The following is a 270,817-nucleotide window of genomic DNA, read 5'->3' on the forward strand; positions in this document are numbered from 1 at the left end:
TCCTCCTGGCGCCTAGAGCGTCACCGGAAGTGCCGCGCCACCGCGCCGGGGACGGCGGCGGTTCCGGGGAGCGGAGGGGCTGCAGGTGAGTGGCGGTGTCCGGCTGCGGGCCCCCCCCCCGGAGCGGGGACCTGGGGCTTAGGCGCGGACGCGTGTGCTTATGCGGGGCGCTCGCTTCGGAAGAGCTGCACGTGCGCCGTGGGGAGTGACAGCCGGAGGGGAGTCGCGCCCTGAGCAGCGAGACGGCGTGGGGACGGCTCCCTACTACCGTGTGACAGCCGGGACCGGCCCCCGACCGGTGCGGCGGCCCCGGACAGCCCCGCCCCCACCCAAGCCAGTGGGACGGCCTCAGGGTACCCCGACCAGTGGGACGGCGGCGGGGACGGCGCCCCTGGTCCCTGGTGGTCGCCGGGGGCCGCTGCGTCCCCCGCGGCTCCGGCCCTTTCCGGCCCAGATTTTCGTTGAAACGAGGCCCTCGGCTTGCTCGGCGGCACGTTGGAGGCGCAGCGTCCGTGCGGGTCGCGCTCCCGGCGCCGCGGTGTGTGGGGTCGCTCCCCGCAGGTGTTACCGTCCCGAAGAGTAGGAACGTGGTGTTTCCTTGAAGATTTTACTGATTTGCCAGAGGAAGAGAAACGGGGCAGCGGCGGGCAGAGGGGAAGCAGGCTCCTCGCCGAGCAGGGAGCCGGTCGGGCCGGACCACAGGACCCGCGATCGTGCCTGACCACAGCCGGAGGCAGGCCGGTACCTGACCGAAGCGCCCGGGCGCCCTGCGTCACCGTCCTCCGCTGCGAATCGGGGGTCGGACGAGGAACTTCCGTCCAACACGGCACTGGCCACCTGCCAGCTCTTCCGAGGGTCACGTGGTGACTTCACCCGCTCGCCCTGGTTTCCCACCAGTGTGTCGTGCTCCTCACGGAGCAAGGCCGCGAACCTGTGTTAGGAACAGGCCACCGACCCCTGCCCCCGCCCCAGGTTCTTTCTTTCCTTCTCTCGTGTCCGCACTGGACTTCCTCGTGAGCTCGCATCTGCCAGGCGGTGCCTCGGATGTTGAGCGCGGGGGTCATCCTCAGGCCAGACCTGCACCGGTCATTTCCTGTTTCCCTGGTTTCGTAATTTTATGATCAGATCTTTATAATTACCCAAAAAGCCGTCCACCCCTAGATGTGTCTCCAGACACCTGAGGACTGACCAGCGGGCGCTGGGCTTGTTCGAGGCGGAGCAGGAGCAGGACCAGGCCGGCAGCTAGCCCGGGGCTGCCGCCTCCAGCTGTGCTCCCAGCCCGCCGGGGCAGGGCTCAGGGACGCCAGCGTGGTCCAGACGGCGCTCCCAGACTGCACCCTGTGGAGCCCTAGCTAGTGGGGTGTCCGTTTAGTCATGACCTCGAGTTCTCGTGGCAGACACAGGCCGGTGCGGTCCCCAGCAGTGGCTCTGCGCTCACCCCACCTCCCCTGTCATTTTCTCCCCTTGTCTTCTCTCTTACCCAGGCAGGGATCCCCACTCCTGGTGCTTCTGTAAGGCACGGCAAGGAGAGCCCCCAGGCCTGGGTCTCCAGAACACCACGGAGAGGGCTACCCTGATGGACACACACACAGGTGAGGGGTGGGCAGCAAGGTGGGGTTAGGGAGGAGGGAACAGCTTAGGAATCGGGGCTCCCAGAGCCCACCTGCCTGGCTGCTAGGGGATGTAGCTGGGCTCGGGCAGCACTTCCTGTCCCTTTCTTTGCCTAACACAGCTCCCACCCCTACTGCCTGCCGTCCTCGCCACTCCACGTTCCATCCCCTTGCTCTGTGGCCACACTCTGCACCCCTCTTCCTCTGCCCCTCCCCTGCCTGGAGACTTCTGAGAACGAGACTGTTAATTCTGGCCCCGTTTCTCAGGGCCCGGCTAGCCTGGGCTCAGACGAGGAGGCCCGGAAGAGTATGGAGAGAAAACCTGGCTAGCCTCCCATCCACAGCCCTCCCAGGCTCCAGGCCCCCCTCTTTCCTGAAGGTTTAAGGCCTTGATTACGGGCTGTCGAAGCTGAGGACTCCTGTCCCGCTTACCGTTGTCACTGCGGCCTGGGACAAGCAGTGCCTGGGACGATGGCCGACCCCCGCGCAGCAGGGGCGCTCGTGCTGCCTCAGGCTCTCCCACCTCCCGGCTCCGGTGCCGTGTGCTCAGCAGCGGGAGCCGGGCTGGGGTAGACCCTGGCCCCAGAACGTACTGCGGACCCCCTGCCCACACACCTGCACCCGTTCTCCCCGGAAGCCCGAGAACCCCTGTGTCAGGTGATTCAGCCGCCGTGTCCACGAACACACGCTCGTCCCTTCTTTGGGTCCTGCCATGAAGCTGCCCTTCAAGTCCCGGGCTTGCCCAGCCTACCTTATCTGACCTTCATCCTGGCCAGATCTGTCCCGACGGGGCTCTCCACGGTCCTGCGGTTTTGGACCAAGTAACGGTTTCAGCAAATGTCAACATACACAGAGTGGCGGAGAAGAAACAGGTCACAACAAAGCACACATTTATAAAGCAAATGGGACCACCGTGTCCTGGTTGCTGGTCCCAAGCACATGCCCTGTGGTCTGTGGCCTGAAAGCAGGGTGCAGGGGAGCGTGAGACCGGTGGTAGGGCTGATGGGGCTGGTGCACGTCAGTTGGGAGACCAGCAGCTTTTGCCAGGGCACTGAGTGTCTTGGTTCGAAACCAAGTTCCAACCTTTTGGGAAGACTTCCCTCCAACAGGGTTTCTCAGCCTTGGCACTGGACATCCTGGGATGGAAGACTTCTCGTGTCCTCCCAGGTGTCCTGGGCATTCTAGAATAGTCAGCATCCCTGGCCTCCACCCACAGAAGGCCAGGACCACCTCTCACAGTTGTGACAACCAGAGATGGTTCCCACGGGTACAACTGCCCCAGTCGGGAACAAGGCCTCCAAGTTTAGGGCTCCTCAGGGCACCCTGGGAGCTCATCACTGAGAGGATCCCCCCTCCACACCCACACACACACGCAGGGCTGCCTGCTGGGGGCTGGGATGGCCTCAGGAGGCAGGACCCAAGACCTGACCCACTGGAACTGGAAAGGGTGTATGTGCCCCCCCGCTTTTAATTCTGAATAATTCTTCCTTCAAAACCAGTGCCTCTGAGTTGTTTTCTTGAACTTCTAAGTCTGCCAAACCTCACGACCAGACTGGGCCTTCCTAGAGGGCCTCCTGTTTCTTGGCCCTGTGCCTGGGGTCTCTCCCCATCTCCAGGCGCTCAGGTGGACAGCCCCCTAACTAGTTAGTTAGTTAGGAAGTCGATGGAAAGCGGCTGTGGGTGCCTGCCCGCTCCACTGCCCCTGGGAATCCTGGCCTTGCCCCACCCCCGCCCCCCACACAGGAGCCTCTATCACCTGGGCGGGCTCAGTCCTTGACAGGTGCCCTGTTACAGCGGTGCAGGCACAGCCCCCTCAGTCCCTGTAGAAAGTGCCCTGGGGGCCCTCCTACTGAGCTACCTGCAAGGAACCAACCTTGTCTCACCTCCCGGGGGCCCCTGCAGGCCATGTAAATGTGGCAGGAACTGCCTGGCATTCTGTCTTGTGGCCACATCCCTAAAGCCATTTGTCTTAATGGGCGTGTGGTCTGTGCCCAGGAGCCAGCAGGGCCAGGGGCAACCAGCAGCCTCACCACCTAGCAGCCAGGCCTGGGAGGCCCCACAGTCCAGCCCGCTGGCTCCGGATGCTGTTGCTTGTTCTTGCCACGGATTGGTCTCTGAGGAAGGATTCTCTTACTTGCCTGGACCAGAGACCTTTGAGTTTGGTGGGTCATGGGGAGGTGTCAAGGACAGAGTTGTTGGGGGGTCCAGAGCTGGGGAAGTGAGCTGGGACGAGGACCCGTGCCTCCTGGTACCTCTGCCTCGGTGTTCCTCTGGCAGTGTTCTTTGCCTTCCAGGCCATACAGCAGAGCCAGCGGCACCCAAGGCCCGGGCTTCTGTCTCCTGCTCTCCTGAGCCTGAGGGGAGAGGCTCAGGCCAGCCTGGAGTCCCAGCGGAGGGACCACAGGCATGGGGGAGAGCTGGGCAGACGTGGCGCCGGTGTCTGCCCCACACCGTTACTGTCAGCTCTGTCCGTACCCCGGTGGCCGCCACCCTGTCCACGCCCACGCAGCTGAGTGCCCTCAGAGCTTCCTTAGGCCTCCAGTCACTCGCCTCTGATCCTCTTTTCCAGCTTCCCTGGCACAGGTGGCAGGTGGCAGCCAGGCTTCCTGCTGGGCTCCTTCAGTGGCCGAGCGAGGGGCTCAGAGTGCCAAGCCGACGCCAACGCAGGAGGCTTTGGAAGAAGAGCCTCGCCAGGGAGAGAGAGAGCTGGGCCCGTTTCAGGGGCCTCCCTGGGCCGTGGGGCTTCTGGATGGCTGTGGGAATGAGGAGGCTGGAGACAGGCCTAGAGATTCCCTGAGGGTACCAGTTGTTTCTGCGAAACATGGAGGGAAGAGCGGTCTGGACGGCAGAGCGTCCCCGTCAGAGGCCTCCCCAAACGCTCGCTCTGCCGCAAGCAGGAGGGGCCCCTGCAAAGGGCGGCCTTATCAGTGCGGCACCCGTGACCGGAGCTTCAGATGCTCTTCGGACATGGTGAAACACCAGAGCAGTCAGTCCGGGGAGAGGCCGTACGCGTGCAGCGAGTGCGGGGAGGCCTTCATCCACAGCTCGCACGTGGCCCGGCACCAGCGCACCCACCACGGGGAGAAGCCCTACGTCTGCCCAGAGTGTGGCCGCGCCTTCAGCCAGAGCTTCAACCTTGTCCGGCACCAGCGCACTCACACGGGAGAGAAGCCGTACGGATGTGCTGAGTGCGGCAAGTCCTTTGGTCAGCGGTCAGATGCCGCCAAGCACCAGAGGACACACACGGGTGAGAGGCCGTACGCGTGCAGCGAGTGCGGGAAGGCCTTCCTGCACAGCTCCAATGTGGCCCGGCACCAGCGCACCCACCGTGGGGAGAGCCCCTACGAATGTCAAGAGTGCGGCCAGGCCTTCAGCCAGAGCTCCAACCTCCTGCAGCACCGGCGAGTGCACACGGGCGAGAAGCCCTACGCCTGCCCGGAGTGCGGCCGCGCCTTCAGCCGGAGCTCCTTCCTCAGTGAGCACCGGCGCATCCACACCGGGGAGAAGCCGTACGCCTGCGGGGAGTGTGGCCGCGCCTTCAGAGCCCTGTCAGGCTTCTTCCGGCACCGGCGGGTCCACACGGGGGAGAAGCCTTTCCACTGCACCAAGTGCGGCCGTGCCTTCCGCCTGAGCTCACACCTGATCCAGCACCAGCACGTCCATGGCACAGACTGAGCCTGCAAACGGGCCAGGATGCGGTGGGTGCGGCACCCGTGAAACTCTGGCTGCGCCTGGAGGGCTGTGTCCCTCATCCCGCCTGCATGAGGAGGATGAGGGAACAGCCCAGCGCTTTAAGTTCTCGCCCATGGGGAAGCGCCTAGTGTGTCCGCTGCTCCCTGGCTGGCGGTCGGAGAAGGAGTCCAAGGAAGGCTGGTTTAATAGCAGGGAACGAAGGCTTCCCCGAAGGAGGGCAATCTGACGAGGACACGTGTCCCCTGAGACTGATTTCGTATCGGTAGCACTTGCTGACGTGTGATTCACGTTTGTGTACTGCATAGATCTTAAGGGCCGGGTTTATGAGACTTAACGAATACAACCAGTTTTGACCTTTAGAACCACTGTGCTCTCAAGATAATGGACTGTCTCCATTGCTCCCTTAGCCTCAGAGGCACCCAGTGACGTCATTTCTGTGGCTCTAGTTCTGCTCGTGCTAGAACCTTATGTAAATAGAATGATTTCACATATACTTTTTTTTTTTTTAGATTTTTTTTTTTTAATTTATTTGACAGAGAGAGATCACAAGTAGGCAGAGAGGCAGGCAGAGAGAGAGGAAGGGAAGCAGGCTTCCTGCTGAGCAGAGAGCCCGATGCGGGGCTCGATCCCAGTACCCTGAGATCATGACCTGAGCCGAAGGCAGCGGCTTAACCCACTGAGCCACTCAGGCGCCCCACACATATACTTTTTAATGTCTGGCTTCTTTTCCTCTGCTTAACATTTTTGAGATTTATCTATCAGTGGTTCTTTGTTTTGCTTTATTGTTTTCTTAGTTCCATGGCGGTTTTTAAAAGGCAAGAGTCCCTTTCTATTTTGTGTCAAAGCTCTGAGTTTATGTCTGTGTGTCTCCATCCGAGTAGGAGCTCCTGTAGCCAGAACAGAACATACTCCACCAAAGGGTGTCTGTGAAGTCTCTCGGGAGGGGTGTAAGAGATGCCCCGCAGAGACCACAGGCTGGGCCAGAGGAGGAGAGGACACAGATCTGCTGTGTTTTCACACCGTTTCAGAGAATGCCGCTTGCGAGCTCTGCTCAGCCTCTTAAAGGCAGTACAAGAAAAGGAAGTTTAAGATATTTGTACTTTTTTTTAAATTTAAATTTTACTAAGTTAACATACGGTGCAGTCTTGGTTTCTGGAGTAGAATTCAGTGATTCAAGATATTTGTACCTTTGGGGCACCTGGGTGGCGCAGTTGGTGGAAAGGGGAAGGAAAGGAAAAGGAAAAGAAAGATATTTGTGCTTTCTGCAGATGTTTCCGAGGCACACACTTGTCCAGGCTCTGTGCACTGTTCTGGGAGAGACAAAACCAGCCTGACACATGTACTCAGGGACTCTACAGGTTAGAGAGTGACCCAGACAAGGAAAGCCTCTGTGTAGCGCCCAGTGAAAAGCCCAGGAACAGCAGTACCTCCAGAGCACCAAGAGCACAGACGATCGGGGCAAGAGAAAGACATTGGGAAGAGTTCGCACGAGGGCTGATTCCAGAGCCCATTCTTCAAAAGATTTCATCAACAGATGGGCTCAGTGTCGTGTACAAAGCAGAGGTCAGGGTGCACTTGGGGGGTGTGAAAGGGTACGAGACATGTGCACACTCGTGGAACCTTGGAATCTGCAGTCAGAGAAGGCAGAAAGTAAAATTCAAGTGAATTCACTATTTATAACTATTTCACATCACACCACAACAGCTCCTTGGATGCACACATGTGTTATTCGCCGGGAATGGAAGGACAGAATGGCGAAGCGTCTTTGTTGCACGTCCTAGAACTCTGCCACAATGCACTGAGTGAGGTCATCTTGTTGAAAGTTTACTGTAATGACTAAGAAAAGTCAGCAGTCACCTGGCCATGAGTCCTGGGGCCCAGCTTCAGGATCCCAGTCTGTGCTGGCCAGGCTGTGGTTCAGTGCCATTTCCTGGTTATTACCTGCTCCAGCTTAACTACTGGTTGTGTTATTTTGGGTCCTATAAGCAGCTGGGACCTCTAAAATCGCTGTACAAGTCTAAAGCTCTCGGGGGTCACCTATTTCTTTTCTGACGTAAGCTTAGGCCAAGGGCTATGCAGCCTGTGAGGGCAGAGCTGCCCTCAGGTGGATTCAGTGGCACCACAGCTACTGGGCGCCTGACTCTTGGACCAATGGGGAGGTAGAAAACTGAGCCCACAATTCTGGTGCTGAGCCCAAATCCTCAGATAAGCTGAAGGGTCCCAGGTTCGTGGTGCCTCTCAGAGACCAGTAGAAGCCAAAGCATTAACACTTTGGAGGAATTAGACCTGTAGTATTTCTGTTTATAAGGTCAAGCAATGAGCTTAAAGATCACCAACCACACAGGAAGTTCTCACTGAATGAGGGCCAAGGAAAACAGCAAACAGTAGACAGAAACCTCAAAGAACTGCAGATAATGAAATCGCCAGGTGATACAAGCAAGGGAACAGTTATGTGTGAAGTGTGCACAGAAATAAAGAAGCCAGTCACAGCAATGAGAAAGCAATATCAGACTATCAAGCATGGACGGGCAGGGTTTTTAAAGAACTTTTAGAATGAAAAATGCAACTGTTGAAATAGAACTAAGTGGGTAGGTTAAATAGCAGAGGAGATGCTGCTGAAGAGAGCATTAGTGTAGTGGAAGACACATCCAAGGAAATCAGATACCACATAGACAAGTTGATGAAAAATCTAAAGGAGGGGCGCCTGGGTGGCTCAGTGGGTTAAAGCCGCTGCCTTCGGCTCAGGTCATGATCCCAGGGTTCTGGGATCGAGCCCCGCATCGGGCTCTCTGCTCAGCAGGGAGCCTGCTTCCTCCTCTCTCTCTGCCTGCCTCTCTGCCTACTTGTGATCTCTGTCTGTCAAATAAATAAATAAGATATTTTTTTAAAAAAAGCTAAAGGAAATGTGAAAAGATTTGTAAAGCAGAATAAGGAAGTCTGACGTAGACCTGATAGGAGCCCCCGGAGAAGAGAGAGTGCAGGAGAGGACACCCAGTGAGGCCCTGCGATGACACGCCCCCTGATTATGCCAAGTTCAACTTTTTTAAAGATTTTTTTTATTTATTTATCTGTCAGAGAGAGAGATAGAACGCACAAGCAGGCAGAGTGGCAGGCAGAGGCAGAGAGAGAGAGAGCAGACTCCCTGCCAAGCAAGGAGCCTGACACGGGACTCGATCCCAGAACCCTGGGATCATGTCCTGAGCTGAAGGCAGCGACTTAACTGACTGAACCACCCAGGCATCCCGCCAAGTCCAACTTTATCAGCAGCTGGCTGCCACGGCCCACCCAGTCCCTATTCTCCAGCAGGCTCAATCTCCCATCCTGTGCCGGACTGAGAATGGAGGTGAACGTGAGGTTGGGCAGGGAGACAGCATCCAACCTCAGCTGGGGAAGATGAGTGTCTGCAGCCCCCACCTGAACTGAGTCCCCCCATAATCAGGCCAACAAGACAATCAGTGAAAGGAGAGGACACTGAACTCGTTACCAATACACTGGAAGTTCCAGCCAACCTCAAGACGGAGAACCGAGACCCTCAACACGTCAGCCACAAAGGACAACGGTAATCAAGCTGCGCTGGCAGACAGCTGAGACACCTGGAAGGGCTGGCATCTGTGTGGGCTCATTCGTTCTTTGCAAGGACGAGCTTCTGCACTTTACAGGACTGGATTTCTTTGGAGCCCCCATTTATAGTGTCCCTTCAAGCTTTTCTTTATTTACTGAAAAACATAAACCTACACATCTGGGGAGCATAATGTCTTTGAAGCAGCGTAAATAAAGAGAAATCCACACCTAGACACAGCACAGTGAGAGCACAGCCCAGCAAGAGAGACATTCACATCGTCCCAGAGAAAGGCTCAATTGCTCCCAAAGGAGCCAGCGGCCCACCCTCAGCAGATTTCTCAAAGCAGCACAGAGGGGGCAGTTGGCTTCGCCTCTTTGAGGCACTGGGAGGAAACACCTGTCAACCTAGAATTGCATGCCCAGCAAAATTATTTCTCATGAAGGTGAAAATAGACATTTATAGATAAGTAAAATATAAGATCGTTTACACTAAGGGACTTCCACTGAAACAACCTCTGAAGTTTATACAGCAAAGAGGGGGAAAATGACTGCAGAATGATGGTCTTAGGACACAGAGTGGGGAGCAAGCAAAATGACCCATATGAATGAGGTCCAAACGTCTGTATAAAAGAATAATGTCCCCTGGAATACCAGACAATCGTGTGCCCATGAAGGGGGCAAACGTCCTAAGACCCTCCTATAGCTGGGAAGGGGCACAAGACTCTTTAATTTCAGACTTTAATAAATATGTGTAATATAAGTTAATGTTAATTAGTGTAAGCTGTATATATTTTCAGTCTGCAAGAAAAAATGCAGTAATTCAAAGTGAACAACTACGATCGTTAAAAGGATAAGTTGGAAAAGAGGAAGAAAAGCACTGGGCCACCAACCAGAGTGAGCTGGCAGAGCAAGTCCGTGATCACGAAGGTCTAACGGGAGGAAACTTCCAGTTAAGAAACGAAAATGGGTTAGAGTCTGTTACTCAGAACCACAGCATAGACAAAGACAGAGGTAGATGGAGGTGTCAGCCCCCCTCGGACGGGGCGAAGTCACACACGGACAGCCAGAGGGATGAGGAGCCGGTGTGCGGCGGGAAACAGGCAGCCACGGATGGGACGCTGGGAGGCTCGGGGCCCTCAGAGGAGCGTGACATCCCGGAGAAAAGAGGAGAAGTGCTGTGCGCTGCAGACCTCAAAGCCAGTGTGCTCGAGGGCTGCGGCGCCATTGAGCTTCGCCTGTGCCCACGGGGCTCCTGGCCACCTTCTTCACTCGTGCGTGGCAGGAAGCCTGTCGTCACCAGGCATCTGACGGTCGTTTCTGATGTGCAAGTGAGGAATCAGACGAAAGGGGGAGAGATGGTGCGGCCAGTGCAGAAACAGCCCGCAAAATGATGACTCGTGACCTGAGGCTGGAAAGGAACTGTGGGGGCACCTGGTGGCTCATGTGGTTGAGCGTCTGTCTTCAGCTCAGGTCATGATCCCAGGGTCCCGGGACTGAGCCCCACATGGGGCTCCCTGCTCGGCAGGGAGTCTGCTTCTCCCTCTCCCACTGCTGCTTTCCTTGCTTGTGCTCTCTTGGTCTCTGTATCTCTCTCAAATGAATAAATTTAAAAAAATAATAATAAATGAAAAGGAACTGTGTGCATTAAAAAAGAACACTTAGTATTTTAAAAGGGAAAATTCAAAACAAAACCTTTGAAGTTAAATGTAAGAGCCAAAATTCAAAACAAATTAGCATGTTGGCTGAGAGGTGAAGTGGGGAAATCTTTTCTTAAAAAGAAAAAGGCAAAGAAGCAGGTGAGGAGGTAGACAGATGAGGCCTGATGGAGTTCCAGGAAAAACCAGAACATGGTGGGAATGGGATGGCCAGAGATGGCATCAGATTCTCCCCAGGCCTGACAGTCCCACGTCCCAGCAGCAAAAGCACCTGCCAGCTCCCCCTGCCACCCAGTGACAGCACTCAGAGCATCCCTGGCCATGTGTGCAGACCCCACAGAGGGTGAGGAGGCCTGGGAAAAACCTCTTCGCATCGTGTCACAGACAGAAGACAGTGCAATGAGGCTCTAACAATCACGCAAGAAAATAATTCGCAGCCTAGAAGTTGACCCATGTTCAGATCATCAGTCAAATATTTTCAGAGATGCAAATTCACCAAAAATGCTTCATGACTTCTTGCGGAAGCGTTCTCCAGGAGACACTAAGAGGAGATCTCCGAAACAAGGGAGAGACTGAGAAAGAGGAAGGAGAAGACTCCAGCAGACTCTCAGGGGGAAGAGCAGAGGTCTGCGGCCAGCTTTAGTTCCCCCCAGCGCACCCTGCGGGCACAATGATTCACTGTCCTTGCACGTGCAGAATACACTGGCCCCCTTCACGGCCCCCACAGGTCTCCCCACCTTCCATGGCACGCACAGAGGCCGATGGGCATCTCACGATCTTCATCAGGTCTGGAACGAGAGGAGATGCGTCTCGAGCCAGAGACCTATCAACGAAAAAGAAGAAGTACCTGACCGCTGGCAAGAGAATTTAAGCCCCTTCCCACCCCATGAACCCCTCGAGCTACAGAACCTGGAGGGAGAGCCTGGCCACGGGCACTCGGCAGCCCCACCCCGGGACACAGGCTTGGGGCCGTGCCATCCTGTGTGTTCAGCGGGTCTGAGGGGTCCCTGCCCAGCGTGGGGACAGAGGGTGGGCGTGGCACACGGGTCTCGTGGGAAGATCAGACCCTTCCCTGAGTCAGGGCTTGGGATCCACCCTCTTTAGGGCCCCCTCTGCTGGTGCCAACACCCCGCACATCCTTAGACATGTTCCAGAGGGGGGACAGGCGGGAACACAGCCACCGCCCAGCTCCTGGCCAGGCAGCCAAGTGGCACCGCCTCCTGTCCTTCCTGTGAAAAAAGCCTGAGAGCTGGAGGGGACATGCCTCAAAGGACGGGCCGCGTGTGTCGGTGATCTTCTATGTAACGGCAACAGACGCTTGCACAAATAGCCCATTGTACAAAATCCCCAATACTGCTTTTATAGTGGAAAAAAAAAAAAAGAAGACACAAAGTAAGTTGCAGTGAGGCAGAGACGTGCCCTTAGAATTCAAGGTCTTGGCTTGCCGGGTCCGGAGCCCACGGAAACCTCCCCCTGCACCTCCCGTAGGTCTCCGCGGACAGCCGGGCCTCTCAAACTTGCAGAGAAAGCCAGGGTTCTCGGGAAGAGCCGGGACACAGGTCAGGACACCAGGGCCACCAGGACCTCCTGCCCCACAGCACAGCCACCCCTCCAGGGGTGCAGAGGGACCCGCTGGGGCCAGCGTCCCCGGCAGCCACCACGTGGGGCTCACGGGCGATCCAGCTTCGCTCACACGCAGTGAGCAGGCTGAGTGCCTCCTGCCCCGGGGGTGCAGGCAGCCTGATGCTCACGGTCACCCCACCTCACCCGGCTCCATGTCCCAGAGGCCTCAAGGAGGGAGGAACAAGACAGGACACTCAGCATCAGACGATCAGGGGCGCCCATTCTAGGAACGGCCTCTGCTGGCCATGGGGACTCGGGGCCGAGCTGGAGCCTATGAAGCAGGTGACACAGATCCGGGGGTCCAGGCAGCTGAGGCCGGGTGTGGCCAGGGCCCCAGACTTGCTCTCCTCCTGCCTGGAGTCTGCGCGCTCCGTCTCATGGGCTGCTCCCCAGCTTCTCCAGCACTCTGGCGAATGTAGGGAGGGTCACACTTCCTGACCTGGCCCCAGCCCGCCCACTGCCCAGACAGGATAGGGGAAGCCCCAGGAGGCAGGGACCCTGCCCGCGCCCCAAAGAGCCCTTACCAGGACGGAAGCAGAGTCATTCCGGTCCAGGCTTCACAGAGAGGGTAAGTGTGGACATCTGATGGGCAAAGGCCATAGCCAGAGAGAAGGAGCAAACAGAGGAGCCTGTCCGTGCCCGAGAAGGTGCTCAGCTCCGTTCTGCCTTTTTATTTGCTTTTTTCAGGGGTGGGCAGCAAAGCGAGGTTTCCTGAGCAATAGCGAAGGGGTTAGCACAAAGCTCCCAGAGGTGGAGGGGACCTGAGGGGGTTGCCCTCTGTTTGCCTTTTATGTATGTATGTATGTAAGTAACAGAGGGAGCGTGAGCACAAGCAGAAGGAAGCAGGCTCCCTGCCGAGCCAGCTGGGAGCCTGATGCAGGGCTCGATCCCAGGACCTGGAGATCACGACCTGCGCTGAAGGCAGACGCCCAACCACGTGGGCCACCCAGACGCCCCATCTATTCACCTTTTAAAGGAAAATCAAATGTGTTGGACAGGCCAAGCCTGTGGGATGGCATGGGGCAGACCACCGCTGCGCACGTGGGCTCCGGCCCCAGGCCTCCTCTGGGAACTCTGCTCCGGACACGCGTGCATGTGGACATGATGCCGCAGGGCCAGAGCAGCCCCCAGAGGCTGGGGAAGTGGGCGTCCTTCCCGAGACTGCCAGGAGGCTCCCCGGCCAGGGCCGCTGGAGGACTGCAGGAGGACAGGACATGCTGGGCTGCTGCTTCTGTGGAGCAGAGGGAGGGCAACGGGCGGGTGGGGCCACACACCAGAAGCTTCCCAGCAACCGCCTCTGGGGATGGGGAGGTCGGGGCGGGGTGCAGCCTTGTCCCCAACGGCACGGGGACATTCTTTGATCTGACCGCTTGCCATTCCCCACGCGCACGCCCCACTACTAAAACCTCCCTCTCTCCCTCTGGCTCCGGTCCCCCCGACCCTCACTCACTCGCGAGCACACTCTCTAAAGGATTACTAAATACATCTTTTAAAAAATGAAGTTGAGTGTCCGAAGTGTGCCGACCTCCGCTCCCCTTCGTGGCCTTGTGACCCTGAGCAAGTCAGCAACCGCCGGGAGCCCGGACCGCCCTGACAGAGGCTGACAGGGTCCCCCTCACCCAGGCCGCACCAGAAGCCGAGCAGCCACGGAGCACGCGCGTCAGCGCGCAGGGTCCGCTGCACCCACGGAACCCACATCTGGGGCGCTGCGGGGCGCGGTGGGTCGAGCGCCCGATTTTTGGCTCCTGCTCGGGCCGCGACCGCGGGGTCGGGGTCGAGCCTCTCGTGCGGCTCCGAGCTGGCTTCAGACGCTCGCTCTGCCCCTCCCCGTCAAGACAAACAATGAGGCTTAACACACACACACTGAAAAGCCGGCCCGGCGCCCGAGCCTTCAGCCCCCCTCCAGGCCTCCCCACGCGCCTCCCGCCGGCAGGTAGGGCTCCCCGCACCGAACGCACCGCCCTCCCCACGCACGCCCTGGGCCAGGCCGCCCTAGCTCCGCCGCCCCACGCCCTCCCCGCGCTCGGACCCCAGCTGTGCCTCGCCCCTCGGCCTCTCCGCCCCTCCACCGCGGGGGTAGGTGGGAGGGGTGGGGGTGGGGACCTCCGCGCCGGCCCGCCCCGCCCCTCCCGGCCGCGCCTCCCCGCGTGCGTCCGCGTTCCCAGCCTCCTGGCGCCCACGCCGCGCGGCCCCCTCGGCGTCCCCTCGGCGGCTGGGCTCCCCGGGTCCCCGCGCCCCTTCGCGCTCGCTGCGTCCGCCGTCCTTCCGTGGAAAGCGCGGGCTCGCATCCGGACACGCTACCCTGCGCCCCCCGCCCGCCCCCCGACGGCGGTGCCCGCACCTGAGCCCGTGGCTTGGCTCCGCCCGCGCCTTCCATCCGCGCGCCTCCGCCGTCCGCCCTCGGCCCTCGGCCCGAGCGTGTGGCCTCGGCCTCCTGCCCTCCGGCCGCCAGCTCTTTGCTCCCGGATGCGGACGCGCCTCCTCCACGCCGGCCGCTCGCCGGCCTTCTTTGGGGCGCGCTCCTCCTGGAGCCTCCGGCTTGTGCCTTTCCGATGATTTTTGCCGTTATTTCTCTTCTGTTTGCTTCTCGTGTTCACCCTGTCCTTTCCCTGCCTAGCGTCCGCTTGCTGCCTGCCTCCCCTCCGGCGGCCCCGTCCTCAGGGACAGCCCGCCGTCCACCAAGGGCCGGCTTCCCCTCGTCCCCAGAACGGAGCCAACGCACCGCGACCGGCTGCAGCGCTCGGGGAGGCGCTCGGGTCCCGCGCTCGGGCGCCCCCGCAGCACCGCCTCTGTGACCCCAGGCTGTTTCTGCGGCCAGAAATGGCCTGGTTTGTCCTTCTCGGGAGGGGAACCCCGGGCAGCGCTCCTGCGACCAGACCACGTCTCCAGCATCCGACTCCAGCATCCGTCCCCCGCGACGGCTCCCCCAGCCCCGCCCCGAACACCGCCCCGCCCAGGTTCCAGCCATTTCCTTCACAAACTATCCCTACCAGAAAGTTAGGCCCTGGCTTCCTGCCCTGCCTTCTGGTATTTTCAAGAATAAACATCACGGGGGCACCTGGGGAGCTCAGTGGGTTAAGCCTCTGCCTTCAGCTCGGGGCATGGTCTCAGCGGGAAGCCTGCTTCCCCCTCTCTCGCTGCCTGCCTCTCTGCCTACTCGTGATCTCTCTCTGCCAGATAAATAAATAAAATCTAAAAAAAAAAAAAAAAGTATAAACATCACAGCCCCAGGAGCACTGACAGGGCTGGTCAGGAGGCTCATGCTTTCGGATGTTTTCCGCTGTTCTCCTTGGATGGCTTTTCACGGTCATTCATCCTCACTGGCCTGGAGACCAGTGCAGATCTCAGACACTGACCGTGACCGCCCAGCTCTGCTGCTCACTTACCAAGCCGCCGCTTCAGACACAGAGGGGAAGGGTCAAAGTCTCGTAGGCGTCTCCGATCTTCTCCAGAGACTTATCTCTTGTTACACCTCTGCTTGGGAAAGAGCAGCCGCTCTGGGAGCTGGGCAGCGGAGGGGCACAACGCCAGCCCCAGCAGGGGAGCTGAGGGTGCAGGGGCACGTGGGGCGGCGGGGGGCTGTCCCCCTGCGGCAGGGCCAGCACCCTTGCCCCCCCCAGCCGTCTAGGAACACGGTCCTTCACAGCCGACTTCTAAGGAAATAACCAGCGTGAGAAAATATATAGAGAAGCAGAAGGCAGACTAAACCGAGAGGACCCAACACCACCGCCTGAGCGCTCTCTCAGCTTGCCGCACAGTTGTCACCCACAAGGACTCCACATCATCCGCACGGGGACCCATGAGGAAGACAGAAAACAGCCAGTGTCCTCAAGGACGCAGAGACATGAATCCCTGGGTCATGCCAGGGGCAATACAACTGTCCCCCTCTGGGACACGGCGGGCCGGTCCCCCACAAGGCACACAGTTACCACAGGACCCAGTGATCCCACTTGCACGTGTGCGTGTGAGCACGTGCCATGAGTGCGCACAGCGGTAGCAGGAGCGATCGCCCAAGGGCGGGAGCAATCCAGACGCTCAGCAGCACACGGACGGACCGGCGGAAGGTGCGGGCGCCCATCCGGCAGCACGTCCTCGGCCACAAACAGGAGGCAAGCTGAAACAGGCTACAGAGACACGAACGACAAATGCCGTGCGACCCCTTACCCAGAACGCCCAGGACAGGCAGGTCCGTGGACGCAGCAAGCTGCTCAGAGGCTGTCCGGAGCTGGGCGGGGGGAAGCAGGACACGGGCTTTCCTCTGGGGCGCTACAGGGTTCCGGAAGCCGGCAGGGGCGGCGGCACAAGGCTGTGAACACACTTCTCGCCACTGAACCGCAGACTCTAAAGGGGCTCAGGAGATGCCTTCTCTATCAGTTAAGTTTTGTCGCAATTAAAAGAAACACAAAATGAATGCTTCTGTAACTTTGTGACATTTTCCAGGAGAGAAAAAGGTTTGGAATGGGCCATCAGGGACAGAGAGAAACCCTGCCCCCGCCCACAGCACGGGACCAAAGGCAGTTGGCTCGCGAGCTGAATCCACGCCACACACGGTTCTGTCCCACGGGCCACGCAGCTCTGTGCAGGGTCGGCAACGTTTAACGGCGGGGACATGTCATCCTGACGGTTCCGATTTCTGTTACCCGAACAGATCAGCCACCTGGGCCATGTGGGCCTCAGTCTGCACACACCCACCTAGAGGCGGGCACACACCTCACATCAGGGACACGGAAGCCACCAGTGGCCGGCCACAGAAGGAGTGCCTGCTCCCCAGTCTCTCCCCTGAGACGACAGGAAACTGGTAAACACCCCTGGATGTTGCTCACAGAAAACAACAAACACAACAAGGCCCATGTTCCAAGGCGCTTCAGTCAAAAGTGGAAATGTATTCAGAACAGAAGTCAGCCTGACTGAAACTCACATCCCAGGCCCCGAGTCGTGTTACGCAAACCCCGCGGTTGAGGCTCGGCTGCTCACTGAGCCAGATGTCTCAAAAGCAGACGCCTGGCGACCTTTCCCATCAGGTGTCTTCTCTGCTGCCCTGGACGCAGGGAGCCATTCACGCGGTCATCTGATACAAGAACGGGGTAGAGAAGGGGAGCAGGAGAGGGAGGTTAGCATGCTCTGTATCTCGTGCCTTGTTGATCGCGTTTGCTTTTAGTCTTTGAAAGACACGTGGTTACTTTGATTGTTACCAAGCTCGCAATTATTTCTGGCAAAATCATTTATTCAAAACAAAAAGAAAGCAAAAAAAAAAAAAAAAAAAGGCCCATGGCAGCTGAGAGGCGGCGCACACAGGCCGTTAGCCTTCTGATCCAGTTCGCCGGCTTCTTACTTCTGCCTGAGCCAAGCAAAGACTGGCTAAACACAGCAGCGCAGGTCCCAGCCCCACTGCCAAGGCCAGACCGAGCGCCCCCCGCCCCGCCCACTGCACTCACCTCACTTCCCTGCCATCCCTCCCCTCCCCTCCTCGACAGAGATCAGAGATGGGGACTGAGAACAAACCCTACCTGGAAACAAGATTATCCCGGCCTGGGTTTTCTTTGGAAATGGAGAATGTACTATCTTTCAAGCACGGCCACAAGTCACAAGGTAGCCGAGCGTTCCTTCACTGAGAGCTTTCCATGTCATGATAGACGGTGCCAACTTCTGTTAAAACTCTAAAAAGACCACCACCAACGTGGCCCTTGGAAGACCAAATATGGCGCCTGGGATGTGAGACCCCTGAGAGGGGGCCCAGGTCACTGTGACACCCGCCAGCGGCTGCTGCTCCTCCGAACTCAGCAGGAGCTCTGACTAGTGGACAGCCACACGCACCCCCCAAGGACAGACTCCGGTCCCGCGCACCACACAGAAAGCAGCGCACCTTCTGAAATCTGAAATAAACGTACTTCATGTGAAGACGAAGTGCATATTTTTTAAATATTTTATTTATTTGACAGAGATCACAAGTAGAGAGGCAGGCAGAGAGAGAGGAGGAAACAGGCTCCCCGCGGAGCAGAGAGCCCGATGCGGGGCTCGATCCCAGAACCCTGAGATCATGACCTGAGCCGAAGGCAGAGGCCTTAACCCACTGTGCCCCCCAGGCACCCCTGAAGTGCATTTCTAATTAACAAGATGACATGCAAATTAAGAAAGTCTCAGGGGTTTAAAAAACGCAGAACACAACATACTGAAGACTGCGGCTTTCAAAATGAGACACTGACAGCAGCTAGAAGACCCAAACCTGGTGTCCCCGCATCTCCCCCGATTTTCTTTTGGTTTGGTTCCTTCGCTTTCTAGTTCTTGGAGTATCTAGCCTCCTCTGCTCAGCGGCGTCTTCTTCCTTTTATCAGAGAAATGTCTCCGCGGGACTCCCAGGGGGAGAAACGCAAAGCCAACCTTGAAACAATGTCTTTGATGGGAAGAAACACAAACTGCACAGAGAAGTGGTAAGATCACCCCCTCCGTCTCCTTCCCGTTTGACAGCCAAGCCCTCGCTCCCCAGCATCTGCTCGGTCGCCAGTGCACACCCCCTTCCCGTTCCCAGTGCTGCAGGCAGGGCTCAGGCAGACGAAGCGACTACAGGAGCCCCGCCAGCTGGTGAACAAAAAGTCACAGCCCACCCAGCCAAGGCCACTTCTTCCCAGAAGTATCCTGCCGTCTCAGGAGGGCAACTTTCTCCTTCACGGAGAGCGGCTTCCAGTCAGACCCCGGACCACCTCGCACAGCCCCTCCTTTATCTGTAACTGCATATTCCCAACTGTAAGAAAGCACAGGGGCCTGGGCAGCGTCTGGAAGACCCCAGGGCAGGTGACAGGTCAGCTCTGAAGGTGAGCCGTGACCCACGCAGCCAAGAGGAGAGCAAAGGCGCACTGCCCACGAGGTCTGGTGGCCGGACAGTCCGCGCGCAGTCATCCTTCCCTGTTCTCCCTGCTTGTGAGTCTCTCCAGGGAGCTTGCCAGAACTCCAACCAGGCGCTGGGAACGCGGGCTCAGACCGGCTGACAAGAGCCTGTGAGCCGACTCGAGCTTCAGAAGCATGAGATCAGAAGAAAAAGGGAAAACCCTGTAAACTCACGACGTCACAAGATTACGGGGCGTTACTAGCACGGTGCCAAGGAGGAGGAAGGCACATCAGGATCACGAATGAGGCGCCGGGAAGTCCAGCTCCCTAAGGTCAGCCAGGCGGGACTGGCAGGGTCCAGGGCAGGAGGCCCTTTACGGTGGAGGAGGACGGGGCGTGGGGTGGGCTGTCAGCGTCCCTGGGGAGGGGAAGCCCGGGGGGCGGGGCGGGACTCCCCCCCGACCCGGGCCGGCGCAGGGGCAGGGCGCGGGGGCGGTACCCGAGCACCCCCAGTCCGCCGCAGCAGGAGGGGCAGGGCGCGGGGCGGTCTCGCGGAGGAGAGGGTAAGGGCGCATGCGCAGGAGGCACCCTGAGCCACGGTACAGCCGGGGGCACCGAGGCACACCCCGGGTCAGCGGCGGGAATAAGTCACCCAAGGCACGGCCTCCTCTGGGCCCCACGATGGCCCCTGGAGCCTCAGGCCGGGTCCCATCCTCCTGCGGCTCTGCCAGGCTCCCCGGAGCCCCCACATCCACAGCACCTACGCCCCAGGCCAGGCCGCATCCTCGCGGTAGGTTCTACGCATGCGCCGTCGCCGCCGGCACGTGCAGGCCGCTGCCGCGGGAGCCTCCAGGAAGGCCGGTGGGCGCATGCGCAGCTGGCGGGTGCAGGGGCGGGCCGCGCAGCAGAGGGCGGAAGCCCGAGGCTGAGCGCGGTGCCCCGCCGCCCCCCACGACCCCCGCGCCGTGCGGACACCCGGGCGGCGGAGCGGTGCGGACACCACGCTGCCTTCGCTGTCTGGAGGCTCAGCGGGCGATGTTGGAGAGAAGCTCCCGGAGCCGCTGTCGGTGTCGGGGGTGCGCCGCGGGCCGGCCTGCGGGGCCTGGGCTGGGTGTGGGGCTGCGCGGCAGAGGAGCGCGTCCTTCCGTCGCCCCCAGAGCGCGGCGGCGTGGGCCGGGCCGGTGGAGACGGCGGACGCGCTGGGAGCACGAGACTGCCGCCCGGGCTGCGCAGGGCGGACAGCTGGGGGTCCGTGTGCCGGGGGCGGGGGGGTCCGCGCGCCCCGGGGGTCCATCCCAGGACCGCGGCATCCCGACCTGAGCTGAAAGCAGACGCTTAAGGACTGAGCCACCCACGCAACCCCCACTGGCATTTTGGAGATGACTGGCTCAGGGGGCAGACGGCTCCGGGCAGGGAGGCCTGCAGGCAGCGGAACACCGCCCCAGGGGAGACAGAGTGAGGGTGCGGGGAGGTAGAAACTAGGAACCTGTAGGGTTCTGGTCCATGGGGCTGGCTGGGCGGGCGGCCTGTCTCCTGACCCTCCTGGCTGGTCACAGGAGAACCACCTGGAATCCATACAGAGGAGGCCCGACGGGCTTCTCTGCATTACACTTTGATCGATTTATAGGTTCCGTACCTTTGTGTGAGATGATTAAAGATGCCGTTTTCCTGCCTTCTGAACAAATGGACGTTAAGCAAATAGCTGTCTTCCTGCTTCAGTGAGTAATGGCCGACGACAGCCTTCGTGGGGCGGCGGGCCTCACACCGCCAGGAGCGCGTGCCGCCCAAGCTTTGCACAAAGGTGACATGTCATCTACAATTGTGCCTGGATTTGCGCCAGCCCCACAGAGCCTGAACTCATTCTATTCCGAACGCCACGGGAACAATAACCAAAAAAGGGTACCGTGAAGGCAACATCTATCATATGCCTCTTAAAAAGCTCCTTGTCAGCATCAGTGACAATGGCATCACCGCTCAGTCACTAAGATTAAAAATTAGTCATACGTGGAAAATAGAAACAGGTTTTCAGGAAGAAGGAAGCTTTGGTTCCACTGAATAATGCCCCCTTTTTTGCTTGGTAGATGAATGATACATATTTTCTGATGATACATTTTTGCGGGTAGCTGTGTCTAGGTGGTCCCAGATTTGGGGTAAAAGGCTTGTTCTCAGGTGACGCTGGACATATGTCAAGAACACTTCCTAAATTATATCCCAAACTGTCTGCCCGTAAGGCGTCCTGTGGTGACGTCAGAATTACCTCCATCTAGAATCTGAATCTTTCTGGCTTCTGTCACAAATGAATTACAGTTTCTGGGAATTAAAGGTTTTTCTTTCCCCCCCACATATCCTGAGTTACCGGTATGGCGCAATCATTATCCAAGGCCTCATTTCGCTGTCCCCCGCCCTCTCACCCCTGCAACCCCCCCACCACAGAGCCCCACCCTCCTGCCACCTCCTCTGTCCCTCCGAAGCCCACAGTCAGCGGGGGACCTTGCTTCCTTGGTCATCAACACATAGAAACAGTCCACAGGGAGCCACAGCACCCTCCCAGCCCCACGGGCGCCATGCCCACATCCCCCTTTCCTCTGCCTTCTGTTCTGTGGTTGGACTGTTAGTGCTTTTGCCAAAGGCCTGCCGGCTCTGTGGGCACTGCGCTCCCCCACCCCACCCCGCGGCCAGGGGTCACACCAGTCCTGTGCTCCTGCCAGCGCAGAACGCCCCAGACATGTGCTCTCGTCCTGTGTCCACCTCTTTTCCAGCTCGCTTTTGATTCCAGTCAGAGCAGCCTTTTGTCCACGCCCCCCCAGGAGTCTCCTGGCAGGGTGTGCAGCACATCTGGGTCCCGTCCCTCCCGCCGTTGGCAGCATGACTCAAGGCATTGGCCACCAGCAGTCCTTGGACCTCGGCCCTCCCCAGGTCTATGGGTGCCATCGGGCTCAGTCCCCGCTGCTCTGGGCTGCCATGCTCTTCTGGACCGCTATGGTGCCCCAGCCGGGCTGCTCCCCGCCTGTCCGCTGCCCTCCAGAGCGCCCTTCCGGCCTCCAGCCCCAGGCGCTTCTTCAGCAGCAGGAGGCGTGGCAGAGGGTCCCGGGGAGGCCTCAGTGGTGGAGGACATGCAGATGTTCCCTGCGATCAGGCCAGTGCGTGCCTGAGAATAATGCTCAGGGACAACCCTGGGGCCCTGGCCTGGAGCCCTGCTAGGGATGGAGCCACTTCCCCACAGTGGCCAGAAAAAAAGTCCATGGGGCCAGACCATTGTACAGATTTGCAAGGACAGTAATTTGTCGCCTCTCCCGGTTTCCTTGGACCTCATTCCCAAAACGTACCATTTCCGCAGAGGCCCGCAGGCAGGACTCCTCCCTCCCCATGTGCACACCCGACCCCTTTACACCCAGGACAGAAAGAGCAGAAAGGTGGCCTGGGAAGTCTAGAGAGCGGAGGGCATGCCCCTGGGCCCCGTGGGCAAGGCCCCCTCTTGAAGACGGGAGCTTTAAGGAGTTCTCACTAGTCCCAAATGGCATTTTATATTGTGCCCTGCAAGCCGCCCTCCCAGTGGCAGTTCCCACTCCCGTCCAAATGACTCTCACCTTGTCTTCAAATAAGAATAAATACGTGTGTCTGTCCTCTGGGGCCTCTGACAGCACCGAGCTGGCCCCTGACTTGGGCGGGATTGATGGCCCCGTCTTGCTGGGAAGCCAGGTCTCCCGGTGATGAATGGCTCTCTCACAAACACAGAATCGGGGATAGTATTTACAAACAATTCATTCTTCACATTCTGCTGATTCTCCTCCAGCGTCCCTTGGCGACCCCCCCCCCACCGCTGATGGTCGGGGGTGATTACTGCCATTGATTGAGGCTTCCTGTGGTCCTGCGGAGCCGCGTCTCTGTTTGTCACAGACAAGCGACTTGCGCGCAGCAGTACGTCACGCTCTCTCCGTGCCTCACTGTTACTTGCTTTTCAATTTAGGTCGTTGAGCGCGGGTGCGTGCGGGAACGCCGGACTCGCAGGGGCCGCGGCGGGGGCAGGTAGACGCGTGGTCACATGGTCCGGCTTCTCCCTGATCCCTGGGCCTCCCGGCCTCCCACCGAAGAAACACACATGTAAATAAACAGGGTCAGCAGGGTCACCTGATTGAGACCTAGGACGGGAGAGAAAGTCACGGAAGTGCCCCCACGGGCTTGACATTCAAGACTAAACCAAAAAACCCAAACCTGGAATCTTCGGCACTTCTGGGTACAGTCCTGGAAGTGGCCCAGCCCCAGCGTGGGGAGGATTTTCTAGAATTGGCCGCTTTCACCCTACTTCACGTAGCCTGGTAGCTCGTGACTGCAGACCTCCGACAGCATCTCGCACGGCCAGGAGACAGGCTGCTCTGGGCAGACGGTGCTGGACCCTGCTGCGGGGCCCCGGGCTGCGGGCAGGGCTCGTCAGGCCGGCCAGGCCCTCCCGGGGGACGCGCAGAGGCTCGGGAAGGAGGGCGAGTTTCCTCCAGGCTCGGCGGCCCGCGTGTTCACGTTCACGTCGAGAGCCTGTCGGGCTTGGGTTTGCAAATACGATCTGTGCCCCCGTGCGAGGCCGACTCGCCAGCCCATGGTGTCCCTGTCGTGGAAACCCCCGTGGAGGCCTTCGTCCCCCTCCAGCCACCAACCGGCCGTCTGTCTGCCTTTTCTAACCCAAGTTCTCCACTTCCTCATTTCCCATTCTCTTGTCCTCCGCCCCCCTTTTCTAACCTCAAAAGTACGGAGCGCATTCTTGCGACAAGTGCGATAACGGAAGCGCGGGGGGGCGACCTCGGAGGGCGCTGCTGTCCGCTCTGCCAACAAAGACGTGTATTTGGAGCCTCCTTCCTCCTCCTTCTTTTTAAAAATACTGACGCGGGGATCCCCCCCACACAGATGTCCTCTGAAGTTTGCGCTCTTTGCTTAACGATATGATGCAGGCTGCCTTTGAAGTCATTACATACAGCTCTCCTTTTATTTTACTGTTTTCAAATATTTTGTGTATTTGTGACAGAACCTGAGGGGCGGACACAGCCTCCTGCGGGAGCAGCTCGCTGGCGCCGGCCAGCCGTGAGGTCCTGGACTTTGTGACCTGGCCTGGGCTCCGGGGCCCACACCTGCTGCCCTTGCTCCTCCACAGGGTCCCGCAGGCTCACACCGGTGCCGGGTTCCATCTCCTCTGTTTGCAGCACCCGGCATGGGGCTCGCTGTCCCGGCTGGGCGCGGACGGACCCCTAACCTTTCCTCGCTTCGTCCGCGGTCACGACCTTCGACTGCTCTGGAGTTAGTTTGGGGGCTCCGTGACTTGGGGTTCTCCTTTGTCCTTTACTGCACGTGTTGCAGTTTCTTCTCTCTCTTCTTTGTCTTTCGACCTCTTTGTGTTTTGCTAGAAATAAATATTAAATCTTGGGCGCCCGGGGGGCTCAGTCGGTGAAGCGTCTGCTTTCGTCCCAGGTCATGGTCCCAGAGTCCCACGATCAAGTCCCACATCGGACTCCCTGCTCGAGCAGGGAGGCTGCTTCTCCCTCTGCCTCTGCCTCTCTCTCTGTCTCTCATGAATAAATAAAATCTTTTTAAAGAACAGAAATATTAAATCTTCATATTATACAATCTTTTCCTCTACAGTGTCTGAATTTTCTACTTCAGTGTAAAACGTTCCTCCAGTCCTGAGGTCATTCAAATTATCCCCTTTTTCTTCTCACGTCGTTGGCAGTTTGCTTGTTTACGTGGAAACCTTTAAGCCCCATCTAGGGAGAGCCGACATTTTTATAGTAAGCAGGTATTTCCTCAAGGTGTGTGGTACAACCAGGGGTCAAGTGTGGTTTTAAGTTGATGAGTAAAACTGGGTACGTCTTGCAGATCACGTAATTTCTTCTGAAGCTCCCTGCTAGGCGTCAGACGGTCTTGTCGTGCTTGTGACTGAGAATGTTCCCCATTCCTATCTTTCAATCTCCAGTCGCGTGTGCGTGTTTTAAGCAGTCTTTATACGGTGTCTTAATCTGCTCCGCCCCGATAACACAGTACCACAGGCTGGGCAGCCTACAGCAACCGGAATTGATTTGCTCACAGTTCTGGAGGCTGTCCAAGGTCGAGGCACCCCTGCTTCAGTTTCCGGGGAGGGCCCTCTCCCTCTTTGTAGACGGCTGCCTTCTCCGCCTGGGCCTGCCTGCTGGGGGCCGTAGGCTCTGCTGTCCCTTCTTACAAGGACACCGATCGTGCCGTGGGGCCCAACCCCCCACCGCCTCATCTAAGCCTAACCACCCCCCACCCTCCTTCCAAACACTGTCACACTGGGACAGGGCCTCAACATATGAAGAGGGGGGCACAGTTCCATCCCTAACATAATTAGCTTGAAATGAGCTACATTACCAAGTTCTCTAATCAGCTCTGATCGTTCTTTCGGCTGATATTCCTGGGATTTCAAATCACACAATCATGTCACCTCAATATAAGGATAATTTTGTCTCCTCTCCCTAAGATTTTGTTTTCCTGCATCATTATTATTACTATTATTACCATTATAATTTTTTTAATTTTTTTAAGATTTTATTTATTTGACAGAGAGAGATCACAAGTAGGCAGAGAGGCAGGCAGAGAGAGAGGGGGAAGCAGACCCTCTGCGGAGCAGAGAGCCCGATGCGGGGCTCGATCTCAGGACCCTGAGATCATGACCCCAGCCGAAGACAGGGGCTTAACCCACTGAGCTACCCAGGCGCCCCTATTATTGTTATTATTATATTATTTCCTTAACGAGAACGACAAAGCCACACGGAAGAACAGTGGCACCCAGACCTCGTTCCTGATTTGAATGTGGATGGTTTTAAGATTTCCGTGTGTAATACACTCACTGTCTGCGTTTGATACACTGTCTTTATGAAAGTGGGCTAGCCCCTTCCATTTCCGTTGTACTTAGAATTTGTCATAGAATAGCGGCTGAATTGTCCCGACATGTCCGGGGCCCGTGGAGATGCCCGTGCGGCTTCCCCTCTGTAAGTCTGAGGTCACCTTGGCTGGCGGGTTCCTGATGTGGGGCCTGCTCGGTCAGGCCGGTCATGCATTCTCACGCCGTGGGACCTGATTTGCTGTTACTTATATTCCTGCTGTGTCATGTTGGACACTTTCGGCTGCCAGCATCCAAAGCCCGACTTTGGATGAGTGACTGGGATAGAGAGGAGCCAGAAACCAGAGGAGGTGCCGGGCCCGGGGCCTCTGCCACGCTCAGCATGTCCATGCTTTCCCCCAAGTCCCAAGGTGACCACACCGTTCTCGGCACTGTGCCTGTAGTGACAGAGTCCAGAGGCGGGGAGACACAGTCTCCTCCCATGGGGCTCTCCCACACGTACCTGGAAGACTACCCTCTTGACCCGCTGTGTCCTCAGCCTCTGCGTGCAGATCAGTGACCGGCAGGAGGCCTGCGGGGACCTCTGTGGCTCACCGTGTCCTCCTGGCGTCTGGGCAGCGAGTCTGTGTGCTGTCCCCGGCCTCTGCCAGCAGCCCCTCCCCATAGTGTCCGCTCCCTTCCGTTATACCCCAGTGGTCTACACCTTCTGGGGCTGAGCCTGGCCATCGTTCCCTGGACAGGACAAGAGCCTGGGAATGGTACCCTGCTCCCTGCTGCCCAGGCGGTCTGGGGACAAATAATAAACATGTCACTCCCTGTGGCTGAACCGCTGTGTCTGGAGCCCACGCAGTCAGAGGCCGGTCCTCGCTGACACGACCTCTGTTTGCGCTGATGGGCCCTCTTGAGGACTTGTCGACGTTGTTTTCCCGAACACTCAGCATTTTTGCTACATGACTGAAGCCAACTTTTAATCTTTATTTGTTTCCTCTTCGTACTTTGTGAATTTCTGTCCTATACGCACACACACAGGTATAGGCAGTAAAGCCACCTAAGTTCACGGAATTGCCTTCGGTTTAGTCCATTTGTTTTTTGGGGTTTCTTTTAAGATTTTTTTTTTTTTTAATTTATTTGACAGACCACAAGGAGGCAGAGAGGCAGGCAGAGAGAGAAAGAAGAGGAAGCAGGCTCCCCGCTGAGCAGAGAGCCCAATGCGGGGCTCGATCCCAGGACCCTGGGATCATGACCTGAGCCGAAGGCAGAGGCTTAACCCACTGAGCCACCCAGGCGCCCCACCATTTGTTTTATTTAATTTAATTTACTTTCCAGTTACATTTTAGGTAATGTGCAGTTTGTGTTTTAACTTTCTTTCCATTCAAACCTTGTTTTAGAATGATATCCTCACTTCCAAATGGTTATGTTTTCCTTTGAATGTTTTTTGTTGCCAATTTCTAAACATCCGCTGTCTAAAACACGGCTCTGGGATGGCTTCATTACTGACGGTGCCCGGGGTCACCAAGCACAGCCTTCTGCTAGAACTGCTTAGGGAAGAAGCAGCCACCCTCCCTTGTCCGCCAGGGGCGACCCCTGTGACCCCTGGGGCTGGTGAATCCCATGGTTCTGAACGACATGCCTCTGCTTCTGGAGGGCTGTTTCCTAATTTTGGAGTTACTGGTTGACTTAGCCTCAAGAGGATGAAGTGTAAGCATGTCTCCCTTGCACTTGGCCTGTCCCCCTCCACCTTCACCTCTCCCCTCCTCCTAACAGAATCCGGTGATAACTGCCCTGAGGTCAGGATGCCAGGAGGACGTCTGATTACATTATTAGGGCTGGAAAAGGAATGCACAGCTAAGTCAGGTGAGTCTGTGATTACTTTTTATTTTCCCTGGAGTTACCGGCTGTCTTGTTTTGCTGCTCTCCTGTGTCAGATGGCCAGGGCCGGCCAAGCGGCTTAGCTTACAGGTTTAGCTCCGCCACTGCAGGCCTCGGCTTGCGTGGGGAGGGGGAGGGCGAGAACGCAGGTAAGTACCGGGATGCGCGCGTGGGGGGCAGCGAGCCCGCGGGTCAGCACCGGGATGCGCGCGGGGGACAGCCAGCCCTCGGGCCGGCGCCGCAGGGACCCCGGCGGGCGGGGAGGCCGGGAGACCGGGTCTTCAGCGAACCCGAGGAGCACCGGCCCGCCTGCTGCTTGTGCGTGTGTCTCTGCCCCCACGAGAGGTGTGCGTGGAGGGAGGCGAGCCCCGCAGGAAATCCGCGCGTGTTCCGGAGCCCGCGGACCCGGGGAAGCTCTGGAGGGGCGCGCGTGGGGGTCCGCTGCCGGCACAGCCCCGCCGGGAGCGCGGGTTCTGGACGGTCTGACTCCGGGAGCCGGTTCTGCGGGCCAGGCTGGTCCTGGAGGCCGAGTCGGTTCTGGACGTCGATTGTGGAGGCCGGTGCTGCGAGCGGAGGCCGGAGTCGGGCTCCGGGAGCGAGCGCGCGGGCGGGGCAGCGAGCCCACGGACGGCGCGGGGGCGGCGGCAACATCCCTCGGACGCGCTCCTCGGGGGCGCGTTGCTGGGGGGCGGCACCCAGCCGCGCAGCGCAGGTCCGTGGGGTCGGGCTCAGGGAGCCCAACACGCAGGCGCCTGGAAGGTCAGGCGGGCGATGTTTACCGAGTTGCTTTTCTCCTTTTTCCCTAACTTTCCCGCACGCTGAGCGGCGCCGAGGCGCATGCGCAGTCTGAGCCCCTCCCGGCCGCGCGGCTTGGGGCCGGGCGGTTGCCAGGGGCGACCGCATTCCCCCGGGACTCCACGGCCGCGTGGGCGGGGCCTGGCCGACCCGAGCCCGCCTCCCTCGCGCTCTGGTTGGCTGCGGCTGCTGTTCGTTGGTGCCGTCGCGGCCGCCGGTTGGGCAAAGACAAGTTTCGCACGCTCGGCTCGGCACCACGCCCCCTTCAGCCGGCCCGCGCCCGCCGCTGGGGAGGAGGGGACGGCGGGGGACACCCGGCGCGGCGCCCGGGAGGGACCTTCCAGGCGGGCACGGCCCGAGCGGCGGGCGGCGAGCGGCGGGCGGCGATGATCCCCGAGGAGAGGCCGGACGGCCCGGGCGCCGGCGAGGAGAGCGCGAGGCTGCAGGAGGCCGGCGGCGGTCTCAAGGTGGGTGCGTCCGCGGGGCTGGGGTCTCCCGGAGGCGGGGTCCGGGACCCCCAGCGTCGGCTTGCGGGGTCGGCGGCGGCTCCTCGTTGCGGCAGCCGCGCTCCTCCGCTCTCCCCCGGAGGCCAGCCGGCCTACCTCTGGGGAAACTGAGGCGCGGTGCAGCGCCCGCTCCGCGATGCGCGCCTGTGCTGGCCTCCTCTCTGGCGGATGCGGGGCTCGTCCTGTGCCGCCCAGGAGTGGGTGGGAGCGCAGGTACAGCTCGGTCGTCTCCGCCGCTCCGCGGGGCTGGGGGGCGCTCCGGGCCCCGTTCTGGGGCAGGTGTTGAGCTCTGGTGTGTGACGGCCCGTGGCTTCCGTGCTAGTTCGGAACCCCCCATTTCTCCTTTCCCTTTTCCCTCCCTCTCCGCGGGGCGGTTCCCCTTTGCCCTGGGCACCTGGCTCTGTATTTGATGAAACTTTCCATGGCGGCAGGCAGGCAGCTGGAGCCTCGCAGGAGCAGGAAATGGCCGCAGGACTTCACAGCCGGCCAGTTCGTCCTTTTCTCACTCCCCACGCGCTCCTCCCCCTCTGTGGTCCCTAACCCTGGGGCCCCGACTGGGACTGTGGACCCTTTCCAGGAGTACTGGGGAAGCTCTGCAAGGTGGGTGGGAGGTGGAGACCGAGGGAGCCTGTGCTGGGAAGGAGGGCGCGGCCCCTCTCTGCAGCCTGGAGCTTAGACATTCCCTGGGGGGTCACCAAGAGGCGGTCACCATGTTCATACCAGGCCCCTGAGGGGTGCTACAGGGCTCAGAGTAGCTTCTGGCTCGGAGGCTGCAGGTCTCCCCACTTCCAGCACGTCTCTCCGGGAGCACTGGACATCAGAGACCAGACAGTGGGGATGATGACAGTCCTCCTGAGCTGATGGGCTCTGCCCCGCACATGGACCACCCCCTATCCGGGCAGACGGTCATGGCTGCTGGCCCAGAGCCTGCTGGAGCTTTGTAGTCGGACTTTCAGAAAGGGAGGGATGTAGCTTCGACAGTGGCCTGCATCTCCCTCCCCAGGTTCTCAGGCCTCCTGGAGGGGATGCTGCCCAGGGAGGTCTTCCTTGATTGATCACTCTTGAGAACGCTGGAGCGTGGGGGAGATGTTGAGTCATAATCCAAGTTGGCCATCCGCCAGGAGCCTTAAGGTGGGAGGGTAGGAGGCCTTTTCTAGGGAGCCCTCCATGAGGGCAAGATATAGCCCCTAAAGGGTGTGAAATTGCCCTATGCCTAACAGTGGGGGGCACGCCAAAGGGGGACGCATTTCCTCCAACACGTGGCAGATGGTGGATGCTGCAGGAGCCTGGTCTCAGCACTGCATGGAGACACTTCCCTTTCCCTGTGTCAGGATGGGGTCCCGGGAGCCACTGGCCTCACCCCCACTGTGCTCAGGGGCCGTGTGACCATCTTTGGGGACGTTGCCCAGAGAAGGTGCATTCTGAGAAGTTCTTCCTGGCTCCAGGGCTGGTGACTGTCCCACACAGTAGATCCTTAAATGGCCAGGAGGAGGCATGGTCGTGTAGGGCCCTGAGAGCTGCTCCAGCTCCCTGTCCTGGCTCCTGCGGGGGACCCTCACCTTCCCTGGCTGGATCCTCCAGGCACCCGTCTGCAGCATCTCTGTGCCTAGGGACCCCACATCTCTGCTTGCAGCTGCTGCATGGCTTTCCTGCCCCAGGGCCCCGAGACACCGGCAGCTGGCAAGATTGCCCCATACAATGAGGAATCATGGCCGAGGTGGGCAGTGGGCAGTCAGGAGGCCTGACCCGCTGCCTGGGAGCTGAGCGGCCCTGGGCCTGTGCTTTGAGCATTTGCCCAAAGGGACCCCACCAGTGAACAGCCCTCAGGGATGGAGCCCATCCCAGGCTCAAGGTGCGCCAAGCACCCCAGAGAACAAGTGGGCTGGAAAGCTTCCAGCGTCCTGTAGGCTGCCTCCTTGCCCTTAGCACCTTGGCAAGATCTGGGCTAGGTCGTCCCCACATGGCCACGCCTGAGCTTATGCCAGAGTTGTGCGGGAAGAGCGAATCATGGCGGTTATGGAATGAAATTCAGAAGTGCAGGAGGACGCCTGGGCGACTCAGTTAGCTAAGCGTCTGGCTCTACATTTCAGCTCAGGTCATGATCTCAGGGCTGTGAGATCGAGCCCCAGTCACACTCCACACTCAGCAGGGCGTCTGCTCAAGACTTTTCTCTGCCTCTGCCCATTCCCCACTCCGTGCATGCCTGCAAGCACTCTCCCGCACTCTCCCTCTCTCTCCCTCTCTCTCAAGTTAACACATAAACTTAAAAAGATTTTAAAAAGCAGGTGCACAATCCAGGGAGATGCAGAGGGAGAGGGAGAAGCAGGTTCTCCGTGGAGCCCAAAGCGGAGTTTGGACCCAGACCCCCCGGGATCACGACCCGAGCCGAAGGCAGATGCTTCCCTGACTGAGTCACCCAGGCGGCCCTAAGTCTTTTTTACAAGTACAGAAGGCTGTATGGTGAGCAGATGGCCACCTCCTGCCAGGGGCTTCCAGAGTCCCGTTGCACTGGTGCCGGCCCCACAGAATAGGAGCCCCAGCCCCAGCCACGGCTCCCACCTGCTGTGTTCTTCCCGGCCCGGCTGCCCTACTCCCCTCCTCCCGTGCTCCTGCCTCAGCCAGGCCTGAGCTGGCTGCTGCCATCAGTGGGGGCCGCGCCTCCCCCACCTGCCAGAGTCTTCTGGCACCGGGGAGCTGTTGGCAGACGCCTGGTCCGGCGCCTGTCACCCTCAGCCTCTCCACAGGGCTCCAACTCGCTGGCCCAGAGCCCGCGTGGGCGCCCACAGAGCCGCAGGGCCCGGGTCCGCCAGCAGATCACCAAGGAGCTGCAGATGCGGACAGGCGCTGAGAACCTGTACAGGTGAGTGCCGGCGGCCACCCCCGTGGCTCAGGAGGGGGTGCCGCCCCCGGGCCCTCAGCCAGCCGGGCCTGTGCTGGGTGATGAGTGCGAGGCAGCAACCCGACTAGGTGCCCGCCCTTGTGGTCTGGTTTGGGAGAGGGACACGGGAGCCGATGACGATGGCCGTTGCGGGCTCCCAGGAGAAGGGGCTGGGCCTCCCACCGGGCTCTGGGGCAGCCGTCAGCGGAAAGCCTCACAAGACGCCCGGGCTCCTGCCTTGCTGGCGCTCCCTGGCAGGGGTCAGCTCAGGGGCTGGCGGGGCGGGTGTGTGGGGTGAGAGCCTCTGATCTGTATGTGGTGGCCACAGGCACCGTCCAGGCTGAGATCTGACAGGTGTCCCAAGGTTGGGGACCCGGGAAAGTGTCCTGTGGGCTGAAGGGGCGCGTCCCCATGAGAATGGCGGCTGCACACCTGATCAGACCTTCACCCGTGTCTCCCCGAGCCCGCTCGGTGGCTGAGGGCCCGGGAGGGTGGTACGACCTGCCGGAGCCCCAGCCACTGTGTGCAGAGCCGGCCGACAGGTTCCGGTACCGGGTCTGCCGGGCCCCAAGGGCTCCTCCGTTTCCTTAGCTGCCCTGTGTCCCTGTCCAGCCCAACCCTGCTCTCAGCCGGGCCTTCCTGGGGACCCATCGGCCCTTCTGTCAGGTGCCCAGATGTAGGCACAGAGAGGGCCTGACCCCCCACCTTTCCAGGAAAGCTTATTTTTTGTGTTGCTGTGGAGAGCGAGCCAGAGCCTGCGTCCCGGGAGAGCGGCGGGGGGGGGCCAGAGCTGTGGCCTGGAAGGTCTGGGTCCGAGGGATGTGCCCTGGGCCGGAGGCGCCGTTTGTATGCGTGGACAGAAATCAACAGCAGCTGTAGGGGGGACTCAGAAGAGAAGAGGGAGGTCACAGGGTGGGCCCTGAACCCCAGTGCTGTCCCCCAATGGGGCTGGGCCCGCAAGCACAGCATGCTGTGGGGGCTCCGGAGGCCAGGCCGGGGCTGCGTGCCGTCCACCTGCCGAGCTGCGGCTCAGCTCACCTTGGCCTCCCCAGAGCCACCAGCAACGCCTGGGTCAGGGAGACGGTGGCCCTGGAGCTGAGCTACGTCAACTCCAGTCTGCAGCTGCTGAAAGAGGAGCTGGACGAGCTCAGCGGCGGCCGCGTGGAGGCTGACCAGCCCGAGGGGTGCGTGCGCGGGACACGGCCGGCCCCGGGGTGTGCGTGTGTGCGTGTGCGCGTGTGCGTGTGTGAGAACACGGTCAGGGCCGGGGGTGTGCGTGTGCGCGTGCGAGGACACGGCCGGCCCCGGGGCTGTGCGTGTGCGCATGTGCGTGTGTGTGCGAGGACACGGCTGGCCCCGGGGGTGTGCGTGTGTGCGTGTGCGTGTGTGCGTGTGTGAGAACACGGTCAGGGCCGGGGGTGTGCGTGTGTGCGCGTGCGAGGACACGGCTGGCCCCGGGGGTGTGCGTGTGCGTGTGTGCGTGTGTGTGCGAGGACACGGCTGGCCCCGGGGGTGTGCGTGTGTGCGTGTGCTCGTGTGCGTGTGCTCGAACACGGTCAGGGCCGGGGGTGTGCGTGTGTGTGCGAGGACACGGCCGGCCCCGGGGGTGTGTGTGTGCGTGTGCATCCGGAAGCACGGGATCCAGGTCAGAGGCTGAGTGGGAACAGGTGTGAGGGCACCAGAGCAGCGTCCGTGTGCCATAGGGTGTGTGTCGGACGTGGATCGGAGTCGGAGGGGTGGGGTTCCGTGCGGCTGGGGACGTAGGGAGTGGCCACTGGGGACAGCAGGGTCCAGCCTCAGAGACTGGGCTCCATGGCTCTGGTTCTAGCAAAGGCATCACTGTCCCTATGATCCCCTTGGGGCTGAAGGAGACCAAGGAGCTGGACTGGTCCACACCCCTGAAGGTGAGCGCTGACCTATGACCTGGGGCTCGCACCTGCCCTGGGGTGTGCAGGGATCACGGAGGCTTCCCGGTCCAGCGTGTCCTTGAACAGATGGGGAAAGAGGTGCGGAGGGAGGCGGAACCTGCCTGGGCTGGGCTTGCGGGCGGGGGGGGCGGGGGGGGCTTTGCAGAAGAGCCCCTACAGGGGGGGCGGGTTAGGCACGGCAGAGCCGGTCATCCTGCTGGAAGGCCGAGATGGCGACAGGGTTCCCTGACCCGTGCTCTGAGCACCCCACTGGCTGGGGGCCCTCCAGTCAGAGCCAGAGCCTCTGCTGCAGAACACTCATCGGGGTTCGTGAGCCAGGCCGCCTGGGGGCAGCTAGCCTGTGCCCAGCAGGCCTCTCGCCTGTCTGGTGTCGAGAGCACCTGCTGTACAGGGCCCGGCGAGGGACTCTGCATCCCCGAACCCCATGTCTGTGGGGCGGGACCCCCCCCACACCAGTCCTCAGCCCTTCTCCAGGGGCCCAGGGCTTCCCTTCCACTCCCCGTCTTCGCCTGCGTGGGGCGGGGTGACCAGAGAAGCCTGGCACCTGCTCCTCCCCAACCAGGAGCTGATCTCTGGGCACTTTGGAGAGGACAGCGCCTCCTACGAGGCCGAAATCAGGGAGCTGGAGGACCTGCGGCAGGTGGGTGGGCTCTCCCCCCCGCCCCCCTCCCCCTTCCCCATCCCATCCCACCGCCCCCCAACCTGGGAGACTAGCCACTCCCAGGTCACAAATGAGGGAAAAGGGGATTCAGTCAGGAACAGAGAAGAGGAGCATAGGCATCCGGAGGGACGGTGGAAGGCACCCAGACGGCTCGTACATGCGGGGGATGGTCTGTTCTCACCACCTTCTGCTGGGCCTTTGGGAACCGCTGCTCTGTGCCGGTCCCCTCCCAGGGACCCTGCCTGGGCCTCTCCTGGGCTTTTCACAGTCTCCCCGCCCAGAACGGAGCCCACAACAGCCCCAGAGAGGGCCTATGACCCCATCCCCCCAAGACCCTGGAGCGCTCCTGCGGGGCTGGGACGTCTGAAGGGGCTCCCGGGGCGGGGAGTCCATGCTGTGGCCTGGCCTGGGTGCCAGGGCCCAGATGGCACGTACCTGCAGGCTGCCCGGACCCCCAGCCAGAGCGAGGCGGGCCTGGGGCCACTCATGGCCTACTACAACCAGCTCTGCTTCCTGGACGCACGCTTCGTCGCCCCTCCTGGGAATCTCGGGCTGTACTTCCACTGGTAGGGCCGGGCTGGGCGGGTGTCCATGGTCCCCACCGACAGCTCCCCCAAGCCCTGGCCGCGACTCCCAGCCGCTTGCTGTGGGAATTCCACCCGGCCTCACCCCGCCACAGGTATGACTCGCTGACAGGGGTCCCGGCCCAGCAGCGGGCCCTGGCTTTCGAGAAGGCCAGTGTGCTTTTCAACATCGGGGCCCTGCACACCCAGATTGGGGCTCGCCAGGACCGTTCCTGCCCCGAGGGCACCCAGCGCGCCATCGAGGCCTTTCAGAGGGCTGCCGGTGAGGGCGGGCTGCAGTCAGGGTGCCTCTGGGGCATGTGGGGTCAGGGCCGGTGGGATGGCCCCTGCTGCACGGGGATCCCCCCCTTCCTGGGGGTGTGGCCGGCAGTCCTGCCCACCTGCTGTGAGCGCTCCTCCGCAGGGGCCTTCAGTCTCCTAAGGGAGAACTTTTCCCGAGCACCCAGCCCTGACATGAGCCCAGCCTCGCTCTCCATGCTGGAGCGACTCATGACAGCCCAGGCCCAAGAGTGCATCTTTGAAGGTCTCCTGCTCCCGTCCCCTGAAGCCCCCCAGGATTGCTTGGCTCAGCTACGCCTGGCTCAGGAGGCTGCCCAGGTGAGGACAGCGAGCCCTTGTCTCGCGGGAGGCCTGGCCAAGCCGTGGGGGCTGGATGAGCAGGAGGGCCGGGACCGGGGGTCCGTGCAGGGAAGGGTGGGGTGCTGCAGCTGTGTCTCCAGCTGGTTCCCAAAGCCAGCTGTTGTCAGGACCCTCAGGTCCTGAGTCCCTGCCCCTCGGGCAGCACCCATCAGAGCGGCAGCTGGGGCCCAGATCCCTGGGCTGGGCCCGGTTGGGATGCAGGGTGGGGCCTGGGGTCGGGGCAGGTGGAGGCCAGGCCCCAGGGTGGGGAGGGGCGGGGCGGAGGCTGCCGGGTTCATCCTGGAACCCCAGAGGAGACCCCAGCCTCCCACCACGTGTGCCCCAGGTGGCGGCCGAGTACAGGCAGGTGCACCAGACCATGGCCCAGCCACCTGTGCGGGACTATGTGCCCTTCCCCTGGACCACCCTGGCACACGTCAAGGCAGAGTACTTCCGTGCCCTGGCCCACTACCACACGGCCATGGCGCTCTGCGACAGTCCCCGTGAGTGCCCCACCCGCCCGTCTTTGCCCCTTCGAGGCCCCAGCTGGAGGGGCTCACAGCCCTCTCTCGACCCAGCAGCGGCCGAGGCGGACTTCCCCGCGCGGCAGCAGGCCTTACGTGGGCGCCCGGCCACATTGGAGCCGGAGCCGTGGGGCGCTGGGCTGCCGCGGGAGCCGGAGGAGCGCAGGAAGCTGGGTGAGGCGGCCTTGCGGGGTAGGGGGGGTGCCCGCCGAGGGGCCCGAGTGCCCCATCCTTCCTGAGTCACCTCTCCCAGGCATGCCTGGTGTCCCAGCCTGTCCCCTGCAGGCCCCCTGCTCCCCTCCTGCCTGTCCCCTGCTCAGGCCGCTCCCAGAGCAGGCCTGAGCGAGGCAGGGGGCCTGGGCGTGTGTGGGCGCTCGCGGGAGGCCGCTCCTATGTGGCCCAGCCTCCCACAAGGGGCAGCGCACCCCCAAGATGGACCCAGAAGCCCTCGCCTGTCCCCGGCTTGCTGCGGCCTGGGGGGGGGGGGCGCGGGGTTCTGTCCCCGGGGCCGGGTGGGGACCCGAGACGCGAGGTCTGCCCCGTCCCACACAGGCAAGGCCCACCTGAAGCGCAGCATCCTGGGCCAGGAGGAGGCCCTGAGGCTGCACGCGGTGGGCCGCGCCCTGCGCACAGTCGACCTGCTGCAGGCCGTGCTGGCCCAGGCGCTGAGGCGCTCCCTGGCCAAGTACTCAGAGCTCGACCTCGAGGACGACTTCCTGGAGACCACTGAGGCTCCCGACATCCAGCGTGAGCCACCCGGCCCCTCGGGACAGGGGTGTCCAGCCTGCGGGCGCCCGTGGGCTAAGGCCCGCAGTCGCGTGGCCATCCCTTGGGAGGAGCCCAGGGGGCCCGCTTCCTTGCTCTCCGGGTCTCCCTTGCTCTCCCGGGTCTCGCCATCCCCAGGGTGGGAATCAGCTATGGCCCGATGGCCGGTGTCCACAGGCGGGCCACCCAGCATCTCAGGCTTTGCAGGAGCAGGCAGGCGTGGCTGGAGTGTGGGACCCCCAGGAGCCCCCGGGGTGGGGGTGGAGGGAGCAGCCAGGCCCAGAGGGTGGCAGTATGCATGGAGCAGGCTGCTCCTCGGGCCATGTGCTCTGCTGGGGCTGACCCAGGTCGCGGCTGCGCCCAGGGCTGAGCGTCCCAGAGCTTTGGGCTTCGTCCTGTCCTTTGTCCTTTCAGCTAAAACACAGCAGAAGCCGGAGGTCAGGGCGCCCAGCTTCTCCAGGGTGAAGGTGACCGATATCTTTCAGCGCCTGGTGAGCACCCTGTGCCCAGGTCACCACCCCCCCACTGCACCCCAGCACGGGTGGGCTGAGGACCCCGGACAGGCCGTGATGGCAGCCCAGCCCTGCCCAGCCCCTTTGCCGCACCTGCTCTCGGACCCAAGACGTAGAGGTTGGGTGGGAGGTGTTGGGGCGGCCCAGCCAGGCCAGTGACACCCCCTCGCCCCACCCGCAGGGGCCCCTGTCTGTGTTCTCAGCCAGGAACTGCTGGCGGCTAGTGGGGCCTGTCCACGTGACCCGCGGGGAGGCTGGCTTTGGCCTCACGCTGCGCGGAGACGCGCCTGTCCTCATCGCGGCTGTCATCCCTGGGGGCCCAGCGGCGGTAAGGCCCCTGTCCCACCCCCGGGGCCAAGGTCCTGTGCTGAGCACAGGCTGCTGGAGTGTGGGGGCAGAAGGGACTATGGGCAGAGGGGCTGGGTGCCCACAGGGAACTCCCGGACCTCCGCCGTGCCCCGCAGGCAGCTGGACTGCGTGAGGGCGACTACATCGTGTCCCTGAACGGGCAGCCGTGCAAGTGGTGGAGGCACGCCGAGGTGGTGGCCCAGCTGAGGGGCGTGGGCGACGAGGGCGTGAGCCTGCAGGTGGTCACGCTGCTGCCCAGGGTAGAGCCCCCTGGCACGGTGAGCCCCGGCGGCCCCAGAAGCCCAGAGGGCATGGGGAAGAGGATGCTGCACGTGGGTGACTCCCGCCCCGGGGTGGCTTCTGGGCAGCAGCCCCCCGGCCCTCTGCGGGCCTCATGCCCACACTTGAGGACGCCTGGGGCTGAGGAGCTACAAGCGCTGTCCCGTGGCCTTCACCCAGCCCCGCGTGGCGCCCGGTCCTCCCCGGACCCCCGGCTCGCCCCTGATGGCCCAGCCACCCCCTCCCCGGTCACTCCCCGGCTGGCCACGGGCAGGATGGGCCAGGGGTGCTGACTGGGACTCGGTTCTGTCCCGACAGCAGGGGCACCATCGGCCGACCCTGGGGGCGCTTCTGAGGAGCCAGAAGGAGTGTGGCTGGGGGGCGCCCACTCCCGCACAGGCCGGCCCCAGGCCCTTCCTTGGCTGGAGCCGCAAGGCCAGGAGGGGCAAGGCCAGAGGGAGGCTGTCCCCACAGCCTTGAGTGGTGTGCCACGCTCCCCCTCTGGGTGCCCCGCGCCCCACACCCCCGTGTGCCTTCCTCCAGCCTGAGGGAACTTCAGTTTGCTGCGCACCCCCCAGTGCTGCCATTAAAGACCAGGTCACATGAGGCGTGTGTGAACCCGGTGCTACAGGCGGGGTGCTATACCCGCACGGGACGTGTCGCAGCTGCTCTGGGCAGGGGTCGCCTGGCATCACCTGGCAGTGTCCTTGGGGCTACCTGGTCCTCAGTGGGCCCTAAATGCCCACTGGGGGAGGGCAGTCCTCCACCCAAAGGGACAGGGGCAACTAATAGGTCGGCAGTGGGCCCCTGCAGCACGGATCCTGGCACCCCGACCCCACACTGCCCCGCCCCATCCCCCTGGCCACACCCCCCCCAGGGCTGGGTCGGCTGCACACCATGCTGGTCCTGTGACCCCCTCCATGTGCCCTTCCGCTGGCTCAGCCCACCCAGCACCCCTAACCCTGACCCTGCCGCCCCACCTGCGCTCCGGGCCCTCATCTTGCCCGACTCTCAGCCCACGGCGACTGTCCAGGCCTCCTCTGAGCCCTCCCCGGCCTGCTCACCCCGCACCACCCCCAGCCCACCCAGCTCAACCCACCCCAGTGGAGCCCTGGGGTCTGCAGAGGCCTGGGGGCACAGGCGTGGGCAAGGGAGAAGCCCCAGGGCGCGGCGGGGGGGCCCGCCTGGATGTCAAGCGGGGAGCCGGCCTGGCCGGGAGCCTGCATGGCCACCAGGGGGCGGCCGCTGCCCGCTCGAGCCGCCACTGGAGGCAGCATTTGGGGAGCGACTGCCGGCCTTGGGGGAGAGCGGGAAAGCTCCCCTGCGGGCGGGGACCCCGTCTCTTGCACACTCGTCCCCGTCCCCTCTGTGGGAGCAGCACCGTCCTTGTCCCCGCCGCCTTCCCCTCCGTCCCGCAGTGGTGGGAGGCGCCACGGGGGCGCTCTGGGGAGGGCGGCCTTCTGGAGGAGGGCAGGGCTCCCCGCCTGCCCCAGCCTGGGCCGAGCATGTCCAGGTGCGTCCCGTCCCGTCCGACCACCTGCTCCTCCCGAGAGAACAGCCCTCTCAGCAGAACCGGCCAAGGTCACCTCAGCACTTAGTAATTCAATTAATAAAACTGTGCGTCAAGGAGGCCATTACCCACTAATCAGGGATGACGGGGCTGGCAGGTCTCGTCCAGGAGGGTACTGCGGCTCCCCTCCCTCCGGCGGCCAGTCCAGACCTAAGAGGGGCACACGGGCTGGGGGACCGGCTGGTGGGGAGGGGGCCTTCGGCAGGGATGGCGCATCTCCCCACCACAGACAGACAGACAGCCCATGGTGCCGGCCTTCTGGCCTTCAGACCCGTTCCTGGGGCTCGTCACAGCCAGAGCCGCTGGGGCTGGGACTAGGCTCCCTCTCGGCAGAAGGGTCAGGAGCTTTCCAAAGTGGTGTCCTAGGCCCCGCTGCCCAGGTGCTGCCCCCCCAGGACTGGGTGCTCCTAGGGTCAAGTTCTTGGCTGAGGGAGGCAGTGCTGGGCCCACCTTCATCCCAGGCCAGGCGGGGGCGGACATCAAGGGGAGTCTCCTTTCTGCTGGCCGCGACAAAGCCCCTTCCCGGAGAGGGAAGTACAGGGTGAGCGAGGTGCGCACACCAGCTGCAGTGGCGCGGGCCGCGGAGAGCTCAGCCGGCACCTCCTGGCAGGAGCTGACCACCCTGTCCCGCCCGCCCGCCTCTCCCCAGGCCACCCGGGCCGCTGAGCTGGGAGCAGGTGGAACCCCGGGCCTGCCCTTGGGAATGAGGTCAAGGACTGGGCAGAACCCGCAGCTTTGCCCCGGTGGTCTGTCATGACCCGCAGCCCACCCCGAGTGGCCTTGGCACGGACACCGAGGCTGAGTCTCCAGAGGCCTTCCTGGCGCGAGGCCACTCAGCAGTTCACGCAGGAGGCCCTGGGCCGTCCGGTGCGCGCCAGAGGGAGTCACGTGCGAGAGAGCCCACCTTGACCGAGGCCTTTCTCGGGGAGCGGCTGCCCACGCACCCACAGGTGTGCCCGCCCGTGGTGGCCCACGCCGGCGCTCCCACCCCACGCCCTCCGCCCGTGCTGTCCGCCTTCTCCGTCCTGCTGGAGCCCTCTCCGCCGTCCGCAGATCGGGCCACACCTCGTGGTGCAGGCTCCAGCCCCGCTCTCCGGCTCAAGCGTGTCACCTATGTCTGTGTCACAGACAAGCCACGGGCAGGGACCATGCCGTCTCTTGCACACATGCCGTGAATATCTGGGAAGATTCAGGGACCTGGTAGGAGTGTCACACGTGTGCCGCTGGGGAGGGAGGGTCAGCACCCAAGAGTGGCTCTGGGAGCAGCGGCACTCCGCCTCCCTCCCTGGTACCCCGAATGGCCCCGTGGGACAGCTCATTTCCCAGAATGGTCCCCCCTGGGCAGGGAGGTCGGGGGTGAGCGCGCATGGCGATCCTTTTTGCTTTGCCATCAGAAGACTGCCGAGAGGGGGAAAGGCAAACTCTGTTTCGCTTGGGTCAGCAGTGAGCCTCGCGGAGATTAATGTGAGCAGTGGCGCGGCAGGAGGGAGCCCTGGCGGCGTGGGAGGTGCAGGATGGGATGGACGCGGAGTGGGGGCAGGGTCCGCCGTCCACACCGGAGAGTTGGGGGCCTGGGGGGGCCACGGGGTGGGGGTCCCTGGCCTACGCTCCCTTGTCCCCTCCCCACTCACCCCCCTCCAGGTCCCAGCTCACCCCACCCCTACCGGCTCAGTGTGGGCACCTCCTAGGCAGCCTCAGTCGGCCTCCCATCCCCTAAGGGGTAGAGTCAGTCCCGGAGCCTCCAAAGCTGGGCCATACCGAAGCCAGGAGGAGCCCCGACAAGAGGGCGGCCTTCCCCCTCTCGCCCCTTTAGACCCTGACCCCCAGAGTTAAGGCCATGGGAGGCAGCCCTCGGGGAGCCCAGCGTGGGTTTATAAGGTGGTAAGATGCCCTGAACGCACCCAGCTATCGGGGGCCAGCCAGGGTGGTCCCCAGGGCCCTGCGGCTCCAGAAGTGGGGTGTGTGGGAGGTGGTGAGTGCGAGAAGCAACGGGAGAGCTTGGTTCACAGGCCCGGAGGTGGTGCAGTGGGGAGGTGGGGCTCCAGAGTCAGGGTCCGGAGAGCCCGTGACCGCGGTGCTGCCCCTCACGGGACCATTGCTGGAGAAGCTGCCATCAGCCAAACTTGCTCCCTGACTGCAGCAGGCTCAAGGGTGATCCCGAGAGATGTGTCCCCCCAGAACCCGTGTACCTGTTTGGACAGTCTTTGCGGGTGTCATTGAGGAAAGGCTCTCCATATGGGGTCCTCCTGGTGACCCAGGCAGGCCTAGGCCCCGTGACATTGTCCCTGTAGGAGACAGAAAAGGGGACCCATATGGAGTGGGGGTGCTGCAGGGCCGCGGCCACCAGAAGCTGGGGGGACAGGACTGTGGGGCCCCGAGGACACTGACTTCATACTTTAGGACCCAGAACGGGAGAGAACACGTTCCCGTGCTGGTAAAGTCTCCAGGTTCATGGTCATTTATTAGAATGGCCCCAGGAAGCCAGGGCAGCAACCTCACACGTGCCCTCACAATTCTCGGCCTTGGTGTGCCCTTCTGGAGGCTAGGACATGACCTGCGCTGGGTGGCAGGCTCAACCCAGGCTTCCCAGGAGAAACACAGCCCATGCCTAGAATGCCCCCCCGACTCCGGGATCCTGAGGCAGTGGCCTGAGCTCCTGCCCGGGGGGCTGCCTGGCTGGAAACTGACCAAGCCAAGGAGGCAGCCACAGACCCCCCCCACACAGACACCTGCCTCACCGCCCTGCCGGCCTTGGCCTCAGAGCATGCGGTCCCACAGCCTTCGATGACCGGCCACCAGGAGGCCATGCGGTTTCAGGCTGGGTCCAGGCAGACCGCCATGGTCTCTGCCATGCTGTTCCGGTGGCCTCAGTGGGACGAGGGTGGGGAGAGGTCACTGATGATCGGGCCTCCTTCTGGCTGGGCCTATGGCATTGATCCAGGCCCCGCTGGAGGCTGTTGGGGCAACTCCTCCTCGTGGGGAGCGAGCCTGGCACAGAGGGGCCTGGGCTGGCAGCTGAGGGATACGGGGAATAGGCACCAGGAGCAGGGGACAAGCACGGTCTTTAAAGCCGTGACCCCCATGGCCGCTGAGGCCTCGGCCCGGACTGTGCGGTCACTTGGGGCCTGAAGCCACAAGAGCCTGCGAACAGCCCAGCCCACGCCCCAGCTGTGTGTTGGGGGGTGAGGCCTGGGGGCCACCCAGGGTTAGCGCAGCACCCCCGCCACACATGGAGCCCCGTGGCCAACCCTTCCAGCTTCACTCTCTTGCTCCGTGGCCAGGGGTCTGTGGCCTTACCTGGTATGCAAGCGAGCTGACCTCACCAAACTCCCACGTGGACAACAGAGCCATCTGGGACCATCTGAGGAAGGGCAGCGCGGGGGCTAATGGACCACGTGGCCTGAGTCGAGGTCTGAGTGCTGCGCGCGGCTCTCCGGGTCCTGGAGAAGCTGGGCTGGGGCCTGAAGGGGAAGCCGGCCACCGAGGGCAGGACTCGGCCCTAGACCCTAACTGGAAGGGGCTCAGATGGGTCCAGACCCTGAAGGGCAAGGTGGTGGCCGGTGTGGGCAGAAGAGAGTATCCTAGCCGAGGCTGCCCCCAGCCGGGAATGGGGAAGTAGTGCAGAGGGGAGATGGTACAGGCGGCGGGGAGGTGGTGCAGGGGGAGGTGGTAGTACGGGGGTGGGCGGAGGTGTTACAGGGGCTTCCGGGGGCAGAGAGGAATTTCCGCTGATCCATGTGGCCACCAGCTGAAGGATGGGGACGCCTCAGGAGGGGCTTGGGCCCCCCGCGGAGGCGCAGGCTCAGGGCTGCTGTCTTAGCAGGGGCAGGGCGGGCCGGGCCAGGGTACGTAACGCACATGGGCCAGAGAGCGTTGGGTTTTGCCCCTACTGTCCATGGGCGCCTCCATTTCCCAGCCCGAGAAGGAGACAGGGTGAAGGGCTCAGTCCAGGCTCCCTGAGTGGCCTCCCGCCCACGGCTGCCTCTCTGTGGCCAGCTGCCTCCTGGTGTGAGGGACAGGCAGTGGGGCTCCAGGACACTACCCTCGGACACACCATTTGGGCCATCGGGAAGCCACAGTCCCCAGGGGACAGCCCGGAAGCCCCCCAGCCCCACCCCTACTTGCATCTGCTGAACCACCTCTGCTGGGGTGGGGGCAGGGCAGACCCACCAGCCCCGGGGTGCCCAGAGTCCCCTGGAGGCCAAGGGTCCCTTAGGGGGAGCAGGACAGAGAGGATGGTGACTTGCCTGAGTTCTCAGTGACCCAAGGAGACCCAGTGCTTTGACCAGTTGGGGACGACCTCTTGCCTCTGGGGCCACTGCTACCTGCCCCCCAGGAGCACGTGCCTTCCAGGCAGGTGCCAGGGGCCGTCTGTGCTGGGCCTCTGACACTAGCGCAGATGGGTCCCTGAGCCCCAGCCCTGCTCCCCACGAGGCTGTTCCCTACCCCCGACCCCGAGCCAGGCCAGTTTAGGGTCCCAAGCCCTCCCCCTCCTTGCCCTGCTCCTGCCTCTGGTAAGCGGCCGCCTCCACCATCTCATCCCTCTGCCTTCCCAGCCTCACCTCCTCCAGGGAGCCTGGACTCTCACTGGCTCCTCGGCTACCTCAGGGAGCCTGAGATTGGGGGGCAGGAGGCGTCCTCCTCGCAGGCCCTGAGGGCAGCGGGGCAGGGAGGGATAAGGCAGAGCCGTCCATCTGGAGCCTAGGGCTCTGGGGCACCCCTCTCCCAGACTGCAGAGAAAGCAGCTGGGAACTGTCTGGGCCTCAGTTTCCCTGCCTCAGTTCAGACTGACAAGAGGCTGTGGGGAGCCCCGCTGGAGGAGGACGGTGCCCCTGGGAGTCCTGAATCCCTCGTGAGGAGTCATGCTCCTGACGGGGCTCCTCCCCACGTCTCAGGAGGTCAGCCCTCCCCATCGCGGCCCCACAGATATCATGTCGGGTTCGGGCCCATGCACGTGTGTGCACACGGACACACACACGTGGCCTGGGAGGACTCAGTCAGCTCCAGGGAGGGAGAAGGGACCCTCCTTGCTCACCCCAGCAGAGCTGGGGGGCAGCAGACTGGTTCCTTCAGAGGAACAGAGTGGGGCGGGCCTCTGCCTCCCGCCCCCTGCCTCTCCCCTCAGCTCCCCTCCCACGCTTGGGCTGGGTGTGGTCAGACTGATTCCAGGAGGTCACGCAAGTCTGAGATGGGGTCAGCTCAAACCAGGACCTGCTAGCCCTGGACACGGGTGGGGCCTGGGGCGGGAGGGTCACCTGAAACCTTGGGAAACAGGAGGGACAGTCAGGCTGGAGGGTCTGAGGGGTGGAGGGGGAGATGGCGGGGAGCGACCAGGGGAGCAGGAGGATAGGAGCCCTGCTGAGGGGCAAGCTGGGGCCGCTGGGCTTGTCTGGAGGATGGAGAGGCCCAGGCCAGGCTGGCAGGAGGAGGCTGGTCCGAAGTCCTGGGCAGGTCCCATAAGCGGTCAGGCCCTTCGCGGACAGGAAGGCGGGACTCAGCAGGACACCCCTTCTGGGAGCGGGTGTCCCCCCTCGTGCTCCTCCTGTGGGGGGGCGCACTGTCAGCAGCCCGTGGCGGCTCAGAGGCCCAGGCCCGCCCTGGGAGAGTGCCCTCCGGGGTGGCCGCGGCTCTGGGGGCCATACATAATGCAGGATTTACCTGGAGATGATTGGCAGCCCCCCAGCCTCCTCCGCTCCCCCGCCTCCCCCCACCCCTACCCTTCCCTGCCCGACAACGAGCCAGACGTGCATTAAGGCAAGAGTGACTTATCGAGCTGTCAGGAGGAGCGTTTTAAGACAGAATTATAGGGGAGAGGAAAGAGATTTTTACCAAATTAATGAAAAATCAATCTGGCCTCAGAAATCCATTAGGCTTCATAATGTGCCGGTTACAGGCTGAGCCGCGCGGTCCGACGGCCTCCGCTAAATACCGCGGCGCCCCCCCCCCCACCGGCTATTCGTTACCTCGCGGTGCTTGCTTCTGAGACTGACACCTGCCGCCCCCGTGCCCAGGCACACGGGCTCGGCCGGTCCAGGGCTCCTGACCCCAGAGCCCCTCGGAGACCCCAGCCCTGGACCCCGTCCGGCAGAGTCAGGCGTGGGTTCCCCCAATACACAGACCCCGGGGCCCCCAGAGATTGGGCAGGGAAGGTGGGATAGACAGGATGGGGAATGCTGAGCGCTGGCGGTGGGGGGGCGCCCGTGGTAACTGCTGCAGGGGCACAGGGGCTGGCTGGGTCATGGCGACGGGGGTCCACGGTGATGGCCCGTGGCCTGGGGTCTGCGCCCCGAGGGTCAGTGTCACTGCTGACAGTACTGCTGGCCGTGGCTGCAGGCTGCGGTCATGGGCCCAGCAGCTGTGGTGGGCAGGTGTGTTCCTCCCACCATGCGGGTGGCAGCTGGGCTCAGACCTCACACGCAGCCTCGTGAGGGGTGGCCAGAGGCCCAGGGCTCTGTCACTCCATGGAGGCCACAGGGACCCGGGGCTGGGACAGCAGGCAGGGTCTGGCTGACCAGGAACTTGAGCACTTGGAGCGGACCCCTGCTCCACTAAGAAGCAGGGGCCCGGCGCAGGAGTAGCTGCTGAGACCCTCTACACCTAGTGCGGGATCTGTGCTGGCCGGAGGCTGGATCGATTCTCTGAGACATTGGCATCTCTCTTTCTCATCCCTTAAAACCGTGCATCTGTCAGCTGACCCCCTCCATCCTGAGTCCGCTCAGTGAGGTGAGGCCAGCTGCCCTCCTGTCCCCTATCACCCACCTCCCTCAGGCTGGGTCTCAGGCAGGCAGGACCCCCAGGAAAGCCCAGGGCCCACCTACCAACCTGGGTCTGGCTACGGGAGGCCACGTGCACAGGACCCTGCTGCTGGGAGGGTCCTCAGGGGTCTCCACTGTAAGCCTGACTTGGCCCTGAGACGTGAGCACACAGGACAGGGGCCGGCATGGCTCCCCAGCCCTACAGGGCCTGGCCGGGGGTGGGTGTGCTCTGGGGGGCTGGGGCATGGCTCCCGCTGTGCACCCACCACTCGCCCGGCCCCTGGAGCCAGACAGTCTGGTGGCGGCAGGCTGTGGTTTTGTGGACCAAATCCCAATTCATTAGTGGCATAGGTTGGGGCAGGAGGGTGGGTGGGGGCAGGGCCCAAGGCCCTGTCTGCGGTTTTCCGGGTGGCCTGGCCGCCTGGCTCCGGAGGCCTCCAGACCCCCCCTGGGCAAACCTGCCCCCAGCGATCAATCTGGCGGACAAAGCGCGCCGGCCGTGAATCACCAGGAATCACTTGGGCTGGCAGGGGACCGGCCGGTCGGAGAGGGGCGCCGCACAGGGCTGGCCCAAGGTGACCAGAGCCCGGACCCGCCTCTGAGGGGCACCCAGGAGCCGTGTGGCCAAGGTCACAGCCCCACCCTTTCCCTGTCCTGGCGTCTCTGCTGCTCCCTGCTCTGTTTCTGGGTTTCTCCATGGGTTCTCCCTGCCTGGCTGGTAGCCTTGTCTCGTCCTGGTGCACACGTCCCCTGCCTGCCGCCCACCCCCAGCCGGGTCCCCTTCCCTCGCAACTTCCAAGGGGGACATCTGCACTTCCTCACACCTAAGAAGGTCTTGGGGGCCCCAGGCCGTCAATGCAGGAGGCAGTCAGGCCTTTCAGGTAGGGGAGCCCCACAGAAGAGGCCAGCAGCACGCCCGCCAGGTGCAGGGGCCAGAGCCCCATTCCTTGCTGGGGTGAGGGTCCCCCTGCCCAGCAGAGACCATGCTCCGGGGACCCCCTGGGGCACCCGCCAGGCCTGGGAGCTCGGCCGCTGCAGCCAGAGGAACGCCGGCCTCCCAGGGCCGGGCAGGCCTATGCTCTCCCCACAGGGACAGGGCAGCATCGGGGCCCCCCTGGTCCCCAGGGTGGGCCCAGCAGAACACAGTGGGGGCGGGGAGGGACGTTCATCTCTACATCTGTACACAACCCCAATAATGCTGCAAGGGCGGCCCCCCAGCTCCCTCAGGTCGCCTCCCGGCCAGCGTCCATCCATCCAATCAATGGCCAGGCACGTCCTGAGCCTGGGGCAGATCTGCTGACCCAGGCAGCCCGCCTGCCCCATCCTGCCCGTGTCTCATCGATAGCGAATCATCCGGCTGCTGTCCTCAGCCCCCTAGGGAGCCGTGGCAGGACCACGGCCGGGACCCCGCAGCCACCAGGAGGGCGCAGCCCTAAGAGCAAAGCCGGGGTCAGCAGGAGAAGCCCCAGCCTCCCCACCCCACCGGTCTCGCAGTTTCTCATGTGCTGGGGCCCATCCAGGCTCTGGGGGGTTGGGGGACAGGGTCCGGATACCCCTCCCTCTGCCCAGGGGGCATCTCAGGTCTTCCCAGGAACCGGAACAAGGCACCCCGGATGGCAAAGCCACTGCCACGGCTGGAGCAGAGCTGACCGTTCCGTTTTCCCCGGGGACCGTGCTGCACCCCCCACCCCCGCTGCCAAAACGTGGCGGCGTGGGGATGAGGCGGGAGAGTGGCCCCCACGTGCTCCCTCCCGGTTTGCGGCGTCTGGGCCTGGTGCTTCTCGTGCACAGGAGTCAGTCCAACCGCATACTCGGAACGAGCCGGCAGCTCACCCCTCGGTGCGGTTCCCGGCTCTCCGCTCAGCAAGCACCCCATGCGCGTGGCCCGGGCCAGACAGGGCCGGGGGCAGCGACGCGGGCAGCCTCTGGGGCAGTCACCCCGACGGGAGGCCCGCTCTGGCCCGGGAAGAGGCGCTACAAAAGGTTTGGGGGAATGAGTAGGAGTTCTCCCAGCTGCGCGCCTGGGTGGCTCCGCGGGCCGAGTCTCGAGTCTCAGTCTTGTCCTCAGCTCAGCTCTTGATTTAAGGGTCATGGGTTCAAGACCCGTTTGGGCTCTGTGCTGGGCATGGAGCCCAGTTGAAAAAAAAAAAGGTCTCCAGGCCAAGCAAAGAAGCTGGAATCCATCTGGTGTGGGGGGCGGGTGAGGCAGCAGGCGGGAGGCAGAGCAGCCGGCTCGCGGGGCCCGTGGAGGAGAGCCGGGCAAGGCCAGAGCTGCCGTCAGGTCACTTGGCCACTGTGTGCCTTGTGGGTCGAAGGGGCAGCCGGGAGGTGTCCTGGGACCTTGACTCGGCCTCTCGGGTCTGTGGGGCTGGAATTAGGTTCCTGCTTGAGTGCCTAGAGTGGTTCAGACACTTGTCCAGGGTCCCACAGCATCCGGGCGGGCTTGGCAGACTTAGACACGGCCCTCTGGGCCCGTTGAGGGCAATTTGTTGCAGTTTGACAGGAAACCCCCCACCCCGGGGCGGGCCCAGCCCCTGCCTCCACATCCCATGCGGCGGGGGCAAGGGTGAGCCCCACATGCGCAGGGGGCGTGGGGGGAGGGGCGGGATGGTGAACTGGCGTTTGGGAATATTCTAAAGAGGAAAATCAGTAAATCCCCTCGGAACGGGGCCACTGTTCTAACTGGGGGGACAAGACAAGCAGTTTCTGGCCCTGGAAGAGCTGCGGGCCGCGGAGGCTGACGGCGCCCCTGCCTCGTCAGCCCTCCGGACAGGGAGCTGGGACCCTCAGGGCAGCCAGCCCGGGACAGAATGTCCTTTTATGCTCAGTCTCCAGTCCCCAGCCAAGGTCCCCTCCCTGGGCCCAAAGACCTCCCCCCGCCACAACCCTGCAGCCACATGGGGGCTCATGCGAGTCAGGGGACGAGCCCCGCCTGGGGTCAGTCCTGGCCTGTGTGGGGGTCCAGCAGGGGCCGGGCTGGGGAGCCCTCCACCCCGGGGGGAGCGGGCAGCAAGGGAGAGCGTGGACGGCAGAGCTGAAAGCTCCGATAAACCTGCTAAGGTCCCCATAGCCCCCGCCCCCCACCCCGTTCCCGTGTTCCCGTTGGTCTCCAGGGCCCTGCACCGCTTCTCTGGGCTCCCACACGGATCCCCCAGCCTGGCGGGCCCCGGGACAGCCCCGAGCACCCCCCGGAGCTCAGGCCGAGGAAGGCTGCCTTCAGAAGTCCCAGCCCCAGCCTGGCCTGGAGCGCGCCGCCCCCCAGGGCCCTCGGGCACCGCCCGCCCCCCCCGGGAGAACCCTGGAAGGAGCCGCGGGCATGGGGTCTCCCCCTCAGTCCAGGCTCCACAGGGGACAGGTGGGCCTCGAGGCTGTGAAACCCAGGACAGCTCGATTCTTAACAAATGTTTCTGCGTATGATAGATGTGACAGAAGATCCTGTCTTAACCTTTCTTAAGTGTGCCGTCCAGGGGTGCTAAGCACGCCTGCTTTGTCCTGCGACCTTCATCCCCATCCAGCTCTAGAAGTTCCCCTTGTCCCAAACTGTTGAACAGCACCTTCCCGGCTCCTGTGGAGCCCCTGGCACCCCCCACCCCTGTCTCCCGGCCGGAGGCCCCCAATAACATCTGTCCTGCAGCCGGCCCAGCAGCCTGCCCTCCACGAAGCTTTGAAAAGGGGCAGGTGTCCAGCCCAGGGGGGGACCTGGGAGTGACGGGTTTGCTGGAGGAGGCGCGGGGGAGGGGCCACAATCTCCCAGTGGCCCAAGTGTTCGTGATGGTCCCCAAAGCCCCAGGTCAGCCCGCACTGAGCTCAGCATCGCCCTGTGAGGCTGGGTGGGGGCACCTCTGCCCTCTTCTCCCAGCCCCTGGCCTCCCCTCAGGGCCACTGGAACCCAGGGAGAGGGGTCCAGGGCCCTGTCCTGTGCTCCATCCCATGCGGACCCCATGATGACCCCTTTTTGCCAGGCCAGAGCTGCCCTGCCCGTGGGGCCCCGCTGGGGGCAGGGACAGACCGGAAGCTCCCTGAGCACCCCCATCCCGCCTGACAAGGGCCCACTAGGGGCTGACAGCTGCTTCTTCATCTGCCCAGCTGAGGGCTGGCTGCGCACCCCCAGGTCTCCATCAATCATGGACCCGGGGTGGGTAGGCTCCTCTACCTTGGTCTGGGCTGGGGGCTTCTGAGTGTGGTCCCCCCAGCCCAGAGGCCCCAAAGAGGACTGTTTGTTGGGGAGGATGTCATGTAGGACTCAGGGAACATGCCAGGAGGGGCGGCAGCCAGGCCATCCCCCAGCAGCACGCTCGGCCTGGGCCTGGCTGGCGACCGGAGCAGGCGCCGGGGCCATGGGCGGTCAGGGTCAGGCTGCTTGGCAACGTCGGCCCTCGCGGCCCAGCCGGGGAGGGGGCCTGAGGCTGACCCTGCTGGTGTTCTGGGCCCCAGTTTGCCCACCAGCTGGGCTAGAGGCTGCATGGGAGGTGGCCAGACCCCAGGAGGACCGGAATGGGGTCTAGCCACTGGCCTCGCAGCGCTTGGCCCCTGCTGCCGTGGGGAGCCGGCCCGGCCGGGGAAGAGCCTGGCAGCTCCCTCGCTCTTCCCGGAGACCGCGGCCGGCCGTGCACGGGAGATGGTCTGGCCAGGCTCAGCAGCGGCCCGGGTCAGGACTGCCCAGCGCGCTGTGGTTTATTCATACGACGCCGTTGACTTATTTATGGGGCTCTGGCTGGTGGTGGCCGGACTCAGACTAGGAGCTCCAGGCCAGGGAGGCAAGGGGGTGACCCCGAACCCCTCAGACCCTCAAGGCCCCCTGGCAGAGGGGCCCACTCACCTCAAAGGGGCCAGTGACCAGCACCAGCCTGGGAAGCGGTCTCCCACGTGTCGCCTCCTCCGTCTGGGTGGGCAAGGAGGGGCCACAGGATGGCCGTGCAGGGGAGTCAGGTCGCAGCAGTGCCGGACCGCACCGAGGCCGATGGCCCTCCAGGCCTGCGTTTCTCGGGAGCCCATGCCCCGAGCGGGCCCCCAGCGCTCAGCAGACTGCCGGCCCCCGCTGTGGGAGGGCGGTGGGGACGACCAGGGCCGGGGGGCGGGCTGGGGCGGCACGGACCCTGCCAGGCTCTGCAGTCGCCAGACCCCCTCCACGTCAGGGTCTGCAGCGAAACCCACGTCAGCCGGGGGCAGTGAGTAATAGCTGGTGTATTCCCCACACGGAGCTCAGGAAATACTTACAGTAAAGAGGTTTCGGTGTTGGTCTGGAATAACGGGCCTCTGGGGTTTTTATCTGCGAACCCGGCCGCCCTCTGAGCAACGGGCCTGCACCTGCTTGCCAGGGAGCAAAGGAGGGGCAGCCCCAACTCTAGGGACACACCGGTCCTGGCCCGCTTCCTCCTGGGGTTTCAACCTCCCCCGTGGGCCCGGGGCCCACCGCTGCAGCCCAGATTAATTTGAGAAGGACAGTGTTCATTTATCGACGTCTGCTTGCTGCGTCAGTGGCCAAATTTATAGTCTCACAAGATGGGCCTTATTGAACCAAATCCGCCCCTCCCCCGACACACCAGCACTGAGGTAGAGAGATGCTGTCGCTACAGACACCCCTGACCTTGAGCCTGCCTGTCTGCTGGGGGCCAGGGTCTCCCAGGAGAGGCTGTGGGAACAGCGGAGGAGAGGGAGTGGCTGGGTTTCACCACTGCTCCCCCCATCAGGGCGCCCCCCCCCGCCCCCAGCAGCCGTGCCCTCGCTCACAGCCAGGGGCCGGCATTGCCCACGGGCCAAACTGCCCGCCCCCGACACTGGGCTATGGGCACAGCTGGTGGAGAGGCCTGTGTCAGCCCGAGATCCTTTGAGGACAGACTAGGGACAGTGCAGGCCTCCGGGACCCCTGAGCCTCCAGGCCCATGCCCAGGCTTGCCCCAGCCCAGGGGGCCGGGGTGGTCTGGTGTCCTCCCTCCATGTGTGGAAATCCCTCCGGGGTTGCGGAGGGCAGGCCAGGCCCCCTCAGTCACGGTGTGAGCAGGTGTGTTCAGGGCCCCAAGGGGCGCTGGGGGTGAACAAAGGCCCGGGGGCAGATGGGAGCAGAGCCTAGGAGGAGGCCGTGCCCAGCCAGATGACAGGGGGCTGCTCCTGCTGGAGGGGTCCCCCTGGGGTGTGCCCCCTCAAGCCCTTTCCAGGTGGTACAGGATGGCAGGCCAGGCCACGGACCTGGGGGGGAGGGGCCAGTCAGCCTCCACAGAGAAGCGATGGAGAAGCACCACTCCGTGGGTGCCTCCTGCAGCAGGAACGAAGGGATGAGCCGTGGCCATGCTGCTCAGGGAGGCCAGGTGGGGAGGGACGGAGAGAGAGGGGAGACCAGGAGGGGGAGCGGGAAGAGGGAGCAGCGTGGCCCACCCCGCCCCCCTCAGCCCCACCTGGACTGGAAGTCCTGCTGGGTCCCTCTGGGGAAAGGGATCCCACCCCTGAGAGACCCCCTGTCCGGTCAGAGGGGGTGGCCCTGCCCCCACCTCATAGAGAGAGAGAATTAGCATGTTCAGGGTCCGTATTTACAGACGACTGAGTCAAGCGCCCAGTTTCCACACCCGCCCCCCTTCCCGTACCTGGCGTTCGAGTGTCGCCTCTGTGACTGTGACAAGCGAGTGTGCGCGTGACGCGTCACCGTTACCGACGTCCACAGTGGACCTCAGCTCTCGCTGCAGTGAGGACCCTCCGTGGGGTTGGACAAACCGGTAAGGACGTGTGTTCACCAGGACGATGCCACACAGGACAGTCTCCCTGCCCTAAGTCCTCTGTGCTCTACTGTCCCCTCTGACTGTCCCCTGCTCCCAGCCCCTGGCAACCACTCTTCTGTCTCCACGGTTCTGCCTTTTCCAGAATGTCCCAGCCCTGGGACCCCAGGGATGGGCGTCGTTCCCTTACTGACCTGCGCTGGTCTGCCCCCACATCTCTCCCCTCACGAGAACTCGTTTCCCTTGAGCGCTGTCCGGATGGACCACAGTCCGCGTGTCTGTCTTCCCACCAAAGGACGTCTCGGTGGCGTCCAGGTCTGGGCACTTGTGAACAGAGCAGCCGTGAACACTCGTGTGTAGGTTTCCGTGTGGGCGCGATTTGGGTGAATGCCAAGGAGGGGGATTCCTGGGTCTTACGGACAGGAAGAGTGTGTTTAGTTTTGTGAGAAATTTGCCCAGCGGTTCACCCAAATGGCTGGGCTGTCCCGCTCCCGCCAGCCACCGGTGAGCGTCCTGCTCTCGGGGCCCTCACCAGCCGTGTCCTGCGCATTTTCTCCGTATTTCTGAATAACCTGTGAATGCGGCTCTTTCTTGGTTTCCAGCTGTGGTCATTCCCAGTGAGCTTCCTCCCGCAGAATAGGGCTCTCAGCCCCCAACCCTCCATCTGTGGTCGGCACGTCTCCAGCTGGTCATCACCGTGAGGTGACACCCTGTGGTCCTCGGGGCCCCCGCTCTCCCTGGCCCCATCCCCCCTCCCCGATGCGCACTTACTCTTCTCTGTCCTTGCCGGAAGTGGCTCACCCCACACTTGGTGTCTGCAGCTCCTGTGAGCTTCCCCAGGCCTTACTATCTGCCATCTGTGCCCTGTCCTGGGATGACCCTGTCACTGTCCTATGGCTGCTTCCGAAGGCCTCCGTCCTGCACTGGACTGTCCCTTTTCCTGGAAGTCATATCTTTCTCCTTCCAGGCTTCCAGTCACCTTACCTGTGCACCCACTCCCTCAGACAAGACAAGGCAGGCAGACTGTTGGGGACTTTGCATGCTTTCTGGTCGTAAACTGGCCATGAAGGGCTGCTCTGCTGTCCTCTGGTGCCTCCCTTTCTCATTCCCTTCTTTGTATGTGGCCTGCCCGCACCCCAACCTTTTAGGACCTTCTCTTAGTCCTCAGTTGGAAAGTTTCCTGCTGATGTCTGGCCTCAGCAGAGCCCGGTGGGCCCCTCCTACTTGCCGGGGGACCAGCTACAGGTGTGCTAGGGAAGCTTCTACCTCTTCCTGCAAAGCAGGGCGCCCTGCCCCCAAGCTGCCCTCCCCGTGCTCACCCCACAGCCTCAGCTCTGGTGGTCCCGGCCCCATACCGCCTGGGGGGTCCCTGGCTTGGCTGCTGCGGGGGGGCCAGGGCACACATGGGCCACTGGAGGGACCCCCAGTAGGGCTGCAGCTGGGAACCCCGGTGTCTGGGGTCTCCCTAGCAGGGATGCTAGGGCAGGAAGGAGGCTCTGGGGGTGCCCCCAACCCTGGGCTGAGGTCACCTTCCAACATCAACCAGCTGCCTTACTCGTGGCCAGCAGAGTGGCCTGAAGCCCAACCCTGAGTCTCCAGTTCGCTCCGCAGGGAGGTAGGGAGGGTGAGGCAGGCAAAGACAGGGTCAGAAACCATGGGGGGGGGGACACTGCCCTGCGGTCACCCAGCCAGGACGTTGCCTTCTCCCTTGGTGGGGAGGCCTCTGGCCTCTGGCTGGGGGTCGCCTGTGAGGTCATTTCAGATCCCACCTGAGGAAGCCTGGCAAAGGACCCACCCAGCCGCCCTGTGGTTCCAGGGACCCTGTGGAATGAGACCACCCAGGGGGCCAGAACCTCTAGCCAGAAGACTGGGCTGGCTGCAGCCTGGGCCCCTCTCCCTCCCTCCCACAGCCCCTCTCAGCTTTGGAGCCCCCTTGCTTGTACCCCCCACCAAAATGTGTTATCTGTGATGTCATCTGTGACAAACACATTCCACTGTGGGCAAATGGGTCTAATCGAGACCTACTGAGCTGAACAACATTGCTTTGAGGAAACAGAGTAACGCGGGCTGGAATTAAATCCTACTTGTTTTTATAAAAACGTATTGGTGATGAGCGCCTGGGGGGCTCCGTGGGTTAAAGCCTCTGCCTTCGGCTAAGGTCATGATCTCAGGGTTTGGGATCGAGCCCCACATAGGGCTCTCTGCACAGCAGGGAGCCTGCTTCCCCCTCTCTGCCTGCATCTCTGCCTACTTGTGATCTCTGTCAAATAAATAAGTAAAATCTTTAAAATAAAGACAAAATGTATTGGTGAAAGTGGTTTTCCTTTTTTTTTTTTTTAAGATTTATTATTTATTTATTTATTTATTTATTTTTGTCAGAGAGAGAGAGAGGGACAGAGCAAGCACAGCAGACAGAGTGGCAGGCAGAGGCAGAGGGAGAAGCAGGCTCCCTGCCAAGCAAGGAGCCCGATGTGGGACTCGATCCCAGGACTCTGGGATCATGACCTGAGCCGAAGGCAGCCGCTTAACCAACTAAGCCACCCAGGTGTCCCAAAAGTGGTTTTCTTTTAAGAGGGCCTCACCCCAGAGCCCTTCCCAGGTGTCCCCTCCTGCAGCTCCCAGACCCCACTGCAGTGGTTTGCCCCCGGGTGTGTCTCCATGTGGTCCCGCGCCCCGGCACTCAGATCATGGGAAAAGCCTAGCTGGGCTCCCTTTCCAGGAGCCTTGTCTGAGATGTCCCCATCTAGCCAAGGGCCACAGGAGGCTCCGCTCGGGAGGAGACCCAAGATGAGGCCCCGAGGCCATCTGGACCCTCTGCGGCCCAAGCCCGGCTGCCCAGAGTCCCAGCAAGCCTGCTCCCCCCAGGCCCACCCTCCGGAGCGCTCCTCCTGAAAGACATGGCCAACATCTCCCCCAGGGCCTGGTAGGGCCACCCCTCTGGAGATGCCCCCCGCCCAAGACCCTGGCCCATGGCCCCCCACTCCTTGCCCCTTCACCTTGTCCACAGCGTCCAGCATGGAGCCTCCCGCAACAGCCAGGAGGGCGAGTCTACTTCACCCTGGGGACCCTGGAGGCTGGCCCGACCTCCCCAACAGGTCTGGGCAGGAAGAGAGCTCTGCCCCGTCACCACCCCCCCAGCTCCTGTGACCTCTGATCCACCCACCAGCAGGGAGCAGAGGAGGCTGGAGATAAGGCCCAGGGAGACCCGGCCCCAAGCTCTGCCCTGCCCTGCCCGGTGCCCACCTGGCCCCCACTGCCCATGCGGGGGGCCTCAGCGCTGCTCACAGACAAGCACCTTGCCCAGAGTGCTGGCGGCTGCCGCCCTTGGGCCCCCAGAGTCACCACACGGGAGCAAAGCCACTGATCCGGACTCCCACCCTCGTCCCCCAGAGGTCCCCTGCAGTCACGTGCTTGCTGCTCCTGCCCCTGCTTCCCGCAGGGCCCTCAGGCACCCGCCTCCCACCCTGGACTAAGCTGAGGGGGGCCCCGGAGTGCCCAACACCCACACCCTGAGAGATAGTGCCAACCCCCACCCCACTGAGGTGAGTCTGGGTGGCGTCCGAGGGCCACCTGGTTCAGGCGTGTGTCCCCATGCGCACAAGGCAGGCCTGTGCACCTCTCCTTCCTGCCCGGAGAATGGCCGCTGAGCAGGCCCCTGACTCCTGTCCTGGAAGCTTTCCCTGCCGGAACTTCCTGCTGAGCCAAGCTGGACCTTCCAGAAGCTTCCCTGGGACCCTGGAGCCCACCCCGCCCACCCTATGCACACTGCGATTCCCCGTGGGGTGTCTTTCCTGCACGGGCCTTGGCGTGGGAGCCTGGGTGGGAACAAGCCCCCGGGAACACAGGTGCGCTTTCCACTCGGGACGAGGAGCCCCGGGCGGGAGGTACAGTGCTGCGGGTGTGGACCGGAGCGGAGAGCGGTCAAGCGAGCTCCCCAGCGCTCTCGAGAACACGGGGCCTCCATCCCCTTTTGTGCCCGCACTTTCGGTTTTTGTGTCTGAGCCTCTCCGGCGGGCGCGCTGGGTTTCCTGCCCGTCATCTCAAATCCTTCCACCGCCCACCCCGGTCCTCGCCGCGGGCCAGGCTGGGGAGCGGCCAGGCCGGTGGGGCGGCGCGCAGACCCTGCAGCGGGTGGGCCGGAGAGTGCGGGGGCAGAAGACCGGCGGGTGAGGGGCGGGGGGCGCGGGGGGACGGAGAGGCGGGGAGCTGAGGGCGCAGGAGCCGAGCGGCTCGCCCCCGGGACGCCAGCGCACGTCCTCGCCACCCCGCCCCGCCCCGCCCCTCCGTCCCCTCCCCTCCCTCCCTGCCCCGCCCCTCGGGGGGGGGGCCTCGCCGCGCATGCGCATTGGCCTCCGGGCCGCCGGCGCCGCGCAGATGCGGGGAGACAGCTGCGCCCGCCCGCACGGTTCCCACCTCGCCCCTCCCGCGCACGCGGGGACAGCCCCGGGCGCCGGCGGTGGCAGCTCGGCGTGTCACCTCCCGTGCCACCCGCGCGGCGCAGCGGGCACGCGGCCCCTCCAGATGCGCAGAGCCCAGGGCCCCTGCGCGCTTCCTTGGCGGCGGGCGGGCGTCCGCCCGGGGCGGCGCCATCTGACGCGCCCCCACCCCCGCCTCCGCGACCCCACCCCGCCCGTGCCATCTGTCGGCCGCGGAGCCGCGCGGGGCCGGGGGCCAGGACCCGGGAGCGTCCCCAGCCGCTCCCCGGGTCCGCCGTGGCCGCCCCTGGGCAAGACCTCCAAGCCCCTCGTGGTGCGGGGTGACGCCCCCGGGCCAGGACCCCGGCTAGGGGAGAAGCCGGGGCGGGGTGGAAGGAGCGGAGACGTCAGGGTGCGGAGGGGGCGGTCCCCTGGCCTCTGCTTGGCCCCGGAGAAAGAAGAGCCTCCTGGCTCCTGCTCCCCCGAAGTGTCCGCTCTGGGGCCTTCTGCGCCCGGGTCAAGCCCGGTCTGTCCCCACAGGGATACCCAGCCTTTGGGCTGGCCCCATCCCCCACCCTCCCCCGTGCTGCCAGGCTCCTCCGGTTGGTCCCTGAGGACCTTTCACCTCCATTTGGCAAGCCCTGGCCGCTGGGGACCTCCACCGCCCCTCCCCAGGCCCGCAGCCCACCTCAGGCAAAGCAGCTGAGGCCCTGAGGGCCTTGCCTTCCAGTGTCCGCTCTGGGAGAGCCCTGCTCGCCTGTCCCCATCCGCCTGCCCGGCAGCCTTCTCATAACATCAGGCCTCCAGCAGATCCCTAAGCGGCCTGATCCCACGCCCCCTCTACTCGCCCCGCCAACGCCAACGCTTGTCACCACTGCCCACTTCCCAGATGAGAGAGTGCTGTCCTAGTGGGGGGCTCCTTCAGGGAAAGGAAGAGTAGCAGGTCCTCCCACCTGGCTGGGATGGAGCCGGGGCTGTGGGCTGGACAAGGATGGCTGAGGTCTCTGGGACAGACCCCAATGCAGTGACTCCCCACGTAGCCTCAGCCTCCCCTCCCTCGCCTTCCTCATCAGCCTTCCTACCCCCTCCAGGGGCTCTGCTCACCCCAGGAGCCTGTAGGGGAGGAGCCGCTCAAAGGAGATGCGCTCAGATGGTGTGGGGAACTGACCACAGTCACCTTCCTGTCAGGCCGCTGTGTCGGGGGTCCCCCATGGACAGCTCCACTACATGGAGGGGGGAGGGAGAGCCCGAGTCCGGAAGAGCCTGGGTGGTCACTGGCCAGGACCCTGGAGAGCGGTCAGAAACACACAAACACACACACACACACACACACACACCCCGCCCAGCCCCAGGGGTGAGCTCTCGGCTCTCAAGGCTCTTAAGGCCGGAGCCAGGTCAGTTCCGGCTGGTGGCCAGAGGCTCTGGGACACAGTGTTCCCTGCCGAAGGCTGTGTGAGAAGTGGGTTTCCTGCTACTGGACCAGCCCAAGTCACACCGGCTGTCCTTTCGGGAGGGGAGCAGAGCCCGAGACGGAGCAGCCACAGGCCTGTCTGCCTCAGGTGGGCAGAGAAGGACAAGAGAGGCCACGGGGCCCAGGGCCAGGGGAATGGAGGGAGCAGAGCCCTGAAGACAGAGGGCAAGGGGCAGGGAGGGCTTGAGGGCAAGGGCCCTGAAGTGGGGGGCAGACTGGGAGACAGAGAGAGGGCCAGGAAGGTGACTGTGGAGGACGCAGACACGGAAGGATCCAGGAGAGCAGGAGTGAGCTGGGGAGGAAGGGGGAGCTGGGCTGGGGGCTGGGGGCCGGACAGCAGAGCCTGTCGGGGGAGGTATGCTCGCTGCCAAGGTTGCCCTTCACCCTCCTCCAGTCTCCATCAGGCTGCTAATTAGCATCCTGACCACTCAATTAATTAGACTGCATGTGCTTAATTATGACAGAGCGCATGGGTGGGGGTGGGGTGGTGCCATCGGCACCCCCCCGCCACCCCCCCCAGGAGCTGAGGTTTATTGACCAGAAAAGACACATGACAAGACCCTGGCCGTCGGGGGTGGGGTGGAGTGGGGTGAGTAGAGGGGTCAGGAGGCAGGCAAGAGACCCTCAGCCTGCGCGCGTGCGTGCGTGTGTGTGTGCGTGCGTGTGCGTGTGTGTGTGCGTGCGTGTGTGTGTGCGTGCGTGCGCGTGCGTGTGTGTGCGTGTGCGTGTTTGGGTGCTCCCGCATTCTCAGCCCGGGCCCTCAGGTCTCCGCGGTGGAGTCCTCCCCACACCACCCTCCGGCCTTCGAGCCCCTGCCTCGCCTGCGGACCGAGTTGCCCGGAGTAACCTGTCCTGGGTGGGTCGGGCGCATGGCCTGCGTCCCCCCAGAGCAGAGGCTGCACCTTTGCCCCTTTTCTCTTGGGTTCTGGAGCAGGTGTGTGGGTCTGCCCCTCCCTGTAGCCTCTGCCCTGGGCCAGCAGCTGAGCCTGCAGCGCTGTCCTGCTGGCCCTCTGGGCCCGGCTGGTCGTGCTGGTCAGTTCCCTCTGTGCCCTTCCTGACCGGCAACCATCGGGGCCAGGCGAAGGCCCTCCTGGACGATGGCAGCCCACAGACACCTCCCTGTTCACTGCGGTCTGGGCAAAAAATAGTCACTTTGGTACTTAATTTTCCTTAGAAATTCAGGAGGTCATGTCTTATGTCCTAACTAGATGATCATAAATGCGACTGGACCCTGCGTCCATGGTGAGCTCTGATGAGCTACGCGGCAGTGGGCAGGGCGGTGGCGGAGGTGACAGTGGTGGTGATGATGGTGGTGATGATGGTGGTGACAGTGATGGTGACGATGGGGATGACATTGATGAGTGTGGTGAGTGTGATGGAGGTGGTGATAGTGGTCATGGTGATGGTGATGGTGTAGATGGAGATGATGGTGGTGACGGTGACGGTGCAGGTGGTGGTGACGGTGACGGTGCAGGTGGTGGTGACGGGGGGCGAGGGGCCCTGCCTGGGGATGCTCCTCACAGGCTTGAGTGGGACGTGTCCTGAACACAGCTCAGCAAGTCTGGGGAGGGCAGTGCAGGGTGTGGGCTCCTGGGCTGGGGAGGATGCTTGGTGGGGACTGGGGAGTCCTCGCCAGAGACTCACTAAGGTTCTGGGTTTGTGGGTCTCCTGAGACCTGGGCCTGACCTCACCTTCTGCCTGGGGAAACAGAGCAGAGCTCTGCCTGACCTCTGACCTCTACCAGGGCTGGTACATCCCAGACACACAGGAGGGTCCAGCTGCTGTGGGAGGACCCCACTGTCCTCTGTCCTGCTGGGCCTGGGCCTGATAGACGACAGGGACCTGGGGGGCCAGCATGGGGAGAGGAAACAGAGAGCACCTATCCTGGGGAGTGGGAGTGGGAAAGAGGGAGGAGCTCTGGTGGGGCCTCCCAGCTGGGTCGCTAACACACCAGGCCGGGGCATTAGCCCCCAGGTTCCTGCCCCCGGGACCACCCACCTGTGCCTGTGACCAGCTGCAGCCGGAGCAGGGCCTGCTGGGGGAGTCCTTGTACCAGAAGAGACAAAGGCCCCCACCCCCCAAGGGGCCCTTTGAGGAGTTCTGGAGGGCGGGAGGCTGAGAGGCTGGTCTTGGGCTCAGGGGCCTGTATTCCCCACACGGGCAGCCAAGGAGGACGGCTGAGCCGGAGGGTCGTGGGCTGCGGGCTGGTCACGAGCGTGGGCAGAGCTACCAGGGCTGAGAGGGCGGAAGGCTGGGAACCACCACGGGCCCCCAGGGGTGGGCGCAGGGAGTCAGATATAATTCCGCACTCAGTGTATCATAATTACCGCAAATAGCCCATTAAAGAGAAATTATCATCAATATGATATTAGCAGACGGCAGGGGAAATGAAGAAGGGAAAGTGCTTATTCTCCATTGTCCCCTTAATGGGGACAGGCGATGGGGAGGCCGGGGCACTCCTGCTCATAGGCCTCCCCCCTCCCCCCTGCTGCAGGCCCCAGGGGCCATGGCAGGGCAGTGACCCCGGCCTGGGATTGGGATTGGGCCTCTCCCCTGCCCAGCCGAGGGGAGGCTCTGGGGGCCGTTCACATCGCCAGCCCAAGCCCCTGGCTCCAGCCCTCCCATCCTCGCCCCTCACCCCTCGCCCCCCCCACCCCCCCCCCCCCCCCCCGTTGCTGTGAGGAAAGCGCTGGGCTAGGAGAGCACCTGGGCTGGGCCTGTGCTGGCTCCTGGAGAGACACCCAAGCCCCTTTGAACCCCGGGAGGGCAGACTTCTGCCGGACACGCCGTGGGGGCACAGGCAGCGCTGCCGGTGTCTGCCGAACAGCCACCAAAGTGACAGAGAAGGATCCACAGTGATGGAGAAGGAACAGAGAGGCGCAGTGCGGGGGACAGATGGAGAGAGAGGAGAGGACACAGAGCTCAGGGCTGCTGTCCCGGGAGCAGAGAGACCACGGTGGCCAAGTGTCCACAGGCGGTGCCTGCTGGCTGGGGGGCCCCTGTGTGAGCCTGGAGGGGAGCGCAGCTCACCCCTCTCACCCCTACGCGGCCCACCCCTGCAAGGCCAGGCCCAGGACGGGTCACCTCTGGAGGCCGCAGGTGGGACACAAATGTCATGGTCATCTTGGGCAAGAGACAGGTGGAGGCATGGGTCTCGGAGGGACACTGGCTCAGGTCGCTTCTGGGGTGGGTGGGGGGCAGGCTGGGAGGGGGGTGGTATCAGGACCTCGAGAGACCCCGGGGGACCTGGAGGGAGCAGGGCCAGAGCCGGTGGCCGCTGGGTGGGAAAGGAGGGCCGGGCCGGGGCTGCCTGGCGCTGGGCCATCTCCGCATCCCCTCCTCAGGGCTATTTCCCGGCCACCAGGCTGCGCCAGGCACTGTCGCTGCAGGGCAGGCTCTAGGACGGGTGGAGGAGACGCACAGACCCTGACCTCCAGGGCTGGCATTCTGGGGTCCAGAGACGGGTGACAAGAGAGAAGCAAGCAGGGGAGAGGAGAGGAGAGCAGTAGGGGTCCCCTGTGGTGACACAGATTTCTTAAAACTAGGGGTGCAGGACTTGAAGAGGACTCTGGAGGGAGGCGGGGAGAGCGGAGGGGGGGTGCAGACGCCGCCTGCGGGGTTGCCTCTCGGCTTCCTACGGCACCCAGGCCCCCGTCCTCCTGCCCACCCACAGTCACCTCCCCTCGCCCACGCTTCACAAGCCACCTACCTCCCGTCATCGCCCAGCGCCTCCCTCCTCCGCAGCCATCATCCCCCGGCCACCCTGTCTGTCCAGCCGTCCCGCTCTCTGTCTGTCCAGCCAGCTGGCTCATATTCACCGTCCTCTGCTCACCCCAGGGGCCCAGTCCAGACCCTGGGTTCCAGCTGATGGCCTGACAGGGGTGTCAGCTGCAGTGGGGAGGCCCCAGGCGAGCCCTGTGCCGGGGCTAAAAGTTGCACTTTCCGAGTCATAACTTTGATACGACTTAAGCGCCCTGTGCACCCCCCAGGGGTCCTGAACTCAGCTGAATTCAGCTCCCTGGCTGGGCGGGAAGTGTTGAGGGTGGGAGCAGACCTGTCCCCTGGGAGTGACCCCTGGTACGCAGGTTGGTGCAGGGACAGTGTGCGGACAGATCCAGACTGGAAGCCCCGGAGGAGCAGAGGGCTGGACAGCTGTCCCCTTCTGTGCCTCCTCCCTCCCTGTCCCCTTCCGCTAGGACCAGGACCTCAAGGTTAAGCTCCTGTGAGGTGGTGGCCTCCCTCCCCACACTCTGCCCCAGGGCACTTGGAGAGCCACCCCATCCATACAGAGCCTCCTCCTCCAGGAAGTCTTCCCAGACTGACAAAGGACTTACTTGCCTTTTTTCATTTGCCCCCCACAAGGACCCTGTGTGGATGTGGGAGTGGGTGGGGGGCGAGTTGTCTTTTTCACAGGAGACAGACTCAGCGCAGGGAATGTTCTCGCCCACCACCAGCTGGTGAGGGACGCAGTGGGAGTGGGCTCAGGCCTGACTCCAGCCATGTGATCTGCCATGTCTGCCCATGGCCTTGGTGTCAGTGGGGTGGTGACCGAGTGCAGGAACGTGGGGATCCACGGCGGGGGTCCCTCCAGCCTGACCCGGCCCCCAGGACCGGCCTCTGGCCACCCCACACTGCCAGGACCCACTTCCCAGGCACAGGCGGCCCCCAGTGGGCTCCAGAGAAGGGACACTTGAGTTCTTTCCTGGCCTACCACCCTCCACACCAGTCCTGCGCTCTCTTGGGCATTAGAGGGCCAGGGGGTTGGCCTCAGGGGCCACCTGTGCTCTCTTCCAGCCTGGGAGACCCGCGGGATGGAGGGACTGGTGCTGGGGACCCAGGCAGGGCTGTGCAGGAAGGCTCTGGGGCCAACCTGAACCTCACCACACCCACAGCGACACCGACAACACAGGTTTTTTGTCACTCCTAGGCCACAAATGAGAAGGTGGCCAGAATGGGACAAACTTTGGCTCAGCTCTCACCCCAGGCAGCCCAGGCAGGGCACCCCGAGAACCCCCGGGGAGCATCTGCCCTCAGCAGGAACAGGAGGGGGAAGGGCCAGGTTCTTGGGTGGCAGCCAGCTGTGTGTCCCCACCCCCTGCCTGCCACCGTCACTCTCTCCCTGACCAAGCCCACGGAGCAGGTCCTGTGACCCTCCCTCCACAAGAGGACTTGGCCTTGTCTCAGCCCCTGGGCAGGGGAGGGAGCCTCGCTGCTAGGCCACCCCCCTCCCTGCATGGTGGCCGGTGGCCCCCTGTTCTCGCCCCCACAAGCTACAGAAGTAGGGATCCTTGTGCTGTTCCCAGCCCCAGGACCCTGTGGCCTCCCCAGGTCCTCTGCTCCCCCTGCCCTCCCGCTGCCCACCCCATGTCCCTCCAGCATCCCTGCTCCCTCCTCCTTGGCCTGCCCCACTCTCTCCAGTGTGGGGACCCTCTCAGATTCCATCATTTCCCTCTTGAAGGCACTGACCCGGCTCTCCCCACAGAGGCGCTGAGCTCCTGCGTGCAGCCCCGAAGCGCCCCTTCGCAGTCCTCGCCCCACCCCAAGTCTCACACACACGGAGACACACATCTGGAAGTGCCACCCCTTAACACCCTGTCACTGGCAGCCACCATCACGCATCATGTGCCCTCACCTCCTCTGCTGCTAAGGGAGTTCAGGGTCGGGATAGTTGGAGTCAGGAAGGAAGGGAGGACAAGCCTGGGACAGGGAGCAGAGAGTGCGAAGGCCACAGGGGCAGGGTCCGTAGTCGGGGCTTGAGGGCACTTGGGAGCCACAGGGGTTTCTGTCCGGAGCTGAAAAGGAAGGACCTCAGGCGCCCGTCCGGAGTCACTGGGGAGGGAGTCTGGGCGGTGGTGGGGTCAGGGGCCCTGCGTTGAGGCTATCCCCCCACCTGCCTCCCAGGCATTGGCTGCCGCCCCCAGGGCCAGTACCCATAGAGGGGGACGATCCTGGTCTCGGGTCCAACTGGGCCCCACGGAGTAACCTCAGGCAAATCCTGGGCTTCTCAGCGCCCCAGCCCCCATCTATAGGAGGGTCATCGCCGTCCCCGGGGCTATTCCTGGGAAGCCTCCAGGTCCCACAGACCTGGCATCTGGCACTTGCTTCCAGGTCCTTCTCTGAGGACAGGGTGGGAGGGAGGGCAGTAAGGGGACCACCTGCAGGAGAGAAGGAAGGACGGGCCCCGGGAGCTAGGGCCAGCCTGAAGTGACCCAAGCCGGGTGAAGGGCCCCCCGGGCAAGAGCTGGAGGAATCCGCCCAGGTGGGGACGGCCGAGGGAGCAGCCCTGAGGGACGCCGGCCTCCCAGGCAAGTCCCAGTGCAGCGGAGGGGTGTCTGGGAAGGCAGCACGGGAGGGGGGCAGTTGCCTTTGACACTAGAATGGCTGACCCCAGCTGGCCTCAGGACGCCTAACTCAGGGCACCAGAGCCAGGGAGGCCACTGTGGCGGAGGTGACAAGGCTCACGGAGCTCCAGGACACCAAGGGACCGCAATAGCCTGCGGCTGCGGCAGCAGGTGTTAGGGGGAAATGCCCCGCCCCTCCCCGCCCCCACCCCTGCGCCCCCAGTGCCAGGAGCCGGGCTCCTCCCGCCTCCCGGGGATCGCGGCGGGGAGCGGCGGGGGGGGCGGGGGAGCGTCCAGCGCCTTGGCCAGCGGAGAGGCCGGGCTCGGAGTGTGAAAGCCGACGCCCCCCTCCCCCGCCGCCAAGAAACCGGCCTCCTCCCGGGATCCCATCCCCCAAAAGAAAACTGTCTGGCTGCGGCCTCCACCCCCGCCCGGTGGCTGGGATCTGAGCGCCCTGGGAATTCAGGTGCTTCGCCCACCCGAGGCCCAGGAATCTGCATTTTGGCAGGATTCGGAAGCAGCACACACGCCCTGGGAACATCCCTCCACCCCGAGCCAACTTCGGGTGCGGGGGTGACGGTGCCGGGCCACTGAGCCGGGAGGCTTCCTGGAGGAAGGAAGGGGTGGAGAAGGGAGAGGAGGAACGCGGAGAGGAGGCAAGGGGAGGAGGCTTGGAGGGGGCGTGGCAGGTGGAGGATGGGGGGTGGAGAATAGAGGGAGGGAGGAGGAGGTGGGAAGGGGGAAGGGAGAGCAGGGAGGAGGAGCGGGAGGAGGAGCGCCAAGCAGCTCCCCTGGGGGAGTGGGCACGCGCGGAGCTCCGGGGGCACCAGGCCGGCCTCGCCCCGGCCGACAGGTCGCCCCGCCCCGCCCCCGGGCCAGGCCCCGCCCCCAGCCCCGGGCGGCCCTCCGCCGCGGCGGGCTAATGGGCTGTGACAGCTCGAGCCTGGAGCCGCTGAGCGGCGTCACCGTGCATTAGGCCGGCGCTGAGCCCGCCAACCACAGATTACTCGTCCCTGCTCCGCTGGTGCCGACCCGCGCGCGAGCTTGAGTGTGCGCGTGTGCGGGGAGGGTGGGCGTCCGTGCACGACCCCTCCTCCCCTGTCTGTCCGGCACCGGGACTGGCCTCTCTCATCTCCCTGCAGACCGCTGCCCCCGCCTGCTGCAGCTGGGGAGACACCCAACCTCTCCCTGACCCCAAGTCCAGCCTCCCGCCTCTGCCCGCCTGCTCCCCAGCTCTCCCTGTCTGGTCCCCAGGAAGTGTCCTGTGGCTCCTGGGGGGGCTCCAAGCGGCTTCTGGAGGTGGTGGGAGGGGCGCTGCCCTGCTCCTGCACCTGATGGCTCCGCAGTGTCAGCCCCGCCAAGCCCACTCCCTGCAGCCCCACTGGCACCTGCCCCTTCCCTGCTCAGAGGCCCTCCCAGGGTGCAGTCCTCTCCCGTCCACTCCTCCTGGGGCTCCCACCGTCTTCACCAGACCCCTCCACCTGTCCTTCCCCTGTCTCACCTCCTCCAGGACCCAGGGCTGGGACTCTGCCCACCCGCTTCCTCGCCCCCACTCTGCAGGCCTCTGCCCCCCGCTGTGCTGGCTGCGGCCCACCAGGATGGCCCCAGCTTGTCCAATTCCTGGTCTGGCCCCGCCTGCTGGAATAGGCACACAGTAGGTGCTTAATCAATACTTTGAAGTGAATGAAGGAGTCCCCTCCCACTGTCATGGCCAATTGTCCTGGAGCCAGGGGCAGCGGGGCCAGGGGTCCCTGTGAGGGTCCATGGGGGCTGAGCTTGAATCTGGGGGGCCCCAGGCCTCCCTCCCTGCACCCCGGTGGGGCTCTGGGTCTGTGGCTAGACTTCAGGGCTCAGGGACTGCTGAATAAGCAGCCGGCCCAGGAAGTGACGGCGGAGCTGGTCTTGCAGCCAGAGCAGCGGGGGGCTGTCCCTGTCCCCTCAAGTGCGAGGGACAGCCCAGCTGCTCACCTCTGGGGCTGGCTCAGAGCTCCCACTGCTTGCTTCCCAGAACAGCTATAGAAGAGGCGTCCCAGGCTCCGCGGGGGTCTGGGGACAGGCTGGCTGCTTCTTGTGGCTCACGCTGCCCCAAGTCCCCGGACCCTGGCCCAGGCAGTCCCAAGCGTGGCCACAGACGGGTGGTTCAACCCTCCCTGGGACCCAGAAGGGGCCATCAGCCCCAGGCTTGGGGTCCTGTCCAATAGATAGGCGGGTCGCCCAGCCTGGGGCCCCTGTCTGCCGGCGGGTCGCTGAGCCCTTCCGGGCCCCACCCAGGCTGCTCCCAGGACCCACCTGGTGAAGCCCCCAGGGCACAGGGCCTCCAACCCAGCGCAGCAGGTAAATGCCCACCTGAGGCAGAGGCTGGGCTTCCTGAGGGGTGGGTGGGCCTGGAGAAGGCCCTGCCCGGAGCCACGTGCTGAAGAGCAAGGCCTCTGGGCCTCCTGCAGGCACCGAGGGGCCGGGCTGGGGCTGACGAGGTCAGGAGTCCAGGGCAGGTGGTGGGGGCTGCGGGCTCCTGGGGTCACGCAGAAGCAAGCAGACAGTGGGTGACTGAGGGCAACACTGCCCTGCGGTGGCCGGTGTCCGAGGCCACACGGCCAGGACGGGAGGTGCAGGGACCGGGACAGCCCAAACCCGCGGGGTCCGTGTGTGTGGGTCGCAGGCGTGTGCACTGTCCCGTGTGTGCGCATCTGTGCGCTCTCACGTGTGCATACCCGTGTGTGTGTGCACCTGTGGAGGGGGTCGGGGGCTGTGGTTTGCACATCTCAGCCTATGCACGTGGCCGTGTCTGCACGCACACGCCTGTCTGTTCCTGTCGCCCAGACCTGTGCCTGTGGTCCTGCGCGTGCCTCTCCTCGAGGGGGAAGCTGGGAAGAGGACACCTTGGCCTTGTGCTTGGCCACCCTAGGAGCTGGCTATAAATAGGGAACCAGGGTGGGGGGGGCCTTTGGACAGGCACGGGCCCCAGGAGACTGGGCTGGAGTGGCCTGGAGAGGCTGGGCCGCAGACAGAAGTGCAGTGTCCCCGCATGCAGCAGCCCTGCGGCCCATCTAGGGCCAGCAGCTGGGAGCTGGATTCCTGGAACCCCTAACCAGCTGGGGGGACGAGGGGCAGCTGGGCTGGGCGGGGTGTGCGCCTGTCTGGGCTGTAGGGAGCCTGGCAGGCGAGGAGGACAAAGCTAGGCTGTGGGTTCTGTGTGGGGCTCAGGGGCCTGGAGGGACGTTGGCCCCAGAGGCTGCAGGGCAGAGGGACAGCTGGGGTGGGATGGGGTACAGGGGTGCCCGGAGGGGACTCCCAGGCCTCCACTAGGAGCTGGGGTGGCTGCAGCCCAGCCTCTAGGAGTTGTAGCGAGTACAGCTGTGGTAGGCGCTGGCGTGGGACAGTGGCCTCCGGCCAGGGACAGCTGCTGTGCAGGGGTGGCCACGCAGGGCCCGAGTGTGTGGGGGGCATGTCCAGTGCGCGCGGCTTCAGTGTGCACAACTGTGTTCAGGTTGGGGTGCACACGTCAAGCACATGTGTGAGGCCCTGTCCCCCCACAGCACAGCCCCTTCACAGTCTCTGGTCTGCGGCCCCCCACAGGAGTCCTCCTGCCCCCGCCCCCGCCAGTTGCCCGCCCCTGCAGCAGGCGAACCAAGACCCCTACCTCCTGCCCCTGGCACTCAGCAGTCCAACCTGCCATCCCCTCGGGCTCTGAGCCAGGGCGCTCCTCTTGGTCCCTGCTGGGGTCCCTGCCACCGGGCACAGAGGAGGGCCTCTCAGAATGAAAGAAGTGACCGAAGAATGAGGGAAGGCCTGCGGGGTGAGGGGCGCGGAGATAGGAGGGCGGGCTGGACACCCTCAGAAAGAAGCCTCCTGGCGCCTCTGCTGGGAAGGCAGAGCCTGGGCCGTGGGAGCCGAGGGGCTGAGGCAGGGGTGCCCCCACGGCCCCCCACACCGTCCCTGAGGGCCGCTCTGCCCTCACAGACACACGGACACCCGGAGGACCCTCTCTCCTGGTGGCAGACAGACAGAACCCCCTCCCCAGGGAGGCCGGCCCGCTGGGGGCTGTGCTGGGCGAGCAGAGGCTCCGGCGGCGGCGGGGCGGGTGGTGGGCGGCCAGGGGAGGGCCCCGCAGAGCCCTCGGACTGTGAGTTGGACCGTGAGCTGGGGGCCGGGGCTCAGCCGGTGCGCGCAGGAGAGCTCAGAAGCCAGAGGTGTTTTCCCCAAATGGGCTGTTTCCCCACGAAAAGATCTGCCTCTAAACACAAAAGTCCCCCCCCGCCCCCCCCCCCGCTCCCGCCCTGCAATGACTCCCAGCCTCCGGGCTCCTTCTCTCCCGGGCTAGAGAAGGGCAGGGTTCAGGTGGGGGAGGAAGGAAGGAAAAAGAGAGGGAGAGGGGAGGAAGCAGAGACGCTAGAACAGGACAGGGACACCAAGCCCGGCTGCGGAGAAGCCCACCACGGGCTGCGGGCCAGGGGTGGCCGTTGCGGGGACCCTCCTTCCGGGGCTCCAGAGCTCAACCCAGGCTCGGGCACGCAGGGCTCCAGGAGGCCTGGCGAGCCTGAGCGCAGCTCCCTGCCTGCCACTGGCTCCTCATAGGGCCAGCCGTGGGGCCCAGCGACCCTGGCTGGCCTCGGTCCTCGATGCACCCGGTGCCTGCGTTCTCCACCAGGAGGAAGATTCCCAGGTGGGTCTTCTGGTGGCAACAGTGAAAACTAAGGGGTCCTCGTCCAACGCTGGCCGGCAGACTCCGCCCATGCCCAAAAGGACACGGGCTTCCGTGGATCCTGAGTCCTGGGGTCCCCTTCCTGAGGCTGGCTGGGACCTGCTGAGCTGGCTGCCCCCCATCAAGCTGCTGGCCCCCCACCTGGTGCTTGAGCTCATCCCTGCCTCCCCCATTTCTACCTCTCTCAGCACCAGCATTTGTGCCCCCCAGATGTGCGGCCTCTTGCTCTCCCCGCCCCGGGGGCTCGAAATCTCAGCCCTGGGGTCCGGGAATTTTGCTGAAAGCCCCAGAGACCCCACAGTCTTGATACCAGTTCTATTCTAAAGCCAAAGGGGAGGCGGCCGCTGTCACCTCTTCTCTGGGTCAGGCGGGGACAGCAAGCCCAGCTCGGGCCGGCGCCCACAGAGACCGGCCGCCGTCCTAGCACCAAGGACGAGCCCTCACTGTCTCCAGATGGAAACCTGCCGGCGACCCGCGCAGCCCAGCTCAGTAAACGTGCATACAGCGGAGCTTCACCGTCCTCCGTCCCTTGGTGAAGAGGTGACAAGTCTCCTAAGTCCTGCAACTGCCGCGGACCCTTTAGGGTGAGAGACTTCTAGAGGTCCTGCTTCTCCCCGGCGACCCGCAGCCCGGCCTCCGCCCTTCAGAAGACAGAGGCCAGGCCACCCCTTGCGGTGTGGGGGGGGGACTGTGGGCTCAGAAGGCATGGGGACAAGTACCGACCACCGCCCCTTAGAGGGAGCCGGGGGCCACCACCCTGAGGCCTTCCTCCCCACCGGGCAACCAGGAGAAGGTGCCACCAGCTGGCCGCAGCCTTGTTTATAACTCTGGTCAGAGTCTCTCTGGTGGCCCAGGCGGGTCACCCAGAGCTAAGGCAGGGCCCTGGTCACGGGCCTCCTTTTCTTTTATCTGGGGAGAAACGGCAAAAATGAAAGCCACAGAAAAACCAACCAGGCTCCAGTGACTTTGGATCTAAACGGATTTATTTTGTGTGTGTGTTTTTTCCCCCTTTCCTCGGCTTCATAGCAAATGAAAAAATTATCCAACAAAACGCAACAACACAAGAAAACTTTCAACGACTTAGAGTGTCTCCCACTCAGAGCACTGGGCAGGAGCAGGCCTGGAAGGAGCACAGGACCCACTGGAGGCCAGAGGCCTGGCGGACCTGCAGGGACCCCCGGCTAGTGGCGGCTTCCTCCTCCCCACTGGCTAGTCCAAAGTGCCACTGGGCTTTTTTTCTTTTTTTTTTTTAAGATTGCACAAACAAAACGAAACACAATTTAAATTAAAATAAAAACACTTTCTTCAATTGCCCCCATGCCAGGAGGTTCAGTCTGAAACCTCCTCTTTAAAAAAAAAAAAATTTTTTTTTTCTAGAAATACTGTGCATTACTTTTCTTTTTTCTTCCACTTCTCTTGAAGGTTAAAATAAGATATATTTCCCCGGGACTCATAAATACGATCTAGTGCATAGAGAAATAGCAGGGGAGTCCGGGCCAGCCCCCACCCTCAGAGCGCGGCGACCCCCCAGCCCCATCCCCACCCCCCTCCCCCCGTGAGTACAGCAGGGCAGCAGGACTGAACACGGCATAGATAATATCCCTCGGCTTCAATCTCTAGGGGACGCCGGCGGCAGGGCGGGGGGCAGGCGGGCAGGCAGGGACCGGACCCCTCCGAGCGAGCGAGCGAGCGAGCGACACATGCTGGGACACGCGGACGTCCGAGGGTGGACCCCGGCCGGGAACGCGGGAACTTCCTCCGGGGTTTTCTTAACTAATCACCGAGCAAAAGAAACAAATTCTTCGAAAATAAAGTCGCTTTAAAAAGGAGTCGTAGAAACGGGCAAGGAACGGGAGGCCGCGAGAAGGCCGGCGCGCGGGGAGCGGCGGGCGGCGGCGTCGGGGCCGGGGAGCCGCGCGCCGCGGCCCGGCAGGCGGACGCCGGGGAGGAAGCCGGCTCCGGCCCCGCTTGGCCGGGAAGGCCCGCGCTCCGTGCGCGGAGGGGGCGCGGCCCCATCCCGGACCGCGAGCCGGGAGGGCGCGGGGCGCCCGGCGGGCAGGGGCCTCCAGTCCGGCGCCGGCGGCCCGCGCGGCCCGCGCCTCCGGCCGGTGGCGGCTGCAGCGCGCGCTCGGCCCGGGCGGTCACAGGAAGAAGTCGGGTGCGCCCTTGGCCCCGCCGGGCCCGGCCTGCGGCGGCGAGGACTCCCGCGGGAAGCCGGCCCCGCCCGCGCCCCCGGGGCCGCCCCGGCCCGCCAGCTTCTCGTATTTCTCCTTGTACAGGTCCCGCTCCTTGGCCAGGCGCCCCACCTCCAGCTTCAGCTGCTCCACCTGGCTCTGGAGCTGGCACTTCTCGCTCTCCAGAATGTGCCGCTGCTGCACGCGCTTGAAGCGGCACGACTGCGCGTAGCCGCGGTTTTTGAGCGTGCGCCGCTTCTGCTTCAGCCGGATGACCTCCTCCTTGCTGAAGCCGCGGAGCTGCCGGTTCAGCTCGCGCACCGACATGGACACCAGCTGGTCGTCGGAGAAGCGCTCCTCCAGGCGCACGTGGTGGCCCGCGCTGCCGCCGCCGCCGCCGTGGTGGCCCGCGCCCGCGTGGTGGTGGTGGTGGTGGTGGTGGGCGGCGTGGTGCGCGCCGTGGTGGTGGCCGGCGCCCATGTCGTCCGCGCCGCCGCCGCCCCCGAAGCCCTGGCCCCGGAAAGCCTCGTAGGCCGCGGCGGCCGCCGGGTGGTGCGCGCCGTGGTGCCCGGCGTGGTGGCCGCTGCCGATGAGCGCCTCCACCGCGTCCTCGGGCGTCAGGTTGAGCGCCTCGGGGTTCAGGTGGTGCTGGTAGCCGCTCATCCAGTACAGATCCTCCAGCGCCGGCTTCCCCGAGGCGCCCCCGACGGCGCCCGGGCCCCCGCCCGTCGGCCCCGCGGTGGCCCCGGCCTGCGCCGCGCCGCTGCCGCCCCCCGCGCCGCCGCCGCCGCCGGTGCCCGGGCTGGGCGCGCAGAAGCTGGGCGAGGAGGGAACGGAGGAGCAGGGCGTGCTGAGCGGCGTCGAGGACAGCGAGCCGGGCGGCAGGCGGTGGCAGAAGCGCTCGGCCTCGGGCGGCTCCTTCTTCACCTCGAACTTCATCAGGTCGAAGTCGTTGACGTACTCGATGGCCAGCGGGCTGCTGGGCAGTTCGGCGCCCATCGCCAGCTCCGCGGCCATCGCCCGGGGGCCCCGGCCCCGCTGTCGCGCCCGGCTGCGCCTCGACGGGAGGCGGCGGCGGCGGGCGGGGGGGAGCCGCGGGCCTCTCCCCCCCTTCACTCCCCACCCGCGGCGGGTCTCGGCGGGGGCGGCGCCCAGAAGCGCAGGGAAAAGTTTCGCGCTGCCAACTTGGGGGCGACCGCGGGGGACGCCGCCGCTCGGGCTTCTCCGGCGGCCCGGGCCGCACCCCGGGGGGCGCAGGCCGGCCCCGCTCCCTGTCCCCGCGTCGGCGGCCAGGCGGGTGGCCGGGCGGGTGGCAGGGAGGCCGCCGCCTCGGGCCGCTCGCGCTCCCCGCGCTCCGCCCGCGTCCGGCCGGCCCCGCCTCCACGCCCGGGCGCCGCGCCGCGCGCTCCCCTTTATAGAGCAGGGCGCTCGGGCCCGCCTTCCTGGGAGGGGCGCGAGCCCTCAGGCCAATCGGAGCCCCAGACCCGCCGCCCTCATTTGCCTATCCCCATGGCAACCCGGAGCCCAGCTGTCAATCTCCTGCGGGGAACAGCTGTGGGAAGGGGTGATGACCCGCAGCCCGCGAGAGGAGGGGGCAGGGCCCTCTGGTGGCCGCCGCGGGGGACTGCACGCACAGAGGGCGCGGGGCCGAGGGGTGCGGAGAAGGCGCCGCGCAGGGGGCACGGAGCCCCGCCTGAGGCCCCCAGGGCTCCGCGTCCGCGACGGGGAGGCCGGGGAGTCTCGGGGAGCCGACGGGGCCCCTCGGTGCCTCGCTGTCCCCGCCGCCCCGCGCGCCGTGACCCCGCAGCCCCGCGAGCGTGACGGCGCCGGGACCTTCCGGCCTGCGGACACCGGGGCCACCGCGCGGCTCGGGCGGGCGCGGCTCGGGGAGTGCCGGTTATTTTTAGCCGCGCGGTCCGGGCGGGTTCAGGAATTTAGTCAACAAAGTTGCTGGCACTCGGTCGGCGGCTGCACCGCGGGGCGCAGGTGGGGGGGACGCGGGCCGGCGGCGGGGGGGGCCGGGCGGGGTGGACACTGGGCGCGCACGGCTGTGCAGCGGGGCGCGCTCGCGGAGCAGGGGACACGACCCCTCCGGGGTGGGCGGAGCCGGGAGGCGCCGCGCCTCGCGTCTGCATCACGGGAGTGCTTGGGGCCCCGCCGGATTTTCCATCCTGCTGTTCTAGGACTTCGGGTAACAAATTCAATCTTATATATAACCATCCGTGCATGGAAAGAAAATTCTGGAAGAACCTGGGCAGGAAGTCACTAGGGCAGTTTGTTTTTGTCTTGTTCTGGGCATAAATGCCGTTATTAGAACAAAAATTCATACAAGTGGGACCAAAACCTCACTTCCTAAGATGTCATGGGGTGGCCCAGCCTGCACTGTCGCCTTCCAGGGCTGTGCTGGGCAGGCAGGGTCAGGGCCACCACCAGGACCCTCCTGCCCTTGCCGGGACAGCTCAGCCAGAGGCAGAAGCAAGGCCCTGGCCACGCTTGGGCTCCAGGCTACGTGGGTTGCCAGTTGCCCTGCAGGGTTTGACCCCCACGCAGCGTTCAGACGGAGGTCACACTCAGCCACCACCAAGTCTAGCTCAAGTGGGGACAGGTTCCCCTACATCCGGCCCCCAGATGTGCTGTTCGAAGATGCTGGGCCCTGCCCTCCATCACACGCTCACTGGGCACACAGCACTTTGTCCCCGCACCCACGCCTTCATTCACTGCCCGGGGAAGGGGCTGCCTGGGGAAAGCAGGGCACTTGTGTCCCCGACCGGCTCAGACACTGGCCTTGGAGTCAGACTAGCCAGCAGGCTTGCCTCAGCTCTCGGCCGCTTGGGAGTCTCAGAAGCAGGAGCCCCCAGGGGAGGCCCCCAACCCCTCAGCTTCTTGCTGGGATTTGGGGGCACAGCAAGGCAAGCGTTATTGAGTGACAGTCTGAAGTTCCCAGAGAGGGAGGGACCTGAGAGGGCTGCCCCCCTTGCTGCCCTCCCTGTCGGGTCCCCATCGCCCCTGCAGCCTCCGCCAGCTCTCCTCCTGCCAGTCGTGGTCGGGCCGGTGGGAAAGGGCACCAGGGTCGCTGCCCGCGGGTTCTTGAGCCCAGGGAAGGTGCTGGCCTTTCTGGGCTCCTTCCTGCTCAGCCAGGGCTGGGGAGCAGAGGCCGTGGGGCCTGGGGCTCACCCTCCTATTGGCCGCAGGAAAAGCGGACGGGCGTGCCGTGGGCCCTCACAGCCAGAGCAGCGCTGTCCCCTCGGCCCCCTCGACAGCCCATCTGTGCCCAGAAGACGAGCATCCTGGTTCCGAGCTGCCCCAGAAAGTGCGCGTTGCCACGCCACACCTGCTTGCCGGTCCTCTCTTGACCCAGCAGGAGTCTGCGGGGCCCACCCCCTGGCTCGCCATTACATGCGCCCCACAAATCTTTAGAGTTCCTGGTGCACGGCCTTGGTATCCTCTGGGAAGGTGGCCCAGAGACAGACCTGTGGTGGGAAGCGAGCCGGTGGCAGTGGGAGGACGGAACGTGGCTTCTCATTCCGCACCTGGGGTCCGTGCTGGGTGGGTGTGTCCCAGGCTGAGCCCCACAGCTGGGATTTCCTGGAGACAGGGGCAGTGGGGCAGGGGGTGGCCGGAGCCAGTGGGAGTGTCTTGGGGCCCTGGCCGAGCTGGGTCTGGGTACAGCCTGCACACGGTCGCTCCCGTGGGCTCCCCGGGCTGCCCTGCAGCACATGGCTAGGCCCGAGAGCAGCAGGGGGCGGGTGCCTGGCATTTTTGAGGGGCCCTCGCCAGCCGAGGCGTGGCGGCCTGCCCACGGCCATAGCCCAGGTGCAGGAACATGACACGGTTCTGGCATCTATGCGGGGCTGGCAGAGCGCGAGTGCGTTGAGGGCAGAAATAAGCCACGTGGTAACCCACCGGCCGGCCACGCAGCATGTCGGCACTCCTGTCGGGACAGACTGCCCTGAGTCCAGCGACTTAACCCACGCGGGCTCCGTCCCGGCGTCTGTGGCCTGCAGGCTCGATGGCCGGTCAGCCCCCTGCGCAGGTCTCGCAGGCGGTAAAGCAGCTCGCAGCTCCCCGGCTGCAGGCCTGGCCCTTTCCGAGTCGGAGGCATCCCGGCCCCAGCTGCCTGGTGGCTGGCGGTCCCCTCCTGACCCCGAAGCTGCCCCCCCAGGCTGCAGGACAGCCTCTGGAGGCTTCCATCTGCGGGATACAGTCGGCCAGGTTCTGGGCCTGGAAGGGGTCCCAGGTCGTGGCTATCTCAGTGGGAGCCCGGGGAGGTGAGAGGACGGCAGGGGGTGTTGGGAGGAGCTGGCTGCAGGGTGTGGGGCCTCCCCCGCAGGCCCACGGGGGAGCACGGGCAGGAGCCACCAGCGCCACGCTTGTCCTAGGCCAAGGGCACTGCCTGGGGCTCGGGACCCACGATGCTAACTACGGCTCTGGTAGGGAGTGTGGTGCTGCACTGGGTCTGGACAGGTCACTGTTGTCCAGTCCCCGCTGCTCAGGGGTCCCATCTCCCACCACACCCCCTTTCTGGGCTCAGTGACAGCAGGGCCCAGTGCCCTCCCTGCTTAGAATGAGGCAGCCACTGTGTGCCAGGCACACTCTGGGGGGTGCCCACGACAGGGGGCAGGTACTTCCTTGGGGAACGGCCTCAGGCCGGGAAGCCCATCCCACCAGGGACACTCCCCCAGTCCCAGGTGAGGCCAGGCCCACCCCGCCCCAGTCCACGCCTCCCCCTTGATGCTCTCACGTCAGGTGCCTGCCTTCACCCTGACTGAGGGCACCCCGGCTTACAGCTTAGACGGGGACAACGGCTCTAAGGTCTCCAACGCCCACGTGTCTGGGGCCCAGCCCCTCCCCTCCAGCTCAAAGGGTCAGCAGAGGGTCTCCCCTCTGCTGCGGGGTCTGAGCTGGGTCACCAGCCCTGCCGTTCTGCTGGCTGCCTGACCCTAGGCCTCAGCTGGACAGCTGTCCCTGCCCCGGCCACAGCAGGCAGCGGGCCAGCCAGCGCAAGGGGGCCCCGGCCCGGCTGCCACCTCACATGGGGCTCCCCGCCCTCGTGTGGCCCATCTCAGAGTCTCCACGACCTGCCACACCAGGGCAGTCCATGGACAGGCATGGACCTGTGGCCAGAGACATAGGATCCAGGAGAGGGGACGGCCCCTCCCTGGTCTGAGGGACCCGTGCTGTGCCCTCTGCGAAGGCCACACGCTCTGCCTGGAGCCCAGTCAGCCTCAGCCGGCAGCTTGATCTGTCTGGGTTGGTGCGAGGGGACCAGCACCTTCATCCCTGAGGGTCTCTGCTGGCCTGCGCCTGACACGGGAAGCCCAGAGTGCCCCCCCACCCCACCCTGGGCTGCCCAGGAGCCCGGACTCTGACCAGGCAGAACCCAGGCCGACAAGGTCCCCAGATGGGTCGCAGGGAGTGTGGGGGAGCTGGGCCCCCCCCAGAACAGGGCAGCCACTGGCCCGGCCTCTCCTGCTTCCCAGAGTGCCAGCCCTTCCCGAGCCTTCCATGCTGGCCACGGTGGTCAGACCTGCTGCTTCCGGGTGCTGGGCTTCCCGTGGGGCCTGCGCCTGCCGCATGGCTTGGAGCAGTCAGGAGACTGGGCTGAGCGTGGTGCTGGGAGGGGCAGGCCCCCGGGGGCTGTCCCGCACGCAGTGACCCAGCTGTCCAGCCGACCGTGGGGCGCCCACCCACCATGCACACAGCTGTCCACTCTGCAGCCCGGGCTGCGCGTCCCCGTCCACCGTGAAGGGAAGAGCAGGAAGGCCGGGAGGAGGTGAGGGTCTGAAGGGGCCGCAGCTCGGATCAGGCGGGACCAATAACCACATCTCCAGCCATCTGTCCGTCTGTCCAGGCAGAGGAGGGAGAACTGATCCCCAGCCCTGTGCGGGGGTCACGGTGGAAATGGCGAGGACGCCCCGGGGGAGGAGGGGCAGGAGATGGGCCCGCGGCCTGGACTCCTGGCCCAGAGACTGGCGGCTGTGGGGTCCCCCACTGTCGGTGCCCCACCCAGACCCCGCAGCCCCTGCCCCGCTCCCCCGAGGGCCCAGCCCACAGCGGGGACCCCACTGCTCACTGAGGGGGAGTCCCTTTCCTTCCAGCCGGGGCTGACTCCGGACCCACCACGCCGCCAAATCAGTGGCAGTGGCCTCGAGCACACGTCTCCGGCCTCTGGGGACGTCCGCCGGGGGTCCCAGGTGGGGGCGGGGGCAGCAGCAACCACAGCTGACTGTGAACTCCTGTTCCGCCTCACTGGTCACCGGCTGCCACAGATGCTGGCCTGGCCCCTTGCCGTGAACCAGCCCCGTCCTTGCCACCTCTGGAGCTGGACAGGGATGGCCCCCATCAGTCAGGGAGCAGTGGGGCACAGGACCTGTCCCCGCTCCCCGTCACAGTTTCGGGGGGGCTGGAGTGTCTGCCCGTCCGATGTGGCCTGGGCCCAGGAGGGCTCTGCTCTGGCCAGTGGGCCCCTCAGGGGTGCGGTGTGGGCGGACGCCTGCACTCTCCCCATTGTGCTGGCCCCTGCAAGCCAGGGCTCCAAGGGACAGAAAGAGGAGGGCCGACACGCAGCAGACCTGACTGCAGGCTGACACGTGGGGCTGGCAGCCAGGCGAGGAGGAAGGCGTGGGGACACACTCAGGTGTGGAGTGACCGGGGTGAGAGGGGAAATCCCCAGATTGTCCCTGTGCCCCTCCAATCCCTGGCCCTGGCCTCCCAGGGTCCCTGTCAGCCCAGACCCTGTCCTGGGCCCCTCAGCGGAGGCTACAACCCTCTGCCAGGCCTCCCCGGGTCCGTCCAGCAATGTGGATTCCGCCCGTTTCCCTCCGTCCCTTTCCCAGCCCCTCGCCCGAGACACCCAGAGGAGGGGTTGGGGACGGAACCTCAGCTTGGGGGCCCCGCTCCGCCCATCGGGTCCGATGTGCTCCTTGGCACCCCCCACCCCAGGCCTCTCACTACAAGGCACGTGCGCTTGGCCATGGTGGGGAGGCCGTCCCCAAACCTCTGAGCCATTTCCGGGAGGCAGGGAGGAGGGCCAGTGTTCCTGCCCAGAGACCCTGTAGCCGCCATGATGTGCAGCCAGCCCTTCCTCTCCCGCGGGGCACCCCATTCTTCTCTTGGGGTCTGTGGGCAGCGTGTGCCCCCCAACCCCTGTGAGCTGGTGCAGACGGGGCTGGACAGCGGCGCGACGGCACTCAGAACAGCCAAGCAGACACAGGGCAGAACCTTTATTGCTGAACATAAAACACCCACCAGGGAGCCCCGCAGGAGTCCTGGGGGTAGTGGGGGGGAGGGGGGAGTTGCATGGCACAGCTGCTCTCACACCCACAGTGGGCACAGGCCTGGCGGGGAGCCCTGCCTGGCACCCCTCCGGGCTGGAGGTTGGGGCGCATCCTGGGTGCTAGGCTGAGGGCGCGGGGTGGGGGTGGGAGGAAGGTGGGTGTGCAGAGGGGCTGGCTGGGCAGAGCCCGGCCCAAGGACGAGGCGAGGCCCTGGGCACACACGGTCACGGAAGGCTGAGAGCCGGGTGGGCAGAGCAACAACCCCGGAGATCCCGGGGGGGACTCGGTGGCAGGCGGCCCCTCCTCTGGGGCAGGGGCAGGCAGAGCCTCCTTCCTCTCCAGGAACAAGGGGCTGAGGTAGGCACGGGCTGGCCCCCGGGGCCCTCACAGACGGGGTTTGATGTGCAGAATTTTCCCTGTTCCGAGAAGGGAAAAGGTAAGGTGCCAGGAACCACCCCCGCCGCCCCCACCGACCCCTGCCAGGGAGGAGCGTCTCTCCTGCTTCTGGGTCAGGATGCGGGAAACTCCATCCAGCACCCCGCTGCCTGCCCCGGCGTCCGGGGAGCCCCAGCAAGCCGCTGGTGGGGCTATAAATGCCAGGTGCGAGCCGTCTGCACGCCGGCCCCATGACGCGCCACACTCACACCTGCAACGGGCCTGCGGGAAGCACATGTGGCGGCTCCGGGGCCTGCCAGCAGCAGGGCAGGGGAGGGGCGGAGGGACCTGGGGCCCTGCGCACAGGGATAGGGCCTGGGGGCAGGGAGGGCTTCCCACAGAGGAGCAGGGGGCCTGAGGACAGAAAGCCACCTCCAAGGGGGGGGGTTCCTGCCCGGCACAGCCCACGCTCACTGGGACTCCACGCCTCTCCTCGGCTAGGAATGCTCCAGGCCACCTCTCAGGCTGCCATCCCCACAGACCACAGGTGACTCCGCGTGGCTGCCCTGGGGCACGGCATCCTCTATGTTCCCTGTGAGCCGGCCTCGCTTCCTGGGCCACCCACGGTGGGACCGAGGGCTCCAGTCACCTGTTTGGCCAATCCAGAGCCCAGAGGCCAGCGGGCCAGGGCTCCAGGCCGGCACACTTCACCAGCCTCTGCCTGCTGGCCACGGCCCCTACTGGGGCGCTGCCTGGGGATGTGCAGCCCAGCCTGCTGCCCCAGAGCCCTCCCAGACCCATCTCCTCCAGCACCTGCAGCTCCCAGCCCCGGCCCGGTCGGAGGGGGCCGAGTAGGAGTCAAAGACCGCCAAAGGCCTCGGAGGCCAGTGGGGATCTCCTCGGCCCGTCCTGGGCCTGGCCCACCCTGCCGGCCTCCATGGACGCTGGGCTTGGCTGCCTTGGGGTGTGGGGGGGGAGGGGGCCACCTGCGGCCTCCCCACTGCAGGGGGGCTGCCTGAGGGGGAGGGGGCAGAAGTAGCTGGTGCCCTGGTGCCAGGCCAGCAGGCAGAGGGCCCGACCGCAGCTTCATGCCCTGAAGGGGGGCTGCGCACAGGCGCCGGGTCTGGGCCCCTTGGAGGCAGGCGTTTGAGCGAGCTCAGCGGAGCCGTTCGAGAAGGCTGCGGCAAGCATCTTCCATTAACGTTACGACCGTGAAATATGACAATAAGATGATAGCCGTATGGTCGCAAATTTGCAGCCCGCCGAGCTGCGTGGGGTTTATCGTCACTCAAACGCGCGGAGAGCTGTAAAATGTTTACAGAAAGGGTCGTTTGCAGTCATAAAATCCTCTTTTCTCTCCTAAACAAGGCTGAGTGGAGCCATTTACCAAGCCCCAAATGTCCACTGGGGGAGAGGGAACATCTGTTCTCTCCAGGAGCGCGCGGTAGTCTTCCAGAACAAATTAACAGAAATGGGTGCTTTCTAATTAAATCAGCCCTCGGCTGGGGTGGTCCGCGCGGCAGCCGCCGCTGTGCTCATACCTTGGCCGGCTCTGGCCCCGTGGGCGGGAGGTGTGCACCTGCCACCCGTGCTGGGCGCTCACAAACCATCCAGGCCCCACCTGGGAATTCTGCCTTGGTGGGTCTGAGGTGGGCACTGGAAAAAGAGCCCCTGGCTGTGCCATACTGGGCCCCGAGAGGCCAAGCTGCCTACCTGAGTCCTTGGTTGGGGGGCTCCTGGGGGTCCGGGCCCTGGGCTGGCCTCCTGGGCTCGGCGAGGACTGCAGGGAGATGAAGGAAGGCAGCTTGGAGAGGCTGCCGGAGCCCGTCGTCGCCGAGGCAGCCTCCTCCTGGAGAGACAGCTCCTCCTGGTCCAAGGACAGGGAGGGGGAGGAGGAGGAGGAGGGAGAGGGGGAGGAGGGGGAGGGGATGGGAGAGGAGGAGGAGAGGGGGGAGGAGGGAGAGGGAGAGGAGGGAGGCTTTGACGACAGGGGAGAGCCCGAGGCTGCAGCTAACACCCGTGGGGAGGAGGGAGGGGAGGCCGAGCCAGCAGCCACGGAGGCAGGGGAGCTGGGCGTCTGTCTGGTGGGGCGCTGGGCAGCCGAGGCCTTCCTGCGGGAAAGGAAGGGAAGCAGAAGCATGAGGGTGGGTGGCTGCTCAGCAGGCTGGGGTCCAGAGGGCACTAGCCGACCAGCTGTGCAGCACCTGTCCCAGCAGCCACGGGGCATCGCCATCCAGGTCTGAGGCCAGACCTCGGTCACTAAGGACAGGCTGGTGACGACATGGGACCTCTGGCATGAGGCAGCTGAGGCGAGCCTGGCCGGTAAGCCCTGGCTCCACACGGACCCTGTCCTCTCGCGCCAGAGCGCCTGCTCCCAGGACAGGTGAGCACGACGTGGGGTCCCAGCTGTGAGCATCACCCAGGATCCTCCCTTTCCTGGGGCATGGGAGTGGGGTAGCCAGAGACCCCACCTTCCTCCGTGGGGCAGGGAGTGGGTAGTCCCACAAAGGCCGGTCTGGGCCAGGGATGTCCTCAGCTCTGTCCACCCTGGGGATGTGGGCTGGGGGGCCTCTGGAGGTGACATGATACTCAACCTTGAACTGAGGTTTCTTTTTGGGTCTGAAACTGTAAGAGCTGGGAAGAGGCACAGAGGCTCCCCACCAGGGTCCTGAGCATCTCCAAGAGCAGGGAGGGACTGCTTCCAGCCCACCCCTGGGGCTTCCACATGCACCCCCCCACTGTCCCTGTCACCTGGGTCCGTGGCTGGAGGAGGCCCTGCTCCTGGGGGGCACGCTGCTGGGCTCCGGGGTGGGGGTGGGCCGCCGGCCGAGGCGCTTCTGGCTGCGGTGCAGCAGCTGGCACTGGGCGCCCCGGGGGCAGAGGCCCCTGCGCGAGAAGTCAGGGCACAGCAACGTGTGCTTCTTCTTGCACTGTGGGGGAGACGCGCAGCTGGGGGAGCCCGGCAAGACCCCTGTGCCGTGTGGGCTGGCCCTGTCCGCTCGGCCCCCAGCCCAGGGCAGCCTGCACTCCCTCCCATCCACGCCCCCTGAGCCATCAGAAGGGTGAGGGCCAGCACTGCCCAGCTGGGCCCTGGGCCTGGATGGAAGGCAGGGACCACGGGTGGCCTGGGCGGGGGGGATCTCCCGGCTGGGATGGGGATTCCTGGGACACGAATCCCTCCTCCGGGCTGCAGATGGGGCTGTGTGGGGGGGGCCTCCACGCCCAGGGGACCTTACCGCATGGGGTTTAGGCTTCAAGCCCAGGGGTACCCAGGTCGGCCGAGGCCAGCACACACCCGATCCACCACACCTGTCATGGTGGCTAATTATACCCAGTTTGGGGTGCGCCGTCCAGCAGGTGCTAGGGGCAACACGAGGCCTCAGCTCCGCCCACGGCCCATAGGGAGCCACGAAGCTCTGCCCATGGCCCGCCTTGCCTTGGCCCACCCGCCTCCGGGGGCGGGAGCTGGAGGGAGTGATGTGCTCGGCTCTCCATCCACCCCTGCAGCCGGCTCAGTAGGCATGACCGGGAGAGCCGGACGGCAGCCACTGCCCCTCGTGCTGGCCAGGTGACGGGAGAGACACAGTCCCGGACAAGAAACCCTGCACGGTCCCTGCCAGTCCCACCCAGAGCAGAGCTGAGAACCAGCTTGGATGCTGGAGCAGTTGCAGCACCTACCCTGGCCCGGGGGACTGTGCGCCGGCCGAACCACAGGGAAACGTGCCAACAGCCTCGAAGCCACTTCCTGCCGGAAGCCAGTCCCCAGAGCCCCGGCCTCGGCCCTGCTCCCAGCACCCAGCACAAGAGCCTGGCAGAGGAGGACCCCGCAGAGCGCATGCCCATCCCTGGAGCGGAATCTGGGCACCGGTCCCATTCTTAGCCTCACACCTGTCCCCAGCTGCCACCAACAGACCAGAAGCCCCTCACACTGGTGCCTGGGGGCTGGCGTGCAGATGGGAGCCGGCCGGAACTGGCAGGGCCATCTGCATGGGCAGCAGGAGCCCTGAACGCCCACGGCAAACCCCCACCAGCCCGTCCGGGACGGGGGCGGACCCCCCCCGCCCTGAGAAGGCTCATGCTTGTCGCCTGCTCCTTCCCCGTGCCCTCCAGTCCGCACGGAAGCCCCTGAGCTGCCCAAAGAGCAGCAGAGCCTGGGGGACAGGGCCTGCCGGGGAAGGAGGGCAGTTTGTGGGGTGGAGGGCCAGGGAGGGTCTCCACATGGAGAGGGCCTGGTTCCAGACCGGAGAAGCCAGCTCCCCGGATGCCGAGTGAACGCAGAGAGGGGGCTGCTGGGGGCCAGGGCCTGTGCCGCCTGGGCAGTAGCCACACGCGGTGGTGGCAACACGGGTCCACCGCATCAGAGGAGGCCGGGCACGGCAGAAGGAAGAATAGAAGACCACGGCCGTGTCTCCGCCCTGACTGTAGGCGGAAGCACGTGGCAGGTTTGCTCAAGTCTTTCCACCTCTCGTGGCTGTGCTCTCGCAAGGCCCCTAGGACACTCGGAACCTCACACGCGGCTCACATCTGGCGGACCTCCTGGGCTGTGCTCGTCGGGGCTATAAGCCTCCTGCCCAGAACAAGCACACAGCCGGGGTCGGACGTAAGGAGCGCTTTCGAATCACCCAAGAGCTGTGGAGAGCCCGACGATGCTGGACGCTACCCAGAAGCTTCCCGGACACAACCCGAGTCTCCCACTCCAAGGGCCCCACATCTTCCGGCAGACCCGGCCCCCGAGGAAAGAGCAAAGCCAGACCACCAAATGGAAGCCCCAGAAAGCCCCCACATCCCTGGAAATGAGCAAAGACACTGCTAACTAATTCCCAGGTCAAACAAGACACGCAGGGGGCAGTCCTCGGTGGGGCGGGGGGGGGGCCTCAGTGGCTTAAAGCCTCTGCCTTCGGCTCAGGTCATGATCCCAGGGTCCTGGGATCAAGCCCCACATCCGGCTCTCTGCTCAGGAGGGAGCCTGCCTCCCCCCCTCTCTGCCTGCCTCTCTGCCTGCTTGCGATCCCTGTCAAATAAATACATAAATAAAATCTTAAAAAAGAAAAGAAACAAACGAAATAACAAAACAGCAAGAACCAAGAGGGCGCGGAGCTGGTTCTTTGAAGATGCTGGTAACTGAGCTGGCGAAGAGGAATCCGGAAAGAAAGAGGCGCCCGCCGGCATTAGTGGGGCCAACCGCGCCCGCCGTGACTGTCGGCACAAAGAGAAGCGCCCGCAGCACTCAGCCAACCAGCGCGAAGACACAAACGGAACGCCGTCAAGAAGGAAAACAAAACCCGAGCGAGCCTTTCTCTGACGGGACATGCACGTGCCTCACTGGCCGACACACAGCGCACGCCCCGTGTCCTGGGTCCCGCCGAGCGGCCGGCTGTGATCAGCCTTGCAGGGCGCAGCCAGGGCGGAGAGGACGCTGCTCCACTCCGCCTGGGCTGGGGCAACCCCGAGGGCACGAACAGTGAGACGAACCGTGCGGAAGAACAAGGTGAAAGAAGTTACTTTCTTACTAGGAATCACGGTGCAGCTCAAGGAACCTGGCGGGCACGGAACCGGCTCAAGGACACACAGAGCGGAGCCGAGAGCCCCGAGACACAGCCACGTCCGCGAGCCCACAGGAAACGGGCTCCCAACCAAGGTGATCGGGCAAGATGCAGCTGGACCCCGACCTCACACCGCACACTGGGAGCAACGGAGACAGGCCCACGTGTGAAAGGCCCTCCAGACTTTCGGAAAGTGGCAGGAGTTTTCATACAAGACAGAGGGACAAGCTGTAAGGAAAGATGGATAAGATCATTTACGTTAACATCAAGAACTTCTGTTCTTCAAAGTAACACAAGGAAGAGGGAAAAAACAAAACACAAGATATTTGCCATTTACGTGACTTCAGAAGACTAATGTGCGGACTACTTTACGTTTCCGTATTTTTATGTTCATGTTTATACTTTATAAATTCCCTGTGAATCAGCAAGAGAAAACCAACCCAACAGAACTGTCCCCTCTCTCACCTACAGATACCAACAAAACCCGAGGTATTTTTCAGAAGGAAAGACCCAAAAGATCAAAACACAGGGACTGCATTTGGCCTCATTAAGTCCGGTAGAGGGGAATTAAAAAATACAGTGAAGTAACTTTTTGTCCTTCAATTGTTCAAAGAGAAAAAAAGGTAGATTGTCACCAAGTGCTGGCAAGAAAACAGGTGTGCAAGTGTGAACGGACAAAAGCCACCTGGAAACCGGCCCCAGACTCCATGGCAGCAGACCGCCACCCCCCTGACCGGTGGCCCACACCCTGCTACAGACACGGGCCAACACCCTGATCCCCACAGGCTGTCGGCGGAGCCCAAGACGCCGGCCTGCCCTCCAGGAAGCACCTTCCAGAGAAGTGAGGCCCTGAGAGGCCAGGACCTACCTGCCGACCCGTGCTCGCGCCCACAGTCCCTGGGGCTCCAGGGTCCCCACTGGCTGCCTGCTGCAGGCCAGCCAGGCTGCCGGGACTCAGATGGGCCGTCTGACTCCACACCACTGCCCTCTTCCCCGGCCAGGAGCCCAAGTGTCCCATCTGGCTCACGCACAGCAGCCCCCGATGTGGGTGCCACGCAGGGGCCCTGGCATTCCCAGTCCTCCCGGGTCTCGCCAGCTCATGTCCATCCTCAGACGGCCCAACAGCAGGCTCCATCGCCACCTGTCCCTCCTATGGGCCAGGGCCCACTCCTACTGCAAAGCTGGCGGGGTGGTTCATCAGTGTCCCCTGTCCCCAGAGACCCACCCACTTCCTTCCCCCCCCCCCACATCAAAGCTATCCCTTCCCCACCTTGGTGACAGTCCCATCTCCCCCACCCCCCATCCTTCCTCTGACTGTGCCCCACCACTCTCCCTCTGGGGGTCGGAACAACGCCCAGAAATGTCCATCTTCGTCCACTCCTGCAGTCATCTGGGCCAAGGCCTCCTTCAGTCACTCACTCCAAAATGGCAGCCAAATCCTTGGGCCACCCAGAACGGAAAGTGGAGATTAGAGGCAAACCGGACGGAATGCAGACAGAGCCTGGAGTCAGGCTGGCAGGAACACACCCATGGCACTCTTCCGGCTTCGATGCTTAGCCGGTGCTTAGCCGGCTGCTGGTGGGGGCCTTTCTCGGCAGGGGCTGGGGGAGGGGTGTGGGGGTTCTGCACTCGCTTTGCAACTTTTCAGTGAAGCCACAGTTACTACAAACAGCAAGTTTGTTAAACGCCATAAACGATGAGCACTGTCCGTGCTGGGCTCTGTGGAGTGAGCAGGCCCCCAGAGGAGGCAGTGAAGCAGGGGGCACTGGGCCCCACACAGGTGATGACCACAATTAGTGTCCATCGGGGACCTCCGCGCCAGTGTGGCAGGGGGTCCCCAGGACTTCCTTCTGCTGAAGAAGCAACCTGAAGTGTCCACAGGTGCAGATAAGAGGCAGCCCAGCCAGACACCCTAAAACACTGTGACCCCACCCAGGCCAGCAAAGACTACATGGGGAGACCTGGCCCCTGCTGCCCCTTCCTGCCTTGCTGGGTTGGTGCTAGAGGAGGCCCTGAAGACACAGAAATGCGGGGCCCCTTCCTCTCCCAGTCAGGGGAGCCCCCAGTGGGAAGTGGCCTGGTGGGAAGTAAGTACCACCCAGCCAGGAGGAGTAGGAAAACCCTTCCTCAGGGGTCTGCGGAGGCCACGTGGGGACCTGGATCTCCACTTGACAGGGGCAAGACCCCACCTTCACTCCCCTTGCACCTGTGTGTCACACAAACACCAGCCGAAACAGAAGGTTTGAATAAGATGCAGACCCTCATAATAATACAAATTGTCCAAGTTTCAATAAAAAGTGACTCATCATACCAGGAAAAGGTATGGCTCTCACACTGAATGCAATTCCAGACAAGCAGCACCTGGCAGCAAGAGGCAGCAGAGGCGTGGGAGTTCTCGGACAAAGATTTTAAAGGAGCACCATAAATGTGTTTATTTTATTTTATTTTATTTATTTTTAGGTAATTTTATTTTTAAGTAATCTCTACCCCCACCATGGGGCTCCAACTCACAACCCCAAGATCTGGAGTTTCACGCTCTACCAACTAAGCTCGCTGGGTGCCCCCATAAATGTGTTCCAACAAGCAATTAAAAACATGCTGGAAACAATGAAAACATAGAAAGTCTCAACCAAGAAAAAGAAAATATAAGATAGGACCAAATGGAAATTTTAGAACTGAAAAGTACAACTGAGCTACACTCCGCGTATGGGCTCGACAGCAGGAGGGAGGCCCCGAGGAAGGCCTCCGTGCGCCAGAAGACGTAACAACAGACCTTAACCAATATGACTGCTGGGAGAGAAAGCAGAGTCTCTGACATGGAGAGCCCTTCAAGGGCTGCGGACTGAGAGGAGAAAGAACATGAGACTTATGGCTGAAAATGTCCCCAACTTGACAAAAAACACAAGCCTACAGATTCAAGAAGTTGAGGGAACCCAAACAGTAAAAAGCAGAGAAATCCACCAAAAACTGCACCACAGTCAATCTTGTAAAAGCTACAGACAGCCGGAGAGGACACTTTCCCTGTGCGGGGAGAGTTCAGATGCCAGTGGGTTTCTCTTGATGCACCACTGAGGCCAAAGGAGGGGGTACAATGTGTGCAAGTGCTGAAAGGGAAGAACTATGAGCTCAGAAGCCTGTGTTCAGCAAAGAAATATCCTGCAAGAATGTGGGGAAATCCAGACATTCTCACATGAAGGAAAACCACGAGAATTTGTCACCAGCAGACCTGCCCTAAAAAGTGGCTCTAGTAAGTTCTCTAAACAGAAAGGAAACAATACGAGACAAAGCCTTGGAACAACAGAAAGGCAGACCGAGGTGACAAAACATGGGTAAACATACCAGACTTTCCTTGAGTCTCCTAAATTATGTTTAATTATTGATGCAAAAAACTGTCAGTGTCTGTTGCGGTTTTAAATGTCTGTGGAAGACATACGTAAGGCAGGTGCCGGTGGAGAAGGGCATAGGGACACAAAGGAGGGGAAGGTTTCTACACTTCACCTGAACTGGTAAATGAGAACACCAGTGGCAAGTTATGGGTGTACAACACAATGCTTAGTACAACCACTAAAAAAGCTATAAAAAGATATACACACACTTGGGGTGCCTGGGTGGTTCAGTGGGTTAAGCCCCTGCCTTTGGCTCAGGTCATGATCTCAGGGTCCTGGGATCGAGCCCTGTGTTGGGCTCTCTGCTCAGCGGGGAGCCTGCTTCCCCCTCTCTGCCTGCCTCTCTGTCTAATTGTGATCTCTCTCTGTCAAATAAATAAATAAAATCTTTAAAAAAAAGGAAAGATACACACACTCAATAGCACAGATAAATGAAAATTCTAAAATTGTTCCAGTAATGCATAAAAAGAAATGAAAAACAGAAAGAACTAACAAAACACAGAAACTGACAGAAGTCAAATTACAGGCTTAAGCCTTAATACAGCAATAATTACATTAGATGTAAATGACCTATATACATCAATTAAAAGACAAAGGTTGACAAAGTAAATTTTAAAACATGACCCAACTATATGCTATCCACAAGAAAGGTATTTCAAATATAATGCGATAGGTAACCTGAGAGCAAAAAGGATGGAAGTTATGTCAAGCCAACACTGATAAAACGCGAGCAGAAGTGGGCACTTTAATACCACACAAAGTGGACCTCAGAATAAAGAAAATTACAGACAGAGAGGTACATTTTATAATGATGGAGGGATCAATCCATCAAGAAGACCTAGCAATCCTAAATTAACATGCACAAAATAAGAGATCTGTGAAATACATGAAGTAAAAACTGATTAATAGGAACGGAGGAAGAAACAAATCCGTAATTACAGGTGGTAACCAATGCCCCCTCACAACAACTGATCCAACAACTAAACAGAAAATTGGCAAGTAAGCAGAAGAACCAAGAAATGTCTTTAACCAGCAAAACCTAATCAACATTTATAAAACACTCCACTTTACTCAATAGTGGAGGATATATTCTTTTCAAGTGCGCACACAGAACGTATAACAAGCATATCCTGGACCATAAAACAAAGACCAAGAAACTTAAGGAATTAAAATCATACGAAGTATATTCCTCACCATCACAGACTCCAACCAGAAATCAGTGACAGAAAGACAACAAGAAAGTCTCCGAAGATTTGGAGATCAAATAAAAGTCTGTGGATCAAAGAGAAAATCTCAAGGGAGGGTGGGGGGTGGTCAACAAGCAAACAACCAGAACTAAATGAAAATATATCTCAAAATTTGTAGGACCCAGCTAACTAAATTCATACAAAAGGGGAAATTTTTCATATCAATAGTCTAAACTCCTACCTCAAGACCCTATGGGGGAAAAAGAGCGAAATAAACCCAAAGCAACAAAAAGAAACAGTAATGATATGAGCAGAAATCAATAAAACAAAAAAGAAAAAAAAAACCAATAAGAGAAAAAAATCAATGAAACAAAGAGCTGGTCCTTTAAAAAGATCAATAATATGGACAAACCTCTAGCAAAACAAACAAAGAAAAAAGATAAAAGTCACAAAGTTTTATCAGGAACGAAACAGAGGTCATGACAGAGCCTGCGGCTGTCCGGAGGATAATTAGGGCACACTTCCAACAACTCTACACGTATAATTTTGACAACTTAGATGAGATGGACCAATTCCTACCAAAACTGACTCAAGAAGAAAAAGAAACTCTGGACTAGCACTCTGTATCGTAAGGAGACTGAATCAGTAATCAGACTGACCAATAAACAGAAGCCCAAGACCAGAGGGCTTCGCTAGTGAATTCTACTAAACACATAGGGAAGAATGAACACCAATTCTCAAATTCTTCCCCAAAACTGCAGCGCAAGGAATCCTTCCTCGCTCCAATCAGCCGAACACCATGTGAGGCTAGCCTTACCCTGACACCAGAACCAGACAAAGACACTACAAGAAAAGACACCAGAGGTCAATATCCATCACAAATACAGATGCAAAAATCATCCACAAAATACCAGAAGACTGAATTCAGCCACGGCATTTATTCTTCGGATGCAAGGGTATTCAACATCCAAGTATCAACCAACACGACTGTGATTCAAGGTGGTCAGCAGGACGGGCTGGCACCTTAAGAGATGGAAAGGAGACGAAAACCACACAATCATCTCAACTGATGCAAAAGAGATTGGACAAAATTCAACACCTTCTGTAATAAAAACACCCAGTAAACTAGGACTAGAAGGGGACATTCTCGACAGGATAAAAATCATGTGAGAAGCCCACAGCGAACATCACACTCAACGGTGAATGACTGACAGCTTCTCCTAAGACAAAGAACAGGACAAGGATGCCCCCTTTTGCCACTTTGATCCAACACAGTACTAGAAATTCTAGTCAGAGCAATTAGGCTCCATAATTATGTAAAAGGTATAAAAAATCTTAGTTGAAGGGGTGCCTGGGGGGCTCAGTCATTAAGCATCTGCCTTCAGCTCAGGTCATGATCCCAGGGTCCTGGGATCGAGCCCCGCATTGGGCTCCCTGCTCAGCGGGGAGTCTGCTTCTCTCTCTCCCTCTGCAGCTCCCCCTGCTTGTGCTGCCTCTCTCGCTATGTCTCTCTCTGTCAAATAAATAAATAAAATCTTTAAAAAAATAATAATAATTATTATTTAAATGATATATAAAATCCAAGTTTAAAAGGAAGAAAATTATCTGTTAGTAGATAACATGATCTTATATATTAAAAAACCCTAAAGAACCCACAAAAAGAATTGCTAGAGCTAAAATATGCAGTCAGCAAAATTCCAGAATATAAAATCAACACACATACAGACAAAATCAACATATTATTACACACTTTGGAAGAACAATAAAAAAAGGAAATTAAAAAAAATCCCATTTACAATGACATTAAAAAACTATAAGATACTCAGGAATAAATTTAGCCAAGGAGGCAAAAGACTTACACACGAAAAACTACAAAACACGGCTTAAAGAAATTAATGAAGATCTAAAGGAATGGAAAGACATCCCATGTTCATGGACTGGAAGACTTCCTACTACCAAGACCCCGATATCACCTGAAGGACCGGGACCTACAGACTCAGTGCAATCCCTACCAAAATTTCAAAGGTCCCCCCCCCTTTTGTTAAAAAGAATCCTAAAATGCATATGGAGTCTCCAATGACCTTGAATAGTCACAATAATCTTTGAAAAGAAAAATAAAATTGAGGGATTTATAGTTCCTGATTTCAAAACTTATTAAGGAGCTATAGTAATCAAAATACTTAAGGACAGACGTAGAGACCAGTGGAACAGGATGCAGCACCCAGAAACGAACACCCCATCTGTGCTGGACGGACTTTCCACAAAGGGGCCGTGGCCGTTCAGTGGGAGAAGGACAGCCTGCTTAGCTCGCAGTGCTGGGCAAACTGCCCACATGCGGGAGACGGGCGCTGGGCCCTCATCTTATACCACATACGAAAACTGACTCAAAATGGGCCAAAGACCTAAACTTAGGAACTGAAACTATTAAAGTCTTATATAAGAAAACACAGGGAAAAGCTTTGCTAACATTGGGTTGGACAAGTATTTCTTGGATATAACAGCCAAAGTACATGCAAAAAAAAAAAAAACAAAAACCCCACCAGAAAAATTGTACTTAATCCATGAAAAGCTCTCATGCATCAAAGTACACTGTCGAGAGAGTAAAAAGACAGACGGGGAGGAAAGAGTCCTACATCCTCTTCCAACAAGGGCTTAATTTCTAGAACATATAAGGAAGGGGCACCTGGGGGGCTCAGTCAGTGAAGCCTCTGCCTTTGGTTCAGGTCAAGATCTCAGGGTCCTGGGATCGAGCCCTGTGTCAGTCTCCCTGCACGGCGCGAAGCCTGCTTCTCCCTCTGCCTGCCTCTCCCCTGCTTGTGCGCACACGCTCTCTCTCTCAAATAAATAAACCTTTAAAAAAGAAAAGGAAATGGCAAATTTTGCATTATACTTATTTTACCACAATTAAGAAATTTAACAATATAATATACCAAAAGTCACCCTATATACACTTAAACAGGTGAATGGTATGCTATGCGAATTTTATCTTAACAAAACTGTTTTTTTGTTTTCTTTTAAAGATTTTATTTATTTATTTTTTATTTATTTATTTAAAAAAAAATTTTTTTTTTAAAGATTTTATTTATTTATTTGACAGACAGAGATCACAAGTAGGCAGAGAGGCAGGCAGAGAGAGAGGAGGAAGCAGGCTCCCTGGTGAGCAGAGAGCCGGATGCGGGGCTCGATCCCAGGACCCTGGGATCATGACCTGAGCCGAAGGCAGAGGCTTTAACCCACCGAGCCACCCAGGCGTCCCCAAAGATTTTATTTTTTAAAAAAAGATTTCTTTGAGAGAGAGCGCGCGCAGGGGGAGGGGTAGAGGGAGAGAGAAACTCAAGCAGACGCCCCACTGAGCGCAGCGCTTGACATGGGGGCTCGATCTCACAACCCTGAGATCCTGACCTGAGCCAAAACCAAGAGTCTGGCGCTCAAGCGACCCCGCACACGCAGAGGCGCCCCCTTGGTAAAACCGGTACAACAGAGATAAAGCTCGTGGGCACACACCGTGTTCCACACCAACACCGTCAGCTGTCAGGGGACGCAAAGGGAAGCTACAGCCAGACTGCCTTGCGCCACCAGGGGGCTGAGGTCAGCAGGACAGACCTAGGTGCTGGTGAGCACGTGACACCAGGACAGCCTCAATCGCCCCCGGTGGCACAGCTCGGTGGCGCGGCCTCATGAGAAAGCAGGCAGGGAGGCCTGCAGCCCCCTTCCCTGGCACCCGGCAACCCCACTCCCAGGCACCCATCCGAGGCAGATGAGCGCCTGTGCTCACGAGGACTCACACAGAAACGTCCACGCAGCCCCGCCCCGGGGACAACCCAGACGTCCACCCACCAACGGATGGACACAACGTGGCCTCTGCACACGACGGAGCACCACTCGCCATGCACAGGGGCACAGGCCTAACCTTGACCACAACATGGTGACCCCCAAAACCAGGCTAGAGGAGAGGAGGCAGGCAGCAGAGGCTGTGTGTCGCGGGACTTCTGCTGTGAGACGTCCTGAAGAGACCAGTGTACGGGGACGGCACGTGAGCCGGCACTGCTGGCGGGGTGGGCACAGGTGGGACCGGCCACAAAGGGACTGGAGGCGTGTCTGGGGTGACAGACGTGTTCTAGAGCCGGATGCCGGGGGTCGCTGCACAACTGCCCCCCGGGGCGGTGAACCAGACACCAAGGAGCAGTGCCCCCATAAAGCCGGGCTCCCTAACACGGGCCCCCGAAGCAGAGAGGGAAGGCGCAGTCTCATGCACAGTCTGGGGCAGGGCGCCCGCCCCATGGAGGACGCCCACGTGGGGTCCGACTTCACCCCACAGCCAACTCAACAACAGCTAACACCTGCCCCAGCCTGCTGCAAAGGCGACAAAGGACACCTTCCTCACCACCATCCCCACTGCGGCACGGACTCCCATCAGCCTAATTTTACGAACAAGAAGCAGAGGCCTGGAGAGGTCAGGTAGCGAGTATGGGGTGGGACAGGGTTGGGCTCGGGTCTGAGCCCCTGCCCCGGGCCCTCTTCTTGGGCCCGCTGCACTGAGGAGAACCGGGCCGGTCCGGGAACAGGACCGCAGGGTGAAGATGGATGGACTCTGCCCCCCAAACACAGGAAGGATTTCAGCCGCAGGAAAGGCACCACTGGCAAGGCCAACAGGTGATGGAAACTTGGCCTGTGACCTTGAAGCCAAAGGGTGATGCCTAGAGGACATGAGACCTCGTGTGAAGCAGGACAAGGTAAGGGACAGGAAGGGCCGTGGAGCAGTGGACTGCCGGGAGCCTCACCAGCGAGCGGAGCAGCCAGCACAGGCCCTGTGCCGCCATGCGGGGGCCGGGGAGCGGGGAGGCCAGCAGCGGCCACGCAGGGAGAGCGCTGGGCTGCAGCAGGGCTGGTGGCCGGGCGCCTGGCTTCGATCCGGAGGCAGCCGTGGACCCCGCACGCACATAGGCATCGCCCAGCCCCGCTCGCTGGAGGCCGGCAGCATCGGGTGGGGCTGGAGCGCTCCGATTGCCCGCGGCCAACACGGAGGGCCGCGGGGACATGCGGCAGGAGCCCGGGGCCACAGCCACGCACATGCCTCAACGGGGAGAAACGGGTGCCGTGAAAGAGAAGGGGGCAGGCGAGAATTGTGGGGGGCTGTGAAAACTAGCATGGGGTGAGCATGGGGGCCTCCGGAGTCCCCCAGGGCCGCCCTCAAACACACACTAGCCAGAGAGGAGACAGTCAGAGCGCAGGCACCCTGGCGGACATCCCGTCGAGGGAGCACGGGGAGCACGTCCCTTGCTGGGACGGTGGTGTCCGAGCGTCAGCCCCCCAAGGTGGCGGACGTCCATGGAAGGACAGCCGTCCTTGCCCACGGGTCCTGAGTGGCTGAGGGATGGAGCGGAGACTGGCCGGGGCCCAGGGGCACGGGGGGCCGGAGCAGCAGGTCCTGCAGCAGGGACGGGGCCCCCACAGAGGGAGAGGAACGGAGATTTCATCCAGGCCTGAATCACGCACAGGAAAAGGGAGCGCGTCTCTTTAACAAGCCGTGGCCTTACGAAGCAAGGCTAACGATTTCACTTGATTCAGTGGAATATTATAAACTCTCTGGGGCCCGTTTGAGGACTTGTACATCAGGCACAAGGCGACGACTCAGCACTTTTTATATTATTTAGAGAATAAAATTAACCCTCACCGGCCCAGGCTGCTGCGTCCCCTCCCGCCGGATCCGGCCTGCTCAGCGCTTTCCCATATATAATTACACGCCGCCATCCATCATGCCGCGGCCACGCAGCGCCAACACGCCGAAAGGGACGCAGTAAGCACTTCCACTAACAGAAGCAGAACTTAAATGCCACTTTGATATTTCCATTTACATTGGGATATCTTACAATGATCACGCACAGCCTCTGTGGGGGGTCCCACCGCCCCCACCCCCACCCTGGCCAGGGCTCTGGGCATCCTTCAAGGTGACCCGGGGGCTCCAGGTCGGGTCCCCAGGTCTGCAGAGCCTGGCCTGGCCCAGCCCCTGGCCTTGTGGCAGGAGGGAGAGGGTGCGGGGAAGAAAGGGGCATGGGCCCCACGGTGTGAAATGGAAGGGGGTTGTCAGGGCCTCAGGCTGTCCCGGCCCCCTGGGGGTCCCCAGGAAGCCCCAGCTCTGGTCTCCCCAGTCCAGACTGCAGGCCCCAGCACTGATGAGCAGGCTCCCGTCCAGGGGTTCCCAGCCCAGGGCCCCGCCACCCCCGCAAGCCCACACGGGGACGAGGAGGGGCAGCAGAGTCCCCTCTGGAGAGCAGGGCAGTGATTCAGAAGGGAAGGCGCCGGTGTGCCCAGCTGCTGGGAATTCCCCGGCACGGCGGCATTCCCACGGACAGGCGAGGGCGGCCGGCGGCAATGACGAGCCCGCTCGCGGGTGGCCCTCGTGACCCAGTTCCCTAGTTCCCTTTGCAGCAGCCCACTGCCACCCGCGTCACCCCGGGGTGCTGTGAGCTCCAAGGAAGGCGCCGAGGAGCACAGCTGGCCACCACGGGGGCCACCCGCCACCCACCAGCGCCCCTCACCTTCGCGCCCAGCGGGCAGTAGCCTTTGAGAAAGTCCGTGCAGACCTCCGCCTTCCGGGACACGTAGACGTGGCTGTAGGGACAGTTGCTGTTGCTGCAAATCCCCTTCAGGAAGTAGGAGCACACGGGCATCTGTGGGGGCGAGGGGACGGTGCTGAGGCCAGCAGACCCCACGGCTCCCTGCGGCGCACGGGCCCCGCCTCCTCCAACCCTCCATCAGGAGCCTGCACCTCGCTTTACAGCTAGAACACCTGAACGGGAAGGACCGGCCTGGGGCTCCAAGGCCCGGTGTGAGCCACACACAGACCCTTCCCCAGGGGAGAAACGGACACACAGTGCTGGCAGCAAGGGGGGCCAACAGGAGCCGAGAGCACCTGGCACCAAGCCAGGTGAGGGTGCCCACCCCAAAGGCAGACCCCCAGCTTCCCCAGAAGGCAAAGCTGTACGGGCAGGGCACACGTGCCCTCAAGCAGCCCAGCCGGACATCCCTGCAGGACGGCTACGGTGCAGGTGCTCTATTTCCAGGTGGTGGGGCCGTGGTGGGACGGGCCAGGAGGAGCAGGGGCTGGAGGGTAAGGGGGACACAGAGCACAGGGACTCTAGGCAGGGCAACAGCCTACAAGGGACTGGAAATTCCGCCGATCTGCCAGCTGCCTGGACACCTGGCAGTGTCCATGGGCTAGTGACCTGATTCCACCCAGGAAAGCCTAAAGCTGTGGTTAGGCAGGGAGATGCCGTGGAACAGCCTGGGGCCGCACGGACCTCAGGCTGGCACTGTGGAGGCGTGGCAGGGGCCTGTCTCCAGCACCCTGGCCACCAGCAGGTGGGCCCAGGGAAGACCGGGGCGGGGGTGGGGGGGCGGACATGGAGCAGGCAGCCTGGGCAGGGCTAGGCAGCATGGGAGTCCCTGGCCCCTAGACCAGGAGAGAAAGCTGAGGCCTGAGGGCCAGCAAGGAGGGGTCTCTGATCTTGCCCACACTGACCTCTGTGGTTGCCACTGTGCCAGGCGACTCCTCTCTGGGGCCCCTCCCTGACCATCGGTCAGTCCCCTGGGGAGCTCCCACCTTCCCCAGGCCTGTTACCCCTATAGGGGCCTCTCTGGGAACTCGCCTCTCCTCCTCTTGCCTGTCAGACCTGCCCTTCATGCACCCCACAGCAGCTCCTGGCCCCTGGGGCGGGGGGTCTCCACTATCAGACCTGCCAGGAGCCCCACCAGGGCAGAGGGGAGCCCAGGGCGGGGATGAGGGGAAAGCGAAGAAACAAAGGGCGAGTTAATGTGCAGGAGTTTATTTTTAATTGTCTTTTAACTGCAGTGCACAGGGGAGAAGGGCTGGCCCGTCTGGGGCTGGCACTGGAGAGCTTGCAGACAATTCCCTTAATGTGGCTTTTGATATAGAGCCCAAATTAGCTCTAATAAAAAGGGATAATAAAGCCAACTCTTACACCAAACGGAACTCCTCCTAGCTGTCAGCATGGCCGTTATCAAGAGGAAACTGCATTCTCATTTCAATTAACCTTGTTTGCACCCACCACGTCCACACAAATAACAATAACATTAATTCAGGGCACGAGAGCGGCGCCCACATTAGACAGCTCAGAATGTGCACCAGCTTCGGAGCCGGAGCTAATGAACCCGAAACTCGACGTGAATTTCCAAATTGCTCACAACAGAGTTTCAAAGCTCTATTAGGGAGAAAAATGCTGATTCTTTTCAAGTTCCTCAAGGGGAAAAGCTGTTGTAGCAGCAGCCTCAGCCGATCCCGCCTCCCTTAACCTTGCCGCGGCCCCAGAGCGGCACCACCCTGGCTCTGCCCCCCGCGGTGGGCGCCATGTGCAGGGTCCCCCTTGCTCACAGAGGCTGAGGGGGGCGGCGCCCTGTCCCCTGCCGGGGAGAATGGGGGCGGGGCTGCGGGAGGCCGTCGGGGGCGCTCACCTTCTCCTTGGACACGTGGTGGGAGAAGGGGCACGTGCCGTCCGTCTTCTTGCACGTGCCCCGGAGAAACCTGCGCAGAGGGAAGAGGGTCAGCAGCGCTGCGGCAGGCGGGGCGAAGCGCCCCCGCGGCCCCCCCACCGCCTCCCCCCTGGCCCGGGGTGCGGGGTCGGAGGGCACCTGGTGCACACGGCCACCTTGTCGGGGTCGTGGATGTAGGGGCAGCGCTGGCCGTGGTGGCACCTGCCGAAGCGGTTGTAGTACATGCAGTACTCCGGCCTCTGCTTCCGCCGCCGCTGCCTCGCCTGCCGCACGATGGCCAGGCTGCGCTGCACGGCACGGCTGCGGGCAGGGACGGAGCTTCGTCAGCCTCGGGGCCCCCACCCCCACCCCACCGACCCGGGAGCCCGGGCCCAGCCCTGGGGGACGTACCTGGCCAGGGAGCGGCTGCAGCTGCCAGCAGGGTCCCCGCGGCCTGTGGGTGAAGGGGCCGCGTCACGCCAGGTTCTCCAGCTACCCTCAGCCGCTCCGCACAGCATCGGGGTGCCCGCTGTTGGCGCACGCACCGCTGCCCCCCCCCCAGGGAGACCGCGTGCCCTCCCTTAAGAGTGGGGTTGCCCACCCTGCCCAGACCCTGCCAGACTCGACCTGGTGTGGGGCCGCCCAGTCCAGGGACCAGATCTCGGAGCCGCCCAGGGGCCTTGCCTCAACACAGGTGGTCCCAGGACTGGCAGGTGCGGGTGGTGGGGGGGGGCTCCCGGCCACCTCCCTCTGCCGGGAGCAGGGCCCAGGGAACTCCTCCTGGCTTCCTAGTGGCAGGGAAGGACTCTTCTGTATTGACAGGGTCATAGGACAGAAACAGAACAACAGGGACGCAGCTGTGGAGCCCAAGGTCCTCGATCCCAGGCTCTCCAGGGAGCCCCGGGCCACCCTCAGCCTCCAAAGGCCCCAGGTAAGCACGTCTGGCCCTGAGGCCCTCACTGGCCATGGCAGGGGCCCATTCCTCAAAACCCTAAGCACAAAGACCAACCAAGTCCTCTCTGAAGTCACCGACTGTGGCCCAAAGGGGAGCTATTCAGGAAACGACCAGAGGTGACAAGAAGGAAGCAGGTGACAGGATGCCCACAGCCAGGGTGGATGGGCTGGGGGGGGGGGCTAGGGCAGCAGGGGACAAGGAGCAGGTGAGCAATGCCTGTCCTGCCTGAGAAGCGGGAGGGAGTCCAGACTAACGTACACCCTCCTGCCTCCCTTTCAGGCTCGAGGTCACCGCCCTCCAGGGCCAAGGCTGGCAGGTCCGGGCCAGAGGCTGCTCAGAGGGCCACAGAGGCCAGAGGTTTGTCTGTCTCTCTCTCTCTCTCTCTCACACACACACACACACACACACACACACGCGCGCGCGCGCGAACATTTTCAGACCAGATTCAGTTTCCCACAGGCAGCTGGTGAAATGGATCTGCTGGTAAGAGGCAGAAGTGACATCACTCAGAAATTCTAGGGACCTGAGGCAATGACAAAGCATCCCAGGCTTAAAAAGGGATGTCCCCAAGCTGCCTGGCCCTGAGCCGCCCCCATACAAGTTGCATGGGAGGCCCAGGCAGGTGGCCCTCCTGCCACATGGAGGCCCCTCCCTCGACCTCCCCAGGACGACCTTTGCCAGGACCCAGGCAGCTCAGTGCCCTCTCCTGAGTTCCAGACTTGGTCACACAAGCATCCTGACACTTTCTGAGGCCCATCCACGTCCAAGCTCCCCTATGCCCCCAGGCTGAACCTTCAGGCACTCCTCTCTATATCTACTAGCCTGCCGTCAAGCCCTCTCCTGGCCGCCACCCTCTGGCTAGTGTCTGCCCCTCTGAGCCTCCATGTCCTCAAGCTGAGGGGGGTCTCCAGGACTGAGCAGCGAGACCTCCAGTGGGAAGGAGGTGCTCTGGCCAGTGGCCCTGGCCCAGGGTCAGGCCAGGGGTTTTTTTGGTGCAGGGGGTAGGGGGTGGGCGGGGAAGGAGCTGGGCCGCCCCAGGCCACAGTGACGTCCTGGCTCCCAAGCAGGGGATACTGATTGGGGGTTCACACCGGAGGCCGGCCCAGGGGGCACGTGGTGCTGCACATCTGACAGCCCGGGGTTGACAGAGTGTCATCGGATCGTGGCGGAGAGCACGGCTACCCAGGCTGTCATCCAGCCCCTGTGGCGCCATCTGCTCCCGCCAGGGACCGCTGTCAACATGTGTCTGCTTGTCAGACTTGTGCCCCCAGGCCTGGCCTCTGAGGGGGCGGGGCAGGGCGGGGCGGGTTTACTCCCCTTGACTCCACAGTTCACTCTTAAAAAATGCTGGTGTAGGGCTCACAGTGGGAGGCAGCCATCCGCCCCGCAGTGGTGCAGTGTTAAAAAATGCACATAAAGTAGCTGGCTGGGAAAGAAGCCGCGGGTGCTGAGGGGTGCTACAGGGCTCAGCTGAAAACCCTCGGCAGGCCGGAGAGCTTGCACTTGTGCTGCCCCGGGATCTTCCCAAAATAGACACCAAGTGCTCTGCCGGCCGCCCCACCCGCCAGTCCTCACCAGGGAGCGCCTCACCCTTCCCAGGCTGGGGAACCCCATGCAGGGGCTCTGGGGTCAGAGGGAGTGGCCAGGCAGGGCTGCAGCCCCACACACCCCTGTGGGACTCACCCTTCCCAGGAAATCATGGCCCTGGGCAGGGGGAGTCCCAGGAAGAGGCACTGGTAAGGGAGGGAGGCAGCAGGGTGGGGCCATGGCCGCCTGGCTGGGGGGGGGGGTCTCTCTTGAACCCTCTCACGCCCTCCTGGGTGGCTTCTCCGCACACAGGGCAGGGTCAGCAGGTCACACGGGAGGAGGTGAGGCACAGGGGCCCGTGACCTGCCCAGGGGAGTGTGGCGGCCAGTGAGAAGCAGGGACTACGGACCCGCCTCACTCCGGGACCCAGGAGCCAACCATGCAGCCTGGACCGGGGAGGGGCTCTGGCGATGGACGGGGGACTTCTGCTCTGCGGCAGGGACCCTGACGACACCCCACCAGGAGCATGAGCCAAGCCCACACCTGGGTGCCCCTGGGGAGAGGTCACAGGGTCAGGCCCTTTGGCTGGGCAGACCTTGGACCCTGGGGAGGAGGGTGTGGAGGAGGCTCTGGGCTTCCCTCCCTGCCACCCCCCTCCCCATGGCCCAGGGGCACCACACAAGGGCTGACACCACCCCACAGAAGCCCCGCAGCCCAGCCGGGAGCAGCCTGGAGGAAAAGCCAGGAGGAAAAGCCAGGAGGAGAGGGGAGCGGGCTGTACCCTCCCACCAGAAGTCCAAGTTCTGCTGACACCAAAGGAGAAAATTTATTCCTTTAATTATTATTGGCCTAAGGAGGCCGCTGGTCAGTGGCGCTCCTGCAGCTGGGAACACCCCACCTCTGGGAGGCAGCCCCCACACAGGGGTCTGGGTGGCTGGAGCCGCAGGCGGCAGGCGGTCTCTTGGGCTTGGGCTGGGACTCGGGCTCTGGCTCTGGCTCTGGCTCATACCTACCTACTTGCTCGCACCTGCCCCAGGTTGGCCCCCGCACTGTCTCCTAGCAGCCGACAAGGAGTGGGGCCTCCTGGGAACCTGCCTGGCCCTGGAGGCCTCTGTCATCCCTGCACTGCTCCCTGCGCGGCCCTGAGGCCAGGAGGCTGGGGAAGGCGAGGCTGGAGGCCAGGCGAGGCCACACTTCACCAGAGGGGGATAGCGCGACTGCACGGAGGTCAGCCCGGCAGGGAGTGGGCTAGGCGAGGCGTCCTCCCTCCCCGAGGAGACACGGGACAGCTGCTGGTTCAGGTGCCGTGAGGCCAGTGCCGCAGAGGGAGGGAGCGACCCACAGCCCTGACGCTGGCCCCTTTCACAGCCACTCTACCGCCTTGCCTGTACCCTCCTCTCGAGCAGCGTCCAAGCGGTTCAAACCTGACCCTTCCTGTCTCCGGGCACCTCTCCTCCCACTATGGACCTCAGGCGCCAGCCCCAACCCCAAAGGTCCACCGGGGTCCATGTGGAGGGGCCCCCACGCAGCCCAGGGCACATGGGCAGCAGGGTGCCGGTGAGGGCCAGTGCAGCCCCAAGCCGTAACCCACTTCTGGGTCCCTTGCACGTAGACAGTGTGGATGCCGGGACGGCCAATGACGTCTGGACAGGCCAGGGAGGAGCCCCTCAGACCTGATGTGAGTAAGCAGCACAGGGCATCACTGGGGCTGACCTGGAGGGCAGAGAGCTCAAAGGGGTGTGGCCCTGTGACGTGCTTGGCTCAGGCAATGGCAGCAGAATGCCTGCCCCCACCCCATAAGCTCCATCCAGCTTCCAAAGGAGGATAGCAGGGAACAAAATCTGAGTCCTGCCTGCTGGGTCGGCTGTGGGGTCAGGGGTGGCAGTCCAGGGCAGAAAGGATGATGGATGGGAAAGGCCAGCTGGGGCCCTTCACTGAGGAGGCCCAGGGGGAGGCTGGGGCCAGTGGGTGTGACCCACAGAGAAGCCTCCTGAGTCAGGCCGAGCAGAACGTCACTCCACAGAGAGGCGGCCCAGAGCCCTCTCTGGCTCTGTCCAGACACCAGCCTGGCTAGGGACAGCTCTGCGAAGGACTAGCTGCTTTGTGTGCGGCCTCAAGGACCACGAACACCGATGCCGAGCCCTGCTGAGCCCTGGGGATCGGAGGCTCAGGGTGACTCTCGTGCAGGCCCTGTGAGGAGGCCCAGCCGATGCTCCGGACCTGCTCCTCCACCAGGAGAGCCTCCGGAGGCCCTCAGACCACACAGCCCAGTCCCTCGAAAGGGATCAGACAACGGAGGCACAGAGGTAGAGCAGGGTCATGGCCTTCGGGCCCTGGCCAGGGCGCCCCGTCTGGAAAAAGGCAGCCAGGCACCCATGCCCGCCTCCCTGTAGTCCCACAGACAGAGGCCCTGGGGACACAGCTGGGCAAGGGCTTCCGGGAAGGGCCCCCAGCGTCCCGCCCCTGCCCGGGGGCCAGGCCTCCTCTCCCTCCTGCCCCCGTGCGTGGACAGGGCAAGGGCTGGGAGCCGCTGGGCCTCTGCAGTCCCCGTACTGCCTGCCACCTCACCCTTTTATTCTTGGCAGAAAAGGATGGGGGTAAAATTGGACTGAAACCGAAGTATTTTCTAGTTAATTTGTATAATAAGCAAATCCACAGCATTTCCTTCTCCTTGGCCTGTTTCCCCAGGCCGCGGGCGCGGCGGCAGCACGGCCTCCAGATACAGTTGGGGGGCGTTGCCAATGCGATTAGGGGCGCCACGGCCCCAGGTGTTCAGCCGCGAGCGCCGTGCTCGCCGTACCTGGCCCATCTCCTTTATCCAGGGGCGAAGCACGGAAGTCAGGGCCTGCTCAGCGAAGCACGAGGCCGTGTGCTCGAGGGCTCCCCTCGGGGACGTGGAGGCCGTGGATCCCACCCCGTGCGGGCCCCACTGCTCCGGCCACCTCGTCAGCTCCAGCAGGAACAGCCTCGAAGGCCCCGGAAGCACCGAACGGTGCCACGAACGCCCGGCCTGGGACAGGCCCGGCTGGGAGGCAATCACTCGCCCAGGCCCGCCCGTCTCGGTGCCCCACAAGCCTCGGCCGCCGTCCGTGAGGCACACGCAGGCGGGAGCGAAGGGCGCCCCCCCCCCCGAGGAGCCTCACCTGTGCGCAGGAGCGGCCTGTTCCCGCCGTCGCCACCGGGCCGGCCGCAGGTCTTGGAGAGCTTGTTGGCCGACACCTTGTACAGGACCCCTCCGATGCAGCGGAGGCCTCTGCTCCGCCACCGAGGGGAGCCGGCCTGGCCCTTCCCGCCCCCCGCAGCGGGGCGCAGGCGGTTCAGCACCAGAGACCTGCGGAGACAGGGAGACCCCGGTGTGTCCGGCCCCACGGCCCCATGGTCTGTCCCCTCCCCTCCTCCCCGCCCCACAGGTGAGCAGAAAGGGCAGAGGCAGGGGACAAGCGTCCCCCCTTCCAGCACATACACTGCTGGGCCCCTCGGGCAGGGCGTCACGGGCAAGTCCCCTGAGGGTCCACACCGCAGCTGGTGGTCCACACCACCGCCCGGGAACATCTTCCCCCACAGGCTGCCCCAGTGCACGCCACCCAGGCCGCTCGGGTCAGCAGGCTCTACTGCCTGTCCCCTCGGTCCACCGCATGGGAGCCCAGCATGGAGAGAGGGGGGGCATAGCCTCAGACCCCCATCCAGGCAAGCTCTTTGGGGGAAAGACTGGAGGTACCTTAAAGTCACGGGCTGGAAGAGGTCTGGGACAGCCTGTGGGACGAGCTGAGTGGCTGACCCGGGCCAGGAGGGCAGACCTGTGCCTGGATGGCCCCAGTGGCCACCTGACCACTTCCTCCCTCCACATTCTCCTCCAACCAGGTCCCAGGCCCTACCCCAGCCAGACCAGGAAGCCAAGGACAGAGTGGGTTGGGAGGAGGCCCCAGATGCCCCTGCTTCGAGAGACGTCCCCCTGCAGACACCATGGCTGCCGCGGGCAGCAGCTGCAGGCCCCCAGGCCTGGGGGTGCTAGGCCAGCACCCCAGGCCAGGGCTGACCTGCTCCCCCCCAGCTGTCACATGGGCAGGCGGCCACCGAAATGAGGGAACAAGGCCCTACCCCCTCAGGACTCATTTCAGCAGTAATTTGTTTATGCAAATTAACCTTAATTCCATATTAGTCCAGGCTCTACTCATAATGTCGTTACCACCGAGTGCACACACCGTGCCCACTGGCAGGTCTGGGCCTGTGGGCCCCGGAGCCTCCAGGCAGCAGGAGGGGCAGGGCGAGGGGTCAGTCCTCACAGCAGCACCACCACCAGCGCGGGGACCTGGCTAAAGTGGGAAGGTGGTCCGGCCCGTGCGGGGCTCTCCCACGGTCCCGCAGCGCACGGATGGCCACCCCATCTGCGGCGGACGCCGGCCTGGGCACCCGGGGACGGGGCAGGCCCTGGGGCATCCAGGCACACAGGCTGCGGGGGCCACCCCAGCACACCTGCCTGGAGCTGAGTGAGGAGGGCTGAGCACTCCTGCTCTGGGGTGCAGCTGCCCCCCACCCACTTAACCCTGGGGTCCCCCGGGCCTTGGTCTCTCTGCGATCTGTGGGTGACTCCTGCCAGCACAAAGCCTCTGAGGGCACGTCAGCAATAACACCGCGCACAAGTGAGCCGGGCACTCAGGGGGACCCAAAGCTGCGGTGTAAGACAAAGGCCAGGCGGGGAGTGCCGAGGAGGATGCCGCAGCCCGATGGTACTTAACCCAGTTTTCTTTAATTAAAATTCAAGTTGACAAACACCGCTCTCGGGAAAAAGTCCTGCCAAGGGACCCCGGCCAGCCTGGCTCAAGCTGTCCACGCCCTTACAGGCTCCAGGTGTCCCCACACAGGGTGCATCTTGGCAGGAAGAGGGTGGGGTAGGCGGGGACCCTCTGGGGGAGGCAGACAGACTCCCAGGTTTTCCCCAGACCCTGGGACCCCAGCTCTGCCCAGCCTGGGCCTGGGGCATCTATGTGTCCTATATGCTTTGTCCTCCGGGTCACTCAGAGGCCAGGCCAAGGCGGGGCCGGGCAGAGCCATCTTCTGTGGGGCCCTGCCCCAGAGCCCCGAGCCCTCTGCGGGAGCTGCGCTCACATCCACAGCGCACAGCTCGGCCGGAGTCCTAATCCCCAGAGCTGAGAGCCGAACCTAAGGCCGGGGCCACCACAGCTCGCTGGGCCAGAGGGCAATGGGCCCCCTCCAGCCCCAGCCCACAGCCGCGCGGTGTCCAGAGCCCTCCGTGGTCTCCCCACCGACAAGGCAGCTGCCCCTCTGTACACCCACCTGGGCCAGGGCCAGCCCTGGGCAGCCTCCATTCCTTCAGCCTGGAGGCAGCGTGACCGGCAGCAAGCCCGGCCAGTGCCCACCCCGCAGGGCCAGGCCCCAGACCTCCCAAAAAGCCCTGCCCCGAGGCTGTGCGACAGCCGGTCCTGTGAGCACCACTCTCAGCTGCCTCTTCCCTCAGGGCACGGACCCCCCCTCCTGGGCCACCACCCTCAGCCAACCCCCATCTGCACCACCGCCACCCAAGCCTCCCGATGCTATAAACCACGAGGGACGGGTGGGCAACCAGACCTGCGCCCACTTACGCACCTGGGCCCAGCATCTCAGGACCCCACATACCCAGAAACCCAGCCCTTTGGGGCACGTGCCCGGGGCTGAGGCCAGACAGGGTCAGACCACCACTCCCAGGGGCAACCACACAGGTGAAGCTGCAGAAAGAGGCGGCCAGGCCCAGACAGGGACCCACGGAGGCCGCAGGATCTTGCTTCAGAAGCAGCTAGAAGCTTCAGGATAGATTTCGTTCTGGCCCCGAGCGGGCTCCCATCCAAGCCCATCCCAGAGCCTCGGTCTGGGGCCGTTACCGGCTCACCCTGAAGAGTGAGCCCCAGGGACGCCCTCCTGGCTCCCAGGCTAGACGCCAGGGCCAGACACACCCAATGCCCTCCCTCCGAGAAGCACCTTTCGTGACTGACTTTCTGGCCGCATCTTCCGCCACCCTCTCCCCCTGCGCGTTGTTGGGTCCTGCGGCTACTTGTGCGGACGCACAGCACTAACAGATCCCATGCTTCTTCCACCAAAAACCATACCCCTGGGTTCTAAGGCAATTACAGGGCGAGGGTCAGCCTCCGGGGAGGCGACGGGGGCGGCCGGGAGGCCTAGAACTTCTTCCGTTCTCACGTCCCCGCCCAGGGTTTGCGGCCTATGCACACACACCCAGCCGGGGGACCCCGCAGGCCGGGGGACCCTGCGTGCCCAAGGGTGTGGGGCTGCGGAAGGGCCCACCTGCCTGGGGAGAGCCAGCCCAGCAGCCTGCGGCTGCACAGACCACCTCAGCCCTGCCCTCACCCCCGCCGGGCCCGCTCACGGACTCAGGACCTGTGGCCGGGAGGGCGCCAGGCGGGCAAGGGGCTGCCTTGTAGCTTCTCATTGCCGTGGGTGTCACAGCACTCCGGTAAATTGTTACCCTAATGGAGAGGACAGGCTTTGGAAACCAACTGCATTGAGAAGAGGGGATAAAATTAATGAGATAATAGCCGGGCCAAGGACCCGGAGAACGCTCCTGCCCTCGCGGCGAGGGCCCTGTAATTCCTTTTCTACAACAGGAGCCTCAGATCTAAAGGCTTCTCCCATCCGTCCGGCAGGCCCACGCCGCCAGGAAATTTCATTAACGCTGGAAAATAGGAAAGGTATTAAGCGTGGATAATGAAGGCCAGGGAGGGAACCGTGCCTTAAGATAGTTCTCTTTCTCGCCTTTGTAATGGGAGGCATGAACTTTCCCTTCAAATCCATTTCTAATCCATTTGAAATACTACAGCAAATTATCTTTCCTTCAGCCCGAAAGCGGCCAGCCAATTTACTCCGAATAGAAGTGACAATGCCCCAGGATTTATCACCATAACCTTGACTACACCAGGGTGAGGGCTGGGCCCCCTCACCCCCCCGGGGGGCACGAGGAACGGGTGGGGGGAGATAACATTTTAAACGAATAGCAGTGGTAATGGGGAGACAGACACACACACCACAAAAGTCGGTTTAAGAAGAAAAGCCGTCCACGTGTCTGGGGCCTGGGGAGCAGCTGGCAAGTGCCAGCCCGAGGACACGGAGGCCGGCAAGGTGCTCTGCTGTGCTGGGTGCGGACAGTCCTCAGGCCACGGTGCCCAAGAGGAAGGGAGGTGAGGGTCTGGGCAAGGCCGAGGGAGGCCTGCCCCGAGAAGCCGGGCATGAGCGTGGTGTGTGCCCTGCTCGGCCTGCGGGGCCGCTCACCCCGTCTGCCAGTGCGCCCCCGCCCTCCAAGGGCTTGGAGGGCCAACCCTGGATACGAACACTCCCGTCCCTGCGAGCTTCCCATGGCCACAGGGCCCCCACTCCTGTACACGGGGTGCCCCTGGCCACGGGTCTGGGGCTCAGCCTGCAGGGTGAGGAGGGCCCGTCGCAGGCGTCGGTGGCAGCACCACCTGTGGGCGGGTGCGCACAAGGGGCCGGACAGGGCACCAGCTCCCAAACACAGACGCACACGCGAGCACAAGCGCCCTGCCCTCCCCGGTCACGGGACTGGATAAAGAGCAGCCCCTCCCAAAGCCCTGCGGGGGTGCTGCACTCTGCACCCCAGACCCGGGGGCGGTGCACAGGCAGCCTGCCCAGGCCAGGTCGGGTGAAGGCCCAGGGGGTGGTTCACTCCCGACTGAGAGCAGACTCAGGTGTAAGTGGGAGAGGGGCAAGTCCCAAACAGGGGGCGGTGCCCAGATGCCCAGACCTCGGCAGGTCCAACGGCACCTTAAACGGATCCCACCTCCGGCCACCCTGCACCGCCACAGCGGATCTGGATGGCCCCAGGCCCCATCTGGACTCACTCAGGCCTTGGGTTTTCCTGAGGAAACAGCACAGAGCACATGGGCCTACGGCAGCCTTTCCCAGGCCACGTGGACCCAGAGAGGGTGGGACAGGCCCTCTTCCTGGGGACAGGGCCAGGCCAAGGGGCCACATGAAGGCTGGGCACAGATCTGCGAGCAGGACAGAGGTCCTGTGCCCGGACAGGAAATCACCGGAGGGAACTTGCCAGGCACACAGAGGTGTTTTTGCTGATGGATTCTTCCCAACCCCCTCGGGGAGGCGCCTGGACCCTGGATATCCCCACTGTCTGTTCCCCACCTTCCACACAGACTCCTTCTTCCTGGACCCTTACCCAGCCAGTGACCACAGTCACCAAGGAGACCTACGTCACCGACGCTGGCCCACTCTCTCCCCAGACGCAGGCTGGGGTTCCCACCCTGATTTACAGCTTCCTCGGGGCATCTACACCCCCATCCCACCAAACTAGCTGGTTTGGAAACAGCTTGTGTGATCAAGTTCTGTCCCCATTCCACTGACACCGTGCAGCAGCCCCCATGCCCCTCGTGGGGAGGTCTGTCAGGAGACCCTGCAGTCGGGGCTGTCTGGTCCTCATGGACCACTGTCCCCACATGCCCCCACCAGCCAGGACTCCAGCCACGCTGGGTAGTTCCGCTTCCTGGAAAGTGCTGTGGAGCGTGAGTGTGGTGTGTGTCCTGCTGGGCCTTGCCTGGGCCTCTGTACACGCACACTGGACGGCTGCTGTCAGGGTCACCCCTGCGACCAAGCTCCGAGGTTGGGTCCTCAGGAAGCCTTCCCCCTGACCTCCCGATGGCTTGCAGTGACCCCCTGCCCCGCAAGAGCCATGTTGCTGTGGGCAGCAGGAGCTAGGGGCCGGGGTCCCATACCCTGCAGGCCCCTTGGAGTTCAGGCCAGGTGAGAGACGCAGAAAGGACACGTGTGCTGGGCAGAGAGACCGGGCCTGAATGCACAGCTGGCAATGCCGGAGGAAGCACCCAGGGGCCCCGACCCTTGGACGTGAGCATGGTGGATGGGTGGACTGGAGTCGGGAGGCTATGGCCACTGCCCAGGGCTGGGAGGGCAGAGGAGGGCTAAGGCTGTGGGCTGCTCGCGGAGGGGCTGGACCTGGCTCTGGGCCAGAACTCGACCTCCCACCCTCGCTGGCTGGGGGCGGGGGTGTCAGTGCATGGCCGAGGACCCAGCGGCCTCCAGGGCAGGCCGTCCCAGCCCACAGTGACCGTGCAGGAGGTGGGCAGGCTGTCTGCGGAGAGAGAAAACAAGCGGGGAAGCATTTTTCAGGAAATGGAGCACGGCTGTGTGAAGCTTCCAGGCGAGCTGGGAGTGCGCCGTCAGCAGAAGCCGAGAGCCGGGGGAGGCGGCTCGGCACAGAGAATCCAAGTAGGTCAGGCTCAGCCAACACCGTGACAGGCTGCAAAGTGCTTAAGTGGGCTTTCCGCGGAAGCGCTGACGGGGCTGACGGGCGCCACCTCCACCCAGCGCACAGAGTGGGAGCGCGCCCCCCGCGCTGGACCCCGCTTGGAGCGGCTGCGGGGGTGAGGGGCTGTGAGCAGAGCTCTGGGGGGAGAGGCCTGTGCAGGACCGGCCGGGCAGGAAGGGAGAGGATGACCGAGGTGCGGGCCTCGGGGAAGGGGCTCAGCGGGACTCAGCGGGACTCAGCGGCCAGGGACCTAGTGGACGGCACAGGCCTCGCGGCGACTGGCTGGCTGCCCTCCATAGACCCTCCTCCAACGGCACAACGGTTCCTCCCAAATGAGGCGCGGCTGCTCCAGGGACCCCCCAGCTCCCAGTGAGTCAGAGCGGGTCTCCAGGCCCAGCAGGGGCCGCACACCCCACAGCTGGCTCAGGGTGCTGACCTGCCCACACGCCCTCGGGCCACCCTGGTGCAGGGCCAGGCCGACGGCGTGGCCTTCCAGGACCCATCTCGCAGCAGACAGGGGCGATGGGCCTGGGCAGGAGCGGAGGCCCAGGGGACCTTGTGTGACCCAGGCCGGGCAGCAGGGGCAGGATATGCCCGGAGGGGAGCTGGCCCACAGTGGAGGCCGAGCACCTGACCGTGGCCCTGGAGGGGTGGCGGGGGGCCCCGACTCCCACGGCTCCTGGGCTGACCTGGGGGTCACCCGAAGGCTTCAGCGCTGAGGCTGCCCCTGTCCCGCAGCTCCCCAGGAGCAAACCCAAGCGACGCAGGGCGCCCGGCCAGTCCACAGCCGATGGGCGCCGCTAATCGTGCCACCTGCGTTACACAGGCAGCCGCTGCGTTACGAGGGTCTGGGACTGCTTCATGTGCTCGCAGCTACTCAATCGGTATTTCGATCAATGGATGCATTACAAGCTTTCCCTTTAAGAGCCTAATAAACAACAAGACGGAAAGTAAAATTCTCCATAAACTGACACTTTGAAAACGCACTTCAGCTGCTGCTACCGGTGTCTGTGTGTCAGCGGCAGAAGCCACACGTCACCGGGCCTCAGCGGACCCCCATGCTCCACCAAGTCCAGCTCGTGGGGGGTGGAGGGCAGGCGCTCAGGCTGGGCAGCCTGGGGCGGGGCCCTCCATCCCCTGTGTCCCCGTGTCCCCCTCTGGACTGGGTTGTCAGCCCAGGACGGCCTTGGCCCATGAGGGGCAGGGTTGGCCCTTCCTCTGTTCCCTTGCCCATCCCCCATGTCTGTCTCTCCCACCGGCTTCTCTCTCTCTCCTCTGTCCCTCCCTCCCTTCCTCTCCCTGCCCCCCTCACCCTGTTCACTGTCCACGTGGAGGCCCGGCTGACCATCCCCCAGCCCTGAAATGGTCCTCGCCCCCAGAACTCCACGCACAGGAGGAGCCAACACAGGGGCAGAACTCAGCACCAGCCACCAGACGGAGGGAACCCAGCAGCTGGCCACGCAGCGCGGAGCGCAGGACAGACGTGCGACCGGCCGGCTGCAGCGGGCAGGGCAGGGGAGTAAGATTCAGTACGGCTGGTTCGGAGGCTGATCGGCCGGAAAGGCCGAGAAACTGAGCCAGCGTTTCTAACATTCATCTGGGAGGACAGCGCTCGGGAGAGATGAAGACAGGCGGCCGTAAGGACGCAGCAGCGTGTCCAGTCCCTGGACACCGGCCAGACTGAGTGCCCACTTCACTGAACGTGTCCCTGGGCCGCCTGGGGGCTCCGTCGGCTGAGCGTCCGACCCTTGGTTTCGGCTCAGGTCATGATCCCGGGATCACGGGGCCAAGCCCCGCATCAGCTGCGTGTTGGGCGTGGAGTCTGCTGGAGGCTCTCCCCACCCCGTCCCTCCCTGCCCTGGCTCCCATCGACAAACCAGGCTTGGGTGAGGCGCCAGCGCACCCTGCAGCCTGCTGCCGCGGGAAGACGGCGCCGCGGGGGCCGCCAAAGCCATGGGGGCCGGAGCGCTCTCCTCCTGCCGAGAGTGTGCAGACGAGGACAGCCGCCAGAGCCCCATCCTGACCTACCGCAGCGCGGGACACCCCCCACCACGCCCCCGGAGCAAGTCCACAGAAACCAGGGTTCTGGGTCAGTCGGCGACAGGCCCAACAAGACCAGGGTGCGGCAAAGACTAGAAACGTGACATGAACGTGTCATTGCACTCGTGACCAAACTGCGCTATGTCCACATACCTCGAGGGAAAAGAACATGCTATCGCTACCCACGGCGTTGCACGTGGTCCTGAGAACAGGGTCTCAGCTGGCCTGGGTTGCCAGACAGCGCCACAGACTGGGTGGCTCACACAGCAGGAACCCATTTTTGTCCAGTTCTGGGGGCCCCAAGTCCAGCCCCCTTGGTTGCAGGTAAGGCCCCACGTTCCCACTGTGTCGTCACACAGGCCTTCTTCCGCACACCAGCGGAGAGCCAGCTCTGGGATCTCTTCCTCTACCTGTAAGGACTCCAGTCCTATCAGAGTAGTCCCCCGCCCCACCCCGTGACTTCATTTAACCTTGATTATTTCTCGAAAGGCCCCCAACGCCACGTACAGCCACAAGGGGGTCAGGGCCGCAGCTCATGAGTCTGTCGGGACAACTCAGTGTAACACATGGTGGGCGAATGACGTCAGACAGCCAACAGTGCCTCCTGCATGATTCTGTTCCCTGAAGATCGAGAACCTTGAGGCGGAGCCTGCGGAGATGGAGAAAGGCCGGAGGGGTCATCTGTGGGGTGAGACGGGGTGTGGGAGGGGCGTGAGCGGGACCTGGAGGCAGGGCAGGAAGTACACACCCCCTGCCTGACCTGGGGGGCTGTACGCAGGGTAAGAAGTCTACAGTTCCGACCACTGAAGATACAAACACAAGAGGAACATCTATGCAGAAAGCTAAGTTCAGGAACAAGCATTTGTACAAGATAAAAGCGACATTTTCAAACAATGGCAAAACCCTAAGAGGTAACGAATGGCCTTGAGACAATCAGATAACTATTAAACAAGATGAGGGGTGCCTGGGGGGCTCAGTGGTTAAGCGTCTGCCTTGGGCTCAGTCTGCCTTGGGCTCAGGTCGTGATCCCTGGGTCCCCACCGTGGGCTCCCTGCTCCGTGGGGAGCCTGCTTCCCCCTCTCCTCCCTACTTGTGTTCCCTCTCTCACTCACTGTCAAATAAATAAAGTCTTTAAAAAAAGAGAGAGAAATTAGAGGCACCTGGGGGGGCTCAGTGGGTTAAGCCTCTGCCTTCGGCCCAGGTCATGATCTCAGGGTCCTGGGATCGAGCCCCACAGACAGTGATCTGTCTCTGTCAGATAAATAAATAAAATATTTTTTAAACGGAGAGAGAAATTAAACTTGAACTTTAATCTTATACCATATCTCTAAAGAAATTCCAGGTAGATTAAAGTTTTTTTTTAATTGTTTTAAGATCTTATTTATTTATTTGACAGAGACCAACCACAAGCAGGCAGAGAGGCAGGCAGAGAGAGAGGAGGAAGCAGGCTCCCCGCTGAGCAGAGAGCCCGATGCGGGGCTCGATCCCAGGACCCTGAGATCATGACCTGAGCCGAAGGCAGAGGCTTAACCCACTGAGCCCCCCAGGAGCTCCTAGATTAAAGTTTTAAATGTACAATTTGAAACCGCAGCACCAGAAGGAAACCTACCTGAACTCCTATAACCTCAGGCTGGAGAAGGCTGTTCCAAGCACATCAGCTAAGTCTTAGGAGAGTGACAGATTTAAGTACTCAGAAAAGCAAAAAGATCTGCTAGAAACCCTCATAACCGTAACGGGAAGGCCGGAAGGCCGATTCAAACTGAGGAAACTGAGGAACGAACGTTGGATCATCTCGGGAACACAAAGGGCCACAGCCTGAACACGTGTGAGTCCTGCAAACTTGTAAGAAACAGGCCAGAGGCAAATGAACATAAACATAAAGAATGTTGAACTTGACCAATAATGGGAATGAAACTGAAATTAAAACTGGACAGCATCCTGGGGCGCCTGGGTGGCTCAGTCGTCAGGCCGCTGCCTTCGGCTCTGCTCATGATCCCGGGGTCCTGGGATCCAGTCCTGGCGCGGGCTCCCTGCTCAGTGGGGAGCCTGCTTCTCTCCCGCCTCTGCCTGCCGCTCTGCCTGCTTACGCACGCGCGCTCTGACAGGTAAATGCATAAGTAAATCAATGATCTGGATAGCATCCTCCTCCACTCAAGTGTGGGACAGGCTGTGGCAGTGGGGCTGCCCCTGAGAAGGGTGGGGTCAGCGGAACTGGGGTAGACAAAACAGTAGGGGAGATGAGAGCACCCTGAACTGCCTCGCCTGAGGGATACGACCCTCCCGGAGTTGTGCCTGCCTCCTCCAAGAAGCCTTCCAGTCCGCAGTCTGCCTCAGGGAGGGAGCTCCTGTACTCCTGTCCTTGACTCACAGTAGCGCCCCGGCCAGCACCCTGGGGCACCGACTCAGGCAGAGACAGGCCTGGGGTGGGGGCGGGGATGGGGAAGGGGGTGGGGGTGCGTGGGCCAGGCGCCCAATTCCTCAGACCCCCCCCCCCCCGGGGGGCCGTGGGGGGGGGGGGGGGGGGGGAGCTAAGCCTCCAGACCGAGCAGCCCCGCCCCACCCGGGAGCTGGTGGGGCGGAGGGGGCGGGGCCAGGGGCGGAGCAGGGCGGGGCCTGGACCGCCTCCCCTCCTGCCCCGCCCCCAAGCGGAGGCACGCCTCGGGACAGAGCTGGGCCGTAATTTATGCCCCCCGCCCATGCTTTATGGCTTTCTTAATTCGGCTCCTGCTACTATTAATGTAGTTAATGCTGAGATTATATCTATTTTCTGGCGTCAGGCGGTGATTTATTCAAGCCATTTTTCCGGTGGAGGCTCCCACGCTGTTAAATCAAGTGCCTTGCCAATTAAGTGCTGACTTGGGAAGTGGACGCAATCTTAACAGACATCTAACCGCAAATTAAACCGGGGCTCCTTACTCTGGGGAGTGGGCGGGGCACCGGGGAAACCTTGCTGACTTGGAGGAAAGTCACAGGAAAATCAAACCACTGTGCACCTGCCTGCTGGTGCTGGGGCAGTGGGGAGGGGTGTAGGCCTGGAAGAGCCAGGCTCAGCGGAAGCTGGGTAGGGGTGTCCCCCAGCTACAGTGGCTACCCAGCAGGCAGGGGTCACTGGGCCTGTCCCCAACACAAGAGGTCTCTGCAACAGTAGTCCTCACCCCCCTGAGACACAGCATTTAAAATGACCTGTCAGGGGCACCTGGGTGGCTCAGGTCATGATCCCGGGGTCCTGGGATTGAGCCCCACATTGGGATCTCTGCTCAGCGGGGAGCCTGCTTCTCCCTCTCTCTCTCTGCCTGCCTCTCTGCCTACTTGTGATCTCTGTCAAATAAATAAAAAAAATAAAAATAAAAAAAATAAAATAAACTGTCAGCCATCCCCATGATTCCTGAAGACCCTCGACCCCCTGCCGGTCTGCCCATGAAGTGGCACAGGGGCCCGTGGGCAGCCTTGGAAGGGTACAAGGCGGGAGATGGAGGAGGTGGATGGCCCCCGGCGTGAGACGGGCTGCAGCCAGGCTCAGCAGCTCTGACCCGTCAGAGCCCAGAAGGGCAAGGGAAGGCCCCAGGAAGGAGCGGCTCACAGAGGGCCACACAGGGCGGGGCGGGGCGGGGCGGGTGAGTACAGTAGGAAGGTAGGCAGGGGTGGAGGAGGGGTGAGGCTCCCTGCCAGGACCACAGCAGGGCGAAGACACCTGTCCCTAGGCCCAGCATCTCTCTGGGCGCCCCTGCGGGGGGGACACAGGGCAGGGTGGATGCTGGTGCCACAAAGTGGGGCCCAGGAACGAGGTGGCAGCCGGGGGCCGGAGTGAGGCCTCGCTTCCGGGGCTCTTTCTTTAGCAGTGGTCCCCAGCCGCTGCGGGGCTCCCCAGAACCTCATATCCCTCAGCGGCCTGCAGCGGCCCCAGCCCAGCTCTGAGAGGGGACCTGTGGTTTGGGGTCAGAGCAGGCTGAAGGGCTGACAGATGCAAGGAGTGAAGTATGATATCGATCATCGGAGAAACGCTTTACTGCTGCCTCTAAAACCGGGACAAAAGTGGTATTTAAAGTGCCATTTGAGCATGTAACGTACCCAGGTACCACCAGGCGACACAGACGTTTTATTTCCTCCTGTCAGAGGCAGTGTTTTCAGCTTCCCCTGCCCTCATCTCAGGGGCATCACGGGTCACCAGTCCCGTCACAGGAGGGCCCTTGGTGCTGGCCAGGCGTGGCCGGGGGCTCAGGCACGGCCTGAGGGTGATCTTCCCGGGGTTCCACGGGGACAGACCTAAGAGGACTTTCTGAGGCTTCCTTCCCAAAGGTCCTGCTATTTCCAGAATGAAACTTCCCTCCAGCAAACCAACGGGACGCGCTCTCTCATTCTCTCCTGAGAACCAGCCTCGGCCAAGGGGTCTCCCACTCCGAGAGCCACTGTCCTGTTACCACCGGCCCCCCCGGAGGCCAAACCAGGCTTATGGTCTGTGCTGCGGCAGTGGCATCTCACAAGGTCCTGTCCCCCGGGGTCTGCACCCACAGGTGGGGCCTGGGGGAGGCGCCTGCCAGCCTGACCCCTTTCCCCTTGCTTTCCCCGTGCGCTGGTTTGAAAGCTGCTTCGCGGGACTCAGCCACTCGAGCCAACTCGCAAAGGGCAAAGAAGCCATCCACATGTCACACGGATCAAGACTCAGGGCACTAGAGCAGGTGGGACAGGCTGGCCCAGGCAAAGCGGGAGTGAGCTGGCGGGCACAGCCGTCCAGGGTCAGGTGGCCTAGGGCCCTCACAGGGTAGGGACGGGAGGTGGCTGGGGAGAGGCAGGTCCTTCAGGGCTGGCAAGGTGATGGGGAGGCAGGGAGGCTGCCAGAAGGGCTGGAACCTGGCTCATGACCAACACGAGGCCCGTGTGCATGGAGGCTGGACAGCCCAGGGTACCCACCTGTCCTGGCTTCCCGGCCAAGGAAGGAGCCCTGCTCCGGGAACCCACGGCGTGCCCACAGCACCAGGGTGCAGCACCCACACCACGAGACAAAGCGCCAGGCGACAGGAGCAGGACCGAGACACACACTCGTCCGTGGAGAAACAGGGACAGAGCAGCAGCAATGGGAAGGACGCAGACACATGGAAGCAGTGACAAAGGAAGGCCACAGACTGAAGACAGAGCAGTTGGAGGCGAGCGGGTCAGAGACACAGCCACATACATGAGGCCAGTATGGGCCAGAGACCTTCCCAGAAGGGATTCACAGCACAGCACACTGGCCTTCCCAGGCCTTTCCACTTGGGGCTCTAGCCCCAGCAGGGCCACCTACCTAGCAGGATGGCCTCTGGGACACAGATACAAGGGACCAGCTCCCCATGGGCCCAGAGAGAGAGGTGATCAGCCCAACATGATGGGCAGATCCCAGCCCGAGATGGAGCAAAGGGGAGGAGGCTCTGAGGTCTGCCCCCCTCCCTTCCCACAAGGGCCTCCACATCAGGCCTGTCCTGGAGCCCCTCCCTTCCCACAATATCCACAGACAGAGCCCAGGTACCGCATCAGAAAACACGGTCTCACCTCAAATACTCTGGCCACAATGCCTGTCAGGCCAGATGCCAGCAGTCCCCATGGCCAGGGAGGAAATGGCGACACAAACACCATATGGTCACAGGGGCCGTGTGATCACTCGGGAGGGCAGGCCAGAGGCTCAAACTGACAGGGAGATGGCAGTTCAGTGCCATCCGGCATCCCCCATGCCAACATCTTCCACTGAGGCCAATGCCGCCCCTCCCCGAGCCCCTGCCTGGGAAAGCCAAGGAGGAAGCAGTTGGGAGCGTGGCTGGGGTGCACCTCCTACCTGAGCACAGGGCCACCAGCACGGTGGGGGCCCAGCCAAGCGCGGCCTCCCCTGGGGGCTCTGCATCCTCACTCTGGACCCTCTCACTGGCCTCCATCATTTCATGAGGCCGCCCTAGAGATGTCCACACTGGTGGGGACAGGGACCACACACTGGTGGGGACAGGGACCAAACGCGTGAAGAGACCCTGGAGCCAGAGGGACCAGCTGGTCTGCTGCTGGGGTCCTAAGGGCCCGATGCCAGACGGGGCTGCCCTGGGCCACCCCTCATGGGGCAGACGGCAGGAAGGCCATCTCAGCTTGTGTACCAGCCAGACCCCGGCACCCAGGGGCCCTCTCCTCCCTTCTCGGGATCCTGCGTCCCAGGCCAGTGTGGCCAGCAAGGGGCTGACTACCAGCCCTGCCCAGAAAAGGTCCACCTCTTTGGCATGAGGTCCCAGGGGAAGATGAGGCAGCCTTTTTTTTTTTTTTTAAGGTTTTATTTATTTATTTGACAGACAGAGATCACAAGCAGGCAGAGAGGCAGGCAGAGAAAGAGGGGGAAGCAGGATCCCCGCCAAGCAAAGAACCCGATGTGGGGCTCGATCCCAGGACCCCGAGATCATGACCTGAGCCGAAGGCAGAGGCTTAACTCACTGAGCCACCCAGGCGCCCCAAGGTGTCTTTGACAGTAAGCATCAGGGCCGATGGGGCTGGGGCCAGGCTGGTCCCCCTCCCTTACCTTCCATCGAGGGGGCAAGGCCCTACATTCCCACCTGAGTCCCGGCCCCTCCCCACACTCTGCCAAGGAGCTTGGGCAGGTGTTCCGGCCTCAGGAGGACGGGCTCAGCCCCACTGCCACGGGGCTGCTGACAGCTGAAAGGGCCGCTTGCTTCAAACAGACACAGAAATAAATAAATCAGGCAGGCGTGCTTTGAACCGACTTCCAAATTAAGAGTTGCATCCTTGCTGTCAGGCCCCCGCCAGCACTCTCCGCAGCACCTCCCGAGCAGAAACGCACCTCAGCCCATTTATTAGAATGATGAAGGCAAAGGGACCTACAATTGCACTCCTTCCTTAATGAGCAGCCGAAGGGATCGGTAAGCATAATTTCAGAGGCCAGTAATATTTTATATAATCGCCGAGTGGTTTAAATTGAAAACCCCCAACTGAATCAATATTTACTGCGTTGAAACGAAATGAATAGTAATAAGTCACTAAGCTCCCTGTCCTGTTTCATAAAATAAAAAATTATAAAAATGAGCAGAGGCGCGAGGAGGCCATCACATTAACTTTTACGGCACTTGGGGAGCTGTAACCGCCTGTTCTCATAAAATAAAATTCTAAAAAACCTGCCGGAGGAGACCTGCTTCAGCAGTGCTCAGGGAAGAGGCGGGGCCCGGGTCACCCCCACAGGTTCTCTCCCGGAACCCTGCCTGGGGCCCCCCAGCACAGAGGCCCAGAGGAGACTCGGCTCCAAGTCGGCAACTGCCCTGTCACCCCCAGGCTCACCTCCTGCTCTCACTTCTTGACCTTACAATGGGATAGGACAGGCGACAGCTGAGGGGTGTCCCTCACGGGGGAGGGAAAGGCCAGGGCCCTGGGCCAGTACGGGACGTTATGTGAGTGGGGGTGGAAGAGGGGGTCCGGCAGATGCGCCCCATCAGAAAGCATAAAGCAGGAGCCTGCTCTGCCCTGCATAGGACCACAGACACCTAGAAAGGCCAGGCTTTCCCTGGGGAGCTCTTGGTCCCCCAGGGACACCACAGCCAACAGGGGTCCTGGGGGCACTTCTGGGACAGGGGTGCTGCGGTGCTGACAGGGACCAGAGCCAAGAGAGAGTCCCCTGGGAAGGGGGACTGTCCTACTAAACTCTGCCCTCTGAACAAGGGGCGGAGACTGGCAGCCGGCAGCCACAGGGTTCAGCCCCCCAGAGACTCCTGGATGGGAAGCAAGACCACATCCAAGCAGGGACACACGAGTTCCCTGTGCTCCTGTAGCTTGAGAACGAAGCACAGATCAACTTAAAAATGGGCCAACGAGCCCATACGGCCTTAAGTAAGCCTATGAATGAGTGCTCCCAGCGTGGCCCCTCAGGGACACGCAGAGTGAACCACGGTGAGATGTCCACACACGGAAAATATGAAAATCAGAAAGACCGTAACACCAAGCACCGTCATGGGGACAGAAACGGCACCTCCGCTCTGGGAAGAAGTGGGATGGCGCACTTTTTCGTGTCCCCCCAGGCCCCTGCTGGGCGCACACGGGATGAGGATACAGGTCTCCATGGGGCCGGGCGGGAGGAGCCAACAGCCTTCGTCCACTGTTCTCCAGAGCAGGACTCCCTCCCGTGTCCAGACAGGAGAGCTACTAACCAAAGAAGACAATTGGCAGTCAAAAGTGAAGTCTGGGGGCGCCTGGGGGGCTCAGCGGGTTAAGCCTCTGCCTTCAGTCCAGGTCATGATCCCAGGGTCCTGGGATTGAGCCCCGCATCAGGCTCTCTGCTCAGCGGGGAGCCTGCTTCCCCCTTTGCCTGCCTCTCTGCCTGCTTGTGATCTCTGTCAAATAAATAAATAAATTCTTATTTAAAAAAAAAGTGAAGTCCTGGCACTCACGGCACGTGGGGGCCATGGGCCAGAGCCGGGGAGGGGAGGGCGGCAGAGGGACGCGTGGGGGATCTCAGCTCCAGCCCTGCAAGTCGCGCGGGGCAGCAGGTCAGGGTCAGAACAGGCATCCTGGGATCCTGGATGTGGGTTGGCGACTGGGAGAGCGCAAAGGCACTCAGGGTGGCAGGAGTCCTGACCCTGACCGGGATCCGACCTACACAGGCGAGTCATTGGTCAAAAGTCTAAGCTCCATACACTTGGACTCCTGCATCTCACTGGATGTAAACTTTAGCTTAAAAAGACCTGTAAACAAATAGGGAGCTCTAGCGAGTGCACATCCTGAGAATAAGGGAGCAGGTGACCCTGGGAGCAGGTGACCCCATTGCCTAAGAGCCCCAAGCAGGCTGCCGGGAAGCAGGAGGGAGCCCGGCACTGAGCTGAACCAGCGGTGTGAGCGCGCGCGCCAGAGCCCGCCCAGGGGGCCGTGAGTGCAGACTTGGACTCAAGAGGGTCCTCCCGCTGAGACTCCCCTTCCACGCACCCCCGTGCTCCCAGGGCCACAACACCCTCGCAGTGGGGGGCCGTGAGCCGCCGAGAGCCCCTGCGCTACCAGGAGCCGGTTTCTGCAGGCAGGTGGCCAGCCCCGGGCTGGGGGAGGGAGCATTCCTGGTGAGCCTGGAAGCCACGGGGGAGCCACATGGCAAGGACCCAGGCTCCTCAAAGGGGCTTCCACGGCCCACATGGGACAAACTGAGGGTCAAAGTGAATCGCTATGAGAACCGATTACAGACTGTCGGGTCTCAGCATTCCCAGTAGGAATCTGGAGTCCACACTGTTAGAAACAGATAAATGAGGGACGCCTGGGTGGCTCAGTTGGTTGGACGACTGCTTTCGGCTCAGGTCGTGATCCCGGAGTCCCGGGATCGAGTCCCGCATCGGGCTCCCAGCTCCACAGGGAGTCTGCTTCTCCCTCTGACCTTCTCCTCGCTCATGCTCTCTCTCACTGCCTCTCTTTCAAATAAATAAAGTCTTTAAAAAAAAAAAAAAAAAACAAAGAAAAGAAACAGATAAATGAGCATGCGCAGCAGTGGGGGCAGAAGGGACAGGGATTCCTGGCAGGACACCCTCCAGCTGGTACAAAAGGGGACACGGGCAGAAATCACGAAGGGACTGGAAGGTGCAGGTGAAGCAGGAACGCGATGCTCGGCGCTGGGTCGACAGGCCTCTCTGCCAACACCTGGAGTGAGCGTCCGGTCACCAGCCGGACACTCAGGCTCGCACCAGCACCAGGCAGCGGGACTGGAGGCCGCCCAGCGCTGCGGCGACATTCCTGTTGAAAGCACATCAGAGCCTCCTCGCGCTCACAGTGGCCTCCAAGCCCGGGACACCGCAGGAAGCACCTGGCCCCCATTCTCCGTATCATCAGGGTCACGAAAGATGGAGCCAGGCGAGGGCCGGACTCCAGGACTCTGACAAGACGCAACTCCCAAATGCCACGGGACGCACAGCCCGCTCTGCCCCCAGGCGGCCCTCCCCAGGCTAGGGACCGCACCTCAGTGGCCAGTCAAGGGGCACCGAGTCTCCAGCTCCTCCATGGACGGTTGTCCACAAAGGGAGGGAGAGAATGATACAGCAGATGGGGCAAAGCGTAAGTACTCCAGGAACTGTGGTGAGGAATACAAATTTTGCAACTTTTCTCTATGTACAAAAATATATCGAAATGAAGTTACTGAAAAAAGCTAAATGCAAGAAAGTAACCTGGGCGCCAGCCCCAGAGCACATTTGCCTCAGGCAGGCGGCAGCCAGGCCACGACTGCCCACCAGGCTGGCTGGAGACACGCGCTGGCAACACGTGCCACACCAGGGCCAGCATGGTCCTGGGTGGCCAGACACCCCAGGGCAGGAACAGAGCCAGGGTCACCCGCTGCCTGCCCCGCCCTGCCGAGTCGAGGCTGCCCAACGGGCTCCGGGGTACGGTTAGGCCCTGCCGCCCGAGGCCCAGTCAAGCTGCTGTCCTTGAACCTGCCTGGCCTCCTGCTCAGGCTTCATGCGGGGGTGCCATTTCCTCCGCCAGCGGAGAGCCCGCCACCTCCTGTTCACTACGGCCAGGCCTGGGCGACACGCACACATCCCAGGCTGCCACACGTGTCAGCACACTGGCCCGGGGACATTCTGCCACTGCCTGCTCAGGGTCTGTCCCCTACCGGGCCACAGCTTCTGGACAGGTGGCAACCTGACCCGGGACAGCCTCCATAAACCTCGGACTGGAGGCCGGCCTGGGCGCCCCCACCCCGTTCCGCCAGGAACCAGGGAGGGAGACGGCTCAAGTACCACCCAGTTAAGAGCCAGGACTCAAACCAGCCCCAATCTGGCCTGGGTCCAAGGCCATCTTCCCACCGCATTCAGGGCCTAGAAGCCCCTGTTGGTGTGGTCAGGCGCCACTTTGCACCGAGTGCCCCTGGCCCAGACACCAACAAGCCACCTACATGGTCCATATCCAGTGGGTGGCTCTCACCTCCCTCTCCCTGCTGCCCTCTGAGGGCACCGCGGACACGGAGGTGAGTGGGGGTCACCCCCCACAGGCCTAGCCATCCCAGTCAGTACTGGGAACCCCAGATGTGGACGGTGATGCCCCCATACTCTCCTCCCTGGGTGGAGAGGACCAGGGGCCTGTGGGCTCTTCAGGCACCGTCAAGCAGATGAGTGGGCCGCAGCGCCCAGGGAACAGGCCATTCCTGGGGGTCAGGCACATGCAGCCTGGGCAGGACAAGCAGGCACATACCCACACCTGAGTCCAGCAAGGAGAGCCCGTGCGGGGCAGAGAGCAGTCCCCGTGGCACACGTCAGGGACCCTCCCGAGCTGCTCTCACCCTCTGGAAAAACGCTGTCCCTCCCACGGGCATACCCAGCTGGGCGGAGCCCCAGAAGCACCCAGGCCAGGCCTTCCCTGCACCTGACAGAAAAGCAGGACCGCCCTGACGGCCCGTGGCACAGAGCAGGCCACGCCTGGAGTAGGCGTCCCACACCCAGACCCCAGCTGGCTGGCTCCTGTGGGCAAGCAGCCGGACAGCGCTCTTCCCTTGATGGGGACACTTCTACTTGTGACAGAACCAACTCAAAGTCCGGCTGCCCTGGCCACGGTCTCTCAGCACATTCACGGACAGTGGGAGCCGTGCCTGGCCTGGCACCCTTCTCAGGCTGCTGGGACAGAGGCTGCCTTCACAGGGCATCTGGGGGAGCCGGGCATGGTGAAGGCTTCCCAGGCTCCACATCCGAGGGAAGGCGGGGCAGGCAGGCACCCCCAGGAACATGCCAGCAAGGTCAAGATCAAGGTTGGCCACGGCACATGCCCTGGGCCTGAACACGGCAGTCGCAGCCTAGGAAAGGGGTTTGCCAGGCGGAAAGGCCGCAGCCCCCCCTAACGCGCCCCACACCCCCACCAGCCCAGCAGCAGGGCTCAGGGCCCAACTTTAACACCACCCTCCAGTGGCCTCTGCCCTCTGAGCGAAATGTTCTGGGCTCCCTCCCCAGGTCCCCGCAAAAAGCCCCTGCAGCTCGGCCCACACCGACCACAGCCGCCCCACTCCTAGAGAGGCCTTCTCTGGGTGTCCTGTGGCCCTGTGCACCCTTCCCAGCCCTGACCACCCCATGGAGGTGCCTGCCTCCAGCTGGAGGGGAGCACTGTGGGCCAAGTGGGCCCAGCACTGGATGGTGGCACCCCTCTGCCTGCGGGGGAGCCCTGTCGCCTAGTCCCAGGCTATTAGCCTCGTCACAGGTCCTGGCCTGGGCTGAGTGGGAGGGACCCATGCGCACACCACCAAGTAGGGCCCTCGCCAGACAGAGCCAGGCCTGGGGTATGGCTGTGACGTGGAGGGGGCACCCCCGAGGGGGAACTCCCTCAGAGCTCCTCTCACTGCCACAGCCTTCGGGGCAGGTCGGGAGGCTGTGGGAACCCCAGGTCCATGGGCCCGGTGAGGGCAGGTCTGGGGAGGGGCAGGCATTCCCTGAAAGAATCAAATCTTGAGCCCCGCAGTGGGGCGGTGTCGGGAGGCGCGCCTGTGGGAGGGGCTCAGGGCTACAGTTGCGAGGATGGGGCCCCACGATGGACTGCTGCCCCACAGGACGGTGCAGACCCTCGAGCGCGGTCTCTGCCTCGTGGGGCGGTGGTGAGAACGCGGCTCTCTGCAGCCGGGCCGGGAGCCCGTGGCGCCACCACCCCGACCCCAGACGCCGGCCTCAGAGCTGTGCCTGACAGCCCGGTCCCGGGGCAGGCGGACAGCGGAGCGCGGCCGTGGCTGGGCATGGGGGGAGCACAGGGGACCCCACAGCCGGCCCCCAGAGGATGCAGCCCCTCCTCCAGCTCGACTCCTCTTTAATGAGACGTCACTTGAGAAAAGCATTTCAGAGCCTTCAAAATCGCAGCCCGAAGCTCGTCAAACCAGCCGGAGATTACTTAAGATTTACCGCACAGACACAAAAATAAAACAGCCCGGAGCGAGGCGGCCCGCACGGTGCTGACAGCACCATTTGTAGCCGGGACCGCGCGGCCTCCAGCCTCAGCCGCGTGAGTGCAGCGGCTCCCGCCTGCTCCGCGCTGTCACGTCAAATGAATTTGGAAAGAGGAAAAAAAGCGACAGGCACTTTAGGGATATAAGTCACATTTCAGCTTCAGTTCAGATTAATGACCTCGCCGGGAGCCGCCGCTGAGGGCACAGGCAAATCCGCAAATCTGAGAACAAGAACACGAAACCCGCGCTCAGCGTGAGCCTCAGCCCCCCGGGGCGCTCCAGGACCCACTGCCGCCCCCCAGGGCACCCCACACCCTGGGGCTGGTTCTGGGCACCAGCAGTACATGGTCTGAGGGGCCCAGCCCGGCCTCCTGTGGGTCCCGAACCGATGTGGCCCACAGCCTCCAGGGCCATCAGCCACTGTCCCCGCATCCAGGCGACCCGAGGCCAGGAGCCTGCCAGCCCGGGGGAGGGGGACTGGCGGGTACCGCAGACACAGCCCCCGGATGCAGCTAAGAGTCCTCGCCAGGAAGGGCTGCTCTTCCCCAACTCCACTGGCAGAGGGAGTCACGGATCCTGGACCCAGCCTCCAGGGTCAAGGGTGGCACCGGCCCCGTGGTCTCCATAGTCATGCTAACTAACACCAGGCCCCCGGTGGCGCAAGACCGACTGCAGTCATCCCCCTCACCACAATGAGCGGTGTCATCCCTTGGAACAAGGAGGGCAGGCACTGGCCTTGGCCGCTGGCCATTAGCTTCAGGGCAGTGCTCAGGATGCCTGGCTTCCCTGGGCAGAGAGCCCTGCCCCCGGCCTTCCTGCCTGCCCCAGGTCACACAGCCTGTGCTACTCCCCGGTGCCCCGCAGGCTCCCCGGGGAGGCAGCGAGTGTCTGCAGGAGGGTGTGATCTGGGGCCCAGCGGGGGCACTCCTGGCTCCTGGGTCACCAGCCTTATTTTCCACCTGTGTCGATCAGCCCCTACAGTGCCGACTGAAACTTCTAGGACTGCTGGGGCCTGTCTGCCGCACCCCCCAGGGGTGTTCTCCTCTGAGGTGGGTACAGAGCAGGAGGCCCCAAGAGGGGTCATGGCCCGTGGGCTCAGGGTGGCTACCTGCTTTCTCACCACCACAGCCCTGATCCCACACTGCCCGGGGCCCCACCACCAGCTCAACCCCTCCTTCTGCCCGGGAAAAGCTGAAGAGCCCGCAGATGCCCAAGGCAGAGGTCAAGGCCACAGCCAAGGCCAGTTGGCCACACAAGGCCGTGGGGCCCACTGACGGAGCTGAAGGCGGCAGGAAGGTGGGCCCCAGACAGGCCGCCGGCCCCGGAGACGGGCCTTTTCTGCTGCCTCGACAAGCCAAGCCCAGGCGTGTGCAGCCCAGAGCACCGGCAGGCACCGGCAGGCACCGGCAGGCAGCTGCAGCAGCCGCTCTGCTGAGAATGCAGCCCCCCAGGGTCCAGGTGACCTTGGGCAAAGCCCAGTCCACCGGCAGACACATCTGGGACCCTGAGCCACTCAGCCCTCAGCAGCCACCCCCTCAGCCTGCAGGCTCGGCAAGCCCACTGAGCCCAGCGGCCTGGCGTCCCAGGAATCCAGGGCTCTGAACTCAGGCCATGTCCGACATGCCTGAGGCAACATGGTCAGGGCAGACAGAGACCCCAGTGAGCAAAGCCTCCACATGCGGCCTCAGCTGACATGCAGCCATCAGGAGGGTGAGCTCGGCCATGCCTGCCAGCACAGGGCGGGTTCAAAGGCCTACAGCACCTGGGGACCTGGCCTGAGCCTGCAGCTGTCCAGCACAAGCCAGGGCTATGGGACCTGAGCCGTGTGGCCCCCAGCACGGCCTGGGGGAGGGCTGCACAGAGCCAGCCAGGACGGCGCCCTAACGGTTCCCACCCACCAGACCCCCAGGTGGGCCCCTGTGCCAGGGCACCCAGACAGCCACGGCCCTCCCTGCAAGGCAGCTGGCCCAGCGCCGTCTCTGCTAGGGTGAGGAGCTTACAGGGCACAGTGGCCGTGCAGGGCTGGCAGCTGGATCTGGGCCTGTCCATTCGCAGCCTGGCCTGGGGCACCCACAGCCCACCCCATCTACCTGACCAGAGGTCCGACCTCACAGGCCTACCCACACGGCTCTGCAGTTCCCACACTGGGGCGAAGGCATATTCCCCGTCCTGGGCTGACTGGGCTGGTCTCTACCTAATGGGCTTGATGTTCCAGCTGTACAAGGCGGCCACCGCACAGCAGTGCACCCAGCCACCCCCCACCTGCCCATCAGCCCTCGCCCCCAAGGGCCTGGCTCCTGTTTCTGCTCGGTGACCCCCGCGGGGCCCAGCCAGCTCAGCACTGGCCCAGCAGAGCCCAAAGCAGGGGCCTCGGTGGCGCTCCAAGACAGAAGCTACCCTCAGCCCCCAGCCACACCGCCGGGGAGAGGCAGGGCCTCGAAGGGGCTCGATGTGGGGCCGGAATGAAGACTGCAGGAGGGGAGGCATGAGCAGGAATCAATAAATCTGAACCTCATTCACGATGATCTGGGGCTCTTATTAAGTAAATTAATTTAAGTTAATTTAGCTCGATCATGACTCCCGATCACAGTGATTTAGTAAGGGGGAAATTGCATTAGGAAAGGCCATGCTCACTAGATAGGAGAACGGAAGAAAATTAGACCCACTTAGCACTGTGAATTAATATGGAAATAGCAGGTGTAAATTTAACCTTATCGAGAGAGTGAAAATTATCTTCATAAATTTGTAGAAATAGCCCCCAAGATACTTATAAATCTATTTAAAACAAAAATATTACAAAAAGTGCAATAAAATTAATTTAAAATATACTTGCAGCTCTTGCCTCCAGAAAAACTAGCAGCCGGGCCAAGTTCAATGCAGCCTCATGGTTAAGGGAGGAGGGTGGTGGGTGCTGCTGCCTGCCTGGGTGTCCTGCCAGGACATGAGCCATGGGCCGGCAGGCGGCTCCTCCTTTCACAGCCCTAGAGCCCAGCAGCCACAGGTGGGGAAGGCTCAGAGTAGGCTAGCGGGATGGCCCCTGCCCAGGACTAGAGGTGGTCCAGCCCCTCGGAGCACAACGATCCCTTGCCCCACAGCCTCTAGCCAAAAGTTACGTGCCCTAGAGTGCCCGCGGAAGCCAGGAGAAGGAGCTCCCACACTGCTCCCCGAGGAAGCAGGCTCCCGGTGGGGGGTGGTGAGAGGACAGAGGGAGGGGTCTGCCACTGCCTGGTTTCCCCCCCACCCGCCAGAGCTGTCACCCTGTCACCGAAGGAGGGGCTGCACCCCACGCTGTATCTCCTGAAGCCACAAGGCTGAGCAGGCTCAAGAGAGAGCCCCCAGCTTTGGTTCCCTAATGTTGCTGCCCCTACAAGCCCTCTCGTTTCCGGGCTTGGGGCACCCAGAAAAGAAGGGGGACTTCCCCCGGCCTGCACGCGGTCAGTCGGAAGCAGCCTAGAGCAAGGCTGCTGCGCACAGGGGCAGCACGGAGGGGCCCACAGCCTCACCTCCGGCCCTGCACTGCAGCTCCCCGCTTCCGGGGCACTACTCGGGGCCCAGACTCTGACCGGAAGTCTCCCCGTGAAGGACACCCAGGTGCAGCTCGGCATGACCTTGCCAGTCTAGAAGGCGGCTGTTCCCTCGGTCATCGCCCGCCAGCTGGCAGCTTCCTGACAATGGTGGGGGCTCACGCGTTCATGTACGCAGCCCACACAGGCCGGCTGTATGTCTGGGACAGAGACCACTGAACGGAAAAACGAGCCCGCTCCCCCGCTAGCAAACTGTGGGCCCAGCACTTCCGCGTGGCAAGCTCGGGCCTCAGCAGGCCCCAGGCCCATGGCAGCCTGGACGAGAGCCTCCTACCTGGATAGCGAGAGCCGCCGTGCTCGCCAGGAGGGCAGGGACGGGGGAGCCTGGGGGGCGCTGAGAGGGGACGCCGCCGGCGTCTTCTTGACAATGCGGTAGCGGGTCTTGATCTCTCTGCCGGCGGGAGGGCTCCGCAGGGTGTGCGGATCAGACGCTGCGGAGAAAACCCACACAGAGCAGATCAGAGGAGGTGAGCAGGCCCTCCTCTCGCCTCCCCCGGGCCCTCCCCTCGAGGTGCACATGCATCCCCAGGGCTGCAGGAGAGCTGGGCCCAGGCCCCCGAGGTGACAGGGGCAGGGAAGGCAGCAGCCAAGCCTCCCAGGCCAGCCGAAAGGGGCGGCAGCACGGGCAGGCCCCAGTCCCCAGAGCTTCCTGTGAGCGGTGGGCGGAGGGGGGGCGGTGCACCGGAGGTGGGTCCGGGAGGCCAGGGGTGCAGAGTGCTCACCACCCTCTCCGGGCAACCCCCCATGCTCACAGGGATGTATGTATTTAATCACCACTGTTTTCATAACACCTTGCGGGGTGATGAACGCCACAGCTCTTTTCTTGTTGAATGTTTCATGCAATTACCAGGGATCTGTTTTGCCCGAGTTCCCCTCCACTTGATAGCCGGCAATTTCTCCACAGCTTCGAGGAAGGTACCTAATTGCCCGGCTCTCATAATCTACAGCTCTAACTGCCCAGATAATTAAAGCGAACGCAGCACGGACACAGGCGCTGACGCCGCTCCCGCCCAGCCCACGGCCTCTCCGGGAAGCTGCCCTCTGGGACACGTGCTGGGACCCAGCACCCTGCGGGCTCCACCTGGCTCCATCCCACCTGGCCGCCCAGCGCCCGGGAGCATGGCCGGGAAAGGAGGCCGCCAGCCCAGGACTCCCACCCACAGAGACACCCACACAAGGAACTGACCGCGACGCCACCCCCAGGCAGCCGGGCCGTGGTGGGGGGCGTGAGCGCCACGGGGCCACCAGGAAAACACACATGGTCTCGCTGCTGGAGCATCAGCACCAGAGCCGGCCCGTGACCCTTTGGAAGAAGTGCGCCCAGGGTCCAGGACTACCCAGGAGAGGGTGCAGGGCAGACACGTGACAGCCCCAAACCCCCAGATCCCCCAACTGTGCCCCGTGGCAGCCACTCCACTCCCCTGACAGCAAGGCCAGTGCACCACAACCTCTGTCTGCTCCCCTGGGCCCCAAGAGGCACCCTCCCAGCACCCACAAATCCCGAGCTGGACTGGGAACCTCCCCATCACCAGCCCACAAGGAGCCCTTACGGGTCTACAGACGGCATCTAGAATTCATCCCTGGGAGCCCTGGACCCGACAGACCTCTCGCCTGCAGCCAGGCCCCACATCGGCACCGTGGCCCACAGACCTCTCCAGGCTTGCCCAGCCCGCTGGAGCCCACGGTACCTCAGCTGGCTGGGAGCAAGCAGGACGAGCCTACCCTATAGGTGCCACTGCCCCCCACGGCCGGTAACTGCCTGGTGACTGGTACCCTGCCTCCCGGTCCAGATGTCAGACGAGCCCCTCCTGCAGGTGTCCCCCCACCCTCTGCCAGGGTTCCCATGCACCCACACGGCCAGGCCAGGACACAGCGGGGTTCACAGCCTCCCGAGTGCCCCCAGACCAGAGGATCTGCCTCTGCTGCCAGACCAAGGGGAGTGTGGACGCCCCTCGGACATGGGGCTTCGAGGCCCACAGAGTGCGCGAAGCAGGGAAGAGCTCTGTTCCCATATAGCTGCCGCCCACCAAAGGGAGCCACGACACATGCAGGCGAGGCTGGGCCAGACACCCCAGCAACGGGACAGGTCCCCCTCCCCCACTCGTCTCTGTCCCTGCCTCTGTCTCTCTTTCACTCTGTGTCCCTCCAAAAGCAGCAGCTCCGGGAACTCATGGAGAAAAAGGAAAAACAAAGGCAACGCAGTGTCCCCAGGGACAGCTGGCCTTGCCGAGCGGCCACAGTGGGCACACCGCTAGCTCTGGCCGCCCCTCGCGCTCCTGGGACATAGGGGAGAGCCTGGCGCACGGCAGGCGTCAGTAGACAAACAGCTGCTGAACTGAATGTTCAAGGTCGGCGAGGATGGACCAAACAAAATCAGTGACACCGCGTCCGGCCACAGCCTCCCTGCTCCCGCAGCCCTTGCATCTGGACGGCGCACATGCCCACAGCCCCTGACCCCGGCGCAGGGGCCTCCCAGGGCAGCCACACCCTGCTGCTCTGGGATGTGAGGTGCCCCCCCCCACTAGCACCACGCAGCCCTCTGTGGCCAGATTCCTGCTTGGGGCACCCTTGCCTCACCACCCTCATCCCATTCCTCCTGAGCACAGGGAAGCCTGAGCCCAGCCCAGCTCTGCTCCCCTCTTCCAAATGCACTACCCTGCCACCTCCTCCAGGAAGCCCCCAGACCCCACGCCCGAAGGCCCAGGCTCTGCATTCAGGCTAAGAGGCAGCAGTGCGTAGAATGCCTTCCTGCACAGTGCAGGCCTATTGTGAAGCCAATTTTTTGCTTAACTTACTGCATTTTACTTATTAGTGCTCCATTACCATTTCTAGGAAAGCACAAAGTCATAAGGCAGACCTCCTCTTAAAAGGCCCGCTGGTGTCAGCTCCCTCACATTGGCAACCGTCAGGCCTCCACCAGGTGGAGGTGGAGGGGAGAGGGGGCACACCTACCCATGCCCTGCCCCCACTGTGGCCTGCAGGCCACTCCTGCTCCCCCTCTCCCCGACAGGCAGTGCTGGACACAGGCAGTGGAAGTGCTCATGACCGTGACCCCGGGAAGACTGTCTGGGGCATCCCTGCCGAGGGCACAGAGGGAGATGGGCGGTATGCCCGCATGGCCAACGGACGTAGGGATCCTGAAGTCGCGCCTGGCGCTCGGGAAACAGGAAGCTGGGACAGGAGGGAGCGGGGGTGTCCTGCTCCGGAGCTGGAGGGCTTGCACAGCCAGGCCGGGAGGCGGTGTCCCCGGGCCACAGGCACCCAGGCCCTGCCCCGACCCTGTGGCTGGGAAGGCAGCCCCAGCAGCCTGCCATTCCTCCTGGCTGGCGGAGGGTTTGTGTAGATAATCATGTTATTGAGATAGGATGTGGGTTTAATTCCCTTCATTACAGACTCCCAGGGTTGTAATTTTTTTTCTCCGCATGATGTATTCCCCGTGGCACATTTCACTCAAATCAAACCCTTTGCGCCTTTATTGCCAACGAGGCCCGGGCGCCGCGTTATCAGGCCCACACACACAGCCCTCTCCGCCCTGCCGTGCAGAGGTCACTTCTAATGACTAATCGATCTCATTAGCTTTCCTAATTAAAAACTTTACTACCGCAATGGAAGACAAACTACAAAAAAACTGCTGGCATCATATCTGAGTGGGATATGAGCCCATCTATCAGCAGAGCCCGCGTGCCTGCAGTCGGCCCCGGGGCTGGCCTCCCTGTGTTCCCCCGCTCAGGGGCCCTGCGGGGCTGGGGGAGACGCCCAGGCCACCAGGGGCCTTCCTGTGTCCAGGACAGGTACAGCACACACAGGCAGGCCCGCTGCCGGGGTAGGGGGAGGCCGCCGAGGTCCACAGCGCCTGGGACCCGAGTGCCGAGCCCCACATGTGCCGCCCTCCGTGATCCAGCTGCAGAAGCAGGGAGCACGCCAGCCCCTGGCCAGTCCCTCACCAGTCCCTCCCGGAGCCGCCGGGCACTAGGCGGGCGGCAGAGAAAGGAGGACTGAGGCCCAGCCCATCTGCAGCAATCCCCGGCCCCAGCTCGCCCAGCGACCCCCCCCCCACCAGAGAAGCCACCACAGATGGCAGAGCCCAGCCCACGGAGGTCACGGCTCTCTCTCTGTGTTACTGCAGAGCAGGAGTTGAGACGGAGTTCAGATTTTTATGGAACTTCAAAGGGCAATAACTAGGTAGAAAATGAGTTGCTAATTTCACAATTGTTTAATGAATAAGAAAAAGATAAAAGCTCTGTGCAAAGATATGCAAAGATGCAACCAGCTGGTGGGCGGGGCATCCAAAATAGGCCCGGCCAACCCAGGGCCGCTGAGTGTCCCCTGCAGCACCCGGCTGTCCGCGACTGGCTCCCTTGGGAAAGGCCTGGTGGGGGGGGGTGAGGGGGACAGGGACCACGTGTCCCAGGCCCCACAGCTTCCCTACCCCGCCGCCAGCAACAGGCCATAGATGGGGGCACCGGGGCCTCCAGAAAGAGGCCAACTGGGCAAGAGGCTAAGGACGCCACAGGAAGGCGGCTGATCAGTCCACAGCCGGGCTTCCCACCCTGTTCCAGAAGCCACTCCCCTAAGGCTCTGGGGGCCAGGCAGCATGAGGCAGCCGGGGTGTGGCTGGTGGAGGTACAGCCCAAGGGCATGGCCGCCTCTGGCCCTTCATGCCAACTAGGGGATGGGACCGCTGAGCAGAAAGCCAGTGACCAGTACCCGAACACAGAATTCACCAGAATCAGCCACATGAGCCACCTGTGCCCGCAGAGCAGGACTGGAGACCCGTGCACGGAGCAGCCAATCTGCCCAGAAACCCAGCTGTGCTCCTCAAGGAGGGGCACCAGGCCAGGACCCAGACCCCCAGCTTCTCAGGGCCACGGCAACGTGGTGGGGGGAGAGAGCCCCCCGACTGGGGATGGGGAGCCCGGCTGCCGGGGAGGCTGCGGTGGTGGGCCTCCCACAGGCCCTGGCTCCCCAGGGCACAATTCGCCGAGACCCACCTCTTGTGCCCACTGCCGGCTCTGCTCCCCAGATGGCGACGTGGACACGTCAGCACCCGCAAACGGCCCGCGCCTTTCGCTGGCTGAAGACCAACTGTGGCTCCGCAGTTCAGGAGCCACAGCGACTGCTCTTCTGCTCCTAAACCATCCTCCACTCCTCATCGGCTCAGGTTGCAGCGGGCCTGTCCCCGTGCCGCCAGCCACCCGTGCCCCTCACTGGGATGGACGCAGGGGCCCCTGGCTGCCCAGGGCCTGTGGGTGACAATCACAGGCCTCCACACGCCCAGACGCGCTCTTCCGTGGTCGCAAAGGTCTTCCTCCCAGACAGTTCCGGAGGAGACGCCAGCTGTGGCCTGGCCCACGATCTGGCCCTGGAGTCCTTGACCCCGGGAGGGCGAGCTCTGGCATCAGGCAGATGAGAGGGGACAGGGGTAGGCAGGGTGTCGAGCCGTGGGAACCAGCCCAGTCTCCTCCTGGGCAAAGACGCGGGCCAACACCTGGCCGTGGGGCTGCTGGTGCACCCCAGAGAGAGGGCAGGAGGCCCCTGCACGCTGAAGGCTGATGGTGTGGGGCACATCCCCAGATCCCCTCTCTGCAAGGCCTGTGCCTGTGCCTTGGTGCCCACGGCCTTCAGGGCAGGCCCTGGCCACAACCCCGTTCTCCAGCAAGAGCAAGACTCCCAGACCAGCCTCCCGCTGCCAGCTGCGACCACACGGGAAGCCCCCCCACGTGCAAACAGGTGCACCCCACAGGCGGGACTGCCGGGAAGCAACCCCAGCAGTGAGTGAGTCCACCAGCCTGGGCGGGGGAGGAGGACCCTGAGTGGGGTCAAAGAGAGGGGACAGCATGGCCATAGGCTCTAGGCGGCCAGTGCTCTGGCTTCTCCTGGTAGACATGGGGAGGGATCCTCCGGGGGCTACTGGAACCCAGGGAGGAGCTGGCTAGCATGGGGTCAGCCCTGCCCTGCACTGCCTCAAGGGTGGCACAAGGCTCACACCTGCGGCCGAGGCCTCACCTTGCTCCCAGACTCTGTGTCACCCCAGGGACAGTGACACGGACAGACACGGGGACAGGCTGGGCCAAGCACGACAGGTGGGTCCAGACAGTGTGCAGGCAACAAGCAGCCCACAGACCCTGAGCTGAGAAAGGGTCCCCAGAGAGCCAGGCCGTTACCTTCCCATGCTTACCTGGCGGGGGAGGGGACGGAGGCGCAGGTCAGCCCAGAGGCCCCTGGTCTTCTCGGTAGCAGGAGGTGCCCCGGAGTGCACTTCCCCCCAACCCCCAGCTGCAGGAGAGCCATGCAGTGGACATGGAACCTTACACCAGAGCAGCCTTGCAGGACCCTGGTGAGGCAGGTCAGGCTGGGGGCTCGGTGGGGCAGCCCCTCCCGACGACAGGGAGCACACAGAGAAGCCTTCCACAGGGAGCGCTATTCTCACATCCCAAACCCTCCCATGCATCTGGCAGGAACGCCGTGGCCACCACTAGAGCCAGAGTGGAAGTCAGCGGGATGCTCTGTCTTCCCTGGGGCGGGAGAGGCTCTGCCCACAGGGGCACAGACGTCCTGCACCTCTCGGCGGAGGGTTAGGCACCAGAGCAGCTCCTAGAGGCGCAGCAGCCCGGGCCACGGCCCAGGGGAAGGGCTGTCAGTCCCAGAGGAAACAGCGAGGGGTGCCTACCCTCTCTAGACACTGCCCGTCCACCCGGGCATTTCCCAAAGCAGTCCTCATCTGAGCTGTCCCCTCAGTGAGCCCTGGGAGCCTGGAGAAGGTGACGCCACAGTGGCATCTGGGGGTGAAATGGACCTGAGACCCTTCGGAGGGGCGGGCAGGCCCAGAGGCCACAAGGAGCGACTCCGTGGACAGAAGCCGTCTGCAGGAAGAAGGGAGAGGGAAGCCCCGCGCGCGGTGCAGGCTCTGGTCCTCAGGTGCCGGGGAGGGGCTCCCTGGATCGCCCTCCCCCTCCCTGGCCCACGGAGGCTCAGGCCAGTTTCTCCCCAGTCTCTGCAGGAGCTGCTGGCCTGGGGGCTGCCCCAGCAACTCTGCACCCCACTCTGACAGCGGTGCCCCCCAGCCCAGACCACCCTGCCTGCGGCACCAGTGTGTGTACTCCGGGCGAGGTCGTTTCCTGCTCACGCAGCCTGGCTGCCAGCCCCCCGCAGACCCACCAGGGCTCTCACACCCCCCCCAGGCCCTTCGGTTCTGCACTTAGCCAGGATGGATGTGTCCAGACGCAGGGCTGGGGGCCTCAAATGGGCCACGCCTCCGTGCTCCTGGGAGACTGGCAGCTAGAACGGCAGCCTGGAGAAGGACGCCAGAAGCCTGCTTGCTACGGACGCTGGTGAGGTTGGGGGCCCAGCCAACACCACCTGCCCTGGCTTGGGGCGAGCAACAGGGCTCTGCCAGGATCTGAGGGACAACCTGGCCATCTCTGCCTCCCAGTGCCCAGCCCTACCGCAGGGCAAAGATGCAGCAAACGGCCCCAGGCACCCGCGCAGGCTGCGCAGCCCCGGGAAGCCCACTGGGCTCTTCCTGCAGACCAGGCCGCTCAGCCTGCTCCCGGCAGGACCGTCGAGGCCGTGGACAGAGCGCGCCAAGCTGGGTCCCATTCCCACAGGGATGGAGCGGGCGCGGGACAGGGCTGACGTGGCGCGCCCGGGCGGCCAGACAGGAGCTGCGCTTAGCGAGTGTCAGAGGAACAGCCCTGCCGCTTCAGCCTGGGGGGCGGCCGAGCTTCCAGAAGAAAGAAAACAGAGCCCGGGCCCCCCACATGGCTCTGCACCCGGCCTGGGCCCACCCTGCCCCGCGTCTGTGGCCAGCTCCTGAGGAAGACGTCTGCTAAGGAAGCCAGGCGGACCGGCAGCCCCCAAGGGAAGCCCCCAGAGGACTTGGCCGCGTGAGCAACAGACAGGGAAGGCCTCCCGGCCCCGACCGTCCCAGCCTCGTCCCGCAGTCCCCGGGAAGCAGGTGCCGGTCAGGTCCCCACAGCACCTCTCAGCCCCGGGCTCACAGGCCAGGGAACCACCCGAGAGCGCATGGGCTCAAAGGCCGGAGTGAAACGGTGCGGGAACCTCTTCCTGGCCGTCGGGGGCTCCCCGCCGGAGGGTTTCTCCCCTCTCCCGAGTGGCCTCCGCACGGGGCAGCTTCCCTGGAGACGGTTCTTCCGGCCGCTCCCTCTGGTACTCAGGATCAGCACACGGCTGGCTTCCGTCTCCCTCTCTAGTCCGTGGTCTTCGCCTTCTGAGTACGTAGTTCAGCGCGCTTGGGGCAGCAGCAGGACGCCTGGGTCCGCACCTACACCCGCCTGCCTACACCCAGGCCTACCAGGTGGTGTCTGGGCCGCCCCACAGACCCAGCAGCCCATTGAGCGCCAGCGGGGGCCCTGCACCGGCCTCCCCAAGCTCCGTCCGCACACTGCCGCGCGGTGAGACGAGAAGCAGGGAGATGGCCGGCCTCTGTCCCTCTGGCGAGCATCCCCTGTGCACCCGTCTAGGCCCCCCTGCAGCCAGGCTCGGCTTCGGCGTGTGCCGCCCATCGCACAAATGCACAACCCTCGCCTGGGCTCTGGGGGGCTCAGGGAACCTCTGCGGCACCCCCACTGCGGCCTCAGACACGGCTGGCGGCTGAGCGAGTGCCCCAGGCTCCCCGCCCGCTGCCGACCGCTCCCTACCAGGCCCCAAGCAGGAACACGGACGCACTCCCGGCCGCACGGCCTCCTAGCCGCCTTCGCAGAGTCAGCGAGGGTCACAGCGAGGGGATGGGAGATGAGCACTGATGAACACGACTTCCCACCCGTCAAGCGCGAAGCCACATGCCTGCAGGTGTCCGCACAGCCGGGAGGCGGGCACTGGCAGGCACCGGGCACCCTACCGCGGCCTGTGTGGACGCAGACAAAAGCAGTTTCCATAAAAGGCTCCCAGCCCCTCTCCCCCAGCCCCCGCCCCTGCCCCCCCACCACCGGCCCCTTTGCTGTCTGCAGGGGAGAACCCAAGTACTCAGGATGGGACATCCCCGTACGAAGCTGGGGGCCTCTGTGCCCTCATGCCCTCCACAAAGAGCACACGATGCCCAGTGCACGGCAGAGCCAACGGGGCATGTCAGGCTCTCAATGCACAGAGGCAGGACAGAGCCCAGGCTGGGGAGCCAAGGGGCCTCCGCGCAGGGTCCCGGAGGATGGACAGATCGGACAGAGGCTCAGCTCCCACGGACACCAGCCAGAAACGCGGCTGCCAGGAGCCCACGTTCCCCCATCCCGTGAAGACGCTCCAACGTGCCTCCAGGCGGGCGCCCTCTTGCACGGTGCCCTGTCCGCCTGGCCGAGCCTGCTGTCCCCCCGGCCCTGGACGGTCCCAGCCCAGGCAGCTGGTGCAGAGAGGTGCACAGAGCACACAGGAGGCAGGCCCGGCCCTCGGGCTCCCACCCGTGGACGCGCGGCAGCAGCACGACCAGCCCCCGCCTTGTGAGCAGGTGCTCATGTGCCTGTGGGGCCCCGGCTCTCCCAACGAGGCGTGACAGCGGCCCAGGCAGAAGGCGGCGGACACCCCGCCCCCGCGTTCATGGCAGGAGCTGCCACGCACGGAGCTCCAACAAGCTTCAGGAATGCGATGACTGCAGTCACAAAGTATGAATTTTTATGAGTCTAATAAATCACTGCACTTTCCCTGTGTTTGATGGTTCCCAGCCCTTCGAATGCTGGAAGGCCCGGCTGCAATGAGAGGGTCTGGCCCTCCTCTCCAGCGGTGGCCCCGAACAAGGAGAAAAGGCAGCCGGAGAGGCTCCCAGGCACCCAGGATGCCCCTGCTCCGCACGCTGAGGCCACAGGAGGTCAGCGCTCCCACGGGCTCGTCGGGAAGGTCTCAGGAGGGCTCTGGCTCCCCTCTGCTCAGAGACCAGCCTGCAGAAATGCCAGGATCCCTCAGGCAGGGCCTCCCAGCCAGAACCAGCACGGGCCGGTGTGGGGAAGCCAGGCGGACGCGAGCACGCATACAGCCGGGGCAGAGGCGCAGGAGGACCCCAGAACCTAGGGGGGTCCGATGGGCAGCAGCCCGCCCCGCCCCGTTGGCGTCCCACCGGCACCCCGTGGCCCGCAGGTGCTGGCCGCCCGCCTTCCTGCAGCACTGTCACCGCCGCGCCAGGGATCGGCCCTGACAAAGTTACCGATTATCAAATCACAGAGGCAGCCCGACAGGCCATACGTCAGCCAGCAGCCAGCGGCACGGCAGCCTGAAGAGCGTGGGCAGCTCACTGATGACAAACAACCACGGTCGGCTGCCTGTCCCCCCGCGGGCCGCGTTCGCCGTCGCCGCACACTACCTGCTGTTTAATGACGACACTGTCAGCCCAAGACGTGGCGCCAACGCCGCCACGGACTGTCAGGGCCCTATTAGAGGGAAGATTGAGACCCTACTCTTCTCACACTCACTCAAGCAACTCAAGCCGCTCGTTCCTATAATTACGGTGCACGAGCCATCGATCGCGCCGACACCTGCCCCGTCCGTATGAGATGGCAGTAGTTTGCTCCGTGACAGTCGCTATAGATTATGGGGGGTGTCCCTCCCCTTTTATGCTGCTACGGGAGGAAGGGGGAAAGCGAGCCCTTCTCACCACCCACCCACGGGGCAGGCCCCGAGGGCAGGGAAGCCCGCCCAGCCCCGGGAGCTCAGGAAGTTCCCCTCCCCCACACCGGGAAGGTCAAGGCGGCGTGTGGCAGGCAACTAGGGGAACCCAGGCAGGGAGAGAACCCGCAGGCCAGGCACTCCAAGTGAGGGGCAGCCCCGCACCGTGACGACACCCCACCCACCGGGGCCCTCCTTCACAGAAGAGGAGCACGGCTGAGAAGCATGCTGGGGAGCAGGGTCGGCCTTGGCCGCTGCCCACCCTGCCCCCAGCAGACCCAGGCGGCTCTCTCCCTGAGGCGCCCCGGCTGACCTTGGGCAGAACAGCTCGGCCAGGATGTCCTGGGACTGGGCATCCCTTCACCGGCCTGCAGCTGCCCGGGCTCCAGCACCTCAAGACCACCTCCTGCACGGAGGGCCGACCCTCCTCGGGCTCAGCAGGCCCTGGAGGGACTGCGGCACCCCAGGGCAGCGTGTGGGGAGCGCACAGGTGTGAGGGTGCACACGGGCGTGAGGGAGCAACTGGACCCATCAGGACACAGGGACCCGCCGTACTGCACACTGGGTCCTAGGGCTGGGCTTCAGCCTCACGGAGAAGGAGCTCGTGCCCAGGGGACCCAGCCCACGCCTCCTGCCCTTACCACGTGTCACAAGACAGGCCTGCACCCTCCTGTGCTCAGACCCCGGCCCTGACCTCGGTGACCCTGGGAACCCCTCAACTGTCCTGAGCCGAGGCGGCTGCCACCGCCCGCACACCCCCACCGGATTCACTTCGGCTCATGGTACTCGGGGTCCGTCGGCCACAGCCAGAGACCGAGCCACGCCAGCCTACCCCACAGCTCCCACTTCTGTGGCCTCGTGCCCACACACGACGCGCGGGGGACCGAGTGGCCCGGGCCACAGAACGCCTTCAGGAGAGAACACGGGCGACACAAAGCTCTGAAGCGACTGAAGACCGGGGAAGAGCCCGAGGGAAGCAGACTCGGCACAGGGAGGGCCGATCGGAGGTGCGGACCCCGGCGCCCCGCCCCCGCGCAGGCCAGCCTCTGATGGAAGGCCGTCCCCGGGAAGGGCCGGCACCGTCCTGTCCCCGCAGAAAACTCTGGCAGGAACTTGCTCGTTCATTCATTCGGCAGATTTCTGCAAGACCCGCCGTGCCCTAGGGAAAGGGCAGCCCCTGCCAGGAAGCCCCTGCCAGGACGGGCCCCCCAGGGCACACATCAGAAGAGGCGGCAGCAGCAGCACCTACAAGCCTGACCTTGAGAGCCTGCGGGGTCCTTGCCAGGGCCCAGCCTGCACAAGTCCTGCCCCCGCCCTGAGCTGCAGGGGATCTGGGGGCCAGGACCACGGGAAGTACTGGAACTCCTCTGGAGACAGCCCCGTTCCGTGCCTGACACACGGCCCAAATGACCCCACAGTTGCGCCTGCCTGATGCCAACTGCTTTCCCTCTACCACTGCAGTCCTTGCCTGGCAGGACCCAGTGCCGGCAGCCCATCCTCCCTGTGACCTACGTGGGACCAAGCACAGAGCTGGGGGCCGCCCACCAGGCCCTGTGCGGGTAAACAGAGCTGACCCCAGCACCTCCTCCCAGAGCACCATGCTCAGCTTGGCTCCCTACCCCTGCCCGGGGACAGGACCTGAAGCCAGCCCAGCAGCAGAGGCCCTGGAGCAGCCCCAGGGTCCCAGCCCAACACCTCCTGCCTGTGCCCTGGCTAGGGCTCACGTGCCCAATGCAGGGGCCCAAGGCCTCAGCCCTAAGTGCCAGCCAGACCGGGTGCCGGCCAGCACGTAATGGCACGCAGGCCCCCCAGCGCGTGCTCTCTGCCCTCACGAAATGGCCAGTGCTCTGTCATCTCTGCACCCACTTCCGTTTGCGGGCCTGGCCCACCCAGGGCCAAGAAGGCCAGGAGAGACAGCCTGAAAGGTACAAGGTCATTCACATCCCTCTCAGCCAGGCTGAAACCCCAGGAGACCAGAGGCTCTGAGGAGCAATGTTCGGGGGGGTCCCAAGTCCCCCAGTGAAAGGTGAGGCCATGGCCGTACTCCCTGACAGCACCAAGGCCACTCGAGCAGGGCCGATACAGCCAAGGGAAGATAGTCGGCCACGAAACAGAGGAAGGGGCTGGACGTGACCACCACTCCCAGACAGACAACCCCACACTCTCAGCCGCGATGCGGAAAGGGCCAGTTCCCTGTCCTGGGGGCCGGGGGCAGGCAAGGCGCAGAGCAGTGCGGACGGTGACGCCAACGGCAAAGCCACTGGAACCATACAGCCCCCGGGAAAGGAAGGGCACGTGTAGAGCCTGCCTCTTCCCGGCTGACCCCCGTCCTCTCCCTCAGGGATGGGGGCACACAGGAGCAGCTACCCCCACAGACACAGCAACCCCAGCCCGCAGAGTGGCCGGCACAGCCCCACAGGTACGACGTGAGCGGGCTGCAGCCTTTGCAGGAAACTGCCCAGGGGAGCCCCGGGGCCCCTCTCCCAGCCTGACGTCACCTGGGCAAGGCCTGGCCAGAGTCCATGGGCGCCGGGGAGCTGCCAGATGGCCTGTGGTCCAGGCGCCCAGGGGAGCCCAAGGCCTCCGGCCAGGGCACAGTGTCCCACTCGCCACAGCAGGGCCTTTTCTCGGGTCACCCCACTGCTTCCTCTGAGCCCAGGCTAAAGGGAGATGCCTGCCAGGCAGCCTGGAAAAAACCTCTAGAACGAGCAGCGGGTCACTCAGAAAACCACGCATGCCGGTCCTAGAACCCAGGCTGCCAGGCTGGCCTTTGCTGGACCAGCTCTAGGGGAAGGGTACCGGCCGGGCAGGCCACGCCCTGGCACGCTCGAAGATGGCCCACCTCTGCCCCCGGGGCCCTACGCACAGGGCAGGAGCCCCAGAGCCCACGGCTCCCCGGCAGGAGCCCACAGAAGGGCAGGCCGCAGCTGCAGGGAGCTACAGGCACAGGCATCAGCCATCTGTGGACAGGAAGGAGAGGGGAGCAGGGAGGGAGCAGAGAGGTCAGAGGAGGGACCGTGCATGCAGGGCTGGGCGGGCAGGGCAGGCAGGGCAGGCAGCTGCAGTGACAGGCGGACAGACGTCCCACCACATGCTGCCCCCACACACTCCCTGACAGCTGCCGCTCCCCGAGCGTCCACACGGTGTCCTCACAGGGGCTGGGCTCACGCGCTCCCAAGAGCTAGGGTACACCCCTGCAGAGCGGTGGGGTACACCCCCCCAGGCCGGGTTTGCAGACAAGGCAGCAGTCTGCAGTGTGGCCAGCCGCCAGGGCGCAGACTCAGCAGGGACGGGAACGCAGTGACGAGAGCAACTTTGTGACGGGCCCAGGCTTTGGGCTTTGGCCGGGCACCCCCAGACACAGGGAAAAGGGCTCAGGCCTAGGGCCTGTCCCAGCTCCCCCAGACCTCCCAACTCGAGAGACGCCCAGACACAGAGCAAGCCTCCCAGAGTCGTTCTTGCCCGGATTCCGAGGTGGGGCCTGGGGCTGGGGAGCTGGGGTTTTCCAAAGCCCCAGGCCTGTCCCTCTTCAGTAGACACCCGGAGGTAAGCCCCATGCCCCCAGACACGCCAGCCCCTGCTGGCCAACCCGGCGCCCCCGGCGATGATCCAGGGCGAACACCACCACCGGGCCCATGCCCCGCGGAGCCCGTGGGGTCTTCTGCCTCCGGCAGGTGCGGACCCCGGGGGTGCAGTTCCCACAGCCCCTCACAGACTCCCTGCCCTCCTCCTCCCATCTTGCCATCTTCCCAGACACACGAGGACCCGGTGTTGCCACGCCCCTGGCCCCAAGAGAGGAAGCAGCTGCCCAACCACCAGGTTCATGACCACACCGTCCCCCAGGCACGCACAGGGCCGCCTCCACCCAGACACGGGCCTGGGAGGTGGGAGCCGGCTCTCAGCTTCAGCGGCAAAAAGTGGGCCTGGGAGGAGGGAGTGGCCCGGCTCTCAGCCCCGAGCGGGGAAGACAGCCCGCGGGCGGCACAGACTCGCCACGCTCACCCGCGGAGGCCATCAGTGGCGGCCACGGGCCCTGCAGGTCTGAGCTGCTGTCTCGGGTCCCAGTTAGGCACGACTTGCGGAGGGCATCAGCCTGGAGGGGGCGTGCCCCCAGGCGCAGCATGTGCCCTTTCCACTGTTCCCGCAGCTTCCTGCGGGGCCAGGGAGGGCGGGGGCATAGCAGTAAAACTTGGAACCCTGGAAGAAAACTCCATGACCTCATCTCAGCAGAGCCCCAATCCCTGCAGCTAAATCCAGCGCTCCCGGAACACGCCGTCCCCTTAAGGGGCCCGCAGGTGCCGCTCTCTGACGAGTGTCTCGTTTCCTTTGACTCACTGCAAACTTACTGCCCTTTGGTCTTTGCAAGAGCCTGTCACTGAGCACGGCCCGGCCCAGCCCTTCTCGCTCGCTGCTCCTGCACCTCTAAGGACAACGACCACGACGGTGCAGGCAGACGGCACCCAGGGTGGAACCCCAGTCCCCACGAGGGGCAGGCTAGGCAGTGGGATGGGGGCACTCTTCCTTCGGGCTTGTGCCCTGCCCAAAGAGGCAGGGGACCAAGGGGACCGAGGGGACCAAGGACCATGTCTCTGTTCCCCAGAGCCAGGCAGGGGCAGGGCACCACAAGAGGCCCTGAGGAACACCTGGCCAGGGGACCAAAAATCAGGGCACCTGGTCACCCTGGCCTTTCCCACCGCTGCCCACGGCCCAGAGCTGGCAGGCAAAGCCGGCGGTCTACTCAGCCAAGGCCTGGCCGTGACAAGTCAGAGCCCAGCAGGCACACAGGAACCCTCAGTGCACTGTGTGCCCTGCCCTGGAGGCACCGTGGAAACGGGGGTCCCCTCTCCCTCTATAAGAGGTCTTGGCCCAAAACAGAGCCCCGTCCGCACGCCGGCTTATGTCCGGCTTTGTACGCTCCCAGGGCCAGGGGAGGGCTCATCGCCCCCGCCCAACTCAGGCGGGCCCTCTGCGGTCCCACAGCCACAGCCCTTCCCATGGCCGCCTTGCTGAGGGCACAGCTCACACCACGGAGAGTGCTCCCGAGACTGCAGCGCCCCGCCGCGCCTCTGCACGCGCCCTGCCACTTCCTCTGCTCCGCCGCTGATGCGGAAAGGGCAATTAGGAGAGGAGCTGCCAGAGCCCATCACGGATCCGAGCGAGCGGCTCAGAAGGCACAGCACAAAGGAAGCACAGCAGCTCCAGAATGAATTCGGGAAGTGGGGGCCCCCGCAGAGTGACAACAAACAGGCCAGCCTGGACGGGTGGGGGTGGTGGCGGGGGGCAGGGACAGCAGTCTGGGGGGCGGGGGGGGGTTCTGCATGGAGGCCCCAGGGCACTGGACGGCCACAGATGGGCACGGCAGGCAGAAGAGGCCACACAGCTGTCAGGTCCCTACCACACCCCAGAACGTGAATGAGCTGGGAGGGGACACGTGGGCCAGGGATAAGACCCTGGCATCACACAGAGCCCTGGGGACCCCTGGGCCAGAGACACCAGAAGGGCACAGCGCCCTGGGGCTTATCTGAGCGTGGGTGTCCGTCCTGCCGGGCCTGGGAGGCGCTCAGGCAAACCAAGAAATCACTGGACGCTTAACAGCGACAGACTTCGGGGCTTACGGTCGCTGCGTGCGGCTGTAGGTTCCTCTGCAAATTCCATTTGCTCTACGCACTCACACCAAACCTCCTCGTTGAAAGGCTACCGGAGTGAGCAGGAGAGACCCGGGCCGCACGCACGGTGCCAGGCGGCTCCATCTCGGGCCCTCACAGCCGAGCCTGGGCTCCACCTGGAAAATGCTCTGCCCGCTGCCATCCCCCCACCCCTGAAGGCCACGGCAGGTGGCCTGGAGCAAGGGCCCTCACGGTAAACAGGTCATGGCCAATGACCTCGGGGCTCAAGGGAAGCTGCTAGCACCTCCCAAGCACCCAGGAACGGGGCGGAGAAAGCAGGAAGGCTGAACGCAGGGCCCAGGGCCTCAGGCACCGTTGCCAGGATCGCAACGTCTGCCCAGAAGCTCAGACAGCTGAAGAGGCCCGCTGCAGGGGACAGCTGAACCCACCCTTTCTGTGACACCCCAGGTATCCGTCCCTTGGCAAAGCCACCTGCAGGACCCCAGCAGGACAGACCCAGCGGGTCAGGGAGGCCCATCCTAAGGGGCTCCATCTGTGTCCGCATGGTCCCGCGAGGACACGGAGAGAAAAGGTCCCCAGCACACCTGCAACCTTAAAGAAGGCGTTAAGAGACGTTCTTCAATCAGAAGGAGGGAAAACGAGACAGGAAAACGCACAGGGCCATCTGGGTGGACGCAGCGTCCGTAACCCAGCTGGAGAAGGCTGAAGCGCAGGGCAGCTCAGGGCAGGGCAGGGCAGGGCAGGTGCGGCACAGGACGTGGGAGGGGACAGAGCTGGCGGGTCCCGGCATCCGCGAGAGTGAGCACAGCACACGCGCCACCTCCGTGGTGAGAAAGGACAGAAGAATGTCGAGTGCGCGGACTGAGGGGAAAATGGGATAAAAAAATCTGGAGGAACGAAGAACGGAGCCCCTGGGCGGCTCCGGAGCTCAGCTCAGGCCCCGCACGAGGCTCCCCGCCGGGGTGAAGCCACGTAGCAGACGGAGAGAGAAGCGCGCGAGAGCGGGATGGACAGAGCCTGTGGGAAATCAGGAGATTTAACCAAAACACGTTAGTAGCCACAGGAAGCGCGAACGACAATTTCAGGCGCAGGTCAAGCTACGTGCCGCACACAAGAAGCCTCTGAACGTAACGGAGAAGCTGGACGCAGCGTGCGACCGGGTCGGGTACAAACGACACTCGCGTATCCGAGCGCGCGTCTCCCGGTACCCGCCGGGACGGGGCCAGGGCGCGATGCCAGCGTCACAGAAAACAGCCTTCGAGGCAAGAAGCGTCACTGGAAATAACGAACATTTCACAACCTTAAGAGGCTGCACCCGCCAGGTAGACCTGCCCGTCTGAACTCGCGTGCCCTCGGTACAGTGGCCGCCAACTGCGCCCTGCAGAAAGGACCGCGGAGACGGCAGGCCCCCACCAGCACGCCTCCGGCCGTGACCGCACAGGGGCGAGACCACCCCCAGCCCCGCCAGCTGGGCCGGTAGGGGCAGGAGCCACACGGTGAGCGCCAGGTGCCTTCCCGAGCCCCACACCCAGCAGCAACAACCCCGGCGACCTCCACAGCACACACGGCCTGGAACTGAGCACGCGGGGCCCCAGCGCCAGTCTCAGCGCACCCCGAGGGCCTGAGCTCCCAGCGGCGAGCAGTCTGGGCTGGGGCTACAGAGCAGCAGCCACAAACTCCTCCAAAGCACTCACAGGTTTGGGAATGACACAGAACACCCGCCGGTCAGGGAAAAATTAGAAAAAAATTTGGAGGGAAACAGGAATCACTAACTTGCAGGATATAGCTATGTTTAGGAGAAACTTAAAACGGACAACTGCCTATTACTCTTTAAAAAAGATTTTATTTATTTGACAGACACAGATCTCAAATAGGCAGAGACGCAGGCAGAGAGAGGGGGAAGAAGGCTCCCCGCTGAGGACAGAGGCCAAGCCGGGACTCGATCCCAGGCCCTGAGATTACGACCTGAGCTGAAAGCAGAGGCTTAACCCACTGAGCCACCCAGGGACCCCAACTGCCTATTTTTCAAGAGACCTGGGCCACCCGTGCAAGCACCTGAGCAGGGCCCGCTGGGGTCCGTGGGGGTGGCTCTGACTCAGAACGGCAACCCTCACCCCTACCCTCTGCTCCCCACCTGCTACCCCCGGGAGGACCTGTACAAGGCCCCCAAGGGAACACACGCCTGCCAGCACTGGTGCCCAGGACAGCTAGAGGGCTGGGGGGACTCTGCAGCCCCCCAGCCACTCCCTCCTTTACAAGCCAAGGGAACAACATGGTATGCCCCCCCAACGTGGCACCTTTCCCCTTTAAAGCACAGGAGTAAGGAGAGGAGGCTACAGAGAACCCCAAAGGAGAGACACATTCCAGGCCTCCTTGGCGAGATGCCCACCGTGGCCCCTTGGAGCCCCATGCCAAGCAGAGGAACCTCGAGGGCAGCTCGGGCCTGACTCAGGGCCACACCGCTAGCTTGCTGCTGGTGGGCACGGGGCCAGGCTGAGGTAGGCAGGGGAGGGGCCTCCATGCGGGCCCCTCGGAAGCCACAGCCGCCTCACCCTGCCCCTTCCACGGGCCCACGCACCAAAGACACAACCCTCCGGCTGCAGAGCCCCCAGAAAGGGAAAGACGCCAGGACTGCCATCCCCCACCAACTCAGCTCTTGTCCCCCTCCAGAGGACCAGAAGGCCCAGCCTGGGAATACCGTGTCCCTCCCGGTGTCCTCCTCCTCCACCCAGCGGTCCCCAGCAGGGAGAACTCCACCGGAGGCTCAGGCCCCAGGAGCACCTCCTCCCAGGCAGCTCCCAGCACCCCTCCCTGGAACCACTGTCCCAGGGCCAGAGACGGATGCTGCTCCAAGAGGACGATGCTCCCGCGTCACTGCTCCCCCCGGCAGTGCTCCTGGGGGCTCCAAAGTCACACTCTTGCTCTTCCTCTGTCACACACACGCCTGGGCCTGGAGGTGCCAAGGGGCCAGCTGGGTCATACCCCCCCCAGCCCAGAGCCCAGGTTCCAGCCATAAATGCCACAGGGAGCCACAGACAGCAGGCAGCGTCCACAGCCCCCCGCCCTCCCAGGGCTGGGTGTAAGCCCTCAGTCCTTGAGGCAGGAGTCTGACACTCCAGCGAGCCCAGGACAAGAGGGGCACTGAGAGGCCACTGGCAACGAACCGGTGAACCAGACGCCCAGGCCCCTCAGGGCCACCCCCACCCACCTCCACACTTTTGTCCACCCGCAGCTACAAGGAATGCGCCCGCTTTGCTCCTGGTCACTGCATGGGGATCCCGGCACAGCCTGGCCGCCAGCCTGCACCAGATTCTTACCAAGGACCCAGGGCAGGGCCTGCAGACGAGAGTAGAGCTGGGGCTGGGGGCTGGGGGCTGGCGGCAAGGAGGGGGAGGCACTGGACTTTGCTGGTCACACAGCAGCCCCTGTGCCTGCATCCCCTCCTGGACCGTTGGCCTCCTCCAGCCCTGGCCCCGCTTTGCGGGGAGGCCCAGCATTTGCTCCGTGGCTGGCATGGAGCCCAGAGCATCACCACGTCCCGGAGGTGTGGCCTGCAGGCCACAGCAGGGGCCTGGGCCCACGGTCAGGTGCAGGCTGCCACCCACAGCGAGGAAGGCCCCATGGCTCCCCAGCCTCACTTTCTGCCTCTGGGAGTCAGATCACCCCAGGCCCAGCCCAGACAGCCCACACTCAGCAAACTGAACTTGGCCCTGTGCCCTCCCTTGGCAGCCTCTGTGTGAGCCCAGCGCCCGGGACGGCTCTGGTCTGCGCTGCGCACGCCCATCCAGGCAGGAGCCCGGCAGCGGACGGAGGTAAGGCAGGAAGACGGTCCTCACACTCCGCTGATGAAGCCAAAGGGACAAGGGCCTTGCAACCGGCCGTCCCAGGGCTGGAAGTGGCCGATGGCTGCGGGCCTCCTGCCGCCTGTGGGCCTCCCCACGTCCCTTTGTTCTAGGCTCGTCCAGGGGAAGGAAAGCCCGTGTTCCGCTACCCGCCCTGGGCGCTCTGTGCTCACTGCTCGGGGCACCCCGCACTGCGTCCCCAGATTCCTCGCCAACCTCTGGCCCTTTGGAAGCCCTGGCCAGGCAGGTGCCCCCACCCTGCTCCCTGCCAGTGGGCCAGTCCCTCTCCGTCTTCCTTCTGCCACAAAGAGTCACATCTGTGCTGCTGTCGCTCCCTCTCATCCCCACACTGTGGGCCCTCGCTGGCACATACGTAGCAACGCGTAGGGCGCAGTGACCCTCAGTGACATTTGCTTATCGGGGGCAGAAAGGGCACAGAGGAGTGAGTAACAGGAAGACCATGGGCCCCACGGGCGGGGCCGGGAGGCACCAGCTGAGCTGTCAGCTCTCACACAGGCTTCCTTCCCTGATCCTGCCCCGTCCCCCGCCCTGCGGCACGAGCCAACGGGAACCAGCCCTTCCTTCCCACTATGACCACGGCCCAGCATGCCAGCACACATGCAGCATGGGAAACGGCCGGTCAGGTGGGAACACGGAGACCCCTGATGGGGACCCACATCCACGTGGACTTCTGGCTACCTCTAGCCCTGCCCTGGAGGGCTGCCCCAGCACAGAGCACGCCGAGGGCCCAGTGCCACTGCAGGTGCCCACGGCAAGGGTACCGTGGCAGGACCGGAGCTGGGGCGGAGGCTACTGCAACAGGAGGCGCAGGACCCCAGGCCTGGGAGAGGAGCCTAGAACATTCTGACAGCCGTGGAGAGAGGTGCCAAGTTCCAGAGGCCCAGAAGGCCACACACCCCTGCCCTTGGAGGCAGGCAAACCCACACCCTCTTACCAGGTGGCCCCACTGAGGCCGGCACCGTGTCCCCAGAGGTGCAGGTTTAGACCCGGGAAAGCTGGAAGGACAGAGCAGCCGGAGGGCGGCGGCAAGAAGAGCCCCAAGGCCGAGAGGGAGGCTGCGCCTTCGTCCTGTGCCCCAGCGCCCACGGATGGGCGGGCACCCGCGGCCCTGGCTGAGAGGGACCCTCACGCCAGACGTGGGGTTGCTCCAGCCTCAGCACACCCGGACCACCAGGCCCACGGCACGGCCCAAGCTGTCCCCAACCTGGGGAGACCCAGGCCCACAGAGGGCTGCTCCCGTTCCACAGGGCCAAACGCCATCGTGAGGGCGTCACTCCCTTCCCCGGCCAGGCAGGCTTCACTTCAGGATACCACTCATGAGCCCCCAGCTCAGGGGCGGTCACGACTTTCCTAGAGGCGCCGAACCCACCCGGGGCCATGGGAATGCCACGCGCGAGCACGCACACGTGCCGTCCCACGCCAGGCCTCGTGGAGTAGCTCTTAACCACGGACAAAGCACGATCGAGGCCAATGTGCCCAGTAACTCACACGGGGCTCAAGGGGCTCAGCGCCTTCTGTTCCCTTACGAGTGCAGGACCGTGGAGCTGACTGCTCTGGACCCGTGGCCCCTGGTGAAACCACCCAAGCGAGCTCCAGCCGGGGGCGCCAGCGGGCAGAGCCCTCTGTGGCGGGACTGTCTGGCAGCCGTCCTGGCCCAAGCCCGCAGCCACCCGGTTCCTGCGGTCGGCACAGCGGCCCTGTCACAGGTGAGGAAACTGGAAGTGAGTGAGGCTCCCGGACGGGGCCCCTCAGCAAGGCCACAGCACGCACGCTGGCTTCCCAGCACCCAGGGCACGGGAGGGACGCGCCTCGTGGAAGTCCCCCAGCCCTGCCCCCACCCCCGGCGCCCCGCCCCGCCCCACTCCCGCCGTGATGGCACCGGCCCTGGGGAACTCAGGGCCCTCCTGCGCCTGCGGCCAGAATTACCGTACACCCCTGCCCGCAACTTGGGTTCCAAGGGAGGCGTCCCTGGTGTCCCCTGCAAGTCTCCCGCTCACCCACGAGGCTACAACCAGTAGCCTGGGGCAAACTCAGCAGAGGACAGCCAGCCAGCGCAGGAAGGTCCCGAGACCAGCCCTGCGTCATGCCGCAGAGGCTGGCCCTGGGCAGGCAGTGATGCGCCTCACCAGCAGGTTTCTGGACTCCCCGGGCACCGTGCACTGGAGTCACGCAACAGTGCACAGCCCGCACTCCATGACGGTCAGCAGCCCCCAGGGAGGCCACCTGCGCAGAGGGTCCAGCCCAGGGGTGCAGCGACTCCAAGCCGCACCCCCCACCCCCCAGCCAGCCAAGAGTGCCCTGCAAGAGCCTGGGGTGAGGATGGGCCTCCCTCCAGCAGAGGCCCAGGACAAGGCCTGAGGCTCTGCTCTGTTCCTCTCGGCACCCCCCCTGCCTGGGGCCTTGAGGCCAGTGCAGACCTCCCATGAGCCCCCGCCAAGCAGCGGGTTCTGGGGCTGCCTCCCGAGACCGGGGCTGCCTCCCGAGACCGACGCTGCAGCGCTGCGGCCTGAACCCCGCCCCCCCCCCGCCAGCAGCTGCTCGAGGGGCAGCTAGAGGACAGAGCCGGCAGCAGGGGCAGCCCAAGCCCCGTGCGGACACCTGCCCAGCAAGAACCCCACCAACGTCCCTGCGCTGGGCGTCAACGCCCAGGATTCGAGGGTGGGCCTGCTCTGACCTCTCCAGAAACAAGGGGACAGCCCCAACGTGGGCCCTTCAAGCCCCAGGACCGCGCGCCAGGAGACCGGCCTAAGGAGCCAGGAGCAGGTGGACAAGGAGCGAGACAGCCCGGGGATGGGTGAGGGGATGGGGAAACCCCCCGCAGAGCAAGCACTGTGGGGCTCCGCTCTGGGGCTGGGGGAGGTCCAACAGCCAGCCAAGTGGCCTGGGGAGGGACCCAGGTACAGGAGGGAGGTGGGGGGTCCAAGGGGAGCTCACATGGGGAGAAGGTCCCTGAGTACTTCCTTGGAGAAACTTGGGACACAGGGAATGGGTGTCCCCCGTCTTTCCCTTAAAGATTTTATTTAGGGGCGCCTGGGCGGCTCAGTGGGTGAAGCGTCTGCCTTCGGCTCGGGTCACGATCTCGGGGTCCTGGGAGGAGCCCCGTGAAGGCTCCCTGCTCAGCGGGGAGCCTGCTTCTCCCTCGCCCTCTGCTCCTCACCCCTGCTCACATTTCCTTTACTCTCTCTACAAAAATAAAATCTTAAGATAACAAAGACTTATTTAGCCTGAAGAGGAGAAAGACAGCACGCGCGCGCAGACGCTGACGGAGAAGCAGAGGGAGAGGATCAAGCAGACTCCGTGCTGAGTGCAAAGTCCAAGGGCGGAGCTGCACCCTACGACCCCAAGATTGCGACCTGAGCCGAAACCAAGAGTCCGGCACTTCACCTACAGAGCCCCCAGGCCTCCCTCAGGTGTCCCACTTCTGGCTGGAGTGGCAGGGGCCCCCCAACACTGGGCGACCCCCCAAAGGAGCCTCTTGCTACATACCACCACCAGGGGACTGCCCCTGGGACCACACAGTGAAGACCCGGTGAGACCCACACAAGGCCCAAGAGCACAGCCGCCTTTTCTGCCAGTGGCCTAGGCCAAGGGGACACGCCACAGAGGGGAGGGCAGCCTCGCCGGGCTACATGGCCAGTATGGTGGCCTAAGCGATGGGCAGCAAGCTCTCATCCAGAAGCCAAGTGGCAGCACAAGGCCTGGCTCGAGTGAAGACTTAGCCACCCCCAGGTCTGCCCAAGGCCACCGTGATAAGTGGGCTCTTCCCGCGGTCCCACCCGAGCAACCTCCTAGACCCCCACTCTCAGCCACTGCACCAGCCGCTCATCTGTGCCGTCTCGGGGACGCTAGGCCAGCCCCCAGGCTCAAGATGAGGCAGGGGAGGGGAGGAGGGCGGGCTGCCACTGTCCCGGGCAGGTGAGCCAGAGGGGCTCTCCCACCCAAGTGACGTCTGGGAGGTGACACATGCCCATCCAACCACGGCTTCTCCTCGGCACACAAAGGTCACCACGTCCAGGTGGCAGGTAGGAAGCCCATAGCCCATGGCCGCCGTGGAGCCCCCCAGCCTGGGACACGGGTACACATGCGCGGGTCAGCACCCACTCTGCGTACAGGAAGGCTGCCACCTCAGGGTGGCCCGAGCCCCGGCCCTGGGCCCTGCATGGAGCGAGAGTCAACGGGAGCCGCATACGCTGTCAACACGAGCTGGGACCACTAACTGCCACAACGACATGGTGGCGAATTGGAAACCAGTTCTGAGGTCTATGAAAAGCTTCTCTGCGCTTTCTCCAGCGTCTGTCGGCCCTGAGACAGATCGAGCAGGGTCTCTATGCAGCCACAATGTGGTAGACCCCACCAGCCCTCAGCAAACAAAGCTCTCTGAGGCCCTTTCTCGGGTATCATCTCTTGATTCGCCCCTGCCGCCAAGAGACTCACCACCAGGAGCAAAGTGAAGGTTGGACGGCTAGAGGCAGAGACAGGAGGCGGGGGGGGGGGTCACATAGTGTCCCCAAGTGACCACCTGCCCTACCCCCCCCCAGCCAAAGTCTGACTCTGGTTGGAGTGGGCAGGAAGGTCTCAGGGCAGGGGAGCTGGGGAGAGGAGGCAGAGGAGGGGAAGCAGGAGGAGTGAGGCCGGAGCTTCATAACGCTCAGTCCCCAGGCACAAGGCACCAGCGGCCACCCGGCTGCTGAACAATGCAGTTTTGAATTCAATTAAAGCGATTATCTGTTGTGCCAAATAAATTGTGTACAGCATATATCCTGCGGCACTTTGCACCTCCGGGCTCATTATTCCCTAACTGTTTCCTCCTGTTTACGCGCTCTCAGATTAAATTGCTGATAATATGCGCCAAAATAAAAAATGAGCGCACCTTGTCCCAAGAAAATTGATTCTCCCTTTTCCTGAACCGGCGATTGCCAGGTTTTATATACTCTGTTCCTGGTGATCATTAGTAATTCAATTTTCTTTTTATTAGCCCCCTTATCTGCTGAGCAATATAGTGGCAGAGCTGACCTCTTTCGCACGGGTAAATGTTTAAAATCTTTTCCCTGATTAATTTTGCCAGTTAAGAAAAAGAGGAGAAATGGCCCGGCTCTTAGCCATCACAATGAATAAAGCTTAATGTTGATTGTGATGGAATTTCTAACGCCAGGGAAATTGATTGAACGCGGCAATTACACGGGAACAGGAGCTCCAGGGAGATGGGATCGCTCTCTCCTGGCCACAGCCTTTTGGTTATTTAAAACAATCCAATTTGCAAGGATAATTATGTATTAGTGTTTTATCTGCCACTTGAAATGAACAGGGGAGTTTCGATACCGGCCCAGCATTAGCAGGTTATTGCCGCAAATTACTTGATATCTGCTTTCTTTCACATAAAGAGGAAATTAGGCAATCAATTACCAGAAAGAGGTGGGCTGAGGAATAAAGAGGGGCGAGTGCGCCCTCTGCTGGCCACTGGCGGCGGGGCTGAGGGCGGGCCCTGCCCCTCCCCCTCCCACCCTCGGCCAGGCAGGAGCCCACTGGGGGTTGGGTCCCTCCCCTATACGGCTTTCACGGAAGTCCTTCAAGCCCCAGGACCTGGACCAATGATCTGTCAGAGGAAACGGGGAAGAGAAGCCTCGAAGCAGCCAGTCTACCGCGGGGAGGCACCCCCCGCCGGCCCGGAGCCCCGGAGGCCTGGGTCTGCACCATAAATGTCCACAGAACCAGCCGAAAGCCGCCGGCAGCTGGCTGGGGTCTGCCCAGGAGGCTCCAGCCCAGAGCCTGGGGGCCGGAAGGTGGAGCAGGGAGAGGAGGAAGGCGGGGAGGGAAGCCGGTGGGCCCTGCGAAGGAGCCGCTTGGGGGAGCCGGCCGCCCACTCCGTAGCCGCCCTCAGCCCAGCGAACACTCGTCCTCGCTCCCGGCCCTGCCACAGCCGCCTCCGCCAGTCCCGGGCTCTCAGGCTAGTGTGTCTGGAGCCTCCTGCCCAGCGTCCCAGCATGCTGCGATGCACCTGCCACCCAGCGTCCCAGCGTTCCCGCACAACATCGGCCACGGGGTCCCCGGCCACTTCTGAGAATGAGGACCCCGCTCCCTGGCCCAGCATTCAAGACCTTGCCTAAGGCTCTTCCTGGCCCCCTGCCTTGTCCAGGCCTGTCCTCCCTCTGGCTTCAGCCCCCAGCCCCGGGCCTGCCACAGAGGACCTCCCTCTGCTCCTGCCACGTGGCAGAGCGCGTCCCACCTGAGCACCTCAGTGGCGGGCTGGCGTGCTGTCCACTCTTCCCCACCCCCGCAGGCCGCCATTTGGCGGTCATCTCCTCGGACGCCAACAGCCTGCCTAAAGCAGCCTGCCCCCCGCACAGCTCTCCACTATGTGACCCGTTTTCTTTCCTCAGAGCACATCGCCCCCCCCCACCCAGGAGCACCGCGGCTTGTTTATGAGGACCGGAGTAGCTGTCCTGACACTGCAATGTGGCCCCGCAGGCGCACGACCCGCGGGGCGGCCCACCTCGCTGCACCACGGCCGCTCCTCGCCTGCCTGCTGGCTGGACAGCAGAACAGAGGGCGGGCAGGGGACAAATGAACGGAGAGTGACGGGGGATGGACGGTGGTAGGTGGAGGACAGACGGCGAGAGACAGACGAGGGGCCAACAGATGGGGAACAAGTACGGGGTACACAGGCGGGCAGATGCACACTGAGGGGTGGAGGGTGGACGGACGGGTGGATGGACGGATGGAGGGGATGGGGAAGCAGATGAGTGAGAGGCAGCCTCCTCCAAGCCCTTCCCCCCACAGGCCTCTCCCCACCCTCTCTGCTCCCAGGGGCGCCTGTGCCGCAGCTGTCACATCCCTCCATAACCCCAAGCTCAGCCGCTCACCTCCTAGTCCAGAGAAGTACGCAGGCAGGGACTCCCGCCACTCAGCAGCAACCGCCCTGCCGCCCTCCGCCCCAGCAGGAGGCAGCCTCTGCACGGTGCCGCAGCCGGACTGCTCCGGGCCCTGCGAGAGCCCGTCACCCCAGGCCCAAGGCGCACGGTACACAGCAAGTGGGCCGGACGCACACCGCCTTCCGCGGCCCCCCCTTAATCTGCAGGTGCAGCAGCCCCACTGGCCCCTTAACTCTCTGGGCCGTCATCCACCTGGCTGCCAGCGAGGGCCCTAGAGCACTGTGACCTGTGTCCCCATGTGAGGGTGCCGGCCCCCATGTGGCCAGGGTCCTGCTCTCCCCAGTGGCCCGTAGCCAGCAGCTCCTGCCTCGAGCCGGGCCTCCAGCAGCCCCCAGCACAGCGGGCAGGAGCACAGCAGTCCCGCCTCGCGGCGGGAAAGCGCAGCTGTGCCCGGAGGGTCCCGGGGCCTGTCCATGCGTTGCCCCTTCTGGAAAGGAGGCCTCAGCGGCAGGCCGTCAGCACAAAATTTCTCCAACCGAACGGCGCTCCTTCCTCAGGGCTGCCTGCCACAGGGGACCGCCGCGGTCAGGCCTGTCTGTCCCCAAACCAGGTTCCCTGGGGGCAGGGACAGGACACACCTGGTCAGGCCACAGTCAAGGCCAGCTCAGCTCAACTCCTGGAGGGCGGCAACACCAAGAGCATGGGCCAAGTGGGACGCCCATCTGGGACGCCCCGCCAGCCCCTCGGTGCCACCCCTGCATCAGGACCGGGAGTCCCTGGCAGGGACCGATCTGAGGTAACCCTGCCTCCCTCAGCGCCCAGCTCAGCACCTGCTCTACAAGCACTTGCTTCCGTGCCCAGCAGCTGCCCGGTGGTCCTCTGGGAATCCTGTGCTCCGGAGCCCCCCGGCCCCCAGGCAAGCAGCCTCCGCCTGGGACACTCCTTCCCCAAGCCGCCTCGCACACATCCTCACACACGTCCTTGCACCATATCCTCACAGCACACCCCTGTAACTCAAATCTCACTGAAATACCACCATCTCGGGGCATCCGGCTTAGCCACCCGTCTCCGTCTGCCCTGACCCACTCTCCCTACGCCAAGTCAAGGCGGAAATGCCTCGGGGCCCCGTGGGCTTGGACGTAGGTCTCAGGAGAGCCCCGTGCCCCCTGGAGCCCCCGCACCTGGAGCAGGATACAAAGGGGCCCGTGGATACACCACCTGCCACAGCCAGGCCTGAGGCCCATCACCGCCAGCAAGTGGTTGTCCCCATGCGACGGCTCCTCTGTGGGGACAGATCCCTGTCGGCACCTTCTCCACTCACTCGACCCCTCTGCCCCCTGAGACACAGGAGCTGGTGGAGCCGTGAACCCCTGCACAGGCCCGGACGCCCCCGGGCCCCACTTCTGATCTCTCTCCCGGTGGCCCCAACCTCCCCGGGCGCGCAGCCACCCGCTGCCAGCCTCCCAAAGCAAGGGTGCTCTCAACCCGTCCTCCTCCGTCTGTCCCACGACAGCCTGGCCATCGGTCCCTCCACGGCCTTCTGCCGGCTCCCCGTCAGCTCCGTAGCCAGAGACTCAATGCAGCCCCCTCGCCGTGGCCACCAGGAACGCCGTGGGGCTCCCTTTGCTCCATCCACCCGGGATGGGGTCCGCACTTGCTGCAGAGGCCAAAAGTCAGGCGGGGGACCAGCAACCTTCACCCTCACTTCCTCACCCTCCCGTGGCCCCTGTGCCCCGCCCTCCTGCCACCGGCTCCCACTCAGGCGCTCGGCTCGGCCCAGGCACCGCCTCCTCCCGGAGCGGAGTCCGAAGCCCCGATGGCCCCTCCAGGGGCTCCCCAGACACCCGGCACGGAACAGCCATCAGGTTGCAAGTGCCAGGGAAAACCCCATCACCTCCAGACTCCATGTGCACCGGCCTAGGGAGCCACCGCCACGCATCCGCCAGACGCTCAAAGGGGAGAAAACAGGGCTACCACAGGACACGGTCCACCCATAGCAGCCCAGGCTCTCCAGGACACAGCGTCACGGGTGATCCCCCCCTTCCTGATCCCGAGACCACCGAGGCGTGCCAGCTCCCCCAGTGTGCTGCCATCGCCGCTCCAGGGGGGGGACCACAACCCACAAGGTCCCCCTGCCCTTGACGCTTCACTAAACACCAGCAACTCAGGAAGGGGGCAACGCGGACTCCTCCCAGGCCGGCTCAGGGTTCCCAGGGAAGAGGCAGCAACCAACAGGGAGAGGAGGGTAGGCCGGTCGGCCCAGGACAGGCGGCAGAGGCCCAGGATAGGGGAGCCCGGGCATTCCCCACCCCTCCTCCCCCTGCAGGCCGGTGAGGCTGCCCCCCTCACCCGCTTTCTGGCTCCTTCCACCAAGAGGAACGTGTCGAGGTCTACCAAAGAGACCTGCTAAAAAGGCCACCACACACCTGCCCAGACGTACCTCCCCCGCCGAGAGTGCAGGATACAGCGGCCCAGGCCTTCCCCTCTGCTCTCCAGCCCGAGCTGCCCCCTGCCCAGCGGGCCGCGAGTTCTCGGGCTGGAGCGCTGACCTTGGGCGCTGCCGGTGGTGCCTGACGGGCCAGCAGAGCCAGCGCAGACGGAGGGAGAGGCGAGGCTCACAGACTGGGCAGCAAGGGCGAGCCTTCCAGAACCCCTCCTCCCGGTCGTACCTTCCTTGCCGGGGAGGTGGGCCCGGCCTGGAGGCGGGCAGCACAGCCGGTGCCTGGTGACCTGCATCAGCCCCTTGCTGGGGGTCCTCCTCAGCACGGGGCTGCTCTTGCCCCGGAGGGCCTGCCTCCGCCGCAGGCTGAACTGGCTCTTGGCAGTGGCGGCAGGTGGGGGGCTGCTTTTCTTGTCCCCGGGAAGGCTGCAGAGACAAAAAGCAGGCAACTCCCAATGGGCGCCCCCACTAAGGCCGTCCTCCCACCCCCTGGCCCACCCAGACCCCGGCGCCAGGAAGCCAGCCCGGGAGGCAGCCCGCCCCTGCGGGAACCAGCCTTCCACCGAATGCAGCCGTCTGAGAGCTGCCGCCCTGCTCCTCCCCTACAGAGCCTGGAGCCGGGGCAGAGGGAGGGTGGCCCCAACCCTTGACCCCCACCTGGCGCATGTGCTCCAGGTCTCCCCGGGCTCCCCAGGCCAGATGAACTCTCCAGTGGGGCTGGGGGAGGCCCCAGGGAGCCACAGAGGAGGAAGAGCTGCCCCGGCCTCTCCCCATCTTGGCAGAAAGGGCTGCTTCCCACGGCTCCCCCTTCCACACCAGCTGAAACGCAGGTGGGCCGCCATCCAGCAAAGGCGGGGGAGCCCAAGTAACCTGGCACCTGTCTGGGAGAGCAGGGCCAAGACCAAGGTCACACGGCAAGAAGGACCTCCAGAGCCGGACTCCCAGCGAGAGCAACTCTGCCCTCGAAGTGAACAGCTGCAGGACTAAGCCCCGGGCCCAGCCCTGACCCCAGCCCCGGCCCCAGCCCCAGCCCCAGCCCCAGGCCCCAGCCCCGGGCCCCAGCCCCCGCCCCAGCCCCGGGCCCCAGCCCCGGCCCCAGCCCCAGCCCCGGGCCCCAGCCCCGACCCCAGCCCCGGCCCCAGCCCCAGGCCCCAGCCCCGGGCCCCAGCCCTGAACCCCAGCCCCAGCGCCACTGCTCAGCCTCCTCACAGTCCTTAAGGCTGGAGGGCCAGGGAAGTGACACCTATTCGGTGAGACAGGAACTCACCTGGCCACTTGGCTGCCACCAAGGGGACAGACTTCCTCCCTGGTGCACCCTGGGTCTGGGCTGGATGGAAAGCCATCACCCACAAACCCCGTGGACCCCGAGCTTTAAAAGCTGCGCCAGCAGCCTCCGGTCTCTCACCAGGAGAGAGGCTGGGCGTGTCGGCACCCGCCTCCACCCGTCCTCGCCGGCTGGGCCCCCGCTACTGAGCTATGAGGGAGAGCAGTAACCCCAGCCTCGCTGGTCCTGGGCACGAGAACGCCACCACACACGCCCCGGCCCGACCCCGTGGCCAGTGATGCTTCTCCTCCTCCCACGCCCCCGCAGGTGGGCTGTCCCAGGGGTTCTGCACACCAAGCAGGGAGTGCTTGAGGCCCGGGCCTGCCCGCATGGGGCCTGGGGTGGCAGCAGGGCACCCACCTGGCACCGGCCCGCCTCCGGACGATCTTGGTGCGGCTCCTCACTTTGTAAGCCGAGAGCGGGGTCTCACCGAAGGGGGGCTTCAAACTGCTGGGGCCCACAGCTGCTCTGTCCCCTGGTGGGGACTGAGACGGGACCGGAGAGAGCTGGGAGGCGTGGTCCTTGCTGCCAGCTTCCGACTGCCAACGGAAGGAGGAGGACGAGGAGGCCGAGGGGCTGGATGCTTTCCACTTGTACTTGCTGGGGGAGGCCCCGGCCGTGGAGGACGCTGCCGACCTCCTGGGCTTGGCATCCGGATCGGCTCTGAGCTGTGGCTTCTCCTGTGCTGCTGTGCCACAGGGGGCCTTGCACACGAGCTCTGAGGCCGCTCTGGGGCTGAGGGCCCTCCGAGGGGCCCGGGCGCTCTTTGCTGACGCAGCCACCCACTTGTAGTTGTTCTTCCGGAACTTGGTGCGGCAGGGCACGGGCAGCGAGGCCTGCCTGGGTCCAGAAGCTGGTCTAGCTGGGCCGGGCCCCGTGTCAGAGGAAGCCGGCTGATCTGCGTGGCCGGCACTCACTCTCCCGTCTCCAAGGAGGTGTGCGACACAGCTGGACACAGAGTGTGAGCCCAGCTTCCGGCCCACAGCCACGCCGCCGCGGTGGGGCAGGGTGGAGGATGGGAAGCGGGCCTTGACGGCAACTGCGCTCTCACTGACCGTGCGCCGGGGCTCCGAGGGGCTGTCACTCATGCTGCCTGCAGACTTCACCACCCGAGGCTTGCCAGGCTCCTTCTGGCAGACCGGCAGGGGGTCCTCGGCACCGCAGCTCCCCTTGACTCTTCCTGGCTTTGGGGGTTGACGCTGTGCACCCGGGGGCTCGCCCTCCCCTTCCTGAGGCCTGTGGTTGCTCCAGGGAGGGCCCTCAAATTCTTCCAAGGAGCCCCGAGGGACACCCACAGCATTAGCCGAACCCGGTTTTGATGGCGGTTTGATTTTGATGACCATGTTCTGATCCGAACTCAGCTGCACCTGCCTCTCCAGGACATACTGCTGGGGGTCGGGACCCTGGCTGTCCCCAGCCCTGAGGGGCGGCTGCACAGCCCCGTCACCAGGCCGGTCCGAGGACGCTGGGGGCCGATTCACAAGGGAGTATTTCTTGCGCCAGGCGGGCCCACGGTTCGGAGAGAAACCCCTCCGGCCTGGGCGAGGGCAGCCGGCACTGAAGGCCCGGCTGCTGCCATAAGCAGGTGGTTGCCACCGGGAAGCGGCTGAGGCGCCCGGGGCAGAGCCGCCACCATGGAGGTTTTTGTAGTCATCGATCAGACCTGAGGAGGCAGAACCAGAGGCCCCGTTAGCCACAGGGTGAACGTAAATTCAAGGACAGTCCCCCCGGAAGCGCATCCGCAAAACGCCCCACGGACCCCACCTGACTCCTGAGCCGCCGCCAGGCCGCAGCACGGGCGAGGCGGCCCCGGGAGCCTGAGACCGTGGACATTCCCTCGGCCCACCGATCCCGAGAACCTTCTCCCACCGGCTCAACTTCAGCCCTCTGGTTGTCTGTCCCTGCAGCACGACACCCCTAAGTTGCCAGGAGTATCACTATCCTGGTTCCACAATCTTTCGAGGGGACGTGTCGCTCGGTGTGAAGAGACCGGCAGGGTCCCGTGCTGAATGCCCCAGCAAGGGAGCCCGTCAGCCCCGGCAGCCCTCTGGGGGCCCACAGGAGGAACGCGGCCAGGAGCGCACCTTAACAGTCTCCCTGCCGGGCACACAGGACAACGAGCACGAGGCAGCGGACACCTGTGAGCGTCCACGGTTGACAAGAGTGTCACACTGTCGTCCTCTGAGGGGAGAAGGGCCGCAGCAGTGGGCCGCCACCACCACACAGACCTTCCAAGGAAGCCCCTGGACAGTCGTCCTGGCTGGCGCAGGAGGGAGCGGCCCAGGGGCTTAGAACTCCACCAACGAACCCGAGCTGGCCCCCAGTTACACACTCGCCCGCACAAGTCCTGTCCCCAGGCCCAAAGCCAGCCGTGCCCTGACCCGGGGACACCCCGGCGCAGGCAGGACAGGAGCCCCAGAAGTCTCCTCCCGCCCACCGTCCCCCTGCACGCTCTCCCGCTCCTTACGTCTTCCCAGTAGGGGGTAACTTTGAACGGGAAATTTTTCAAGGACAGAACCGCACGTCGGGTCTCAAGACGGGAGAGCTGCGAACCTGAGGCCGAGGAGTCGGGCCGCGAAGTGTGCTGTGAGGAAGGCAGCAGCCGGACGAGACGTCCGGGGTTCCGCCCGCCGCCCCGAGGACGAGCCTCCCGCCCCACTGTGTGGCCTCGAGAGCGAGAGGGCGCCGGCCCGCGGGGGGGGGCGCCTCCGGTCGGTTACTAAGCGACGGCCCCACCGCCACCCACCGCAGCGCCTGAAAGGCCCGCACTAGCCGTCGGGCGAAGCCCGGGAAAGGGGCTGACCCCGGCCGGCCCGGATGCCCGTCCAGGTCCCCTACCGCCCTCAATACCCGACCCGGCCGGGCCGTCGAGACCGCAGGCGGAGGGCGACCCGCTTCGGGGAGGCCGGCAGGGGCCCGCCGTGAGGTGCCGGGAAAGAGAAGGACTCGCGACCCGGGCCCGGCCCGACCCACCCTGCAGGAGACGGATTTGTCGCCGTAATTGCTCCTTTTCCTCCATCTCGGGAGTCCGCGACGCCCGGCCAGGCCCCCGCGACGTCATCGCGGCGCGACTGCTTCCCCCGCCCCCGCGGGCGGGGCGGGGCCGGACCGGGGGGGGCGGGGCGGGGCCGGACCGCGGGGGGCGGGGCGGGGCCGCCGAAGCGCCGAGACTGCGCACTGCAGCCAGGCCCGGGCGTTGGCGGGGCCGCGAGGGACGCGCCGTCGCCCTGGCAACGCCCGCGGAAAGGCGGGGCCCGGCGCGCGCCGAGCTAGGAGCCGGACGACGTCAGAAGGGAGCGCCGGCAAGTGGCGCCAGCGCGCCGGGGGCGGGGCGACGGTCGCACGGGCCTGGTCCCCCGGGAGGCGGTGGCTGTTTCTAGACGGCGAGCCGCGGAGGGTGGGGCTCTGGGGCGGCTGCGAGGGCAGCCCGGGGGCGCTGCTAACGCCGCTCCGCGGGCCCGGGCGGAAGAAGAAGACGAGAACGAGGAGCCCCGGGGTCGGGAACCTCTGCCAAGCAGGGAGATTTCTGTTGTCGGTGGGGACACGTGTGGAACAGACGTTCGCACGCTCGTCGGCCGCCGGGCGCCTGAGACGGGGCGGCCGCGGGGGGGACGGGGTTGGGCGCGTGGGACGGGGATGGACAGCGCGCGCCCGCTGAGGGCTTCTGTCCTGCCGAGACTCGCGGACGGAGGTGCTGATGGCTGCGGTGCCGGACGTTCGCACTGACCCCGGTTTGGAGCCTGCAGGGTCGTCGCGGGGCAGCTGAGACGTCGTGACTTTTGGCGCCACCGAGTGAAACACGCGTCTGCCGCAGACCCGCACGGCAGCCGGTGTCCCAGGAAAGTCCTCAGGCGGCGCGGACACACGGGCATGAAGGCGGCAAGAAGCGGGGAACTTGCTAGGAAACAGTTACCGCACAAGTAATAAAAACGGGAGGAACAGCCTCGATCGCACCCGCGGCGGGCACCATGGCGGACATTAGCCCTGCGCCGGCGTGACACAGGTCCGTGAAGGTCTCCGTGGAAACTCATCGTTCCTGCCGCGTTTGCGAGTGCAACACGGCCAGCAGGGACGGCTGCAGGCCCGCCCAGGGGCCGCCTCTCGGGTCAGCGCCAGGCACCCTCCCGACCCACGTGTCTCTGCGGAGAGGCGAAGTCTATCTGGAGCCATCTTTGCTTCCTGTATCCTTTCGGTCCCGTCCATCCTCTGCCGTACCTCCCCATAGGCTACTGCACTGTCCTGGCTGAACCCTAACTACAGGGTCCATGCCCCCCCCCCCAAGCCACAAGCAGCCTGAGGCACCCTAGGGGGCAGGTGTGTGGACGGGCTCCGAATGACTTACAGGACTGGCATAGGAGCCTTTGGCCTTGGCAGAACTCAGGGCAGGGGAGGGGATTCTCAGAACAGCTGAGACGGAATTTCCCGTGAGGGATCTTGAAAAGCTCTCCTGTGGGCCTGCCCTGTGTTCCTTCTCTGGAGGCTCAGACGGCCACCGGCTTGCGAACGAGTCAGGGTGGGCAGCACGTGTCCAGTAACACCACTGGGCGCCCGACAGCCATCAGCCAGCCAGCTCCAAAGCCGTGAACCCAGGCAGCACCCCCTGAGGCAGAGAGGACCCGCTTCAGCTGTCTCCAGCCCAGATGGCATAATTTAGGACGACTCACACATTTATGAGTGAGGAACAGATGTTGTTTACACCGCTGAGGTTTGGGGTACTTTTTTCCCCTCACACACTGAGACTCGTGGTCTATCCCTGAGCCTGTTCTGTCCAGACCTGGGGTGGCAGAGAGGATGCGCGGTTTGGAGATCAGTTACAGCCGACTTACTCATACTGGTCTTAGCAGGCACAGTCACACCTCCCTGACGCCCCTCAGATGGGCGACACGGGAACAACCTGCCTTCAGTGTCTGCCCCGGGGAGGGACGCGGAAGCTCACACCACTTAACTCCGGACATCGGCAGAGCCTTTTCTGAAGGGGAATTTGCAATGTGTGCCAAGACCCTGAGTACTTTTTTGAGTAGTTTCATTTTTAGGAACTCCCCTCAAATGACCCGTTCCTTATGAACACCAGCAGAAACCCTTGGCCTGTTTATAGCCCTTCACGGTGAGCCCGGCCCCGCCCCCCTGTCAAGACTCAGCACACTCTGTTCCCGCAACAGCCGTCTTCCAGGTCACTTGCATCTTCCAGACCTCATCTCTGGTCCTCCCCGTCTGGCACATCCTGAGCTGCCTGCTGGCTGGCCATGTCCCCCACACTCCTTGGGTCTTGCTGATTACCCACACTCCAGGCAGCCTTCCTCCACCGGTCCTTGGCCCCCCAACCCAAGGGGCTCCTTCCCAGGGGGCTGCGCAGGTGCCGGAGTCCATTAGGAGGACTTCTCTGTACACGCAGGGCTGTGTTCTCCCCAACGCCTGGTGACCACCAACTTCTCCCACACACAGCTTCCCCTTTTCCTTTGGCGGATTTTCTCCGCCCTGCAGCCCAGGCGGGCTGTTTCCTTCCGGAGCTCTTCCCACTGCGGCCACTTCCGCCTTGACTCCCAGCTTGAAGCCAGCGAGCGCCCCTCCTAACCTCCCCCCACCGGGCCGCAGCACGTGTCTAAAGGGAATGAGATATCAAGCACACTTTAATCACAGAATTTGCCCAAAATCTCTAGTCCATCCTGCCTTATCTGCCTCCTCCTCCCGCCCACCCAGCCTGCACACGCACCCCTTGGGGACGCCCCTGCCCACTCCTTCCCTCTAGATAAGCATGCCCTTGGGAGTCCTCAGGTGGGAACAGGTGGTTGGCGGGCTGGGACCACTCCACCACCGGTGCCCCCTCGCCTTTCATCCCAGAGGGAAGGGAGCAGGAAATTACTGCAGAAGACAGCCGCCCTCCGGGACCCCGGGGAGCCTGCTTCACCGCGGTATCGTACCCCACACCCAACCCTCACTCAAAAGCATGACCCTCAGACTCTCTGAGCCAGAGTCAGCACTGGGTGGAGCTGGTCCTGGGCTGCTTCCCCCTTATGGGACGGGGTTGGGGGGTGATGGGCTGCACGGTTGCCTGTCGCGGACCCAGCAGAACCTGGGGCCCCTGGCACCTGCCCTGGTGCCCACCACCTCCAAGCCTGGAATGCAGCTACCTCAGGCCACTGTCCCATCTCCTCTGTGATGGGGCGGCTCCCTCCAGAGCTCTCTGGGTTATCTTTGGGATCTTAATGGCCTGTGTGTTTGCCCGGGACTGGGCACCCGCATGGCAGTGTCTGCACTGACGGCCACCACCTGCCCTGCGCCAGCCCCTGCCAGCCCCTGCCAGCTGGCGGATGGAGGCAGAGTCCCTGGGTGCAGCAAGTTTCCTCCACTTCAGGGCGCCCAGACGGAAATGCCCTCCCTGGTCCTCAGTCTGGGGTCACAGCTTGCCTTCAGAGACGTGTGTCCTCCCTGGCTGTGGACCCCCAGGGCAGCCCCACCCGCCTCAGAATAACACAGGGTGGGCTCGAGGTGGACAGAGGGTCGCCCCAGAGCTCCTGGCCCTCAGAACGTCCTGGTGGCCCCCTTTGCTCTTTGAAAGGGAACCAGGGAGGGGACAGGGCGGAGGGCCAGCACCTCCCACCTTCTCTCCAGCTCCTCTTCCCAGCAGGCTCACTCCTGTCCTGTCAGGCTGACCTCTGTCAAGAGTCAGGAGTCCAGGCGTCCGGGCGATAGGCGCTGGGCTTGGCAAGTCCCTCTCACTCTGCTTACTGCTGGAAAACTGGAAACGGGGCCATGGAACTGCAGCAGACTCCCCCGCCCCACCGCACCCCCACACCCAGCCCGAGGTGTCGCAGCCCCAGGCAACGGCCTCAAGGCAGGCGGGAACCGCGGGCCACCCTCCGTGGTCACTGTGGCCCACGTGGCCTAGGTGCTGCCCCTCCTGCCCGCCGATGGCTCCTGCCTGGCACCCCTGCCTGAGACCCGGTCCCCCAGAGGCGGCTGCGTGCAGGGACCAGGCAGGGACCAGGCAGGACAACCTTCTGGTACCTGCAACCCCGGGTGCAGCGTAGGCTTGCGGCCCCCAACCCGAGATCGCGCACAACACATACAAGCGTGTACAGACGCAACACGTGCACAAGCACACACGTGGGGCACCTGGGGGGCTCAGTTGGCTGAGCGACTGCCTGCAGCCCGGGTCGGGATCCTGGAGTCCTGGGATCGATTCCTGCGTCAGGCTCCCAGCTCCATTGGGCTCTGCTGCTCCCTCTGACCTCCCCTCTCATGCTCACGCGCTCTCATTCTCTCAAATAAATAAAATCTTTCTTAAAGACACACACGTGTGCATGCATAAGCAGCACATGCAACGGACACGTGTGAACACGAACGCATGTGAACACCGGCATGCGTGTGCGCACTACACACACGCACACGCTCCTAGCCCTCCTCGGGCTCTCGGAGCCTCCCCACCAGCAAGGACGCGCTTTTCACGCCAGCCAGCGGCGCGGGCGGCTGGACTGGAGCCGGGGGCTGCACAGCAAGCGGAGCGGGAGGTCCCTGCCCCCGAGCCCCGGGCGTGGGGAGTGGAGCTGCCTCGGGGCCTCGGACGCCCTGCCCCGGGATGGCTATGGGTCCGCGTGCCCACCCACCGAGTGAACAAACGTGCTGAGCCCCCAGGGAGTCTCGGCCACCGCGAGGGACCCCGGCGAGGCCTCCAGGGTGTCACAGGGTAGCAGCGGGGCGGGAAGTGGTGCTGGAGGAGGCGGAGAAGGAAGCCTGTGCGGCTCGCGCCGTCCTGCACGGGCCGTGATTCAGCTCAGCTCACACAGCAGGATCACCGAGGAGCTGCTGACTCACCTGCCGGCTCAAACCTGAGTCCAGACTTTCCCATGACAGCTTTACCGACGAAGCGCACATGCCATACACGTCCCCATGTAAAGGGGAGAACTCCGTGGGCTTCAGCCTATACAGAGTCAGGAAACCAGCAGGACCACTGACAGCAGCACATTTGTCGCCTCGAAAGAAACCGCGTACCTGGGGCGCCTGGGGGGCTCCGTGGGTTAAGCCTCTGCCTTCAGCTCAGGTCATGATCTCAGGGTCCTGGGATCGAGCCCCGCATGGGGGCTCTCTCCTCGGCAGGGAGCCTGCTTCCTCCTCTCTCTCTGCCTGCCTCTCTGCCTACTTGTGATCTCTGTCAAATAAATAAATAAAATCTTAAAAAAAAAAAAAAAAAGAAAGAAAGAAAGAAACCGTGTACGTGTCAGCCGTCACTCCCCGACCCCCCAACCTGGTGACCTCTCATCTACTCTGTCTCTAGAGCTTGTGCCTGTGTTTGAGGCTCATCCGTGTCATGGGCCATCAGCATGTCCTTCCTTCCCTCCTGGGTCTTCCCCTGGACGGAGGTCCCGTGCCCTTTCCTCAGCGGATGCACCTCTGCGTTGTTTCTACGTTTTGGTGTTTCGCGGCAGGCTTGTGCGTGAACAGACGCTCTCATTTCTGTTGAACCCACGTAGGAGAGGAGAGGGCGAGGCTGAGTGTGGTTGTCTGTGGCCCCTGCGGGGGCCCCGGTCCCTCTGCCCCCGCCCCCCACCCCCCGCACTATGGGGTCTGTGACAGCGGCCGGCGGGTGTGGAGTGGCCTCATGGCGTGGCCGGGCTGGCGGCTCCCATCTGGGTGTGGATGCAAACATGTCCGCGGCACTTGCCGGCCGTCTGCTCCTTCAGATGTAAGAAGGAAGCCGCAGGAAGTACCTCCTGCTGGAGGGGGAGGCGAGGGCACTGGGGCCGCTGGTGGGGCCCCACGGGGTGCACTGGCTGGGGCGTTTCTGGGAGGGCCAGCCGGTCACGTCACTAGACTCAAGTTTCACTTTTGGATCTGGGCTCCTGCAGCCGTGCACTTTCCTGGACACTTCCCAGCTCGGGACTGCAGGGCGGACTTGCTTCCCGTCGTGGGCCCGGAACCTGGGGTGACCGTCGCAGTGAGCTGAAGCCCACACCCAGTGCCGATCCCCACTGCCTGGTGAGGGGGAGCTCACGCTGAGTGGGGGCGATGCTGGCCCCTTTTGGGGGACCACGTGGTCCCAGCACCCTCCCAGACCAGCTTAGGGAAGCCCGAGGCCTCTGGGAAGCCCGTCTGGGTTTGGGTTCGACTGCAGGGGGCGGCCTTCCAGGTACCCCGTGGCCCACTCCGAATCCAGACCAGCACCAAGGCTCAAAGGTCTCCGGCTGGCGGGAGTGGTTGGGAAAGGCTGGCTGTTCTGCCTGGGCCCAGGCCTCCTGTATCCTGGGTCAGGCCTGCTTTGGGCTCTGGTCCCTGAAGCCTCAGCCTCGGGTTGGGGGCTCATGGAACTCTGGGCACAGGAAGAGCCTTAGAGGGCATTCCTGGAAGCTGGGGACGCTGGGACAGAACCTTGCTGTGGGCCCCTTGCCCAGTCCCCAGAAGCTTGGTGGTCCCTGCTGTTTCTCCTGCCTTCTGAACGCCTCACCCAGGGAGATGGCCGGTGCAGCAGCGAGAGCGTGGGGCTGGGGGGCACCCTGAGACCTCTGCCCTCCCCTGCCCCCCTGCCCAGCAAGCACGAAGAGTCCCGGGCTCTCCGGGGCTTCCTGTGGGCACTCTGGCCACAGTACGGAAGACGCGGGTGGCCTGAGCCCCACAGAGGGCTGTGAACCCCATCCCAGCCTAGAGGCGCCCACCAGCCCCCAGCGAGGCTGCGAGGGGTGACGGGGCAGACACTGAGCGGTGAGCGGGAGTGGAGCGTTCTGCCCGTGGAGGCATCCAAGCAGCGACTGGTGCCCCCATCTCCCACTCTTCTGGCGCTGAGGGCAACACGGCTGGCCCATCTGTCCTCCTCAGGAGCCATGGCATCTACCTTCGAGGGCGTGATCAAGAGGGTGGTCCGGGAGCTGGACCACGGCGGCAAGCTGACCCCCGTGGACAGCCTGCAGAGCTCCGCCGGCTTCCAGCCCTACTGCTTGTTGCGCAGGAAGTTCCCAATGTCCTGGTTCCAGAAAGCCCGCTACACGAGCATCAACCTGTCCATCAGGGACATTCTGGAACCTGGTGCCCCAGAGCCAGGTACCCCGTCCGCTGGGAGGGGAGGGATGGCGGCCGGCTGCCCGCTCCACGCCTCTGGGCTTTCTGCCTTCAAACGACAGGGACTTTTCAACCCTCTGCGCGGGCGGGGCCGGTGGCCGACGGGGGGACGGGGCCTCAGCTCTGGTCTGGCTCTAGATGTGAAAGAAAGCACGCCCATCCACGTCTTCGACTGCACGGACGGGGAGGCACTGGGCGGCGGGGAGCTGGAAGCCGCAGGACAGGGGAGGCTCGCGGTCAAGGCGTCGGTGTCCGAGTACCTCAGGATCTCAATGAAAGTGTGCACACGGCAAGTGGACCCCAACGTCTGGGACGCCATGAAGCGAGAGAGGTGAGCCCCCAAGCAGTCCCCGGGTCACCAGCCCGGGGCATCAGGAGTCACCAGGTGGCCGTGAAAGGCCAAGGGTCAGCACGGTGGCCGGGGTGGTGGGAGTACAGGCCCCAGGGGCACGCCAAGTCCGGCAGAAGGGGAGGAGGCCGCCCAGGTGATGGGCGACGGCATCCTGAGGGCCGGCGTGGCCCGGCAGAGCCGACACGGGGACGGGGTGACGAGGAACAGTAGTTCAGGGTAGAGCTTTGAAATTTCAATCCAGGGAGGGGCAGCGAATGGGAGGAGGAGCCGCTAGATAAGCAGCGGCCGAGGGGGTGGGTATCTCCAGGGTCTGCCGGTGTCCACGGAGCACTCCTGGGTCTTGGGCCTCCCCCCACCACGGCCCACCCCCCAGGAACACTGTTGGGAGCCCACAGGGAGGGAATGATAGGAATCCCGGGCCTAGGCCCCCCGGAGCTCCTGGGCTCCTGGGCCGCAGCAGCCCCCCAGCAGCGTGGCCCACAGCAGGGGAGGGCAGGACCCCACCCCCACCCCCGCCTCCAGGTCAACCACCTGCCACAGGCGCCTGCGACGGCCCGAGCACATGGTCCTGCGGCAGCTGCGCAACTGCAAGAGCGACGTGTTTGTGGTGACAGAGGTGCTGCAGACGCAGGAGGAGGTGACGGTCAGCCAGACCCAGAAGCACGAGGGCTCCGGGCAATTTGCGCTGCTTGGAGCCTTATCTTTCCAGGTGTGCGGCGTGGGCCATGAACTGGGCATGGGTCGGGGAGGCCAGCCTGTCCCCAGGCAGACCCCAACCACCAGCACCCAGCCTACTCAGCCCATGACCCAGAGCCCAGTCCCGAGCCCCTCTCCGCCCCTCAGGGCCAAGGCCAGGACCGCCGGAGCCGGAAGAAGAAGGTCAGCATCCCCGCGGGCAGCGTCCTGGCCTTCCAAGTGGCCCAGCTGCTCATTGACCCTGACTGGGGTGAGCTGGGATTGGGGTGAGACTGGGGTGCCTCCTGCGGCCCTGGCAGAGAGGCGAGGAGGCCCAGCTTCCCGGGCGGCCTAGGAGCCGTGGTCGGGCCTAGGAGGGGGCAGGGTAGCCCCCGGGGGTGAGGCAGAGGCTGGGGTCACTGGGCGACCTGCCCCCGATCTCTGCTCCCACCGGGCTACAGATGTCCTCCTCTACTGGGACAAGAAGGGCAAGAGGCAGAAGACTTTCAGGCCACCCAACGAAGGTGAGGTGGGCACATCCCGCCCAGCCCGGGGCCTTCTGCGCAGCCCAGCTCGGCCAGCAGGCCCCGGCCGGGGTCCCGGGTGCCCGAGGAAACACACGCGCGCCGGGGGCAGGGGTGCTCTACTGCAACAACACCAGCCTCGCCCCAGCCTCACTCCTGGCCTGGGCTGCCAGAGTTGGGTGGTGGTGATGGACAGTGTGGCCTGGGCTGCCAGAGTTGGGTGGTGGTGATGGACAGTGTGGCCAAGGGTCCTGCTCCCGGGCCTGACTTGCCCTGCCCCACCCAGACCGCCAGCTGGTTTTTGAAAGCCCCACAAGCGACCACCAGCTCTCCGGAGGCTTAAAGTTACAGTCAGGTCAGTACCTGCTCGACAACCCCAGGAACGTGGGCGGGCACCCCTTTCCGCCCCCCCACCCCCCCGGGAGTCTGCCCTTCCTGACCACGGTTCTGCAAGGTCAGTCCTAGTCCTCTCGCCGTAGACGGGTGTGCTGAGGTCGGTCCTGCATTCACGGGAGACTTCCAGGACCTGCAGGCAGAGGTGGGGGCCCAGGCCCAGGCCCTGCAGGGCTTGTCCCGGGAACTGTGCGGGCAGCTGCTCGCGGGCTTGGCGCAGGTGCTGCGGGAAGAGCGGGCCTTGCAAACTCTGGAGGACGAGGTGAGCAGCCCCGGTGCGGGAGGGCCGGCGGGACGGGCCCGCGCCAGCCGCTCGGACTCACCGGTCGGCCGCGCGTCCCCAGCTGGAACAGGGCCTGTGCTGTGGGTTGGTGTCTACCCTGGAGGGTCCAGCGGGCGCCGTCCTTGAGTGCCTCGTGCACAGCTCCGGGGAGCTGGAAGGGCAGCTGGCACGCCCTGTCCTCTACCTGGCGGAAGCACTGGCCGGTGAGAGGCTCCAGGGGTGGGGCCGGGAGGGGCAGGGGTAGGGGCTTGTCCAGCCAGGCCTTCTGGAACCCCCTCTGAACGGAAGTCTCCCCCCAGTGCTGACTGAGACCCAGCGTGCGGTGCTCATGAAGATGCTGGAGACAGGAGAGCTGTCTGGGCGGTTCGACCTGGTAAGAGCACATGTGGGTGGCCGGGTGTGTCCTAGGAAGGAGCGATGGGGGGAGGCGGGCACGCGCAGCTCACGACAACCTTCCCCTCCCCATCTTAGCAGGTGGGGAGCGTCTTGGCGCAGAGCAGCCCGTGGCGGCAGCGTAGGGACGTGTCCCTGCCGCCAGAGCTCCTGGGGAGCGGCTGGGGCCCGGAGACGCCTGCCTGGGTACTGCTGGAGGAATGCGGGCTGGAGGTGCAGGCGGACGCCCCCCAGGTGCGCTGGGAGCCAGAGGCCCAGGACCGCACCTGCGCGCTCTTCTCCTGCCTGGCGCTGCTGCTGGGGCTGAGCCCGGACAGCTGCTGGGGCTGAGCCGCTCGCCGGCTCCCCTGGGCAGCTGCAGGGGCACGGGCGTGAGACACAGCTCCAGCCCACCCGGCCACCCCGGCCACCCCCGCCCCCCCGGGGGCCGAGAGCCCCAGCCAGCCTGTGGCCAGTTTGTCCCGGGGCCGTGCGTTGGGAGAGTCAATAAATGTAGTGTACGAGGGAGAGAGGCTCACGGAGTTTTGAGGCGGCCCCAGATCCGGGAAGGGAGCACGGGGGCGGGGGCGGGGGGAGGGCTGCGCCGCGGTCCCGCTGCTGTTCTGCCGTGGGGCTAAGGGGCCTGCCAGGTGTTGGGACCCAGCCCCGCCGGAGAAGACCGGCCACGCAGCTGGGCCCCCGGCCCTCCCCAAGCAAACTCGGCAGAGCAGCTTGCCCGGGGAACTTGAGGACGTCCCGCTGCGGCCGCGAGGACGGAGCGGGGACCAGAGCACAGCTGTCTGACAGGCACACAAACTGGTCCTCCTGGGGCTGCGTGGACCTAACCCTAACGTCCTTCCTGCCTGAGCTCCGGAGCTTTCTCTTTGTCTCAGAAGGTGAACCCGTGCCTTCCCTGGCCATAAACACGGACCCTGAACCAGCCTGACTCTAACCCCCCGGCGGGCTGACCCTCACTCCTCGTTCGATACTCACTGCCTTATCTATCATCCCAGCCTGAGCCAGAACCTGGACCAGGCCACGGTCATCAGGACTCCACCCTTGGCCCAGACCTGGTTCCTAGACTCATACCAGACCCCTGTAATCCACCTGTGTTTATTTTAACCACTTCCCACAGGGGATAGGCGGGACCCCAAGGGGGTCCCCAGACGTGGTGGGACGGGTCCCAGCCCTCCAAGAGGCGGCATGAGCCAAGGCCTCTCTGAGGACATGGCGTTGGGGGGTGGGCCCGGAAAGGCAAGAGAACGTCTCAAGATAGGCGTTCTGGGCGGAGGGGTCCGCCAGGACCCAGAGCCGCTTCCTCCCAGCACATGCCGCCACTCTGTCCTCGTTCCAGCCCAGGGAGGGCACTGGGGAGCCACCTGAAGGCTCAGTCTGGAGGGGGCAGGAGGTGGCACCCCACACCTGAAGCCCACCCCCAGCCTCCAGTGGGGAAGTCAGGGGAAACCCAGAGAGGGCTCAGGTGAGGTCTGACGCGATGCACAGGAGTTGGGGGTGACAGGCCAGCGAGGAGTGGGACATGTGATGGGGGACTTTGGGTCACTGGGGAGGACAGCCCAGGCAGGCAGGGGAGGCAGAGTGGGCCATGCTGAAGACCCAGCAAACAGGCGGCCTCTCGTGGCACCAGCTCCCGGGGCTGGGCCAGGGTCACCGTGTCCCCCATTGGACCCCAGCTAGGTGCCAGGTGCCATCCAAGTTGGGGGAGTGGGGCACACTCAGGTTGCTGGCCTGAGTGGGGACAGATGGGCCCACGCGGGCAAGAGGCAAGGGGGGCTGAAGGCAAGACGGTGCTTGGACGGAAGGCCCCACGGTCCCGGGTCGCGTGGCTGTCATGGCGGTGCGTCCCTAGAGAGGGAGGGTTGGTGCGCATCCAGGCCCGGGGCCCAGGGTGGGGGGCCCTCAAGGGGAGCCGCTCCTGCACACCTGCCCCTGCCAGGACTGGCCACGGAGCCGAGCGCTGCTGGTCTGCGACCCCGGGGGACCCTCCAGGCTGGCTCGGGCTCAGGCGCAGCCGGGTCCCAGGCAGCCCCAGCGGCCTATGACGCTCCGGGGCTGGAACGGGCTGTTGGGGTAGACTGGTGGGGGCCGGGGGGACCAGCGGCGGTGCCAGAGGCCTGAGCGGAGGAGATGCAGGTGCAGGAGGAGGCGACTCCGGCGGCGGGGCCGGGCCTGGGCGCGGGCCAGCAGCGCCACCTGTTGGGCGGACGCATGAGCCGCGGCGACCACGGCGGGCTCTGGGTCACTCTGCAGCTGTCCCAGGTCTGCAGGGACAGGGCAGCTCAGGCAGGGCCAGAGAGCTCTCAGAACCACAACGTATCCCAGGCCCCTGGCCCTCCACCCGTCCGTTCCCATCCACTGCGACCTAGCGCCCCCAGCCTCTCCAGAACCCCACACGCGGGTGAGCGAGCTGGGCCCTCACCCTGGAACAGGGAGTCCAGCAGGTCCTGGTTGACACGGCCAGGGCTGGTGTGATGGACGAGGAAGCCTGGACCAAGACATGCCCGTGAGCGCTGGCCGCCGGCGCCCATCAGGGAAGGACTGGTCCAGCTCCCAGAGCTCTGAGCGCGAGGGACAGACACCAGGACTGCCTCACTCACCTAGGAGCACGGCCGCGGCCCAGCGCAAAGGGGTCTGTGGGCTCCGAAGGTAGCCCTGGGTCTGGCTCAGGAAGCTGGGGGTGTGACTTGGGTACTGCTGAACCTGGGGGCAGACAGGGTCATGACAGTATCGCAGGACCCATCCCACATGGAAAGCAGGTGGCAGATGTCAGCCCAGAGCCCACGGGGCCCAGGGGAACCCCCAGGGCAAGGCCTCAGGGCCAGAGGTCTTAGACCGGCCACCGCCTTGGCTGGGAGAGTGAGGAGACCGAGTTTTGGGGGTAGTACCCTGGTGCATACTGGGCCAAGTGGGCAGCTGACCACACCCCATCGCTGTCACCGTCCTCCCCCTACTGACCAGACAGTGGCAGATGCGGCTTAGGGCCTCAGGGCTGTCGTAGTGGGCCACGGTGACCGTGTCCTCCAGCAGGCCCCAACGCAAGGCCTGGTCACAGCGGGCCAGGGTCCACTCTGAACTCTAGGGCAGGGGAAGGGAGCAGGGTTAGGGTCCAGAAAGTGGCTGGAGGGAGCCGGAGGCGTGTGGCCAGGATGAGAGGTGGAAGAGCCCAGGGCAAGTGGTCCAGGAATGACCAGGAACCCGGGAGCCCTGGACACTTGCACCTGAGGTCCTCGTAGAAATATGAGGAGCTGCGCAGGGTGGGGACGGGTGGGGGTGGGTGGGGACAGCAATGGGACAGTCTTGGGGGGCAGCTGACCTCAGCAGCCTCCCGGCTGGGATCTTGCAGGCGCAACAGCAGAGGGACGACGCTCTGGAGCACCAGCTTCCGGAGGGGGCCGCGGAGCCCCACCCGGAGCCCGCCCCGGCCCCGCCGCACCAGCGTCCCGAGAAGCCCCACGGCCGAGGCGCGGACCGACTCCCTGGCCTGCGTGGGAGGGCGCGGTCAGGGCAGACGGAGAAGGCTGCGGTCCCGACGGTGATCCGCGGGCCTGGCGGGGGTGGGGGTCTGGGGCGGAGGAGGGATGGGCCGGAAGGGGGGTGGGGGCGCGGCCTGGAGGGGCGGGGCTTACGTCGTCCAGCAGCCGCGGGAGGCGCGGCCCCAGCTGGGCGCTCAGGAGCCGCACCGGCGCCCCAGGCTGCAGCAGGAGCCTCCCCAGCGCGCCCAGCGCCGCCTCCACCAGCCTCGCGTCGCCCTCGCCCAGCGCACCCAGCAGCGCGGGCAGCAGCCTGCTCACGTGCCGCACCTGCGGGGGCAGCGACTCGTGGGCGGCCCCTCGCGGCCCCCGCCCGGTCCGCCGTCCCCCGCCCTGTCCCTCACCTTCCCGCGGTTCAGCGCCAGGTGGCCGAGGCCGAGCAGGCCCAGCCAGCGCACGGTGGGCTCGGGGTCGAGCTGCCAGGCCCGGAGCCGCTCCAGGATGACCTCCTCCCGCAGGAGCCTCGCCGTGGGCCGACTCTGCAGCAGCTGAGCCGGGGGTGGGGGGCCACGCGGTCAGCGCGCGCGAGGGCGGCCGCACGCCGCCGGCGCCCCTCCCCGGCCGGGTGGGAAGCAGGCTCACCCCGGCGAAGAAGGCCATCGCCGTGAGGCGCTGCGTGTCGTCGGGGCTGCGCAGCTGCGGCAGCAAGTTCGCGAACAGGCCTCGCAGGTGGTGGTCCGCGTGGGCCACCATGGCACTGGATGGGGGGAAGTGGGGTGCTCTCTCGTCTCCCCTCCCGCCCCTGGAGAAGCCTCCAGCCGGCCCCGCCTCCTGCCCCCGCCTCTTCCCCAGCGCCCCCTCCAGCACCTGGCCAGCAGCAGGACGCCTTCTAGGTGGGTGTGGGCTCCCACCAGCCTCCTCCAGCCTCCAGCCTGCTCCATGCACGTGACTACCATGCGGCCACCATCCCCGGTGAGCAAGGCCTTCAAGGCCTCCACCGCGCAGCTGGGTAGGGGCAGGCAGCGGGTGGGCGGAGGGGCCGGGAGGGCACCGGCCCCGCCCCCCCTCCCTCTGCTGCCGGCCCTCACCTGGCGTGGCTGTGCGGCGGCCCTCGCTGCGAGGGGCCCAACCCCTTCGGGGAGCCAGGGGCGCGCACGCCCCGTGCTAGCTGGTGTAGCTGCGTGACCAGCAGGAGCAGGAGGTGTGGGTAGAAGCCCCGCGTGGCACCCACGCAGCCAGACACAGCCAGCATCTCCCCAAGGGCCCGAGTGGCCTGTGGAACAAGCAGCCCGGCTCAGGTTCCGCCGCTGGAGAGTTGGACGAAGCCTCGGACCCTTGAGGAACGTGACGAACGCGCTGGGCCTGCCGCCCTGGCGCCCCCACCCCGGGGCCAGACCCTCCCACCCCCTAGGTCCTGGGGGAGGCCCCAGGCTGCGTGGGCCCCTCACCTACCGCCAAGGCCTCCAGCTCCCGCCCGCTTTGCTCCTTCAGCGCCCACAGCAGCTGGACCAGCACCTGCCCGTTCACGCACTGATTCCGGCTCAGGCTGGGCCACAGTTCAGCCGCCGCCCTGGGGGTAGGAGCCGCTGAGACAGGGTCTGATGTGGGGAGTCCCCAGGTCAGGGTGGGAGGCGGCCACGAGGACTCCAGCCTGGGGAGGAGTCGGGAAACCATCCCCCGGGCACTCCACCTGCCCACCCCAGAGGAAAAATTTAAGCTGCCCGGCGGGGGCCATCCGGGACTCCCTGGGGCCACCAGCAGGGCGACAGACCTGGTGTTGGGCACAGTCACTGTACAGAAGGAAACCCAAGAGAACTTCTCCTGGGCAGATTGACCAAAGAGCCAGGGACGCTGGGGAGAAGCCGCCACCTGGCTCGCTCGTCCCACCTTGGAGCCCCAGGCTGGGCTCCCAGTGTGACCTGGAGGGGGAAGGCAGGCCCCCAGGCCAGGACAGCCCTGAGGACCCCGGAGGACCCCCGAGGCGTGGGGGGTGGGGAAGGGATGGAGGACGGGAATCGGGTGGGGGCGGGGCAATTCAGAGGCTCCGTCCCCCCCACTCCACAGCCAGTCAGGAAGGGGGAAGGAAGCTGCTTGGGGGCCTTGGGGATGTGGCTGCTGGCCTGGGTGAGGCGGGTTACCGGTCTGGGGGCAGCGAGCTGCGCAGCAGCGCACACACCACCTCCCGAGCGTGCTCCCGGGCCAGCGCGCTCAGCACCCGGAGGGCCGCCCGCCGGGGCCTCCCTTCGGCCAGGCTGGGCACCTGCGCCAGCAGCCCGCTCACCAGGGCGTACACCTGGCGGGGAGGAACAGACGTTAGGGACCTGTCGCCCCACCCCCGCGGGGCAGGTGCAGCCATGCCCCAACCTTAGAACTCAACAGCAGGAGCTGGGGGCGGGCCGGGGCGATGGCTCACCTGCGCCTCCAGAGGCTGGCCCCGGGCCTCCGGAGCTGAGGACAGTGTGAGCGCTGTTGCCTGGGTCCCCACAAAGCCGGCCTCCTCCAGGCAGGCAGCTGTGTACGCTGCCAGGTCCGCAAGGGCCCTCTCCTCCCGGGAACTCGGGGGGTCCTAGGGCAGGGTGGGTGGGATGTACCAAGTGCCCTTGACTCTCCCAGCTGTCTTCCCCCAGCAACCCCATCTTCCTTCGTGTGGTCCCTGCAGTCTCCCTTCCCACTCACCTGACAGGGTCCCTCAGGGGCCTCACAGCCCGGGGCGGGGATGGCAGCCGCACTCTTAGGCTCCGACTCAGGTTCAAGCCCATGTCCGGGCTGACGGCCAAGGGCAGAGCGACCTGGGGTCTGCCCCTGGTTGGCCTGGATCCCTTCAGCCAGAGCTGTCAGGGTTAGAGCCCCCACAGGGCCCCCGCGCGCCTGGCCCCACGCCCCCCAAGCCATGGCCCCCGGCACGCCCCAAGCCTCGCGGCTGGATCCAGCAGCGCCTGCCGCTGCTTCTTCTGGGAAGTCGTGCCCGGACCTGACCTAGAAGCCGGCCCTGGGCAGGCAGGACCGGGGCAGGCGTGGTCGTGCATGCGTGTGTGCTCCTGCACTTCCTGGGTGGGGGCTGGGGCGCTCCCCAGACGCACCCCCAGGTGTGCATATCCGGGGCACGTGAAGGGCCCTCCTGCCCTTGCTGCTAGCAGTGAGTAGCTGGCCTGAAGCTGGGGTGTGGGGGCGGGGGGGGCTGGTCTGCCCTCAGGGCCCCGGGGCAGGGATAGGATCCCTGGGATGGTGGTTCTGCAAGAAGAGGGGGACCAGGGCTCTTCGCCCTGACATCCGACCCCTCTGGGCTGGTGTGGACAGCCCTGAGGAGACCCCGGCAGGGTCCAGGTCCAGAAGTCAGGGCCCAGCCCTGAGCTAAGGCCCTGCCTGGGGCCCGGAGCTGGGCTGCCCCCCTGGCATTCCGACCCAGCCAGACATCTTGGCGAGGAGGGTGGTTGAGACAGGTGTCACCACCTCTGAGTTCAGGCGGGCCCGGGGTGGAGCAGAGGTGAGGGGGCGGCGCCACCGGCACCCAGGTGCCCTTACAGGGGCCTGCCACCGTCGCGGTGGGCCATCTGGGTCCTGGCCCATTCTGAGGGTCCCCCTCCACCCAACCCTGCAGCGCAGGCTCCTAGGTCCTGGCACGAGGAAGTGTGCCGCTGGGCAGCGGTGCCCCATGGGTACCTGGGCCTGGTTCCGCCCTTGGGTGTTTGTGAGTCTGTATCTGTCCGAGCCTCGCGCTCCGCAGGGCTGGCCTGACCGGGCCTCTGCCCCAAATCCTGTCACCCTCCCCCAGGGACGCGGGCAGAGGCCCCGCCTCAGCCCTGGGGTCCGGAAGAGCCAGTCTGGCCACAGATGCTTGAAGAGGTGACGTGTTCTCAGAAGCGCCCGGGAAGCCAGCACCCCGCCTTGCGTGCCCTGGCCACCTGGTGCTGCCAGGGTCAGAGAAGCCTGGCTCCCCTGCCCCACGGGGCCGAGAACATCTCTCCCGGCTGGTTCTGGTGGAACCCGAGTCACCCACGCCGGCGGACACCTGACCGGCTTTGTCCGCACAGCAGCCAGACCAGCCCAGAGCTGCTCCTCTCTGCGCTGGCTCTAACACACCCCCCAAACCTTCCTCTCCTCAGTAAGGCCACGGGGTCGGGAGCTGGCTTCCCCCAAGGCGGGCCTGGCTGGCCCCGTGGCAGATGGTGTGGCGCCCACGAGCACAGCGTCCCCCCCGCGGTTGAGTCCTGCAGGGCGGCCTCCGCAGGGGCCAGGGACACCCGGGCTTCTCCTGGGCTTGGCGAGCATGAGGGCATGAGGGGTCCTGCTGACTCCTCCACCGAGTGCCCTTGGCTGGCGTGGGAATCTGGGGCCACCCCTGGATCCCGGAAATCCCCAAGACCCTCTCGGTTCCTCATCCCAACCCGTGGCTCTCCCTCCCCAGCCTCCTGCAATAACCGCACCAACTCCTAGGTGGGCACTAGGAGCCCCCCTTTCCCTCCAGCCTGACCTGGCCCCACAGCCCAGCTGCACAAGCCTCCGACTGCCAGCCTCGGCCTAGCGCCCGGCCACCCTCAGACCCCAGCCCCGGGCCGCCTCCCCACCCTGGCAGAGCCTGGGCCTCCCTGGGAGCTTGAACCCAGGCGCTGACCCCCAAGGGCAGCCTCCCTTGCAGGCCCTGGGGGTCCAGTGAGCGGCAAGATGGGTAAAGAAAGACACATGACAAGGTGTGCAGGCCAGTGAGTGATTCGTGTTGGTCTGAGGTGGCCCTGACCCCGTCGTGTTCATGAGGACCCTCCGGCCAGCAGGCTGGCCACCAGGGCCCGGAGCTTATCAGACAGCGCCACCTACAGTAAGGAGAGAGGATGATGGGTGGCCACAGGGATGGAGGGGAGGCAGGCGGAGGAGGGGGGCGGGGTGGGGGCGCATGGGGGCAGGGAGCACCTACGGGGTAGGGGGCAGGCTGCTCCAGCCGCTTGTGGTCCGGGCTCAGATGGCTCAGGGACAGCTGGGCGAAGGCTCTTGATTGGGCCAGAGATGGGAGGGGCTCACACAGCTGGAGGGAAGAGGGAAGGCAAGGGCTGGGTCCGCGGTCAGGGTCAGAGGCCCGGCTCCACTTGGGTTGAAGGAGCAGACTAAGGGAGGAGCTGGAGGCGGCTACCTGTCCCCGCTGGACCCAGAGTCTCAGCAGGGGCTCCACACGGGCAGGCTTCACGGTCCAGGCTTCCTGGGCCCCTTGAGGCCAGACCCTGAGCTCTCGGCCAGCCTGGGGGGGTTGCTCCTCCGCCAACTGCAGCACGTCCAACAGCAGAGACCCTGAGTGTGTGCCGAGAATAACGCAGGGGGCCTGGGCACTTGAGGAGGACCACGGAGGAGGGGGAGGCATGGGACAGGCCTCACCATCGGCGCGCAGGAGCCGGAACGCGGCCTTGCTCCCAGGGAGCGTCTGTTTCTCGGGGTCCTCGGTCAGTTTCATGCGCGGCTGGCCTCCCACGGACACCAGCTGCAGAAACGGGCTTGCTGGACTCTCCTCCCCCGGCCAGTGGTCCCTGGGGCCCACCCCACTGGGTCTCAGACCCCACCCCGACCTTATAGACACAGCCCAGGGAAGGCTGTCGGGGACACGTGACCACGCTGGTGCCGATGCCAATGACGTTGACCTCACTGCCCTGGACCAGGAGAGAGAAGGTGGCACGGAAGCCTGTTAGCGTCTGCAGGCCCAGGGCCCCCTGAGCCCCTCTCTGGCCCAAACCTGCCCTACCCCACCTCCTGGGCCAGCCGGGCCAGCTCCTCCTCGCCAATGTTGTTGCTGACGGCGATGGAGATGGATTCCAGCCAGGGCATCTGGAACCTGTGATGGGGGCAGCCCCTCAGACGGTCCCTGGTGCACCGAATAGCCCTCCCTCCCCGGTTACGCACCCCTCCCTCACACCTGACCATCTGCCTCCGGCCACATGGGCCCTGGCCTTTTGCTTATGGGCGCCCAGGTTAACCCATCCCTGATTTCCCTGCCAAGGCCCCGATGTCTCTCCTCTGGCAGCAACCAGATCAGACCTCCTCACTTTGGGAGAGACACACTGCACCCTCCTCGGCCCCGGCCCAAGGCTCCTGCCCCTAAGAGGATCTCTCAGTGGGCATCAGCCGCCCCACGGGACTCACTGGCCCGAAACGGTCCTGAAGACCCTGCGGATCTCCTGGGCCTGCTGGAGCAAGTCACCGCTGTCCAGTCTCACACCCACCGCTCGGTAGCCCAGCTCCCCCAGCGCCAGGGCCACGGCCAGGAAGTTAGGGAGACCGCTCCTGCCGGCAGGAACGATGAGGTTCGATGAGGGCCGCAGCTGCTCTGCAGGGCCCACCCAGGGGAGAACCTGGGCCTCACCTCTGCACACTGTACGTGTCCAGCAGGCCCTGAAAGGCCCGGGGGAAAGCCAGGGCATAGGCCACAAAGGCCGCCCGCTCCCCCCGGTGGGGCTCCTGCACCCCCCGTCCTAGATGGGCACACACGCGATCCAGCCACGCCTCCACACGAGCAGCCAGATCCACTCTGGGGCCCTGGCCGGCAGCTGGGGCCAACATCTATGGAAGGGGCTCAGTGAAGGCCGCGCAGCCCATGCTGCAGGGTGAGGACTGCCTAACCCCTGGCTGAGGACTGCCCGCTCCCCACGCAGCACTGGGGCTACCTGCCGGGGGGCTCAGCGGAGCCGGGCCGCCCACCTGCCTGCGCGAAGCAGGGGCCAGACCACCCCTCCCCTGGGCAAGGACTGGCTTTGGGGTCTGCCCTCTGGGGCGCAGCAGCGGGGAAGAGAGGTACTGACCGGGTCGGGGGGCACCTCGGTGCCCAAAAAGGACGTGATGAAAGAGTGAGCCAGGGTTCCCGCCACGGGCACGCCCCGCAGCTGTCCTGCCAGCACATTGCTGCTGCCATCAAAGCCTGCGCCAGGGTCAGGAGGGCGCCAGGGTCAGGATGGCGTCAGGTGGGGCTGGAGGGCTTGGAGGGAGTCTCCTCCTTCCCGGGGCCCCTGCCTCCCTCCTCGGGCTCTCACCGCCCAGGTAGCTATAGGTAGAGGCCGTAAGACCCCCATCCGGGCCCTGGGCTCGGCGCAGCCCCATCTCCAACAGCCGCTTCTTCGGACCCGCGATCAGGCGCAGCCGCGCAGCGTTGGTGGCGATGAGGCTGCCGGGGGGGCAAGGAATCAAGGGAGCCGCGTTGAGGGTCATGACGGCGCCGCGGCCCCCCACAGCGGGAGCAGGGTCGGGTTGTGCTCTCCACAGTCCGGGGCCACGCGCTCCGCTCCCCGGGCATAACCACGTCCCATCCGGAAGGCCCGCCCCCCGGAAGTCCCCGTTGGTCCTCCAGGGGGCCCAGCTCGGTCCCGCCGTGGACCTCCAGCTGGGCGGGGCCCCACCTGGCGTAGCTGACGAGGCAGAGGAGGGGCGTCTCCAGCAGCTGCACCACCAGGAGCGGCCCGCCCACCTGCAGCAAGGGCACCTGCAGCGGGGTCAAGGGGGGCCCGGGGGTGGGGTAAGCTCGGCGCCGCCCGGCACGCTCGGCCCGCGCCCTCTGCCCGGCTCGGCCCGCGCCCTCTGCCCCGCTCGGCCCGCGCCCTCTGCCCCGCTCGGCCCGCACTCACGCCGGGGAAGGCAAGGGAGCCCTCGGGCAGGGCCCGCACCGTCACGTCGGAGCAGTCGACTGCACGAAGGTAGTCGAAGAAGGCGGGGTCCGTGTCGGGCGGCAGCACCGAGGCCAGAAACTGCACGTCTGGGGGCGACAGAGGCCCTGGTGGGCTGGAGCTACCGCCGGCCGTGCAGGGCTCGTCGGAGGTCCCGGGAGGTTCGCTGGGCCACTGGGGACGCGGGGCGGGCGGAAGCGTCGTTCGGGCTCGTCAGCGGGGAGTGGGGATGGGGGAGGGGCAGATCCGCCGGGGGCGCAGGTGTCCAGCGGGGGCGGGGGGCGGGGGTTACCTGCGTCCCGCAGACGGAAGGCGCGCAGGAAGCGCACGCAATCGCGCAGCCCCGCGGCCAGGGCAAAGGCGCCGCCGAACGGGCACCCGCGGAAGAAGAGCTCGAACTCGGCCTGCTCCCGCGCCCGCCCCGCGCGCCAGTAACCCAGCGCCATGGTGGCCTGGTAGAGGTCGGTCAGCAGCGGCCGAGCTGCCGCGAGCGCCTCGAGCGCCTCGGGGTCCTGCTCTGCCGCCATCTCGCCCGGCCGCACGGACTTCGGCCCTGCTGAGTCCGCGCCGGCACCGCCCGCTCCCCGGCCCCGCCCCCACCCCACGTGACGCCCCCGCCCGCGGAGCGAGGCCGGCTGAGGCCCCGCCCCCTGACCCAGCTTGGAGCCGGTTGGCGGGGCAGGGACTAGGGAACCTGCTCCTCAAGGACACGTAGGTGGTGCCACACTGTGGCTCAGGGACCAGTGTGGTGCTGACACAGAGCAAGGGGGCCGCTGGGCCACCCTCGGCAGGCACCCAGAATTTTGCACCTAATGGGGACAGCCTGTACTCAGGCCCCCCACCATCAAGGGGGGGCCCCTGAGGACAGCAGTTCTGACCAGAAGTCCCCAAAGCGCACACCCTTTATCCCCAGCTCAGAGAATGGCTGTCTCACCAAGCATGCTGGCCAACAGTCCAGGGAGAGGCCGCCAGGGCCAAGTACTGCCCAGACAGGACTGCGGGCCGACTCCACAGGGTCATTTATCCTGGGCCTGTCCAGGGTCCAGGTCGCCAGGGAGGGAGGGACGGGCAGGCCACAGAACAGAGTGGGCTGCACACGGAGGGCTGAAACAGCAGGGGCCTCATCTAAGGAGTCGGCCAGGCTTTGCTAGAGGCCTGGCATGGTCGCCCCCAGGCCCCACTTTGGCCCATGAGTCGTCACAGCAGCAGGGCCTGGACGGCCGCTGGGACCTTTCTTCCCTGGACGCCTCTGCTCCCATGGGGTCAGCCTGGCAGGGAATGGAACCCAGAGGAGGCAGAGTGGAGGGGGGGCCTCGCGTGCCTCAGACGGTCCAGCAGTCCCTGCAGAGGGGGCGACCCACTGTTTCTGGCTGCAGCAGCTCAAACTCAGCGTGCCCCTTGTAACCAAGGGCGGAGTGCCATCAGGAGGGCAGTCGGGACAGAGACAAGGGGCAGATGGAGAGTTAGGTCACAGCCGCAAGAACACCGTGCTGAGATCAAGAAGGGAGGGTGGGGTTGGCCCCTGGGGTCACTGGTGGAGCAGCAGCAGGACAGGGGCCCAGCTGGGGCACTAATGAGACGCAGGCCAAGTGTGAGGCCCGGAGCCCGTCAGTGCTGCTCACTGAATGTGCCCGCCCCCGGGGCCCAGACGAAGACAGGAGCCAGACAGTGCACGCTCAGTCTTTAATGGCTGTGGGGCCTCACACACCCAGGCCTGGAGCCCGCGCTCAAATCTTGTTGAAAGCAGCTATGTCGACACTCTGCACCTGAGGAGGAGGAAGGCCACTCATCACAGGGGGCCCAGTCTCCCGAAGACCCACCCACTCTGGCCACCCACCAGGCCATGGGTATTCGTGGGGGCCTGGCCACTCACATGCTCCTCGAACTTGGTGATCTCCTCCTCCAGCAGGTCGGTCCCCACCTTGTCGTCCTCTACCACACACTGGATCTGCAGCTTGCGGATGCCGTAGCCCACGGGCACCAGCTTGGAGCCCCCCCAGGTCAGCCCGTCCAACCGGATGGAGCGCACGCAGGCCTCCAGCTGGGCCATGTCTGTCTCATCATCCCACTGCGGGGGGGAGAGCGTGCAGAGGCTGGGTCGGGGTCCACAGACCCCAGGGAATGTCCCGTTTCCCCCGAGCAGTCTAGGCTTACAGCCCACGGTTCCAAGGCAACATGGGGGCAGAGGCAGGGGTGGGCCACTCACAGGCTTGACGTCCAGGAGGATGGAGGACTTGGCCACCAGCGCAGGCTTCTTGGCCTTCTTCTCGGCGTACTGCCGCAGCCTTTCCTCTCGCAGCCGCGCGGCCTCCTTGTCCTCTTCCTCATCGCTGCCGAACAAGTCGATGGCATCGTCCTCATCGTCCTCCGCGGCAGTAGCTGCCTTCCTACCAGGGGGCTCCACTTGGCGCATGGGGGACACGTGCTGCCGTTGCGGGGTGGGGAGGTTGAGGCCTGTGCCACAGGGGCCCCAGCTACGGCACCCTAGCCAGGGGCCTCGAAGACGCCAGGCCCCCATTGGGGTGAGGGCCAGGAGCACCTTCTGCCCCCCACCCCCACCCCCGTGCCCAGGCAGAGGGCCCCTGGTCTGAGAAGGGTCCTCACCTGGGTCTGTGGGGCTGTGGCCCGGTGGGTGGGGGAGCTCTTCTCCAGCGCACTCAACCGGGCCTCGAGCCGGCAGACGGCCTGCTGCAGGTCCTGTACCACTGTGGGGGCAAAGAGGGTTTGGGTCCAAGGGCGGGGGACTAGTGGGGGACCAGGGGGCAAGGGAGGGCGGGCATCCCACCCGTTAGGCTCAGAGACTCACCTCCTCGCAGGCTCTGATTCTCCACTTCCAGGCTGGCAATGCGGACGGCAAGCTCGCTGTGATCCCCGCTGGGTCCGCTGGAGGCCCCAGGGCCTGAGCTCTGGAAGGCAGAGGGGAAGTGAGGATGTGCCCCCGACCCCCAGCCTGCTCCCGGGGTGCCCCGGTTCACAGCCACCAAGAATCAGAACCTCAACACGTGTGGGGGACTGGCTGGACACTAGGAAGCAGCTCCTGTTGGCCCTGGTCAGTCCACCTGCGATACTCCAGCCCAGGTGGGGAGGACGCCCTGTGAGCACAAACCCAAGCAGGAAGCACAGGGCCCAGGGGAGCCGGGCAGGGGGTAGTGCCGAACCCACAGTTGGCTGTCACTGCCCATAACCCTGGGACAGCCAGGGCCCTAATGGGACCAGGCAGCACAGCTTGGAACTGCAGATGGGACAGAAAAGAGTTGAGGGCCCAGTGAGGGTAGAAAAAGGAGCTGTTCTGTGCCAGGGACAGACACTTCATAGCACCTTGCCTCCCCCAGGCCATACACCTGTCACCTGGCCCACGGGCTCAGCCCTTGAAGGCTCTGGGTGACCTGGGGCGGCACAGCTGCCTGCCAGCCTCCCTCGGGGTCCTCCCTGACCGGGAACTTGCGTCACCGGACTCAGCAGGGCGCCGCATCTCAAGCCCATGTTACACCTCAGGGGCCGACACCCCCCCCCCAACAGAGTAGACAGGAAGCCCCTCCGTGAGGGCAAGCCCACGGCTTTCTCCTGTGTTTGATGCACCCCAAATTACAGATGGGCTAAAGGGCCCCAGAAAGGACAGGATGGCAGGCGCCCAGCTCCTTACTGGGGGTCAGTGAGCAATGCAGGCCAGTGCTCTCCGTCCCCATGACCCAGCAGCTCCCACCTCTGGCTCCTAGCAGAGCCAGCCAGAGGCAGACCAGCTGCCGCGCAGCTGGGGCTGGGGCTGGGGCAGGAGCACAGGCACTCCCTGCCTTCAGCTCAAGCCCTCTCCCACCCGCAGAAAGCTGGGCAGGGCTTCCCAAAGCCCTGGCCACTGCCACCGGGCACATGGCCCCTCTCCTGCCCGTGTCCCCAGCACTCAGCTCCCACTGCCATTCTCAACAGCACTTCCCAAGAGTTTCCATCACATGGGAATGAAATTCCGGCCATCCCCTCCTGTTCCCTCAGCCCACACAGCCAGGCCTGGCTCCCCTCTCCTGGGGGCTCAGCACCGGCCGAGCAAATCCATCGGGGTCCAGCCGCAGGATGTGGACACCACTGAGTGGGGGCTGCCTGCTGACAGGTCTCAAGGGGGCAAGCTCCAGGCAAGCCCCCCCCACCCCCCGACCACAAGGCTAAGTAAGGGAAGTGGCAGGCAGAGCCCTGGGGGCTGGTGGCCACTGCATTACCACCACCGTGCCCTGTGTGCCTCCCCTGGCCTCTCACTGACATCTATGCCCCGGGACGACCTCACCCACCCTGACCCTGAGCCAGGCAAGGACTGAGGATGCCAGGCCATCTGAGACCCCAGCCCCAGCCTGTGAGGCAGACTGAGGCCACCCTGTCTAGTCCTAGCCTGTGACAGTGACAGTGGGCCACAGGGGACAGTGCCATCTTCCATCCCCACGTCCAACCCTACCCCTGCCACCACGCACAATGCCCAGGAAGCTCTGGGTTCTAACATCCCAGCTCTCTCCGACCCAAATCCATGCCTGGGGCTGGGCCAGCAAGGTCTGTCCTGGGTCCCTATCAGCAGCTGAAGAGCAGGCCTCTGAAGTCCCCACCATGGCCTCAAAACACGAGCTTACTTGGAGATCAGTCCTCCACGGTGGCAACCCAGTTACCTTGAGCTCCTTAGGGTGGCCCTGATTCTGACTACTGTCCTTATAGAAGGAAAGCTAGACACAGACACCTGGAGGGAAAACAATGAAAATACACAGGAGAACAAGGGCCACGCACATGCCCAGAAGCGGGCTCAGAACCTGCTTACACCTTGACCTTGGACTTCTGGCTTCCAGACTGAGGAAATAAAGTTGGTGTAAGCCCTTAGTCTGGGCCGCTTTGTCACAGCAACTCAGCCCCCAAGTCCTAGTAGACGCCCACATGCTTTTCCCAAGACCAGAACCCAGCAGTCAACCCCTAACCCGGGCAGAGAGAGTGTCCGCGGCCCAGGAACTCCCAGGGCAACCGGCCCAGAGCCGCTTAGATCCCCGGGCCTGGTTTTCCGGGGGCTGCAGTCTAACACACGGGCCTGGGGCAGGAAACAGCAAGTGGCGGCCAAGCAGAAAGAAGGGCCCCGCAGTGGCAACAGCCCCTGGGGTTTGTCAAGAGCTGTCCCGCCGACAGCCCAGGAGCCGGGACGTCCAAACCGCCTGCCCATGTACTAATTCCCAGAGCTGCTACAACGATGACCTCTGGTGGCAAAAGGGACTCTGCCCAGAGGACCAAGTGGAAGCTCTGGAGACGGAGAAAGGATGCTGGGGGACCTGGGCGGTCCCTGCGCCCGAGAGGCAGAAGAGAAGGAGACATGAGGAAGCAGGGGCTTGAGTCCCGACACAGCTGGCGAGAAGCCACGGGCCAAGGGACACAGGCGGCTGCTTCAGGTTGGAAAAGGCAATGAAAGAGTCTTTCCTAGAAAGTCTCCAGAAGGGGGGCGCCTGGGTGGCTCAGCGGGTTAAAGCCTCTGCCTTCAGCTCAGGTCATGATCTCAGGGTCCTGAGATCGAGCCCCACATCGGGCTCTGCTCAGCAGGGAGCCTGCTTCCTCCTCTCTCTCTGCCTGCCTCTCGGCCTGCTTGTGATCTCTGTCAAATAAATTAAAAAAAAAAAAAAAAGAAAAAGAAAAGAAAGTCCCCAGAAGGAACACAATTCTGATCATACTCGGCTTTTAAACACAGGACAGCACATGTCGCAAAAAGACAACCACGTCCTGGCTCTGCTGGCTCAGGCAGGCCGAGCAGCGGGTCTGTCTCCTCCTAGGGACACAGCTGCCCCACCATGCTGGGACCGGAGCTGGACAGGGCCCTGCCCTCTCTTGATCCCAATTGGGACCTGGGAGGCCAAACTGGTGGCACAGCCCCTCTCTGGGCCTCAAATTCTGTCTGTTTGGACGGTACACAGCCCGGGAACTCCTCTTGCTAGGGAGGCAGGGCCTAGGGAGCAAGAGGAAAGGGCGGCAGATGCACTGCGCAGGCTCCTCCCCACGCAGGGTGCCAATCGAGGCAGCTGTGTCCAGGCCTCGGCCTGCAGAGCGAGTGTGCCAGAGGCCACTGGCATGGGCCCAGGGGTGGCCCTGAGCAGCAGCCGGGGTGAAGACGGGAAGGAGTCCTGGGCAACCCCCAGAAAGCAGCCCAGAGGCTCCGCAGGGAGGGCTCCTGTGGGGGTGGGCATCTCCCAGCACTGCACACCTTGCCCTGACTTGTTTCTGAAGGCCTGATGCTCAGCGGCAGGGCCGGGGCCAAGGTCAGCCAAGGTCAGCCATGCCGCTGGGCATGAGACCGACCGTGCCAGGCAGGCCGGCGGGTACTCACCCCGGCCAGGGATTTCTGGATGTTTTCTCTGGCTCTCGCAATGTCTCGGAGGATCACGCTGGCGCCGTTCTCCTGTAGACAGTGCAGAAAGAACCAGTCGTTTTTCTTTCTCCCCCATTAAAACAATTAAAAAAAAAAGGGTGGGGGGAGACAAAGCCTCCTACAGAGAGGCAGCAAGAGTGGCACAGAAGGAGAGTTTGGCAGAATGGCAAGGAGCGCAAGGAGCTAGCGTCTGCCGGAGCCCTGCAGCCGGGACGACAAGGCCCGAGGGAGCCCAGTCTGCAGGCCCAGCGCAGGCCTACACCGTCCTGATCGGCACCAGTGTGTCCAGTGCTCTAACTGTGGAGGGGAATGGTCTACCCACAAGCAGGCCCTATCCAGGGCCACGCCTCCAAAGACCCCACCCCAGCCTCTGGCCAACCCCCCTCGTGCTCCGAGTCCCCCCCTACCTGGCGCGAGGAGCCAGCCACAGGCCCGTTCATCTGCTCATAGAATTTTCTTTCTGCGTCATCGTATTTAAACTTGTCAAACCAGATCTTCTCGTGCACTAGGAAGTTTGTAGCCATCTTCCTGCTACAAAGGGGAGGAGAAACTAAGTCCACTGGAAGGAAAAGGGGCATCCCTGAAGGCCCCAGGCCTGGCCCGCATGGGCACCCCACCAACAGCCCAGTTACCAAGGGAAGGGTGGCCAGGGGTCCGGGTCAGAGCACAGGTGGTCTTGGCATGGCTGAACCCAGTCTGTAACCAGCCTCCTCACACACACCATCCCCGCCCCCACCCCTTGGGTTCTCAACTGGCAGTTCCCAGGCTTGTCCCCAAAACCAGTGGCTCTCCAACTGGGGTGAGGAACTTCCAGGGGTCCCCAGGGCCCTCCTTTCCAACCACGCATCTGTGCAAGGCTCAATTTATTACGTCCATCAGACAATTCACGTCAACAGACTGAATGCAGAAGCCAGTGTGAGAATCCAGCTGCCTCCTGTTAGGCAACACACTAAAGAGAATTTCAGAGAAGTCAAACTAGGTCGCCCTGCTCGCCGAACTATCCTCACAGAAAAATCAGCAAGTCGTTAACCGTAACAAGTAACAAACTTATTTTTCAACGAATAAAGTACTTCCAGCGTTTCTGTTTTCAATGCTAACGTGGCAAAAATCAACAGACACGAGGGACGCTCTCCGAGCTCAAGGCCAGGAAGCTTGAGAACTCCCGGCTCTGTCCAGGCCTGCCTGCTGCCCTCCCTCCACTGAGCACGGCCCCTCCCGCTCCTGACCCAGGGTGACAGAAATGACCCCATCTCACCAACTCTCTGTGCCAAGGCCCCAGGCTATCACTGGACCTCATCAAGTATACCCATGGTGACCGCAAGGGAGCAGGTCCCGTGACTCTCCTCCCCCCTACCCCTATACCCCGGTCAGGAGAAGCCAGGCCGCTATGGAGAGTTTTAGCTCGAGGATCCCCCACATTGCCGATGGAGACACTCCCGCACAGGGGGTCCCACACCCTGTCCAACAGCATATCCAACCCCACCGAGGAGATGTGGGGTTGCCAATGGGAACGCGGGGCCAGGGTGGCACGGCTTCCCTGGAGGCCTGACCCACGCAGCCACCCACACCCCACGCTGTCCCGCTGCTGCGTGTGCAGCGTTTCCTTGGAGCCGGTCATCTCTGCTGGGCCGCCCGACTCTACCCCCGCCCTTCTCCAGGCCCAGGCACCCAGGAACCACCACTGGTGCCACTTGGAACCCTCCTGGGGAAAGCCCTGGGTCCCCAAGCTAGAGGCAAGTAAGTCTCTTCCAGGGGTGTCCTTCAGACCCAGGGTGCTCAAGAGACAGCAGGCTTGTGTCCCAGACACACTCACCTCCCCTCAGAGGTGGTTCCAGATGAGGGAAGCGGGGGTACATGCCGGCTCCCACGTGTTCCCCAGTGGGGTTTGGGCCGGGAGCTTTCTCCAAACCCCTGCCCTGCTGTGTGACAGCCAGAAGGACCTCTGGGAGTTGCCCTTAAGGGAAACCCTACACCAGACGAACTCAGCCCTGTGCTCACCCCCTCCTACCTGCTACAGCCCCAAACCTTTGGGAGGATTTTGCTTCACGGCCCCAGGAGCTACCTCTGCCTGACCCACTCCTGCATCCCACTTGGCCGGGTCCAGGAGTGCTGGGGAGGCTGTGCCGGGACGGGGGTGGGGAGAGGCGTAGGCAGGGCCCCAGCCCAGGAACCCACACGGCGCGTTTCTCCTACTTGGGTCTCAGGCTGGGCACGGACGGGCCCGAGCGGGCGCTGGGTCGGTGAGCCAGAGACGCGGCCTCAAGGCGCCAGGCCATGCGGAGGGCCTCAGCAGCGTGGTGGCGGCTCTCCGCGCTGTCATAGGCGGGCTTGCTGAGCCAGGGGGCCTCGGCGTCCCGGTGCAGGAAGTACCAGTAGGGCAGAGCAGACGAGGCCTCCCCGTCGACCCGCCGAGGCCCGACCCGCTTGCTTCCCATGGTGTTGCGGCCCCGCCGGTCTCTGCGGCCCCGCCGGGCCCCTTCGGCCGGGCCCGCTCGCTCCTGCAGACGCACCTTCCCCGGGGGGTGGCCGTCAAACATGGCCTCGTAGAAGCCCCTCTCAGCTGCATCGTACTGGGGCTTCTCTAGCCACACCTCCCGCACCAGCGCCTGCAGGCTGCCCGGTGGGGATGGGCTGGCGGCCAGCCGGCTGGGCTGGCGGTCGGGGGCGGCGGGCTGCTGGCCTGTGTCGGAAGCCCCCGGCCGGCCGCTCCCCTCGGCGGCCAGCAGCAGGGCCTGAGACCATTCCACAAACGCCCGCTCGGCCTGGTCGAAGGCGGACTTGTTGACCCAGACGCCCCAGGTCACGTGGTGGCAGGCCACCTGGCTTCCGTGCGTGCAGGGGCCCCGGGGGCCCAGGGCGGCCGGCTGGGCTGTCTGGGCGGCCGCGGCCGCCAGCTTCTGGCGGTAGGAGCTCTCCGCCTGGTCAAACACGGGCTTGTCCAGCCACACGCGGTCGGCGGAGAGGCCCACCAAGGCCAGGTCGGCCTGGCCCAGGCCGCTCTTGGGGGAGCGCTTCCTCTTCTTCTGCGGCGGCTTCTTTCCATCCAGGCTCTTCCTGGGGTCACTCGTGCCGCTGTTGTCGGGGGCACCTGCCTCCTCGGCGTCCTTGGCCTCCTCCTGCCCTGGCCCATTCACGGCTGGCCCCTCCGCCGGGAGCTGCTGGGTGGCGGCGGCTCGTGTGGCCTCCTGCTCGTAGAAACACCGCTCGGCTTCCCCATACTTCTGCTTGTCCTCCCAGACCGTCTCCAGGGCACAGGAGGCCTTCCCGCTCCTCATCTTCCGCACAGCGTTAAAAAGCAAGCACAAGAAGGCAGTTGCAACACAGCAGGCCACGGGAGGACGGCCCCACCCCCCTCCTCAGCCTGACTTGAGGGGCTGGTGGGCCGGGGGGTGCTCCCCAACAGGGGTGCCATGCGGTAGCAAGCAAGGACCTAGAGTCAAGTCCGCGGGAAACTCAGGGAAGCAAAGAGCAAACACGTGTCTGTGCTCCCTTCACTGCAAAACTCATCTCTTCTAAGGCACCCGGCTCTGCACGGGGTCTAGACAACACCGTTTCCCAGCGTCGGCCACAGACACCTCCTCTCCCAGAGCCTCTGCAGAGCACTGCTGCACGACACACAGGGTGCGCGCACTTAATGTGACTCTAGAAGCAACAATGGGTCGTTCTTGGGACAAGCGTGTTCCACAAAACAGACACTTGTGCTGAAAAATCGCTCGCTGCTCATCCACACTTCTCACCGGACGGCCTCTGATTTTGCTACGTTTGGCCGCGTGCCCACAGCACTGCCGGTTCTGGTTTCGAGTCGCTCCGGGGGTCTCTGAGGCTGGCCCACCTGCCCTGGGGAGGCACACGCTCCTAGGGGAGCGGAGGCCGGAAGGCCCTTCCTGGCAGGGCCACATCGGGGAAGAACCAGGCCCCCCTGTCAGCCGCAACTGCCGGTCGTCCGCCCACCACTCTGGCTGTGCTTACAGCTCGGGGAGGCCACCTGACCCTCTCTGGGCCCTAGAGTGTCATGAGGACACCCACCCCTCCTTTCAGCGCCATCTGACTCGGGGGCGCCTCCCCAGGCCGGCGATGGAAGGCAGGCTGGGGGCTCTGGGTCCCGTCTGCTACGGTGGACCAGGCCTCAGCTTCCTCACTACAGGTGCTGTTCCCTCCAGTTTGGAGACCACGGTCACCTGAACTACGGGTTGGAGCCACTGCCACCATCACAGCCTCTGGCCAGCAGTGGTCAAGGCCAGAAAGACGCAGAAGCCGGTCTGCTCTTAGGGCGCACCTAGTGGTCTGAGCACACTCTCTGCTTCCAGAGGCACAGATGCAAGCGGCAGAGTCCTTCCGGCCACAGATCTGACTCCGGGCCCCGCTCCCCCAAAGCAGAAGGACCCCCACCAGCCGACCAACACCCAGGAGCTACTCTGCCCGGGGGCTGACCGGCATCCCCTCAGGATGTGGGGTCCCCTGCTTCTGTGGGGTCACGCAGTGACCTATGCGGGGGCACCCACGTGCTGGGCCCTCATTTCCAGAAGACGAGGGCTCCGCAGGGAGGACAGCAAACTGTTCCCACCATCTATACAGGGTCGACATCCCTTTCCTAACAAAATCAAAACCTGGTTCTCGTTACCCAGTGGGACACGTCAGCTGTGGGACACCCACAGTCACCGGGATTTGGGGAAGAGTCTCCCTTGTACTGTGAAGGGACATGCTGGGGGCCTCTGATGGCACAAGAGCCCCAGGCGTGGACAGAGCTCTGACCCCCGCCTGGTGCCTTCCTCCCCAGGCTGGCAGCGGTACTCACCAAGGCCAGGTTGGCGGCAGAGGCAGTGGTGGGAGGTGGGAGCGGGTGCCCAGGAGGCAAAGCATTGTGACATCACCCACTGTCCCTGAGGAGACCGCAGGCCAATTGGGCAGGGCTTGTCTGCCCTTCAGCCTTTCTGGCACCAAGCCCCTGGTAGACCCTCACCAGGACAGCCCGGGGCTGGGCTGGCCGGACCCCTCGAGCTACACGCACCAGACTGAGCCTCCCAGCGTGGAGGCCCTGCCAGCCCCTATCGGCCTCAATGCTGTCCCTGTCTCTCCCAACATCACCGCAGACTCTTGCCCAGAGGCGGAAGCCGGCCAGCTACTCCTGGCCTGCTCAGGGGGTGCCCCCTCCCCAAGGCAGGAACGGGCTCAGTCCAGGGAAACCCGGAGACGCGCAGCCCTGCCGCTACCCTACCCCACGGGACCAAAGCCGAGCTCCAGCGAACCCAGCACCTCCATGTCGCAGACAAGGAAAGGGAGGCCCGCCAGGCCCAGCATGCTGTGACAAGCGGACCAGGGGCTCCCCGGCTGAGGCGGAGGGGACGCCGCGGCAGGGGACAGGGGTACTTACTTTTACTCGGGCCTCCTGGGATGGCATGAAGAGAAAGCAGCAAGGTTAGACGCAGTCAGAAAGGGCAGCACAAGCAAGCCACAAGGCCGTTGCAGAGGCGTGGAGGAAGGAGGCCGGAGGTGTGTGGTGGGGTGAACTAAGGTCGAGCACCTGAAACGCCCACCACCCAAACCCCAGCAGGCGACAGAGTCCACCCACTCGGCTGCCCCTCGAAATGAGCACCTCTCCGGACTGTCGCTATCCGGAGCCCAGGCAGGCAGGCCCTGGGGGACGCCTTCTGAGCACCCTCCCACCTGTTCCAACCTGCGGAGAGGTCAGCCAGCACCCCAGTGGCCCCCTGGAGCTGTACAGAGGACCCCTACCCAGCCCCACTGTCGTGCTACCACAAAACCTGGCTGCTGGACACGATGCAAGACAGCCACGCATGGTCCACGGGCCTCAGCAGCCGCGGACCCAGGGCCCGTGCTCCACCATGCCAGGCGTGAACAAGACCGTCCTCCTGTTGTGCACGCAAGGACGGGGCTTTCGCCCAATCTCAGGTGGGAAAACAGGCCAGAAACACCCTGTGCCCCACCCCAAACCCAAAAAAGGAGGCAGCTCAGGAGCTGAGACAGCCAGACCCGGCCCGCCCCGGGATCCCCCCAGCAGCCCCCTCACCAGAGCCCTGGAGATCTGCCTCCTTTCTGCAGCAGGAACTCTGCCTCACAGGCAGAGGCACGAAAGCATCAGGTCCCTGACAGACGGGGACTTCTGGGGACCCTTGGGATGTGTGTGTGCGCGCGCCAGGCCCAAGGACAGTCAGTGACCCTGCAGGAGCACAGGCCACAGTGAGCCACTCCCGCTGGCTGTGTCACCCGGAGGCAGCGAAGCCAGTGTTGGGTCCAACTACCCCCACGGGGACACTGGAGGACCAGCCGGCAGGGTACTCCCCCTGCCCCCCTCTCAGATGCAAGAGCCCAGCTCCACAGCCTCCGTCCCCCGTCTCCAAGAGCTCCCTAATTCCGTGAAGAGCTGCGGAACTGGAAACCCATCTCTTGCAGGAGAAAAGCAAGTCTGAGTCTGAACGAACGCCTCAGAGAAGCCAAACACGCCTCTGGTCACAGAGCGGGGACCCCAGGCTGCCGAGGAACAGGTGGGCCCCCTCCTACCATCTCTCCCAACGGCACAGCAATGGCTCGCCAGTAACGGGGCGAGACACGGGACGACTTAAGAACGCCAGACCCAACACGCAGAAGGAAGGGCCCTGCAGTGTCCCCACCCTCTGCTCCTGAAAGTGGACGGGACTGCCAGTGTCTCCCTGTCCGCTCACCGGCCTGGCAATATAGCCGCGTGGCCACCACTCAGGCCCAGCCCCGGTGCCTCAGGCCGCCTGCACTGCTCTGAGCGGGCGTGGTCCCTCTCAGCTGCCCAGGGGGCCCCAAGGGCTGGAGGTGCAGGAGGCCCCCGGGGGATCTCACCCCACCCAGCCGCTGGGGTCTTCAAGAAAAGCAGCCAGCAGCAGAGCTCGTCCTGGCTACAGACGGGCCCCTCCTTGGCCACCGTCCCAACCAGGCGCCATCCGCACTCAGGACCGCATGGACTCGAACCCATGCTCCAGGCGTAGGTAGGCACAGCTCTTCTCAGAGGTGGGAAGAGAACCTGGCAGCAGACCCCCAAAGGACACCCCTGGCTGGAGGGCCATCAAAGAAAGGGATGATGTGGCCTGCCATGGCTGGGCCCACCCAAGTGCCAGTGCCTCTGAGAGCCTGCGTGACTGGGGAAGGTTTCTGCGAAGGGCTGCCCCTCTCCCCCAGCTCTGCCCTCTACACCACTCTCCCATCCTCCGGACACCATCCCATCCGTCACACACGGAAGAGCTCCCCAACTGTCCACCCAGGGCTCAAAGAGCCCATCGTCCAGGGGAAGTGGGACCCGACATGAGGACCAGGGGGAACGGGGCGGGGCTATCTGCAGGCCAACTCCTCTCCTCTGGGCCCCCGGGGTCAGACCAGCGCTTCACCACAGAGCGTTCCATGGTACCTCCCGTGTCTGAGGCACAGTGACGAGCACTGGCATGTCCGAGCCCGCAAGAACAGCCGCACAGAGCGGAAGCTGCCCGGGTCGGCACCGGTCCACACAGAGGCTAGCTGTGCAAGGCAGGAATGCCGCCTTGTGCGGGGGAACCCCAAGCCCCACTCAGAAACATCAACCTGTCCCGCTGGCAGAAAAGGGGCCCCCCATGCCATCAGACTCAGGGCTCCCGCCGCAGCTGCCCACACAACCCCAGGCAGGCACAACAATGTCCGTACCTCCAATGCCACAGCCTGTCCGTTCTTTTCTGTCCCAGCTGCCAGAGCCTGGTCTACGCTACTCGGCCTGGACCCTGCACCGCCTTCCCTCGGGGTGACCCCAGTACCACACATGCTTCCCCAATCTTCCAGTAAACACTCGAGTCCCCGTGTGCATCCCCAAGCCTCCCACACAGTGGATGGACGGAGTGGGGAAGGGAAGCCCCAGCCAGGGAGGGGAAGAACTGGGGACCCGGGTCTCACGCCACACCAGCACCACGTGACCACCTACTCTAAGCACCTACATGTCCTCTTACATTGTGAGCACAGGGCTAGGGCTCAACACACACCCTCGCCAGCATTTCTGCAGTCCCCGAAAAATACAGTGCACCACATACCAAAAATAATTTTTTGGTTAATCTTCAAAAAAAAAAAAATCATCAAGAAAGCTACTGTCACAAAAACGAGGGTCAAGCCCATTTGACCACCTGTGCTGATCCCTGGTACCCTCACTGTGCTCCCCACGAGCAACGCTGCGGACGTGGCCCAGCACCAGCCCCTCCAGAGGGCAGCTGTCTCCGGCCCATCAAGGGCTCTCCCTGGGCGGTGAACCTCACAGCAAGCCCCACTCCAGAGAAGAAAAGGGTGGCCTGGAGGGCACTCCCCAGGTCTGGCAGGAGGCCCAGAACACGGACTGTCCCACAGAGGTGACAGGCTTATGTGTCAGTCACTCCGAAAGACGATGCCATCCACAGGGCTGGGCCCGGAAGGTTCAGGAAGCACCAGGTCCCCTCTGAGCCAGCACACTTACAGGCTCAGGGTACCCAAAAAAGGTCGGGGTGTCAGACACGCTCCAGCAGACGCCTCCTAAAACGTGTCCCTCCCAGCCGCCGGCCAGGGTCAACTGAAGCGGTGCTCCCCCTGGGGCGGGAACCGGAACCCGCCCCCACCAAGTTAAGCCAACGACTTCCCTTGCTCCAGGGTGCACTTCCTTCTGGGAACCTTGACTCTCAGCCTCCACCGCACCAGCCCCCCAGCTCCATGGCTCCAGGAGAAGCCCTTCCCTCTGCCCCGCACTCACAGTGTCCCCGTCTCGGGGAGGAATCGCCCACACCCCTTCAGACACTGGCTTCCACGGCGCCTCCTGCCGGGGCCACCTTATCCAAGTCATGGCTCCAAGCCGCTCCGAGAGCCCTGCGCGTTTCTTCCAAGTCTCTCAGCAGACGCGTCCTTGCTCTCTCCCGCGTCCACGAACCGCCAGGGTTCCACGAGGGTTGGGCCGACGCTGACCCCCCAGGCACCGGACCGGAGCGCCGCAGGTACCCGACGAGCGCGCGCTGGACAAAGGAGGGGCTCCTGCCCCCCATCCCGCGGCCGCTGTCTCCCAAGCCGGCGCCACGGCGGGGCCGGGGGCCTGCGGCTGGGTCGCCCGGCCACGTGGCCCGCGCGCCCCGCCCCCCTGCGCCCTCTGCCCGCACTGACGCCGCAGAGCCGCGGGCGCACCCCCGGCGTCCGCCGCACCCCCGCCCCGGCCCCTGGGGTCTCCGCGGCGCGTGCGGCCCCTCCGGGCGCGGGCTGCGGTACTCACGCCTGCCAAGGACGCGGCGACCAGCGAGGAGCGCTCGTGGCCCGGGACGGCTGGGGAAAGGAAGCGGCGGCCGCGCCGCGCACGGGAAATGAAGCAGCGGGCTGTACCACGCCGCGGGCCGCGCACGGGGGGAGGCGGCTCCCGCGCACCACCCGCCTCGCCGCCACGGCCCCCGGCGCGGCAAAACGCTCCCCGCGGCCGCCGAGACGGCAGGCACTGCGAGAGCACCACGGGGCTCGCCGTGTCCCCGCGGGGCCGCCGCGGGCGGCCGGGGGCAGGACTGCGGCTCACCCGACCCCTCCCCTGCCGGCGCAGTGGGCGCGTCGGGCCGGGGCGGGGCGGAAGGGCCCACAAGCGCCGGAGGACGCGCGGCCGGCGGGGCGGGGCCGGGCGGTGCGCGGGGCGGGGCCGGGCGACGGGGCCTGCGCGCCTGCGCCCCCAGAGCTGGCTAGACAAAGGGGAGGGCCCGGCCGGCCCCGCCCCCAGCGCCCCGCCCCGCGCGGCCGGCCGGGCCGGCGTGTGGCCCCCGCGCCCCCGCCGTCGCCGTCGCCGCCGCCGCCGCAGCCATGTACCCCGCGGGCCCCCCGTCCGCCCCAGCTCCGCGCCGCGGCCGCCACCCCCCGCCCGGGTGCCCCACGCAGCCGCCGCGGCTTCCCGCGCCCACCCCGGCCCCAGCCGCGCGCGCGTCGCCTCCGGCGCCCGGGCCGCGGCCCCGCGTGGCCGTGAAGATGGCCTTCCGCAAGGCCTACTCCATTAAGGACAAGCTGCAGGCCATCGAGCGCGTCAAGGGCGGCGAGCGGCAGGCCAGCGTGTGCCGCGACTTCGGGGTGCCGGGCGGCACGCTGCGCGGCTGGCTCAAGGACGAGCCGAAGCTGCGCTGGTTCCTGGAGCAGCTGGGCGGCGAGGTGGGCACGCAGCGCAAGAAGATGCGGCTGGCCAACGAGGAGGAGATCGACCGCGCCGTCTACTCGTGGTTCCTGGCGCTGCGGCAGCACGGCGTGCCGCTGTCGGGGCCGCTCATCCAGGCGCAGGCCGAGGCCTTCGCGCGCCAGATCTACGGCCCCGAGTGCACCTTCAAGGCCAGCCACGGCTGGTTCTGGCGCTGGCAGAAGCGCCACGGCATCTCCAGCCAGCGCATCTACGGCGAGGCCGAGCCCCTGGCCGCGGGCCCCGCGCCCGGCCCGCCCGTCAAGCAGGAGCCCGCGCAGCCCCCGGGCTCCGGCGCAGGGCCCCTGCCAGACCGGGCCCCAGCCCCGCCGCCCCCCGCGGAGGGCGGCTACGGCGACGAGCAGATCTACAACGCGAACGTCACTGGCCTCTACTGGAAGCTGCTTCCGGAGCAGGCCGCGCCCCTGGGCGCGGGGGACCCCGGCGCCGGGGCCTGCGGCCGGCGCTGGCGGGGTGACCGGGTGACCGTGCTGCTGGCCGCCAACCTGACCGGCAGCCACAAGCTGAAGCCGCTGGTCATCGGGCAGCTGCCGGACCCTCCTAGCCTGCGCCACCACAACCAGGACAAGTTCCCCGCCTCCTACCGCTACAGCCCAGACGCCTGGCTCAGCCGTCCACTGCTGAGGGGCTGGTTCTTCGAGGAGTTCGTCCCCGGCGTGAGGCGGTACCTGCGCCGCAGCTGCCTGCAGCAGAAGGCTGTGCTGCTGGTGGCCCACCCGCCCTGCCCCAGCCCAGCAGCCAGGATGCCCGCCCTGGAGGACAGCGAGGACACCCTCCGGCGGTGTCGGCCTGAGCCCCTCAGTCCCCCAGAGGAGCTCCAGACCCCGGACGGGGCTGTGCGCGTGCTCTTCCTGTCCAAGGGCAGCAGCCGGGCGCACATCCCGGCGCCGCTGGAGCAGGGCGTTGTAGCCGCCTTCAAGCAGCTGTACAAGCGGGAGCTGCTGAGGCTGGCCGTGTCCTGTGCGGGGGGCTCACCGCTGGACTTCATGCACAGCTTCATGCTCAAGGACATGCTCTACCTGGCCGGCCTGTCCTGGGACCTGGTGCAGGCAGGCAGCATTGAGCGGTGCTGGCTGCTGGGCTTACGGGCGGCCTTCGAGCCCCGGCCCCCCGAGGAGTGTGCCGGGCAGCCGGCCTGCCAGGCCGAGGAGGCCGCCGAGCACAGCCGGGTGCTCAGCGACCTCACGCACCTTGCAGCCCTGGCCTACAAGCGCCTGGCGCCAGAGGAGGTGGCCAAGTGGCTGCACCTGGACGATGACGGGGGGCTGCCCGACAGCTGCAGAGAGGACGCAGGCCCTGGCCGGCCCCCTGTGCTGGTCCCTGCTGCCCCTCCCACCCTGGCCAGCCTACCCTCTGTCATGGGGGGTGGGGAGGAGGAGGAGGAGGCTGCCGTGCCCACAGCTGGGGAGGCTGTCCGGGGTCTGGAGACAGCTCTGCGGTGGCTGGAGAATCAGGACCCCCAGGAGGTGGGGCCCCCCAAGCTGGTGCAGCTGCGCTCCCTGATCAGCATGGCCCGGAGGCTGGGGGGCATCGGTCCCTCTCCTGCAGTCCCCGAGGACGGGGTGTGACTGAGTCAGCCTGAGTGGCCCCCACGGTGGCTGTTCTCCTGCTGCACTTGGAGGGAGGGGACACACACAGTCTTCCATTTCCTCTCCTTCCCTCCTCTGGGATGGCCCACCCCATGGCTCAGGGGGCTCCAGGGATCCCAGCCCCAGGCTGGCTTGGAGGAGCTCTGTGAGGCTCTGCTCCACCAGTCCACCATCTTCCTGAGGGGGGGCTAAAAGAGGGGCCCCGGGCTCCTACATCTCCTCCCTGGGCAAGCACTCTCGTGGGGTCTGTGGTTTTAGCCGGGGTCCCTGGGCACACACACGACATAGCACGCTAATCAGAGCCGCTCGGTTTCCCGGCTCTGGCCCTTGTGGGGCTGAGACCTTGAGCCCGGTGCCTGTACCTCCTCCCTCCTCCCAGGCGGCCCATCACATGCACTGTACAGGGGCCGGCACTCTTGAAAGTCGGGAGCTCTGGTGCTTCACGGCTCCCATGCCTGGCCATGCAGTCATCGTGGAGGCACACCGCTCCGTTTTGGTTTTCAGCACGTTACACCTATTTTTACAGGTGCCCTGCCTGGCGGCCAGCATGGTGTCTCATTTTCCAGCCTAGGGCTGGTCTTGGAGGTTGGCTCCGCAGAGGCTGGGGAGGGAGGATGGGGCCCAGTGACTGGGGATCCCTAGGTGCTGGACGCAGCAGGGAGTGTAGATTTCTCTTCCACTGGGATTGTTAGTTTTCCTTAAAATTCCACTCCCAAACCGCTGTCCTATTCTATGGGGTTAGCAGCCTTCTAGACTTGGGCCCCTGGTGACTTGACCAGGGACCGAGCAAGCTCCCTGGACTGGCCACGCCATCCACCCGGAGCGGGCTTGTGGTACTGACAGCCACACGGGGACAGCCTGACAGTGCCTTAGTGCTCCTCCGAGGCAGCCCCACCGCTCCCGGCACTGCCAGGGCTGTGGCTAAGGAGCCACTTCCCACAGCCCAGCACCCAGGCTTCTGAGGGGCTCCACTTGGGAGAAAGAGCGCAGTGCTCGGCGTCCCCACCCAGCTCTAGCTGCAGGCCGGCTGCTGGTCCGCGGCCCAGCCGTGTCCCCCAGGGGCGGCCTTTCTACCCTCTCTCCACCCCCACCTGCCTCACATCCTCCTGCTGTAGGTGGACGGTGTGTTCGTGGGAGGAGGCAGCCATGAACTGCGGAGGCAGCTGGAGGGAGCCCCCAGAGCAACTTCCTCACGAGTCTGAGAACAGAAATTATCCCGTGGAACTGTACTGTTTGTGGGTGGGTTACACACATAGATCTCAAATCTGGAAGCTGAGGGAGGGTGTAAAAAATCTGGGGGCAGGGGCTTGACTCGCCAGGCCCAGGGCAGCAGCCCCCAGCTGGAGACTGTGCACCCACTTAATAACTGACTCAAGCCCATGGCCCTGGAGGCCCCTTTGGCCGTCTGGCTGGTCCTGGGACTCAAACCCAAGCAGGTGGCACGGGGTTTTGGGAGGTCTTACCTTTTATAACATCTGATGGCAACTCAGGGACCTAGGGCTGGGAGGCCCTGGCCTCTGCTCTACCAGGCCTGCCCCCGGGGTTATCTGGAGAGGCAGACCTCAGGGCTCACAGGGGCACCAGGCAAGGGTGCACCTGGGCCTGGGTTTCTCTCTGCTGAATGGCTTCCAAAAATTGGCTCTCAGTGAGGGTCCTCGTTAGGGCCTCCAGTGGGCTTGGCAGTGGGCTGGGAAAGGGAGGTGCAGGAGATGGGAGACAGGCCAGTGTGCAGGTTCTGCTAAAACTGCCCTTGATCTGCACCTGTTGGGGTGGATGAGACCACACTGAAGGAAAGCGAGCCCGTCTGAGAGGCACGGTCTTGCTGAAAGGGGCTGCAGGCCTGGGAAGCTACCCCCAGCCAACCGGTGGGCTGTGGGGGCCAAGTCAGCATGTGGTGAGGGGAGGAGCGTGCCCTCCAGCCCGGCTCCCAGCCCAGCCCAGCAAGTCAGGATCGCGGTGGAGAGCTGGGCGCTGTTTGTCCTCAGATAAGAGTGCCTGCCGGTGAGGCTTGACTCTAGGAGTGTATCCTGGGCAGAGCAGGGGCTTTTGGGGTGCACGCTCTATTGAGGGACCTTTTCACACCCATCCTTGCTAATGGGGCAATTCACGCAGTCAGATGGGCCCAACGTGCATTATAATAAAGGTTCGTGTCAACTTTATGTGTCCCTGTTCCAAAGTCTTATTTTAATATATATTTTTTGAGTTTTGGCGTCTATTTTACTTACTTTATTTTTTAAAGATTTTATTTATTTGCGAGAGAGAGAGCGCATGAGAGGAGAGGTCAGCGGGAGAAGCAGACTCCCCGCCGAGCAGGGAGGCCAACACGGGACTCGATCCCGGGACCCCAAGGTCACGACCTGAGCTGAAGGCAGACACATTGCCAACTGAGCCACCCAGGCACCCTGTTTTACTTATTTAAACAATCTCTCCGTCAAATGACTCTGAGCGCGTGATCCTGAGGATCGAGTTCCGTGCTCTATACCCTCAGCCAAGCAGGTAGTTCTGAAGTCTTAATTTTGTAATTTCTGACGCAATGCTTAGATCTAGAACACCTCATAATCTGAAAACGTGAGGGAGACACGAACACTGAGGAAAGGAGAAGTTCAAGTAACCTGAGCATGGGCTACGAGGGGAGCTGTGGGCAGCCGGTGAGGAGGCTGCAGCCTGACCCCCAAAGCCACTCATGACTCCTGTCCTGTCCAGGGCACGGCTGCCCTCCCGCCTGGGCTGGCCAGAGGTGCGTCCCCTGTCCCTCTGTCCCACGTCCCCTGTCCCAGCCAGGTTCTCGGGCTGTATGAGAAGGCGCACAGCTGAACCCACCATACACCGGGGGGCGAGGAGCAAAGGTTCCAGCCCACAGGGCCGACAGCCAGGACCAGTGACCAGTATCCCCATACCACCTGCACCCTGCCAGCTCCCAGGGCCCAAGCCTCAGCTCAAGGTACCTCCGGGCCCCTGGACTCTGCTTTCTCAGCCTAAAGATCGGTCACTCAGTGCAATCAGACAGCGCCTTTATTCCCACCTCCCAGGTCGGTCAGGTGCAGAAGTCATCTGGGGACGTGCGTGGGAGGCCAGGCTGGGGATGGAGGGCAGGAGCAGGGGAGCACTGCTGCAGGGTGTCACCAGCCGCCACCCGACGGGACTGACTGGCCGCAAACCAGAGGTGGCCCACTCCCACCTCGTGGGGGCCTGGCATCGGCGGGCCAGCAGGTGGGAGCGAGGGGAGTCCCGGCACTCCAGGGCCTTGGTGGGGTGGGGGAGCTCCAGGAGCCACGGGGGTGGTGTGGGGGGCAGCGGCAGGCAGCCCACCGTCCACCCAAAGGCCCCAGGGCCTTGGTTTGGGACCCAAGCTCCTGGCACCCCCAGCTGGCTGCTCCATGCGGGGATACGCCGAAGGGCCACGTCCTTCAGCCAGAGGCCAGCAGACCCTCGGGGATGACCCAGGGACCGGCTGTCAGGGTCAGCTCTGCCTGCCACCTGCCAGGAGCTTAGCGGGGGAGGGCCACACGCAGCTGAAGCCAAGTCCTTGCTCTGCAGCAGGCTGGGCACGTCCCCTGGGCCTCCCTGGCCTGCTGGGCACCGGCACTGCAGCAGACCCACCCAGGCTCTGTTCGTGGGGCTCCCCAAGGGAAGGACCCAGTGCGGCTTCTCCTCAGCCCCAGGGTCTTCTCACGGGCTGGCAGGGTCAAGGCCTAGCTCCCTGTAGCTGACCTGCCACCGTCCCATGCATGGCAGATCAACCTGGGGACAAAATAGATGTGGCGGCCTTCCAGCGCTGGCTTCAGTGGGGGAGCCTATCTCCCGTGCAGTATCCAGGTCCTCCCCCAGTCCCCCACCCCGAGCTGGCTGCAGTCACACAGCTGTTGGAAGGGCCGACCCACCAGCTGAGCACATTGGGCCCCTGGCCCACACTGCCACAGCTCCAGCCCTCCAAACCCCAGTCACCTGCGATGGTGGCCACTGCTGATGCCTCTGCCCTGCGCTGGCCGGGGGGTGTGTGTGGGGGGGAGTGTGGGGGTGGTTCCCATGGCGAGGGATGCCCTGCCTACGAACCCCTCTAGTCCTGTCCCTTCTCATTTGCTCCCTTGGAGATCGGGGGTGGGGGCAGCCCAGAAGGCTCCTTCACGGTGGGGGAGCTGCAGCCCAGGGGAGGGGGCAGGGAAGGCTGGGACTGGGGGAGGGGGGCCGGTGGGCAGCCCACAGCCAGTACCTGTTCCTTACTTCCCGCTGAGCTCCCTGGCCCGACAGGTGGCGGCCTCCACGGCGCTCATGGCGGCAGCCCGCAGCCCACCCCGCTCCAGGGCGTGGAGCCCGTAGATGGTGGTGCCGCCTGGCGTGCACACGTCTGTCCGCAGCTGAGCTGGGTGCTGCCCGTTCTGCTGCAGCATCTTGGCTGTCCCCTGGGGAGAGGGGCCCTGGGGGTGACTCGGGGAGGCGGGCAGCCTCTTCTCCTCTGGTGCAGCCCGCTTCAGCCTGCTCCACGCCCCACCCCCATCCCAAATCTCCATCCAGGCTTCCTGGGCCTGCTGTCCCTCCTCCGACTGCTCCCGGGAGACAGACCAGCGCATGCCCCCTCCCACAAGCCCTCAGGGGCTGCCCTCACTCACCAGCAGGGTCTGAGCGGCGAGGCGGTGGGCCAGGCCGCCCGGCATGCCCATCTTGATGGCACCCTCGGCCAGGGCCTCTGAGAAGGCACACACCTGGAAGCGGGGTCGGGGGGACTGTCAAAGCCAACACTCTCCCGCACGTAGCTCCCAGTCTGGGGAAAGCTTGGAACCTTCAGAAACACAGCCCAGAACATTGGCCACCAGTGCAGGAATTGGGCCTGAGGCTTGAGCCCAGGGGTCTGACTGGACAAAGGCCCAAGAATGGAACGACATAGCACAGAGTCGAGCTCACAGGCAGCCCAAGAACCAAGTCATCGAATCCCAAAGGCTGGGGTCATTGCAGGGACTCGAAATCTCCACTTTGCCAAGGGCTGGCCTGGGGGTGGGGGACGAGGCAACACTCACATAGGCGACACCGCTGCCACTGAGGCCAGTGTGGATGTCCACGTGGGCCTCAGGCACCTCCTCGCACTGCCCGCAGGCCTCCAGCAGGGCCTGCAGGAGCTTGGCCTCACTGCTTCCGGCATGGCGGCCCCGGGCCATCACCATGGCCCCTTCCTGAACCATGCAGGGCAGGTTGGGTGAGACCCGCAACACCCGTGCCGTTGGGGGCAGCAGCTGGTCAGAGAGAAGCTGGAGTCAGGGGTCATGTGGCATTGGCCCTGCAAGGCAGGCTCCTGCCGCAGCCAGCTGTGGGCTCCCTCCCCTGCGTCCTGGGTGGGGTGCCAGCAAGAGCCTGAGTCCCAGCCCCCTTGGCCACCTGCCTATCTCTTCAGGCTGGGGTTGGTCTGAGAGGCTGTCAGTCGCAGGTGTCACCCATGCCACCTTCCTAAAGGGCTGAACCCAGGCTGCCACCAGTCTGGGATGGCAAAAGGAGGGAAGTTCAGACCAGCAGAACGGACTCTGGGGTCAGACCCTTTAGCTCCCACATAACCTCCCCCCGCCCACCCCGGGCCACTCACCTCTTCCAAGGTGCTCAGAGAGACCCCAGCAGCCACAGACACCAAGATGTGCTCAGACGTTACCAGAGGGGCCACCTCTGCCAGGACAGTGGGCAGGACGTGGGGCTTGGTAGCAAAGAAGACCAGTAAGCAGTTCTGCAGAACCTCCCGGTTGGAGTGGGTGGTCTGGCAGCCCAGAGCCTGCAGTGCGGACAGTGGGATCGGGGCTAGGGTACATGGGACCTCCCAGACCATGGCCCTACCTGCTGGAGGCCACCCTGCATCCCCAGGGGCCCCCATGGGTCTCTCCCATTGCAAGTGCCTGCACCACCCGACATCCAATGGCCAAGACTCACCCAGACTACCCATTCTCCCTCAGGACCAACCCTGCACCTCACAGGACCCCCGATGTCAGCATTTCTTCGCGCCCACTGACCCCAGTGAGTGCCCACAACCATCTCTGCCCCCCCAACACACATGCACACATGTGCACGTACATGAGCACACAAACCCTTCACTGTGTCCTAGCGCTCTGCAACTTTGACTTTTCTTCTGGTCTTTGGCCTCCCCTTTCCAGTCCAGCCCAGCCAGTCTCAAAAGTTTAGCACTTCCCTGGCCCCAGGAACTGTCTCAGAGGGACAGGGGCCAGGAGCCACCATGAGCCCCCCAGGAAAGCCTCAACTCCGAAGAGCTGGGGCCTGGCTCACCTGGAAGTGGCAGAGGTTCCTGTCAGTTGGCGCGCTGGCTAGTACGTGCCGAGCTTCCACTTTCCCTGGAGAGGGGCAAAAGCAGAAGGGTCAGTGCAGAGGTGGGGTGGGAGGAAGGGAGAGTGGGAACCAGCCTGGCCTGTCCCTTACTGAAGCGCGAGTCAGGCTCAGCCATCCGGGCCACCCTGGCCCATAGCTGGCCTGACACTCTGTCAGAACCCAAGTGCTTGGCAGGGGCGTTCTAAGACCCAGAACCAGACACAGCCCCATTCTATTCTGCTTGTCAGTCGTCACCACCTGCCTGCCCTGCTGAATCCACAGGCGGGCTAGACGCAGGGCCCAAGAGCTTGCCTAGTCTCATGAGGACACAGCACTCAGGGATGGGAAGGTTGGGGTGGAGGACTGGGCACAGTGGGGAGGGGGACACAATAGGGCCTGGGCTTCCCTGGGTGTTGGGGGTGTGTCTGTGCTGGGATGTCCAAGCAGAGGCTACGAGCACCACCTGCATTTGCGGTGTACAGGGCTGGGGAGATTAAGTTTCTGTACCGGCTAATAGGAAGGCAGAAGCGCATCCCACAACCAGAACACAGAGTTGATTAGTCATGACAATGACACCACCACATGTGCCTACACGCACCAGTGCTGTGTTCCACACTAAACCTGTACAGCCCTGGGAGGAAAGCCATACAGCCAGGTTTCCCAGGTGAAACACCTGTGACATGCACTCAACTATTTTCTGATGATTCTGACCCTTCTGAACCCTGCCTGTGGCTGAGGGCGGAAAGCCAGCCCATAACGTGCACATAAAGCTTTCCAAATCCCGTGGAGTAAGACCAGGACAGCACTGTGGTCCTCCACCCGGGAAGTTTTGCCCCTCAACCCCAGGGGACACGTGGTAACTTCTGGGGACAGTTACGGCTGTCGTAACTGTGGGGATGCTAGTAGCATCTAGTGGGGCGAGACCAGGAAAGCGGCCACACACCCAGCAATGAGAAGGACGGAGAATTCTCTCTCCCCAAAGGGCCGCACTGCCCACGGGGAGGACACCTGCAGCCTGCGGCGCAGTGGGGCTGGCACACAAACAGGACAGAGTCGCCGTCTCAAAGGCCAAGCCCTGGGCCCAGGCGGCGGACCAGAAGTTAGTGGAGGTCCCAGCTCTGCGGTGGTGCTGCCCGAGGGCAATGCCGCCGCCAAATACTCCACCTCACAGCTCCTAGCAGGCACGTCGAGCGAGCGGGAGAGAAAGACAAAGTCGCCGCTGATACACTTTATTTGACCGAACGCAAGCAAAACGCCACCCGCGCCAGCGCTGACCACCACCCAGACACGCTACTTTCTCGCTCGCTGCGCGTCCCCCGTCTTCCCGACCACACGCGGTTCTCCGTCCCACCTCGGACCGCGCCCATGTCCAGGGCTCCGCGGCCCCTCGAGCCCCACGGCCGCCGCGGGCACGGCCAGCTCTACGCGCCCTCGCGCACCCCGGCCGCCGCGCTGAGGAAGCAGAGTCCGCGGTCCGCCCCCGCCCACCCTGCGGACCCGCGCGGAGGGCTGGCCTGTGGCCCTCGCTCCTCGCCCAGGGGCTCTCCGGGGCGCATCCCCCCGGGCAGGCGAGCCCTTCCCTCGCACGTCGGGCGCGCGTCGGACGCCCGCTGGCTCGACCCGGGGACCCACGCGCCCACGCCCGCGGCGCCCCACCTGCTCGGATGAAGCCCTGCGCGATGGCCTCCGCCATACGTCCCGCGCCTACAAAGCCCACGCGAAGCGGGCCAGTCCCCGGCTCCGCCACCGCCGCCGCCATGTTGCCCGGCACGAGCCGACCGTTCCCCGCCCCACGCCCTCGGCCCAGCCAATGGGCTACGCCACCTCGCCCCTGTCCTCGTCGATTGGCTCCCGGGGCTTTACGCTCCGCCTACCCCTTCCGGGCTCCGCGCTCTACGCTCGCTCACGAGCGAGTCCCTGTCCCGCCGCTGGTTGGTCCGAGAGCGCGAGAGAGCGCGGGGCGCGGGGCAGGGCGCCGCGGGGGCGGAGGCGGGGCACCCAACGGTCCGCCAGGCCGTTTCTCCGGGCCCGAGCTCGCCGTGGCAGGCTCCGGGTGCGTGGTGTAGACCGCTTGAGAGGCTCCATTCAAAGGCGAAGGGTCGGAAAGGGTGGGGGTTCCTCTGACTCTGTCCCCGCGGTCTGCGCCCTGGAGCGTGCCCGGTGGGTGTCCCTCGCGAGGACGCTGCAGAGGCCGGAACGCTCCGGCGGGGGCTGCTGGGCAGCTTAGCTTCCAGGAGGAAGCATTCGCCCAGACTCTGATGAAAGGCCGGGGCCGGCAGGGCCTAGACCCCGGACCCCACACCCCACCATCGGGACATGTTGGGAGCTGGGGAGCGGAGCCCTGCCAGCCTTTGGCCGGTGTCTCTGGAGCCGGGGAGTGGACTCAGGTGCGGAGGGCAGAGCTGCCAGGTCGGGGCTTGTGGTCAGCCCCTCTCCAAGCCGCAGCGGGTCCAGGTGCCAGCGTAATGCGGGCGCTGCTAGGGGAATGGGAGCAGCGGCCTGTCGCTGAACGGGGTTAAGAAGCTCTAACAACCAGCTTGGATCCCGGTTTTCCTGGGCCTCCCAGGCTGCTGCAAGAAGGCAGGAGAGGCCTTCCTGAGGCCTGGGTCTCCAGGGGAGACCCGGCCCCTCTTGCTGGTCCAAGGGAGTGGGGGGCGGGGCGATGGAGTGCTTGTGGCGGCAAGCGGCCCTGTTAGAAACTGACGGGAGGGTAGGGGTGGAGTACTTTAACTTTTAATTGACACGGGTAAAATAAGGCTTGAAAATCTAAGATTGTAGGTTTCTTTAAAGATTGCATTTAGGGGCGCCTGAGTGGCTCAGCGGTTTAAGCCTCTGCCTTCAGCTCAGGTCATGATCTCGGGGTCCTGGGATTGAGACCCGCATTGGGCTCTCTGCTCAGCCAGGAGTCTGCTTCTCCCTCTCTCTCTGTCTGCCCCTCTATTTGTGATCTGTCAAATAAATAAATAAATAAAATCTTCAAAAAAATAAAGACTGCATTTAAAAAATGTTTTGTTATTCTAAACTCTACTTTGACACATTCTAAGAGCTTCAACACTAAAACCCCCTCATTCATTCAGCACTACCCCCACAGTGTGTGGGCCCTGCCCTGAGCGAGTGAGAAGGCCACCTGGCCGTGGAGGATGGGCAGCCATTGGAGGACCCGCCTTCCAGCTGGGGGCCCCACCCCGTCTGCAGTAAACACCGTTGCACACTCACAGCAGTGGAGAGTGGCTCATGATGCCTGAACAGAGGAAAGAATTCTCATGGCACCAGGCACTTCTGGGGTCCAAAGGAGTCTGGGAGCCACCAGCATGAGGACGACAGAGGGTGACCCAGGAGCAGGGGCAGGTCTGGAGCCAGGGAAAGTATCTGAGGATTTTGGAGTTGGGCACTCCTGGGTCCACACCCCAGTACTGACTGACCGCCCTGGGGACTTGGCTGGATTCCTGCTGAGATCCGGAAGGTCTGTGTGGCTCACCCCCACCCACCAGGCCCAGCAGGCCTCCTTTGTGACACCCGCTACTGTCCACGGGAGAAGGGCAGGTTAGGCCCCATCACAAGCTGCCGTCTGAGGGCTACGCAGAGGAGGGCCCAGGCCTGGTACAGCTCTCTCCTGGGGGCCGCTCACCACCTTCCCCTTGGATCCATCCACATGCCTACTCAGCCTGTCCAAAGCCGGCACCCGCTTTGTCCCACAAAGTCCCAGCACTGACAGGTAGGCCCAGGGAGTTCAGGTCACCCAGGCCTGCACATGATATCCATGGAAAGACTAAGCTGTGGCCATGGCGCCCGCTGGGACTGCTACAGGTACCCTACCCTGCATCCCCACCAGCTGACCAGCCACCACCTACCCCCTACAGCTGGCCTGCTTCTCACCTGCACACCTGCTTTGCCAGCCGCTGCTGCCCTACTACTCCAGGGACAGTCAGCCGCCCTGGCCCAGCAGGCTGAGCGGTCAGCAGATGAATGGTTAGCCTGGGGTTAGTCTGGCTCAGGGAGACAGTGCCTGTGGTGGGAGGGGGTGGCATAGAGCTGCTGGGGCCAGGCCTGGGAAAATGGACTTTATTACCTCCCAGGGAGTGGGAGAGCAGGATTAGGAGGGGACACACTCAGGACCCCAGGACTGGTGTCGGGGAGCAAGGTGCCAGGCCTGGCCAGCCCTTGGTTTCCCTGAGGACAGACATGAATGGCAGCCCCACTGCACAGCTGCCCAGAGCCACCCTGGCAGAGGAGTAGAAGGTGGGCCCAGATTGCCAGGCAGTGCCCTCCACTCCCGCAGGGTCTGAGGCTGCTGTCTCCGAGGCCTCTGCGGCAACCGGAGCCTACCCGCACGCCACGCTTCACTTCCGGGCCTGCTCATAGTTCTGGGTGAACCAAGCACAGGTCTCCTTCACAGCTGCAGAAGTGGGCAGGAGACAGGTGGTGGCAGGTGAGGGCTGGGGCTGCACTGATCTCCGCTGGAGGACGGGGGGAGGCCAGAGACCCGGGCGACACAGGCAGTTACCCCTTCTGTGTCCTGCCTCCCCGACAAGGGTTTGGACACCAGACCCTGAAGGGGTCTGCAGCTTGAAGCAGGGACGCCCAAGCCAGGAAGGCGGGGATAGGAGGTCCCGAGGGATGGGTGGGAGAGCCGTGGGAGGACCAGGGGGCTCACCCTGCTTGAAGGGTGTAAACCGGAAGTTGGGCAGATAGGTCCGAAGCTTCCCGTTACTGGCCGTCTTCTTAAACTGCCCATCCGATTTGGTTGTATCAAACTAGGTGCCTGGTCAAGGCCACAGCAGAAGGGGTGACCCTGCCCCAGCCTGCCCTTGAACCTCTTCTGCCTTTCCCAGGGGGAGCCTTGGGGACAGAGCACCACCCCTCCTCTCCAGCTGCCAGGGGAAGAGCCATCTTGGGTGCATCAGAGCCAAAGGATACGGTGACCTCCCCACGGAAGTCCATGGCCTCCACCACAGCTTCAGCTGCCTCCTGGATGGAGACCTCATCCTCCTCGCCCACTGTGGGGGAGCGGGGGCGGGGGAGGCAGGGGCCAACAGCCAGGTCAGGCCTCCTCTGCCTGGGCTCGCTGTCACCCAGTCCCCCACAATACTCATTCCCAACCCTAGCTGCTCCCAGGACGGACATGGGCTCTGCCCTGTCCCAGCAGCAGCGGCACCGAGGGGGACGCACCTGACAGGATGATGGGCTCCACCTCACTGTACTCCCGCAGGACCCAAACAAAGAGCCGGGCCAGGTCCTAGAAGTCACACAGGGTCAAAGGCCACAAGTTACGGCCACATGGGCCCAAAGGCCACCCCTCCTAGGTGCTCTGCTCAGTGAGGGCACAGCCCGGGCTCCATTGGGGCCAGAAGTCTCTCCCTTTGAGTGGCTCTCAGCTAGCTCCCCCCCAACAGAGAGTCACGTCTCTCACTGAGCTCAGTGCTGCGCCTGGCGATGCCCAGAGGGCCAGGTGCCTATAGGGACCCAGGGAGGACCTGTGACTGCTCAGCCTGGACCCCCGTTCCTTTCCCTGGCTCCCTCACGCTATGGCCTTCCCACAGCCAGCATGGCCAGCCAGGAAACATTTGGGAAGAGAGCTAGACACCGCCCCACACCAACCCGTGAGTAGATGAACTGCCTCCGTGGCCTCCCGGTGCCCCAGACCGTCAGGGCGGAGCCGCTGCCTGCAGATTCAGGGAGGGGGCAGGTGTTGGGGGGGGCTGTGCCAGCCACCACGCCTCCTCCCAGCTGAGGCCCTGGGGCCCCACAAGCAGGCACTCACTCTTGGCCAGGTGCACCTTGTGGATGAGGCCGGGCAGCACGTGGCCGTCCTCGATATTGAAGTTGTCGTGGGGCCCGAAGACGTTAGTGGGGATGACAGCGGTGAAAGTGCAGCCATGCTGCTGGAAGTAGGCCCTGCGAAGTCCCAACGTCTCCTCCGGCCCTTGCCCTGGGACCGCGGACCCACCGCACCCGCCCTGGCCTCATGGATGCAGAAACCCAAGACCCGCGAAGAGGGCTGTGAAGGGTGGGAGCCCCGCCCGGGGAACCCACGGGGCCCTCCTCCCTTTTCCTGTCGGGTCTCAGCTGGACGCGCGGGCGGAGGACCTGTTCTGCACGTCGATCATCCTCTTGGCATAGGAGTAGCCAAAATTGCTGCTGTGCGGCGGCCCATTGTGGATCTAGGGGAGCAGGGGAGCCTTTGCTTTCCTGGCCCCGCCCCCGCTGGCCCCGCCCCCGCTGGCCCCGCCCCTCACCATGGTCTCGTCGATAGGATAGGTGGTCTTGTCTGGGAAGATACAGGTAGACAGGCAGGAGACCACCTTACGCACGCCCACCTCGAAGGCCGAGTGCAGGACGTTGTCGTTGATGTGCACGTTTTTCCTCTGGCGTGGCGGGGGGTGGGGTGGGTGGGAGGGCAGGGCAGATTCGAGGCCCTCCAGGCAGGACTGCAGCCCATACCTGCCCCCCGACCCGGGGACAGAGCTGGACACACTCTGGTCCATCCCACAAGGGCAGCACCTGAGCCAGCTCACCCCAACCGCTTCCTGGGACAAGCCAACACCTCCCAGCATTGACCTTCCAGAAACCACGGCCCCTCCAAACCTGTTACATCCTCCCCATCCCTACCCCAGCCCTGGGGCTCTGGGAGGGGGCCGGGGGCCAGGACCACACCCCCCTAGCTCAGCGTTGGACCTCGCCCACACAGATGCTGAGGGCAGGCCCAATCTGGCCCAGCGGCAGGGACAGGGAGAAGGGGTCCCTCCATTCCTTTACCCCGAGGAGCCCACCCAACCACACCACCCAATAGCAGAGAAGCTTTGGCCAGCCCTACTCCTCCCCTGTCCCCCTTTCCCTGGATCCTGGAAGGAAACTGGGCAGGAGAGGGAGAGACGGCACCCAGGCAGGCTTCTGGGAAGACTGCTACTGAGACAGGGAGATCTCTGGCATGACAGGGGCCTTGGGCAGAATCTGACCTGAGCCTCTGCCATCGCTGTGCCTGATGCAGGGCTGAATCACACCAAGACCAGATGCCCAGAGCTAGTGGGGTCAAGCCTCAGGGGAACAGCCTGGCAGGAGCAGGGCTGTAGGCAGAGAGCTCTGCTCTCCTCCTGCCCCTTCCACCACACCTCGCGCCCCCAGGCCAGATGCCTCAGACCCAGAGCCCAGCTCACATCTCTGCACCCCAGAAGGCTGGACCACAGAAGTCCGGGAGCAGGAGGGTCTAGAGGCCCAGAGGGCTCAGGGGTAGAAACCAACCCTACCAGGGTCAAGAAGCAAATACTGGTTTCTCTCAGTTCCCCCAGCCCCCCAGTCAGCTCCATGACTTCTCCTACTGGGCCCACAGGCCTACCAGCTTGCCCGTCTACCTGCCAAGCAAATGTGGATCACTGGGGACTCCGCAGGGACCACCCCCACCCGGTTGGGCCAAGGTTGACCTTCAGGGACTTCCTGGGGCCAAAACATAAGCACGGGAAACCAACCAAGAAGCTCCCAGTGTGGCACGGGGCCTTCACACTCACCCAGAAGTCCAGGTTGTATTTGATATTCCGGAACAGGCCCCCCACCATTGCCGCAAGGTGGATGACATGTGTGGGCCGGACCTTTTCAAACAGGGCTCGGGTCTGTGCAGCGTCCCTGGGAGGAGTCAGGCCATCAGAGGTCCCCTGGAGGCCTGAGGGAAGGAACTAGCACCCTGGGGTTGGGGTACTGGAGGCCGGAGGCAGGGCTGATGGCAGGAGGTACTGCCAAAAAGGAAAGTGGCCAGTTCAGGCACTGGCTGTTATGAGGGCGTGAGCTTCCAGGAATAGATTTGAGGATGTTTGCTGAGAAGCAGAGCTGCACACACCCAAGCCAGGCCAGCCACCGGGCAGGAAGGACCCAGACATGAGGCTACCAGGCTCGGGGACAGGGCAGGCCTGGAGCTCTGGGTCTAAAGGCTTTGCTCCAGGGATGGGTCCACTCACGTAAGATCTGCGTCCTTGGAGGAGACGAACACCCAGTCCTCTCCAGGCAGTCCAGCTCCATCTGCTACCACCTCTTGGATGGCTCTGCCCACCAGCCCAGATCCCCCTGTCACTAGGACTCGGACTGACCCTCCAGGCTCACTCATGTTGGCTGCACCTGTGGAGGCAAATGGTGGGAGGCAGACAGAACCCCACTCCCTGGAGATGCCCCTGCTTGGGGTCATTCCCCTTAGCACTGGATCCCACAGCAACCATCCACGGGCTAGCCCAGGGTTCCCTGTGGCGAGTGGAACAGGATGAGAACCACCCCACGCCCCTCCGACCACAGGGAGAAAAGAGAGCCTGCTGAGGACCACAGAGACCCAGATGGCCTCAGTCTTCCCCTCCCAGCCCCATTCCCTAGGGAGCCCGAGATCTGCACAGGGGCCTTGGGGCTGCCACCCAACCAAGAGAGCCTGGTCCCAGACTGCGCCCTGCAGGCCCAACCCAAGACCCACACTGCGCCAAGAAAGAGGACAGTCGGCACACCTCGAGCGGACAGGTGGTCAGGCAGACGATCTTGGGTTTGGGGGCTCCTGGCCCATATCATGAAGGTTAGTCCCAGCCAAAGTTCACATGCCACAGGCACAGAACGGGCAGCGCCCTGTTTGCGGTTCAATGCCCACCCTCTCGGCCAGCTGGTCCAGGAGAGACTTTGCCAGCCTAGTTCCTCCTGGGCAAGTGGGGCTTCCGGCTCAGAACCGGACAGGCCTCAGGGCACCACCACCCTTGAGGACTCTATCCTTGGGCCAAAAATCTGCTCGCGTCCCTGCAAGATGGCTTTGACCCGGCTGCAGGGCCCCATGGTCAGGATCGCCGGGAGGGGACACTGCCCCTGCCCCGACATCAGCGGCTCCTGACCGCGCGGGCAATCCAGCAGCCGGCTGGCGAGCTGGTGAGGACTCCTCCCACGCCACTCCCATGCCCCCGGGTCCCCTTCCACGCCCTCGGAGTCCCGCCACCCCTCAGGACTCTCCGGCTGTCACGGAACAGCCAGGGCCCGGGCCCGGGCTCGCCACGCCGGGTTTCCCGCGGGGACCCTCGGCGCCCCGCGCCCTCTCACCTGCGACCCGCCCGTCGCCTGGAGAGCGGCTTCCGGCAGGGGCTTGAGTCTCCAGCCTCGTGCGGCTGCCAGGTGGAGGGGCGGAACCGGGAGGGTACCTACGGGCCTGCCCTCGGCACTCTGGGAAATGCAGTCCTCGGGGACGCCCCGGGCACTGCTGGGAAGTGGAGTCCGGGGACGCGCAGCAATCTGGGAAATGTAGTTCTCGCTGCTCGGCCTGGGCTGGGCGGGTCCAGCCGCGGCTGCCTCCGGGTGCTGGGCGGAGACCTTTCTCCCAGCCGGGGAGGGTGGGGGACGCCGAGACTCCGCAGCCTCAGGACCGGAGAGCGGCAGGAGCTGGTCCGCGGCTCGAGGGGCAGCGGCCGTCCGTGGGCCGGCCTCAGGGGCTGAGGTGCCAGCTGCCGGGGCCGAAGGGATGACGACGGCCAGGGCACGGTCCGGACGGGTCCTTTGGGTCCCCGGGTGACAAGCCCTGCCCTGTCCCTCGCCCTTCCCCCGCCACCGTGATGGGTCTGCCGGGTCCGTAGGGTCCCCCGGTGACTGGTACCCCTGGACCCGCGGGCCTTCCCTGTAAATGCAAGCAGTTCCCGGCAACCGGCCTTGCTCACGCGGGCGAGCCGTGCGCTGCGCTGCGGTGTGGACAACGCCCCGCAAGAAGGCACACCCGCAGGAGGGCACACCCGCAGGAGGGCTCACCCGCAGGAGGGCACACCCGCAGGAGGGCTCACCCCGCAGGAGGGCTCACCCCGCAGGAGGGCACACCCGCAGGAGGGCTCACCCGCAGGAGGGCTCACCCGCAGGAGGGCTCACCCCGCAGGAGGGCTCACCCCGCAGGAGGGCACACCCGCAGGAGGGCTCACCCCGCAGGAGGGCACACCCCGCAGGAGGGCTCACCCCGCAGGAGGGCTCACCCGCAGGAGGGCTCACCCCGCAGGAGGGCTCACCCCGCAGGAGGGCACACCCCGCAGGAGGGCTCACCCCGCAGGAGGGCTCACCCTGCAGGAGGGCTCACCCCGCAGGAGGGCTCACCCCATTTGAGCTCGCCGCGCAGCTGGGCGTTGGCACCACTGGAGCCCCGCGTCTGGGCGCTCGGGGGATGGGGGAGGGGTGACCCCGAGGCCGCCTCTTCCCCGGGCTGCCGGGCGCTCCCCCGCACGACCTCCTTCTCTGGCGAGGGTTTCCCCAGCTACTAATTGTGTTGTTATAATCAAACTGTGTCACGTAATTCGCATTCGAGTGACCCTGAACGCCAAAGTAGTCACTTTCCTAAGTCATTACCGTTTGGGGGTTTGCTTTTTTGTTTTCACTTTGCTTCAATTTGGAGAAACCGCTTTGCTGAGGCAGGAGCGCCTGGAATCGCCCATAAACCCCAAAGCGGTGCGGGGCCCGGAAACGCGCCGCGCGTCTCCCCGCCCCCGGCCCCGCTGCCGGAGCGCGGCCCGAATCCGCCCGCCGCGGGGAGAACCCGGCGAAGGTTCGAATTAGGACGGGAACTCCTCGCCCCGCGCAGCGCTCCCGTGTCTCTTCTCCGTCCCGCTTTAGAAGGCGGCGATAGTAGAAAGAAAACCTCCGTTTATTTCCAGCTCTTCTTAATTGCCATTATGCTTTCATCGGGGACGGTCAGAAAGTCGTTTTTATTAAAATTTCTTCTGGGCTTTATAAAAATTTTTATTTTTTAATTCCAATTCAATGAATTAACACGCTGTATCATTCATTTCAGGCGCAGAGTTCAGATTCATGAGCTGCAACCCCAGTGCTCGCTCCGTCCCGTGCCCTCCGCACTGCCCACCACCCAGTCACCCCATCTCCAGTCGGTCCGCTCTGGCAACCCTCAGTTTGTTTCCTAGAGTTCAGTTCCTCTCATGGTTTGTCTCCCTCTCTGATTTCATCTTATTTTACTTTACTCCCTTCCCCTGTGATCTTCTGTTTTCTTTCTTAAATTCCGCATATGAGTGAAATCATAGGATAGTTGTCTTTCTCTGATTGACTTATTTCGCTTAACATCATATCCTCTAGTTCCATCCATGTATTGCAAATGGTAAGATTTCATTCTTTTTTAAAATATTTAATTTATTTATTTGACAGAGAGAGAGACCACAAGCAGAGGAACAGGAGAGGGAGAGTCTGTCTCCCCACTGAGCAGAGAGCACGATGTGGGACTCGACCCCAGAACCTGGGATCATGACCTGAGCAGAAGGCAGAGGCTTAACCCACTGAGCCACCCTGGTCCCCTGATGGCTGAGTAATACTCCATTGTGTATATGAACCACATCTTCTTATCCATTCATCTGTCAGTGCACATCTGGGCTCTTTCCACAGTTTGGCTATTGTGGACATTGATGCAGAAAGCATTGGGATGCAGGTGTACATTTGGGCTTATTTTTGTGAGAATTTTCTCCCTCATGGTCATACAAACATTTTTGTTTCTCATTTTCTCAACATCACATATTTATTGGAACATTACTCTTGCATGTTTCTATTTTATTTTATTTTATTTTATTTTATTTGTCAGACAGAGAGGAAGAGAGAGCACAAGCAGTGGGAGCAGCAGGCAGAGGCAGAGGGAGAAGCAGACCACTGAGCAGGGAGCCCAATGAGAGACTTAATCCCAGGACCCCGGGATCATGGCCTGAACTGAAGACAGATGCTTAACTGACTGAGTTACCCGGGCGCCCCAAAGTTTTTGTTGTTGTTGCTTTGTTTCATTTTTTAATTTTAAATTTTTAAAATTTAATTTCTGCCTAAGCCTATGTCTTTTTTTCTTTTTTAGATTTTTATTCATTTATTTGAGAGAGAGAGACAGAGATAGAGAGAGTGTGAATGGGGAGGAAAGGGAGAAGCAGGCTCCTCGCTGAGCAGGAAGCCCGATGTGGGGCTCAATTCCAGGACCCTGGGATCAGGACCTGAGCCGAAGGCAGACACCTAACAACTGAGCCACCCATGTGCCCCCACCATGTTTTGTTTGTTTGTTTAAGCTTTTCATTTAAGTCAAAGCCTGTACCACTTTACAATGAGTAAAATCAGTGAAATACTCATCGTTTTTTTTTTGTTTTCATTTTTGGAAGCTCGTCATCATAGGCTATAAATACTGGTCCTGGTGCAGTCTCATGAAATGTGCTTGTGACAGTGACTGGTTTGGGCCCAGCCATGGGATGTAGGCACGGCTGGCCCCAGCTCACAATACTCCAGCATTATTTCTTGGGAGAGTCTGTTTCAAGGAGCAAGGGGGCAGGGAGCAGAGGACTAATGAGTAACACAAAACAAGTACTAATGCCAATTTTTACTTCTTGCAAAAACCATGCATTTATACCTCATACCGTTTAGGATGGCAACTGTCAAAAACATGGAAAACAACCAGTGTTGCCAGGGGTGTGGACATATCTGCGCCCTCGTGCCCTGCTGGTGGGGCTCTGACATGGGGTGGCAGCTGCTGTCCCGTGTCTGGCTGTGTACCCCAAAGAATGGAAAGCAGGGACTCAAACAGATATCTGGGCACTGTATTCCTAGTAGCGTTATTCACAATAGTCAAAAAGTGGGAGGTTTTCTCCTTCATAAAAAAAAAAAATGCTGTTTGTGACTTCTTGACTTAAAGCAAGATGAAAACCACCCCCTCAATCCTTGTGAACTATTGGGCTGGGAGGAAAGAGGGGCAGAGGGTTTGAACCTTGAATAAGCAAACAACAAAGGGTAACCATCTAAAATGGGTCCGTCTGCGCATCACTCTAAGGAAGATCAAAACAAGCCTTCCCACATTCCCCACAGGGCCCGCGTTAACCTCCCTACACTGTCCAGCCCCGGGAGGCCATCGTGTGGGCATGAGCAAGATGGAGACCAAAGATGGAGTCAGTGTGGTCAGCACTCCTCCACCCATCCTCAAATTCACATGGAACTGCAAAGGGCCCAGAAGAGACAATACAGTCTTGGAAAAGAAGAGCACAGCTGGGGGGCTCACACTTCCTGAATTTCAAAATAAACTACAAAGGCATAGTAACTAAAATGCTGTGTTACTGGCAGGAAGACAGCCATAGAGACAAATGGGATAGAACTGGGAGTCCAGAAATACATCTATGATCAGCTGATTTCCGGCAAGTTTGCCAAGACCATTCAACAGGGAGGGATCGTCTCTTCAACAAGCAAGGTTGGGACAGCTGCACTTCCACACGCAAAAGAAAGAAGCTGGACCCCTACCTCACACCACATACAAGAGTTAACTTAAAATGGATCAAAGACCTGAATGTAAGAACTAAAAGTTTAAAAAAAATCTTAGAAGAAAATAGGGGTAAATCTTCATGATCTTGGTTTGGTAATGGATTTTTAGATATGACATCAACAAACAACAAAAGGAAAACAGACAAATTGAATTTTATAAATTTTTAAAAATTTGTGCATCAAAGGACATCATCAAGACACTGCAAAGACATCCCACAGGGATGCCTGGGTGGCTCAGTCAGTCGAGCATCCGACTCTTGGTTTTGGGTCAGGTCATGATCTCACGGGTTGTGGGATGGAGCCCTGGATCAGGCTCTGTGCTCAGCACAGAGTCTGCTTGAGATTCTCTTTCCCTCTGGCCCTCCTCCCACCTATCCCTCTTGCTCTTAAATAAATAAATAAATAAATAAATAAATATTAAAAACTAAAACAAAACAAAGACAAGACAGCCCACAGAATGGGAGAACATATTTGCAAATCATATATCTGATAAGGGTTTGGAATCCAGAACATATAAAGAACCCTTAAGCCCCATAACAAAAAGATAACTCAATTAAAATCGGGCAGACTTTAATAGACATTACAAAAGTATATATCAATGGCCAACAGGCATATGTTCAACCCCTCTAGAAATTAGAGGTGAAAATTGCAACCACAATGAGACATCACTACACCCCCAACGGTAATACTCCTGCTAAAAGGGGAACAAGTGTTGCCAAGGATGGGAAGAAATAGGAGCCCCATGCGCTGCTGGTGGGAACGTAAAATGCTGCAGCCACTGTGGGAACCAGTATGGTGGTTTCTCAGAAAGTTAAGTACAGAGTTACCTTATGACTGAACAGTTCCACTCCTGGGTATATGCCCACGAAAAGTGAGACGTGTCCACACAGGAACTTGGACAGGGATATTTGCAGTAGCAGTATGTACGCACTAGCCAAAGGGTGGAAGAAACCCAAATATTCGTCAATACCAAACTATGGCATACCCGCACCGCGGAATATTCTTTGGCCGTAAAAAGGAATGAAGTACTGGTTCTCGAGACGGCATGGGGGTGGGGCTGGAACCATCTGTTAAGTGAGGGAAGTCAGACAGAGAAAGTCATCGCTCTATGATTCCATGCACAGGAAACACCCAGAATAGGCAAATCCACAGAGACAGAAAGCAGATAGTGGTTGCCAGGACCTGGGCTGGAGAGAGGGCAATGGGGAGGGACTGCTTCATGGGCGCAGGTCTCTGGGGGTTGAAAATGTTCTGGAACCAGATGGTGGTGATGGTTGCACAACTTTGTGAACATATCTGTGAATTCTATACTTCAACGTGGTTAATTTTATGTTATGTGAATTTCAACTCAGTAAAAAAAAAAAAGTAAAAAACAGCAAAAAAAAAAAAGTCAATCTCGGGGCACCTGGGTGGTACACTTATTCTCTGTGGAATGATTGGCTAGAAAAGAACAATTTATTTTATTTTTTAAAAAGACTTTATTTATTTGAGGGAGAAGGAGTCTCCCCACTGAGCAGAGAGCACAATGCGGGACTTGATCCCAGGACGCTGAGATCATGATCTGAGCCAAAGGTAGATGCTTAACAGCTGAGACTCCCAGGCGTCCTAATAAAGAACAATTTCAGCAAAATGCACACCTTTAACATTTCATACCACCTGACTTAAGAAAAAAAAAATCGGCACACACCAAAGTGACTGCAGGATGTCAGCTCCTACCTGATGCAGGTGTCTGGGGCTCACCTGCCCAAAATGGAACAATGACATCCTGTGGCAACGAATCACCTGAAAAGAAAAAAGCCAGAACCGAGTGAAGACACGAACCTCGTCTCCCACGGATACGCTTGGCCAGGTGCTTGTGGGGCTGTGGGATGAGAGGCCGTCCCAAAGCTCCAGAGCCCATCTGGGTGCAAACGGCCTTCAGAGCCCACCTAGGTTGCAAACTCAATGATGTACGTTTTCAAAATACAATCCAGATTCCTTGGAAAATGGTAGTTTTCAGAGCCTCGGTCTGTCCAGGGCGGCCAGAGCAGGCAGCCCAGTGGTTTCCTGTCCTGGGAATGGCACGGAGAGGCTGTGTGGCCCCTGCACTGCGCTTGAGATTTTATTTATTCATTTGACAGAGAGAAAGAGAGAGCATGCGCAAGCAGGAGGAACGGCAGGGAGAAGGAGAAGCAGGCTCCCCACGGGGCAGGGAGTCCGAAGCGGGACTCGATCCCAGGACCCTGAGATTATGACCTTAGCCAAAGGCAGAGGCTTTTCCCCACAGAGCCTCCCAGGCGTCCCTATATTTTCGATGAAGTGTCTGTTCAGATCTCTTGTGTTCTAATTAAATTATCTTTCTTTCTTTGTTCAGAGAATGTGTCACATATTCTGGATACAGATACTTTGTTGGATGTGTGATTTGCTGGTATTTTCTCCCACTTCAGGGGCTCTGTCTGGAGCCTGAAAGTCTGTGGGTTGTGCAGGGGAAGGTGAGTGGTAGAGGCACTCGGTAGGCAAAAAATTAACTCACAGGTCAGATTTTCTTGCTTTTCTTCCTGTTTTGATCTGCAATTCCAGAAGTACTCAGAAATTAATGTAGTATTTGCAATAGTGGCTGAGGAATATGTTGCAATATTAACTCATATTCTCTTGAATTTGTATATATGTAGGTCTAGATGAAACACACATTTGACTTAAGGCAAGGACTGGAATAAAGCAAGAAACAATTTTAGGCACTGATTTACAATATTAATGAGGGCAAGAAGATGACCCTGGCACTGAGAAGTTTGGAGAAAAGTGAACAAACCAGAATTTTTGGCCAAAAATCCATTCAGCTTTTTTTTTTTTTTTTTTTTGATGCCATGTATCGTGTCCTGGGAGACCAGACTTCAGTGGTGCTGATCATGATCACATCCTCTAGCACAACTAGAAGATCAAACACAGTATTTTCTGGATCGGCCCAAAGATGAAACATCTTGGAAAAACACATCACGTTCGACCTTGGACCCGAGATGGGAACGCTAAGTGCTTTGAAGCAAGTAGATCTAATTTGGATGCCGGAAGGCCCTGCCGAGCTACGCATACACTGGACGATTCTCAGGGAGCAAACAGTGGTCTCACGTGGAAAATGAGGTCACTCTTGAATCTGCACTACCCACAGATATTGGAGATGGACTGTTGCTTATTAATAAAACTGACCAAAATTTTAACCAAAAGAATCCAAGTTTGGCTATTTCCCTTTTTTTTTAAACTGATGAGCCAGTATTGATACTCCATTATTGACTCCAGTGCGTTTCTTCTGTACATTTGTCAAAATCAGCTGGACGTGGCTCTGGATCTGGCTCCACAGACCTCAGTATCCGTCCCTCCACCAGTGCCACATGTGCTTGATGCCAACAGCAATGCAGTAGGTCTTAGTATCAGGTAGAAGGAGCCTCTCACTTTATTCTCCTTCTTCAAGATTGATTTATTGTTTATTGATTTATTATTTTTTAGCTATTCTAGGGCCTATCCTGTGCATATTAGTTTAAGGGTAAGTTTATCTGTGTCTACTAAAATTCTTTGAGATTTTGATGGGAATTGCATTAAACTTTTAGATTAATTTTGGAAGATCTGACATCTTTTTCTTTTCTCAGGCTAAGCGCAGTCCTTAATCCCCATCCCCCATTTCCCCCGTCCCACTGAGCTGGGAGCCCGACCTGGTGCTCCACCCCGGAATCCTGGGTTCATGACTGGAGCTGAAGGCGAAGCTTCACCGACGGTGTCATCCAGGCGCCCATGTTCTCAGAGAGGCCGTCCTCTCTCCCCTGAGGCATCTATAAGAGACGCCCTCCTCCAGGAAGCTTTCCCTGGTGCGCTGAGGGTGAGGGGGGTCAGGAACACCTCCTTGGGGCCCAGGGCCCTTTCGCGATGCTGACTGTAACCATTCCTTGTGAGTCCCCACGCGCCAGCATCTCAGCCCTTGTGAATACTGTCCTTCCCCAACTCCAGCTAGATTTCGTTCCGCTTCAGAAACCTTGCTCTGACTGGGCTAGTGTAACAGTCATCACAACCCAGATGTGGGCTTGGGGTCCGGTGTGCATATGGTGGGGGGCAGACAGCCACAGCTAAGCAGAGGCCACACAGCTGGTCTGCCTGGGTGGCCTAGCACCTGGCACCAAGTTGTCATGGCAACAGCTCTCTGCAACCAGACTCAAGCACCACTGAGCTGGTCTATTCCCGGGGTGTGAGCTCCCGCAGAAGCCTGTGGCAGGAGGCCCTCCCACAGTGACAATCACCCAGGCACCACCAGCAGAGTCCTTCCTGGGAGACACACCCCAGAAGAGAAACCAGACAATCAGCAAGCATTTCTGTAGGCTGGAAATGCACGTACGTTTCCTCCGGTGCCATCTACGGAGGCCCCAGCCAGGACAGCCCTCACGGCGTCTGCAGATCCCGCCCCGGGTGGGCGCTGTTCCTGCCAGCCTCCCACTGGCCGGCCGCCAGCACGGGTGCAGCCCAGCCCTGCGCTGAAGGTTGGGGGAGGCCAGCTTTGCTCTGACCCCTTGGTTTCAACACCATCCTATTTCTCAGACTTTTTTTTTTTTTTACTCTCTACCCCCAACACGGAGCTAGAATTCACAATGGAGATCAAGGCACGAGCTCCACAGAGTGAGCCAGCCAGGAGCCCCTGAGTCTTAAATAGGGATGGGGGGGTGCTTCTTCGCAGGCCTCCCCTGTGGACCACGCGTATCACAGCGAAGCATGTTGTAACTCCCTACCTATCACGACCCATCACGTCCTAGTTTACCCACACCTGCCTCCACTCCCTACGGCTGCAACACTCATTTCTCTTCAGTACCAGTCTTCGGGACGCTTGTCTTCAATAAGGCGGTGGGTAAGGGCGGCCTGTTTAACTCTTCATGGGGATACTGGCTCATCGTATGGGAAAGAATCAGACCCCAACACCTCATCATATTCAGAAATAAATTCCAGGTGGTTGAGTGAAAACGTTAGGGCTCTCTGAGAAAAGACAGCACCATGAGGGTCCTGGGGCGGAGGGCAGAACAGAGCACACATCACAAAGGAAAAGACAAACGGGCCTGAACACACGAGTGTTAGTGCAGGGCACAGGTCACTCTGTGAGCTGTAAAGGCAAGACATTCACAACATATTAACAGGCCAATAATCTGTATCCAGGCTGAAAAGAAAGTCCACCAAATCACAAGGAAAAAGACCACCAGCCCAGTGGACGAATGGGGCAAGGGCATTTCAGTCAGAGTTAATCCGTTCAGGTGACTGATTGTCGCGGGCAGCGCGACAAATCGACCAGGAAAACGCGAGGGTAAGAGGATGGTGAAAAGAAATGAAGAGACAAAGAGATGGCGGCAGGAGAGACACTGAGGATGTCCAACAGGGCTGATTTTATTCCACATCTTACAAGCATCTATAAGGCAGACCACAATAGAAGGAGTAACCACAAGTTCCTCTAACAAGTTGACATTAACTACAAACAAATCTGTGATGCCAGGTAGTCCCGGCTCATGCCATTAGCTACTATTGATACAAGAAGTTACAATCAACCAGGCAATGGATTATGGGAGGTACAGAACAAGGACCAACGAATACAATCAACCAAGCAGGGCGTGTGGGAAGTCACGTAGGCGAGCGCGCGACATATAGCACAGACCCTTTCTCAGTGCTACTCAACCTTTCCTGTCCGTAACCCTTTATTAAGGTATTTGGACTTAAAGGGACTTAGACACAAGTCAGGGCCTGGTTTGGTCCTCGTCTCAAGCCTTATCGTGGCCTCCAACAACTGATGAATATGGAGGTTTGGCCTCGTCAGCAATGGATTTGCAGCAGCTGGAGGAGTCGGGAGGAGCCCAGGTACCGGCCTGGGGAGCACGGTGTTCTAGGGCTGGACTGCGGTCGCCTGGGAGGATACATTTGGCAAAACTATTTGTCACATGAATTTATTAGCAGCAACCACATGCTTGCAAATGACCTGTCACTGATTTGGTAACAGAAACCAGGATACTGCTCTTCGCCCCTCGGACCGGCCGAAACCGGACACTAAGGGCTGGTGAAGATGCAGGGGAACGTCCCTCCCGCGGACGCGGCATAACCAGCGGTCACCGAGAAGCAAACCCGGCAGCAGGCTAAGCGCCCGCGCGTTCGACGGCGTCTCCAGGCCCGCGGCCGGGAGGAACCCTCGCTCGGACCGGAATGCCGCACGCGGCCTGCGCTCCCTACCCGCCGAGAAACGCGGGAAACCGAGGAGCGCTCCTGGAGGAGGGCCGCGAGCCGTCCGAGCGGGCGCAGCCGGCCAACGCGCGCCAACACGCGGAGCCGCACACGCCTGCGAGGGGACCGGCGCGCCCGCCCCACGAAGGCTTCACGCGCGCCCGGAGCCGCGCCAAGCGCTGTCGCGGACGCACGGCGGGGCCTTCTCTCTCCGGCCTCCGCGCGCTGCCCCGTCGCTCGCCCCCCGCTGTCAGGCCGCGGAGCCGTCGGAAGGGTCCCGCGCCTCCCCCGCAGGTGGGGCCGGGCGCGCGGGACTTCCCGACCGAGCCGTCCCCGTCCCCGCCCCCGCCCCGCGGGGCCCAACGCGACACCAGCTCCGGCGCGCGGGGCGGGCTCCCTCCGGGGGCTTCCGCGGCCCCGGGACGAGCCGCACGGCCAGCTGCAGGCCGTGGTCCCAGGGGCGGTCGGCCGGGCGACCCCAGGGCGGGGAGCTCGCGCCCGCGCCCCGACGTCTTCGGCTTCAGCCCCCGCCTGCCAAGGGGCTGCGTTTAAGGACCGGGAGGCCCCGGCCGGCCCCCGCCCCCGCCCCCGTCCCCGCGCTCCGGCCACGGCGCGGAGACGCGCAGCTCCGCGGAGACGACACGCCGCGATGAGGAAGCCGGAGCACAGGGGCCGGGACCGGAAGTCCGCACCACCGAGAGGCCGCCGGCCCCGGGGCGCCTAGAGCGGCCCCGGAAGCTCTCGGGCGGGGCCTCGGCCGACTTCCGGCCGCGACGAGCGGGCGGCGGTGTGGGCTTTGTCGGCGGGCCGTCGTGTCGCCGCCGGTGTCGGGGTGAGTGGCTGGCTTTCGGCCGCGGGGCGGGGGCGAGGGCGGCGGAGTCGTCGGGGCGGGCCGGGGTCGTGGGCACGGCCTGCGGCCCGGGCCCGCGCCCTCTATCCCCAGGGAGCGCCCTGGGCGCACACGCTCGGCGCCCGCGAACGCGCACCCTCCTCGAGGGGCGCCAGGATCCCGCGCCCGGCGTCGCTCGGGTGCTGCTCGCAGCGCCTGAGGGCTGAGCCGCGGGGCGGGGGCCACGAGTCCGGGGCGGGCAGCGCTGCCGTTCGCCCCGGGCCTGCCGCCTGTGTCTGGCGCCCGACGGAGCGCTCCGGACAGTCCTGGCGGAGGGACGGGGTCTGGACGCCCTGGTGCGGGAGGCGAGGCAGAGCCGCCCCCGATGCCCGCTGGGGTGGAGGCGGGGCGGAATCGGGAGGACCAGACCTGTCTCCGGACCTCGGGCGGGAGGAGTTCCCAGGCGCGAGAGCGGTTTGCCTCGCGGGGGCGGTTTTCCTAAAGGCTCGCGTTCTCCTGGAAGTGTTTATCGGTCCCCGTGGCTGAGTCCGCCCAGGTCGGGGACCTGTCACTCCTTCTCGCTCGGGTTGCGTCACGGCGTCCGGAGTCTCGGCCTGAGGTTCCCCAGGAATGTCACCTGGAGGCAAGCGGGGACCTCGGACCGTGTAGACGTGTGCTCATCACCACCGTGCAGCGCGCCTTGTCCCCCGGGCCCAGTCCGACGAGGGGTAGAAATGGGTGTTTTTTGCCCATCTCGGATCTGCGATGCCCGTGTGTCCCGGGCTTCAGTGTGCCTTGCCCCCATCCGCACAGATGGAGCCGTTCTCCCTACTGTGGAAGCAGCATCTCACGGGATGTTAGTGCCAGCAGTGACCCCAGTGCCTCTCTTAGGGCAGATAGAGGGGGAGCTGGGGGGAGGGACTGCCGCGTTTTCCCGCAAGCCCGCACCCAGGGTCCAGCCTCTCTGGCGGTGATGGCGATGGATTTCGGACTCCTGGGAAGGTCTTGGGGGTGATGTGGAGAGGGCAGAGCTGAGAAGGCCCGGACACGCTCATGAGCCAGAGGGAGGGTGGTCAGGGAAGCCTCCGCCCGGAACCTGGCGGTGGCATTGAAGGACTCAAGGAGCTGTCAGGCGTGGCCGTGCTGCCTCGCGTCCTGGAAGCTGACTGGTGAGAGGACACTGGACTTGTCAGGAGGGGAGAAGGCCGGCAGTATCCTTGGGAGCGGTAACCAAAGTGCCCTAGGGTGGGTTGGGGGGAGGAGGAGACAGCATCTAGCAGATGGTTTGGCCTTAAGCAAATCATGGATAGTTGTGAGAACGCGAGAAACGAGACACCTTGCTGGTGACTGGAGCACACCAGGTTCTCAGTGCCCTTCATCCCTGCGGGAGCGGGGGCGGGGCTGGGAGCGGGGGCAGATCCTCCTGCAGCTCCCGGCTGTGTCTCCCTCAAGTGCCCGTGCTCTGGGTGTTCCCAAGAGTGAAACCTTCCTGCTTCCTCGAGGCTGTAAGGCACAGACAGGGGCTCGGGCCAGCCTGTGAGTCCTTTACCAGCGCTCAGGACAAAAGCTCCTGTTGCCTGTGTAGGGCATGCCCCCCACTTGTCATCCCACGGTGCACAGGGTCCCACTCCAGGTTAGCGTCCCACTTCCGTTTCCAGCTCCGAGGATTGCCCCATCTCTCTCAGCTTCACCTGTTTATTTACAGTTTCACGTTACAGTTTATCCCGCAGATTCTGTGTGTCGCGACAGAAAGGTGGGCCACGGTAGCTCAGTACGTTGCAGAGTCACAGGCGCGTTGTGTTTTTACTTCCTTTCGTTCGTTCCATTCCGGTTTTTTTCTTTCTTTTTTTTTTACATTAGGGTATGCACATTGATTTCTCTCTCTCTTTTTTTAAATATTTTATTTATTTATTTGACAGAGATCACAAGTAGACGGAGAGGCAGGCAGAGAGAGAGGAGGAAGCAGGCTCCACGCTGAGCAGAGAGCCCGATGCGGGGCTCGATCCCAGGACCCTGAGATCATGACCGGAGCCGAAGGCAGAGGCTTAACCCACTGAGCCACCCAGGCGCCCCCAAACTTTTTTGGTTAAGAAAAGTAAGGCTTAAACTATCAGCTTACTTCTCTAATACCCCATATGGTCTTGTAAAAGTGACCGGGGACACTTGGGAAGGGGAAGAACCTTCCACATTGAGGAGCTGGGCACTGGAGGAAAGGAGACCTGGATTGAACCTTGCTGCTGCCTCTTACTAGCTTAGTGATCTTGGACAGTTGCTTGTCTCTTAGTCTCCCTTTTCACATCTGTGGTGTAAATAAGGAGGGACCAGCTGCCTTGGAAGGTTGGAGGAGTGAGTGAGACCGTGTGAGTCAGCTGCTTGCCACTGTGCCTGCTGGGGTTCGAGGGGCCCTAGGAAGTAGTGCCCTGTCTCCCCTCCCGAGCTCCGAACTAATGAGGCACGTGGCCAACTGCCACCTCACTTCCGGGCAAGGCTGGGTCAGAGCGTCAGACAGACCCCGGTGCCTGCTCTCAGGAAATGCCAGCTGCTAGGGGCCCCCGGGGCCCCCCGCCGACCCTGTGGCATAGAGGGGCAGAGCGTGTGTCCCCGTGGAGCAGGTGGTGAGCCGCCGTCCTGTTATTCTCCCAGACTTTCATCCTGCAGCTCCTTCCGTCTCTGGGGAGGAGAAAGGGTCAGGCAAGTGGGCAGAGTACCTTGTGACAGCAGAGGCACAGGGACGAATGTTCCTTCCAGTGTCTGATGGGAGTAGGGATTCTGTGACCGCCTGTGCCGTGACAGTGTGCAGGGGACCAGGTCAGCATCTGTGTGGACAGACTTGAGGAATGCCGGGACATATGACAAACGGGGGACCGGTTGCAGACGGACGAGTGTGGTGGGATCCCATTTCTGCGTTTGAAAACCGAATTTATGTTACTAAGTGTGTAACTGTATTTGTTCAAGCAGGTGTCAGGGGACGCATATTGAAGCAGCTAACGGTGGTGACCGTTGCATTGGCGGAGGTTCTCGTTGTGTAGATTTTGTCTGTGTCGCCTACATTCGTTACTTGAGGTGTGTTTACAGTGCGTATCTGACGTGCGATGGCTGCGGATTAAAAAGATGCAAAAGTGAAACGGGATGTAAAACTGAGTGATAGTCCTGATTTCCTAAAAGTACTAGTGCAGGAAAAAGACCAGAGGAAGATGTTCAGTGGTCATCTTCGTGGTGGTGGTAAAGTTCCTTTTACTTTTCTTTTTTCAGGTTTTCTGTTGTTTCTGTTTTCTCAGTTGGCATAATTTACTTATAGCTTGAAAAAATAAAGTAATTTTTATAAGCAGCAGAAATACATATTTTTTAAACCAAGTTGTTGAGCCTTTGACTCTGAAGACCGTCCTCAGTGGGTACCTGCAGCAGCCTCGTCTGGGACGTGCCCCAGCTCCGCTGAGCCCTGCTGAGCCGCTCCCGGGGGCTGTGCTGGTGGGTGAATTAGCAAGCTGGTCTCCTGCGGGCAGAGATGCCTGCCGCGGGCTTGTGCTCAGCTCCTCGTCCTTGTTGCCAGTCACTGGTGTGTGGGTTCAGTTTCTTCTTTGTCACTGGGAGCCTTGGTCTGAGTAATCAGCCTGTTTCTTAGTATTACCTAAGCATTATTCAAGTCGCCATAACAGATTCAAAATAGTGTTTCTAACAAAAAAGTTAACTTCTGGTTCCACTTTGCCTACCTGGGTGGCTCTGGCTGTCAAGGCCTCCTGGGAGCCTGGCCGCTTTGCCTCATCAGGGTGTCGAGGTGGGGGTGTGTGGAGGTGGGGGCCTTGCGCACACGCATTCCGTTCCCAGCTCATTGGCTGGAGCTCAGTCACGGGGTCACAGCTCTCTTCAGGGGACTCCAGGAAGTGTAGTCATTGGCTGGGGGGGCCACATGCCTTTTCATTTCCGGTCGTGTTTCTGTCACTCGGAGCAGAGATTCTGGGCAGTCTTGAGTTGGCCACAGTGTACCCCACTGGCCACTCTTTGTCCCACACCAAGTACTTCCTCTGGCCCAGGCGGTGGGGTGTGGCTCTTTCATCAGGTGCCAGTGCAGGTGCACACAGTCAGACTCTCAACTCATACACGCCCCGGCCGCCCGGAGTGCTGTCTCCAGCACCCACTGGAAGCAGCCTGACCATATGAACTCGCCCCTCAGGGAGGGGAAGAATCGCCGCTCACGGCTGTGCTGGTTCCCAAAGGAAGAAGTGTCCTGACCAGGTGACCACTAAAGGGAAGCAGTGCCAGGACCTGGGACCCAGCAGTCACTCCCAGGTCTACACCCAGCAGAAACAAGGACCCTCATCTACCATGAGACAAGTACAGGAGTGTGTGCAGCCGCTCTGACCGTCACCCCAGACCACAGACAGCTCAGGTGTTCGTGAGAAGTAAGATGGTGACCTGTGCACGCAGTGGTGTGCCGCGTGCCAGTGAGAAGAGTGCGCCGCCTGCAGTGTTGACTTCCGCAGGCGGAGTGCTGAGCAGGTACATGTCTGGGGGGACGAGCGTGTTCTGGAAGTGGGTAGTTGTGGTTTCACAGTCTTATGAGTACTTGAAAACACACTGAGTTATGCACTTAAAGATGGTGAGTTTTATGGTATGTGTTCTCATTCAGCAAAAAATGGGTACATATTGGGGCTCCTGGGTGGCTCAGTTGCTTAAGATTTGACTCTTGATTTAGGCTCAGGTCATGATCTCAGGGTCGTGAGATCGGGCCCCGAGTTGGACTCCGCACTCAGCACAGGGTCTGCTTGGGATTCTCCCTCCCTGTGTTTGTGCCTGTGTATACTCTCTCGCTCAAATAAATAACTAAAAACTTTTTGTTTAAACGGGTACATGATGAATAAAATGCAGGCACAGAAACATGTTGTATAATTCCGTTTAAATGAAAATTTCTTTCTTTTTTTTTTTTTTTAAATGTGAACAGATCATGCAACATGAACTCTTTCGTGCCTACCTTCTTCGGCTCGCCTTTGCTTTTGTATAGCAGTTTTTCATTGCTCTGTATTATTCCCAGGTAGGAGTACTCCTCAATCTGCCCATCCCCTTACTGGTTATTTTGGTGGACGTGCTGTGAACATTCCAGCTCTAGACTTGGGCAGGGGAGCCTTGGTACCGTTGAGTGGATGAGGAGGCATGGGTTTTAGTGCCCAGATGGAGGTGTTCACTCTAAATTGGATCAAGGACAGCATAACACATGTAAGGAGGGAGGCCATGGCTTGGGTATAGACAGACAGATTGGTAGACTGGGTAGGAGAATATTGGCATTCTCATCTAATTTCTTCTCTCCTCTCATTGAGATAAACAAGGGCATCAGCTGAGAGGGAGGAGGGAATGTTAGGTGAGAAGAGAGGACAAAGGAGGGGTGATCTCTTAGGAGAATGAGGAAAGTGTGGAGATTGCTGGTAGCTCTCAGGGTCCCATTAACCAAGGGATTGTAAGTGTAGAGAGAGCTCAGTTGGCATAGATGCAGACACAGAATGGGAAGCAAATGGAATTTAACCCAAGTTGGGGTTTTCCCGTGCAGGGATGATAGAGGAAGGGCAGGGGGAGTTAGGATGATTAGAGTATGTAACCCAAAATAAACATAATACTATAGAACATGGGATCTAAGCTGGGTACAGAGGGAAAGGAGGACAATGAAGAGGTGGCAAGATCAGTACATCTGTGTTTCTTTGGAAATATGTCTTAATTTTTTAAGAGTCCAAGCCACATCTCTCCCTATCTACTATCCAGCCACTCTGTCCCTGGAGTTGGGTGTTGGAGGTGGAGCCCCAGAGAAGCCTTCTCAAGTGGATGAAGTAGGTAGCTAAGATGCACACTGGGGTAAAGAGTGTGGGCAGAGGAAATAGTCCTCTTTCCCACTCTTTGAATGTGTTTTACCCCCCACCTGCTCCACTAGATTCCTGTCTCTTGACAAAGGGAAAAGATGATCTTATTTTCCTTTATTTCAGATTCTGACCTAGGAAACTTGTGACAAGAAGGTGACTCTGGAGCCTGAATTTCTGAGGATGGAAATCTGCCTGAGAACATGTCAGAAACACTCACAGTGATGGAGCCCCCTGCCTCTGAGTCTGGGGCATTCCCTGCACCCAGATTAGAGGGACTTTTGGGAAACCCAGAGGGGAGCTGCCCCCCTCAGGAGGGTGGTTTCAGGGGGGTGACAATTACCCATTGGAAGATCCAAGCAGGAGAGGCAGCTCGGGTGGGCAGTAAATCAGGAGAAAGCCCAGTTCTAAGCTCCAACCTCCTCCTTCTCCAGAGAGAGCTTGTGGAAGGGGAAGCCCATCAGTGTGAGATTTGTGGCAAAAGCTTCACATTTAACTCGGACCTAGTTAGACATCAGATTTCTCATGCTGGAGAGAAACCTTACAGATGTGAGCAGTGTGGGAAAAGCTTCAGCCAGAGCTCTCACCTTGTTGAGCATCAGCGAGCGCACACTGGGGAAAGACTCTATGTGTGCAATATGTGTGGAAAGGACTTCATTCATTACGCAGACCTCGCTGAGCACCAGAGAGCGCATACAGGAGGGAAACCATTCCGGTGCATGCAGTGTGGGAGAGCCTTCCATCACAGCTCAGACCTGGTTCGGCACCAGCGAGTTCACACCCGGGAGAGGCCTTTTGAATGCAAGGAGTGTGGGAAAGGCTTCAGCCAGAGCTCATTGCTTATTCGCCATCAGAGAATTCACACAGGAGAAAGACCTTATGAGTGTAATGAGTGTGGAAAGTCCTTCATTAGGAGCTCTAGCCTTATTCGACACTATCAGATCCACACAGAAGTGAAACAGTATGAATGTAAGGAGTGTGGGAAGGCCTTCCGTCATCGCTCAGACCTCATCGAACATCAGAGAATTCACACTGGAGAGAGGCCCTTTGAATGCAACGAGTGTGGGAAAGCCTTTATTCGGAGTTCAAAGCTTATTCAGCATCAGAGGATCCATACCGGGGAAAGGCCTTATGTGTGCAATGAGTGTGGGAAGCGCTTCAGCCAGACATCAAACTTTACCCAGCATCAGAGAATTCACACTGGAGAGAAACTCTATGAATGTAATGAATGTGGGAAAGCTTTCTTTCTGAGTTCGTACCTCATTCGACACCAGAAAATCCACACTGGAGAGAGAGTGTATGAATGTAAAGAATGTGGGAAAGCTTTTCTCCAGAAAGCCCATCTCACCGAACACCAGAAAATCCACACTGGGGATAGGCCCTTTGAATGTAAGGACTGTGGGAAAGCTTTCATTCAGAGCTCCAAGCTGCTTTTGCATCAGATTATTCATACTGGCGAAAAGCCCTACGTATGTAGTTACTGTGGGAAAGGCTTTATTCAAAGGTCAAACTTCCTTCAACACCAGAAAATTCATACTGAAGAGAAACTCTATGAATGTAGTCAGTATGGGAAAGACTTCAACTCAACCCCAAACTTTAAAAATAATCAAGGTGTTCACCAAGAGGGACTTCCCTTGAGTAAGACCGCCATGCATGTGGGTGAGAAGTCTGCAGGTGAGGGGGAACACACAGATAACTTATAAAATATTTACTCTCCAACTCAGTGATGTTTAGAAGGAGTAGCATGACTCCTAACTGGTATGACTTTGGATGTGTCGGCTTTTTCCAAAGTCCTGGATAGGGCCGCTTTCAGATTGGGCTGTCACCTACCACTGCGCAGCAGCACTGGGCTGCTGTCCTCCCCACTACGAATGTGTGACGTCAGGAGAGCCACGTGACTGGACAGCTGATGGAGCTGGAATAATGCTGGGGGAGGGGCTAGGTCTAAAGAAGCTTTCTGCATGTTACTGCACAGTTACAGTCCATCCGAGTTAAAAATACTTTTTAAAGCAGAACTATGTATCTAATCTTAATACTTAAAAGAATATCACATTGTTAATTTCGGTCTATCAAAAAGGCAAGTTGGAGAAAGACCTTCGTTATTTCAAACCACAGGTTGGTTCCCCATTGTCCTTAGGATAATTTCCAAGCTCCCAGTCCTGCTTTCTAAGGCCTTTTGCTTCCTGGAGTTTTATCTCCCACTCCTTAACCTCCCGCCACAGCAGCTCTAACTGCTTGACATTCCCGCTTAACCCAAGCTGTACTTGCCTCCTCTTTGTCCTTGTCTGAACGCTCTCCACTGCACACCTGGTTAGCTCCTTACCAGGAGTCAAGACCCATGTCAGGCTCAGCCAGCTACCCCTCTGTGCTCGTGTTGCTGGCGTGCACTTCTATTACTGCACTTGCTTTGGTGTATCAAAATGATGTTCTTATCTACCATCTCTCACTAGTACACCACTAATTCCTTAAGGACTTGGTCATAGTCGATGGGTTCATGTGTCCGTGGCACCTGGTGCAGGGCAGTAAGAAGCGCAGCCGGATCTGCATGTCACTGGCTCTTCTCTCCCTTGTGCTGCTGTAGTTTACGTTTTTGGGTTTTGTTGTTTTGTAACAATATAATTTGCTGGTCTGCTGGAAGTATCTTCTCTCTCGGCTTTGTCGTCTTCTGCTTCTATGTAACTTGGAAGTTGTAAGCAGTAGCTAGTGGAAGACCAGCGCGCCTCGGGTTTATGCCTTCAGAGCTCACCCATGACCGTCTCCTTGCTGTTGGGGAGTGTTGTCTTCACCTGGCTGCCTGTGTATTTTTCTAATCCACTCAAGGGCCACACAATTGCAGTGCACTGCTCAAGGTTTCCTGTCTCAGCAGTTCCACGATTGACCTCATCTCTTATGGTCACTTTCTCTGCTTTCTGGCTCATTTTTTCATTTATCTGAAAATGTATTGATCTAAAAGGACTGGGTCTGAACACTTGGGAAACAGATGAAATTGTTGATTCTGATGGGGAAGACAGATCATTGCACAGAGTTAAGTGCTGAAGTAGAAGTTCCATATTGTGTAGGAGCATAGGTAAGGAGGAGACTGATCTGGTGTGGAGGATCTGGGCCAGCTTCACAGAAGAGGTGACCCTAGAACTGAGAGAGCGAGTGCCATGGCAGCTAGAGAAGAGGATGACCTGGGAGAGGAATCTGCAGATACGGAGAGGGGCAGTAGACATCTCTTTGGGGAGCTGTAGTACACAGTAGATAATGGTCTACCCAACTTTCAGTTGCTGCCTCTGATTTTCTTTTCTCTGAACATTAACAAAAACAACCAGTTTTGAAATTACATGAACACCCCCCCCCAATATGGTCATATTCTGAGTTTTTAAATTCCAGCAACACTAGAAACCTTCAGGGGTGAGTGATAAAGAGGGGCATACAGTACATCTTCTGGAAAACTCATTACTAGAGATGTTACAAATGGTACAGAAAAGAGATTATCAAGACCATTTCAATCAACTTTGGTGACATCTAGTTTCCATACAGTAAAACACATATTTAAAGTGTACAGAGTTTTGAGAAACCATATACCTGTGTAACGACCATTAAATAAAGAAAAATAACGTTCTTATCATTCAAACAGGTTCCCTTTTGCCCTTTCCCAGTTAGTTGTGCCCTAGTCCCAAATACCTGCTTTGGGTCAGTGTAGATTAGTTTCGCTTGTAGGGCTTCACATAAATGGACCCATACAGTATATAATTCTATGTGTCTTGACTTCTTTTGCTTTGGCATGTTGTAAAGACTCAACCAAGTAGTTATGTGTTTGGGTATCTCTCTGCTGAGTAGTGTTCTATTGTACGGACAAACCTTTGTTCATCGCCTGTTGATAGAAATTTGGGTTTCCAGATTTGGCTTTTATGAATAAAACTGCTATGAGCATTTGTGTAAAAGTATGTATTTGGACATGCCTCTTTATTTTTCTTGGGCTAATGCATAGGAACTTAATTTCTGGGTTATGAGTGTGTTTTCATAAGAAATGGCCAAAAATTCTCCGTAGTGGTTGCACCATTTCACACTCTTCCACAGTATGTATGTTCCTGTTGCTTCAAATCCCTTGCCAAGCCTTGATCGCGTAACTCGGCTGAAATGTGATCCGCCTCAAGTAGGTGTGATGTGTCTCTGTGTTTCTGATTTGGATTTGTCTGCTCCGTGGTGCTGTTGAGCGCCTTTTCATGCGCATGTTGCCATTTTGCCTCACTTTTTTTTTTTTTAATTTTTAAAGATATTATTTATTTATTTGACAGAGATCACAAGTAGGCAGAGAGGCAGGCAGAGAGAGAGGAGGAAGCAGGCTCCCCGCTGAGCAGAGAGCCCGATGTGGGGCTCGATCCCAGGACCCTGGAATCATGACCTGAGCCGAAGGCAGAGGCTTTAACCCACTGAGCCACCCAGGTGCCCCTTTGCCTCACCTTTTGTGATGTGTTTTTACATGTTTTGCCCATTTTTAAATTGGGTGGGTTTTCTTTTCTTTTAAGGTTTTATTTGATGGAGAGCTCAAGCAGTGGGAGCGGCAGGCAGAGGGAAAGGAAGAAGCAGGCTTCCCACTGAGCAGGGAGGCTGATGTGGGCCTGGATCCTAGGACCCTGGGACCATGACCTGAGCTGAAAGCAGATGCGTGACTGAGCCACCCAGGAACCCCATGTGGTGGTTTGTCGTCTTACTACTGGTGACTTACAAGAGCCTTTCCTATTTCGTAGATGAAGGTCTCTTTCCAAATATGTATTCATTATGAATACTTTTAGTCTTTGGCTTACCTTTTCATTTTCTTTGTGGGGGGAGGGGTAGTGGGAGAGGGAGAGAATCTCTTCATTTTCTTAATGGTATCTTTTGAAGATCACATTTTAAAACATTTTTCACTAGTTCACAAAAATTTGTATAGTTTATGCTTCTCGAGTTCTGTCTAGGTTTTAAAAAAGCTGTTTTCCAGTTGTTATTGCTAGTGTGTAGAAACACATTTGATTTTGGCTTGTTGACCTTGTATCCTGCAACCTGGATGGACTCACTTTACTAGTTCCACTAATATTTAGAATTTTAGATTCTTTTTGTTGTTGTTGTTCCTTTAAGATTTATTTAGAGAATGTAAGTGGGGGGGAGAGGCAGAGTGAGAGACAATTTTTTTTTTTTTTAACATTTTATTTGTGAGAGAGAGCTCAAGCAGGGTGAGGAACAGGGATAGGGAGAAGCAGATTCCCTATTGAGCAGGGAGCTGTATGCAGGGCTTGATCCCAGGATCCTGGGACCATATCCTGAGCCATAGACAGACACTTAACCAACTGAGCCTTCCAGGGGCCCCTGGAGAGAGAATCTTAAGCAGACTCCTTGCTGAGTATAGAGCCTGATTCAGGGCTCAAGACCCTGAAGCCATGACCTGAGTTGAAATTAAGAGTCAGGCACTTAACAGACTGAGCCATCCAGGTGCCCCTGTATTTCTAGATTCTTAAGCATTTCCTAGGCAGATAAAGAATTTTACTTCTAATTTCTGATTTATATGGAATTGTTCTACCCATGGGGCACCTGGGTGGCTCAGTGGGTTGAGCCTCTGCCTTCGGCTCGGGTCATGTCTCAGGGTCCTGGGATCGAGCCCCGCATCGGGCTCCTTGCTCGGTGGGGAGCCTCCTTCCCCTTCTTTCTCTGCCTGCCGCTCTACCTGCTTGTGATCTCTTTCTCTTCAAATAAATAAAATCTTTAAAAAAAAATAAAAAGAATTGGTATACCCATATCCTTTTCTGAAGTTGTGTAATAATAATAGTTCTTGTTTTTATTTCTAAATTATTTTTATTACCATATAATGTATTATTTGCCCCAGGGGTACAGGTCTGTGAATTGTCAGGCTTACACATTTCACAGCACTCACCATAGCATATACGTTCCCCAATGTCCACCACCCAGCCACCCCATCCCTCCCCCCCCCCCCCAGAGAACCTCAGTTTGTTTCGTGAGATTGAGTTTCTTATGGTTTGTCTCCCTCCTGATCCCATCTTGTTTCATTTTTTCTTTCCCTGCCCCCCCACAACCCCCCACCCTGGCTCTCAAATTCCTCATACCAGGGAGATCATATGATAATTGTCTTTCTCTGATTGACTGATTTCACTCAGCATAATGCCCTCTAGTTCCATCCATGTTGTCACAAATGTCAAGATCTCATTTTTTGATGGCTGCATAGTATTCCATTGTGTATATACACCACATCTTCTTTATCCATTCGTCTGTTGATGGACATCTAGGTTATTTCCATAGTTTGGCTATTGTGGACGTTGCTGCTATAAACATTCGGGTGCACGTGCCCCTTTGGATCACTACATTTGTATCTTTAGGGTAAATACCCAGTAGTGCAAGTGCTGGGTCATAGGGTAGCTCTATTTTCAACTTTTTGAGGAATCTCCATGCTGTTTTCCAGAGTGGCTGCACCAGCTTGTAATTAGTATTTCTTCTTTATTTTTTTTTAAAGATTTTATATATTTATTTGACAGAGATCACAAGTAGGCAGAGAGGCAGGCAGAGAGAGGGGAGGAAGCAGGCTCCCTTGTGAGCAGAGAGCCCGATGTGAGGCTCGATCCCAGGACCCTGGGATCATGATCTGAGCTAAAGGCAAAAGTTTTAACCCACTGAGCCACCCAGGCGCCCTAATTAGTTATATTTTAAATAAATTTCCTTCTTCCTGGTGTTGGTGATCTGTGTCTTCCTTCTCTCTTTGGTCAATCTAGCCAGAGATTTACCGATTTATTGCTGCTTTTAAAGAAGTAGCTTTCATTTTCCTTGATTTTGCTCTATTTATTTTCTGTTTCACTGAAGCAGAATCATTTTATTTCTTTCCTTCCACTTTGAGCTAACTTCCCCTTTCCTTTTCTAGCTTATTCAAGTGGAAGCTTATATCACTAGTTTTAGGCCGTTTTTCTTTTCTCATATAAATACTTAAAAGCTAACATTTTTCCTTGTGGTACTGCATTAGCTGAATTCCACAAATGTTGATATGTTGTTTTCATAATCGTTCAAGAAAAGGTATCTTCTGATTTCTTTCTTTCTTTCTTCCTTTCTTTTTCTTTCTTTCCCCTCCCTCCCTCCCTCCCTTCCTTCCTTCCTTCCTTCCTTGTTTCTTTCTTTCAGACAGAGGGCATGTGGTGGTGGGGGGCCAGGGAGGGAGAGAGAATCTTAGCAGGCTCAACACCCAGCACACAGCTCATTGGGAGGTTTGATCTCATGACCCTGAGATCATGACCTGAGCCGAAACCAAGAGTTAGACACTTAACCTTTGAACCACCCCAGTTACCCCTGACAGTATTTTCTGATTTCTTGTGATTTTTTTCTTTGATTGCGACTTATGTAGAAGTCTATTCGATTTCCAAATAGTTGAGGCATTTTTCAAATACATTTTTATTACTGATTTCTCAATTAGTTCCATTATGTAATCAGACAACATATGCTGTATATTAACAGTTTCAAATTCAGGACTTGTTTTATGGGCCAAGTGACGGCTTATCTTTGTGAATGTTCCACATGCCCTTGGGAAGTATTTGTGCTGTGCCGTTATTTGGGTGTGAGCACTCTACACGTGGCACTTAGGTCACATTACTGATGGGCTTGTTGAAGTATCCTCTGTCTTTCCTGATTTCCTTTCTACTTTTTGTCACTGAGAAACGAGTGTTGAACTCACTAATTATAACTGTGGATTTGTATTTTTCTCCTTTAACGTCAACTTTTATGTGTTTTGCAGCCCTGGTTTTAGGTACATAAACATTTAAAATTGCTGGTTTTCTTGTGTCCCTGTGTTTATCTCCGGTATTTTTTCAAGCCCGAGATCCTCTGTGTCTGAGAGGTGATGCCTCTGTCTTGGGGCTTGATTAGTGCTTCCAGGGCACGATGGTTCTTTCTCCTTTAACCTAAGTATGTTAGCGTATTTAAAGTGTGTTTCTTGGAGACAGCTTATTGTTGCGTCTTAACTTTTTCATCCAGTCTGGTAAGTAGTATTTGTACTTAGTCTAAACTTTGTTTGCTTTCAATATTGATGTGGCTGATTTTATTTATTAAAATATTTTATTTGTTTATTGGGCAGAGAGAGAGAGCAGAAGCAGACAGAGAGGGGGAAGCAGGCTCCCCACTGAGCGGAGGCTGACGCGGGGCTCGATCCCAGGACCCTGGGATCATGACCTGAGCTGAAGGCAGAGGCTTAGCCCACTGAGCCCCCAGGTGCTGACTTTAAAACTCCCACCCTGCTGTTGCTCTGTGGCTCAGCAGCTTTGTCCCCATTTTCCTGACTTCTTCTGGGTTGAGTAGTTGTTGGTTTTCATCTCCGTTTTCCTATTTGCTGTCCCTATTTGTTTACTTCGTTGCTCTCTGTTTTACGGTGTGTATGCGTCCTAGTCTCCTTCCACATCCATTGTGAGAACCTGCGGTATTCTTTCCTGTCCCCTGCCCATCCTTTCTGTGTCCTTTGTTATACGTTTTACTGTTAAATATGTTCTTAAGAACATACCATAATTACTTTTACTTTACACAGTAATCTTTTTTTTATTTTAAAGATTTTATTTTACCTGAGAGAGAGAGTGCGTGCTTGCGTAAGTGGGGGGAGGGGCAGAAGGAGAAGCAGGGTCCCTGCTGAGCAGGGAGCTGGACAGAAGGCTCCAACCCAGGACCCTGAGATCATGACCCGAGCCGAAGGCAGACACCCAACCGACTGAGCCGCCAGGTGCCCCTATTTTAATGCAATTTTAACATTAGAAGAAAGAGGCTTTTACATTTACTCACACATTTACTATTTCTGGCCCAAGCTTACATTTTGTTTCCTGCAACCTGAATAATGTGCTTATCATTTCTTTTATTGCAGGTGCCCCAAGGCAAGTTTCAGCTCTGGTCTGCTGAAAATATCTGTGTTTTGTCTTCAGTTTTGAAAGATACTTTTGCTGGATATGAAGTTTTAGGGTGACGGGTTTTCTTTCTTCACCTTGAAGATATCCTTCCATTGCCCTATTACTTCTGATGAACATTTGCAGTCATCTCTGGCTCTGTTTCTTGTTCTATCTTTTTCTCCTCTAGGTGCTTCTAAGATCTCATCAGTGGCTTTCAGCCATTTGGCTGTGATGTGCATTGGTATGTTTTTGTTTTTATCCCAGTCGGAGTTTATTGGCTTTGTTATTGGTTTTGGATTTATTATTTTCATCAAATTTAGAATATTTTCCATTATGGCTCTTTCTCTCTCTTTTTAAGATTTAATTTTTAAGTAATCTGTACCCCCAGCGTGGGGCTCGAACTCACAGTCCCGAGATTAAGCTTCACATGCTCCTACTCCTCCAAATGAGCCCATCCGGCTATTACACTTTCTGAGTGGTGGTGGGTGCTGGTGGCACAGGGGCCAAGTCTTGCCCTGCCTTGGGGTGTGGGGAGTGCACTGGTGTGTAGCGTGCAGTGGCCACGTGCTGTGGAACAAGTCACTGGGGCAGTAGCCAGAGAGGGAGGCTGGGTGGAGCACAGTCCCAGGTGAGGCGAGAGGGCTCAGGGCTGGGTGTCCACACACCCCAGGGGTATAGGGACATCTGATCAGGGCTTGGGCTAAGAGGTCTCCCACGGCAGTGGACTGCTGGGATCCCAGTTGCTCCCCATGCCCATGTCCCCTCGCCAAGGGAATGAGCCAAAGCCATGTGCCTGAGCACGTGCCTTCATGGTTAAGGTCTTCCCATCCATGAACCAGGTTCACTGGACTTCCCATGAGGGGTCTGCACACCCTCCTAGCTCTTCCTGGGATGGCGCTGTTCCCCTAGGTCATCCCTCTTGGGGTCTCCCACTCAGTCTTTAGGAGGGGTTCACATAGGGGGCTAGGTCTCCCCAGCTCCCCAACCTTTGACAAGTACCAGCACAGCCACAGTTGTGCTCCATGCAGAGGGACCAGGTGGAGGCCCCAGGAGCAAAAAGGTCGCCCCTGGGTGTGGTTCAGCCTCACCTGGAGCGTTTTAACAGCCCCTGGGGTTGCCCTACTGGAGCACAGGCTGATTTAATTAGTTCAGGCATCCTCCAGGGTCATGTTTTTATTCTTAAACTTTTTGAGATAAGTATAGACTTATATCCACGTGTAAGGTGTAACACAGAGGGTTTGTGTATTCTGTTTGCCCCGCCTACGCCAATGGCAGCATCTTGAAGACCGTAGTACAACATTACAACCAGGAGATGGACATTGATACCAGGATACCAAGATTTGCTCACCAGAAGATCTCTCCCTACGATTTTATGGCCATACTCATTTCCCTTCCGCCTAAAACCCCTCCTTCTCAGCTAGCAACCATTAATGTTTTCTCTGCTTCTATAATTTTGTCATATCAACAATGTTATATCAGTGGAATCATGCAGTATTGTGGACTCAATCTGCTGGGGCCAGATCTCCAGCTTCCAGGGGTATCAAGTCTGGTGGTAGGTACTAGCATAAACAGACCTACAGACCACTGGAATACAGTAAATCCCAGGGATAAACTGTTCTGTATACAGTCAGAGGATATCTAGCAGTGGTGCCAAGAACATTCAGTGGGGAAAGGACGGTCTTGTCAAGAGATGGTGCTGGGGAAACTGGACACCCATGTTCGAGAGAAGGGATGTTGGGTGCTCACCTAACACCGCATGTAAAAACTATATAAAAACTAACTGCAAGTGAACCAAAGGCATAAACTTAATAGTTAAAGCCATAGAACTCCCAGGGGAAAACGCAGGGAGACGGAGATGATGTCTTGGGTGTGACGCCAAATGCACAGGCAACAAAAGCAAAAGTGGATCTGGGTCACTTCATCAAGATTAAAAACTTGTGCATCAAGGACACTCAACAGATAAAAAGGCCACCCACAGAATGGGAAGAAGAGACTTGAAAATCACTTACCTCGTAGGAGACTAGTACCCAGAAATACATGAAGGACCCCTAAGAACGGCAACGCCACTGAATTCGAAGATGGGCAATGGACCTCAGTAACCCTCTGTCCAAAGCAGTGTCCGTACGGAAGCCCTGAGAGGAGGCCTGCTGTCCTTAATGGGAAATGCGCATCTGGATGGCCGGGAGCGCACCTGTGAGGATGGTGACCATGGGAGTCATGGAACAGGTGTTGGTGAGGGTGTGCTGTGCTGTGCGTGGGCATGTGGCGGGCTGGCCTGGCAGGAAGCAGTGTGGCCCTCATCAGAAAGTTAAAAACAGACTTACCATTAGACCCAGCAATTCTCTGTGGGTCCACACTCAGAAGTGAGAGCGGGGTCCCCCAGGGACCCTCACATGCCAGAGCCGCTGCCGGAGCAGCCGCAGTAGCCGGAAGCTGGATAACCCAGGCGGCCACCAAGGGATGGACGGATGAGCGGTGCGTGGCTTCTGCGGTGGAGCGTCGCTCAGAGGAAGCTAGTCCGGCCTGATGCTGCAACATGGGGAATCTGGGAGGCCTTCGCTGAGGGAACCAAGCCCGTCCTGGGGAGGCCAGGATGGCCGGAGTCCACCTAACACGGGGCGTGCAGGTACAGAGGGAGCGGCACAGTGGTCGCCGGCGCTGGGGGTGGCCAGTGGTGCTTTAGGGGTACAGACTTCCTCTTCTGCAAGATCTAGAGTCTGGATCTGGGGCGTGTGGCCGCCCGAGGCGCTGGGGTTGGACTCCTCACCTCACACTGGGCCGGACGCCGGCCTGGACACGCACAGACCGCGCAGGGCGCCCCGCAACCAGCGACGACGACGAATTCCGGCTCCGCGTCTGCGCCCGCAGCCCAGAGGAGCGAAGCAGAAAGGTCTCGGAGAGGGAGAGCCGCAATCCCGCTGGCCAGGCAGGTCGGAGCTGGCGACCCGGCGGCCCGGGGAGGTGGTCCCACGGGGGCAGCACGGGTGGACACGGGGGAACCCGCGGGACCGAAGGGCCTGGGAAGCGGCGCCACGGCCCTTCCAGGCTCCTGGCCGCGCAGCGCCCCGCACACCCGGGGAGGGCACTGGAGGGCAGCGGCGGGCGCAGGGAGAGAGGCTGGGGGCCGAGTCCGCGCCCTCCGCGCCCCACCGGCCTCCCGCCCGCACCACCGAGACGCGCCCCTGGGCGGCGGCACTTCCGGCGGGGCGGTGTGTGGAGGCCCTGGGCGGTGGCTGGACGGGTCGGGAAGGTCCTCCGAGCGGGCGCCCCGCCGGTCCCTGCCCCTACCCGCTGGGATCCGGACTGCGCCCCGCTGCGGCCTCAGTGTCCCACGCACGCGCGTGTCCACGGCGCGCTCCCTGCGCCTCCCCCGCGGCCCCGCCGGGAGGGCGAGTGTCCCCGCGCGCGCGCGCGCGCCGCGTCACCGCAGAGGTCCGCGTCGGCGCGCCCGGAACCACCCCGCCTCCCCGCGTCCGCCGCGCCCCTGCCGCGCGCCCCGCCTGGCGCACGCGCTCGGGTTCGGCGTCGCTGACCCGTCCCCCGGTGTCAGCGCCGCCGCGGGTCTCGGGAAGCGCCGGCTTCGTCCTCCCGCCGCGGTCGTGCTTGCGGACGGGCCGGGGTCCCTCGGGGAGGCGCTCACGTGCTCTTCCCGGTTTCAGCATTTCCTTTCCGCGGCCGCCGTGCGGGACGTCGGGCTCCGCGTGCGGGTCCTGGGAGGTGCGCGTCGGGACCCCTCCGCCTGCGGCCTCTCCCGGACTCCCCTGCGCGGGCAGAGGTTCGGGTTTGATGACGCCGAACCTGGTGATCTGAGCGTCCTGAGGCCGCAGGAAGGAACCTGCGCGGGCCCCGCGGTGACCCGCGCTTCTCTGCTCTCTGGGAGTCTCCGGATTCGGCCTCCGCGTGTGCGCCGCGGTCAGCCCTGACCTGATCCGGGCCGCGGCAAGGGCTACCGCCTCCCCGCCGGCTCCGGAGCCCCGAACCCTCGGAGCAGCCCTTGCCTTTGCCCGGCGCTGCGCGGGTGCGGTTGACCGTGCGGGCGCTGCCTGTCGGTGCAGCGCGCCCTCCGTCCCCGCCCCGCGTCTCCACGGGCTCTTGACTCGTCCTCGGATCGAGCTGCACCACTTCCCGCTTCGGTTTTCAAGGTCGGTCCTTTGAGGCCCTTGGCGTTCCCGCACCCGGTGCACAGTCCGCCTGGACGTGCCTGCGGTGGGTCCGCGCGCGGAGGCGTTGGTTTCTAGAGCCCCGGGGACGGCGGGAGCGTGACACCTGCACACGGTTGTCGCTCGCTTAACGTGAGCCGTCAGGTTTGCTTCGCGCCGTTTGTACCTTTGGGCGTAGAGGCTTGTGCGTCCCTCGTTCCACAGCGCCGGCCGCTGGTTCCCTCCCACAGCTGCAGGCGGTTCACGGAATTGTGCCGCCAGGCAGTGTCCGGTCCCACTGTCCCGGGCGGACGGCTCAGCTCCGCACGTGCGCCCTCCCCGGCTTCAGACGCAGGTCGCCGGTGGGAGCCGCCTGTGCTGCTGACGGAGCGGATGCGGGTCGCAGGCTGCCAGGACCCCTTCCTCGGGGGCAGTTAGTTCGGTCTCGGAACGCAGGGAAACTTCACTTTCTAGATTACCAGTTTCCTAGACAAGGTTTCCACCCAGGAGCAGCCGGACGAAGAGAGGCCCGGAGCTCCCGGATGCTCTGAGCGCTCCGCTCCCCTCCCGGAGGTCACCAGCCTGCAGGCTCTGCAAACCTGTTCCTTTCTGCTGTTCGCGGAGCGTCGTTATGTGGGCGTGATGACGAGGTCGTGCGCCCTGGGTGATGGAGTCTCCATCCAGCCCCTCTCCCCTCCTGCGGGGGCCAGGGGGAGGCGGTCTGGGGGACCACAAGTTCCAGTCCTCTGGTTGCCCCTGTCCTGTGGTTCAAAGGGCCTTTTCCAGTCACTGCATTAGCAGAAGCCCCGAGAGGGCTCCTTCGACACAAGACGCTCCTGTCGTTCAGGAAGTGCCACGGGCCTCAGTTTTGTGCCGGGAACTAGGGATTCCTTCCACCACACTAAGTGTTTGACTTTCTGTGGTTGTTACTTTTAAAATTTTACTTCACTTTCCCGCTATTCATTGCTAGTAGCAACGTAAGGGATTTTTATGTTCTTTGACCTCACTTAATTCACTCATTAGCTCTAGTGTTTGGGTGAAGATTTCTTAGGATTTTCCTAGAAACAGTCATGTCATCTTTGGATAGTAAGTGTCACTTCCTTCTCTGTCGTCTTGACGGCTGGAGTTTTCTTCCTCTCTCGCATTGGCTTGGACCTTTGAGAAGCTGAGGGGAAGCCGGGAGTGGTCAGCCTTGCCTTATTCGGGATCTGAGAGGGACGGTGTTCAGTATTTGTTAAACACAAGACTGGCTGGAGGTCTGTCTGGTGGAGGAGGCTCTCCTGAGTTCCTTGTTAAGAGTTTTCATTGGAATTGGATGCTGAATTTTAACAAATGCCTTTTCTGCTTCTGTTGAGGTAATCCTATGATTTGATTGGGTTTTCTCACTCATTCTGTGTTTTTAAGGGGGGGCAGGGACAGAGGGAGAGAGAGAATCTTAATCAGGCTTAGCATGGAGCCCCCGGCATGGGGCTCGATCTCGCGACCCTGAGATCATGACCAGAGCCAAAACCAGGAGTCGGACACCTAACCAACCTGGCCCCTGGGCGTCCCTCCTCATCCTAAGTGGGTGATTGTGTTGCCTCCTTTTCAAATGATTTGGGAACAGTTGGGGAAGCCATTTTGAATAAAGCTGATGCCTTGCTCCTGAAAACATAAAGAAAATCTCCAGCCAAAGGTCGTACTCAGGAACACATTTAACAATCAGACGTAAACACCCATGAGTGTCAAAAGGAAAAACTGAATGAATGATTATCACAACATTCAGAGGGGTAGCTGCCGGGAGGAGGGGGGCAAGCGAGGCAGACGTGAGTGGAGAGGGTCCTGCAGTCTCCAGGCGGTGACTGCGCCAGCGCGGCTCACGAGGGCGTCGTTCCCCAGCACGCCCATATTCTCTGGCCCTTCCAGCCCCGAGTCCCCGCCTCCAGCGCACGGAGGTCAACCGACTTTGCATTGTTGGATGACACCACTTGGTTGTGACCTAGAGTTCTCTGTATATGTTGCTGTATCGGGCTTCCTGACGTTTTGGTAGGAACGTGTGTGTCCGGGGTGCCTGGGTGGCTCCATCCTTTAAGCCTCTGACTCTAGATTTCGGCTCAGGTCATGATCTTGGGGTCGTGGGATTGAGCAACCCTCCTCCCCCCAGGCTCCGTGCTCAGCCGGGAGCCTGCTTGAGACTCTCTCTCTGCCCCTGACCTGCTCCTGCTCTTTCTCTTTCTCTCAAATAGATAAATAAGCAGGGGGAGTGGGAGAGAGAGAAGCAGGCTTCCCGTGGAGCAGAGAGCCCGATGCGGGGACTGATCCCAGGACCCTGAGATCATGACCTGAGCCGAAGGCAGAGGCTTTAACCGACTGAGCCACCCAGGCGCCCCATAAGTAAATCTTTAAGAACATAATGTCTGTGTGCTAAAGAGAGAGACGGTCCTGCGCTTTTCCATAACGTCTGTCAGGTTTTGGCGTCCGGGCTTCGCAGGCTGCCAGGAGCCGAGCGGGTGGTGGCTGCCCGTCCGCCTGTCTCTTGGGGGTTTCGGACGCAGGCGCTGCTCCTTCTTAAGGGTTTGGTGGAGTTGGCCCGTGAGCCAGCTGAGGCTGCTCTTTTCTCCAGGGGAAGAATGTTTCTTTCTCTTTTCTCAGTTTCACAATGTGCTTTTAAGGGAATTTATGCGTTTCACCCAGTCGCTGACCTCGGTGGACCTTTGCCGCGCGGGGCCCTTCACGCCGCAGTTGGTGTGTGTGATCTGGAGTGAGGTCTCGTTCTTTCATTCCCCGGATGGGGAACTAGGCACCTTCCTCCCGCTGGTTTGTCTCTTTTCGGGGCATCTTGGGGACCAGCCTCTCCTGGATCTCGGGGCCACTGTGCTGCCTGGGAAAGGCACAGGAGCACCTGGCGGCAGGAGACGTGGTGGCTCTGAGCAGAGCTGGGGGCGAAGCTGGACCTGAGCAGACCCCGGCCACCCAGTGCAGGGGAGGGGTGGCTTAGTGCCCAGCCCCAGGAAGGATGCCCATGGTTCTGGGGGAAGGCTGCGACAGGTCCTCGTCCGTGGGGGAAGTGCAGGAGGACGTCTCTGCATGCGGTACCCTGGGCGTGGGCTGTCTGGGCTCGTGTCCTGCAGAGGAACCCAGGCTTCCTCAGTGGGCTCTTAGCCCCCACTTCTGCAGGTCCATGGGCGAAGTGGAGCTGCCGGCTTCCAGCCCTCAGTGGCCGCTCTCAGCCGCCATTTGTGCCCCACCATGCCTTGCTCTCTAGAAGGTCTGGGTCCGTGCGTATGGAAGGTAAAACTCAGTCGCCCCAGCTGTCCTGTTTTCTGCAGTGATGCTGGCCCCTCCCCACCCTCAGCCATGCCTTCTGCTCTGGAGCAGACCCTGCAGACTCCCCCGGTCCACCGAGCAGGTGCAGCTCGGGTCAGGTGGGGCCTCAGGACTGCAGCCTCGCTCGCTCGTCGTCTCCCCAGATCAGCTGCTTCTCTGCACCTGCCTTTCCCCAGAGCCACCCCAGCCCCACCGTCCACCGTCTCCCCCATGGATGTGCCCCAGGTGAGCCCCAGCGCCCAGCGCCTCCATGGGGAGGGGCTCCTGATGGTGGCTTCAGAGATCAGCGGCTGCCAGCCCGCGGCTCTCATCTGTGGAGTTGGGGGGAAGGTGACCATTTACATTAAGACCTTGGTAGGTGGGGGCTTCTGACTCCTAATTGCAGCTCAGGTTGTGATCTCGGTATCCTGGGATGGAGCCCCACGTCGGGCTCCCCGCTCAGCATGGAATCTGCTTGAGGACCTCTCTCTCGCTCTCTCTGCCCCTCTCTCTGCTTTCTCACTCTCTCTAAAATAAATAAGTAAATCTTTAAAAAAAAAAAAAAGACTGTGGTAGATGTCCTAGAGAACCACTCTCCTCTGTGCTAGGCTGGCAAGAGCAGCCGCAGCTTGGTCCTGGAGGCGCGTTTTATGTGTTTCTCCCCACTCTGGAGGCTAGAAGTCCCGCATCCGGTCTCTGCCTGCTTGCGTCCTGCGGAGAACCACTTCCTGGCTCATGGATTGCAGCCCGAGGGAGAGGGAGAGAGCTCTGGGGTGTCTCCTCTTACAAGGACGCTAACCCTGTGGGATCAGGGACGCACCCTTAGGGTCTTTTAACCATAATCACTCTCTTAGAGGCTGCACTCTCAACTACAGCCATCCCGGGGGTCAGGGATTCCACATGTGAGTTTGGGGGACGCACACAGCCCATGACAGGCGTCTTCCGTGGAGAAGCTTCAGGCCTCTCGAGGCTTTTCCTCCTTGGGGACTGTCCCCTTCTTTTCTTGCAGCCTGAACATGCAAGTTTTAGCTTCTTCATTTCTCACCGTCCTGCAGCCTCCGGAGAGGCCGTGTCTGATGTCCTGCTCCTGGTGCGAGCTGTCTGTGTTACAGAAGCCAGGCAGGGACCTTTGAGGACGTGCACACACAGTTCTCGGGAAGAGTGGCAGCATCTGGACCTTGGCCAGCAGGGCCTCTCCTGGGGCTGCTGCTGGGCCATTTCAGGAGCTTGGCTTCGCAGGGTAAGGGCTGTGCCGTTGGCCTCCAGAACCTGTCTGGTGCCTGGCTGGCCCTGGAATCTCGAGGCCAGGCTGAGGGGGCTGGGAACCCGGGTTCTTGTCCTGTGTGCTGTAAAGGGGCCATCCTGGGCCGACTCTGGCCAAGGGCATTTCTCCATGCCCCCCTGGAGGCAGCCCCATCTTCCTCCATCAGACCTTTCCACGGTTAGCTTTCAAGCTGCGGGAAACTTCCGTGGGCCTTTCTCAACAGTAGGGTCATGTGGGGAGAACCCATCCAGCTTCCCGTGATGCCCCATTCCCTTCTCCATTTCCGGTGCCTCTGCTTCGGGGTGACTTCTCTGGAGGACCGCCCAGGGGCTGGCCTGAGCTCTGGCATGCTTGCTCTGTGTGTACAAATGAAATAGAACCTTTTCTGTCTTTTGAGAAGGATTCCATGGTCCCAGACCAGACCTTGTCTCTCCTGCAACAGTGAGCTGAGCCGAGTTTCGGGAAGCCAGAGGAGTTGCTGCCGGGGGCATCCGCTGATGGCATTTTCTTCTCGCAGTGGAACAGTGGGGTGTGCAGCTGCTTTGCGAGCTGGGCTGCAGGACGCCGCGGGTGCAGCGGCCACGTTCCTGCACCGAGCGCTTCCCTGAGGAGTGCCAAGCACGCGGGACGGTGTGAGGTGGGACAGGAGGGCGATGTGGCCTGCAGTTTGGGTCGGGTCTGCAGGAGATGCTGGCTGGTGTGGATCCCCAGGTCAGAGACCCAGTTGGAAGGAGTGGCCCAGAACCAGGAAGGGCTACACAGCTTCCGGGCACCGGGACCCCCTGGCAGGGCCTTGCTGCTGGGACGCCCCAGCCCCCTGCACTGTCCCAGAGCCCACCCGCTGGGGCCCTTGGAGCTCACCTGACTATGAGGCAACGGTGGGGGACGCTGGACTCGATCTTCCGTTTTCTGCCATTTGCAGTTTTGGCTCCTCTGTGTGCTCCTCTGTCCCTCCCGTGCCACTTTGCTGGAGTGAGTCCCTTGTTCGACTGACCTGAGCCGAGGGGACAGACTTTCCTCTGGTAGCTTTTCTCCCTGCCCCTGGGGCCCCGGTACACTCCTCCTTAGGTTGGGGTCCTCCAGCCTGTACCCCGTGACCCCCGTGACCCCCAGAAGCGCAGCCCCTGTGGCCAGCACCTGTATCACTTGCGAGCACTTCAGAGGGTCAGGAAAGCCGCCTTCGTTGGCCAGAGCTCGCGGCCAGAGCTATGCTCCGCAAACCCTCCGCGAGCGGCCCTGGCTGCGTGGCCGCTGCTCTCCCGGCGCTGCCGTCCCGTGCAGCCTCTCCGGCCATGCTCGGCGCCTGGTGCTTGTTTGTTCATGGTCGCGAACAAGGGCCATTGGCAGTGGTGGTCTCCTGGTGTCCTGTGGCCAGACCCTGGTACTCGGTGACACAGGCCTGCGTGGGGTCCGCTGGTCCTTGGGCCTCGCCCCTGCCTCTGCTCTCAGGAGCACTGCTGAGCCCGGGGTCTGCCCAGGGTCTGTTTGCGATCGTCTCCTGCTGCCCCAGCCCTGCTCACTGCTGCTCTCCAAAGTACGTACGTGAGTAAATAAACACGTTCATTCTTTTATTCATTCATTCGAAAGATGGGGGCACCTGGGGGGCTCAGTGGGTTAAGCCTCTGCCATCAGCTCAGGTCGTGATCTCAGGGTCCTGGGATCGAGCCCCACATCGGGCTCTCTGCTCAGCGGGGAGCCTGCTTCCTCCTCTCTCTCTGCCTGCCTCTCTGCCTCCTTGTGATCTCTGTCTCTCTGTCAAATAAATAAATAAAATATTTTAAAAAAATAAAAAATAAATACAAATAAAACACATGTACTGAAGATGGTTGAGAACAGCCGCTAAGCCTTCAAGTGACAGAATCTGTCCTTGTGCTCGGGCCCGTCACACAGCCCCGCGGGCTGGGCAGCCTCCGCAGCACTCGGGTTTCTCGCAGCCCTGGAGGCTGGAAGTCTGAGACCGGGGAGCCGGCAGGGCTGGGTTCTGGCGAGGACCCACTTCCTGGCCTGCACACGGCCCCCTCCTCGCTGTGTTCTTACCCGGTGGTGCGGGGAGCTCTGCCGTCCGATCTTACTGGGGCACAAATGCCTTCGTGGGGGCCCACCCTCATGACCTCATCTGACCCGATCACCTGCCGACGGCCCCACCTGCAAGCACACCACACCGGGGTTGGCGCTTCGACGTAGGAATCTGGGGGGACAACTGGGTTCATGGCAGGAGCCTCTCTGGGTCAGTCGGGCTGCAGAGAGCTGGAGGAGGGCGCTGCTCCCCCAGCACAGGCCTGGCGCGGTGAGTGAAGCCAGGGGCCGCGGCTCCCAAGGCCCCCAGCGTGCATGGGGGTCTGCACAACGGAGTGCGGGAGACTCCAGCGCCCACAGACTCCAGCCGCTTCTGGCAGTGCCGGTGTTTTTCTCCCAGTTGGGAGCCGTCGGGTGGGGAGGCGGCCGGTGTGTTTCCACCCAGGCGTGGAGCTGCGAAGGCCTTCGAAGGGCATTTGAGCGTGGGTTGTAACGGCCTGACCCGGATCCGTGGGCAGGAGGCGCTGAGGATGACACGCCGCCCCAGCTCCGTCCTGCGGGAACCGGCTGTCTGGTCACCTGCTTTGAGATTTTCATCTCTCACTTCTTGACGCCGTTGTGTGGAATGAAGCGGGAGCGGCACAGAGCTGAGCAGCCGGCTGTGTCTGTCCGATGATGTGCCCGGAAGGATGCGAGTGGGCAATGTGGGTGCTCCGGGCCGTGGAACTGGGCAGGGCCAGGCTCCACACGGCCCCTCGCTTACCCGGCCCGGCTGGCTGGGCTGCACCGGCAGGTCGCGTCCCGTCTGAAGTTGTCTGTGCTCGGCTCTGTGGGCAGAGGCTGGGGTACACCGAGTGACGGCTCACGCGGGGGGATCACGGAGTGTGGCCACGGAAGGCCACGGCGAGGTCTGCATCTCAGCCCTCGCTGCCACCCAAAGCAGCGTGCGTACGGAAAGATGGACAGGAGTTAAGGGGGACACGCTAGTGCTTGGGTGAGGCATGACCTCCCACTGAACGTGTTTCCTCCTCCCTGAGGCCTCCCCTGGCCCCTCACTCGTCTCTCCTGAGAACCCTCTGTTCCAGGAGCTTCGTAAGGAGACCCGGGGACCGGCATCAGCGTGCCGGCTGGCAGCTCCCACCAGATCCCCGTGGACACTGCCGACATCCTGTACTTCCCCAGAAGACCCCTCGGCCACGCACCCCAGGTGCATCTGCAGTTGTGGAGGCGTGAGCGTCCCACAGCCCCCTGGGCCTCTTCATCTCCATCCACAAACTCTGTGCACCTGTTGTATGCTGGCCACGGAGCACCGAGGTCAGGTTTGGACAATCCCCACGTCCCTGGGGGCAGAGTGACCCATGAGAGGAAGTATCAGCCTTCTCAGAGAAGGCGAGCCTGGCCAGCAGCGCGCTGCCCCATTATGCTGCCTCTTTTATTTTTATTTTATTTTTTTTAAAGATTTTATTTATTCATTTGACAGAGATCACAAGGAGGCAGAGAGGCAGGCAGAGAGGTGGGGGGAAGCAGGCTCCCCGCTGAGCAGAAAAGCCCGACGTGGGGCTCAATCCCAGAACCCTGGGATCACAGGGATCACAACCCGAGCCGAAGGCAGAGGCTTAACCCACTGAGCCCCCCAGGCCCTTATGCTGCCTCTTTTATCTGCAGTTTTTGGGACGGAGGATGTGAGCCTGCTCTGGGCCAGAATACATGTTTCACTGGGGGCCGGCCATCCACCCCTCTCCCCGGGGGGACACTCAGAGCGCCCTGTGGGTTGGCCTGGGCCCCGTGTGCCACATGGAGGTCCCTCCTCCCTCCGCACACGTTCTCCCACCAGCAGCTGCCTGCCATCCCGTCTTTGGCCTTCTCGGGAGCCCGGGTCCCCGCATTTGGATCCTAGAAAGCCCAGGTGGTGCAGTGTTGCTCCTTCATCCCCGCCCTTTGTGACCCTTTGAGAGCCCCTCACCGGGAGGCCCCAGGGTCTGACTGTCCGATGAGAAGCTGCGGACAGTCACGGCGGGGAAGGTGCAGTGAGGTTCTGGTTCCCTTGATCAATTACCCAGGCGACTTTTGTCTAGAAAAGAGAGCCAAGTGCATGTTGTTTTAGTGACATTTATTCCACGTTACAGTTCAACATGAGCTCATTGAATACAGTGGGAGACAGAGCGGAAAGCGGAGATCCCGGCCTCCGGCCTGTCCCCAGGGGAATTCTGTGACTGCCGGAGCGGGTCCCCCAGGGCTTGTCACACGCTGCGTGAATGAGCCTGTGATTTCCGTTTGTTTGCCTCAGGCTTGTGGAGCCCCACGTCTGTCCACAGGTGCTGGGCTGGTCTGCCGTGGGCCTTCCTTGTCCCCGTCCTCTCAACACCACCACAGGCTGCTGTACTATGCGTCCCGCCAGAGGACATGTCTGCCGACTGTGCCGCCGTGTGTGTGCACACGGGCTGGGGCAGTCTCCTGGGGCGGCTGTCGTCTGGGTACTGCAGCCGGAAGCCTGAGGCCCAGGTGGAAGCTGTGCTGCCCCTGAAGCCTGCGGGGGAGAGTCTTTCCGGGGTCCTGCAAGCGGTGGTGCCGGTGACACCTGGGGCGCCCTGGCCTACAAGCGCGGCTCTGCCTCTGCCTCTACCGTCAGGGGTGCTCCTGCGTCTGTCTTCATGTTTCCATCTTCTTACAAGGACACTGATGCCCCTGGACGAGGGCCCACCCTGCACCCATGTGAGTGCTGTAGCCTTATTTCCAGATAAGCTCGCACTCGAAGCTAGGGCTTGAACATGTCTTTTGGGGGACACAATTCAATACACAACACACAGCGGAACAGGGTCCTAGGAGACAGCGGAATCGAACTATGCCTGCTTCAGACGGAGGAGCAGCACCGGCCGGCGGGCCCTCCACGCTCTGCTCCCCGCCCCCCACGATGCTTCTTCTCCTGCGCCCTTCTGAGGCCTGGGCAGTGTGGGGGAGGGAGGCTTCTTCTCCAGGTCGTGCACCTGCTTATCCTGGTGTGTGGTTGGCCTTTTTCTTTACATCATCATAAAGACTTATCCTTTCTTTATGCTATTAGTTTATTTTATTTGAAAGCTGAACAAGGTCATTTGCTCTTTTCTGGGAGGGACAGAGCATGGCTGTGGGTGATCCCCCCTCTCTGGGCTGGCCTGGAAGTCCCAGGGCAAGGGATTCAGGCGGCGATGGGGAAAACCCACGGGACTTGGGGCCGGAGCCACAGAGCAGTGGGCAGGAGCTGAGGGGACAGAGGAGGACAGTCATGACAATCTGAGGGAGGCCTGGACTGCAGGTGCCCAGCTGGGTCGACCCCCGGCGGGCACCCTGCAGGCTGGGTGTCCCATGTGGCCCAGCCTCAGGGGCCCGAGGGGTCACACTCTCCTCCATCCTCCTAGTGGTTTCAGGGCAGTGGCTGGACAGGGCAGACCACGGCCGAGTTTTAGCAGCTTGTTTAGACGAGAGAGGCCAGAAAGCTGCACAAGGACAAGGGAGCAGCAGAACCAGCTCAGCAGGACTTCGAAAGTAAACATTATGGAGTCAAAACACACAGACACATGCGTCTCACATGCCGAGTGTCAGCTGGATGAATTTTCACGAGGAAAGTAATGATGTCTGATTTGTGGGTCATCTTGTTCTCAGTAGCTTCTAGAGCGGGAAGGTTTTTTGTTTTTTCAGACTGGGAAGGTATGATGGAAATTTAAAGCATTCTGAGGGTTAGGAGGAGGGAAAATGTATTGACTTCATGAATTATGAACTTAAATGTGCATGTTTCCATTTCTCAAGTGAGCACTAAAAGAGGAGAAGAAGAGTTGATTTCCATACAAGTAGAGGAAAACAAATGAAACATGAAAAGAGAAACAAAACACAAAGTATAAAATAAACTGAAAAAAAAAAAAAAAAAACACTGGGAGCCCCTGGGTGGCTCAGTGGATTAAGCATGGGCCTTCAGCTCAGGTCATGATCCCAGGGTGCTGGGATCCAGCCCCACATCGCCTAGTTTGGTGGGGGGGGTGGTCCCTGCTCAGTGGGGAGTCTGCTTTTCCCTCTGCATGCCCCTCCCCCGCTTGCACACACATATTCTCTCTCAAATAAATAAAATCTTTTTAAAAATACTACCAGTAGGGGCACCTGGGTGGCTCGTGCGTTAATCCACTGCCTTGACTCAGGTCATGATCTCAGGGTCCTGGGATCGAGACCTGCATTGGGCTCTCTGCTCAGTGGAGGCCTGCTTCCTTCTCTCTCTGCCTGCCTCTCTGCCTGCTTGTGATCTCTCTCTCTCTCTGTGTCAAATAAATAAATAAATAAATAAATCTTTTTAAAAAATACTACCAATACTGCAAATCGATGAATATAAAATAACTATAGTGTGTAGTTAAAAGATGAAGATTGTTGGACTGTATTTTTTTTTAAGATTTTTTTTTTTACTTTTTTAAGAGAGTGACAGAGTGAACAAGTGGGGGCAGGGGGTGGGGGGAAGGGGCAGAGGGAGAGGGAGAAGCAGACTCCCCACTGAGCAGGGAGCCTGACACCCGGGTCCATCCCAGGACCCTAGAATCATGAACTGAGCCAAAGGCAGATGCTTCACCAAATGAGTCACCCAAGTGCCCCTGTTAGACTGTGTTTAAATTAATAAGCACCACTTATAACTGTTACTAGGAACACATCTGAAATACAAAATGGACACCCATAGAAAGGGGCATGCCGGGGCACCTGGGTGGCTCAGTGGGTTAAAGCCATGCCTCAGGTCATGGTCCCGGGGTCCTGGGATCGAGCCCCGCATCAGGCTCTCTGGTCAGTGGGAAGCCTGCCTCCTCCTCTCTCTCTGCCTGCCTCTCTGCATACTTGTGATCTGTCTGTCAAATAAATAAAATCTTAAAAAAAAAAAAAGAAAAAAGAAAGTGGCGTGCAAGACAAACCAGAAGAAAGCTCGAGCAGCCATCTTAATACAGACAGACTGCGGGCAGAGGTGTGAAGGAGAACAGTGCAGACTGGTGAGAGAGCTGGACCCCCCATACTACAGGAAGGAACTACAGGAAGAGTTCTAAACTCCTATGCATTAACAATTGCTTCAAAATGCATAAAGTAAAAATGACCGAACTACAATGAGAAATGAACAAATGCCCAGTCCGAGTGATGTCTCTTAGGGAGCTGTTTTATGGGAATCAGTGGGCTAGAGGGTCTTGAGAATGGGGTGTCTGGGCAGAAGAGAGACTGGAGTGTCCATTGCCAGGAGTACCCGGGAAGAGGAAGTGTGGGGCATACCACTGCTTACTAGCTTCATGAGTACCAAAGCACTTCATCTTGATTTAACACTTCAAATTAGAATGGGGGTTTGAACACGGTCTGTATGTTGCATTTAGTGGAAAAGTATCTTAAGTCTGTTAATCCATAACAATTTCCCTTCCCTCTTTTTAAAGATTTTTTAAAAAATTTATTTATTTGACAGAGACAGAGAGATCTCAAGTAGGCAGAGAGGCAGGCAGAAGGAGAGGGAGAAGCAGCCTCCCGGCGGAGCAGAGAGCTGGTCGACGCAGGGCTCTATCCCAGGACCCTGAGATCATGACCTGAGCCCAAGGCAGAGGCTTAACCCACTGAGCCACCCAGGCGCCCCCGCTAGTTCCTTTTAAAGAGAAATGCTGAGCCCTTGCAAGAGTGCTGTATTTACTGCTGGGTGGGGCGGAGGAACCCTGTCCACCCAGGGCCAGAACATTCCAACTTAAGTCTCACGGTGGCGGGGGGGGGGGGGGGGGGGGTTGCGAAGCCTACAGAACCGTCTACACAGCTAGGTGCGGCTGGGCGGGGCTTCTGCCCACTGCCCCTGGGTGGCTCGCCGTCAGTGTACACTGCCCTTGATGACTAAAGGCTCCACGTTAAACCTGGGATCCGAACTCCCGTCTCCATCCATCCCGGCCGACCCCCGGGGTCCTCCCGCGCGGGCGGTGATCACCAGCCAGCGGCGGCCTCGTCCCGCCAGGAGCAGCGCTCACGCCGGCCTCGCTCTCGAGGACCCCGCGGGGACCTTGCAGTCACTGCAGCTCGGACCCCCGCGGGAGGAAGACCGGCTTCCCACCAACAGCTCGGCCTCAAGAAACCGCTGCACTCCCTCTGGCCGGCGGGCTTTTTCCTTACAGCCGCCCGCGGGCGCCCCCTTCCCTCTCTGAAACTGTGTCCGACGGCTGGTCACGGGCCGCGATGCTGAACAAACCTGTTTCTGTAGAGTAACTGGCAGTTTTATTTTAAGGCTGACCGGGCCATCAGGACTTGCTCGGACCCCTGCCACGGTGGGGGCGGCTGCCCCGGCGAGTCCCCAAGGCTCCCCCAGCCCTGCCCTCCGCCGCCGCCGCCGCAGGAGTGCCCCAGTCCCGGCCGCGACCACCTCCTGCTTGGGCCTAGCGGGCGCTGGCCCCAGGGCGCAACCAAAGACCCAGGATTTCTAAGAACCTTCCCTCTGTGGTCAGGATGAAGTCCCCAGCCCTTGGGTTAGTACTGAGGGTTTGCGGGACCCGGCCTCCCCCAGGAGCTGCTGGACCTCCCACAGCCACAACCGAGGGGCATCCCACTGGCCAGCCTTGGCGCACGGACTTAATGCTGAACGCCGTCCCTGTGCAGCCCCGGAGAGCGGGACAGCCGACATTTTCGTAGGAGCTGGGGCTTAGCGAATACTGTTTTCTCTGTACTAAACTTTCGGATTTGGGTCATCGTACCGGGGTAAGGCAGAACATTCTTGTGCTCAGGAACACTAAGGATTTTTAAATCCTCTGACTGAAGGGGCATAATGTCTTGAACCGAATCTCAAGTGGTTCAGGGGAAAATGCACACACAGACCTGGGGACGGAATCTCGGTAAACGGGAGTTCTCTGTACTCAGCAACTTTTCTCTGTTGGAAATTATATTAAAAATTACTCCTCCCGTGGCCCTTGGTGGCAGCCCCACTCTCCCCCGCCCCCGCCCCAGTGGCCGTCCTGACCGCAGGTCATCGCACGCTGGCCCTCCGGGCTACAACCCGTGGCCGCCCAGCTCCTCCCGGCTGGCCTCCTTTCCTGCTCGGGCAGCCTCTGTCCGTGCGGGCGACGTCCGTCTCTGCCAGCGCCGGCGGGAGGACACTGGTGTGGCCCGCTTGCGGGGCAGCTGGGGTCAGCCGAGGAGGCGAGGAACGCATCAGGCCTCCGCAAAGTTAGGGAACCGGAAGCCAGAGTGAGTGGTCCCTGTGGCGCCAGAGCCAGGAGGGCCCGTCACACCTTTATTAACACCACGTTCACGCAGTCCGCGGGCGCCGCGCTCAGCTGCCCGCCCGCGCCCGCCGTCGGAGCCCGCTCGCCCGCACTCGCCTTCCGCCGCGGCGTCAGCGCCCGCCGTCCCCTTCGACCGCGGGACAGGAAGAGCCTGGGCCCAGGACAGGCGGAGCGGAGGGAGTCGTGCTGTGTGCGGGCCCAGGTAAGGAGAACGTCGAAGAGACCGAGCCTGGGCGCGACACAGTCAAGGACGGGTCGCGGGAGCCCCGGTGGGGCGGGATCAGGGACGCGACCCGGGAGTCCGCGCGCGAGGAGTGCTGGGAAGGAACCCGTGAACCCGCCTTCGAAGGGGCCTGCGATGGGATCCCGGGGCCCACGTGCGACGGGAACAGTGACCCGGATCCCGCGCGCGACGGGGCCCGGGGAGCCACGCTCGATGGCGCTGTGGAGGGGGCGAAGGACCCGGGACGCGAGGCGGGCGGCGGCGGCGGCTGCCACAGCGGCGGTCCGTCGCGGCCCCGGCGCAGCCAGCCATGCACCCGCGCCAGGTCCCGGGTGTCCTCGTGCTCGCGCCGCAGCTGGTCCCGCTGCTCCAGAAGCCGGCGCCGCGTGTCGTGCAGCAGCTGGGCCCAGCGCAGGAGCCGCAGGAGCTCCCGCCGCAGGCGCGCGTTGTCAGCCCGGATGGCCTGCGTGTGCAGGACGAGCGCGCGCGCCGCCTCCCGCTCCGCGCGCCGCGCCAGGGACTGCACGCGCTGCCGCGCCTCGCGCTCGAAGGCCGCCTTGTCCTCCAGGAAGCGGCCCTTGACGCGGTGCAGCAGCTGCGTGTGCTCCACGCGCATGTGCAGCAGCTCGCGCTCCAGCGCGCGGATCCGCGCCAACTGCTCCAGCTGCAGCTCCTGCGGCGTAGGGGACACGCGGGTCAGCGCGGGGACGCGCGGCGCGCCCCCGCCCCGCCCGCCGGGCGCGCGCTCACTAGCCTTGTAGGGCCGCAGCTCCTGCACCTGGCGCGCCATCCGCGCCGCGCGCGCCTCCATGTCCAGCAGCTGCGTGCGCACGCCGTCCTCGCGGCCGCGGTACAGCGAGGCCAGCTCGGCCCGCTGCCAGTGGATCTGCGTCAGGTCCACGCGGTTCTGCTCGTCCAGCCGCACGACGGCCCGGGCGCAGCGCTGCGCGCGCGCGCTCACGTAGCTGGCGTAGAGCCGGTTCTCCTCGCGCAGGCGCGCGGCCTCGCGGTCCAGGCCGGCGTTCTCCCGCAGCGCCTGGTCCACGCGCGCCTCGCAGGCGTCCAGCTGCTCCGACAGCAGCCTGTGCTCGCGCTGCAGGTACTGCCCGCGCTCCGACAGCCGCGGCTCGGCGCCGTCTCCCGCCGCGCCCGGCCGCCGCCCCGCGCCGGGCCCGCGCTTCTTCTTGGGCGCCATGGGCCGCGGCCTGGGGCGCCGACACGCGGGACGGCGGTGGCCCCGGCCCGCGCCTCCAGCCTAACCCTGCCTTCCCCCGGCCTGAGTCTTCTGGCGGGGTGGGACGCGGCCCCGGGCCACGAGAATGGGGGAGGGGGTCAGGCTGGGGGTCAGGGTGTCGTCTCCAGCCTTTCTTTCCTTTCGGGCTCCTTCCGGGCCTTGGCCGTCGGGCGGGGGTGCCGGCCTTTCGTGGCGTTGGCGGAGCCTGCACGGTCTCCGTGGAGACAGAACTCGGCCGCCCTCCCCCGGAGCCACCCCGTCGCCCGGACAACGGCTGACCCCCCTCGGGGCATTTCCGTCCAGTCCCTCGCCCCGAAGTCGGAGCTAGACGGCCTGCGTGGGCGCCCTGCAGAGGTCCGACCCGGCCGGCGGGGTTCGGGCTTCCGGAGGAGGACGCTGCCCCCGAGTCTGACCGAGCCGCCCGCAGCCGGGGCAGCCCCCACGCTCCGCGGGCCGGACTTGCGGACTCTCAGCCCCGTGGCCCCGCGCGGGAGAGGGCTCCCCAAGTTCCGGTCTCCAGCCGTGAGCAAGCCGCCCGGCCCGCGCTGTGAAGGTTCCCTCTAGCTTGTCGGGACAGAGCGCCCCACCGCTTTTCTGCTGTCTGGGGGTCCTGGTTTTCCTCGAAGCACTTCGTGACTCTTCACTCGTTCTGGAGGCCCCCGGGGGAGTTAGGGTTACTAGGAAGATCGTGTCCGCTCCTGGGTTGTCCGCTGCTTCTCTCTCTGGGATTTCCTCTGCGGGGCTCCGAAGCCCACACGTGCGCACCTGTTCAACTCATTGAAAGGGTCCGTAGACAAAAGGACGAGACTGATACAAAGCGAAAGTTAAGCGGGGCTTTATCTGGCGCCAAGCATCGGGAATCAAACTGACGGGCCGGGCCGTCTCTTGGAAAGAGGCGACCCCTCCCAGCCTCACAGACTAACTTTTATAGAGCAAAGGCCATGTGGTCAGCCTGGCCATACACAGGCGGCCAATTGAATTACAATTCACCCTATAGTAGTTATTTGAACTAGCCTATCACTCTGGTCAGAATTGGCGCCCAAAAGGCAGGGCCCACATTTTTGGGTGGTTAGGGAGGTGCTTTCCTGATTTGACGGCTCCACCTGGCCAGACACGTCCTAGGGAGGTAATACGTGCGCTTTCCCTTGATTGGACGTTTCCACCAGGCCGGACACGTCCTTGTATCTGGACTCCGTTATCGGGGGCTATTTGGCCGTATTTCACCAATTCTGTTTCTAAGCGCTTTCCTCTTGGGGGGAGGGACAGGTTCAATCTAAGTTTACTGCATAAACAACAAAATGGCCCTTATATTCATCCCACTGACCAGACCGGGGTCAGCTTCCCTTCCTAGCTGGGGGGATGGCTGGAGAGCAAGGGGTCCACCAAGCATTTTGCTGTTGCTCTTTTTGCTGTGACATGTGGAAAACAGCACCATAAACCCTTCATTTAATTCCGCCTTGGCTAGGTCTGGGAGCGGTGCTGAAAGCAGCGGCACCCCCACCTCCCAGGCTGTCAGATGCCCGCCCAAGAGGTGTCTCTCTCTCCCCTTTGACCTGCACCTTAAATCTACACCTGTTTTGGTCCTGTCGTCATATAGGTCACTGCCTACGTCTGTCCACGTTTGCTGTAGCGTGGACAGATTTCAGACTTGTCCACTGGTGAGTCTGGGAGGAGCAGGCCAGAAGGAACCCCCATCAGTAGGAAGGCTTGTGTGGAAAAGCGTGTTAGGAGGCTGATTGCAGAGCTGCGATGACCCTCCTCTCTCTGGACTTGGTACTGTTGGCCGCAGCTGCATGGGGTGTGGGGCAGAGCCTCTTCCAATTACGAACACAGAAGAGGCGTTTTCTTCCTAGTAAAAAGTGAGGTTTATGAGAAAGAATAAAATGACGTACACTCAGGACAATGCACACTCTCCACCTGGCGTGAAAATTTTGAAGAAACGTTGATTCATAAACAGCATCTGAATGTCGGCCTTAAATGACAGGCTCCTCGCCCAGCATGGAGCCCAGTGTGGGACGTGCACTCCCGACCCTGAGAGATTAAGGCCTAGCGGAGATAGGGAGAGTTGGAAGCTTAACTGACGGAGCCACCGGGTGCCCACATATGTATTTGTTTTCTTTAGTTTTTAATATGAAATTGGTGTCAACTTCTTACAGAAATCGGTGGAAAGACTAAGTAGAATCAGGGAAGATACTGGGTGACTGCAGCAGGGGCTCCCCCGCCCTTGAGAAAGTTTGCTTCTCTCTCGGAGCCTGGCGTCTCCAGCCAGGGGTGCTCTGCTCCCAGGACCGCTGGCGGCGCTCTCCCCTTGGCCATCCTCAGCACCCGGCAGGGGCCACTGTCCCCATTCGACGGATGCCAGCAGGCCGCCCCTGCCCCTCCTGGGCTGCAGGCCCCACACTGCTGTCTCGGGGAGAGGGGTCTGGTTGCCTCCGCCCTTTAATCTCTGGGGCCAGGTGAGGGCTCCAGTCACATCGGGTTTCAAGTCAGGCTGGCCTCCCAGATTTCTCGTGCTTCGACTTGGTTTCACGGCTCCCAGATGGCTCCTCCCAGGGCAGGGCTGGCGAGCGCCTTGTTCTCCTCTGCCTCTAGTGTCCCCGACGCTCCCTTCTTCCCATGGCTGCAGTCCGGACACAATGGTTTGGAGAGCCGCGTGGGAGGCGCCGGCCCCGCACCCAGCCCTGGAGCAGCCAGGGCTCACCCAGACAGCGCCCCAGCCCCGCGGGTCCACAGCCTGGGTCCCGCCCTCACCCCCTCTGGGCCGCGCCCAGCTCTGGCTCCTCCCCGCCGCTCAGCACCTGCCGTCCTCTCCCCCTGCACCTCTGCACCCCCTGGAGTCGGCCCCTGCGTTGGGGCCTCGCTGCAGAGCTCCAGGGTAGGGGAAGGCGGGGACCCTGTCCGCCCTGCTCCCTGGCCCTCACTCCACGCCCCAGGCTCGGCTGCAAGGTTGGTTGCAGGAACAGCCCCTCTCCCAGGAAGGGTTGAGTGCCTCGCCCAGAGGCCAGCTGAGATGCACCCACACCCCAGGGGCCTTTCACGTGCTGTGTCCTCCGGGTTCCCCGCCGCCCACAGAGCCAGAACCAACCTCCAAGGGCTTGCAGTCAAAGCCAGGCCTTACCTATGACATCTCTTCCCCACAATTGGGGTTCCTGCCCCGTCCCACACTCTGTGGATAGGGTGGTGGTCTTTGTCCCTCCAGACTCAGTCTGGGGAGGGTCTGGGGTGAGGGGTCACTCACCTCCTGGCAGGAACACTGAGCTGGAAAGACACTAGGAGGAAGGGGGGTGAGCAGTGGCTCAGCTGCGGCCAAGGCTGCCCCCTCCCCCACTCCCCTGCCCTCACGTCCTCTCCCAGCTCTCTGCTGGCGGCTTGCCAGGGAACCTCAGGGCGGGTTTTTGGGTAGCTGCTCACGCTATTGCTCAGGCTACTTAGTGCCCACCCCACACAGCCCCACACCCCAGCCCCAGCAGGCCGCTCAAGGCTGGAGGGCGCACTCTCTGCGGGTCTTGCTGTGCCTTCTGTCCGGCTCACCCTCCCTACTCAGCTCCTGACACTTGGGTGAGCCCCTCCGTCAGGAGTAGCCAGTGGGGTTGCGCACTTCGTGACCCTGAGGGGGCAGTTCCAGCGGCCTCTGCTCCCATTTCACAGATGGAGAAACTGAGGCACAGGGCGACTTGTCCAAGGACCCCTGGAAGCAGCAGGGCTGTGAGCGGGACATCGGTGGGCTCTTCCCACCGTGCAGACTACCAATTGGGAAGTGTTTCCCCATCTCTGTGCTGTGCCCCGATGAGAGGGGTGCAGGGCCGCCCCATAACGCCCCCTTTATGGAACCCCACCCCACAGCAGAGTGAGGCCAGCACGTGGCCACCGACCCTTCTCCCTGCCCAGGCCTAGTGAGCCTGGAGAACTGGTGGGGTCAGGTGATAGAGAAGACCTGACCCTGAAACACAGCCCTGGGTGGGAGGCAGGGACCCTGGGGAGTCTGGCGGTAGGTATGTCCCAGTCCTGTACCTCGTCCCTTGATCAGAAGCACAGCACTGACGGTGGTCACCACAGCCAAGGGGACGGTGGGCAGGAACGTGAGCAAGACCCAGGAGAGTCTGTGTGTCCCGTGCGTCCTCTGGCTGGGATCAAGCCCTGGAGGGCCCGGGCCTGGCTGGTGTCTGGGCCCCGAGTGGGACCCAAATCTGTTCCCTTGCTTATATCCTCATTTGGGTACTGCCTGCCCGCCTCCTCCCTCACCGCCCTGCCCCTGGCCCACACCCCCAGACCAGGGAGCTGGCTCTAAGCTGGGCTTGTGGGCCAGGACCCTTCCTCAAGGGGCCTCCCTCTCACAGCCAGTACCTTGGAACCTGTACCAGACCCACAGCAGGTTCACGGTCAGCCCCATGTGGAATGGTCCAGGCCACGATGTGTGTCAGCTCCCACAGCCACGGCTGCCCCTGCAGGAAGCACTGTGCCCTCCCTGACACACGGTGCCATGAGGAGGAGCAAAGACAGGCCAGAGCCAGCGGGAGCCCCTGGGGGTGCACGCAGAGCCCACAGAAGCCAGGAGGGGCTCCACGGTGCAAGGCGGTGACCCAAGGCGCTGGCCTGCTCAGGGTCAGCACAAGTGCGGCTTCCGGGCAGGCCGATGAGCTCTGAAAGGCCTTGCTGGAGCCCAGGGCCCTCGGGCTTGGCTCCCTCCTCCTCCCTGGAGCAGGTCAAGCCAAGAAGGCTGGAGCTTGGGGTGTGGTCCGAGCCAGCCTGCGTCCCCCCTCTCCAAGGGTGCTCACCTACCTCTGTTTGTGAGGAAGAGGGTGACAAACAGAAGGAGGATGCCCAGTGTCCAGAGGCCCCCGCAGGCCCCGAGGGCGATGCCCACGCCAGCCTCCGCAGGCTGGCTCGGAGACGTCCCTGAGAGACAGCTGTGAGGGGGAGCCCAGCCAGGGGCATGCCTCCTCCGGGACCCTGATGATCTCAGAGGTGAGCACATCTACACCCCCAGCATGCCTTCCTGGAGTGACCCGCAGTACCTGAGTCCACAGCTCACGCGGGCAGCAGGAGAGAGGGGAGGACGACTTTAGAGATCCAGGAGCTGGAGGTGCGGGCCATGTCCATCCCCGCCGCGGGGAGACGCTGTGCTTGATAATTGGGGTGGGCAGCAGGGGACACAGCTGTGCTAGGCACTCAGACCTTGATACTGAGGGGTGGGGCCAGGCCCCCACCCCTGGACTGTGACCTGCAGGAAGGGGTGGGGCCCGCGCACAAGGGCTGGGACAGTCTGGAGTCTGGTAGGTGGGGACCATGTGGATTGGGTCTCCTGAATCACAAGGAGGTTGGTGATTCGTGAAGCTGGAGGTGCTGACCATGTAGCTTCAACCTGGGGCCTGGCGCTTGCTCACCGCCTGCCGCCGGTCAGTCTTCTGGACGCAGACTCCCGATACTGCCTTGTATCAGCTAAAAATTAAATACACAGTCCACTTTTTAGCTGATGCATAATAAATACCACAGCTGATAACGTGCTCAGAGCAAGGCTGGGGGTCACAGCTGCGACAGAATTTATTGTTGCTAACGACTGGTGAGAAAATAAAATCTCCTTGGCCAAATTTATATCTGCAAGCGTATTTGGACAGGGTACAGTTGGAATACGTAGACATCTGGCTGCAAGAGAGAACACAATAGCAGCTTTAAAAATAACTATCGGATGAATCAAATGCCCACTGAAAAATTGACTCGATAATTAAATGTAATAAAGTCCACTTTGCAGAATTCTTTTTTGCGGAAGTTCACTGATAAACTTTTGCTTATGGGCTGCATTCTCCGTGGCAGAATGGAGGGTCAAGACCTCCTTTAGTTTGGGGTTTGTCGGGGAAGGCAGGAAAAAGAAGGGCTGGCCTGCCAGCTGTCCCATGTCTTTGGTGATCTCACTTCCCACTGCCCTCAGCAGCTGCCTGGGACTGCTCCGAACTCCCCTGGGGAGAGGCTCTTTCTGAACAAGCTCGTGAAGGATCCTGCTGCCCCTCTCCTGGCCATGGGCTCTCCATCAGTGCATCCAAGGCTCAGCAGCCTGGCCAACTAGCTACCACGCCTCCCTCCATCTCCATCCACTTTCTACCTACTGTGGGTTTAATTTTGTGTTCTTTCTCTAGTATTTTAAGGTGAAAACTGAAATCGTTTTGTCTTTTCTGATACAAGCATTTACAACTATGATTTCCCCTCCAAGTGCTGCTTTAGCTGCACCCTGCTCATTCCCACCTCCTGTTTTCAGCTTGCAATTGTTTCTGATTTCCCTTGTAATTTCTCCCTTGACCCACTGTTTACTTTTATGTGTTGTTTAATCTCCAAATTCGTTTCCAAATATCTTTCTGATATTTAATTCTAATTCAATTCTGTGAGAACATACTTTATTTCATAAATACATACTTTATTTCAGTCCTTTAAAATTTGTTGATCTTTGTTTTATGGTACTTAGAATATGGTTTATCTTAGCGACTCTCTCTCTCTCTTTTAAAAGATTTTATTCATTCATTTGAGAGAGAGAGAGAGACAAGAGCACAAGCAGGAGGAGAGGCAGAAGGAGAAGCAGCAGCAGACCTGCCATGGCGTCGGGAGCCCAGGTGGAGCTCAATCCTCAGACCCTGACATGATGACCTGAGCTGAAAGCAGATGCCCAGTCATCTGAGCCACCCAGGCGCCCCATGGCTTGGTGACATTTGTACACATTTGAGAAGAGTGTGTGTTCTGTTGGTGGTGGGAGATTGTTATACAAATGTCGATTAGGTCAAGTCGGACAACAGTGCTGCTTGGGTCCCTTGCATCTTTATTTTCTGCATGCCTGCTCTACTCATCATTGGGAAAGGACTGTAAACTCTTCAGCTGATTTGATTACTTCTTTCAGTCCTCTCAGACTTTCTGTGTTTTGAGAATTTGTTACTAGGTGCGTAGACTTCTCAGCATTGCGGTGTCTGCTTGGTGACTCGACACTCACATCGTAGCGAAGCGTGCCGCTTTCTCACAGTCCATGTCCCGGATTCTGCCTTGTGCTGCATTAACATGGCCACTAAAGCTTTCTTGTGACAGCTCTCCTAGAGTGTATCTCTTCCCATCTGTCTTAGTCTGTTCGGGCCGCCATGACAAAATGCCACTGCCTGGGTGGCTCATGAACAACAGAAGTTTATTTCTTGTGGTTCTGGAGGCTGAGACGTCCGAGATGAGGGCCAGGCTGGTGCAGGCAGTGGAGCGCGCAACCCTTGATCTTGGGGTCATGGGTTTGAGCTCCACGTTGGGGGGTAGAGTTCCCTTTAAAAAAGGTGTCCAAGATCAAGGGGCTGGAATGGTTGCAATCTAGAGAAGGCCCTCTTCATGGTGCACAGCCGCTCGGGGTTCTTCCATGATGGAAGGTTAGGTGCCTTTTTGAAAAGATCGTTAATTCCAGCCAGGGGCTCTATTTGCATGATCTGAGCACCTCCGGGAAGCCCCACTTCTTAATACTATTGCAACAGGAGTTAATGTTTCCACACAGGAATGCGGGGGGGAGGGGGCAGGGGCCGGGGGGTGGCCGTATTCAGACCACAGCATCTTTCATTTAACTCATTTGTGTCTTCATGATTAAGGTGCATGTTTGCAGATAGCGTATTCTTGGATTTTTGATTTTTAAAAAATAAGGTTGTATAAATGCTGCCTTTTGATTGGAGTAATAAGACCATTGACATTTAATGTAAATATTGATATGGTTGTGTTTAAGTGTACCATCTCACTGTTCTTTTCTATTTGTTTCAGCTCTTTCTTATTCCTTTTCTTCATTTTTCTGTCTTCTTTCTGATTAACTGAGTAATTTTTAATGTTTCATTTTATCTAGACTATGGGCTTATTAGTTATGCCTCTTTTTTTATTTATTTGTACTTTTACTTTACTTTTATTTTATAAAAGTAAAGTAAAAATACTTTTATATATATATCTATCTTTAAATAATATTGTCATTTTTCACATGTAATGTAAGAACCTTACAATAGTGTGTTTCCATCTTCCTCCTTTGCGTATGGGCATAATACATTTTACTTTTACAGGTTATAGACCTCACAATATATTGTTACTATATCTACTTTAAAGTCAATTTTCTATTTAAAAATTATTTTTAGTTGTGGTAAAAAAAAAACAACATAAAAGTTACCACCCTATTTTATGTGTATAGTTCAGTGGCGTTAAATACATTTACGTTGTTACATATATTCACATAGTCACTGGTCTCCTGAACTTTTTTATCTCGCAGTCTGAAACTTGGTCCACATTAAACAGTACCTCCCCATTCTCCCTTCCACAGAGCCCCTGGTAACCACTATTCTGCTTTCCGGTTTTCTGTGACTTTCACTACTTTGGATATCTGTACAAGAAGAATCACACGGTGTGTGTCTTTTTGTGATTGGCTTATTTCACTCAATGTTGTGTCCGTGTTGTCCATGTTGTAGCGTGTAACAAGATTTCCCTCCTTTCTGAGGATGAGCAGTGCTCCGTTATATGTTTATACCACATCGTGTTTATCTACCCACCACTGGACGTTGGGGTCACCTCTACCTCTTGGTTGTTGTGAATAACGCTATGAACAAGGGATGTGCAAATATCTCTTTGAGACCCTGTTTTCAGTTCTTTTGAAACTATACACTGAGATTACACACACACACATCGAGAAGTGGGATTGCTGAATCATGTGGTGATTCTAATTTTAATTTTTTTAAAAGATTTTATT

General features: G+C 62.0%; 13 protein-coding genes, 1 long non-coding RNA gene and 1 pseudogene across 19 annotated transcripts; 6 read left to right on the plus strand and 9 right to left on the minus strand.

The window, feature by feature from the left end:
- The first annotated feature begins 35 nt into the window (after positions 1 to 35).
- On the plus strand, positions 36 to 4,425 carry LOC116861582. Its single transcript, XR_004381513.1, has 3 exons — positions 36 to 85; positions 1,485 to 1,592; positions 4,180 to 4,425. It is a non-coding gene; the product is annotated as an uncharacterized LOC116861582 (long non-coding RNA).
- Positions 4,426 to 4,577: 152 nt separating this feature from the next.
- Positions 4,578 to 5,404, plus strand: ZNF696 (zinc finger protein 696). The gene has a single exon (XM_032848331.1). It carries the CDS (start codon positions 4,578 to 4,580, stop codon positions 5,283 to 5,285), a length of 708 nt encoding a protein of 235 aa, XP_032704222.1. The 3' UTR covers positions 5,286 to 5,404.
- Positions 5,405 to 28,845: 23,441 nt separating this feature from the next.
- RHPN1 (rhophilin Rho GTPase binding protein 1) lies at positions 28,846 to 38,609 on the plus strand. Of its 2 annotated transcripts, XM_032848361.1 has the most exons (15): positions 28,846 to 28,936; positions 31,720 to 31,835; positions 32,906 to 33,037; positions 33,682 to 33,757; positions 34,344 to 34,421; positions 34,884 to 35,008; positions 35,122 to 35,288; positions 35,430 to 35,623; positions 35,991 to 36,147; positions 36,226 to 36,342; positions 36,721 to 36,915; positions 37,348 to 37,424; positions 37,627 to 37,773; positions 37,910 to 38,071; positions 38,391 to 38,609. In XM_032848361.1, the coding sequence occupies exons 1-15, from the start codon at positions 28,856 to 28,858 to the stop codon at positions 38,550 to 38,552; spliced, it is 1,986 nt and encodes a 661-aa protein (XP_032704252.1). In that variant the 5' UTR covers positions 28,846 to 28,855; the 3' UTR covers positions 38,553 to 38,609. The 2 variants fall into 2 exon arrangements, with proteins under 2 accessions (XP_032704252.1, XP_032704251.1); XM_032848360.1 differs by having other exon boundaries at positions 35,991 to 36,342.
- A 33,528-nt stretch (positions 38,610 to 72,137) lies between these two features.
- MAFA (MAF bZIP transcription factor A) lies at positions 72,138 to 73,580 on the minus strand. The gene has a single exon (XM_032848293.1). It carries the CDS (start codon positions 73,222 to 73,224, stop codon positions 72,175 to 72,177), a length of 1,050 nt encoding a protein of 349 aa, XP_032704184.1. The 5' UTR covers positions 73,225 to 73,580; the 3' UTR covers positions 72,138 to 72,174.
- A 5,831-nt stretch (positions 73,581 to 79,411) lies between these two features.
- ZC3H3 (zinc finger CCCH-type containing 3) lies at positions 79,412 to 162,571 on the minus strand. The gene is made up of 12 exons (XM_032848299.1): positions 162,469 to 162,571; positions 159,856 to 161,158; positions 158,401 to 158,597; positions 129,042 to 129,198; positions 104,091 to 104,278; positions 98,877 to 98,919; positions 98,625 to 98,786; positions 98,448 to 98,517; positions 96,515 to 96,646; positions 82,611 to 82,789; positions 81,573 to 81,970; positions 79,412 to 79,900 (listed from the first exon to the last, which is right to left on the minus strand). The coding sequence occupies exons 1-12, from the start codon at positions 162,554 to 162,556 to the stop codon at positions 79,869 to 79,871; spliced, it is 2,949 nt and encodes a 982-aa protein (XP_032704190.1). The 5' UTR covers positions 162,557 to 162,571; the 3' UTR covers positions 79,412 to 79,868.
- A 5,868-nt stretch (positions 162,572 to 168,439) lies between these two features.
- GSDMD (gasdermin D) lies at positions 168,440 to 172,560 on the plus strand. Its single transcript, XM_032848354.1, has 10 exons — positions 168,440 to 168,468; positions 169,303 to 169,873; positions 170,417 to 170,603; positions 170,738 to 170,840; positions 171,031 to 171,093; positions 171,380 to 171,448; positions 171,573 to 171,748; positions 171,831 to 171,972; positions 172,069 to 172,142; positions 172,241 to 172,560. The coding sequence occupies exons 2-10, from the start codon at positions 169,308 to 169,310 to the stop codon at positions 172,490 to 172,492; spliced, it is 1,632 nt and encodes a 543-aa protein (XP_032704245.1). The 5' UTR covers positions 168,440 to 168,468; positions 169,303 to 169,307; the 3' UTR covers positions 172,493 to 172,560.
- A 1,543-nt stretch (positions 172,561 to 174,103) lies between these two features.
- Positions 174,104 to 178,536, minus strand: MROH6 (maestro heat like repeat family member 6). Its single transcript, XM_032848267.1, has 14 exons — positions 178,306 to 178,536; positions 178,043 to 178,195; positions 177,768 to 177,922; positions 177,082 to 177,199; positions 176,718 to 176,902; positions 176,497 to 176,634; positions 176,272 to 176,386; positions 176,034 to 176,177; positions 175,786 to 175,959; positions 175,473 to 175,640; positions 175,115 to 175,234; positions 174,757 to 174,859; positions 174,579 to 174,644; positions 174,104 to 174,420 (listed from the first exon to the last, which is right to left on the minus strand). The coding sequence occupies exons 1-14, from the start codon at positions 178,519 to 178,521 to the stop codon at positions 174,161 to 174,163; spliced, it is 2,115 nt and encodes a 704-aa protein (XP_032704158.1). The 5' UTR covers positions 178,522 to 178,536; the 3' UTR covers positions 174,104 to 174,160.
- A 1,784-nt stretch (positions 178,537 to 180,320) lies between these two features.
- NAPRT (nicotinate phosphoribosyltransferase) lies at positions 180,321 to 183,793 on the minus strand. Its single transcript, XM_032848253.1, has 13 exons — positions 183,553 to 183,793; positions 183,222 to 183,349; positions 182,997 to 183,079; positions 182,634 to 182,764; positions 182,406 to 182,521; positions 181,970 to 182,166; positions 181,750 to 181,890; positions 181,357 to 181,441; positions 181,179 to 181,259; positions 180,991 to 181,093; positions 180,752 to 180,906; positions 180,539 to 180,646; positions 180,321 to 180,437 (listed from the first exon to the last, which is right to left on the minus strand). The coding sequence occupies exons 1-13, from the start codon at positions 183,785 to 183,787 to the stop codon at positions 180,375 to 180,377; spliced, it is 1,626 nt and encodes a 541-aa protein (XP_032704144.1). The 5' UTR covers positions 183,788 to 183,793; the 3' UTR covers positions 180,321 to 180,374.
- Positions 183,794 to 184,928: 1,135 nt separating this feature from the next.
- EEF1D (eukaryotic translation elongation factor 1 delta) lies at positions 184,929 to 198,977 on the minus strand. Of its 3 annotated transcripts, XM_032848246.1 has the most exons (10): positions 198,857 to 198,947; positions 195,002 to 195,016; positions 191,824 to 192,905; positions 190,038 to 190,161; positions 189,589 to 189,660; positions 186,067 to 186,166; positions 185,865 to 185,965; positions 185,467 to 185,685; positions 185,134 to 185,328; positions 184,929 to 185,026 (listed from the first exon to the last, which is right to left on the minus strand). In XM_032848246.1, exons 3-10 carry the CDS (start codon positions 192,903 to 192,905, stop codon positions 184,988 to 184,990), a joined length of 1,932 nt encoding a protein of 643 aa, XP_032704137.1. In that variant the 5' UTR covers positions 195,002 to 195,016; positions 198,857 to 198,947; the 3' UTR covers positions 184,929 to 184,987. The 3 variants fall into 3 exon arrangements, with proteins under 3 accessions (XP_032704137.1, XP_032704138.1, XP_032704139.1); XM_032848247.1 differs by lacking the exons at positions 195,002 to 195,016; positions 198,857 to 198,947 and adding an exon at positions 194,426 to 194,463; XM_032848248.1 differs by lacking the exons at positions 191,824 to 192,905; positions 195,002 to 195,016 and having other exon boundaries at positions 198,857 to 198,977.
- A 445-nt stretch (positions 198,978 to 199,422) lies between these two features.
- On the plus strand, positions 199,423 to 201,675 carry TIGD5 (tigger transposable element derived 5). Its single transcript, XM_032848245.1, has one exon. It carries the CDS (start codon positions 199,423 to 199,425, stop codon positions 201,370 to 201,372), a length of 1,950 nt encoding a protein of 649 aa, XP_032704136.1. The 3' UTR covers positions 201,373 to 201,675.
- Positions 201,676 to 203,779: 2,104 nt separating this feature from the next.
- PYCR3 (pyrroline-5-carboxylate reductase 3) lies at positions 203,780 to 209,447 on the minus strand. Of its 2 annotated transcripts, none has more exons than XM_032848266.1 (7): positions 209,344 to 209,447; positions 207,649 to 207,713; positions 206,963 to 207,142; positions 206,406 to 206,618; positions 206,001 to 206,093; positions 205,604 to 205,793; positions 203,780 to 203,953 (listed from the first exon to the last, which is right to left on the minus strand). In XM_032848266.1, the coding sequence occupies exons 1-6, from the start codon at positions 209,444 to 209,446 to the stop codon at positions 205,611 to 205,613; spliced, it is 837 nt and encodes a 278-aa protein (XP_032704157.1). In that variant the 5' UTR covers position 209,447; the 3' UTR covers positions 203,780 to 203,953; positions 205,604 to 205,610. The 2 variants fall into 2 exon arrangements, with proteins under 2 accessions (XP_032704157.1, XP_032704155.1); XM_032848264.1 differs by lacking the exon at positions 203,780 to 203,953 and adding an exon at positions 205,115 to 205,134.
- A 2,286-nt stretch (positions 209,448 to 211,733) lies between these two features.
- TSTA3 (tissue specific transplantation antigen P35B) lies at positions 211,734 to 216,847 on the minus strand. The gene is made up of 11 exons (XM_032848263.1): positions 216,736 to 216,847; positions 215,634 to 215,790; positions 215,190 to 215,304; positions 213,924 to 214,052; positions 213,775 to 213,848; positions 213,449 to 213,582; positions 213,286 to 213,350; positions 212,857 to 212,923; positions 212,605 to 212,684; positions 212,342 to 212,441; positions 211,734 to 212,083 (listed from the first exon to the last, which is right to left on the minus strand). Exons 2-11 carry the CDS (start codon positions 215,777 to 215,779, stop codon positions 212,028 to 212,030), a joined length of 966 nt encoding a protein of 321 aa, XP_032704154.1. The 5' UTR covers positions 215,780 to 215,790; positions 216,736 to 216,847; the 3' UTR covers positions 211,734 to 212,027.
- An 11,048-nt stretch (positions 216,848 to 227,895) lies between these two features.
- ZNF623 (zinc finger protein 623) lies at positions 227,896 to 236,473 on the plus strand. Of its 2 annotated transcripts, none has more exons than XM_032848260.1 (2): positions 227,896 to 227,983; positions 233,947 to 236,473. In XM_032848260.1, the coding sequence occupies exon 2, from the start codon at positions 234,024 to 234,026 to the stop codon at positions 235,521 to 235,523; it is 1,500 nt and encodes a 499-aa protein (XP_032704151.1). In that variant the 5' UTR covers positions 227,896 to 227,983; positions 233,947 to 234,023; the 3' UTR covers positions 235,524 to 236,473. The 2 variants fall into 2 exon arrangements, with proteins under 2 accessions (XP_032704151.1, XP_032704152.1); XM_032848261.1 differs by lacking the exon at positions 227,896 to 227,983 and adding an exon at positions 232,459 to 232,477.
- Positions 236,474 to 260,399: 23,926 nt separating this feature from the next.
- CCDC166 (coiled-coil domain containing 166) lies at positions 260,400 to 262,053 on the minus strand. The gene is made up of 4 exons (XM_032848332.1): positions 261,613 to 262,053; positions 260,849 to 261,531; positions 260,642 to 260,786; positions 260,400 to 260,531 (listed from the first exon to the last, which is right to left on the minus strand). The coding sequence occupies exons 1-4, from the start codon at positions 262,051 to 262,053 to the stop codon at positions 260,400 to 260,402; spliced, it is 1,401 nt and encodes a 466-aa protein (XP_032704223.1).
- Positions 262,054 to 265,663: 3,610 nt separating this feature from the next.
- LOC116861610 lies at positions 265,664 to 267,259 on the minus strand (annotated as a pseudogene).
- Between the last annotated feature and the right edge of the window lie 3,558 nt (positions 267,260 to 270,817).

The sequence above is a fragment of the Lontra canadensis genome, unplaced genomic scaffold (genome assembly GCF_010015895.1).
Source record: "Lontra canadensis isolate GAN:19392208 unplaced genomic scaffold, GSC_riverotter_1.0 scaffold201, whole genome shotgun sequence".
Classification (NCBI taxonomy): domain Eukaryota; kingdom Metazoa; phylum Chordata; class Mammalia; order Carnivora; family Mustelidae; genus Lontra; species Lontra canadensis.

Excerpts from the sequence above, each read along its gene's own strand:
- ZNF696 (XM_032848331.1), top strand. The coding sequence starts at position 4,578 with ATGGTGAAACACCAGAGCAGTCAGTCCGGGGAGAGGCCGTACGCGTGC.
- RHPN1 (XM_032848360.1), top strand. The coding sequence starts at position 28,856 with ATGATCCCCGAGGAGAGGCCGGACGGCCCGGGCGCCGGCGAGGAGAGC. Across the intron at positions 31,836-32,905 it reads GGCGCTGAGAACCTGTACAG|AGCCACCAGCAACGCCTGGG; the intron begins GTGAGTGCCGGC and ends TGGCCTCCCCAG. Across the intron at positions 35,009-35,121 it reads CTCGGGCTGTACTTCCACTG|GTATGACTCGCTGACAGGGG; the intron begins GTAGGGCCGGGC and ends ACCCCGCCACAG.
- MAFA (XM_032848293.1), bottom strand. The coding sequence starts at position 73,224 with ATGGCCGCGGAGCTGGCGATGGGCGCCGAACTGCCCAGCAGCCCGCTG.
- ZC3H3 (XM_032848299.1), bottom strand. The coding sequence starts at position 162,556 with ATGACGTCGCGGGGGCCTGGCCGGGCGTCGCGGACTCCCGAGATGGAG. Across the intron at positions 104,279-129,041 it reads CGGCGGCTCTCGCTATCCAG|GTCTCTGGTGCTGAACCGCC; the intron begins GTAGGAGGCTCT and ends CTGTCTCCGCAG. Across the intron at positions 98,518-98,624 it reads AAGGTGGCCGTGTGCACCAG|GTTTCTCCGGGGCACGTGCA; the intron begins GTGCCCTCCGAC and ends CCCTCTGCGCAG.
- GSDMD (XM_032848354.1), top strand. The coding sequence starts at position 169,308 with ATGGCATCTACCTTCGAGGGCGTGATCAAGAGGGTGGTCCGGGAGCTG. Across the intron at positions 170,841-171,030 it reads GCTCATTGACCCTGACTGGG|ATGTCCTCCTCTACTGGGAC; the intron begins GTGAGCTGGGAT and ends ACCGGGCTACAG. Across the intron at positions 172,143-172,240 it reads TGTCTGGGCGGTTCGACCTG|CAGGTGGGGAGCGTCTTGGC; the intron begins GTAAGAGCACAT and ends TCCCCATCTTAG.
- MROH6 (XM_032848267.1), bottom strand. The coding sequence starts at position 178,521 with ATGGCTTGGGGGGCGTGGGGCCAGGCGCGCGGGGGCCCTGTGGGGGCT. Across the intron at positions 177,923-178,042 it reads GCCAGCCTCTGGAGGCGCAG|GTGTACGCCCTGGTGAGCGG; the intron begins GTGAGCCATCGC and ends CCTCCCCGCCAG. Across the intron at positions 176,635-176,717 it reads CCGCCGCACAGCCACGCCAG|CTGCGCGGTGGAGGCCTTGA; the intron begins GTGAGGGCCGGC and ends GCCCCTACCCAG.
- NAPRT (XM_032848253.1), bottom strand. The coding sequence starts at position 183,787 with ATGGCGGCAGAGCAGGACCCCGAGGCGCTCGAGGCGCTCGCGGCAGCT. Across the intron at positions 183,080-183,221 it reads GCTCCCTTGCCTTCCCCGGC|GTGCCCTTGCTGCAGGTGGG; the intron begins GTGAGTGCGGGC and ends ACCCCGCTGCAG. Across the intron at positions 180,647-180,751 it reads TCTGGGTCCAGCGGGGACAG|CTGTGTGAGCCCCTCCCATC; the intron begins GTAGCCGCCTCC and ends TCTTCCCTCCAG.
- EEF1D (XM_032848246.1), bottom strand. The coding sequence starts at position 192,905 with ATGAGGAGCGGGAAGGCCTCCTGTGCCCTGGAGACGGTCTGGGAGGAC. Across the intron at positions 189,661-190,037 it reads TGGCTGGCTCCTCGCGCCAG|GAGAACGGCGCCAGCGTGAT; the intron begins GTAGGGGGGGAC and ends CACTGTCTACAG. Across the intron at positions 185,686-185,864 it reads CCACAGCCCCACAGACCCAG|CACGTGTCCCCCATGCGCCA; the intron begins GTGAGGACCCTT and ends CCGCAACGGCAG.
- TIGD5 (XM_032848245.1), top strand. The coding sequence starts at position 199,423 with ATGTACCCCGCGGGCCCCCCGTCCGCCCCAGCTCCGCGCCGCGGCCGC.
- PYCR3 (XM_032848266.1), bottom strand. The coding sequence starts at position 209,446 with ATGGCGGCGGCGGTGGCGGAGCCGGGGACTGGCCCGCTTCGCGTGGGC. Across the intron at positions 206,619-206,962 it reads CTCTGAGCACCTTGGAAGAG|CTGCTGCCCCCAACGGCACG; the intron begins GTGAGTGGCCCG and ends CTCTCTGACCAG. Across the intron at positions 205,794-206,000 it reads TCGCCGCTCAGACCCTGCTG|GGGACAGCCAAGATGCTGCA; the intron begins GTGAGTGAGGGC and ends CCCTCTCCCCAG.
- TSTA3 (XM_032848263.1), bottom strand. The coding sequence starts at position 215,779 with ATGAGTGAGCCTGGAGGGTCAGTCCGAGTCCTAGTGACAGGGGGATCT. Across the intron at positions 212,924-213,285 it reads GGCAGTTCATCTACTCACGG|GACCTGGCCCGGCTCTTTGT; the intron begins GTTGGTGTGGGG and ends TGTGACTTCTAG. Across the intron at positions 212,685-212,856 it reads GGAGCCCATCATCCTGTCAG|TGGGCGAGGAGGATGAGGTC; the intron begins GTGCGTCCCCCT and ends GCTCCCCCACAG.
- ZNF623 (XM_032848260.1), top strand. The coding sequence starts at position 234,024 with ATGTCAGAAACACTCACAGTGATGGAGCCCCCTGCCTCTGAGTCTGGG.
- CCDC166 (XM_032848332.1), bottom strand. The coding sequence starts at position 262,053 with ATGGCGCCCAAGAAGAAGCGCGGGCCCGGCGCGGGGCGGCGGCCGGGC. Across the intron at positions 261,532-261,612 it reads AGGAGCTGCGGCCCTACAAG|GAGCTGCAGCTGGAGCAGTT; the intron begins GCTAGTGAGCGC and ends CCTACGCCGCAG. Across the intron at positions 260,787-260,848 it reads CCAGGCTCGGTCTCTTCGAC|GCTCTTCCTGTCCCGCGGTC; the intron begins GTTCTCCTTACC and ends TCCTGGGCCCAG.